Source organism: Falco rusticolus, chromosome 2 (genome assembly GCF_015220075.1).
Source record: "Falco rusticolus isolate bFalRus1 chromosome 2, bFalRus1.pri, whole genome shotgun sequence".
In the NCBI taxonomy this organism is placed as follows: Eukaryota; Metazoa; Chordata; class Aves; order Falconiformes; family Falconidae; genus Falco; species Falco rusticolus.
Genome location: NC_051188.1, coordinates 15,115,779 through 15,360,016, shown reverse-complemented (window position 1 = coordinate 15,360,016; position 244,238 = coordinate 15,115,779). Strand labels below are relative to the sequence as shown.

The window sequence follows — 244,238 nt, the reverse complement described above, 5'->3', positions numbered from 1 at the left end:
AGGAGGCATAACTGAGCAGAGCCTTATGACACTAGTGGGTAATTTTCTGTAACAGCATTCCAGTAAGATGAATTTGCCAGACTCATTCATACCTTTTCTAAAACTTTTTCAAATTTCCTGTCATATGTGATGATGTCATGTAGAACACTGTCAAATTTCAAACATCTAGCTGTGCTGACAAGTAGTATAGTATAGCTTTTACTATAACACCATTTAACTTTGCGTAATTACAGACATAGAAACATTTGCTGTTTCAGCAGTGGCACACAGAAAAAAAGGTTAAAATCTTAACAGTTTAAAATGTTTATCAGATCACTGATAGGTCATTTTAAGGAAACTGCTGATGTGGACAAGACGGGACTCAAGGTTCAAAAATTGATTCAGCTCTCCATATACCATATCTGAAGAATGACGGGGTGTGGAGAGTTTTATTGGACATAAGGAACTGTTTAATGTCACAGAAGGAACTGAGTTCTATATATGTACATACGTGTGGCTTTAATTGCAACTGCTGAAAGATATACTTTCAGAGGGCAAACTTCAGTGTGAGGACTTCAAGCAGAACTCCCTAAATGAACTTACACTGAATCTGTTGTAACATATTCTTGACTTTTTTACATACATTCTCCCAGGGCTGATTAACCCAGTGTTCCTCCTCAACTCTCTTGCAGCCTGCATTGCTCCCTTGTGCCGCTCCACCCCCGGTCACATATCTGCCCTTTGCCCCTCTGTGCCCTTCGGCCTCCTTCCAATATGGCAATATAAACTGCTGTTTCCTCCACTCCCAGGCCTCAAGGCAAGCAGTTTCAGGCTCTCCCTTTCTGTTTGGCAAGCCTCATATCGCAGTGAGGAGGAAGGGAGGGGGAGGATCAAAAAAACAAGCTAAAATGCTTGTAAAAGCAGAAAAAGAAATGTCGCTGCTCTGAGCTGCCAGGCTCTTGCTGCTTGCTTTGTCTCTTCGAGTATAGTAACAGCTCCCTCAATTCTCCATTCCCAACCATTTTCTTTTCAGAGAAAAAGATAGAGGGAACTTTCCCCACTTAGCTACAATGACAGATAGTCCTTTCTCCAAAGAACATCAGAACAGAACTAAAGGTTTCTTCTTGGGACTGAAATGCCTGAGGAACAGTGCATTACCATCAGCGTCCTGAGTCTTGCTTCAACCTGGGCCTCTCCAGAGGCAGAGAGGACAGCAGTGGTGCATAAGTCCTACCCAAGCTAAATACAGGCTTCAGCTTTGGTTCTTGGGTTCTGTGGCACATCACAGTGGGACTGATCCTTATTCCGTCTCTTTCACCTGCTGCAGCAATCTCTCAAGATTATAGTCCTGATCTAAAAAACAGTTGATAAACTGAAACAAGGCACTCTGCAGACTCTTAGCTCTGGAGAGGTGGGAAGAAGGCTGCATTCAGATAAAGGTGTCCTCAGCCAAAGGAAACTGCTTTCTCAAGGAGCCCCATCTAATCATAGAGGTCAAAGTGTGGCTGCCCCATTAGCAGTGTTTATGAAAATAAACATAATGGTAGTGTTGACTGAAACAGCAAAGGTGATACAGTAAATTTCTGGAAGTGGAATGCAGCGACCCTGGTGAATGAGTGCATTATAAATACTGATCAAGTAGCCCAGACAGCCTTTGAAGTACCTGATGTAACTGCATGTCCAGAAGCCTTCTCCAAGAGGCCTGATGAATGCTGGTCTCCCCATGCTGTCATCCTTCTCTGATGCCTTCCTCAGTTTACTGTCTTTTACAGCGTTAAAACATCTGGCTTTAATGGTGCCTCTGTAACGCACCCCTAAACATCTATGAAGGGGAGAGAGGGAAAAAAGGCTTCCCATTGCTACTGCTCTTCTCTACCATAAATTACAGAAAAAAATACCGTTACCTGGTTTCTTACCACCATAACTGACTGTCAGAGTATCTCACTAGGATTTCAACCTTACCAGTTACACACACACAACCTTAACAACCTGACATGCAAAAATATTCATCGTGATTTTTATCTCAGCTTTTTTCTGGAGACAAAACCAGCTCAAAGTGGCAAATTCATCATGTCAGTGCTACCTAGGATAAGATACAAGATAATCTGAAGTTTCAGTACCACTGTTCTGGTCTTTAATCCTGGCCAAGAATATTAACCTGTAGCTGCTTTTTTGTCTTGGGGACAAGCGTTCAGTTAGGTGAAGTACTCCATAGAACACTAAAAGTATTACTTCAGCTGTATCTATAGCCTGCCTGGCTGTTGATACATACAAGTAACAGGAACTCTCTGAATTCCAAGCTGCTTTAGCAGTGAGAAATGGAACATTGCCCCAAGGCCTCACAAGGCTTCATCGGGGAGCCATGCAACTCAGCTAGCGAACTGAGAGGTGGAAGGAGACTCCTGTACCCACTCTCCCACAAATCCAAACCCACCTATAAAACCCATATTAAAAAAGAAGAACAGTTATATCACTGGCTAGTGCCCACATTTTTGAGCTTCCCAAAGGTATCAAATGTCTCCATGGAACATGATTTACTTATTTTGAACTTCAGAGTGTTAGCTTCATTACGAGCATCAACCTCCTTTCCAGCAGTAAAGAGGTAGGTTTCATTTGTTAAACTGATCTCAGATGGCAATTAGCATTCCACAAAAAACTACTGACCAAATTTTCTTTGGAAGATGTGGCTTATCAACTTCTTTAGGACATAAGAGGAGGAAAACAAAAAGAGAAATAGGGAAAAAAGTTGATATTAAACTTAGGAAAAGCCAACTGAAGACAGAAAATATTAACTGTGGATAAAGTAGCACAATTATTTAATTTACAAATTAAGCCATCCCAAGAGCAGAGTAGTTCTGACATCCTGTAAACATGAGATCAGATAAACTATGTTTTGATAATCTAGGTGGATGCAAACTGCCCACTTTGTTTTGACTAAACACAGCAACAGGACACCTAGGTCTAGACCAGTGATAATGACTACTCTTTTTTAACTATTTATGAGACTTTTTAAATTTCTTTTGGGCATATAGAAAAAAAAGTGGGTAAAAGGCTCACAAGGGACAAATATCATAGCTAGACATTAAGGGCATCCATGACTCATTGTAATAACCTCAAATGTTCAAGAAAAAGAAAAACCCAAAACCCAGAGCATACATCTTGCTGCTCCCTTAGTGAAGGTCAATACATTCACAGTCTGGAAAGTTTCTATTCTATTTGCACCCAGACAGAGTTTTGTTTTCCACGTCCTCCTACACAAAGGATCACAAGTACAAATGTTAAAGTTTTCCTAAACCAGTTGTGGGTTTTCTCACATTTAATGCTCATATTAATTCTCCCATAAGCCATAAAAAGTCTCAAGAGCATATCAAAGCCACACTGAATAAGCTGAGGCTTTTATATCAGTCAAAAATTCTCTTTCATTGTTATTTATTTGGAGGATAAAAAAGAGTTGGAATGAGTTGCAGGAAGATCTTCATCGTGTTCAATTCCCTTTTTAGCTTTGAGGATCTGCTTACTTTTCTAAGTTTTATTCTCTGCTTCTAGGAAGACAATTTTATTCTTCTGATGGTATAATAACATTACATTCAGCAGGAGATAGGAATGCGAACAATGCCAAAACAGAGATGACTGGACTAAAATAAACCACATTTAGATGGGAAGAGGACCACCTATGTATCAAGGAAATCAAAAGGCTGCTGTTCAGCTGCATCACGTTGTGTCAATTCAGAGCTCCACATTTCTGGTTCTTCCAAAGGACTTGTCCTTCGAAACAGCAGGTTGTCTGACTCCAAGTTACTTCTTGCTGTCATAGTAAAAATTTCTCTAGATCTTATGCCCCTCATTTATTCCTCATTATTTCTCTGCAGGTTTTAGATCCTTCCTGAAGTGTTTAATTTGCTTGAGTTGAACGAGCTGTTGCTATTCATGTTCTTGAGGTATATTTTATGTCAATACTCCTCCATCCGAAAGAGAATCAGATGTGGCAGTATGTGATTTCCAGAGGATTTCACTGGAGGATTACTACTAAGACTATTAGGTTCAAGAAGACACAAGTGGTTTGTAAATCATGCTAAATGTGATTGCATCGCACTTTACCTAGGAACTGGGTCATTACTGTGATGAAGCATTCTGTTTAAAAGGCCAGCTAGCTCAGAAATTAATTCATCTGTTCAGAAGTTACAGATATAAGGTGAAGTTTCCCAAAAGATCTACATCACGGTTTCAAATGGTACATAAGCACAAGGGAATTCACTAACTTCCAAAAACCTGCATGCAAAGAGGAACTTAAGTCTTACATTGTCACATGCAAAATAAGTCCCTACTTCCCAAAGCAAAACCAGAAATCTGAGTTTTGTGCCTGAGTTCCCAATGCAGCTAATGGGGAACTGATCTGTGGTTTACAGCAACACAACAACAAAAAAAAACCCCTCTGTACAAGCTGAACAAGCCATAAATCATCATGTTCTGCTTGAACAATGATGGCACAAACAGTTGTAGCAGACACAGGGTTCAGTGACAGGAGCAGGGGCTGCTTAGGTTAATCCTGCTGCCAAATGATGGTAAAACTGCAGCCCGAGAGAAAGCGGGCTTTTCCTTTTTGTATTCTGCTGTGCAATACTGTGTTGCTTAAGAATATTTTGAGAAATAAGAGGAGTCATAGTTGTACTGAAAACCCTTTGTCTTTTTAACACTTATGGGAGTAAATAAATGAAAAGTAATCTGACGTGCACTACAGAAGAAAAAAGTTTCCTTTAGACTTCACATTAAATTTTTAATATTTTCATGAGAGTATATTAGAAGAAAAAATGTAGTGAGAACAGGAAGAATGGTGATGAGCCTTTGATGAGAGGTTAAGCTGGTATTTTTTGGCTACCAGCTACAAACTGAATGTTAACCCACATACCAATACCCACTGGATACACATAACCGGAGTGGCGTGGGGGGGTGTGTGGAGGAGGAAGAGGCAACAAGTGCTAATTGAGTGAATGTAATTAGTGAAAAGGTTAAAAGACTGGGTTTCCAGCAGCTAGAGTTTGCAGTCAAATTTTGACAAATTTGCTTGTTAAATCACTCAATTGAAAAATTATTGGGGTAGAGTAGACAGATAGATACATTCTAAGACAAAATTTATTGCATTAATGAGAAGCCAAAATCAGGCTAAAAAACACACACTGGATGTCATGCTGAATATTCTTTTTTTTTTTTTTTTTGGTAGAGGAGGAAGGAAGATTGCTCCATTCATGGTGTGCTCATTCAAGACCACCTCAGACTCGGAAAACAAAGAACATACTGACAGAGCTTAATTTAGCATCAACCAGTGGCTGCACTGACCTAAAATCCATCTATCTCAGTACCAGCCAGTACCAGCCATCCCAGGTAGCAGATCATCTGCTTATGCAATGGAAGCCATCTGGACCTCTAATACAATAATCTGGGCTTGTTATTTGAAGTTCAGTGTTACTATTTGTGGTAATCCAAAAGGTCACTCAAGTACTTACTTTATAAACAAGGCTTTTCGGGGAAAAAAACCACGTTTGCATCCAAATAGAAACATTCTTGGGCCAGAAATTCAGAATGCCAGTGTGCACAGCTGGCTTGGGGAGCGGGTGCTAGATGCTGACTTCATCACCCCATGGTGCTGCTGAGGCAGGGTATACAGCAGCCTTGGAGGAGCAAAGCATCCGTTGTTACAGTGTTAAGTGATTTCAGCAAAGGGAGACCATTTTCAGCTGGAAAAGCACTGTCCTAAAGATCACTAAGGCCAAAGAACAAAGTAAGATTCTCATGTCCTTCCATTATGCGAGATTAAAGAAACAAAACACCCCCTTGCTAACACACAAAAGCAATGAGACCATGTTTTCAACAAAAAGGAAAACGTAGTAAAACATGCTTGTACCGCATCTGGAAAATTAAGTCTCAGTCTCTGGGTCTTTATGAAGTCATTACTTTAGAAAACATGAACGTCATAAATAGACATGAGAAGGGTTTTGTCCTGCTCTGAGAGTAAAGCACATATTTTAAATAGGCAAGACCACCAGCTCTGAGATTCAAGGTGCTGTGCTCTCTTCAGGCTATGGTAATAGTGGAGATTAAACTACTGTCTAAGGGCAGGCACAGAAATCTGCATGTCTCAATATCAAATGTTTCAAAGCCTTAAGCACACAGCATCATTTCTAGCACCACTGGCACATTGAGAAGTACAAATGCAAGGGTCTGAATGAAGTACCAGCATCCTGGGGTTTGATACTGGCCTCTTGTCACTTCCTTAAACTTCCTTGGTTTTATTTTAAAAGGAAGTTAACTTTTCTCCTGTGGTGAAGCTCTTCCTAATACAGTTTGAATGGATATCTAACTGCGAACCTGGTTTGTGTCTGAGCTTGTCAAACACATGCTGTAGTTCTTCAGCACGCTGTCTCCTTCACTTGGCCGCTCAGTTATAAGCATAAAATAAGCTACTGTGAGAACATATCCAAAATTAAGCAGGTTATCTTCCTCTGAAAGAATATACAAATGTTTGGCATCGGCCCAGGTCTGTAGGAGTTTCTGTTTTCTGTGGGTCTGTTTTTCTTACTTGGAAACAATAGTGGCATTCATGCCTAGGCAGTTCATGAGGTTACCACTTCTGAAGCTGCGTTTCTCAATATGCAGCAATCACTATAAAAGATGCAGCATACTTCAGACCTTAGCACATTCAGTGTTACCACAGTGATTTCCCTTCTGCTGGCTCCTATGGAGTAATTAAAAAATTAGTTTGTTTTGAAGTGAAACATTGCGTGTACATATGAAGCTGCTCAATCCTGCATCCAGGCTTTGTAGATTGAAATACATATACATTGTGAGTGCTGTTCTTTTGTTTCTGTCCTTGCAAATCTCTTTCTCCCTCCCGTCAGTTCCTTTCTAGCCAATGCTAATCTTCTACACACAGAAAACGAGCACATTTATACAATATCCTGTTCGTCAAACATTGTTTTGTCCCTTTAGTTATTACACACAAGTACACTTCAGCTGACAAGCTGTCGGCCACATTGTTTGCAGGTTGTCAGGCCTCCCAAATTAGTGTATTTGCCCAGCCCCATCAAGAAAGACTGTGGCTTTTTCATAGGCAAAGATAAGCTACAAAATTCATTGTAAACCAATTTCTTCTGTTCAATAAATAGTAGCACAAAAGACAAGCCCCTGCAAAGCAATGCGTGTTTGTCTTCTGTAATATAACACTATGACAGGCACTACAGAAAGCTATAGAAGGCAGGCGTGCTACAGCAGCTCTGAAAATAAAAAGAGCTGCTGATCAACAAAACTCTTAGGAAACACCAAAAAAGGGTGCAGAATTTGAATGTCAGGCAAGAGATGACAAAGGTTACAATGATGCAGTTAGCGGGAGAGAATCATCTAGTAAAATGTAGAAGAGTTCTAGGATAGATACATTTATCTTAGCTGGTCAGTCTTTATAGTCAAATGACAAGAAAAAGGTGCTTGTGGGATGTGTTTTTATTAAACCCTGAAGTAGATCCTAAGTAAATCCTTAGAACTGATTACATGCACCACCCTGAAGTGCCTTTTTCTCTCTGTTAACGGCTAAGGAGGTGGGAGTGTTAAGTCACTAGCCAGCGTGTTGCAAGGCTGTTTGGATAACACAAAACAAGTCTGTTTTGAATCTCACATTTCTGTAACATCATAGGAGGCTAACGTAACTAAAACCAGTGGACAAAGGAAAACGATAAATGAGTCAACAGTTGTTCCAGATCAACATGGTTTTCAGTGCATGGTTTATGCATCAAAGAACAGGAGGGGTGGTCTGGCTGGGGTGCTCTACGGCTGTCCCTAGGAGCAGCAGAAGGTACAAGAAATTCTGCAGCAGGAAATCATGGGTAAACACAGCAGATCTTCAAATACCTTTGTCATTTTGTTTCTGTCCATTTTCACTTTTGTTTCATGGATGACAGGATGTGATAGAACTGCAGAGAAATGAAACTGAAATGTTCCCTTCTGGGGCAGTGGATCAGAACCCATGAGCTAGTTTTATTTTTTCAAATGCACTGCCTGGGGGGGGCAGGGGAGTGGGTTTTAGAAGATAATCAGGAAAGGGTCATTGTTTTATGGAATAATTGTACAGAATGAGCTATGACAGGAACGTGTTCCTAATAGGACACTAAGAACTATCTGTAGATGTCCATTTGACAGGCCCGAGATCATTAGAACACCAGCCCAGGAGGCCCTGGCTGGGTAGCCACATGTACTGGTCCCAAAAAGCCTCTTCTCAGCAGCGAGCACCTTCTTTTGGTTGGGCTGCTCCTTGCAGCTCAGGGCACTGCTGTCCCCACTGCCACTTCTAAGTATGAAAATCCAGGTACCCACTGGTCCTAGCAGCAGCATCTCTCATGTTAGTAGCAGTTCTGCCATCTTGTCCTCATTCTGTATGTCCAACAAGTAAAATGCAGGAGGTGACTGCTGTTTGGGCAGCTGGGTAGGAAGAGAGGGCGTAGTAGTAAGCTGCTCATTGGGAGGGTGGTCCTGCAGAAGAGCACAACTGTGTGTCACACATCAGGATTTTGTAAAGCTGAGCAGTCTATGGGCGGGTTCAGACACACAGAAACTTTTAACTTTCAACACACAAAGTGTGGCGTGGTGCCAAATTTCACAAGACAAGTAGTCAAGCTAATCAAAATGATCTAGCTGTTTCCACCAAGGGCTGTGTTTTACAGAGTATCATCCGTCATGCAGTGTGACAGTGGGATTTTATTGCCAGAGGGGTTTCAGTGGAATCCTCATGGAGGTTCCAGATAGGTTTCCGGGGTACGAGCTTTCCTGGGGGCAAGAAATTTGGCAGGATTACCCTCAAACTTTTGTGGGAATCATCTTTGAGACGGAAGGGATGTGGGAGTTCATGGACTGAAGATCTCCCCAGCCCATGGAGCCAAGGACTCAGAGGAGAGAGGCACACCACTGCTGCAAAGTCAGAGTGCTTCTGTGGTGAACATCTGCTCTTCCAGCAGAAGTGTATGTGGCAGGGAAAGTCCATCCCTGGGGTTCCTTGGGATAGCTATAGTCATCCTAAGTGCTACAGATCACTCACCTCTATGGAAAGCTGCTGTGGAGAGAGGGCAGTGACACAGCCAGACACTTGCCTTCCCCTTACCCCTGAAGCCCTCACCCCATCACCTCCTGCACCCAGCCACCGAAGAGCCCACGAGGCTGTGCTTCCCCCATCTGTGCCCCAAACGGGAGCCACAAACAGCCATCTCTGCCCCTGGAAGAGGAGAACTTATGGGGTCTTGTTGACTTGCAGCACAGAAGCCAGGATTCAGGTAAGTTCATGTTTCCTGGGCAGCCTGTGAATGGGAAGAGGTCCAGCCACAGCAGAGCAGAGGGCACGGAGAGCACAGGGCACTGTCTGGCTCAGCGTCACCCACAGGCATCCAGCGTGGTACGTGGGGCAAAGGACAGCCTGGTCATGTCTCTGGCACGGAGCTGCACTCCTGGAGCATGAGCTGGGTCTTGGGCTTTTCACACAGAATCTAGAGGGTTCAGGGGTCTGTGCACATCAGCAGGTCATAAGCTATAAATTAGGCCATTAACCTCCAACACTGACTCTGGCTACAGGAAGTTAATAATGTAAAAACTGGTATGAAGAGGGGGAACAAAGTACAGCATTGTCTGCAAGGATTTAACCGCTCGTGTGCTGGTGAGTTTTGAGGGTGCCTGGAATTTTTTCATAAAACCAGAGTTCAGAGATACTATTGCAACTGTAATAACACAGAGTTATATTACAAGAATGAATATAAGAAGTGTAATCACATCACATCACATGCTATACAGGTTTTTCTCACTGATTGTGCCTTCAGAGAATCCTCCCCTTCAGACATACTGAGCCACTTGCTGTTTTTTGAGTGTTGACTCTAAGAATTAGAGTTAGGAAACATTCCTGGCTGTTCAAACCCTGGTCCTTCTTGCTATGTGCTGCTCCACACAGGACAGGCACCGTGCTGGATGCTGAGGCTCAGGCTCATCTCACACGGTAGTTTAAAAGTAACTGAACCTGAAAAGAGTTATGCATTGCAGATTAAACTTTAATTTTTTCACCCATCTTTCTTGTATCAGTTGATAAATAAAAAGTGATTTTCCCCACAAACTTTGCCTAGCAGCATCAATTCTTACCGGTCAACACTTTTTTTAAAAAAAAACAAGAGTAGTTCTGGTAGTGACAGTATTCCATTTGCTTTTCCTCTAAAGACAACATGGAATCCCAAATTATTAGAGAAAAAGATCGTGAGTTTGCTAATCTCTTCCTATCTAATTAGGCATGACGAGTCTTTTGTGTTTCTTATCTCTGTTCCATTGGAAACTAAGCACCAGGGTGCAAAGCATGGGCGCAGGGAGCTAATTAGGCTTCCTGGCTGTTGGGTTCGTAGAGGTGACTTTTTAAAGCTATGACCTGAGCATCCCCGAGGAGCACGGCCATCCTCCGCCTGACACAGCAGGGAGAAATGTCAGGAAGGGGCTGGTGGTGTGTTAGCACCACCGAGTGGACGAATAAGGGAAAAAAAGTTCGGTTTTGACACTGGTTGGGGGCGGGGGGGGGGGCGAGCGGTGCCTCAGCCTCACCTATGTTCTTCCTACTGACGGGTATCTTGGGAAGCTTTCATACACCTCGTCACCAAATCGGGCTTTTTTGTTACACCAGGCGTGGTTCTGGAGTCTGGAAAGTCACTCCAGAAAGCATTAGATCTGTAAATACAAACGTAATAGCTGTAATAAATATAACTGTAACATAAACCCAAACAAAATCTCTAATCCGTGATACAAAATTTCAGATGCCTCAGAAAGAGCTCAGACCCTTCTCAGCATTTTCTGCGAGTTCTGTGCCACCCCTGAAATCAATGTGCTGTTAGGTAATGGAGTGGGTTGTTCGCTAAATCACAGGGGAAAAACCCCTTAATGTGCTGTTTCAAATTGTTTCTTATACCCCAACTGTTCTGTGGGGCTTTTGGCCAGTAACCCTTGTGGGTGGCTGGCCTTGGGCGGCTTTTAATGCTGTTCACAGAAGATATATGAAGACATGCAGCAGCTGGAGCTACCTAAGAACTGCTTTCCCCTGGCACCAGATAAGATAGTTTGTTGAATTAGATAAAAGTGCACTCACCCCCCCACCTCCCCCCTCATTATCTACACTTTACTGGCACACTTCTGCCAAAAGCTTTGGCCAGCTCTGTCTCCTGTGACTTATCTGTTGTGGATCTATTCTTTGGATTACATTACAGACTAGAGCACCCTTTGTGCTACTCCACAAATGCACCCGCTGTCTCTTTACTGAAGCATTTACCATTGCCTGAGATAAGCCCGGCAGAAAATGAAACCACAGGTCACTTGTGCTTTCGCAGTAGCTTCACAGCAGGACCGCCACCACCACCACAGCATGCGTGTGCATGGGGTCTCAGTGTCCTCCTCCACCGAGTTGGTGGAAAGCAGGCAGAGGTGGCTCCTTTCCAAGAGGGGATCTGCAAGCTGGTGTGGAAGGCAAGGAGTGGCAATGCTCCTGAAATACATCCTATAAAAAGTTAACACTTGAATGACTGGCGAGTGAGAGTGTCTTTTGGGATACCCGACCACTCTGCTGCAGCCAACAGGGCTCTCCTAGAACCAGCACAGGGCAGACTACCCGCACCCTTTCTGCAAATCAATGATCTGGACGAGGGGATCGTGTGCACCCTCAGTAAGCTTGCTGATGGCATCAAGTTGGACAGGAGTGTTGATCTGCTTCTGGGTAGGAAGAATCCCTGCAGAGGGGTCTGGACAGGCTGGATCGATGGGCCAAGGTTAAACAAGATGGTCCTGCACTTGGGTCACAACAACCCCACGACGCTATGGGCTTGGGGAAAAGCAGCTGGAAAGCTGCCTGGTGGGAAAGGACCTAGAAGTGTTGGTCGACAGGCAGCTGAACATGAGCCAGCCGTGTGCCCAGGTGGCCAAGAAGGCCAACAGCATCCTGGCTTGTATCAGAAACAGTGTGGCCAGCAGGACAAGGGCAGTGATCGCCCCCCTGTACTGGGCACTGGTGAGGCTGCACCTCGAATCCTGTGTTCAGTTCTGAGCCTCTCACTGCAAGAAGGACATAAAGGTGCTGGAAGGTGTCCAGGGAAGGGCAACGGCGCTGGTGAAGGGTCTGGAGCACAAGTCTGATGGGGAGCAGCTGAGGGAACTGGGGATGTTCAGCCTGGAGGAAAGGATGCTCAGGGGGAACGTTATTGCTCTCTACAACTACCTGACAGGAGGCTGTAGGCAGGTGGGGGTCCGTCTCTTCTCCCAGGTAACAAGTGCTAGGACAAGAGGAAGTAGCCTCAAGTTGTGCCAGGGGAGGTTTAGATTGGATATTAGGAAAAATCTCATCACCGAAAGGATTACCAAGCATTGGAACAGGCTGCCCAGGGAAGTGGTTGAGTCACCGTCCCTGGAGGTATTTAAAAGATGTGTAGACATGGTGCTTAGGGATGTGGTTTAGTGGTGGATTTGGCAGTGCTGGGTTAATGGTTGGACTGGATGATCTCAAAGGTCTTTTCCAACCTAAATGATTCTATGATTCTAAATTCCACATTTAACAGCATGCTTGCTGCTTGCTTATCACATACAGCCTGCTTAAAATAGAAGCATATGAGAGTGCTGATGTCTCAGGTCCTCTCAGCTTTGAATGGAGAAAAACGTACCCTTCAGATTCAAAGGCTACAAGTCCTAGTTATTGCTAACCTTTGTTGTGTACTTCTCCTCCTTCATCCTACCCACACCTTCTGAAGGTCAAGCGAACTCTCAGAGCCAGGTCTGGCAGTAGATTTCTAAGCTGTTCATAAGACAACTGAGCACCTATGTCCAAAATAATGCAGCCAAAAAAACTAGTCACGAGTCTAAAGAAAGCAAGAAGCAGCCTGACTGTTTTCCTTGTTAACCTGGTTTGTTGAAGGAAAATTCACTCCTACCTACTTGCCACTGTCCCACACCAGAGGAGGCACTCACGTCTTCAGCCCCAGCACTCTATAATCCTTGGCTGCTTGATAGTCCAAGCATCTATAGGAAGATTGGCAAATTGTGGCATATTCCAAGTTATCTATAACCCAGACATGTTGGTTGTACTCGTTTAACTCTTCAAAGTAAGGAGGGAATTCACAACAGGTCTTCCACATCCTGGGTGTATGAGCTGCGCAGCAGGCTACTAGGTCAGGTGGGCCAGTATGATGGCCCAGATGGCAGAGCTGGGTCACCTTCTTCAGCTGATGACACCAATTCGCAGTCACAAGAGCACAGCTTCTTGCTTGCTTGTGGGCACTCTACAAATGATGAGACTGGAGACCTGGACACAGGGGGACACAGAAATTACTCAAAATCATCAGGGATATGGAATAAGCGTGTTAGATCCTATGCAATATGCCCTATCATGACCACCTCAACCACCTTCTCTCTTCTAAAATAAGCTTGAGCCTTTCTTCCAGGAAGAAATTAACTTCAAAGACAGCTGGGCTCAAGGGAAGCCCCTGAGCTATGGACTAAGTAAAGCAAGGCAATTAAACCCCTGAAAGGCAAAGTTTTAATCTATGCTTGTCCCTAGAACTTCTTGCTGGTTCGTTCCAAGTAGCTTCCAACAAAACAGTTTAGTATTGGGTGGCTTTTGCTCTACATGTCGGCATTTTAGATCCCTTTGAGATCATCCGAGTCCTAAATGTTGCGTACAGGGAAGGTGGGTGCCTAGTGTGGGATCTAGCTTTCATTGCACATGGGAAGCTCCTTAAAGTCCAGCTCTGCAACATTCAATTTGTAAGTACATAAATCATCTTACATCTGGTTCTCAACATCTGGGAGATCTATTACTGCGCTTGTTTAGAAAGTATATTTGATCTTGGTTCTGGCTGCAGCAGAGCATCTGCGTTTTGTCTCTCCTCATTCTGCGTTGCCCAGCTGTTTGTGTACCAGCTTGCTGTGTAAACAGACCTGCTCCTGCCAGATTCATTCAGCAGTTTCACAAGCTAGCGTCTGTGACCTTGCAATTCCCAGCCCTCCCTGAGAACACATCTGATTAAAGGAAAGCTTGTACCACCCCACAGCTGTCCCAGTACCTCACAGTAATGGGAAAAGGGATACAGAAACCGAGGACCACGTATGCATTTGAAGACAATGAAGATATTGTTCCAGCTCGCCCAGCTGTGGCGATGACATTAAGGAAACCAAAGAGTTTGTGCTATGATTTTCATACTAGGAGTACGAAGGCTTTAAAAAGCACAGCTGTACAGTTTATTCCTTGCCTTTCTTACACCTCTTGCCACGTGGCTTGCTCAAGCCCTCAGGCTGACTTACCTACTGCAGTTCGGAGATTTAGCAACGTGTTTTAATTCCTAGCTGAATTTCGATGGAAATGCAGCCTGGAGAGCTAAACCTGGCTGGCTCAGCAGCATCCACTGTCTCCCTGCCCCTTCCCTGCCCCTGAGGACTGGCTTCTCCCCCTGTCCCCTCCTGGCCTTCTCTGGGCTCTGATCCTCTGCAGGAGGCACAACAAGCCATTAACCATTCTCCCTCTGAGCTTGTTCTTCACAAGCACCATCCAATAACTGGGTAACAGAAAACAGGCATGGAAAGGAAACAGGGTGAGACCCAGGCAACAGCTCCCCACAGGCATCACATCATCCTACCACGCTACGTCCCTCTGGTCCATGGTGCCCCCTACCAAATCCCCCGATTATGTGCACCTTCTCCAGAAGACAGTGAATGACCTTTCTGGTAAAGCATGTAAGGAAAATTTTGAACCATAAAACTCATAAATAAAGAAAAATGTGATTTTCCCATAATTCTCATTGTTCTGTCTCGACGTCTGTAAACATCATCTCTGGGGCAGGATTCAACAGCTGTGCAAGGGCAAACACCTCTTCAGTGCAGCATGCTCCATTTGCTCCAAGGTGGTGGGAAGAGTTTTAATAGAAAACACAGGTAATTGCATCGATAAGTAGGTTGTAAATTAGTTTAACATCAAATTATGTAAACGAGCCTGCTATTGAAATGTAATATACTATTTTCGAAACAAATGTTCCTTTTTAACATCTGCTGCTGGTAGAACAAACAGTTCTGGTCCCAGAGAGGAAAAAGTTTTCCTGTTGGGTAAAAGAAATGTCCCTTAGTATGACCGTGATTAAACTGCTGGTGTTACCTAGCAGCTGGGTAACTCCACCTCACAGAGCTATATCACCATTAAGAAGGTGCCAACTATTTATGTAACTTTAAGTGCTCACAGGTTACACCCATAGTTAACCTGAAAGCATTACACATGCAAAACCTGGGGGCTCATAACTGGGGGATCAATGTGTGAAGTACCTAGAGCTACCATAAAATTGTGCCTGGGTGTTGCTTTTTTAAGGAGATTATATCTATTTGAGTAAACATCAATCCAGGGAAGCCCCATAGCCTGTGTTATGCAAGATACCAGATCAGATAACAAACCTGTCTCCTGGATTTACAGCTGTGAAAAAGCTGAATCCTTCCTACAACTAACTGGGCAGAATTTTAACCCTCCGTGAATCCAAGCAAGAGCTGGCCAAGCAAGTTGACCTGTGGCTAGTTTCTCCTGTGTGGCTGGCGAGCAGCATACTCTCCTCAGTATGCCACTCGTATTTATTGGCTTATTGTTCAGTTTGTATCTGAAAATTAAATAAATGAGATGCAAACGGTGTCCACAGATAGGGGTTATAGACTACCAGGGGTTTTTGTTGGCTTTATCTGAAACTCACTCCTGTGCTAAATCAAATTAATACTTCCTCCTTGCTTTTCCCATGGAGATTTTTCACAGCATCAGCAGTTTAAAAAATAGGCAGTGAGTGAAATGAAGCATCTATTAATATTTCTGATTTTGGGAACAGACTAGGTTCCACTAAAGGTGTCTTTTTAAGACTGAGCTCATCTAATCTAAGATGTCCATGGCTTTTCCCCACTGATTTTTTGCCTTATTCTAATTTAAAGAATGGTTCATGATCAGGAAATAGCTTTACATAAATTGCCCAGTGAAAGTCAGTATTATAAATGTTAATGTATACAGGATCACATAATCCTTCAGGATTTTATGATCCTTTTTAAAACAAACCCCAAGTATTCTCAGCTGAGTTGAGTAAACCATTTCAGAGATGAGTATTAGCAGAATGAGGAGAAAAACAAGAGCAAAAGACAAGGGATCCCAGATATGAATTGAACTGAAAGCTGACATTAGAGAGTTCATAGAAGAATACAAGAACACTGTTCCAGATGGCAGGAACTGCAGAGGAGGAAGAGCACAACTGCAAGAAGCAACGAAGGGAAGCTAACGATAGATGAAGTAAGATGAGAAACAGACACCCCAAGGCATGCATCCAATTCTTCAGGTTATGTAAAATTATCTTTACCATTTATGCACTTCCCTCCTTTTCTGGGTGATGCACATTGCAGATAGAGTTGGTAGCACTGCTTGTAATTACCACTGCCTGACAGTTCTCGTTACAAGCTCCTGCTTTCAGTTGCTGCTAAGTTTGTTAGATGTTACTCACCCAGGCTGAAACGTCTTCTGCCAAGTCTTGGCCTGGGGCTGATTCTTTCCCCCTCCATTTTCTTTTCAGAGGAGAAAAGGGGAGGGCAGTTTCAGTAAAAATGGTTCTGTGGTTTTCAGGGCAAGATTAGGCAACCATTTATTTGAGCAAGAGCTTGAAATTTGGCAAAAGAAAGGGGAGGTCACCCCGATGCCAGAAGATGTAGCCAAATTATAAATGTGTTTTTAAGAAGTCTCAGCTCACATACTTTAGCAGAGACTTGTCAGCTTGGCAGATGAATTTGCAGAGGGTTGTGTCAGCACAGGGCACGCTGTGTCCCCTGCCAGCTTCCAGCTCCTGGCAGGATTGTCCCCAGCAGGCAGCAGAGCTGGATGCTGCTTGTGCCCAGTGCTGCTGCCTCCGGGCACCCAGGCTGCAGCTGCGCTGGGAGCCCCAGGGCTGGAGCTGGATGTGAGCAGGGAACTGGGGCTGAGGTAGCAAGGTAAAAAGGCACTTGGATTACAAACCAGTGAGAATAAAACTGTGATGACATAAGGAGCTGGAAAGGTAAATGCTAGCGCTCCAAAGTAGTGCCCAGGAGCTGGGGCAGGATGAGTGGTGGGACAAGAGGATCAGTGTGGTCAGGAGGAGGAGGGAGGAGAACGTAAGGGAGGGGGAAGAAAACATCTTGGTGATAGCTACCATGTCCTTTCCAGAGCCCAGAGCCGAGCTAAGGTCACCCCCTTCCTCCTTTATAAGCAGAAATCTGGAAGTCGACTGGCACGTGAGGTTCTTCCTGCTCACAGGGACGTCCTGCACTGGCTGAAAGCCTGTTACTGCTGTGCCCTGGTTAGGTCTAAGGCTTCAATTCTCCACCAAGGAGATACATTAGTGCTTATCCTTGGTGGAGCACCTCAGCATGGGATCAAGGCAGACTTCTCTGCCATCTGTCATGCACACTGTTCCCTAATGCTGTGGAGGAGATAAGTGAGATGTGGTGCACAGCCAGACTAGCTGCTTGTGCTCCCTTCCTTGCAGCCTGGGGAGGAAGAAAGAGCAGCTGTTGCCAGGCTGGGCTGCAGAGAGATGACAAAAGGCCCTAATACCATGTGTTGCTGCAGGCCCTGAAGCATAACACAGAGCAGTTATGGAAGAGGAGCTTGAAGAAAGGCAAGAAGCAATGGCCATAAACTGTATCCTTACTCATATGTCCTAATGATCTCTTTCTTCCCCAGCCAAGTCAACTGCCAGTCTCCCCTCACACTCCCACCAGCTCCTCACCCCATAAAAAAAATCACCGTAAAACTAAACCTCTGCCTTAGTCATGCCAGCATGTCCTTGTTCTGCACCTCAGCATCTTCCCAATGACGTTGCCACCAGTGACCGCTGCCCCTCAGGCTTCTTGGTCCGAGCACCATCTGAACATCCCAGCATCCTCCTGACAGCTCAGCCCCAGCGACAGCACCCTGGAACCCTTCTAGCTCTTGCATTAAACCTCATTATTCTGTAGCCTCTACACCCTCACACCACCAATGACCCTCCTCACCTTCAGATTTATCTGTATCATCCCAAATGACTATTCCCTCATCCCTGCTGCTGGCCAAGTCAACAAGGTGTAGTTTTCAGTGTCATCCTGAACACCTTCTCCAGATGCCGCCTCCTCTCCATGCGAGAGAAGCTGGATGCAGAGACCTCACCAGCAAAACAGTACAACCTTTCTTGTCTTTTCTGGATAGAGTCAACTTGGTCCTGAGGGTTGAGGTTCCTCCCAGCTGGCCTTAGACAACTGCATCCAACCAAGCCAGCACCAGTTTCTTTTACAGGGAATGGTGACAAATGGACGCTTCTAGGGCCCTGTTGGTCTGACTCAGTTTAGGAATTTACTTTGACTGCCCCAAAGCCCCATTATCTCTCTAATCACTCTAAGTTAAGTGGAGACAAGGATAAGCTCAGCTTAGAGACCCCTTATTGACTTAGAAAGTTTACTGAGATGATTGCACCCCAAACAACATTGCATATTTACCCTTATTTCTTAATTCATGCACAGCAATGATCTTTTTTTTCCCTTCAAAACAGCATTTCAAGTTTCTAGGGGAGTGTCCTGCGTTGTGAGCTTGCCCCGGTGAGGGCTGGCTCAGCAGCAACACCCTTGGCTGCCATCAGCACACAACAATACCATACCATACCATATCATACCGTACTGTACCAGACCATACTGTACCATAACATACCACCCCACCCCACCACCTAGGGGTAAGAGCTTGGATCTCAACGCATGGTGTAGAAAAAAGTTTGTAACACATTAGGCACAGAAATGCCAGGGTGGTAAGCATTAATGAAAAGCAGGAATAAGGGAAAGTTCCAGGAAATATTTTTCCAGCATTGCCATCCTTGCTCCTAGATAGTGCAAGTGTCATTTAGAATACATTTAAGTGATGTCTTTTGCTATAGTCAGTACGTTCCAGCTTCATCAGCTTGACCAGAATGGGTTGAAGGTTACAGAGACTGGAGAACGGAGGAGACACCACCATTATGCACTGGAGAAACCCAGGGTGGGCTCATGTCTGGAAATCTCTGGGCACTTTTCTCTATTGAAAATGATAGTATAGAAATGGAAAGGCTCCAAGACGGGCTACAAGGGCATGCAGGTTTTGGATGAATTTCACACAGGAAGTACTTGAGCAAGCTACAGCTTTTCATCTCAAAAATAGGGAGGACTGAGGAGAAAATGATGAAATATAAATAGGAAGAAAGTGAACAAGAAAATATCCCCCAGCCTCTCTTCCTTTACAAAAGTCAGACGACATCAAATTAAATTAGCAGGGACCAGGCTCAAGACAAGATGCAATGGCTCTTTGCACAACAGTTAATTAGGCAAAGATCTGTGTAACTGCCACATGACGTAGTCAATACTGAAATGCTTACCAGCTGGCAGGAGAATATTCAGGGCTTCTACACCATACTCACAGGCTGCAGTCTCTGGTAATAATTCTATACTCTAGACGTCAAGCAGATATGTATACATGTGCATTTTCCTGTGCTTGCAACCTCTCTGCTGTTGGCCACCGCTGGCGATGGGGTACCTGCCTGGGCAGAGCTTTGCTCCAGGAAGCGGAGATGTTCCCAGGGGAAAAAAAAATGTGTTTAAGAGTGAAACAAAATTCAGAAACAAAAACACAGTGTGCAAAGTTATAGATATTTTTCAGTTGCTCTTGAACAGTTGTTTTCAAAGTTTTACAATAGAAAAACCAAAAATTGTTTTAACGTGTACTGAAACAAGAAAATCTGAAGTAACACCAGATTTCAAAAATTAATATTGGCTTCAAGCTCCTTTTACGTAGTATAGGTTGGTTGCTCATTCACTGGGTATTTTCATTATGTGCTTCTGCAGGGAAGATAATTTGCACACATATTTATTTGAAGACTATATTACAATGAATAAGCATAAATAATGTATATGAGAAGGCAGGGTAGGATTGCCTGGCAGCCTTCAATCTGTCATTCCCATGACTTCTAGTTTGGCAATCTTAACATAGCTCTTTGTGTGGGACAAATTATAAAGCAAATAATCCTGAGGTAAGGCTTTCTTTGCCTACACAGTGCTGAATTTATTTATTTTTCAATTCCATTCAAGTCCCAAGTGCTGTCTGAGTGCCAAAGTTTTAGTCAATATGATTTTTCATACTTCAAATCTTCTTTGTTTAGTTTTAAATGGAGCTGTCACGTCTCTTGTGATGACCGGGGCAATGTTTTTTAGAAATATATCAAAAACTATGGAAACTTTTCAAGGTCTCCTGCAGATTTGCACAGGGAGATGAGGCTGTTGGGATGCACTGAGTCACACCCAGCAACAGCCTCTCTGGAGGCTGACAGAGGACCTTATCACCTCTTGAGCCTTTCTCTTTCACTCGGGGGTTTAGTAGGTGACATGGTGTCCAATGAGAGCTGCAACGAGCATGTCACATAGGCAAGAGCTGAAGGTCCCACTGCAAATACACCACCTGAAGGCAAGGGCTCTGCAGCTTCCCCTCAGCGTGCATCTGCAGCAACACCAAGCACAGTAACTCTTCATGGCATCTCAGCCTCGACTCATTGCCATGGAGCAAGATTACTCCTTAATGCATGTCGCCCTCCTTCCAAGGTGCTTTCAAAGGCTTTTTCTCCCCGTTGTATCTAGGCAGGCAGTGGTTTGCCTGGGAGCTGGGAGGGGAGCCGATCTCCTCGTGCCTCCAGCGGTTCATTCCCTCCTTCTTCATATACAAGTGAATAGGGGGAGGGAAGGAGGAAACTGAGCCCACTTCTGGGGATGCAGCAGCTGAAGATCCAGTTTAAGCCGCCAGAGAGATTTCTTCTTTATTTACTACTGCAGAACAAAATACAGTTACCAAGGATCTGGTTAATCTATCATACAAAAAAAATATTGATTGACCTAGAAGAAGGCGGCTGATGTTTTTCTTTTTATGACTACAAATTACGCCCTTTTGCTGTTTCAACACTGATGGCATGAAATCAACATAAAAAGCAAAAAAAAAGCTAAAGTAACAACATTAACTTAATAAATATGCACCGTGAACAAAATAAAAATAGCTTAGGATGCTAGGATCATTCCAAAGCAAACACAACCTAAAAATAATGAAGCGAAAGTTAAATTTAACAGAAATAAAATATATTAAGATCCAGGAAATCTTAAGCTAAAAATACCCTGCTTTGCTCTGACTCTTTAAAAAGTTATTTCAGGATCATAAACGCAATTCAGATTTATACTGAGCTGGGGATTTTTTTTTTGTTTTATCTATATGTTTTCTTCTGTTTGAGATTCTGGCCTTTACAAATGTTTAACATTGGGCATTTATGAAGCAATTAAGCATTTAGAAATGGACATTCCCAATTGACTACTATGGCTGGATTATTTTTTAGGAGGCAAAGGACTGAGGAGAAAGCAAATTCTTCAATTTAAGACATCAGTTCAAAAGTTGAACACTGATCTGCATAAGAGATTTTTGGTTGAATAACAAAATTTTAAAACAAACCCAAGAAAATTATTCTGCCATTCACTTCACACTTGGTAAAAGTATAATTCAAGCATATAAATAAATGTAATCTTTGATGAGAATCTCTTCTGGTTTTCAAAACAACAGCAAGAAGATATTCAGGTTGTACATTCTGGGTCCATTTTGATCTACTACCTTTTCAAAATTAGTGTGGTTGCTAGCAATATTCCTCTGAAAAGCCCGGAAGTTTCTGAATTGCTGTTGGGGTCAGCTTACTCACCTTGGGGTCCATGGTTTGGTGCATGCATTAGCTAACTCTAAGTAGGATACATTTCCTTTTTCTTTTTTATGGCAGCAGCTTGTGTAAACTGCATCTCTTTAAAAATTAGTTGTCAAGTATTTTCTTCTTTCCTGGGAGAGTTTTTATTTATCTCAGTTTTCCATAAAGGTGGGTTGAGGAGGCCATTCTGTTTGGGAGGAGGAGGGGAAAGACTACTACTGCTTCAGATAGGACTGGCTGCATCCATTTCAGACTCCTTCGGTTTGAAAAAAGTACTAAAGTTAGGCCAGAAGAAAATGGAAAGGGCCAAAAAGCACAAAAAAACCCAGTTGTGATTTGTAGACTGTTCATTTATTGTGATCCCCTTGGCAGTTCTTCCCAGATCTTTGAACGCCAAGGTGGAATTCACACTGCAAAGGGAAGGTTAAAAATGTGGAAGTATTTAAACATTTTAAACAAGCTGGATTTAGTTTGTTGGAGGTCCCATACGCAGATCTGTGATTTACTTGAGGCTGGAAGCAATGTTCAGAGTTCCCTGTCACTTAATTATGTTGTGCAGAGCTCCAAGCTTATTTAAAACTGTAGCAGACAAGAATAATTTGCATGTTTAGGATTAGGGTGATTCATTCAGTCACACAAAACCCCATGGCCTGCAGTGGCAGGGGGACAGCTCAGGGTCAGCTGGGGGGTGGCTCTGCTGGTATCAACTTCAGCTATTCTATTACATTATTTAAAGCCAAAAGCAAGGAACAATTTGAAAGTAATAGCTTTAAATGAACTACTACTGTAAATTGGGGGAAAAAATTCCAGCTAAATGGAGAAATAACTTTTAGAGGATGCACCTCCTACTGCCCCCTCAGCTGTGCTTCAAAGTAATTTTTTTTCCCCCAGAGAGAAGAAAAAAATGGGACCTAAATCAACAATTGTATTATTAATTTGCAGTTTACAGCGTAGCAACAGCTATCCAAAAGGGTGCTGGATTAGCTGGCTCTGTGCTTGCTTTTATCTATCCACATTCTGGAAGGATGCACTTAATTCAGTGTTCCTGAACTTTTAACTGTGGTCAGGTTTGATAATTGAACGACACCCTGGGAATGGGATTTATATACATTTCTGACACCTGGCCATCACACCCTCCACTAAAGAATCACGGCAAAGGTCACGTAATGATTTTTTTTTTTGTAAATGATGTAGAGACTCCTAATAGCTACTGAATGGATGAATCAAGCAATTTACCTTTTGGCAAAAACATTTTAAGGTAGCTTTACAGGATTAGTAAAATTCATGGGAAATAACAGATGAATGACTGTGCTCTCATTGCAGTAATTGTACTGGGGATGCCTGCATGCTTACTTACACCTTGGCAACCATTTTTTTCCAATACTGAGTCTGACTACAGATTTCTGTTTCCCTCATCTTGCTAGACAGTATAGCATTAGCAGGTTTATACTGAACAGTGAATACAGTTGAAGAGCATCCCAGGGAGAAATTTCCAGGGTCTGTACTACCTGCAATAATTAATTTCTGTATCTGTGATTTGACTAAGTAGCATTCTGCTTCTGCTTTTTTGTAGAAAAAGCTGTGCAGCGTCTAAAGCACCACAGAGTCCCAGCAGCTTCTGGTAAGAAAGGAGACACACTAGGCTTGCTGGGGCGGTTTCTGGCACGCCAGAGTTTCGGGGCAGATGCGAGCATCGCCAAGCCTACCAAGGGGACGCAGTTGACAAGCTAGGCTCTAGAGAAGGCACTTGAAATACCTCTGGAGAGCAGGAGGCCAAGAGTACCTTGACTCCTAAGGAAGCCTTTCTGGGGTCCAGTTTTCATATTTTCAGGAAATGTTTGGGTAGTTCTTAACCCTAGGGTTTTTTTGGTTTGGTTTGAGGTTTTTTTGTTGTTTTGTATTGTTTTTTTTTTGTTTGTTTTTGGTTGTGTTTTTTTTTTTGGTGGATGCCTTTCAAGAATAACTTGTTAGCTTGCAAAGGGAAAGAAACTTTGAAATGACTTGAGAAATCAAGTTATCTTCATAGTGGCAAATTAACAATACCCATTTCACAGGTGAGGCACGTGAAGGGAGGAGGTTTGCCAAGAGTCTCTGCTGTGTTACAGTTCAGGGTCTAGCTTGTGCTTCTGCGCGGGACCCCTACCCATCCACTCACTAGTGACCGCTTCACCAGTCAGAAGCACCAAATTCCTGGTTTTGCTGTTCGCCTTCCCACGCAAAGCAAACGAGAAAAGCTTGCTTGTATAAAATGACTATATTTTAATCTCTTGTTTTCCGTACCAAGGAATCAAGAGAATCGGTGCATTTTGTAGATCGGGCATCTTGATTGCTGGCACGAGACGCAGGCTGGGTATCGCACAGTTAATAACCTCAGAAAGGTGGTGTGTTGTCTTTGGTGCAAGGTAGAAGGCACAAGCCTGCGGAGGAGTTCTCTCCTAACTGGACTCAAATACTACTTGAAAGGAACAAAGTGTTCCCATCCCTCTAACCAAAAATAGAAGAGAGAGAGACCATACTTCCCAAAGTATTTGCCAAAATGATAAAGGAGTCAAACAAAACCCACTCCTAGCTCCAAAGCTCTAGTTTAAGCTCACCAAAACACTTCACCTACTCCAGCGCTGATGTTGCTGATCCCCAAATCTTGAAAGTCCCACCTCTTCGATGCAGGGCAGAGAGAAGTACCAATGCTCTCTTGTCTGCATTTAAAAAAAAAAACAAACAAACCAACAAACAAAACCCACACAACATGTGAGGGGAAAAAATAATGCTAGTGAACTTCTAAAGGAAATGACAAACGCTTTGATGGTATCACCTAAACTGGCATGCCCAGGCTTGAAACTCCACCTCTCGCGTGTTGTTCGCTGTACATTTAGGTCACTAAAGTACATCTTGAGGGAGGGGCTGTCTCCTGAGAGTTTCAAGATACATTGCTTCCTTTCTCCCTAATCAGCTGTGCAACAGGGTATATTTAGAAACAAAAGCAGCAGTGCTGGCAAATGGGTTTAGCGCACATTAAAACCTGTTTTGGAAAAGTCAGAACAGGTCGTGCATGTCTCCAGCTCAGGCAGAACTGGCAGGCTCTGAGCAAAATAATAAATGACTTGCATACATTCAGCACCTTTCATCCTGAGAGAGCCCCAAGTATTTTACATAATAGGAGTTATCGCCTACCCACCCATGAAACAGGCACCTGTGGAAGGCAGGCTGCACGAGCCAGATGGGGCACAAGCGTTTTAAAGGGGCAAGTGAAGACTATCATCTCCTTTATTCAAACACGCAGGAGGAATTTAGGTGGGCACACGAATTAGCCAGGTTGGAATTTAGCCAGGAAAACAGCATATGAAATAGTCCTTGCTTGGCAGTAAGTGCCATGAATTATTTAATGATCCTGAGCCAAACACGGAGCATTTCATCTTAACCTACTGAAATTGCTCCAGACTCCCAAACAGGTCTATATTAAAAAAAAAAAAATTCTCTTTCAAGTCTCGTGAAGCTTATTTAGTCAAGGGCAGAATTGCGAACAGCAGAAAGTCAACTACAAGGAAGACCTTCCTCAGTAGGGGGGAAAAAAAAAAAAAAAGTATCATAAAGAGAAAGTTTTGAGGTGAAGGGGGTGGGAAATATCCCACTGCCTTAAGGGAAATATATACCAGTAAACAAATGATGTAGAAGTCTGCAGGCCATCATTTTTACCACACTGCTCTGCACCAGAGAACGTGCAAGACTGTTCCATCAGAAAAGACCACACACTTCTGCTGGATTTTTTCCCCTCTTACCCAGTTTGATGCTTTTGTTTTTGCCAACACTGGTATCTGGGCTTAGCTTCAAGCTCATCAGTAGTTCCCTTAGAGTTTCAGCCAAAAATACATCTTTTCCACAAAGGCTGGATGATTTTCAGGATGATTTTACTTCTCCGCAGGAGGTTTTTCTCCTACTAAGTGGGAGCTGTGCTCAATCTATTGTATCTTGGCCTCACTCAAACTCAACTAGCTGGGTTAATTCACAGACAAATTGAACGCATGCAGTATGTTTAGTTAGAAGACAGATAGCACTAAAGTGCCCTTTACCATGGTGGAAGCATTTTGTCCAGTTTATTAAAGCAGCTGAGCTTAATTAAAACATGTAAATATTTTCAATAGAAAAAAAGAGCAGGTGCTAAAAGACTTCTTAAGCAGAGAAAGAACCAGTGTTTGGAAACCCAAACTGGACAAACGTAAATAGCAAGTAAGTTCCACCACCACCCCACCCCCCTATTTTTACACATCTTTACAGTGTGATTGTCCACTGTAAGGAATTGCCAGATGAAGTGCCACTCAAAACTGCACCTTTCTGAGGTGTTTACCTTAGCTAACAGCAAATCACAGGAACAACAGTGGTTACCAGCTGAGTCAAAGATGGAAGAGGCCAGCTGGTCTGAAGCTCTGGGAACCTGCATTTTCTAACCTAGCGCTTGAGCTCTAACAGTGGTCCCTGTTCTTCGAGATGGTGCTGGGGAGCGGACCTCGGAGGTCAGCCAGATCGCTTAACCACCCCGAGGCTGGTTCAGCTCTACCCCATTTCTGAGAGATGCTCATCTAACATGTTCTTTGAATTCTCCCGTGACAGAGCAACTACAGCCACCTCAGGCACCCCAGCAAGACACCCAAAAGAGCAGGTTTTCCTAACCTAAAGTTCATCTCACCACAGTGTAACCGATGGCTTCACATCCTATGCTTGGTGGATAATAGATTCATAGCAGCGGTTGCTTTTTACTTGAAGATCATCTTCAACCATTTAATCAGCTTTTCTCTAGGCAAACGGCCCAACTACTGTAATCATCCTCTCTCACATTTTCCTTATCATCACTACTTTCCTCTGAGCCATTTTCAGTCCATGTCTTTCATCAAATGCTTCACACCCAAAAGGCTGACCAGCACTCCAGCTGCTCACCAATATGAACCAGCATAGCCTTGTGTCTGTTTTATTTGCATTTGTGCATCTCATGACAGCATATGCATTTTTATTACAGCAAAAACCTGACAGATAAATCAATTCTGTGTTGTTCTCCTGAGCCACAATATCTGCTGAGCTACCAGGTCCTAACCTGTAATTCCTGTAGCTGACTATTTCTGAGTACACACTTGGGTATCTGTCTGTATTGGTTCACCTCCATTTTTTCTCCAAACAGTCCTCTGTCTGATCTTGTCTTATAGCACACTCAGAGCCCCTCCAAATTTTGTGTATTTCTAAATACAATTCACAAAGATATGCAAATTTATTAACACATGTAAACCCATAAAATGCAAACACCCTCGCACCCTCGCTGAGATCTGAGTATCTGAATAACACGGAGAGTATATCATACATTTTTACAGATGACACAATGGAAAAAAAGAGAAAAAAAAAAGAAAAAGAAAAGCCTAAGAGAGTGGCCACTGGAGTCAGTGCTAGAAGCAGTTAGAGCACTTAGTTTGCCTATTATGGGATATAAAAATTTGTTCAAGTAGCAGACTAGGATGTATGCAAGCACCGCATGCAGTCCAAAGGGCTGATTCAAAACCTAAGGTCAAAGACTTCTGACTTAAAAAGCACCCTGAATCAGCTTCAAATGCCTGGACACCAGCTTGTCATCTTATATTCCAGCGCTACTGTTCTACCAAAGAAATACCTAGCAACAAAAGTCATAGCACAGAAATAGTTATACTCAAGTGCAGAATAAATCCGCACGTTAGTACATTTTAACAGAGTCTAGGCCCACCCACGGAGGCAGCTTAAATCTTCAAAAACAAAAGAAACCCCAGCAACCGTCATGGGATCCTGGGGAGGGGGAAGTAATCCAAAAACATCTTAATCTCTATTTAAAAAAAGTAACTTGAGCAAGTAGCGTAGCATGCGCTGTGTACCGGTGGAACATGGCAGTTAGCTGCATTGGGCGCCCATTACCTGCCACGAGGAAACATTTGGCTCCATAACATACCAGTTCTCTATCTCCTTAGCCATACGCATCTCTTTGTGTATGCACGTACATGCCTATGCAGCTACAGAACGTGCATGTACTAAGATGCATAGCATGGATTATGCATTAAACCTGAAGGTAAACTTCAGTGTAGACAAATGTTACCTGAAGCCACCCTCCCCCCTGTCCCAGCTGAAAAGCAAGACGCACTCCCACAGGAGGGAAGTGACTGGCAACACATCTTCTCTTATCCCACCCCTTTGGTTTTGGGTTTGTTGTGTGTGCAAAGTGCCTTTATGTCCCCAAAAGCTAAACTAACTTATATGTGGCGTGCTACAGCTACTCAAGACTGGTTTCTTGAGAGGCAGAACAGCTGAATAACACGTGTGTTTCACATTCCCTCTCATTATTCATTCTGGTTTTCTGATTGAAATGCTCCTACATCACACCTAAAACCCAGAAAATTTTAAAAATAAGCACCAACCATGCAGACTTTTATGTCTGGGATGGGACTTTGGGTTTTTTCTTCTGGGCCTAGAACAAATATTGTAATCCTCGTGAGAATCTGAGTTATCTTTAGGCAGGAAATTAGTGAGTCTATATATAGATACAGATGCAAACGCCTGCAGCATTCCTCTATGTGTATATATGTATAGCAATGCAAGATTTTCTCCCTCTCACACTCATAATTAATTAATGTACTTTTACACCTAAAAGATTACTTTGGCTTCGTGGAAAGAAGACCAGATAAAGCTCTGGATCTGAAAAATAGCTAAAACCAGAAGGACTTGGGCACAAAAGCTTTCAGAGAAGGAAAGGCTGGTGCAGTATTTATCAGCCAGTGGTAACTGCACACTCTTGTCGTCCACCAAATACAAGTAATTCAAGTGAACTGGTGACCAGCAGAGGAGGGCTAACCTGAAACAGCTCACCCTTCCTAATGAGTGCCCACGTGCAAATGAAAACTATCATCTGATATGCACTAACATATTACCTTTCTGTCGTGTATTTGTGGGTTTAAGCTAGCAGAATCAGATGCAGACCTTATACTACATTGCAAAAATTACATTCCTGTGTGGTGATGCCACTCAGTAAAAGACCCCCAAAATAGCACGGTTTGAGACTGAATTAATAGGAAACTCTCAAGTAATGCTTCACCCTCAAAGCATTTTGCAAGCATTAACATTTCAGTGCTCCCTGGACACAAATAAAATCTTGCCATACAACTTTCCTGTGAAATGGTAACAAAGCTGAGCAGAGAGTCAGATGTGCCACTACAGGGTGGGCATCCTCTTTATCCAGGGCAGCGCGTGCCCAGCTAGATTGCATTTTGAAAAACATCTTTTTCCTTTGTTTCAGTTGTCACCGATGCACTCGCTTCAATAACATGGTCATCTGTTTTAGATGTTAGTGACACTAAAAATAAAATGCAAGCAAATGTGAAGCCACTTGTCACAAAGAGACAAGTCCACCAGATGTCTTCACTTCGTTAGAAACGAGACATTTCTAAAAGCAGCTAAAAAACTCTGGCCTCATACAGCAGTACAGCTCTTCCTTCCCGTTTTCATGGAACTCACCAGACTTCATCATTTTATTTTCAAGGTGATGATAAAGCAAATTCCATGTATCACAACAGTAAACTTCACTGGCAGAGATTACGGTTGTAAGGAACCTGAACCTTACCACAATTCTGGATTTTCACGTAAAACCAGCTTTTTTCCAAGCCACAGCTGACACACAGATGAGAGGAACTTGGATACTGGTATTACTGCTTGGGTGACAGGTTTTCTAGCATTCTTGCCAATAAGCTGCAAAGAGAAATTGCTATTGCTCAGTGATCAATGGGTACTTATCAGATTCAGATTAATTCTTAGAGGAATCTGTATCCACATAAAGATTATTAGGTCCTGAAAGGCTGTTTACAGGAGCAAAGACCTTTAACAGGAGGGTCATGTCTTAAGTGAAAAACAAAAATTAAGACATAAAGGAAGTCACACAGTTTTACGTACTGGAGTATATAAATCTAAAAACCCAGGGCTTTAACGCAGCTGTTAGAATCGCCAGGGGTGAAGGTGGTGGCGGGTACAGGCTGCAGCAGCAGGGGAGCTTTAACAAGTCCAGCGTCATCACCTTCTGTAGGCTCTGAAGCTTCTCAGCAGCACTCCGCATCTCTCCTGTACAGCAACTGTAATGCTCCCACACAGGCTTTGCTCCCGCCAGCAACCTCTTGGGCTAAAGAGACACCCACAGCCCCTTGCAGACCACAGACCACACAGGCTGAGGGCCACTGGTCTAACCAGAAGGCAACTCACGGTTGCTGCCATTTGCCATGAGGTGTCACCACCTAAATCATGACATTTCTTAAAGTGTGGGTCTGGGACTTTTTCCATACGCATACATAAACAGTATCTTGTTTCAACTGTAAACTTGGAAGTCTAGAATTACAGCTGAACCTCCTAAAGGCCTCTGGGTCACACTTTTCGACAGTGGATGATGGGTATGAAAGGGATGTGCCGCTTGGCGAGGTCTGAAAAGGGTCACTTGTCAGTCAAGAGAGCTGAGACCAAGGTGTTTGCACGCCTAACAATGGAACTGTGAGTGACAGACTGAATAAACCTGTCAGCTGGTAAAAAAAATCTCACCATTAACATCAGGTTGAAGTGCTGGTGAGGAGTCCTCCAGCTGGTGGTGGCACTGGCCGGGGGACCCTGTGCCCCTGTGCTGGCAGCTGGCTGCAGAAATCCCAGCAATGAAAGAGGAAAGCTGAATAGGAAAGGTTCAAAAAAATCAAGCTTGCCAATAACCATCCTGTCACAGTAGTTAGGCAGCACGTTTGGAGTCAGACTGTGATTTCTGCATTACATGACAGACCTTAGACAGGACGACATCTGAATTCCAGAGAGCAGGAAGCCTGCTCTCCGTGGGGGTGGGCAGCATCTGGCGCTGTCATCCCAGCCTTTAGGTATTAGGCAAGCAAAACTCACAGATGGTGAATACAATAATTTAAAACATGGAAGAGCTGCTCAGAAATAACATATATAGGAGGAGAAAGGGCATTTTAGGTGAGACACCATTTTTATGGAGCTCTATTTTGTTGTCACATTAACATCAAAGAAAAAGCCTCTTGGGCTGCTCCTGACTACCTCCCCCCTTTAAAAAAAAATAAAAAAATCACTTCCTAATAAAAGACAGGAAAATCCAATAAAATTACTTTGCCTCTCATGTTCTAATACAAGCCAGTTTAATATAGAAAATACTATAGTCAGAGTGGCCAACTTCACTGCCATATAGAGAGAATAATACCCGCCAGTTACAGCCCACATCTGCAGCATTCACTATTACAACCTCTGCATTAGAGAGAGGAGTACGTCAGGAAAAGTACAAATCATGAGTTTTCCACAAAAAAAAATAAATTAAAAAAATCTATTAGGCAGCTTTGTCAGATGTATTGGTACTTACACATTCCTTATTCAACATGCTTTCTTGATCTTTTTCCTTTGAAGGAAAAACACACTGGCTTTTTTGTTTAAGAGACATTAAATACTGGATACGGTAGCTGGTACAAATCTCTAACCTATACTCTAAACACGATTTGGTTCTTCAGTTAGTGCTGGTTTTACCATTTCATGTCAACCGAGATTTCTCATGCTGTACAGACATCCTCCTATCTTGATGACACACAGACTTAGGGGGGGTGGGTAACTATTGTCAGCAGTAAGTGGTGACGCCAAGGGGCAAGAAGCACACCTTTACTCTTCAGAAGGAAGATATAAACTATGGATGCTGATACTGCAAATAAAAGAGGGCCCACTTTATCTCCAAATGAACTTCCAAAACAGGAGGTGCTAGACTGATCATAGACTGATCTCAAATAATTATTTTGTTAATGATCCTAGGTGAAAAACACTTTTTTTGCTGGGAACTTGTACATTGGCATAGAGAAGACCCAAAGCTTCCTTGGAAGCATACTGTTTCTGGCTTGTTACTGAAACAAATACTTTTTATTTTTAATTAAGTGCTGAAAATATTTCAGAAAGAATTGCCAAGCGAGCCTGGAACACCTGGACCAGATATCCTGCTTTCCTGCAATACAGTCTATTTAGGGCTGCCTCAGAAGGTCACTCATACTGCAGCTACTGCGGTATGTCACCACCTCATATATGGGAGTGATATCAGCAAGTTAAATCGGTGCCTTGTCATGCCCTGGCACTGGCTTTCTACTCCCAGGTGCAAGGTGTGGTGTTAGGTTTAAATTCAAAGGATCCGAGTGAATAAACGTAGCTATGAACCCACAAGTAAAAGACAAACTGATAGAAGCACCCAGCCCTGGACCTTTAACTAAGAAAGCACACAACTGCACTGAATTTGACAGGGTTGAGGCATTTCAGCACTGAATAGTAGTAACTCTGGAACTGCTAAAATGCAAACAGTGCATGATGTCAGCCATCACAAACTGCATTACACTGAAAAGACACCTTTCAGAATTACTGTTTTACAGGAGGTCAAAATTAATGAATCCTGTGAAGATTTTTTTTAACTAAAAATCTTCAGACACTTTCAAGGTATGTCATTACATATTTCACAATTCATAAGTCAAAACTTGGAAATGAAAATAGTGTGTCTTTATTGATAGTCTGCCACAAATTATTGTATAAACGTAGAGTTAGCCAAAAATGTATCTGCTACGTGGGAAAATCCTGAACATTGCCAGCATATCTGCAAAAAGTGGATGCTTTCTTATAGTAGATAACAGATGTTGTTACCAGCTCTCACTATAGTGCCATATGCAACTGAAGTATTGTTTTACACAAACTGTACGAGGCTCACGAGAGTCACTGTCTCTTCATTACTGCAATCACGCAGAGATGTATATTTTAATGTTAAACCTTCACTGACTTCAGTGGGACTCCGTCTCTTAGGTGAGCTTGTACAGAATGTTTGCAGGACTGGAGTTCATGACTACAAAAGCAGTGACGAGCGGGATGAGAACAGACATACTACAATAGGAATTCCAACAATTCAATGCATCCATCTTACTGAGGGAAATCAGTATCTTTACATACTACTGAATGTTAAAAACAAACAAAGATGTTTAAGCACAAAGTATATATTTATACCAAATAAAACAACTGAAAAAGTATTACATAAAGAAAAATAATGTAACAGAATGTACTTAAGTACCTAACTTACAGTCATGCTTGTATCTAAAAGTAACATTGGTAACTAATATATATAATTTTGACAAGGGTGCATTTAAGAGTTCTCTAACATACAACATTCTAAATGTGGAGAGTATTTTTTCCAAGATACAGAAAACAAATTATTTTACACAGGCACACCTGTTAATTTGTATAAAAAACATGCTTGTAAGTGAAAAGGTCACTCTAGTACTAATTTACCAGATGTGTGAAAGCTATGTAGTGTTAATCATGTTGAAATTGCCTCTTCTTCTTTTGCATTGGTGAGCGCCAACACTGAATGGTACAATATTTGATCCATATGGTTTACTGACACTGCAACCTGTTCCCAGGCAGTAGCCCTGCCCAGGTGTTGAACAGCACAGTACTGTACAGCCCCATCTGTCTGCATATAGTGTATTTATAACTAAAAGCTATTACAATTATTACAATGATTTCTGTTTCAATATATACATCAGTATAAAATACTACCCAAAACACTTTTGCATTTCAAACAATTTTAACCACTTCATCAAACAAGGCAATTGCAGAATTAAAAAAAAAATTCCAAATTAACTTTGATTGCCAACAGTACAGCATCTCTATGGTATGTTTCCTAATAAATGAGAGAACGGAAATGTATTAAAATCAATTAAAATAAGTATCACAAAACATAATTAATGTTAGAACAGTTCAAGGATTCCCAGTTTGTCAGTATCTATCCTAAGCAGTGCTACCCAAATACAGTATAAGCCATTTAGTGTTTCTACAATGAGAAGAAAACATTCAAATATTAAAGCTGTGACAAACACACAAAAGCAAGGAAAGAAAATCTGGTCTGTACTCATCCCTGTTGTAGCAAGGTACAGCATGTCAGGAGTTTGCACTCAGTGCATTGTATGTGCTATTATACCTGGATACAACTGTGGAAGACAACTGAAATGGAATCAACTCTGCATTTCCTTGCTGTTGTGGTTTTATGTCAGACCATTCAAGTTATAACAACTTAGTGTCTTTTTTTTCCTGAAGGGAAGAAGAGAGAAGTCGATAATGAAATTGTAAAAATGCTACTAAAATCCCTATCTTGGACACAATATACTGTTTTAGGAGCTACTGTGTCATTGCACAATAAAAGTGGCCTATTAATCACTGAATTATTGGTGTAGCAGAATATTGTCATTGTGGATGTGTTTTAAAAATTGGTACTTTAAAACCTGGCTCTATCCCGTAACAAGCCACAAACAATTCTGTGTAATTCAAACACTAATATCCTTACATAAAGTAGTAAGTGTACATTTATAGTGGCTAATTTCAAATCTCTGCCTCTGCTGCTTCAGTTTTTAAAATGAGACTTGGTTCAGTTTTCATTCTTTACATTATCCTAAACCAGAACTATTTCTGAAGCATAAAAATATCCAAATGATAATAATACAGGGTTTTTTCGTTTTGTTTTGCTGATTCGTTCCTAAGTTGAATAACCAACCAATGTCTTTTAAAAATAACACAAAACAAAAAAAACCCCAAAAAATCTCTCCCCAGGAGAATTCCCTGCTAGCTGAGATTTTTTTCAAAACCAAGTTTCACGCTTACAGTATCATTATAGTCATGTTATACACCCTTTGAAATAAAGGCTCACGTTGAGAATGGTGACAGGCCCTTAATTACAGAGGTGTTACCTGGTGACACTATTTTTCATCAGAAAAAAACAAAAGCCCCACAAAACTTCATAGCTTATACTCAAAGTTTGATTCATGCTCATTTTGTTCATTTAAAAATACTCTTTGGAAACTATGTCAACTCCTGCAGACAACTTAGTGATACATCTTTTCCTGTTAAAATAAAGATAATTCATATTCACCTCTACCCCATGCTAAGCTCTACTACTAATATACACTTCATTACCTGCTCATGTCACCATCTAACACATATCTTTACATTCTTCTACATATAGTGTCCAGGGCTTATTTTTCACCAAACAGAATTTGATAACTTACACGTAGGAGTTGTTCTGGAGGATTTTTTTTTTGGTGTTCTAGCCTTTTCATTGCAACTTAGAGTGGTATTAATAGTTCAGACTTTTTCCATGTTAACTTGAAAGAAACTTTTCATGAAGTTTTTTTCCATTAAGGATTTTAAAATCTAAACTTGCTTAGATATCAAAACTGAAAATCAGAAGAGAGATTAGATGCATCTGTCATTTTAAAATGGTTTCTGCTACTTTAAAATGCATTCAAAAATTGTACATACGACACTTAGGATTCTAACTTTTACATTGCTGCAATCAGATTCTAATTCAAATTCTTGCAAATAAACATGAAAAATAAGCCACTGGTCATGAATTCTAATGATTACATTCAAAGCTAGCCTTTAAAAACATAAAAAAGTTACAGGCAAAACATACTGGTTTATGTACTCACTAGCTTATCAGGCTACAATGCATGTTTTAAGTATAAAAAAGCAGACAATTCAGATTTAAATAAGACTATGTGAAATCAGAAAAAAACCCTTAGATTTCACTCTTTAAAAAAAAAAGAACACCTATAATTACTTCCCATCCTACAGCTACAGTTAAACCAACTAACAAAAATAATCAAACTATTTTTGACAAACAAAAGTTAGGCTAGAATATGTGGCAACAATCAAAGTTCATATATGCTTCTATGTAAAATGACTCATGATTTACTCTAACATAAAATATGAACAAGAGCACTTTGTGACTAATAAAAGAGCTACTAGTAGAAACACTTAATGCCAAACAGTCTTCAGCCCTCCTTTAAGTCATATCTCCAAATCAGTATTGACTTCTTTTGACCAGATACATCATTTTTGGCTTGTCACCCCAGTATGTCATGTTTTACCACTTGCCACAGGCAGCAGAAGACAACTAGCTGAGCAAACTACAAGCAGTGACATGCAGAAATTAACTCTCATAATATCTGAGTACTTAGATAAAATGATATGCAAGAGCACACTAGGACAAAAGGAATGGCATTCGTCATCCAAATAGGCTCATCATCCCTCCCCACCCCCCTTGAACAGTAGTTGCAACAGCAATAGAAAAAGATCAAGAAGATGTCTGTTCTCCAGAGTCAACTGTGGAAAAAAGTCAGCAATATATAACAGCAGCGATGGACAAGGAAGAGCAAAACGAAAGAATCTTGTTGAATATTTGTTCATTTACTTTTTCTGAACACAAGCCAAAGTGTGCCACCCTGGCTCGTTCTGAGCTTCAGATACAGATGTCCTAATCTCCTTAGATCCTTCACAGATTTAGAATTCAGTCTCCCTGAGGCCCCTATAACCAAGTAAGAAAACTCTCTTTATCTAGCTTTGTGGCTGCCAAGACAGATTCCATGTCATTAAGGATGTCAGAGCTCAAAGCCTCTTGCAGACTTGGCATCAGTTCTTCTCCTTCTATATTCATCCCATCTCCTTCCAGTGTCCCAAGGTCCACATTTGTCCCTGGAATGGCTTCAAGGTAGTCTGGGAAACGGTTCTGATGGGATGGGATGTTACTTTGGCTGATACTGTCACCTAGTTATAACACAAAGCAAGATGGATATTAAATATACTGGAAGTACCGAACACACAGCTTATCAGGATAACTGGTTTAAAGGTTAATCCTGTATGTCTTGCATCATACAAGCAAAACGATTTATAGAAATACATCACAAAAACAAAAGACAGCTTGACTGCGTGCAGGTGTATAAAGAACATGCCTTGTTTCAATCTTTTCACCTACTGACCCAAATCTCTACAGATCTTTGATGTCATTTAGCATGTTTTAATTTGTACACTTAAAGGAAAAAGTCAAATATTGTTTTAGAGATTAGTATTAGCAATATTTGGTGTAGTAGCAACACTGGATGAGGTACTACACTTAGCTCTGAACAAACAGTATTACTTAAAAAAGCAAACGGACACTCAAATTCCATATAACAAGAGGAGTGATATGTTGAGCATATGGTGAGCCATCCCCCATCCTCCCAACAGAGCCGATTATGTTTTTCACAAATCTAACCATAATATTTGTGCTACAGAAATAGAAGGTGGTAGAAAAACAATGTGAAAAGTATCACAGTGTCTCAAGAGTTGCTTTTTTTCATTGGGAATGGACACAGTATATTTGGAAAACATGCACTAAGGATGTACACAAACACAGACCTGTATCCATCTCATCAACACTGTTCAGGAAGTCATCGGGGGTTCTGGGTACACTGTAACTGCTCATGCTAAGTCCGCTATCTGTGCTTTCATCTCTGGAGTGATATGTTCCGCTGTAACAGAAGAAAGAGAGCAAAAAAAATGAGGATACAGTAACGAAGAAATTAAAATAAATGCTTTTTTTTTTGAACTAATTCAAGGGCTATGAAAACCATCACTGTCACACAAGAAATGCTCTATTCTAATCAAAACCTGAAGCCTTTGCCTGTGAGAGACACCTGGGATTTATTTTATGCAGCCCTTAAAACCGCATTATTTAGATTCAATTTAACTTGATGAGAGCATACTTAAGCAGCTTTTAAAAACTGCCTACCTGTGTTCTGCATAGCGTTAAACTTTTCACACTCACCCGCAGCTAAAAACTATTGGAAGGATATCACAGAGAGTCCCTAATGATTATAAAAATAATAATGGCGTACCCTTTCACACTTCTAGAAGGATAAAAAAAAAAAAATATCTAGCTACTAATGTCCCCATGTTTTATCAACCACTGAAGTGTATTTTTAGGTCCCTGCTGTTATAAATAGGAGCTATAGCTGGAACTCCTTTAGTGATTCAATTGCTTCCCACTGTTGCATTACTACTAGTTCAGTCACACGTCATGGCAAGAGAGCGCCCTAATATAAATCAAATACTGGTACAGAAGCCATCCCGTAAACAAACCCTGGTTTAGAACGATCTCGTTGACAGAACAGTTAACAAAAAAGTGATGGCATGGGGCCTGACATGCATTTGCTATCTTACCGCTACTGGAGTGAACAAGCTCAAGAAAGCTGCAGTGGGAAATATGGGCTGGGATGGGGGAAGTAGGCCAGTCTCTTGAGTTTACATAGCAAAGTTTTCGTTGCAGCAGGGCTGCAGGGATGGCCTCTGTGAGAAGACACCAAGAGCTGACCCCATGTCAGACACAGGTGGTCCCAGCTGGCTCTAAAATGGTCCCGCTGCTGCCCAAAGCTCAGCCCATCAGTGACAGTGGCAGTACCCTTGTCATAATGTATTTAAGAAAGGGTAAAAAACCACTGTGCAGCAGCTGGGAGAAAGGACTGAGAAAATGTGAGACAAACAGCCCTGCAAGCGTCAAGGTCAGTGCAGAAGGAGGGGGAGGAGGTGCTCCAGGCGCCAGAGCAGTGATTCTCCTGCAGCCCATGGAGAAGATCATGGTGGTGCAGGTTGTTTCCCCGCAGCCCATGGAGGACCGTGGTGAAGCAGAGAGCCACCCTGCAGCCTGTGGAGGACCCCGTGCGGCAGGTAGACATGCCCTGAGGCAAGCTGGTCCATGGAGAGCCCAAGCAGGAGCAGGTTTCTGGCAAGAACTGTGGCCGGCATAAGCAGCTGTAGAAATACACCATTACTTCCCTCCCCTTGCATCTCCTAACAGCCAAGCCTCACAAAATACTTTCAAAATTTGTATTTCTTCAGGTTGTGGTAGCATTCACTGAGAATCTTTACTGATTTTCCAGCTTGAATACTAAGTAATATCAGCCTGCCTTACTGTTAAAATTAGCATTTGAAGACATACTGATCCTTCTCATAACGTGCTCATGAAATACACAACTTATGCCTTTTTGTCAAGTATGAAGGACCAAACAGATGATGGTTAAACAGCTAGACAACATCAGATGCAAGCAGAATGCCATCAGCCATGAAAAAAAATATATATATATATTAGATTTTACAAAGACACCTTTGCATACAAGAAAGAAACTCAACATTTCTTTATAGTTAAATCATAAATATTTCTTGGCGTTTAGATGGATTTAAAAATAGTATCACCACACATTTGATAACAATCCTAATAATTAAGCTATTTAAAACTTCTGTGGAAAAAAAATGCTGGTTTACTTTGTGGGACAAAATACTAAAAACAGAACTGAGACTATGCTGAACTATGCCACTCTGGTTGAGAAGGCTTTTTGGCTGGTGCTCTCACACTCGGAATGTTCAGCCCGTCTCTTCAAATCACTCCTTAACACACATTTCCATTTTCTTCAACAAGGATAGTTCATTTAGTACTCACAGCACCCAAAATTACTGCATGCAGCTAAACTGCATTACCCAAAATAGAGTGGATGCTTCTTCAACTAATACTTCTTAATGTGTATACAAAAACAGAAATCCCAGTTTAGAAGTTAAACAGAGAATTACCATCACTACCAATATAAATCCAATAGACAAAAACATATACAAAATGACAGATCAAAAGGTGAAATAGTCTAATAAATTCTGCACTGCTGGATGTCCCACTCAAAAAACAAAACATACCACTAATGACAGTAAGTACTGAAGACAGCAGGTACAAGATTGACTATGTAAATGAAAACACTACTGTACATTTTCTTAAATTGCTCCAATGTAGCAATTATTTTCTGAGATTTTTTGGATGTTCTGATTATGTAGGCAGTGGAAAATTTCCAGCTACCTGAACTCTGGATAGCCAACTTTGGTACCTCCTACCTAAAGACAGGAGGGCTGCCTCACCAGGAACTTTATATATACCCTATAAAGATAGGAAGAAGCATTTCTCCAAGTTTGAACTTTAACATAAGGGACATCAAGGAGATCTTTAGGGCAAAACTATTGGACTACTGTATCTAATTCAGAGATAGCAATGCATATCCACAAAAGTCCTTTTTAAAAATCCCCTTCCCTTACCCATATGCCAGAATTAAGTGTGGTGATGTACCTAAAATTACTTAGAAGGGGACAATGCTCAGACCAAAATGCAAATTAAGATACTCTGAGCTCAGGTCAGGTACAGACTTCCAGTATTTTATGTGAGGTAAGGGCTACAAAAAAACCTCCCTGTTAAACATACTTGCAACTAGGCAAGTAGTATCTTTTTGCATTTTACAGTAAATAGTCCTTGGCAATTATCAATCTGCCAAAAACAATCAATTTGCCCTTTCTAGCTTTTTTTCCTCTTTCTAATTAATAGAAAAGATCCATCATTTTGTATTTCATGTGTGTAGACTCACAATGAATAAACTGCATCAGTCCACTGCCATGGCCATTTGAAACCTGAAGATGCATTTCTTTCACATCAGAAAACAGGTTTCAAAGATGTGACAATTCTACATAATTTCAGAATAAATTTCCAAATATACCTGGGCTCAACGTATGATGGCAACAGCCTCCCAAAAATTCAAGCTAGTAGCATCAAGGCCATCATCTGTCTATAGAGGTTTCTCATTGGAGAGCAGGTCAGTTTTAAGATTCTTTGTCCTTTTTGTTCCTTGGGACAGGCCAGCACAGTTAAGGCTCACATCAGAACCCAGGATGAATTCAGTGGAGCACAATCCCTCCCTCTAACAAAAAATGAAGTTTTTTAATAGGATCTGTGTAGAAGGTAAGTCTTCCTGAAAGGCTTACCAAAAACTTGAAAATACTGCTTACTTCCTTATGAGTTTCATAACAAAACACCACTACTTTCTTCTCCATGTGCAAGGCCTTGTTTTTTTTTTTTCTTCTAAACTTGTTTTTCTCCAATATATACAAAGCACTGTGTACCTTGAGATAGAAGGTTTTTACCTGCTTTCACAGTAGCACACACACAACACTAGCACGGACAATACTTCATGCAGTAGGAGAAAAAGCTTAAGAGCAAGATACTTTTTATGTTTTACATAACCTAAACTATATGCATGACAACAGATTCCACTGGCAAGATGGAGGTTATGTTCTTGCATGATCTCCACTGAACTTTACCAATTTTAAGAATTAGAGTGAGGACAGAGTATATGAAATGACGGATAAGTCTTCTGGAAAAGGCAGAAAATGAAACAAACAAGCTAAGGTGATGTAACATCATTTAACTGGAAAAGTTACGTACAATGACACTACCTCTTCAGGGATGAAGAACTTAAGCATGTGTATTAACAACTTTAAGTTATTTAAAAGAATATGGGATGAGATTTATAGTTGCAGCAAAGGTTTGCAAAGATTTGAACATTTGAACAAGGAAGTTTTCAGTATCTAAAATTACAACAGGTATTTAAACTTGCCCTATTCCAAATTCATGCCAGTTCTAACATGATGTGGATTTCTTACCTGATGAGTAGGTTTGAAACTGTATTAGTAGCAAAAGCCATAGAAGTTAAGACTTAAACTGAAAGAATCGAGATAAAATTTTATGGAGTTTTCCATGAGTATAATAATGTACCATTAAAGAGAAGGACAAGCATGTTGTTATACTTCATAAGTACTTACAATAAGCATCTTAAAGTTAGGCTAATATTACAAGGTAATGCAGAAACGTAGTGATGAACTCTGACAGAATACGTATTTTTTTCCTCTTTTACGGTAGGGGATACTGAATTGATATCAGTTCAGAATGCTGACAAAATATAGTACAATGGAGAACTGCAAAATTAACTACTCCAATTTCAGATCAACTGCTTGATACTGCTGAAGTGTTTGTAGAGTTTTACTGCATTAATAAATGTCTTTGTGGCTTGGAGATTTGACTGTTTTACAATTTTCATCTTTTCTTTCCAGCATGCTAAGCAAAATATACAGCATTATCTTAAGCTGCAGCAGTTTCTCCCAAGTTGTAATCATTAGCACGAAGCATTTGCAAGATGCAATTAGAATAGTATTTCCACCAAAACAAACTCCAACTCAGAGGGGTTAAGGAAAGAGTTACATGAAAAAGACTAGTCTGTGCTGTAAAATTATAGATCTTTTAATTAAAAGACCCACTTCGAAATAATACAGCATTTAACACGAAACATGCCACTATTTGCAGATTTAACATTATGAGTAAAAATACTGCTAAATTAAACACCTGAAGTGGAGGGGAGGAGTGAACGGAGAAACCTTAAAATGAACCTCAAGGTGTAGTCCTAAAATGTGCCTCACAGTTCATTTGATCTCACAGCAAGCTATTCACAAATCCTTCTGAGTCAGTAATTTGAAATGACTGCTAGTCAACAGATTATGCAGAGGCAAACATGTTATGACTTTGAATAAAAAACTTTCCTACAAGTCTGAACAGACTACTTCCTCCCACAGGAGACAGCTTTTAATCCTCAACTTTTACTAGACTTGCCATTTAAGGAAAGATTCATTTACAGCTGTGGCTTTTGGCACAGACAGATGTTCAAAATAAACTATTACATGTACCAAACAGAATTCTAAATCAATTTTTTTCCCCTCTAGTAGCTACTCCTACAAACCTGTTGAGAAAAGGATCAGAACTATTTGTAGTCATTGTTCTTAGTTCCTGTGACATTCCAGGAGATGACACGGGATTTTGAGATCCACTGTCTTGTTCCATTGTTGGAAGCTGGCTACGGAGAGCCAATTCCTAGAACAGGGGGAGGGAGAGAAAGAAAGATCATGTTAGGCATCTGAGTGCACTTTTCAGATACATGAACACATGGCATTACAGGTAATTGATGCTTATACTGTTTCCAGTTACAATGAAATGAAGTTTCTAAAGACAAAGTGAGATTTTTTACCAACTTCAATGATAATGCAAGTTCCACCAGTCAAGCCCAGTATTGGAGACTTCACTATAAATGTATTTATGGATATAAGTATCTGTATATTTACATAAATCTTTCCTAGTTCACTGCAATATCCTTTTGCTAAGCCTATTCTTAAGATCAGAAAGGAACTGTTAACACTGTCTGACCCCTATGATATGTCTGTATCTTTTTCCCCTGTATTTTAATTTCTGATTTAGTCCCTGGTTTCCTTTTTACCTTGCTTGTTTCATTCAGCAAAATTTAAAGCCTTTACCTACAAGTTCCCATTTACTCCTCATGTTTGAGGCATACATTTTGACATTTCTGATTGACCAGATCAATGATTTGTCCCACACGTAAATCTTAAAAGCTCTTCCAATCCCTAACAACTTCTTAGTAATTGGACTTCTGAAGTTACAAACCTAGATTACATAGATATTTTACACATCTGACTGCACCAGCTTGGATCAATCCATCCATAAAGCTTATAATTACTAATTAATGAAAATAAGTTTTAACATAAAATACACAAATTTAAAGGTGGCTGGATATAAGCAGAATCTTATGTAATTTCCTGTGTCCTCTCTCTCCCTTTTTAAACAGGTAATCCATGAGTTACGCATGTGAAAAATACAATAATTTTCTTCAAGCAACCCTCCTAAAACATCATTAATGGTTCACCAAGCCTGTGCTTTCTTCATGTAGAGACTGCTAAATAAATCTATTGACTATCTTATTACCATTATTAGTAGTATGTGATTTCCAGGCTGTGTCTGGGAAGCTAATCTCAGGCAAAAGCAATCTTGTCAGCATTGACAATACTCAGTATTTCTCACCTGTAAAATGAGAGGTCTTCATCCATTCTCAATTATTAGCCTAAGGATTACGGTAGACTTCTAAGATACAACATAATCTTTCTCCAATTCTTCTTCAAAGTGATTTCTTTTCAAAAAATCCCAAGGTTATTTTCCAGCAGATTGTGCCAAATGTTGAATGCTTCCCTACCACCTGTTTTTTCCTTTTCTAATCTACATATGCTTCACTCCCATTCCTGTGGACTATTACTCTACATAACACGTTCCTTTAATACCAGTTTTCATGTCTTATACTAGAAGGTTTTCTCACTCCCGTTGATCAGACCTTTGCAGAAAGTGTACAAACATGCCACTGGTTTTTGTGTTTATCACACCCAATTGCCTACTCCAAGTAAATCCACTTCTCTGCTCACTATCACTTACTTGGCCACTGCTCTAATAAATCGTAATACTACTACTCCCCATTTACAGATCACAGGATGGTAGGCACCTTTGAATCATTTCTATAGGCTGCTTATCCATATGATTATCATTTGCTTATGTAATAAAACAAGTGCAAAGACTATATAATGAGGTCTTACTTCATAGCTAAGTTTACAAACTTTTATCAGCCACATCAGCCTTGATACAAGGTGGCTGATATACAGGTGGACTCAATCCATTTAAGGGAAAAAAAAAAAAAAGAAGAAAAGAAAAAAGAAAAAAAAGTTTTTGTTCCTGGAATGCTTCCCAAATGGTGATCTGGAGAAGGTAGAAAGTCTTAAGAGCAGCCATCCCAGACATGGCTCAAGAACTGCTCGCTCACCACATAATCTTTATGCCCCTCCTCTGGAGACCAGAATTCCTCCAAATGTCACCTGCGACTTCCCTTCTCTGAGAAACTGCCTTCATGTGATGTAGCTACTTTTAACTGATTCTATCTTGCTATTAGTCCAATGAAAAAGGAGGAAGGGAAAATAAAAAAAAAATAAAAAAAATAAAATAACTTCTATTTTGCACCACTGCTTCTAGAAACTTTTACCTGGAATACGGCACATCTTTCTTCTCCACCCTGACAGCAGAGCTGTCCATCAGTGAGCGCTCTGCTCTTACATACCTACAACTAGCTGGCCACAGCAAGAATGCTCTGTCTTTTTCCCTTCCTTCTTGCTTTGATCTGTGCATTGCATTTTTATTTCCTTGGGCTACAGTCCCTGACTAGGCTGAAGAAAAGGGGCCAAAAGTGCCAGCAGCTTGAGGAAGAAGCTTAATCACACATCAGCGCCCCAAAGAGTGATGACAAAATAAAACCAACACGGAGTCCTTTCTGTATATAACGCACTGAAGTGACATTGTATGTCATTGTGTGGTAGGCCTGGTCTTTCCAATCAGCAATGACTCCTGATGCAATAGTTAAAAAAAAAGAGAAAGAGACACGAGAAATCCATACAGGTCCCCTTTTCAAGAGCTACTGAAACCAGGAAAGAAAAAACCCCACAAATTTCTCTTCTGTGCCTTAAGAAAAAAAATCAGTACAAACAAATAAGCAATTTGGAAAAATGAGGAAGTTACCTTCTTTAATTTCTAAATCCTTACAGGGTAGCAGAGATTGATGTTTCATCAATATATGAACTTAAATAGTATGGTAAACAAATGTAGTTCAGATACTAGCTAGCCAAAAAAGAAAAAAAATCACATTTCACTGAAGGCACAATGGAGAGAGATGTTAAATCTGGAGAGAGAACAGTATTTTGCCTCTTCTTTGGCACTACAATGTAGTGAAGTAAGCCTTTTTAATATTACTACTTAATAGTGCTACTTTTATCCTTGTTTTAATAACAACATTGCTGAAAGTACAAAACGACAACTATTTTTAACTATTTGTAAGTAGCATTACCACTACTTATTCAGGAGGCAGACCTACAGCACTTCCCCCTCAAAAGAATTTTATTCCATTACTCATTCAAGTAATAAATTTATGTCCATTTGGGAGTCTAAAAGAGAAAGGATTTACCAAAAAAGACAAGCTATTGAGAAACAAATAGAGCAATTTTTAAACATTCTGTGAGATAAGCTAAGTTTTTACAAGTCCTAAAGAGTGTATTACGACTATTTTTCATTAAAAATGCATGTAACAGAAGCTAAAGTTGTATTGCTTGGAGAATGGTCTTTTCATTTCTTCTTCCTTATAAAATTGATTTTCAAGAAAAAAAGTTATGTGTTTCCTGCACTTAAAAAAAATGTATGGGACTGTACAAGCCTTTCCCAGCTCCAAACAGAGCAATCTGAACTCTAGGCTTTTAGTTCATGCTTTAAAATTTATCTTTTATTAGAAGTATTTAAAGTCTGGAGGAAAAATAAAACCATGACAAACTCCTGGCTTAGATTTCTATAACTTGATCTCATCCTACTTTTATAAGTATGTCAAACTTACTAAGTACCTCTGGGAAAATAAAAGCTTAGCATTCCTATTGTTAACACAAAAGCTGAATTTTGGTTATTACCTAAAGACCAAAATGATCTGTCATCTCCTTAAGCAAAGTAATTTTAAAAATAAGGTCAGCATTGTGTTAATTTATCTGGCTGGCCTTATTCTTTTTTTTTTTTCCCCCATAATTACATACAGATTAAGTTTTACATGAAGTTCCAGGTCATTCACACCATGATCAAATTAACTTTATGAAGTTACTCTTTTCAGAGCATTTTTATATTTATCTTCACGGTGTTTTTGAGGAAAGGCAAAAGACTCCCTTGTGCAACTCGTATCATGTTCTTACTGTATTAAACATATAATATGTCACTCAACTTGAATTGGTATATTCTTATAATTGGGTATTTTTTGGTAAATTTACTTTAAAAGGGCCAGTTGTAACATTTCTACCCCAAATATTGTTCAACTATCAAATTTTTATCCGCAAGCTTTACTAGAATGGGAGAGAACTGCTAAGGGAAAGAAAAGAGCACAACACCTGTAGGCAGACTTACAGCACCAGTATTTCTTCAGACTAAAGTATTTAAGTTCTTGTTTGAGGCCACAAAGTTACAGCTATGTACAAAAGAAACAAGGAAAACACATGGACAGATGAAGACAAATGAATTCAGCAATGAGGAGTTATGCAATTAGTGAAGAGTAAGGGGGAAACATAAATCATTCAGTGTTGCAATCATGAAAACCAGCAAAATTAATTTAAGAGGTGATACCGCTAGAGTAATAATTAATTGTATTGTATACACTTGGTGACGAACTCAATGCTACGCAGAGAATTGCAAGTACAGATAAGGCAGCATAAATTGGAATACACATTTGTAAATTGTCTGGCTTCTTGCCTGGTTTTGCAGTCCTTTGCTGTGCCACTGCTTCACCCTCCCCTTGATATCTATCTGCCCGTGGCTCCTGCTGCGCCTGCCCGGCCGAGGTGTCTCAGAGCACCGGTAGGGCAGGGATGTGTCAGCAGGAGCCAGCAATCACGAAAGCTATGCAGACCTGGATGGCCTCCCTCCACCAATTTTTGTTTGCTTCTAGCAAAAGCTGTTACTCATGGCCATCTCGTACTCAGGGTCAACATGACTCATATCTTCTGCTGACCAATTGCTTTAGAAATACTTCTACGATTTAAGTTTTGCAACTGCAATCAGCACTGGTGACTCCAGGAAATCCACTGCAGTGAGCTGCAAATACTATTCAGACACAGAACGTGTCCTGAAGCAACTAGGGACATAAAAACCAGACAGAGACAACAAATGCAGTTCTGATTTACTCTACAGACTTTTAGACAGGGTATTTCATAGACTCACACAATAGTATTTATCTATAAAGATCTACATTCACAAGCAAGCAGTAAAACTACTTTGTTGATCTGTAAAGCTTAGGTGCTGCAAGTGGAATCAGAGCTTCTGATTTTTTACCTTACTCATATAATACAAGTATCTTTCCTACTGTGTAACTTTGTAGCTACCAATGCTCAACATTTCCCACTTAAACCAACAGAGTAGGAAACAAACTACAGCCACACTAATAAAGTTTCACTTACACCTATGGTTTTCAATGAGGAATGAAGCTATACTACTGCAGAAACCACTTGGTTCCCAAGACAGCTGAACAACAGCAGTGTTGCTTTTGCAGGAAAACTAGCTGAATTCCACATTTTGTATATTTTGATGGCAGCCAACACGCCCTTCCCCCTCAAACCCTCAAAGCTACACAGGATTCCCTTTCCATAATGCTTGCATTTTCTAGGCAGTATTTAAAGTAGTACCTTAGTGTACTGCTCATCATAAATACCAAAGACTTAAATAATAATTTGGCCAGGGAAGATCTCAGTAATTTCTACAGGACCTCTGACTCCATGCTGAAATTTCCAATGCTTTAACAAAATTTTCTGTTTTATCTAAAAGTGTTTAGAAGAAGCAGAGTTTGTTAATCAGGACAGAGGAAGATATGTGCCTTGATCTCTTAATCACTATGGGTCATAATTCGGGGGCAATTCCAAAGTGACTTTTTACTGGTGATTACAGATAGCCTTTGACTGCGTATTCTTACCCCTCCCTTCAGCTGGAACTAGCATTTCTATGGCCATACACTAAGACAGGTCAGAAAACCAACCTAGCTGAAAAACAATTTTTCTGATAGATCATGTATCTGATCTGTCTTGTGGTGTAGCCATACCAGTACTTCAGCTACTAGATTATGAAAAAACGACATTAGATACATCATGTTCTGCCTTGTTATTAAGGCAATCTCTGGCAGACGACTCCTTTTTTTAAGACGCGTGTCTTAAACCTCCTGCAGTTTAGTGTGCCGGAGCACGTCTACCAGACCTCTCAGTCAGAAGTCATTTTATGAAGAAGCAAATATTTTGCTTAAAAAATACCATACAACGCCCCAGCTGCAGCCTTCAGCTCCAGCTTAGGAAGCCTCTCGACAGCTGGTTAAGTCTTCTCCTGAATTAATTTCTAAAGTCATGGCACTGCATAATGTACTGCCTTACATGTAAGGCTCATGGTGCTCTCTTAAAAAGGTCTGTGCAACTGATGCAGAGTAAATCACAGGTACCTGACAGATTATCTTAACTGACCTTTAGCAATCTAAAATACAAGCACTTTCTTACAAACAGATGCCTATATAGAGGCAATATGCTAAGATTTGTTGTTACATGCTGAATTTGCTGCCACAGACTAAAGAAGTCTGTTCATTAATTGCAAAGATTTTTGAAGGTAGTCCAGTGAATAACAAGTTTGTTACCTAATGAAGTAAAATATTCCTGCTAATAACATATCAACAGTTCAATGACACGCATACAAAATGAAGTAAAATATTCTAGCTAACAATAACAAGCCAACAGTTCAATGAAAACTGAGAGAAATGTATACAAAATTGATTTCTGCCTACTTGGAACATTCAAGTTACAGTATCGTACATAGTGCTCAGCTCCCTTATCTGCATGACAGCTCTCCAGTAGTATTTTGTTATTGATTTTGGACAGTAAGAAATCAGTAACGGTTTCTGTTCACTGTGCAAGGAAACATCTAACAGAAAACTTAAAACCATGAGGGACAAAGCAAAACTTAGTACTAGTACAGAGAGCTATCAAGTGAGTAAAACAACAAAAGGAGGGATAGAATATCTACTTCCACTAAAATGAGAAGTTTCAGGTACTATTTGTGACAATTGATTAAAAAAAGTTCAATTGGAAGCAAAAATTTCAAGTGGGACAAAAACTTTGTTGGAAAGACTCTTCACTGTCGCAGCTAGCCTTCCCCAAAACCTGGATCTTTTCATAACAGCTATTCAGAATAAGACATATCACAGGCCATTTTCTCTATCAAATATCAAGCAGTAAGGCAAATTAAAACCAAGGGACACAACAGAGCTATGAATTTGCTCAAGTGACTTGTTATTTTCTTCCTGCATCTTTTAAGTGTAATTTTCAAAAATGTTTCTGTATACCAGTGGTTGTATCTTCACTTGGCAAAAAAGACACGTTCGAAGACCAAATGACTGGCTTCAGTACCTTATCTTTGTTAAAAAAACCCAAACCAACAAAACCCCAAAAAATCCAACACCCCCCCACCCCCACCACAAACACCCTTGATGAAACCAAGACAAGTTATTTATCTTGTTAATCTAGGTCAGCTTCAGATAACACACAGAGGCATGGGAAACAAGAGGTTCAAGGGACAACACTGGGATTCACTAAGAAACTAAACCAACTATTGCTTACTGCTTCCACTAAGATTTGAATACAAGTATATCTTGTTATTCAAAGGCATATTACTAGGAAAAGAAAAAAACCCCAACGAAACAAACCTGAAGTCCCCAGTAAACTTCCAGCTTCACCAACATCACAGAAGTTCAAGTGTACAGAATTCCAGACAGTACCTGTTTTTAATGATGCCTTCCTTACTTTCTAGAAAATGTCACAAATCTGACAGTAACAGAGCTTTGCATTGGTGTACATGCAAAGTGACTGAAAAAGTCTTTTATTGAAAAGTAGTAACAGTGTCCTATGAAATTAATACTTCCTTGGAACACTGGAAATCTTCTCAACTAAGTTGATGAAAGGTATTAAACACCAACTAAGATAAACTAAAAAAAAAAAAAAAAATTAATAGGGAACTGAAATAGTATTTTACCCAGGAACTACTGTAAATGCTTATATTTTATGCAGTAAGAGGAAATGCAAAAAAAAAAAAAATTGAAACAAATCCAAGTGATTCAGCAAGCAGTGACCAACTGGGCATACATCTTTGTAGATTCTTCACTGAGTAGGGGAATTTCCAGAATGTCACTCAAAAGTTGGTAAGATATAAGTTCAGGGCAACAGGACAGAGAGTATGAGAGGTACTTCATAAAATATAAAGGACAAAAGAATGGAGACAGTGAACAGAGAGCACACACCAGGGTATGCAGAACTACCATGAAAGCAGCACAGAGATAACAGAAAGGTTAAGTTGGAAAGCACAACTGAGCAGAATAGCAAGGAATTCCTGCTTCTCAGACAGGGATCTCCACTCAGTGCTAGAAACAAGCAGCAGATATGGAATGAGCAAGCATATATAGAGGAACCTATCACTTAAACGGCTGTATAGTATGCTGAACTAGCAAATACCCTAATATTAGCAGAAGACAAATCAGAAATCTTTCAGTCTTAGCACAGGAAAGTAGTCTGCACAACATCCTAGAATACAGCCATCAGTATTTCAACATTATTTGCCTCTATCTCTTTCCATCATATACTAGGAGGCATTAAATCCGTTACATAACATCTAGTCAATTTTGTGATTCATACAAAAGTTGATTGACCTGTACTTTAGGAGAGACATTGTAGATAGCCAGATGCTAACTGCAGGGAAACGGAAGGAGAGCTACTGGGAAGGGAGTGCAAGTCAAGTCACTCAATCTCTTAACTAAGACAGGTAGGCATCTTTAAGGTGTTCACAGATAACTGATGATGATGATGAGCACAAGTAAATGGACCAGTGTTTGGCATTTTCAAATTTCCTGGATGTATCAATAGCTCTTGTTTATATAGAGTAAATACGGAAGTTACAATTTTTCCTTCAAACACCTTTGACTTGGACATTTCATTCAAGCAAAAATACTTGCTACAAAAGATGAAGCTAAGCAATTGTTTCATCTTTCCAGGCAGTATTTAAATGCTAAGGCCTCCCATACATAACACTTCAAGTGTTGGTGTCACTACATGATGCTACAGTTCATGGCAGAAAGATTAAAAACTGGCAAGGACACAAAGTACACTCAGTACCAAAAAAACCTGACCAAAGATATCAATACAACCAAGACACTGCATCCAGATTATACAGACCAAAATGTCAAGAAGGAAGAGAAGGTTGAGCTGGATGCAGGATGTTGGACTAGATGACTTTCACCAGTCCATTCCAACCTATTTGATTTTGCGATTAAGAAGAGCTCAGAGATCCAGTTAAAAAGTTAAGGAACACTTCTCAGGTTTTTTTAACCCATATAAAAAAGACATTTCATTAGAGATAAGCTCAAGAACGCTGGTGTCGTGTAACTTCTTTACAAATAGAAGACCCTGACAATCCCTCTCTAGAATAGACTTAGTCTTCCCAGAATCAAGAGCACTGACCCTATGAAGATTTTATTTTCAGTATGCCTTAAAAGAACATCTAAAATTTAGCAAGACAAGCTATTACTCTTCCTCTAAGCACAGCTTTATCATCACGAAAGCAGGTAATTCCTCTGAACTTCATTAATTTTATTCACAAAGGAAAGAAAGGATCTGTCAAAAAGAAAAAGTTGACCAAAGAAATGCTTGTTCTTTCTACAAATTTTTCACAGATTCACTAGGTTGACTATGACTTGATAGGATGCACAGACTGGGACTTCAATAACAGCATCACTGGAGAAGACAGACAATATTTGCCTCTATAGCACAAGGCCTCAGGAAGCACTTAGAGAACAATTTCCAGAAGCAGTTCTCTATAAGCACCTTCTTCCACATGTGGCTGCTCACTACATTATTGAAGTGACACATGAAAACACAAAAATACATTTACATTACACAATATGAATAATCTGTTATTACAGAACTTCTGAGCTGGTATGATTGCTTACTTTCCTGTCCACCAGATCACTCAAACACTCATTAGTGAGTGCAGACTAACAAAACTGATCCCAGGAGGGTGTGTATACAGATGAGCCTGGTACAAGGCCAGCTAAAACGTAACTGGAATCCTGATTTTTGCCTAAAGCCTTTCATTAGTTCCCATCCCAAACAAAGCAGCATGACCTATACGTATAAATTTAATGAATTACTAACAAGGTCCCTTTGAGGTTTTGCAGCTTTTTAGTGTTTTAAGCCAGAATTTCAAGAAGTTCCAAAAATCTGATCTTATTAAGTATGAAACTGATCCCAAAGTTCTCCATTTGCTGCATATTTCTGACTTGGCAAGAGGAAGAAGATACTGTGGAAGAGCAAACATGACAGGGCTGCAGGCATACAAGAAAACATAGAATACACTTTTGGCGTTCAGTAAGAAAAACATCCCTTCTGAATGACTTAATTGTGGCAGAAGATAAGGTGCTTCCAACTGGTGTGGAGAAATGTGCTTCTCTGTTTATTGCCTTGTATACCAGCAATCCTTAAGGATTATTTTTTTTTCCTCATCCATAATAGGAACTAATATTGATCAACAAGATAATTCGGTGGTTAAAGATCTTTAAATTAATCAAATTATTACATCTCAATTACAATGCTTCATTTTTAGAGCTGCACTGATACTGACAAACGAGAAAGTATTTTTTTCTGGGGTGTCAGTACTGTTTCTAAGGTCTGATGCTCCTATCTTTAAGATGATCATCTCAACAGAACTAGCAATGTACAAATTTTGTGGTACTCTTCAGAATGCAATAGTACACCACTACTCATAGCTTCTGAACACAGGATACTTTCTTTTATTCTGTTTTTCTTGCCTAGTGCATATAGCGTTTTTTCTTAGAAAAACAAGGTACAACACAAGCCAATATAAATATTGTCCTAAGAACCGGTAGATGAAGAATACTGTTCGCAATAGCAAGTGAGAAGCTCTCTGAATATGTCCATAAAACCACCCTTTCAGAGATTCACTCCATATTCAACTTCTTAAGAGCCTAAAAAAAATCCACATTAAACTGTTTATTATGCTTTGCATTGTGACCGATTTTCTTTTGGTCTGAGCCTGGGAAGCTTTTCAGAATTGCTGTTTCCTATACAGAAAATGTATCTGTGCAGCAGCCTGTTAAATGTCAAAGTGGAATAATTACATATTATATCCCCATAGCAATTATTTTGTTAGTCTAATTATTAAGTAATTCTGTTACACTGTACACGCTTAAAAATTGTAAATATTTCAAGTGACTTTTTATTAATTGATTGCAGATATCCTTCTTTAAGATTGTACCTGTTTAAACAAACTGATAAGACCATTCATATGAACATTGAAAGTCACAAGCTACTACCTTAGATATAATGGGAGGTTTGTTTTAAATAAACATCTTGATGACGTCAGGATTGGAACAGCAGTATCCTCAAGAATGCTAAACGAGAAGGTTGTTTTCAGTGCAGAAAAAATGTGCAATGAATTCCTCATTTGCTTTTAAGTATTGATATAAAGTTGTGGTAATGCAGCACTCTTAAAAACGTTATGGTTGTGACCAGAGAAGTGGTTCAAAAATATGTATGACAGAGCTTAGCTTGGGTTTTTTTTGTTTTTCTTTTTTAGAATGCCTTCATGTAGCAAAAGTTCCCCTGCTAGCCTAATTTAATGCTTTTATTTTTCTAATTACGCTGAAACATCAGTTAAGAGCCTACCTGATGTTTTGGAGAATTTGCTGTGCTGGGATTGATATTCCGCAATGCCTAAGAGTAAAAATAAGATGGATAAAAATTACTTTAGCTGCATCGTTTGTCTATGCAGGCTGTCTTATAAACACCATCTTGTAGTATCAAGCCCCCAAGACAGGCCAGATGAGACAGGATAAGGGAGAAACTATGAATATCACAACACAGTGAAACAAAACTCACAGATTTACCACGGATGCGTATTTGACAGATAAGCTTAACAACCAGGGAGAACAACATGAAGGGAACTGGCTTCAACCTGGTCAAATGTTAGTCAGGTTCTCAATGACAACTGAGGCAAGAAGACAATTAGAATGCCTACCTAGAAGCATGGTAGCACAGGGTAAAATGTTGGTGGATTAATTGCAAAGCAGGAACAGCAGAAGCCCAGGTGCTTAAGCGGAGAGAAAGTCCTGATGCCACCTTTGCAATGTATTCTTACCTAGAGTACTACACAAAGTAATGGCTGTAAAGATGACCCATCCTACACCAAGAGATGCTGAAGATTCCTACAAAACAGGCCTTGACTACAAAGGGAATAATGGGAGTCAGATTCCAGGACAGAATACTGCAGGTGATGAAGAAAGAGAAAAGCCGTCTTTGAGGACCATGAAGGTATTATACTCTCCTGATACAAGGCCCATCACCCAAAGTGAAAAGGGAACAGGGTAAGATTTTAGAAAGTTTTCCTCAAAGAAAAGATTAGTGCTTTCTCTGGCAGTGTCAAAAAACCAAGGACTACCCTAAGTATCTAGCACAGATGGTAGTAAACACTCAGATGGAAAAGTCAAAGCAGAAGGCTCAGAGTCAAAAGGAAGTCAAGCCCGAATTCAAAATCCAGAGATTACAATGTCCAGTCCTACACTTTAACACTTGCTACAGCTCTATTCATATAGTAAAAAAATACTGAAATAGCTTGCAACCTAATTAGAAAGCTTGAAATTCTTCAGCATAAGAAAACCATAGGTTCAAAATACAGCACGAGCGATTCAGTTGTTCCATGCTCCACTCCACAGTTTAACAGAGAAGATTCTAGCAACAAGGAGTCTCCTCAACGTATCTTCTGTAAACTTTAAAAGTGTTTTGAAATGCTACAGACTGCAACAGGTTCTAAAAGTGAAAGACTTTCCCCCACTTAAAAGGGAGAACTAAAGCAGCTGTGGGAACCAACCTCTTGTCTTTTTGCATGACTCAGTACTCGATAAATATGAAATATATTCTTAAAAGGAATATCCAATCAGATCAACAGTCCATGATGTCACCCTAGAAGTAAAGAAGTCTGTTGAGAGTTTTGTTAGAGAGAGGAATGACGGAGGAAAGTAAAATCCTTCAGTCTGGTAAGTCTGATTGCTTTCACTACCAAGCTGTTATCAGTAACAGAATAAATTCAAACCTTTTTAGATCTCAAAGCTTTGTGTACATTCACTGGTCTTTAAGAGTCACTGAAATGACAACTTAGCCAAAACAAAACATAACATACAAAAGAAATAGTGGAAGTAGGTGTCTAACCTGTGGCCTCACCTGCCGAAGCAGTTCTTGATGCTTCAGTCTCAGCCTTTCCTTCTCCATCTGTAGCTGCTGAAGTCTCATCTGCTGTTGCTGATTGGAGCTGCTCCCACCCATCACACCACCCTGGGGACTCTGAGGAGCTAGAGGGGGTGGCTGTTTCACTGGAGCACTTTGGCTGATTCGCTGATTCATGGCTAAGGAACCAAAACAACAAACATTAAAAATAAAATTCAAACAAATACATGCAGGGAAAGTATTATCCTTAGAAGGCATATATTAAAAATTGTATAAAATTAAAAGCCATAACAGTACAAAATATGCAGTTACACTGACGTTCAGTGAGAAATGTATGCTCACATGTGTTATTCCTGTGAAATCGATGCAACAGTCTCATGTTTAGGAGTACATACTTGTTCTAAAAGCTTCTGAAAACAGTTAAATGTGTGAATTGGTGAAAAATTCAAAAGTGGTAGTAAAATATTTCACCTTTGATTAGAAGGATCTCTCTTTTTCCTAATAAACTATTCTCAATTTAGACACAAATAATATAAAATCCCTTTTCTTATTCACGTGAAATCTCAGAATCATTAAACTTGAGAACACATAGAATGACAAAACAAATCATCTCACTTGGTTAAAGGCCACCTTTCTTCCCAATGTGGTACAGGTCATGAAATAATCATTCACATCCTTGTCACGTCAAGTTTTGAGTGTTACAAACTCTATTCAGGGTACCTTGACAAGCAAACTTAAGAGCTGGTACAGAAATGGCAGATGAATTACACAGCCAAAAATATTGCCATCAACACAGGAAACATCTTGCTAGTTCTTCGTTTTCTTTTACCCCACAAAAGTATGTGACACATATTTTCTGGGGTGTAGAGAAGAAAAAGTGTCATCTTGTTGTATGCCTAATGCACAATCTGCACCTATCTTCCCTTCCCCCATAAAAACAAGACCTAAGACAATTTTATTTATTAAAATAATGCCTGACTGGGATGCATCTACTTGCTAGGTCTGATTCTTCCCCTGCCCAAGACCACTATGGTTGAAGTCAGGCTTTCAGTTTTGGTATTAGCTCTCCATCTTGTTGTCTGGAACAGCCTGATTCTGTTAACATTCACAATAAGCTGCAGAATGCATTTGCCAAAGCAGTGATAGGAGAGTGGTAGGGATTTTATTTTTTTCTGGGAATGAGGATTATGGTTTATGGGAACTAAGGGAAAAAAGGGAGTGAGCTTCTTCTGGGATGACAGGCTGATTTGGTGCAAAGAAAACCATCTGTTATATTAGTTTGAATTAATGTTTTCATCATATAGAGAGGCTTCCTGGAATACTAACGCTTCTAATAATCATAAGAAAGAGAATTATCAGCTTTTCCTCTGAAAAGCCCTTCAGTCTCCACTGTCTTCTCAGTGTTCAGCTTAAGGCACGGTACAGTAGTGTTCTCCTGTTCCAAGAAAGCCTAAATATATTTATCTCATAATAGCAGTAAAAATGGCTGTTGCTTCAGTCTTGCTCCCTTCTCCCCTTGCCACAGCTCATCTTTCCATTGAGAAGTAACACCATAGGAAGAAAAAAAGCTATATGCTCACTGGAGTGAGCATAGGAAAGAAAAAGAAAAAGTCATCAAAACCAGTTACATACTTAACTCTCCAGTCTACTCTTTCAACTTTTTTTTTTTCAATAAATTCCATAGGTCCAGCACAGAGTCTAATGGACAGGTGGGTCACATTTTCATGAGCAAAGTCAAAATAAAATGAAGTGTTAAATAGCTTGAAATAATTTGAAATGATCTTTTACATAGTTACTTGTGTGAGAGCTTCATACACATGACTGCAAATAAGATAAAACCGAACAGGTGAAGTAGGAAAAGAAACTGAATCCCAGTACCAAGTAGAAGCAACAAAGTGAATACAAAGGGCTGGAGGTTCAACTCCAACCCATAATTCCCATCCTGACTCAGCAGAGGAAAAAACAGCAGGAAGATTACGTTGCTGGAATAAAGCTTAACATCAAGCAGTTGGTCTTACGAGACATTCAGCACCACTTCATTGTCAAAACCTGAACATCAAGAGGAAAGTGACCAGGATGAGCCCATCAACCAGCTTTGTGACATGAGCTGTGCTCCCTAGATCAGCAAGAGGAAGGCAGGAGAACTTGTTCCTCCACCGAACAGACACAGAAGGTTCATAAGCCCCAAGACAGCAGAAACTGTTAGGCAAAAGTTTCAACAGCACCAACAGCTGTCCTGCAAGGATGTGAGCAATGAATTGTTAATTGCAAGGATGTGAGCAATGAATTGTTAATTACAAGCACCAGGATCTCCACTGGGCAATCTCTGCTGGATGACTGTCAGCAATTAAACTACCTACATTAACCAAATTAGAGTGAAGGTGAAGCTAGAGAGAGCACTGCAAAAGGAGAGCCAGCCCACCTACCAACTCTAGAAAAGTTAGACATGACACTGCTGGAGTGGGGAATGTATCTCCTCCTTTCTCTCTTTTTATCCAGAATCCCACCAAGTCTGGAACCAGGACCGTGCCTTTTGCTTTTTTATAATTTACCTTCTTCCACCTTAAAAGCAGACAATGAAGGGGTTAGTAAGGGACAGCAGAAAACAACAGCCTTCTCTTGCCGTTAGCTAATTCTGCAACTCAGGCAGAAGTCTGTGCTACCCTTCAGAAATTCCAGGAATCAAACCTGCTATCATACATGATGGAAGGTCAATCACAGTGGAAAGTCAAGAGGAACACAGGTTAGAAAATTCCTATCAACTGAAAGAAGCACATCTAAGTCAAAAGCAAACTACCTTCCTTGTAGAAGTCAAATATCCAAAGCTGAAGAATGTCAGTTTTCTTTTGGTTAAAAGGGTGGCCTTCGTGGTCTAGTCTCCGGTTACATACTCGTGGTTTCAGACTCCCTGCCCCATGCAGTTCACACCCAAGTCATGTCACAGCTAAAATATTGTCAAAAATTGAACAGCTTCTAACCTTAGTTAAACAATTAAGTGCAGTATCACTAACATCCCTTCAACATGTTATTGATTTGGTTTTCCTGCATGCATCATATGAGTATGGAATATATATTTGATGGATGAACCACTCCTTGGATAACAAACTGGCTGGATGGTCACACTCAAGGAACTGTGGTTGTGGTCAATGGCTCAGTGTCCAAGTGGACACCAGTGAGGAGTGGCATTCCTCAGGGGCTGGGACTGGGACTGGCACTGCTTAACATTTTGTCAGCAACATGGACATTGGGATCGAGTGTACCCTCAGCAACCTCATGAAGTACAACAAGGCCAAGTGCAAGGTTCTGCACACAAGTCGGGCAATCCCAAGCACATATACATGCTGGGTGGAGAATGGATTGGGAGCAGCCCTGAGGAGGAGGACTTGGGGGTGTTGGTGGATAAGAAGCTCAACATGGCCCAGCAATGTGAGCTTGCAGCCCAGAAAGCCAGCTGTACCCTGAGCTGCACCAAAAGCAGCGTGGCCAGCAGGCTGCAAGAGGTGATTCTCCCCCTCTGCTCTGCTCTCATAGAGACCCCACCTGGAGTACCGCATCCAGCTCTGGGGCCTGCAACACAAGAAGGATGTGAACCTGTTGCAACAAGTCCGGAGGAGGCCACAAAGACGATCAGAGGCTGAAGCACCTCTCTTGTGAAGCCAGGCTGAGAGAGCTGGGGTTGTTCAGCCTGGAGAAGAGAAGGCTCCGGGGAGACCTTACAGCAGCCTGCCAGCGCCTAAAGAGGGCCTACAGGAAAGATGAGGAGGGACATCCCTTTTTACAAGGACACAACTTTTTTACAAACTTTTTACAAGGACATGTAGTGACAGGACAAGGGGGGATAGCTTTAAGAGGAAAGAGGGTGGGTTTAGATGAGATATGAGAAATAAATTCTTTACTGTGAGGGCGGTGAGGCACTGGCACATGTTGCCCAGAGCAGCTGTGGCTGCCCCATCCCTGTCAGTGCTCAAGGCCAGGCTGGATGGGGCTGTGAGCAACCTGGTCTGGTGGGAGGTGTCCCTGCCCGTGGCAGGGGGGGTTGGAACCAGACGATCTTTAAGGTCCCTTCCAACCCAAACCATTCTATGATTCTAAGTATCACTTCCCTAGGTCTCCATTCTACTAACATGTAGCTTTGGAAATAATTTCCTTCTCATGCCAAATTCTTTGCTTTATGTATAGGCATCTTTCTGACAGCTGCTTGCATTATTCCTATTCTCTGATCACAGTTGCTGCTCTTCCCATCTACTGACTTTGCAATTAAAACTGTAAGAAACAAAGCACGTTTGTTGGATGTTTTCCATTTTATTCCCTCATATTAGATCCCTAAAATGCCTTTTAATGCCCATTTTGAAAGTAATGTTTCTAACTAAAATTGTATGTAAAGCAGGAATATCCTAAAATATTTAGAATTCAGCGTATACTTAATTTTCATCAATAAATACTGGGGGGAAATTTAATTATATGATTTAGTAATTCTTCAGAAACCAGGCCTAAAAATCTAGTTTCTGAATTCTTATTCAAGTATCCATTAAAAGGATTTTTCTGAGCATTTTATTATTTCAAGAATGCAAGTGTAAAAGACTTCAAATGGACAGGATTTTAAAGTGTTCTGAGAACAGACCATGGAAATGCTTTTCACATAAGCAAACTATTTTTAACTGTGAAATGAACTACAATTTTGGACATTAAAATAAGACACTACTAAGAGAATTTTACTGTCTTAAAAACATACCCAAGTGAAGAACACTGGAAAAAACCCAACAGTAATAACACTGAATGATTTTCAGCCATCTTGGCTAATTACACAAATGTGCTATCTTCAAGGGAAATGGAAAGAACTTAATTTTCTTTAATTTCCAACACAATATTTAATGAAAAGAGGGAAACACATCTTGCTTCAAGTGACAGGAAAAAACAAAGGGTTTTAAAGTTTTTTTGTTGTTTGTTTGGGGGTTTTGTTTGTTTTGGTTTTGGGTTGTTTTGTGGTTTGTGTTTTTTGTTGTTTTTTTCTTTTTTCTTTTTATTCTCAATTCTCCATTACTTAATGAAGACATGACTGCTGAAATCTGCACTCTAAATGCTTATCAATGTGACCTCAGATAAGCACTATTTATTTTTTTCTGAACCTCATGGGTTTGTGATGATCCTGACAGCACAGTTCTATTTAAGTACATTCAAAGGCAAAGAGATTAATTTTTCTGTCTGAATTCGGACTTATCGTTTTTCTAATGCACCCTGTTCCTTACCTTCCATGGCTATGGAAAGCTTTTAAATAAGGGGCTCTGCACCCACACAGCGGAGCCTGCGAAGACCTCACAGGCAGAAAAGGAACAAACGAGTCTTTGTTTCTAGAAGAGGGGGATTTGAGGGAAGAGGAGGAGGGGCAGACAAGTTAAAAAACACACACAATTTAAGACAATAAAAAAAGATGTTGCCATCCTATAATATGGCTTAACTTCACAATCTGGAGAATAAAGTCAACTGTAATAGCTGCAATATACTTTTCAGAACAGAGAATTAGTGGTCTTCAAATGTTACACATTAAATGTTCCACTGTCTAAACTCAGCAGCAAAACGCCTGTTCTGTACTGTAGCAGATAATACTCGCCAGTTACTGAAAAAAGTTTAGACTGATGTAAAAAAACAACACCCCCAAAACCAAAACAAAAACAAACCAAGAGAGAGAAACAATTACCAGTCATCGGTGCTAAAGGCCAGCAGATTGTTAACAACTCAAACATAAAAGGCTAATTCTCTCCCAAGATCCTATGCCAATTTAAATCACCCCAGGGCACTGACAGTTTGCAGTAACACAGTACCTTTCCCCTATTCAGAATTACATGCAAAGATTGCTGTAGAGCACCCTTAATGATTAACAGACACAGCTGAATGTTTGATGGTTTTTCTTTTGTATTTATCATTTCACTCTTCAAAACTAAAACGAATTTTAATCTGCGAATTTGAAGATGTTATTTATCTGAACAAACAACAACAAAGCAGCTCAGGATCTGAGCATACTATAACCTACTGTTCTTAATAAAAATAATCAATGTTTTCAGTGCGGGAACTGAAAAATTTCCTTTGCAAAGTTGACCATTTTTGTGCATCATTTTTGGCTATGGCCAGGTTTTAAAATGGTGCTAGTTTGCAGCATGCAACAAAGGCAAAAATCCTCTTTGATTAAATTGAAAAGAGCTGTGAAGAAAGAAAAAAGTTCCAGCAGCATTTGAAAGAATGAGTCTTGGAAGTAATAAAAACTTGTTCCAAGTGGCTTTTCTAGAGAGACTTAGTACAGCAGTATGTTGTTTAATCAGGATACAAATCATGTTTCTGGATTGCGTACTTTATAATGCATTGCTATATTACTTTAAGGAAACCCCCATTGCAGTTTCGTAATCCTGCTGTTATAAAGCGACTTAAAAATCATCACAATAAAATATTCCATTGTTTCCAGTCTCCAATTAATCTGAGAATCCTGAAGCTTATTATGGGGGGGGGGGGGGGGGGGAACCTGAAACAGACTGCTCTTCGAACTCATTTTGCTGTCGTAAGTGTACAAACAAACCTTAATGTATTAGGTAAAAAGAAATATTCACACACACCTGAACTGGACTCTTGGTTAAAACAAGATATATCCAATGAAAATACTATCTATTACAGAAGCACATCCAAACTACAGATTGATTACTCTGCATTTATCAATTACTTGTATTCAAATGAAAATAATATTTTCCTTTTTGTTCATCTATCACTATGGCAACCTGCTGATTAGACCATATAAAATCATTTAAACAGTTCTTTGTTTCCTTTGATAAAGCTGCCATTGTTTTAAAAAGTCATTCTGCATCCTAAAATGCAGAGGTGCAACAGCTAGATTGACTGATCACCACTGGATTGACTGATCACCACTAAGACTTGATTGCATCCACAGACAGACTCTTAACACACTGGAAACTACATTGGAATAAAATGCTGTTGCAGTTCTTCATGGATCTAACTTTTCCCCCCCCCCCATAAAAAAAAGCACTTTCACTCAATGTATGCCAGTTTTAGAAGAACTGAAATATTCTGGGCAGCCAGAAAAGCAAATACAAATGAGATTCAGCAGTAATGCAAATAGCTGTAAGAAACTTCTGCTCAGTGCATGCATATGAAACAATACATTTTCCATTCTTTAAAAATAAATCAATTTTAATTTTGGAAGTCTAAACCATTTTTAAAATATCTGACTTTATTTTTAAATTTTCGTACAGAATGGAACTGACAGCAGATTATGAGAAGAAACCTCAATAAATGTTGACTGAGTTTAAACTGTATGTGTTAAACGCTGAAGACTACAGAAAGTGCAGGACTGTGAGCTCATTAAGGCCCCATGTCTGTTCACTGAATATCTGGCAAAAAATATTTAATCAATGTTAGTCCCCATTTTAGACCAAAGTTAACCAGCTGAGAGTCTATGTAAGGGTATTAGTTGCAAACAGTTTCACTGCTTGATCACCACACAACACTTCCTGGGTTAATTAGGCCAAAACATGAAAACTTTTTTTTTTTTTTTTAAATGCAGATTTCTTTTGGTTTATTTGAGGGCAACAAACCCTGTATATACACATGTGCACATCTGCATCTTTTTTTCAATCTCTGTCATAAGCCCATTAGAAATGATTAAACGGAAGTTACAAAATCCAGTAAAAACTACTGTAATTAAAAAGTCAACAGTATCCTGTCAAGAAAGAGCAAAATTGTTTTCTGTATAGAAGAAACAGAAATCATGTTTCAACATGATTGAATTCAAGGAGGAAAAAAGCTGACGCTTCTTTGAATTTTTGATTATATATGATTAGATATAGGGTATATAATTAGTGTGTGTGTATATATATATATATTTAGATTACAGATAACGAATGATGCACTCAAAATGATCCACCTTCAAATTTTAACATAGTATGCTCAGTAACAGATGTGCAAACTGTGGTGTTAGAAGGGTATGGTGAAAAGAATGTCCCTATTAGGAGTACAGTTTTCTTTCACTGCCACAGCTGTTCTAGCACAAGAGTGGAAGTACGCATTATTTCTACTGGCATAAAGACACCATTACCCAAAAATCACCTTTCTCAAACAGGATTAAATTATTCTAAAAAGAAAACAAACCCCAAAACAGGTATCAACTTACATAAACATACTGCCCTAACATATCTTGAATGAAAGCAGGGGTTTTTTTCCCTCTTTTTATTAGTATATGTATATTCTACATAAAGTAGATAACTGCATTCTTACGCAATACTTGTGGAAAGATTTACCACTTTCTTCAGTGAACTCTGTTCAGTAAAGAGGTGTAACTACTTACTGCTTTAGAGCAAAACAAGATTTTACTTTCTGATGCAGCGATGAACTAATAAGCATTTATTGTCACTACCACAAGGGCAGCATGCTTACCAGTGAAATTTCATATGTCTGTCAATATTCGCAACAAGTTCACTTTGACTCAAGTCATTGGTTCACTGAAAACTGGTGCTGTTCCATCTGTACACATTCTCTGACACACATACCAAAATACAGAGGCCTCTTCCCCATTCTAAACGATCTCCTGAAATTGTTCTGGAAAACAGAGACAGGGAAGTGAAATATCTAATACCACTAGACCTTTCAGATGAGTCCAATCCACTTTGTTTTGGAGAGCATGTAAAGAGGGTATGACATTGCATTTGCAGATCAAAACAGACTGTGGCTCATGCTCTGCTTTTGTGCAAAAATGGAAGGCAGATCTGAAACACCATTGTGACCAGACATAAGGTCTGGGCTTTTTTTCGACCAGACAAAGGCCAAAAGCAAGTTTTCCAGTCTAGAGTTCTAGTTCTATCTTGTGCACAGATCTGCCTCTGGCAGAGCTCCTACAAACTAACTTGAAAAAACACATATTAAACAAAGTGCTAGACAGGTAAGGGACAGGAAAGCAACACTATAGAAAACTTCCTTTTAATTTCCAGTACTTAAAGGTCAGCCAATGCACTGAAGCTTAAGCTTTTAAGTAGCTTTTAAGTGTAATTCAAGTTTGTTGTGTGGTTGGTTTTTGTTTTCATTTGTTTGTTTGTTTGTTTTTTTAAATGGAAATGATAAATATATATTTCAATGAAATCTACAGGTGCATTTTACTTCAGTATTTCTGAACAAGCCTTTTTCATTGTTTCAAAGGTATCGTGTTCTTACATTACAAAAAAAGAGAGCAGAAAACCCTGATGTGCATTCTCCACATTTCTATAGTTACCATCACCTTTATTCCTTTTCCTACTTCTGCAGTTCAAGCAGCTACTATACACAGAGCCCCTATGACACTTTCTGTAACGATATTAAACTGTCTTTCCTTGTCTGTCCCACCTCCCCAATTCATACAGAACTTCGAAAAAACATTACCATAATCTCTAAGTGAGAGTGATAAAAATAAATTAGTGGCAATGATTTCAACCTGAGGTCACATCTTTTGCTTCATACTCCCCCACGGCAGCTCCAACATTTGAAAGAACAGAAGGAAAAAGACTGGCCATGGCTAACACTGGTATGATCACTAGTCACAAACCTATAAAACTTCAGTCTGGAATACAGTAATACAAAAACTGAAACAGTAACTTGTTTTACTCCAATTCCTGCAGATAAAATTGTCTGACTACTCTAATGGAGTACTACTTTTGAACAGAAGACTTAACATTAACCCAACAGACACACACAAATCAACTGCCAGTTTCTAGTATTTTCCCAGTTGAAGTTCACCATCCCATCTTCGAATTTAACAAATTAAGTATCCTCAAAAAGCCAATTATTTTAAGTTGCATTTCAAAACCAAGTCCTATCATCTGCAAACTTAAATAACAGTTAAATTCCCTTAAATGGTATTTGATACAAAAGCCAATTCTCGGAAACTTACAGCAATAAAGTTGAATGAATCCAAAATTCAACTGGTTCTAGGAAATTTAGTTTTATAGAAAAAGCAGATGTTGTTTTACTTTACCAGCTCCAGCCACTCAGAAAGCATAGCTGACCTGTTTCCTACCCAGATGTTCTTTGACTGTCAAGAAAACATTAACTTATCTGGAAGGCTTAAGAAAAACAGCAAGATCTGTGAAGAATGACCAATGGACAACAGCAGAAGCTAGTAAAAGGCAATACAGTCCAAAACACAAGCTCAACCTGACAGTCCAATTACCCTAAAGAAATAACCTTCTAAATGAAAAAACAATTTGAAAATTTGAAGCCCCTTACTACAAGGCCTGCAAAGGCACTGAGAAGGCACAACAGCATGTTTGTAACAGACGCTCCACTAGTCAAGAATCCTGCTGACACAGGCTTAAGGACCCCCTGGCCCCCCCATCCCCATTCCCTTGATCTCGTGTCATCTTTTGTGATTGCCTGGCATGAGAAGACCCTCCTTTCATACTCAGTTCTTTCCTAGATTTTAAAGTTTGTGAATTGTCCCAACACAAAACTGTTCTAAAGTCAAATTCATAGACTTGGAGGATCAACATCTGAGCCACAAGACCTCAGTGCCGTTTAAGTGGTGTAGCTGAAGACCTCAAACCCACTTCAAAGATGTTAGATCTGAGTCTTGAAAGAAAGTTCTTATCTTCAACTAGGAGCACTCAGATTTTAGACTCAGCCTACCCCACAGCCAGGTATTCTGACTGGGACTCTTATCTGATGCATTAGTCTTAAAAGTCTGCTCCAAGAAAGAATCCGTGTAACTGCATCCTTTTATTTTCTGTTTGAAAGCATGAATGCAATACCCAAATTCCCCTTACCAAGTAAGTCAGTAGGTGTGTCTGCCTAAAACAATTTTCAAACTGATCCTCCTTTCTCTCTCTTTTCTGGCTGCACTAATGGAAAATTCCCAGTACCACTTAAAAAAAAAGAAAAAAAAGAAAAAAAAAAAAGAAAAGGTATATGCACACCTACTAGAGAAAATACAGATGAATGTGAAGCTTCCATCTGATGAGGTGATGAGGAACATACAGAAACATAAGGGCTGTCTAGTTGGAAGTTGGGAATTCAAAAGCAATAAGGGCAAAGAGTTTTAAACCTTCTGTTTCTGAATACCGGAACAGAAGAGTATGTTTGCACATACCATTCAATAGCTTTACTGTTTTCAGTGGTTCTTCAGATTGGTGAAAGCGGCACTATCAAGGAAGAAATTAATTTCTTCTTCATTTTCAATCAACATTAGTATCACAGTAATAATCCAAAGCTTCAACATGACAAAGATGAATTCATCTAGGATTGCTTCTGAAAGTGTTAGTAGTCAAAAAACAGTGAAATCCAAGCCCTTATATTAAAAAAAACAGTGACAGAAAAGAGTATGATGACCCTCAGGGGGTAAAAAAACCCAACAGGATTTTCAACCTATATTAAGCACAGAGAGGTAAACTTCTGAGTCATTCACATGCTATTTAGGGTCACAGCACAGATTTGTTGAGGATCTCCACATGATAAATAAATGCAAGGCTCAGTAAGTTAGCTCTGTCAAACAGATCTTTTTCTTCTTTACTGGAGTGACTGAAGGAGGTCACAAGTGAAAAAGCAACAGGAATAAGATTTTGTATTTTCTTGGCTCAAATGATAAAAACATAAACCACAATACAATGTGTACAACTTCAGATTTCAAGGAAAACTCCTTCAAGCTCAACAGCAGCTAGCAGCTTGTCTCTATTTGCCGTCACTCTAGATCAGAAGAGCCCACATGCTTTTTTTTTTTTTTTTTACTTTTTTCCATTTTTTTTTTTTTTTTTTTTTTCTTTCCTGCCCCTTTCAGTTACACTTGAGCTCTTTGACTGAAAAGGTCTGGAACAGATTAAAAGTCCGACCACAAAATAAAGAGCCTTGGCATGTACTCAAGCCTGTCTGGGATACACATACACAGTGGGCCCAAAAAGGGAAGCTATGCAGCAAGAAACCCTTATGCAGTCTTTTGGACATTTCTAACTTGTTTCAGTTTAACTGCACAGCATCAACATTCGATGGAGTTTCAGTATGTACAAGACAAGTTGCTTTTGCCCTTACAGTTAGACCATACTATTTACAGGAGTGCAAAATAGTTCTGAGAAACAAGATTCATCTCATTCAAAACCTCTGTCAATTAAAGCCTTTTCCACACTCCTTTTTAATTCCAGCTCATCATTGGAAACTATAAAGTAATACAAAGAAAAGAAAAATACACACCCTGCAAGATTACTTAAGTAAATATAATTGACTTGCCTCTTTTAACTGCAAAAGGCAACACTGATTTTCAAAATGACTGCTTCCTTTTCAGCCTTATTCACATATTAAGTAATTATGAAGTTGCAAATTACCCACACACTGCTCTTACAACAGGCAAACAGGTCTGCAACTCTGGCTGGTGTTAAAGCCAGCATGGACATTTGCCAAAGCTGACAACCTTCAATACACGCCCCACCTTTAGGCTCAAGTTGCACAGTGGTTCAACCTGTCTACAAACTGGTGAGCAGTTCATAAACAAAGTGTGACAATCTGGTGTTCTCCATAAGAGCAAACGGATGTTTAAAGTAAGCACTCAAGCCCACACAACAAAAAAGCTAAAATTTCTAACAGCCATTTCGGAAAAACAAAACAGAACAGCGAGGAGTTTTGCAGCTCTGTGTTTATATGGCATTCATGGAGTTAATGCCTCTCCCAAAAGGGGCCCACAGTTGTTGTTAGGTCAACCCCTGTAAAGCTTCAAAGGCTTTGTATCCCCTCAGCCTGACCTACTCAGTGATCTGCACACTGTTTTCATTTAGTTGCACCGAGTCCAAAACTAAAGCCTGAAAACCACAATGATCTCTTCTTTTTTTTTTTTACCCCTACTGTTTTTTCCATGGCTCTGGAAAAATAACCAAAATCCAAAGGAGTTGAAAATAGTAAGTTATCGGGAAAACAAATCAAGGGCAAATGAATACAGCTAATAACACTCACACACACAAGTCATGGCTTTATACAAAAATTAAAGTTGTAGTACCACCTTAAATGCATCAGAACAATCACTTGGACAATCTGAGAATCTAGTTCAGAGTCTGTTAGTATTACATGCTATTGCTATTCATAGTCATCAGTGCCAATATTTTATCAAAATGTTTGCAGCTCTGCTCTTCATATAGATCAAAAACATTACAAAAAATGAGGTATCAATTCTATTTTGTTGAATTTTTACATCTAGACCTTGTGATCCCTAATTTAAGTTACTATTACTAGTTCCAATATTACAGTCTTTACCCCACAAAAAGATGATTAAAATAGAAACAGCAAAACTAGTAATTTCTCTCCATATTGTTTAAAACAGAAAGTTTTGTCATGATCATCACTGTGACAAGCTGGAATTATAAGCTGGTATATGTTTCAAGTGTATTTGAACAGCATAAATTATTATTTGACAATGCCCTCTTTAAGATAGCGCAAAGGAAAGCAAATATTTGTTTAGGAGTTAAAAGATTTTTCTGCGGTAAAGTTTTGCAATTTTAAAGGGAAGAGTGAGCTTGGCTGAAACTGTCTCTAGGTAAGTAATTTCTGAATGCCACCAATTTTGGGAACTGTATGGATCATATGGCAAAACACCAATCCCTAGAATTAGATACTTTGGTGACATAGACTCCTAAAGGGTATATGTTATCCTTTAAATCTTTTTTTTTTTTTTTTAATAATGATTTAAATAAGATCTGTATAATTAAAATATATTTTAATCGTACTATAAAAAGTTTTCAAAATATGCCTGCAAAATTAAAGCTGAGTGAACTGAAGCAGATCAAAAATTCTGAAGTGAGATGAACTTTTACCAAAGCGTGGGTCAAGCCTTGGGTCTAGCCAAGATGTGGTCTTGTTCTTATGGTTTATGTAGTAAATTTCTCCATCCTGGGTCATAGCTTGTTCCCATCCATCGGGGAGTGGGCCTGCAATATAGAAGGAAGGAGTTGATGGCGGGCTCTTGTTTGCTCCAGCTGAAATTGATCTAAAAAAAATTCCAACATTTTACATATATAACAGTACATGAAACAGAAGAGTTTCAAGCTCGTCTAACATTTCTGGGATAAGGGCAAAGAAGTGGTGGGTGGAAAATCAAAGAACAGAAAACACTTCTATCATTTTGATTTAGGATTTGGAGTTTAATTTTATAACTCATTTGCATCCTTTCATATGCTTTTGACACTCCCTTTTGCTATAGCATTACAGTACAAAACCAGCAATAAGTCAAGCCTGCCAGAATGAAACCAGCATAAGCACCAGGAAAAAGAACAAGCATAGAGATATTCTACCTCTCATGGGAAAGCTCATTTACTGATTAAGGCCCAGCAGCAGCAACAAGGTAACACTGATGAGAACCTGAATTATTCCTCTACCTTTAACAAACAATTAAAAAAAAAAAAGTGTCAAAACCGATTTTCTGTTTACCTCACACCATAACTTTCTGTGAAAGCATTAAAGGCTTAAGCAAGCAAAAACACAAACCTGAAGCACAGGAGGCAAACAAGCAATGAAAAAGCAGAGCTAAGAAAACACCAGGAGCAGACACAGAGACACAGTGCTATGCACAGCAGTGCTACACCTCTACGAGCAGGAAGGCACAGGCAGGGAAACCTGCATTGAGGAAACACTAAAAGGGAGGCAGGTGATGGTGTTCTGGAGCCCATAGCTAATGTCTGAACAGTCTTGAGGTGTGTTACCCTTATGCTCCAAACAGCAGCTTTCAAGAAACCACCTTTCATCATTATACAGTTCAGAAATCACTCATTCCCATCTCCATATGATCATGTACATTCATCTGTATTCTGCTTAGACTGAAAACTACTCTTAAAGTTATACTCATCTCATCTTATTTGGCATTTATAAACGTATGGTTTCGAATACTTATACCCCCATAGATACAGACTTTTACAAATATCTAAATTAGATACAGGAATACCCTGCTTGTATTTCTTTAGATTTAAGTACAATCCTAAGGTGATACATCAGAAGATCCATTACAAATGTGAAGAACGTAAAAGAAATTAGAACAGGACCTGCTGCAGGAAGCCATCCTATCTCAACCTTTTTTTCCACTCTTCTTCAGTGTAATACAGTAATACACTAGCAAAAGCGACCTGGCTGTTGGACTAACAGACTATCCTGTATAATGTAAATTACATTAGGTATGCACATACATCACAATTTCACACATGAGATTCAGATACACACACAAAAATATGTTGTGTGTGTATCTGATAAATGCCTAAGTGCCTGAACTACATTAGCTCTTTGCTTGTCATTTCGTCCTAAAGTCACGCTCCTGTTGAAGAATTCATCGTCTAACGCTGGGTGGTGGGGTGGGGTGATAAATTTGTTTATTTAATCTCAAAAGATGTAAAACCATCAGTTGATTGCATTCCAGTAATATCCCAAGGCATGACCTAGACAAGAATTTCTTACTCTGGTCTTGCAAATCCACTGCAAACTACATTTCTAATTTAAACTCTTTCACTTTGGCTCTGGAAACTATGCCTTTCTCTAGGAACCTCACCACTCCACCATTAGAGATACAGCTTTTTGAGCGAGGAAAAACAGTATCTAACCATTGGGCATTTTCTTCCCACCCTTAACACTCACAAGCTTTAAATGTTGCACACAAGTCACAAGAGTACTTCAGCTTTTACCAGAGGCTTATGAATAGAGCAGGCAAGAGTGACAACACTGCAAAATGTTCATAAATCCTAATACATTCACAGTACAACAGCACTTCAATGCGGAATTGAAAGATCAACTGCAAAGAACCCTCTACTTTGTTAACCATACCCAAAGACCAGCCAGCTAATCAGTGAGATGCCATTTTATAAAACTGGGGCACAGGGACACAGTGACAAGCCCCACATCATCCCAGTGCAGAAGCCAGTGAAGAACCAACAATGTTCCCTGACCGCTAAGCCAACACACTGGTCGTGTGGGCAGATCTTCTTGCTACCATTCCCCTCAGAGTCCTTCTAAGCCACATATCCCTTGGAGATGAAACTCAGCAAGAAATTCTCTTTTGAACTGCAAAGCCAAAAAATGCAGCTGGCTCTAGGAAAAACAAAACTAGCCTTGGGGTGGCAGTCCTGCTGAACACTGAGTAAAGTATATACTGGTCCAGCATGTCCCTTTATAGTAAATGAGAACAAAATGCCTTTGAAGCAGGATGTCAGGAGCTGATCAGTCCACCTACTTGGTGGAACAATACTGCTTATGAGATTCAGTGATCTAATGAGTACTAGCTTACCAGAAGATTCTCTTTCTAAATAAAATGCACAGCTGTGGACAAGATAGGAAAGATCTGTCTGCTCACCTGGTTGTCACAGTAGGAAGTCTTCCTTGCTAAGTGCCATCAACAGCTGCAGAAACAGAACTTTTTTCTCTAAAAACTTTTGGCATTAATCATGATGTTGCTTTCTTCTTTGGCCAGTAAACTGCTCTCCTGTTTCTGCTGTCATCTCTACATGTTGAAATGTGCAAAAACTGATTAGTACTGCTTTCTGTAATTCCTATTCTGTTTTGTGAGCAGTTGTGAAACCAGAAGACTGTCAAGTCTGATTTTGTAACTGGCTGCTGACAAACTTTGTGTTAGAGGCAAGTAACAGAGGAAAAATGGAAAACCATGGTGAAGAATATCAGATGCATTCAACTCAGAGCATCTAGAAAAATTCCTGTGCAATTACATGTCCCTTTTCCTTCAAAAGGCGGCTGAATAGGGACAGAACTTCCAGTACTAGTTTATAAGTGATTTAACTTATCTAAGTTCTATATTACTGCTCTTCAGACCTTCTCATTAAAATTTCCAGTTACTGCAGCCCATGTTGTACAAAACCAGTCATGCTGGGTCTAACCGAAAGTCCATTTAGCCCAAGCACCTAGCCTGGGGTGATGGACGGATCTTACTGCTGCAAGTAGTCTGTTTAGTGACTGTCACATTCTATAAACTTCAAAATAAAGCACTGAATACACACAGAGACCCCAAAAGTATAGTGGTTATGAATAGTCACTTGGCCTCCAAGTACCTCAGGTGATTTCTAGAGCCAGATTCTGTCTACTCTAGGTGGCAAAGGATCTCTCTTTCACGTACTTTTCCAGTCTTCTCTTGAACTTCTGTAGACGTTTAGCACCAACAATATAATGTCCCTGTGGCATGGTCTCCTACTAGTCCTGTTTGGTGCCTCCTAGGTCAACTGAACACAATCACAACCATAAGCTTACAATTCTATGAAATTATGTGCAGAGGGAGAGACAACCCTTCTAGGGAACTCACCATTTACTGTGGTACTTTTAGAGACAAGGTTATCCAAAAATTAGATTTGAATTTCCAAATGTAAGCCATCCTTATAGAACTACTGATAAGGCATACCTCTGTAACTAAATATTTATGTAATAGTGTAACTTAACATAAATACATGTAATTTTAAAATTCTTTGTGCATGTCTCTGGTTTTTTGGTGCATGTCTTCATTTTTGGTGAGTTTTTACTTTATCATACATCATGAAACGCAGATCTTGAACGCAAAGCAGAGCTTGCTGCTGGCAGACAGAAAGCAACAGGAAGAGTAACAAAAGCAAAAATGTAGTAGAGATCCAAGCTATGCTCGGATGCAAAGTAAATCTTGCAAGTCCCTACATTTGCTGATATTTAGTTGTAAAATAAATGTAAATAAAACTGTATTTTAACAAAAGGTTCATGCATATTAGAGAGCACCTGTATCTAGGTATTATAAGAATATGCATGGACAACCTAGGAACTGCAACACCTATGTTCAATAGCAGGAATCATCTTCACCTAATACAAACACTGATCTCCAAGAACCTTCCTGATCATTCTAATAGTTGAAATTTTTTGCTTTAATTGCTGTCACTGTGATTCCAAAGTTTTTTAAAATTATGTCAAAGTCTACAAAATTTACCTAAAGTCCACCTTTATTCTGTCAAATCAGTAAAACTTACAAAAAAGCACTATTACAAAAGGGGCACTCTTTGCAGATGAAGAAAGAAATTAACATTACTGTCATGCAGACACTTAGGAACTCAAGTTTCATAACAGATCATATGTAGTGTTGACTGTACACAAAGCAGAATTTGTAGTAGGACTGGTTGCATAGAAGAGAAATCTGCAACTGAAGTCAGCCAGAATCTAAGAGAAGAGCCAGAACTTGTTTTAGTCATTGGCGTATTCTTCCCTACCCTCTCATCACCCGGGGGTGGGTGGGAAAAAAACCTCAAGAGTTACGAATCAGTGTCCATTTTCCTACCAGCCTTCAAGATGGCACTACAGCCCTACCCTAAGCGGCAACGGAATTACACTGGCTCTGCAAACTTTAACTGGGAAGCCCAATTCAAAACTGCAATGTAAGAGTGAAAACAAAAAGACAAAGAGAGGTAATCTGCCCCAAAGGTAATTATCTAATGTCTATGTGCAAGGAGAAGAGGCTAAAGTAAGCAGTGCTGTCAAGCATGATTCAGGCAGTAAAAGTATCTGAAGAATGGAAGTTTATAAGTACAAGTATTATCCCATCTTTGCTACATCAACTGTAATTGTACAGGAAACAGGCACTGTTTACTTTCAAATTTATAACTTTACCTCAGTAAGAAATTTATAGGAGGGGCTCCTCAGAAGAACAACATACCAATATTACTTTTTTTTTTAAATCAAGACAGAAGAACATGCTTTCTCCTGTGATAACTTTCTGGGGAAAATGGTTAGTAACACATACACACACAAATCTGAACAGTCAAGACTAATTTTTATATACATGTTGCCTATTTCTAAGTAACAGGCTCATTTTCTTCCATTATTGATGTGAAGGTGCAATCCTATTTCACAGGAGATTAACCAACAAATACCATCTAAAAAAGCACTATGTTTCTCTGCATACATATGGCCAAAACCATTTTAATGTAATGAGCTATGTTCAGCAAGACTAAGACAGAAAATATCAAAGAACCAAAACAAGCAGGAAAAAAATTCCTCACTTTCCACATACTGATGCCCCCCACTAACTAACACTCACAAAATAGTTCATTCAGAAAATCATGCCAGGAACATATGAAGTTGGTTCAGATGCCCATTAATTTCCTTAAAGAAACATAATTTACAGCAAGATACCTGGATTCTTATCCAGACTTAGCTGCCTCAAGAAGTGGGATTTCCTAAGAAAAACAACATAAAAATCTTAACCTCATGCTAAACTACATCTTCCCTGTTTTTATTTTAAACATCTTTTGACTTGCCTTCACCCTTACCACACGTTCTAGTTTTGCTTTCTTCTCATTTTCCCTGAGCTCCACTTACCCTATTTATCCAGAAAAGACAACACGTTTATGTTCAATATGCAGAGCAGCTTTCTGAGTTCTGTTCTGTCTCTCCTTCTTCTGTTTGTTTTCCTGTTGTTAATTCTAGCTAATTGCTAGAATTCTAATTCTGGCTAAATAGCTAACGCTTCTAATGGCTTTCAAGACAGCTCCTAACAATCTTCTCTCTAATATTTTATTACAGTGACTTTACTCACAAGCTCCTGTAGCAGTCTGTAATTAAATATACTAGAACCTGGACAGTAACTTCTGATTAAGAATACAATTAATAAGCGCTACACACAGATGAATCATACAGAAAGGAAAGCATTCTCCCTTGTGGCATTGTGGACATTTTTTTGCAATGCAGTGACCTCCAGCTGCCACAATACTTACACTTGGTTTTCCCAGTATCTTTCATGAAAGGCTCTCAAAGCACTAGGGCATGTTTCACTGCCAGCAATATTTCATAACAGGAAACTTCTGTCTTAACGGTCTCAACTTTATTTCCCAGTTCTTGAAGATGAACATCCAAATTAGAACATTAAGTAGTCTTATATTTATGACGTTAGCACTTGGATTTAAGTTCCACTGTGCTGAAGTGGTACATAGTTACTTGATTTTTCCACTTCTCTCAGAGATTCTTTACAAGGCCACCAAGGAAGCACAAGTTACCATGAACTTGTTAGTAATAAGTAACAGAACCAGATACGAGTAATATTAGTATTACAGATATTAGTAAATACAAATACACAGTCATAATTTAAAGTTAGTACATAAAGATTTTCCAAATCTTATATCAGAAACTGAATCATATCCAATAAATGCAGGTTCAGTATTATTTAATTCAAAACAGACTTCTGTTAAATGAAAGTAGGTGCATCCAAAAAGCCAGTTCCAAGGCATACTACCTCAACTGATTTAGGCTTAAAAAAAAGCAATGCCATGTAAACACATAACTCATCATACACAGCAGTTCTGATTTCTTCATGCACTTTATCAAAATCAGAGCACTGGAGAAAAAAAAAAGCTTTGCAAGATTTTCAGCTCACATTCAATATGGTATCACCTGTGAAATTAAAAATAAATGTTCAATGAACTTGTATTCAAAAAGTGCTTTCTCAAGTCACAAGACAACCCACTTAAATGTCTTAACTCTTCTTTATTGCATGAGCAACAGTATATTCAGGATCACTTGCTCACGCACACCAGTCAATTACATGTAAATTCTTAATTTTCTTCTAAAAATAATCCTTGTGTACTGATTGCTAGATTCTCTTCTAGATTTTTACCCCTTTATAACTACCCAGTTTTGGTGGGGGTTTTTTGCTAAGGACCCTTGATTTCTTTCTAAGTACATAAAGTGAATCCTACTTCACTATCAATATTTTTTCCTGTTAATTCTTGGCACAACGGAAGGTTTGAGGCGTTATCTTAAAACACAGACTTTATGTCAATATTCAAACAGCAAGTATCTAGTTTTAGCACAAGTGAGATAAGCCAAAAGGCAAGACAGACCAAGGGAATTACTTCCTTTCTCCTGTTCTCTGTTCTTCAGAACTGTCCCTGCAAAAACATGTCTTCTCTATTGCTGCAGGTTTCTTGGGATATATTTACACAACAAAATAATCACAGATATTGTATTTTCACATCGAAGCCTGAAACCTTAATTGCTCTGAATTGTGACTTCCTGAACTTGAACAGGACTCTCATTTGTTTCAGGATAATCCAACCTCTTGGCCCAGCCGGCAAAAACTTTGATTAGCTTCCCCTCTAATACTCATTCATGAACAGCACAGTTTGGTCACGCCTGCTCATCTTTTGGTATTGTCTGCAGCATATGAATTGCAGCATGAAACAAAGCTGTCTAAATGGACAGCAAAAAGCAGCCAGAGAATAACCTTCATGAAATACAGGAATAGCAGACGTACACAAAAAACAATGACACTGTGAGAAAATAAATAAAACATGAACCTCAGCGACAGACAGAAGGTGACAAAGCATAGGGAAGACTGCAGCAGTCAAACTAGCATGGCACCAAATTTATCTGCTTGCTCTCTGCATCATCGGAACAAGAGAGCTCTAAAAACATACAGCTCGTAATATGCAGAATTATAGCAAGAACAAGCACACTTTACTGCTGTCCAGTGATGTCCCCCCACAGGCTAGCTGAAAAAAATTCTGTATTCCATGAAAAGACATCAGACTTTGTCAGCTAGAGGAATAATCATCATGATACAGGACTCTGGAAATGATAGGAAAATAAGAGGAAAATCAAAATTCCTCTGCTTCTAAACAACATTTCCAGGTGTTTCGATGTTCATTCCAGGTGTTCATTTAGGGGAGACAGGAAAAAATGAGATGTTCATAACAAATGAATGGGAGTATACGAAGTCTATAAGTGAGCAAGGGGAGGCAGAAGAACACTGCCAAAGTACTATAGCTTTAATGTAAACTGAAACTCATTTAATGGAAATACTGGTCTTCATCAGTTTAACAGCATTTTCAGTCAGAATAAATTAGCAAAAATTCTGCTTCTTTAAATGTTTGAATTTTCCATTTGAAAAAAATAAAACCACAAACCAAAGAACTACTGGTTACTTTCTGTTGACATCACAAATATTATACGAATTCTCTTACCTCAAGTATCAGCCTCTTGCTTGGCACACCAGGCATCACCAAATTTAAAGTTTAAAACCAGAATAGCTAGAAGGACAACTGTGAGATTTGGACTCCCTTCACCCCAACTAAATTGCTAGTAGTAACTTCATTTGTATGACCTTTTTCATAAATACAAATTTTGCTTACCTGATGCTGAGTTCATGATGTTCTGCTGCACAGAAGGACTGGTGGGAGCTGTAACATTCATCTGGGAAAGCATGGCCTTCCTAGGATCTTGCCATGTTGTTGTTTGATCAATGTGACTAAGACAAAAAAACCCCAAGAGTTAGGACAGTCACGCATTGACAACAATGACCTGCTAGCACAGAAAGTTTAACAAAAGATTAAGCCTGCCAACAACACCTATATTCAAAACCAAGCAAGAACTGTTTGGATTCTTTCCAAGCATCACAGTATGTCAGATTCTCAAACCCTTACTCTGGCTGCCACACTTCCCCAACAAAGAGCTGGAGCCATCAGACCTAGAGCAATGGTGAGACAAGGCTCAACACGAATATCATAATCTAGCTTGTCATACCATAACTAGATGTTGTACCCTTGAACTGAACATTCTCTTCCTTTTCTTGCTGATTAGTTACTTGTACTTTTTAAATGTGAATTCAGAGTCTTTAAAAGCAAGCTAGTTATGTCTGGAATCTCAAGCACAGTGGTATGATGAGTTCATATTCAGTGCCTATGGAGTTGCTATGAACTGACTAGTGAGTAATCATTAGTCTTCCCAAACTTTCTGTGCACAGACCACATCCTCAGATTATTTGATGGACTATTCCCTTCACCACTGAACAATCTCTGCATGGTAATTTAAGTAACCAGTCACATTAGAGCAGTAATATGAAAGTGATGTGCAGCTGCCTTTCAACTTCATGTGAAAAGATGAGGACAGCCAGACTGTCAAGCAACTCAACTAGCCCTCTGCAGAACCTGATTCCAAACATTCGGAAGCTTAGATTTATGAGGTTTGGGGAAAAAAATAAAAATTAAAAAAAAAAAAGGAAAGTACATTCAGCACTGTCATACACAAAGGTATTCAATTCAATGGGAATATAAAAGCTTAATTAATGAATGATTGCTTCACCTTTTGAGTATTTGATTAGCATGTTTTGCTAATTAATAACAAATGCAGGCTATTCATAACAAGCACCAATATTATCTTGATGCCGTCAAGCAACACTGCTCCAAGAAGTACATGTGGACAAAAATGAAACTACTAATACACACTGAGCATTGACAACAAAGCTTGGTATTGATTCATTTAGAATGCGTATCAATTAAAACTCATATTATTATCAAGTGGAATCCAAGGCATTACATGGAATGCCCATTTTCATACTTCTGCAAAACCACATTTAAATCTGCAATATGAATTCTGTTGGTGATCTGAGTTCAAAACTAGGTACTGCCAACTCTCTGCTTTGCACCCACGCCTGTCATTGTGTTTTGTATGTGTCTTGGTGGATCAATGTGTATTGGTACTGAACTATCAATCAGGCTGTAAACTTTCCATCTTTTTGTTGGGATTAAATAATAAATGTGTGGTAACTGTTCCCAATTCACAGCTTCTCTTATTTAAAATATAATCAAGTTTAGGAGCTGGAACTGTATTACTTTAAACATTCTAAAGGGATAAATAATTCAGACCTGTCACTTCAACACTAGCATCTTTGCGGACACTGACACCTTGTCACCCTGCTCTCCACCAATGAGCAAGGAACCTACATAAGCACTACTAGGATGTAATTCATTTGATCAATTGAAGGAACATATTGAAGGTGAGTCCGGCCTATTTTCTCCTTGAAGAGGGGAACCTAAGTTAACTAGGTCAAATACAGTGACATTATAAGAGATGAATCCTACCTTTGGTTTTGTATTTGCATGACCACAGCATCCAAGAGCTCTGGTCATAAATTAAGACCTCATCACAGGTCAAACCGGACAAACAAAACAGAATATAATTTTCTCCCTGCCCTAAGCCACTAATTGGTTGCCTAGAAACTTACTAACAAAACCCCTGACTCCAATTAATAAAAATGTGCTCCACTGAATTATTAAATGTTTTTAACATATTACATGATGTTTAAAAAGTTGGTATTTCCCCCAAAAAATACTGAATTTTGTAACTACTTCGTAATTCCAAACAAATGACAATGAATAGATACAAATTCAGAAGATCATAAAATGGGGCAGTAGTCACCAAAATAAGTACTTAGGTAGAATTATTTATCACATTCTAAACACTGAAGGGACTTTCTGTTATAAGGTAGAAGGTAGTACAAAGTGGTTTTTAAAAGAAGTTTTAAGTTGTGTATATTTTACCATCTCTAAACATGCACACAATTCCATATCAAAGAGTTACAGACACACTGTAGCAGGGTCACAAAATAGGCAGGAATGCTAGCCATACAAAAACATACTAGCAAACAAAGCTCTACTTTGTCTGCACATGGCAACTACTGCCAGTTTTCCCATGTGTACAGGGAACCCCCCAGTTACTACAGCGTTAATTAAACGGTGTCACTGCCATGTTAGTTCCCTCAATACAGCTCACTTGACACAGGTACTATTAAGTACACTGCATCTTTGGTTGCATGTTCTCCAATATTCAGCTCCACTGAGAAACATGCCACATGCAGCAAGACTTCATTTGCTTTTCAGCCTATATATTTATAAAACAGGGCACAACATAGTAAAGGCTGCCCTATACATACTGGACTATCCACAAACCTTCATACTGAAGAACATTTTTTCACTTTTCCACTGGTCAATTTCACAAAGCAACGAAAGCAGGTAAAGATAATACACAGAGGTAAAAACACTGCACAGTAATGCTTCACAGACCATGTGTTTAAATTACAGTACCAGCACGTGCTACTCCCCCAGCCCCCCTCCTTATTTCTGATTTGTTATATTTGCTCAACCCAGTTCTGAGAACAATAAGAACCAGGAAAATGCCACTGCACTCATGATAACATGCTCATTTATTTCCATTTAACTCCTATAAAAATCCACGTAACACTACAAACTTAGAAAATGTCTACCTAAGGCCACATATTTTATAGCTTTTATTTCCATATGCTATTTGAGTGTAGAGTAAGAAACAGAAGGAAAAAAGTTATCTCACTGCATTACAGAACCATTTTTGCAGTTAACTGTAGAAACACATTGAAACAACATTCACCAGTTTTTCCAAACAAATGTGAATATGGGATAGATGAACAGACTATGGAAGAAGCAATTTTAAAAGTACATCCAATTTTGAGCACAAGGACAGCATTATCGACGCTTCAAGACTGCTTAAGCACACCATGCAAAGTACAGTTAATGTTCATATAGCTGTTACCAGGGATAGCTATTTTAGGCAGCAGCAGCTTCCAACTTTCCCTAGCTGAGTATCACTTCAGAAAAGTCAGCATGGTCCTCACTTGACTGACTAAACTCCAACCAGTAGTCATGGAGCAACAAGCCACAGAAGAAACGTCTCAAAGCAAGCAAGCTGATTACATTAAAATCATACTAATCACAAGGCTCGTTCAATAACGCAAACTTTTCATGCCCTCCCACTCAGCTCTGTGCTTCCGGACCTACACATCCATTTCCCTCATACATTCCCTCAAAACCTCTCTCTTCAACCTCCACCAAACCACAGTCCTTACAGGTATCTCATGTACTCCATATATCCTGAGTTTTTCTATGTTATAGACTAAGAAACCACCCAAAACACATCACAACAGATCAGTTCTTTTCCACAACTTCCAAACCACGGAATACAAGCAGGCAAACCCCCACTTATACGGATGAAACGTCTAAATAAATCCTCAATACTATAGGAAGGAATACAGGTCTTCGCTTTGCTCATATCTGCAGCATGTACACCAGGGGTAACTTACTACAAACACTATGGATTTTTCATTATCAGGTTAAGTATTGGAACAGGACATTCTCCCCATGTAAATATCTTTCCCTCTGTTTTGAACAGTAGCGCAGAAAAGGTCTAAATGGACATAACAAGAACTCTCAACACCAACACTACCTTTCCCTGCACTAAACAGATTTTCTCCATAGTAGCTGCATTACATGACAACTGCCCCAATCCATACATTACCTTCTATTTTACATGACCTAAGCCATATCTTGATAAAGCACTACTGTCAACCTCAAGATTTGTAAAAAATATTATCAAATTATATCGAATCAACAAAACCTATAGACCAGCCATTATATTTAGTGCAAGACTATCAACTAAACTTAAATTCTACCTACTCATGAACTAGAATCGCAGCTCTGTACTGTGTGCACAGAAAAACATGAGTAAATATTCTTGGGATTAAAATCAACATCTCTAGGGCAGTCAAGGAATGCGAGACATCTTACTTCATAGAATAAATTCTCAAATCCAACATCTAGCTATCTGACACATCACATCTATTATTGTTCATTTATATCTAGGTGAAGCAAATCCTTGTTAAATTAGAATAATGTTGTATAAACTAAGGAAATCAACTTAGACTGTACCATAAATTTAACTCTGTGGTAACAGGCATAAGAACAACAAATCTAAAACATCCACAACATGCCAAACATTTGTCAGCAAACTTATGTCCGTCCTGCTATCAAAAAGAGTGACTGTTACAAGCCCCCCCCAAAAAAGCACTTTCAAAGTGCTGTGCATTATGAAGCTGCCTTTTCCCACCCATCCCCAAGTTTTACAGTAATATACAAATTATTTACATATTGACAAGAATAACTTTAAAGAAAAATGCTCTCATTTTATGCACACAAAGCACATTTCTGCAGTTACTAAGAACCAGAATTTCTTATTGAAAGAAAACTTTATTGGCATGAAGCACTATCACATGCCTGAAGATTTGTCAGATTATATTTCTAATCTAATTTTAAAGGATTTGGGGTTTGGGTTGTTTTTGGGGTGTGTGTGTTATTGTTTTGTTTGTTTGTTCGTTTGTTAGTTGGTGGGGGTTTTTAAAGGGTAGCGGAAAAGAAGCAAGGAGATCCAGAGACCTAAAAAACAGTATTCGTTCCTTTTTATTGAAAATAACCTTTAGATGCTAATAGTTAATAAACCAAAACCATTTCTAAAAACAAGAGAACTGATCTGCCTTTCCACAGTGGGATATACCTTCACATTTGTACTCCAGTTGCTGCGCTGAAAAGACATGAACTGTATTACTGAAAGCCATATCAGAAATGAACTAATACACAAAGAACACACAAAAAATTACTTGAATCCTTTGAGAAAGGCTTATCTAAGAGGCCTTGAGTTCTGATACTCCGTAGTATTTATAGCAACTACAGTGTCTCTGTTGGTAGATACTCTTTTCAAGGTATGTTGAGGACTTCATTCATATGACAGAATTCTCAGTCACTACAAAACCATGATTTTTTTCCTCTCTTTTGCCTTTATTAGCATAAAGTCACCTTATATATGGTGCATGTCTGCTACATAGTGAGAACTTTTACAAGAAAGGATCTTCTCAAAAAAGATATTATTAACAGAAGCAGGTCAGAAATTGCCAGATTATTTTACTAAAATGTGCAACAGAAATGTGCCATTAGGAAGAAAAGCAAAAGACAGGGAAGAGATATTTCAATCTTAGGTACCAGATGAACACAGCATATGGAATTTCTGCAGCAGCTAAAAACCTGAAGAGGTCTGACCTAAACATAAAAGAATATAAACAAGGCAGAATAAATCATACATCACTTCTCTTTGCGTTTGGACATGATTCTTCATAAAAGGATATTTCAAAAAAATAGTCACAAAAATTCAGAAATACAAGTTGTTCTTCAGTATAAAAGCATTCTTACTGAAGTGATGCATGTGTTTTACAATGTAGACAAGACTTATGTCTGTGAGAAAATAATTTCCAGTCTCTAGTGAAGTTGAGATGACTAACTTGGATTTTGGTTTTCAGATTTTTGGGACTGTTTTAGGAATTCACTGGAAATCCTGTTTTATTAAAAGCAAAACACAAACACAGACCACTGACCACATCATGCCAGACCTACCAAAACTGCTGACTTGGCACTGTGTACTTTTAGTATTGGGGATGGATAACAAGCAAGTGCACAAATGAAGCTAAACCAAATTATTTTCTAAACATGGTGTGAAATTTCAACTTTTCATTATATCCCAAATGTGAACTGCTCTATCGACAAGCATGTCACCTATGATTCTGTTTACCTTAAATGACTGAGCTGCAGATTTTATTCTTTCATATTTTATCCTTTATCTTCCTAATCAGCTGTTTTTCTTGATCCACACAGTTCATGACTTTCTGAAAGGTTTTCCTTTTTTATTTCTTTTCATCTAAAAGCTTCAAAGATTAGATGGATCATGACCATAGTAAGTCTTTTCATAAATGCCATTACTGAATTACTTTAGAGCTGTCACTAGTACATTTTAGTACATCAGAACTTGACGTTATATACTGTAAGTTAGTTCTCTGGTGGTGCCAAGAGAAACTGAGAATTTCTGCTCTTGAAACTACCATAAATTGCCTTAAAAAAAATCAACTTTAAACTAACCCCTTTGCCAAATCTTATATAAACCTGTCCTGTACATAGGCAGTGCAGGCTACCTGCAAGATTCCCACCCAGCTATCATTCTAGCGGGCAGAGAGAAGAAACCAAAATATCTACTTCTGCAGAGGCCTAATCTGCAGAATCACAAACGTGGTGGTCTGCCTGTAGGGCAGCTGTGAAACTAACAGTATCTACTAATTCAAGAACACAGCTGGATGCAGATTCCTAGGAAGGGTGGCAATACATACAAATACTTGGCAATACAAAGACAGCCAAGATCAGTCTGACACGGCAGATGGGCTAGGGGACCCCACAGGTGAATTTTCCAGAGTTCGGTTTAAGAGATGGGATGAAAGGAAAAGTTTAGAAAAGCAGCAGCCTCGGCATGAACTACTCTGATTGCCACTCTCAAAAACTGTGAGTGTAGCATGCAGAGATTTCTGGGTTACGGCTGCTGATGTTTTCAGGATATTACACACAATGGAGTGGATTCAGCTTTGACCTGAGGGTAGAAGCTGTGACGTTCTTTGTGCACCCTTTTTTCTGCCCTGTTCAGGGGATTTCAAGAATTGGAAAAGATTAAAACATGAAACTAAGTCTTTAGCTATATGGGCCATTTGTAATTAGGTGTTACTGATTTAAAAACAAAGTACATTTCTTTGCAAATAGTGTAACAAAGTTACTGATTTATACCTCAAGTAGCATTAATACATCGAGATGACACAAAACTTCAATTCCAAGCAACAACAGTGAAAAGCCTGAAGTTGAAATGATAGAGCTCTGTTAGCAATTACCTCTACCCCAATTCAGTACTCCATAAACACTTCCCTAAATTTGCATCGCTATTAGACAAGGACACACCTAAAATGGACCAAAATTCTTTAAGGACTTTCGAATTGTCTTGGTAAATAATGAATCCAATAATAGGAAAAGCTGTTGGTCACACAGCAACGAAAATCTCATCGGCTGAGAGGTGATATTCTACCCATTGTGTGGGAAAGCATTGTGTTTCCACTTGCCCTCTCCATATTAACTTGCAATATTTCCCTAGGTTTCAGGATTATTACAGCCTAACATATATATAAAAGCACACAGCAGCAAAACTAATAACTTCTTAATCTGTTTCCCAAACACAGTGTGCTTCTTAAGGACAGTAATGTCTCCAGGCATAGCTTAATTGCCTCAAAGAAATGGAAACATAGAAGTTTCTAAATATTGCTGCAACACATAATATGGCTGAATTTTTTAATTTTCCATATTCATTCTTCTGCTTGACAGGTCTTTACGCATTTACTAAACAAAGTTTGTGTTAGACTACTCCATCTGCACCACTGTTGATGTCCTCATCAAACCATACCACAGGCAGATGACAGAGAGCATACTGGCGATACGACAATAGACAGCTCTACCATACTTTTAGCTTGCAAAAGCATACCTTAAAACCAACATGCAATTGTTCAGTGTGCAATCACATGTCATGCCACAGCTGCCATTTCATTAACTTTGAGATAGAACAAGGTATATGAGAACGGCAGACACTAACATCCTGTTGACCAGGTGGGAAGAGAGCCTGCCACAGCTCCAGCCACTTAATCGAAGTACAAAATAAAATCATACATGCTATCTTACATAATTACAGTCTTAGGCAGCAGAAATTCATTCAGCAAATTAATGGTTTGAATCTGGACCAGAACAAAGCAGTAAGGGGAATTTAAATGCCTTAAAAATCTCTGACAAAAGTCCAATTGGTGCAGAAATAGGTTTTGCACAGTCGCTAAGTGTAAGGCAAGTTCTTCTACAAATCCCTCTGGAATTTATTCCTAAAGTGGTTGCAGCTTGCAAGATGCTAAGAGCTACCAGAAATTCCTGAAAGCATGGCCCATAAAGCCGTGAACACTGATAGACAAAACAGAGTGTTTAGAGATACACAAAATACAGTATTTAACATTAAGGTATCCAAAGGCAGCCTTCCTTAGCACTGACCTGCATGCAGACAGCGCACAGTACATACACCAGGGACTCAATACTAAGCTTTCTGGTCCAGTTGTAAACATCTTGCTGTTTTGAAGTTGCAAAACAGCACCGGCCTTCTTAGGAAAGCTTCATAGAAAGGTCCTTGCTTCAGAGTGTATAATGCTAAAATGGACAGTGGGCAGTAGGTAACCTACCCATAAAGGCATGACTAATGGAAGAGATGAAGGCATGACAGGTTTGCCATGACAGCACCACTTTTATTGTCATGTACTCTCGAAACAACTGTCATTTGTCAAAGCAAAAATGGAAGCAATAACATGCTTATTTTTGCACTTATTATTCATTTTCCTCCTGTCCCCTCTTCCCATCCTGCACTCCAAGGTCTTCTAGAAAAACAGGACTAGTATCACAGTGCTTGGAAGTATTTTAAATTGATGCTCAAAAATGTGTTTCATGGATTCCTTTGTGGATTTCCCAAATAAAGTAAGATTATTTTCTGAGTTTCAGAAAAAAAAGGATTATGAGGGCGTTTTTATTTCCAGTGCTTTCCATTATTTTGAAAACTCTAAGAAACAGCAGTGTTACAGAGACTAAGAAGAAAAGCCTGTGCTCTTACAGTCCTTGTACCAGTTCAATCCTTTCCCAAACTCCCTTTATAAAGGACTAAATATTGTGATCACGTCCATATCGCCAGTTTTATTTAATTTTAAACTTGCCCTCTCAGTTTCACAGCGGTAACAGGCTATATTTAAAGAAAACCTCCCCCTTCTCTCCACCCTGCTTCCAAAGTTACGAAGCTTGCTTCCCGTGGCAAGTCACTCAGCATACTCTGAATTTACCTTTCTTTCTCTCCTTTATTTTAAATTAAAGAGATAAAAGATATATCACATAAGAGGGCAAATCTAGATTAAGAATTGTCTCTGTTAGTATTTCAAGTGAAATGACTGGATTCATTTAATTTTACAGATACCCCGCTATGCCCCTGGCTCAGCAAACACAGAGGACACCTTCTCAAGATGCAACCATTGTGTCTTTTCTAACACTAAAGGCAAGACTAGACAAACACTAACTTTCACATTATTAAGGGAAGGGCAGACGATTTTCAGAAGTGATGGACCATAGAATCCTTATCACTGTCTTGTCCTTTTATCTCTGAGATTCTATCTCATTTCTCCCTCCCTAGTTAGCTCTTAAAAGGAGACAAAGCAAGCAAGATGGAAATCAAATGCCTCTTTGCATAAACAGGAGCCAGGCAATTTCACGCCCCTTTCTATGTACCCTATTTCTGTTGCCTGGAGGTTTTCAAGTCAGAGAGGCTTGCCTAAGCATGCTGCAATAAAAGCCACTATAGCCAGCTGCCTTAGTATCTAAAGGGGGTTCCTAGCAATCTATCCTGTTATCCTGAGGCTAACCACCACGAAGGAAAACAAAATATTAAGATAAAAAGATTCTTTAGGTTGTTTCCTTATTGCTCTAAGTAGGAAGCCTCAGAGGGCAGTTTAAACTGGTTGCTTGAGTGTTCAGACAATGATCACTCCCAGATGGCCTTGACAGGATGAGCTGACTAACAAACCATTAGCAGGACCTCCTGGAAATGAATGCCTAGTTTTCTGCTACAAAGAATAAATGAATCTGGTTTTCTTGCCATTAAAATCATTAATGTTGACAACTATTTTTAATGTATGCTTCAGAACTAACACTTCATACCTTAAATTGATCAGCTGTTTGGATGTTCTCAGTTTTAGTCATACAAATAGCCTTAAGGACTATCTTTTCCCTCATTTGAAACTGCAGCATAGGAGAAAACCCAACTCCCCTATTTCTTTTCTCTATACTTATGTGGTTTGGGGTTGGTTTTTTTTTTTTTTTCCTCTTCGCTTTTTCACTTCCACTTCCTTTATTACAGGTATTTTTCATCCCTTTTTGACTCCTCCTTACGACCATGTCTCAGGGACAGCTTTTTGCTTTTACAGTTCAGACAAACACTACATGCTGCAGAAGCTGGAGGCAATTATTCCTGTCCCTGAAGACTTCACAGACTGCCACGTAAAACAAAGAAGAAAATTTTCCAACAGCAAGTTGCTGCCTGAGTCAGTACTGGTGAGATACCTGCTCAGCCAACTCTAGGCAATCTATTTCTCGGCAGCAGATTATTCTTTTTTTATCCTCCACACTTCAATCCCCTGGAGACAGGTTTCCAAGTTGCAATGCACCAGAAAGCAACAGATTTCTCAGCACCCAGATACAACACACTGTTGAAGGCTATGTCTTGAAAAGTTAACTTTTATTTATCCATTTAACCTAGAGGGGCAAAGATAACAGAGAGCAAAAGCATGCAAAAAAATTAAGCTACTGAGATTATATCATTTAAAGTGACAGCTATAATAATTAAATGTATAGCATACTTAAATAATTAAAAGCTATTATATTTATTTTTTAAGTGACCTAAAAATATTTTCAACCTGAGGATTTTCAAGTTCCAGGTTCTACATTTCCCTTCACCAGTCACAAAGAGTTTAAAGAGCATCCGTTTTAAAAGTGTTTCAGAAGACCATTGTTAAATAATGCAAAGTAAAACTAATTTTGAACTCAAATTTCATTGAAAGTTTCAGAAGTTATCCAATGGAAATTTTCCTTTCTATTTTGTTTTATTATTAAAAATTTGGGAAGTATCCAGAGAACCTTGGTTTGACAGTGAAATTGTCATCAGCAGAACAAGTTCTACCTTCTTTCTAGGAAGAAAAAATAAAGACCGTAAAGACCCATGTGTTCTTTAAAAGAGGTTTTAAGTTTTAACTTAATCTATTAAACCAACATAATAAATGCCAATACATCAGCTTTTATATATTTGATTTGCAGTAACTTGATTTGCTTTCTGAGCATCTTTTGGTATGAAGTGAATCAAAAATAGTGATTATAAAATGTGTTAAGCACAGGACTTTCTTTAAAAGCACATTACTTAAATTACTAACAGTTCTTAAAGTACAAATTTCATTTAGAGATATGTAACCATTTAGTTTTTGCCAAAATTAGCAACTACCACGTTTTATCAAAAAACATAGTGAAGTACTTATTTAGAAACTGTTCAACCCTAATCTTGGATGCAGAAAGACAGCAAAACAAAAACCACAGATAACCAACTTCCACTAAATTTCAGTGGGACATTTATAGTAAGAGCTGAAGTTCCCAACAAATCCTATTTAACTTAGAATTATTACCTTAACTTAGTATAAATTAATTCTAGATTTATAATCCCTGCAGTCTTCATCTACTAATCAAGAAAATCAGGATTCAGCTGTTGGGGGGGTGGGGGGGGGGCTGCAGTGGAAGAAGGGGGAAGATCATTATGTTTACTTGCTGACATACTTTTCTTAAAAAACACATATAAAACACGTCTAGCATACAAAATCATGCTTCGTAGTAACAGATTTCTCTAATACAATAAAGATATGAATACATACTACACAAAAGAGATCAGAATACAGGTCACAGCAGAAGTATTTCAATGGCTGAGAATACCATTAAAATCAAGCTTTCCTTCCAGCAGCTCGTCCCTACTTTCTAATAGTCCAGTGTAGAGACCTCCCCAGTACAAACTTTATGCTTGAATAGTATGGGGTTTATTTTTCTTTTCGGAAGTAAAGCCAGCTCTTAATACAAGAACTGCCTTACAGTGTTTGCTGACTATTAGTCAGCACTTCCCAATGACCCATCCCTTTCCTCCCCTCCCTTTCAGTTCCAAATGCTGCCATTATCAACTTCCAGCTTTTCCTTTTTTGCCTGCAAAATTCACAAACTGTTTTAGAAATTCCCTTGACAGTGAAGAAGCTTTTTTCAATCATTGTTAAGTCACTTTGAACTCTTGGACAAACATGAGTTCTTTTAATCTCTTCTATAAGATAGGCTTTCTATAGCCAAAAGTTGTCTTATCACCATTCTACAGGGCTACCTTTGCTCACGAACCAGGCAGCCAAAACTGTTTTGAACCCTTCAATTCAAAGTTCTAAGTGCAAGCTCTGAAGGTTGTTCAGGTTATGTCAATGGTTGTTCAGGTTTTGTCTATTTGCTTGGCTTTGGACCATTCAGTAGCTAGCATATAAAATTCTGGAGGCAAATTGTATACCGCTACTGATTGCAGAGGTGCCGGTATGTACTACCACATAACTGTAATTTCAAGAGCTGAGTAATAGCACATAACTTTTCTGAATTTTAAACAGTAAATTAGAGAACACAGTAAATGAAACAATATCCATCTCAGTTCCATGTCAACTTCCCACAAGGTAAGACTTTATATAGGCTACCCAACATACACCTGCCGGGGCAACTGTGTGAACTGCAAATGAACACGTGGTTACAACGTGGCTCCCTATGATGGACTCACTGTCACTGCAAACTCCAGAATATATCCACTCTTGCCCTTTAAACTCAGTAATCTAGATTGTAACCTTCAGATCAGAAGATATAAATCAGTACCTGCAAGCAAAAAAAGAAGGATATACGGGGAGGAGAATGAAACCTCCAATATATTTTTTAATATTCCTTCACAGTCATCCACAATTGGCCTGCTAAAACCTAACACTGAGCTAATATAACCCCCTTTTGTCTGCCCTGCTCCAGAAATTTTCAACATCCTCATAGAACGTCCGATCCATATCTAGTGATCTAAATCAAATGCTTCTAGTCACCACTTACTGAAAGCTTTTTAAAACAGATGCCATTTTTTTTTACAACAATTTAATATTTAGAGTTATGGAAGAAAGAAACAAACCAACCACTCTTCAGCTCCTGGTTTCTTAGTTTTGAACTGAGAGGCTTGAACAAACCAAAATAAGTAAACATTCACTTGGCTAATGCTCTCTGAGATGTGGTTTTAACACTTTATAGTTCCAGGCACTTACCCAGCAACTTCCTTCCAGAATTTATCACTCAAAAGTTCAGTAGCAAACATGCACTGTTTGGTGTTATCTTTCAAATTTATTCTGCAATAACTTTATATCACTACACAGGTCATTATCTGAAACTTTATCTCAAAACCTTTCAAAAGTAAACTGTACGTTAAAAAGAAATAAATCTATTTTCAGATACCCTCACTCTAGTTCTGTAACTTGGCACACTGCAGCTTCTAGTCAGTCTTCTCTGATACCTTGTTGTCCTTTAAATATATTATCAGAAATCTGTTCTTCAGAAAATTGTTACAAAATATTTATGTTCAAATGAGGACTGAAAAGGACTGTTACAGATCTGACATCATCATGTCCTTCTCTACAAGAAACCTACTTGCATTTTCATATCTATCATAAAGAACAAAATCTTACAGCGTAACAAGGGCAAAGAACATGCTGCAGAAGACAGGCAAAATATCCAGTATGAAACTGAGAAAGTGGAAAAGGTCCTGGAGTTGAGTGGCTCTATTTCAGAGTCCCCATTTCTTTGTGCTCCGTTTGTCCTCGTCTCTGACTTCACTAGTTGTATTCTGAGCTCTTCAGGACTGCAATACTGCCTAAGTAAATGGACCTTGACTGCAGTAGTCCTGTAATCTACCAGTCTATCTGGTAACTCACCTATTCTACTACAGGGAACAGCTGCTTGGGCAGCAGGCATCATCCAAGCAGCCAAATACCACCTTCTGTGCTGGAGCATGCACAGAGCTGGCTGGAACCTGCTGCTGCCAGCAATACTTCCAAACGAGACAGGGGAAGGAGGGCCTGGAGGTACACTCCTCCTGCGCGCAGAGCAGGTCGGGAATTGCTCTTTGCAGATTTTGTCGATGCAGTCAATGGGGGAGGCAGTAGGTAGACCTTGGATTCATCCCTTAAATACAGTAACTGCAGTGAGGTATCACACCATCAGTACACACAAGACAAATGAATCTGCTGATGGAGTCACTCAGCTGCAATTAAGAAATTCATTGGTGATGAGGGACTTCACATAAATCAATTTCCTAGATCTCTTCATCAGGTGCTGAGTATCGTACCTGAAAATCACTGTATATGTTGGAGTAACAGATGTCCTGCAGGTGAAAGCTGCTAAAGAACAGTTTGCACAAAAATAAATCATGTCCATATAAAATTAATTTGCACCCTATCCAGAACTGTGCAAGAATCTAATAAACTGTTTAATTACTGAAAATCTGTAGCTTGTGAGACAACGAAATTCATATAAATTTCTGCACTTTCATAAAATTGAAGGGTACTACACTCCAAAATAATGCAGATTTTGAAAACATGGTTTACCTGGCTCAATAACTGTGGCGCTGATTATTTATTTTCAGTCATGTAAGAAGGAAGAAAATCACTGTGAACCACTTCAGCACAGTACTAGGGGTGATTAAGAAGGGAGTGGCAGAGGCAAGGATGAAACATCAAAAATGAATAGTGGAAGCCTAAAAGAAGAAACATGACCTGCAGAGGAATCTGGTAATACCAACATCTCCTAAGGAGCTGCGCTTCATGAAGAGAAGCTGAAGCAGACAAGGAGGGAGGCTTAAATCTCTAAGTTTAGAAACCACAGGAAGAATTCTTGCAGAGAATGAACGAACTGTTGAGTTCACTAGACAGAAATATATTGGTGTGAGAGATTAAACTGGGAGGCAGACTCTCACTAGAATGGAAGGAAGTACTGAACAAAAACATTATGAACCCTCTCCTACTCTTAGGCAAAGGAAGAATTCAGAGCACTTCAGCTCGGGTGGAAAAATTAACTCGATTTGTTGAGCAGCAAACTATCACAGAAAGGAGCACAACTTATCAGAGAGACTAGCCACTCTAACAGAAGGATACAGCTCTATTTGAATATCAGCAGCTGAAGAACACTAAAAAGAGCATAAAGAAGAAGAGAAGCTAAAAGCTGATATAAAATTTTCACAATGTAAGAACAGATTTTGTTTTTAAATCTGTACAAGTCAAAATAGAACTTTCCATACTTGCAAAGCAAAATCAGTTCCTTCTATTAAGCATCTAAAATGCATTGTAGGCATTCACTGAGAAACAGAAAAAAAATCATCAAAAGCTGCAAAGCAGTTTTACTGTGAAAACTGTATGCCAGCTGCATATAAGAAATGTTCCTTTCTCAGTGCTAGAATTCTTTTTAAAAGTGTCGTGCAATTCTTTCTTCTCTTCTGAAAATCCCTAAAAAGTAAGAAAGGAAAAGTTCCCTTGCTCTCACATTTGCAGATTATTAGGTGAAACTCCTTCACTTCACCATACTGACAACAATAATCAAGATTTCCCCCTCAAGTTTTGAACAGAAGGATTTTCTAAATCTATGCAGCAAATATCCCAAGACCCTATAGAAATGTGCATGTATTCTGTGTTAGGTGGTAACGTTGTTCTCAGCACAGAGAAAGCCAGCACTGACTTAGCAGTTCTGTGCACAAAGCTGCCCATTTGCTCCTTGCTCTCCTTGTTTTTGCTTTGCTGATCAAAGGAGTTGCCAAGTTTTTTCTTTACCATTACAAGGCAGGAAAAATGGCTCTCCTCGGAGAGGCCCCTTGCGAAGGTCACAAAGGTTAGCTCCACAAGCCCTGGAGTCTGCTCTGATGCTGGAGTGATTGGCTGGCTTCCCCGCAGTTACTCTGCATTTCCCCTCCTTCACAATAGTGCACTGGTTATGGAAACTAAATATGAAAGAACGTGGTGGGGGAGGAAAGAATTTCTATGGAGACACAGTCGAAAACACTCAGAAGTTCCACTTGCTTGAGCAGCCTGAAAATCTACCATTCTAAAACATTTGATTTCTTTCTGGAAAAATGAAAATAAAAATTTCAGCATGCACTCCCCCTTAACAAAAATTTTTAAAAAAAGGAAAAAAAAAGTTTGCTTTTTCTTAGTATATGAACAAATGCATACTAGTCTGACTTGGTCTGGAAAAAGTTGTTTCTTAAGATGTTTACTTGCCCCACCTCTGGACTTAATCAACTGGAACCCACAGGTCACACCCTCTTAACAAAGCCTGAAACAAAGCCAACTAATCAGGATTCAGATTTGTAGCACCTTCCAGCTCCCGAGCAGTATCACACCAGAGATATTTTTAAAATGTTACAGAATATATGAAAGCTTGTTTACAGGCATCATACACCAATTACTGTTAGGTCCTAAAATTAAGTAATGAAAGTATCTTTGAATACTCGGCAAAACAATCGTTACATTTCAGATGGCTGATTAAATACACTCCCCATTTTCTATAAATTTCAAACCTACTAATCGACAGGCAACCACAACTACTTACATTTTTATTAAACATAAAAAGTTTAACCTGTAGTGTATACACTGAAAACTCCACAGTCAGTTGAAGCACCTACTCCCAGGAAACAGACTGAACGTTGGTCTAAGTAGGGGAAAGCAGCATAAAGTTTGCATACTAAAGAAGGAGTATTTCGAGGCTTCATTTTTTGGGGGCACTTTTTTTCATCACTTCACAAATAAAACTTTGATTCTCACCATTGCTCAAAAAGCTTTCTTACCACCCTGAAAGTCAAGCCAGGCTCTTTCCTCTCTATATAAACTGTAGGTGTCAAGTTCTGCCTCCAGTGCCATCACCCATATGTTTGGACAGGTGAAGCCAATTACAACTCAGCCATCAGTGTGTTTGATGCTGAACCCACCTCTGCAGCTGTTTTGAGTTCATTATGTTACCAGAAGTCAGAAGTACTTCCAGAAGTAGTCAAGTTGTATAGCCCCACTGACTAGGTATTTCAATCTGTTTAAGTACTCTCAAGACCTAACAATATCCAGTAACAGAGAGGCTCATGCTACAGCTTTTTCCTCCTAGGAGGAATCAACAGGCTTCATCTCCCTACCCAGTCACCTCTGTCCACAAAACACCTAGGAAAACAAGCCCTCTGTATTGGGAGACAACAATAAGTGACTGACAATGCCAGAAGCCTAAGGAAACTAAGCTGAAAACAGTAAAATATATCATTAAAGAAGATGGAATATCATACTTCATATAAAAGCATAGAAGTGTAAGTGGGATTTTGATCTATTCACCTGTAGAAACACATAACACATAGCAAAATGTACAGACACCTCAAGGGGTCTCCAGAACTGCTTCACCAGATTCAAATGCAGAAGCATGAGGAGAGCTGAGAGAAATGCATGCAATAGCCATACTGTAACAAAAGGCAAAAGGTATATAAGAAGGAGCTGCACCTGATCATTAACATTATTTACTGGAGAAACATTTTAAAAAGCACAAAACCAAAATACCAAATTCCTCTTTTCCTCTTTTGCACCAGAGCTTTTATGACCAACCCTTGCTCCTCCCCCCCCCCTTTTTTTTTTTTTTTTTTTTTTTTTCCAGCTAGTGCAATGAGATAACACTTCTGGCTGAAAACATTACTGAACTTCTTTGGGCACGGCTACAAAGTCCAGCACACCTAACATCTACCAAACCCAGGCCTTCCTCAGCTCCCATACAAATGCCAGGTGCACAATGTGCTGGCCGGCAGAAGGCAGTCACCAGATTACCTGAAACATTTACATTGCCAACAGAACACTTAGCACACCCTGTTTTGCCAGCAGGCACATCTTTGACCACCTCAGTATAGGACAAAAATTCTTACTCTTCTGGCTGATGTTGCTATGCAAGCAAAAATGTCTCCCACCATATATGCTGCACCAAGATTAAGGCACTTCTCCTGGCCCTGCCTTTGTTACTCAGGTGATAAAGGTACAAGGCAAAAAACGGTTTTTTTTGCCATCACCTACTGAATCCACACTAGGGGGCTCTGCGGATGTAATCACATTTTCTAAAAGGTACCTACTTCATGACTACATTAACCCACTCCTATCTAAGGAATTAAATTCAGTATCTGGAAAAGGTGGTGCAACATCACCTTACCACAGCTCCTGTATTCTTACAGACACCACAGCTAAGAGGAAGGAGAAAAACAAAACAAAACCCACTTAAAATATCCAAGAGCATCAAAACGAACAGAAGACGCTAATAAATGCACAAAAACACCTCCATAAGCAGCAAGACCAAGACTCCACCCAAACCTATAACATGGGAGAAAGCTAAAGTCTATGACTATGGTTTTGTAAGTTTTTATGTTAAAGGTTCTGATTGCTGTAATTCTTTAATGATGACACAACTGGGCCAAGAAACACACACTGTAACCAGCCTCTTTCTGCTGTACGTAATGCAGGAGGAACTTCCAAGACAGCTTTGGAAAGCAACCCCCTTCAAAAAAACATTTTAAGAAAATGCTGCGTAATTCCCTGATAAAAGACTCAAGCAATACAAGAATCCGTCAAGTGGATGTAGTACCAAATGCCCTACATCAGTCCTTAAACCAAACAGAAGAAAGATGTCCAGAGCTACTATCTTTTTTGAGCAACTTAAAATTACAGGAAAATTACTAAAAACAGCCTGAACCTATGTTACTCAAAATTTCAACTGAAAAGAGTTTAATGTATGGCAAAATGTTTAAACATTTCATTACTTACCTCAGTTTCTTTTAGTTTTACAACTTACAATGTAACTAACAGGTCAATAAGCTCATAATTTCTAAATCAACAAAAAATTACACAAATCTATCACAAAATATGAAAGGTGAAGAATAAGGACAAAACCAAGGATGCAGATCAAAATCAGCAAGTTTCACACTTTCTATTTCAGCATTATGGATGGCTCAACCCATCAAATATCACATTTGATCTCCAAAGTTAGGTTTTAAGCTTAAACAAGGACAGGCTTTATTTTTTGTATTCAGCCTAGGAACACCTATAAATCTAACATTACGTTGTTTAAAAGTGGGTAGCATTTCTTGGAAATTTCAATTCTGACATCATATAAAAATGCAACTCCCAAAATTTTTACACCTGAACAACTGAATCAAAGCAATCTTACCACAATTTAATTGCTCACAGCAGACGTCATGTATGCCCATGGAGGGAAACCTGATCAACTAAAAAGAGAACTTCAAAATGCTTTGTTCTCAATGTTTTAAATATAAAATTACATGAGAATACAGCGGGTTTCCAATAGGAAGGGGAAGCAGGACAAAGAACCCAACAAAACCATACATGCCAAAATACTTGTTATGAGGTAGCTTAGACCAGTGGTCTCCAAACTATTTTGACCACAAATGCTATCAGTAAAAAAAATTTGGAGTAGGCACCTCCAACGTATGTATATTTATGAATAATATACATGTACTACATATTAAGTACATTATAAAACGTACACAAAAATAGGAAGTAAAAAAAGATGAGCTAAAGATGTACTAAACACTATTTTATTTTATTTTTTGAATTTTATTTATTAATGGTAGAAATTTCATTTTCTTCCCACACCCCAGTGGACTGTCCTACACATCACTTGGGATGCATGCACACCACATTGCAGACCACTGGCTTAGAATGTCTAAAAGATGAATGTCATCCTTCTGAAATGCACTCAGTTTCAGTACTTGGAATATGACTTTCCCTAAACTAGCCAAAAATACATTTAAATTGTTTTTAAAGTAAATTATGCCGGTTGACACACTGCTCTCATATATTTGTTGTACACTTATTGGAAAGGCTGGTAAGAGCTATATTTTAAATCAAGACTAAAACCATACATGTTTTGTTTGTAACAGACTTTTACTTTTAACAGGAATCATAGTTGTTACATTCCACCAAAAGCTGTTGAGACTTCTTCTAGAGGTGTCGGCAGGAAACAAGGCAAAGCTAGGAGCATTTAACACTGCAAAATACTATTTTACAAGAGATTACATCATTTCATCTTTCCAACTGGGAAATCTGTTCAGGCATATTACAAATACCACCTGAAATTAGGAATCTCACACTGAAAGTTACTGGAATTTCCTTTACCTTTCTGTTTTCATAGATGTAAAGAGAACTATGACCTGGAGGTTCATGCTGAAGAAGATCCAGTCCTAATAATTCTCCACCAAATACAAAAGGATTGGGAGAGGGAGTGAAAGGAGGAGAAAAAAAGGTTGTTGTAGTACAAAGCCAAGTCCAAATCCAGAAGACAAAACAAAATCACAGCCAGCAATGAAGCCAGGCCTGACATAAAAGGCACAAGCTACCAGAAAGGCAAATTTTCCCCCATTCACTGCTTGCTGCAGAGAAGGAATTCTTTAGTGTGCCACGACAATTTTGACATCAACTCACAACTGAAGGGCAACCAGCTAGTCATTGATCACCTTTTGAAAGCTACTACCTCAGAGGATACTAGCTTTAGCTTGAAAGATGCTCTATGAAGAAAACAGAGCTATGACAATTGATACAGGTATTTATTTCTTCTAAATGTTATTACTTCTTGCTAGATCAAACAATAGATGTTCAAAATGTATTCGCACTAATGAGAAATGGGACAGGTTGGAGATTCAGCACTACTCTTAAGGCTTTTTGAGTCACTGGGCCACAAGGTTCCATTTCTACATATAGGTAAACAGAAGAAAAAAGGAATATGCCCAGGAAACAAAGAAGAGAGAAAACACTTTGAGCAACTTAGCCTTATTTTGATCCAATACTCCCCAAGCATGCAGTAGTAGCAGCACCCTAAGACAGTCATCAAAAAGACTCAAATTCTTCATCAGTACAGTTGACTCAAAAAAACATGGTAAAGTGGCAGGGGAAATTATGGCCCACTTAGTAAGCCTACATTTGTTATGTGAGAGTGCTATTTATAATGTCACATGCTGGAACTTGTTCCCAAGCTAGCTAAACCTACATGTTTAATTGACTCAATAGACAATGCTGCATTGTCAAGACTAATCTTTTCCTATAGGTTACAGTTTCTAAACTGTGAAAGCTTTTATACATTTTATTTTCTTAGCAGTTCTGAAAACTTCAAAATACACACACATATGTATATACAGAGTATGTATTAGAGTGTACTACACTGACTACGACTGAATTCGCATATCTATATGCAAACTGAGTCATCAAAATGTCCAAGCATCTTAAAGAACATGGGAGCCAGCAGGTTCTTTAAGTTCCTATTTCAGATATCCAAGACAGAAGGGACTAAGGAAGAAAAAGCCTGGAAACATTAGTATCACCAATACACACCATGTGATTCATGGAACAGCAGCTCTCACACACTTGATTTTGATTAAGCCACCTTATAAAGCATTTGTTTCAAGTTACTTCCCAAGAGCAAAGTTTTGGGAAGAAAGAAGTCTACTTCTAATTAGATTGAAGTCTGAGAAGCTGTCAATTAAGAACTAATTTAAACAAAGATTACCCTGAATGCTGCAGAGACTGGATTGCCAACTCCTGCAGACACTTTTTTGTTCATATTGATGAAAAATGCTTTCGGGGGGGGGGGGGGGGGGGGGGGGGGGGGAAGAGATCAGAAGATATCAAATTTTGCACAGTAAACAAGTTTCATTAAGTAATTCTACAGTGAAATGGAACTTAAGTTTTTCAAGATTTCTATACCAACTATCAAGATAACTGCTGAATTTTCAGAACTCAAGTGATTCAATTACTATTTATTTAAAACAGAAAACTGGTGCAATCTTTTCTGTAATCAGCTTCAGAAAGCTGAAGTTCCGTATCTTAGGAGCCACAAAGCAATTTTGATTTTTTAATATTTCTCCTGCCTCCCCCAAAACTGATGAAAAGAAACACCTTAGAGAATAAAACTATTACATCTCAAAAGCTCTTTGAGCAGCTTCATGAAAAAACAACAAATAAAGAAGAAAAAAATAATTAAACTGTGCCTTCTCAAACTACTGCCAGATGTAAGCAACTAGCAGAACTGGTCTTCATACTACTGCCAAGCAATTCTGATAAGGGCACTTGAGTTCTTTAAGAAGCTGAAAGTCAATCATGATTAGCTGTTCTAAATTACTATAAACCATACAACTAAATACACCGAACAGCTTCCAAGAATACAGAGAGTAAAGTCAAGCTAAACATTAGAGGCATCCATGTACAGATGCACATATATTTTTCTGTACAGACTGGTTGTTTAATGAGTTTATATTTCAAGTTTTTATAGTTAAAATAATGAAAACATTTGAACTCACTTTGTTGCTAATATCTCAACAACACAGCACTCAACAACAAAAACAGTTTTCCCCTTTTAAAGGGCAATGCCTCACTGTAAAGACAACTTTCAAAATGATATATTCAAGTACACGCAACATTTCTTGAACATAGCAGTCATGAATGACATTGCTGAGCATGCTGCATCCAGCACGCTGCAGATAAAACCTGTTTCAGATAGTCTGCTATATCTCATGCTTCATTAACTCAAGTTGAAAACAACCTTCTAAAACAAAAGAGGGCTAAGTTAACAACCATCATGCCTTTCCTCTATAATGCATCTCCTAATTTTCCCATACCAAGCACCCGTCAGGTTTATACTACAGGAGGATAAAACAGCTTTGCAAAATCCATGTATTACTCTGTTTAATAACATGCTGAAGGGCATGTGGTCCCATTTGTTTCACTTATTTCTCATCTTCTCAAAAACATCATTATTCAACCTGACTGCAAAAATTAAAAGAAAAAGTTGTAGATGTAAAGCTGCTAAATTACTTAATGCATAAAAATTTGACTCCAAAAAGCCAAGCCATGTTGGAAAGATGTTCTTTCAATTGCCACAGGGTCTAATGCTATTTTGACAAGACTGCAATTACACTTCTGTTACAAGAACAGATCTTGTTCTCCATGTCTTGCCAGGATAATACTGCTTTTAATTAATGCTTTTGTTGTGAAGCGTACCCTCAGGCAGTAATAAGTTTTATAATAATTTCAGTATGTAGCATGTATTTCCCCACACCATTTATTCAAAATTTCTCATAATTTGGTCTCATAGATAATGTCCAAGTCCTTACTACTTCCCAGAATTCCTTAAAACATGGCTAAACACTGTTGTGCTGAGCAAGACATTGTTAAAACATGTCTTCATATGATTGTTTTCCTCTGCTTCCCTCGGGAAGAAAGAAACATTACATGCCTATCAGACTGGCACAACCACAACAGAACCAAATTTCCTTTTAAACATCAATCCCAGTTTCTCTTTCCGGAATCAGCACACACATCTTTCTTCTTTTCAAATAGTTGATACATGCTTTTACTGTATTATCTTTTAAATAGTTATAATCATTGTCAAAGTGTCATAAGGTGCCGATCTTCATGTTTACTGATCACTAAACGTGGGTAAAAAAAAAAAAATAAATCTAAGTGCAACTTTTATTCTTACAATCCACTGCATAACCCAACTCTCAAATTTGATAAGTCGTGCTAAAGGAAATTACAAACCAGAGGTTCAGTGAACAAACAGGCACTTACTGAAGCCGCAGAAATCTAGACACATATTTATCCGAAGCCTGAGACAAGTAAAGTACTGTGTGGGAAATGTTATGAAATCCCTGTCAAGAAAACTAGGCTTCAAATTTAATCCACTGCCTCTCTCTACCACAAACAGCTGTGAAGTAACTAACTCATTTTTGGTTTGAATGTTATTAATTAATAAAACATGACTGTCTAATTAACTCCACAAGAAGGTGGGAAGTTTCAAACCAATTCTTATATGCCAATTAAAACTGGCTTTACAATGTGTTTGGACAGATTGCATTGACTTTGAAAAGTAAAGTCAATATGCAAGCTGCTGCCTTTACAGACTGCAGGGACCCATTTTTAACTGCCCCATGTTCTCTGACCAGACATTAAAATTTTAAATCTCACTTCCATTGGAGTATTCAAGCTTTTTCTTTTCCTTTCCATTAAAGTGATGTCTATATTTTAGTAGACTCAGTTTTCCAGTGTTTGAGCACTAAAAGTAACACTAAGTTTATACCTTCAACAGAGAGAAGTTAATGTTAAACATTATTTCCATTTATTTTCCATTACTTCTTTATTTCTCTAATAAAATGGATCCAATATTCTGCCTAATTTCTCAAAAGATAAATTAATTTCAGAATCCTATCCCGATTCCATGCAGAAACAATCTTCAGTTTCTTTTGCATCATCTTTGCATGACTGCACTGAAAGTAAACATTTAAATAGAACAGTATTTGCTAAGAATAAATGTACAGTGAAATTCATGGATTACATTATCTGACCTTTATCAAGAAGGTCAGACTAGGTGACAGCCACCTCTACTGTCTCCAAATCCTCTTGCTGTTGCTGGAAGGTGTATCTGCCTGAAAGGGCACCACTTGAAATTTTGAGCCAGGTTGGACTTACTCATGAAGCTTAAAATCTGATGAGCTAGTAAAAACAACAGCAGGTTGAACTCCGAGCTCTGAGATTTTGATTTGCAAAAGCAACCAGAGTAGAAAAGTTCTAAGGCTTGTAACATCACAGTATGTTAATATGAACTCTATTTAAACAGCTTAAAAAGACATAAAACCACTCAGACACACACAAACAATGGAATTGTGTATACATAATTGTTTTTATCATCAAACCTAGCACAACTTTGAGCTTCTGCAGACTTAACTGCCAGCTGCTTCTACGCCACCGACATACTTTCACAGCAAATGACTACTGATGGACTTAGTCAGAGGTGTCAAAGTGAAACAAAAAATAAAGATGTTAAGCACACAGGCTTTCCTTATAAGAAGTGGTTGAATTGCCACAGTCAATAGAAATCCACTGGTTGTCTTTGAACAGCATGCTGTAAGCATTGATCAAAGAAATTATCCTTAAGACTCTTCCCATTTTCTTTAAGACGAAGCCTTACTGCATTACTACGTTCCCAATATGTTTCTTGGAAGGAAGCAAAACTTAACCTTGGAATGAAAATGGATTCATCAAACAGAAGCAGACTGAATAAAGAGTTAAAGTATTAGACTTCTGGTAATCAATCTTAATACAATAGCATGTATACATACAATGACAAATCACTCACCAAAGAAGGAAGCATTCAGTCTGAAAACTTGTAAATTGGCTTCAATTAACTGTACTATCAAAAGCCCTGTATCTTGATACAGAGCAGTATTAAAAAAGGAAATTAAAGTTATTAATCTTTACTCTCTCTTTCCTGTTGTTATTGGGGGACATTACCACCAATGGCATATCTAGTGCTACTAGAATGAAAAAACAGGTCACATTCTAGAGTATAAAAAAATGTGCACAACTCACAAGCGAGATTTCTTTCCTCTCTTTATGATTTTTGTCACATTGGCTAAGCTGCATAAAGTTACTCTGCAAAGACTATTAAAAACACACAAAATTACTTCAAATAAAAAACCATTCAGAATAAGAACTACAGCCTTTAGATCTCAGGCACACTTGATAATTTCTACTTGGAAAGAATAGAAATTTCATGGTGTACAAAGTCCCTGACTGGATTTGCACGAAGTATTAACACTGCTATACACTCTCATTCCAAGGATGTGTCAATCATTGAAATTCAATATTGAACACTGAGTATTTTAATGGCATTTATTTCTTAAAATGTGTTTACGTGTTATAATTCTGACCTCTAATTAGAATAAAATCATATACCTTTTGATTTATGTATCCAATTCTATACATGTGGGTGAATTAAAGATTCACAGATGAGCGGAATACATCTTTCTGTAATGAACGCATACACTGAAACTATTTGCTCTATCATCATATAGCAGGAAAGTTAATTAAAGCATTCAAAGTTTACTTTAGTTTCACACAGCACAGCAGTTAAACCAAGCTGGTCAACTGGAAGAACAAGTCATAAATCAAAAAGGAGCTGTGTGCAGCAAGGAACAACTTCATTTATTTATTCTGGTGTTTGAGCTGAACCATAACTGCAGTAACTATTTACATAAGGAACAGAGAAGAGATTTAAAAAAAAAAACAACAATGAACTTTAGTTACTAAATTTATAAAAGACTAGTTTATTCACACTTTTAAATGTCTAATAGAATATCTGAAGAAAGTCAATGGTACAGGCTTGAATTCTTTGTTAGTATCAGTTCCTCCAAGAACAAACCACAACAAATTCCTTTACTAGCAGACCTGCACCTACATGTTTCTTGTTTCCCCACATCAGCTCCTGTTGGTCAGACACTCAGTATCCTTCACCATCCTCCTTTGCCTATGGCGAACAAAACAGCTACTTGTATTTCCCGAGCAAAAAACACAGCACAAAACAAGCCCACCTTCCTCTTAGGCTTCTATATCAAGTCTAACTTGACTATAGGAAATAAAGCAGTAGACTGCTGGTTTTGTCACTGAAAAGCGTAACACACCATATTGTACAGGCATGCAGTTATCATTTCAAACTGTCATCACTACCTAAACCTAAGCTAAATCATTAACTAGTTTATTGCTTTTGTGCAACAACTTTGATTAAACACAAGGGAGAAATTAAGAAATGCCAATTCTGCATTATTTTTCAGTTCCTTTCTATTTCAGTCTCCCTATAAGTCCTCCCTCATCCTACCTGCTGTATGAATTTTTACCTTGCTCTACATGCCCATTTTGCAAGTTCTTGAGGCACAGCTACCAGCAAGCTGTTTAACAACAAAACACCCAAAAAACCCCTAAAATAATCCCAAACCTGTGATGTGCTTCCAGTTATGAACAACATTATGTGAACACCCTTCTCTCAATAAAACTTGCACTTGTTATGATTTATACTACTCATGTAGATCATCAAAACATCTGCAATTTTTGCTTGCAGAGGTTTATTTGCAAAACTTTTGAGGACAACTGCTTACTCTGATTTTACCTGGACTGGTAACAGTCAGAGGTCAGAGGCATAAGTACACTAGTTTCAGTGTCAAATGTCCCACTTAAAAACAGAACAACCTAGAATATTTATCAATACCCCACTTTAGACCTAAACTACTCTGCTTTTGTAAAACCATTTTTACTTCCTCCAATTCCTTTTTAGCACGCTTTGATCAAATTATTACTGAGAATGCTTTTGTGACAACAAGGTAGATACCATGGTGGGAGTCTGTTAGAAAATGCCCAACTAGGATGAAGAGGCAGATGAAATATTCTACAAGCAGCTGGGAAAAGTCTCATGACCACTAGACCTTGTTCTCATGGGGGACTTCAACTTACCAGACATCTGCTGGAAATATAATAGAGCAGAAAGCAAACAGTCTAGGAGGTTCCTGGAGTGTGTGGAAGATAACTCCCTGACACAGCTGGTGTCAGGAAGGAGCCAACATGGGAAGATGCTCAACTGGGCTTGTTGTTTGTGAACAGAGAAGGACTTGTGGGTGATGTGATGGTTGGAGGCCACCTTGGGCACAGCAGTCACAAAATGATATTTTTCGATTCTCGGAGAATTAAGGAGGGAGGTCAGCAGAACTGCTACCTTAGACTTCCAGAGGGCAGACTTTGGCCTCTTTAGGAGACGGGTTGACAGAGTCCCTTGGGAGGCTGTCCTGAAGGGCAAAGGAGTCCAGGAAGGCTGGATGTTCTTCAAGAAGGAAACCTTAAAGTTGCAGGAGCAGGGTGTCCTCATGTGCCCAAAGATGAGCCAGCAGGGAAGAAGACCGGCTTGGCTGAACAGAGAGCTTTGGCTGGAACTCAGGGAAAAAACAAACAGAATTCATGACCTTGGGAAGAAGGGGCAGGCAACTCAGGAGAACTACGAAGGTGTTGTGAGGTTATGCAGGGAGAAAATGAGAAGGGACAAAGCCCAGCTAGAACTTAATCTGTCTACTGCTGTAAAAGACAATAAAAAAATGTTTCTATAAATACATTAGCAACAAAAGGAGAGCTAAGGAGAATCTCCTTAGGAAGAAGGAGGAAACATTGACAAAGGATGAGGAAAAAGCTGAGGTACTCAATAACTTCTTTGCCTCAGTCTTTAATAGTAAGACCAGTTGTTCTATGGGTGCCCCATCCCCCGAGCTGGAAGACAGGGGCAGGGAGCAGAAAGAAGCCCCCATAATCCAAGGGGAAAGGGTCAGCCACCTGCTGCGCCACTCAGACACACACAAGGCTATGGGGCCGGATGGGATCCACGCAAGGGTACTGATGGAGCTGGCAGAAGTCCTCTCTAAGCCACTTTCCATCATTTGTCATCAGTCCTGGCTAATTAGGAAGGTCCCAAAAGACTGGAGGGCAGGAAGTGTGATGCTTCTTGTGATCTACAAGAAGGGCTGGAAGTAAGATCCAGGGAACTATAAGCCCGTCAGCCTGACCTTGGTGCTGGGGAAGGTTATGGAGCAGTTCATCCTGAGTGCCATCATATGGCACATGCAGGACAACCAAGCAATCAGGCCCAGCCAGCATGGGGTTATGAAAGGCAGGTCCTGCTTGACTAACCTGATCTCCTTCTATGACAAGATGACCCACCTAGTGGATGAGGGAAAGGCTGTGGATATTGTCTACCTAGACCTCAGTAAAGCCTTTGACGCTGTCTCCCACAACATTCTCCTGGAGAAGCTGGCTGCTCATGGCTGCTGATGGTTTGGATGGTGCACTCTACACTAGGTAAAAAAATCAGCTGGATAGCCAGGCCCAAAGGAGTGGTGGCAAACAGGGTTACATCCAGCTGGCAGTCAATCACAAGTGGTGCTCCCCAGGGCTCAGTACTGGGGCCAGTCCTGTTTAATATCTTTACCAGTGATCTGGATGAGGAGATCAAGCGCACCCTCGGTCAGTTTGCAGATGACACCAAGCTGGGTGGTAGTGTTGATCTGCTTGAGGGCAGGAAGGCTCTGCAGAGGGATCTGGACAGGCTGAATTGATGGGCTTGAGGCCAAATGCATGAGGTTCAACCAGGCTCAGTGCTGGATCCTTTCTCTTGGGTCACACCAGCCCCAACACAGCACTACAGGCTGGGGAAAAGTGGCTGGAAAGCTGCCTGGTGGAAAAGGACCTGGAAGTGTTGGTTGACAGCCAGCTGAACATGAGCCAGCAGTGTGCCCAGGTGGCCAAGAAGGCCAACAGCATCCTGGCTTGTATCAGAAACAGTGCGGCCAGCAGGACAAGGGCAGTGATGATTCCCCTGTACTCAGCACTGATGAGGCCTCACCTCGAATCCTGGGTTCAGTTTTGGGCCCCTCACTGCAAGAGGTGCTGCAGCATGTCCAGGGAAGGGCAACGGAGCTGGTGAAGGGTCTGGAGCGCAAGTCCTATGAGGAACAGGTGAGGGAACTGGGGGTGTTCAGCCTGGGTAAAAGGAGGCTCAGGGGGGACCTTATGGCTCTCTACAACTACCTGAAAGGGGGGTGTAGGCAGGTGGGGGTTGGTCTCCTCCCAAGTAACAAGCAAGGACAAGAGGAAACAGCCTCACGTTGCACCAGGGGAGGTTGAGATTGGATATTAGGAAAAACTTCTTCACTGAAAGGGTGGTCAACAGGCTGCCCAGGGAAGTGGTTCATCCATCCCTGGAAGTATTTAAAAGATGTGTAGATGTGGCACTTAGGGATGTGTTTTAGTGGTGGATTTGGTAGTGCTGGGTTGGATTCAATGACCTTAAAGATCTTTTCCAACCTAAACAATTCTATGATTGAAAGTCACTCACACATCAGTAATTAGTTGAGCTAATGTGTACAAAATTTACACTCTGTTAATGAACTAAAATTAAGTTTTAATGAAGGATCAGCACATTATCTACACTAAGATGCTGGTTTTGTACAGATTTTAAACCCTGTTAAAGGTCTGAACAGGCTGAAACTGTTGAGTGCCTGTATGCTTAAAAATTAAACATTTATATGCACTAACTGTCCAAGCTATCCAAGGCAACTATCAAGCTGTCTTCCTCCCAACACTATTCCCAAAGCCCACAGTATTTCAGATCTTCAGCTAGAGGTTTTCACTATAATAAATCACAAGGAAAATAAAGACACTACACAAAAGGCAACAAAATTTGGTTTCAAAACATTTTTATTAGCACATTACCCATGACAGCATAACATATCATACTGGCTAACAGCACAATTTAGTGCCCAAGATAGAGTTTGGGGTGGTTTTTTTTAACTAGAAAAAGCTAAAAGCCCAAACAGAAAAAAATAATAATAAAAAAATCCAACCACAAAACCACTAAACACACACACCTTGCTGACTTCAGCTGAATTTAGTTTACACATTGAATTTGTAACTGCAGCAAAGCCAAGTTTACACATACTGTTAGAATAAAACCAAGCTCAGACCTCTGTGTATCAGCTACAGAATGCATACTGGACTACAGCCAACTATTATACTTATCCAGCATTAAAGTTTTAGGTTTTAATTGGCACTCCTAAGTAACTAAGATGTGTATTGGTGGCATTGGAAGAACCATTGTCTCACTGTAGTTTAGTTTTTGTGCAACAGGAAGGTGGTAACTCTACACAGATGTCTGCAATAAAACTCCTTCAATTTCAGTTTACAAACCAGACAAACACTAATACTTTTAAAAATCTTTTTTTCTCTCCATATGGCTCATTAAGAACTGCTTTTCCCCATTATTTTATTTCCTAGTTTTGAAGTTAATATTAGAGCTAAATAGTAATGCCTGGTTTTATTTACTAAAAAAAACCCAAAACCAAAAACAATCACCAAACAAAACCCCAATAACCACCTCCCCCCAAAAAACCCCATACAAATCAATAATTTGTTACAACAACTTATCTGTATGATTTCCACCATCCCCCATTGAGGCACTACATATTCCTAGCAGGAGATTGACATTTCCTGTTGAAGACACTGAAACAGACTATCTTACACCATGTTTCAGAGCACTCCATTCAATTAAATCTGTGCTTATATCAACACCATGGGGATACAAATTCTACAACAGAAGATGCTGATTACATATCTACAGGAGCTCAAATGCAAGTTTTTTGTTTTGGTTTGGCTTTTTTAACCAAGTACCTCAAAATAAAACTTAAAGAGTGAAATCCTGTAGATTTTTAAAGCTCATTTTCTTGAGGATTGCAGTCAATCAGCTCTCTGAATGTTACATTAAGAACAGATAGTTTTTCTGAGCATCACCACAGCTGCTAGGATGTGGGTAAAGATTAACTGGAAAACCAAAAGGATCACTTTTCTGGAGGTTTGTAATAGAATTTAGCTTCAAGGACGACAAGAATAAAAGTTAGGCTTTATTACTACCTTACTCTGTATTTAATATTCACAATGCATGTTTGCAACTAGCCACAGAAGAATACTGCTCAGAAACTTGAGTCAAGAACTAAAAAGTAACATTTCAATAAAGCATTTAAAAATACTTTGTCTCTCCTGTAAATCAAGCTTTATCATTCAACTCACCCATTATCAGGTTAATCAAAAGCTCAAGGGCAGCCTTGGCTGCAGTGACCATGAAATGATAAAGCTCAAGATCCTTAGGGCTGCAAGGAGGGCACAGAGCAGGATTGCTACCCTCAGCTTCAGGAGAGCAGACTTTCAGACTTCAGGGATCAGTGCTTAGTGGAGTACTAAGGGGTAAAGCCCTGGAGGGAGGACGGGCCCAAGAAAGCCAATTAATATTCAATGATCACCTCCTCCAAGCTCAGCAGCAATGCATCCCAACAAAGAGGAAGTCGGGCAAAAATGCCAGGAAGCCTGCATGGAAGAACAAGCAGCTCCTGGACAAACTCAGACTCAGAAAGGAAGCCTACAGAGGGTGGGGGCAAGGTCGGGTAGCTGGGAGGAATACACAGAAACTGTCTGAGCAGCCAGGGACCATGTTAGGAAAGCAAAAGCCCTGAGAGGATTAAAGCTGGCCACAGACATCAAGGGCAACAAGAAGAGCTTCTATAGGTATGTCAGCAATAAAAGGAAGACTAGGGAAAATGTGGGCCCTTTCCAGAAGAAAATAGGAGACCTGGTTACCCAGGACACGGACAAGGCTGATATACTCAATGACCTTTTTGCCTCAGTCTTCACTGGCAAGTGCTCCAGCCACACCGCTCAAGTCACAGAAGGCAAAGGCAGGACTGGGACAATGAAGAACCACCCACTGTAGGAGATCAGATCTGAGACCATCTAATGAACCTGAAGGTGCACAAGACCATGAGATCTGATGAGATGCATCCACAGATGAAGTGGCTAAGTCACTATCCATCATACTTGTGAAGTTGTGGTTATCCAGTGAAGTTCCCATAGACCTGAAAAGGGGAAACATTTCCCTTTTTAAAAATGGGGGTTACAAGGAAGACCTGGGGAGCTACAGGCTGGTCAGTCTCAACTCTGTGCCCAGCAAGATAATGAAACAGATCCCCCTGCAAACTATGCTAAGGTACATGGAAAATAAGGAGGTGATTGGTGACAACCAACACAGCTTCACTAAGGGCAAACAGTGCCTGAAAAATCTGGTGGCCTTCTACAGTGGGGTTACAGCATTGGTGCATGAGGAAAGAGCAACCGATGTCATCTACCTGGACTTGTGCAAAGCATTTGACACTGTCCACACAACATCCTTGTCTCTAAACTGGACAAACATGGATTTGATGGATGGACTGCCTAGTAGATAATGAATTGGCTGGATGGTTGCACTCAAAGAACTGTGGTCAATGGTTTGATGTCCAAGTACAGATCAGTGATGACTGGTGTTCCTCAGGGTTCAGTACTGGGACCAGCACCGTTTAACATCTTTGTCAGCAACACGGACACTGGGAATGAGTGCACCCTCAGCAAGTCTGCTGACAACAGCAAGATGTGTGGTGTGGTCAACACGCTGGAGGGAAGGGATGTCATCCAGAGGGCCTGTGCAAACCTTATGTTCAACAAGGCCAAGTGCAAGGTCCTGTACAGCCTGGGAGCAGCCCTGAGGAGGAGGAGGACTTGGGGGCATTGGTGAATGAGAAGCTCAACATGGCCCAGCAATGTGAGCTTGCAGCCCAGAAAGCCAGCTGTACCCTGAGCTGCACCAAAAGCAGCGTGGCCAGCAGGCTGCAAGAGGTGATTCTCCCCCTCTACTCTGCTCTCATAGAGACCCCACCTGGAGTACTGCATCCAGCTCTGGGGCCTGCAACACAAGAAGGATGTGAACCTGTTGCAACAAGTCCGGAGGAGGCCACAAAGATGATCAGAGGCTGGAGCACCTCTCCTGTGAAGCCAGGCTGAGAGAGTTGGGGTTGTTCAGCCTGGAGAAGAGAAGGCTCCGGGGAGACCTTACAGCAGCCTGACAGTGCCTAAAGAGGGCCTACAGGGAAGCTGGTGAGGGACTTTTTACCAGGACCTGTAGTGACAGGACAAGGGGATAATGGCTTTAAACTGAAAGAGGGTAGATTTAGATCAGATATGAGGAAGAAATTCTTTACTGTGAGGGTGGTGAGGCACCGGCACAGGTTGCCCAGAGCAGCTGTGGCTGCCCCATCCCTGGCAGTGCTCAAGGCCAGGCTGGTTGGGGCTGTGAGCAACCTGGTCTAGTGGGAGGTGTCCCTGCCCGTGGCAGGGGGGTTGGGACTAGGTGATCATCCCAACCTATTCTATGATTATCCAAGTAAGCCACAGGATAAAAGAGTAAAAATATATTTTAGTTTTAACTCAAGCCTATCTACTACAGACAATATGAATGGATCAAATCCTGTCTGAAACTGCCAACAATACAGTAATGTAGAATGCATCTATTTGTCCATAAGAAATGGTAAGATTATGGTTTTCGTTGCAGAGACTAGTATTGTCAGTAATTGTAAAAAATAAACAAATTAAAAACAAAGAACAAAACCAAAAAACCCATGGCAACAAGCCCCTTCTCTAAACCCCCAAATCCGTTCAGTACATCCCAAAGGTAAATCAAAACTGGTTTACTGGCTCCAGAATTGCACTTGGTCTAGGAAAATATCACTATAAATGTGGAGGCATGAATAATTTTTTTAATTGATTACATCATCTACTACATTTCTGATAAAAATCACTAACACTGTACAAATTATTTTAAAATCTCTAACAACATTAAATATTTGGTTTATGATTATATTGAATTTTAGACTAACAATACAAAATTCATCAGCAATACTTTACAGAGTAGTGGCTTGTTTTGACTCTAAAGTAAAACTGGATTCTTATGCCAGATGGAATGCCTCCACTTGCATCTCTCTTTAGCGGCATCACTGATTTAAGGCTTAATTTACTCTCATGCAGCAAAGTATCATTGCAGAAAAAAACTGGTATATGGGCTCACAACGTAACTACACAACTATGCCAGCACAGCAGCAGCTGTGAAACTCCATGGGTCTGCCTCAAACAAAGTCTACAAACAAAGTTTGCTTTCACTCTTCAAATCCAACCTGTTCTACCATAAGAACATCTTTAACCTAATTATGGTCTGCTGTCTTCCCATGGGTTTCCTTATTCCCATCCCATGTGCCATGACAAGCTCTCCATCAACCAAGTTGCAGGGAAAAATTAAAGATTAACTGTAGCAATAAGAACGAGAATAGGACCCAAAACAGACCAAGTGCCACTGCTGGTGAAACAACCATGTATGTGTATAAATGTAGTGCTGTAAGACTTTTTTTTTCAAAATCAAACCACATTAAAAACACAAGACAAACTTTCCCCAATGGAACTATGTTTTTCTCCATTCCATCTAGTTCTCTCTTCTGTTTTATCTACCTTGTTCAGAAACCCGTAATTACAGAACACCAAGAATACAAATATGAAGGATGACTTCACAAACAGCAATTTCTTCTACTTTAAATAGGATTCCCTGCTATTATAACTTAACATACAACATATAGTTCACTTAAGAAGCCATGTCATGTGCTGCAATGTCATTACTGTATTACACATCCAATAACCTGTCAGAGCTTCAAGTGAGTTAAAAAGAATTGCATAAATATGATCACAACAGTAAGCAATAGTCTAGAAAACTGATACAAGTCAACTAGGTATTCCAGGAAGGCAAGTTCTTGCATGAGTTACTGAACACATACAAGACTGTAGAGCACAGCAGTCATTTGGACAACTTATTTGATGTAAGATAGGACATGGGATGTCACTGCACATGACCACCTTACGTACATGGAACAGGCCGAGCAAGTGTGGTGGGTTGACCCTGGCTGGATGCCAGTTGCCCACCAAAGCCACTCTACCACTACCCTCCTCAGCTGGACAGGGGAAAGAAAAAACACAAAGAAAGGCTCACAGGCTGCGATAAGGACAGGGAGAGATCACTCAGCAACTACCATCACAAGCAAAACATATTTGATTTGGGAAAATTAGTTTATTACCAACCATATCAGAGTAGGATAATGAGAAAAAAAATCCTACATCTTAAAACACCTTTCCCCCACCCTCCCTTCTTCCCAGGCTCAACTTCACTCCTAATTTTCTCTATTCCACCATCCCTGAGCGGCACAGGGGGATGGAGAATGAGGCTGTGGTCAGTTCATCACATGCTCTCTGCCACTCCTTCCTCCTCTGGGGGACAGTCCTCCACAACCTTCTCCAATGTGAGCCCTTCCCATGGGCTGCAGTTCTTCACAAACTGCTCCAGCATGGATCCCATCCACTGGAGCAGTCTGTTCCTGAAGGACTGCACCCTGTGTGGGTCCCCCACAGGGTCACAACTCCTACCAGCAAACTTGCTCCAGCCTAAGCTCCTCTCTCTCCACAGGGTCAGAGGTCCTGCCAGAAGCCTGTTCCAGCATGGGCTTCCCACAGGGTCACAGCCTCTTTTGGGCATCCACCTGCTCTGGCATGGGGTCCTCCCCACAGGGTCACAACTCCTACCAGCAAACTTGCTCCAGCCTAAGCTCCTCTCTCTCCACAGGGTCAGAGGTCCTGCCAGAAGCCTGTTCCAGCATGGGCTTCCCACAGGGTCACAGCCTCTTTTGGGCATCCACCTGCTCTGGCACGGGGTCCTCCATAGGCTGCAGCTGGGGATCTGCTCCACCATTAACCTCCATGGGCTGCAGGGGGACAGCCTGCCTCACCATGGTCTTCACCACGGGCTGCAGGGCAATCTCTGCTCCAGCACCTGGAGCACCTCTCACCCCTCCTTCTGCACTGACCTGGGTGTCTGCAGGGCTGTTTCTCTTACATATTCTCACTCCCCTCTTCAGCTGCAATTGCTATCGTGCAGCAAATTTTTCTCCTTCTTAAATATGTTATCCCAGAAGCACTACCACTGCTGCTAGTGGGCTCAGTCTTGGCCAGCGGCAGGTCCATCTTGGAGCCAGCTGATGTTGGCCCTATCAGATGTAAAGGAAGGTTCTAGCAGCTTCTGGCAGCAGCCACTCCTGTAGCTCCCCTACCACCAAAACCTTGCCATGCAAACCCAGTACAGCAAGTTTCTTAATGGCTTTTTAAAATTTTAATCCTAAGAAAACTCTAACTAAACCATGAAATTTTATTTTTGTTGGCTAGTAGAGAAACTACAGCCCATTTAAAAAGTTACTGTATGTGAGACGTCCATCAGGACCTACACTAGATGGTTTGCTTTGCTGCAGAGGCAAATTTTCTGAAGAGGCATATTAACAGGAGGAAAGGATGTTGTGCGATCTCCACTCCTGGTGGTTTTTCAGACTTGGCTAAACAGTCACTTCTGACCTGATTTAGCTTTAGCAGCATTCGTGCTTTCAGCAGAATGCTGGATGGATGACCAACCTTTGGTGAATACTAGGCTGGCTAGATAACAATACTAAAGACACCAGCATACGTCTTTGTGACCTTAGTCAAAACAGAACAAAAAAACCAACAGGTCTAGATCACTTGGTAAATTCACAGCTCTTCAAATCTTCCAGTCAACTTAAGATCCTAAGAATCCTGAAACTCCTATGCAGAATTAATCAACCTTCACAGCTGGGAGAAGAAAGCTTCCATCTGAACCACTTGTGTTTTTTTAGACTCAGACAACTGTCCCTTATTATCCAATTATTTACTGATTGCCACATTTGAAACAACATATTCAACATCACAAAATCAGTTACAGCTGGTTGACAATCTTAAGAAGCTCAGAAATTTGGAGAGCCAAATACTTTTCTTTTGGTTACTGAACTGTCACGATATGTAGACATACTGCACAACACAGAAAAATATGGTGTAAGTATCTGGTACTGAGATACTAGGAAGTAAGGCATGGTATTGACAGAAGCTATTTTGTAACTAAACTTAGAAATAGAATATGAAATTACAGTTCCAAAACAAGGCTTAAAACAACATTCTTCCAGTATTGCTAGAACTGAGTATATAAAGAAACATAACCTGTCTTCCAAATACCCTGGCATTGCTTACTTCTCTAACAAAATATCCATTCAACTAAAAACCTACACACAGGTACATACAGGTGTAGTATCAGCCACAATATAAGATATTTTATTCTACAAATCAATCTCACTTGGATTATTTTTTTTTAATGACATACACAACATCATTTTATCACACCAGCATACTTCCATTTCATTGGAGCAGCTCCCAGACATAATCCAGAAGCAAGTGCAGGACAACCTTTCCCTTTCAAGGTGAATGCACCAACAGAAGTACTGGCATCCCAAAGTTCATACCGGAGACTCAAATTCTGGTGACACCGCAATCATAGCGGACATTAGGTTCCAGAAACCAATGACTACAAGATCTCATTAGGAACAGCAAGTGTTATCTTAACAAAAAAAAATGACCCAAAACAAAACAAAAAGCAGCTACAGGATAAGGATAGGTCCTGATATGACATGAACAAACAGTTACCAGTAAGAAATAAAAAAAAAAAAACCAAACACCAGGAGGGAGGCATTAGCAGCTTTAGCACCAGAGACAGGCCTCTGGTAAACTTTCACAGGGGCTATACAATAGGATGTATACAAGAAAAAGAGCAGCAGCATCACAAACTTTCCCAATGACACAAATTTACTCTTGGTCAACTGCTAACTGCAAAGAATTAGAAAAAAATTATATAGCATAAAAGGACAAGCAGCAGCAGGAATATTTTTTTTTTTAGATGAAAGTTTCAGAATGGTGGATGTTGTAAAACATTCTTAACCTTTCAATCTGAAGAATAACAAAAATTGGAAAAGGCTTACAGAAGGGCTGCAGGTTGGAAAAAAGCTTCTATCCCAGGAAAATGCAGCAGGTTAAGACTCTTCAAGTTTCAAAAGAGATAATTTCCAGAGGAAAAGATACCAATCTTGAGCAGAACAAATATGCATCAACTGTTCATTGTCACTTCCCAAATAAGAACTGGGCACCACTCAATGAAGGTGATGGGAGCCAAGGTTAAAACAGAATGAAGGCGCTTCTTCATGCAGTGGATAGACAACCAGTGAGACTCCCTGCCAAAGCACACAGCAGATGCTGTAAGTTTCTGTGGCCTCAAGGGGAGACAGCGCAAGTCTTGGAGGACAGTTGGAAGCTAGGAGAGTTCTGAGAGAGTATCACATATGCTTGCCCTGTTCTTAGCATTTCCAAGAAATCTGGTCATGACCACTACTGGCAACAAGATACTGATCCAGGACAGGCACTTGGTTTGAATCAATATGGACGGTTTAAAGACATGCTGCTTACAAGCTCTCTTACAAGAGCAAAGCTGACAGGGTCCAGCAGTTGCTAGGTTTTAAAACTGAACATCTTATAAAAAACAGCAGATGAAGACTTAGGGAGAACAGTATAGCTACTTTACTGCCTCACTACTACCAGTATTCCTACTTTTTATCTCCATGTCAACCACATATTGTCTTCTGAATTATCTTTACCTCTCATTGTAAGTATACCTTAGATATACCAAAAAGATACCTATATGTAACACTATTATCTGATGTAACAAGCATTATCATCCAATTCTGCAGTTCAGCCTTACAGTATGTCTGCCTAAAGCCAAATACTGTCTCTGTAGGATCCACTGGAGGGTAAGAGCTCAGAAATTCTCAGCTGATCTAAAACACTGGGCAGGAGCAGGAGCTGAACAGCCTAAACACTTGGACAAATGTTTTTTCTTTAGCAGAAATATTGCCTTGAACAGTATGCAAGTGATATACTAACCTAAATGAAAAGCTACTAGTCTTAGTGAAGTGGAAATGAAAAAAGATTGTTTTATGAAGCACAATGTGACAGCAACAGTTGCTACGGCACTGCAGCCTGTATGTCTTCATTTAATAAAAAATTTTCTTTTTGGACTCAGTGTGATAAAGTAATTGCTTACAAGACTCTACATCTTACTTATTTTTACGCAGCTTGCAAAACAGACAAAAGACTTTTAGCTGGAAGTCAAGAACCAAACAGCACCCTACATGATAAGAGAAAATGTGCATCATCTACTTTTACAGAAAGTGTATATTGCAGTTTGACTAAATTAAGAGAGACAAAGTATATGCATATCTACCTACGTATGGTAGGTGGGGCTGGAATTTTTTAATCAACAGTGGGCAGTAACTGAATGGTTAGTATTCTAAGCTCTTGTAACTTCATATCGCAACTGTAGGTAAATGTATTTGATCATTACTGTTGTTATCTATAGAAATTGGAGAGAAGATAGTTATTTCAGTTGGTTATGAAGTAAAAGCACCAAGCATCAGCAAAACCATCAATCTGCTTATATCTTTTCATATGAAGAGTTTTACAAAGTTACAGGCAAATTATGTGTAGATCCTGGCAAAGCAAGATGCATTATCACTAGAATCTCCTGTATTTCAGATAAATTCCATACAAATAAACTTGTTCTGCATACACAAAACAAGAGCTCAATGGCTTCTCATGATGATAAACGACTTCTTTCCATAAATTTATTTACATAAAATTTATCCATTACAAAAGCCAGCAATTTTCCCTTTATTGCAGCTCCCTCAACTATTTGGTAGGTTAGCTGTTTACCTTGGCTTAGAAAGCACTTAAAATCCTCCCCCTTCGCTTTCACAGAGTAAGCATTTGAGGCCATTTTAAGAGGGCAAAACTCAGCACAGACCAGGGTCTACACTCTACTGCAACAGGATTACAGAGTGGAGGAATCAATTACAGTTCACACACTATCTCCGAGTTGCTCACCATCACAGCATAAACAAGATTCAAATGGCAGCCCTGAGCAAAAGCCACACAAATAGTTCCATCAGAAGAAAAAGAAGTCCCCCTTCTTCCTCCCTCCCCCTCCATATTCCAAAGCAACCTTAAAACCAGAAGTTGGAAAATGGGTACCACAACTATGAAACTGAATTAAGATTCATTCTCCCTGGAGACAGTGCTGTGTAACTGACATTTAATGCATTAAGAAAACAATGAATTGTCCAAGTTTCTCAACAAATCTCTATAATACACAGCCAATCATGTCAAGACCCATCTAACAGCATAACAAAAAATGGGCACAAATTTGAATTTCAAACCATCTTCTAAAAGAATGTAATTAAGACTTCCTTTGGCCTTGTTAACAGGGATGCTAAAATGTTAATTCTTAACTGTTTACACTAATGTCTGTTTCGCATTTTGTCTTCCTTATGCCTAGCCAGTGACTAAATTATCAGGATATTGCGAAATATTCAATAGACTTTTTTCCAGTTATCAGTCATTATAGTTAAAAAAACCCCCAAACAAACGCGAAACCAAAACCAAAACCCCACAAGCATACAGATCACAACAGTTCTCCTAACACTACAAATCTGAAAGTTCCTGTCCTGTTACCTAGTAATTATTTGGTCAAAATACCTTAGTTCTCCTTTAGAATAGTTTCAGAATAAGATTCTTGTAAAAAGTGAAAACCTGAAAGACCAGTTATGAAAGCGAACATTTCAATCCAAATGTTAAACTAACTAGCTAGAAAGTTTAAGAGACATACACATATGGAAATTAAGTGTGCATGCTTTTAGGGACAGAAGGTAAGAAAATGAAGCACAGCTTTACACTGGCAATACCATACATATAGTTATGTAAACAGCAGTGTAACAAAAAGCTCTCAAGAAATCTATCCATACACGAACTAGAATGCAAGCAGTTTTCCATTAGTCAGGCTCATGCATACAAAGCCCTGTAACCATGGAATGCGCTATTAACTGTTTTCACTGAAAACTGGAAACATTTTAAACTTTATCACCGAATAAGCATAATTCATCCTGACTCAAAGACCAGCACAGAATTCAATGGACACCTGAACTCCAATTAAAGCACAGTATTACTTTTTTTCTACAAATATGTTTTTCATATATATACAAAAATGGCCTATGAAGTTGGGCATAGAACATTCTTCCAAATCCAATGTTCATCATGGAACATTCTTCCAAATTCTTTTCTTTGCTACAGCCTTTTATACGTCAGATTACACCTTTTTAAGTATATCATTTCATATCTTTAACTCACGCAAAGCCGGTTACCGTGACAATGACAAAGGTTTTGTAAATAAAAAAATGAAAATCACCACTGAATTGTGTGCATTGGATATTTAGATCTACCAATTATATTAACTACACCATCAGTGTAGATAGAAAATATGGAAAGAACTGTCTTTTTTACTCTATTTCTTGCCATTCTAAAGAGGCTATATAAATGTTGGAATGAAAGTTATTGCAGAGGACCTGCCAACCAAGCTTTTCGAATAGAAATAACAAATGAAACAAAAAATTTTGAAAAGTGAGATCCTATGAGAAAATATACCTGTGGATTGTGTTTCTTTACCCAAATAATTCCATTTTGCCTATATACCCTTACGCTTGTTTGCTTTCAGATCATGTTTTATTACATCATGAATGTCTAATTTTACAACATATCCAGAAAAGGCAAAAGGTTTACTTAGCATTTCAGCTACAACAGGTAATCAGAAAGGGAAAGGCATCCTTAAAGCAGTTACACTATTTAAACAAACTTGTTTAGCGCAGACAAACTTACAACAAAGCTCTCCACAAATCAAAACCCATTGAAGATGAACTAGAATAGTAAATGACCTTTACTCTACTTTCCTATAAAACAGTCCAGCAGAAAAAAAACTGGCTTCACAACCTCAATGTGATAATCAATAACTAAACTTTACCACTAACACTGATCTAAATTACCAAACTGCATGTCAGAGAGACTCAACAAAGGGATCTGGTCTTTCACTGTGACACAGCACAGTCTCATTAGTGAAATTAAAGCAAAGTCCAAGACTGTTTTCAAGACAGCTTTGTTTCCTTAGTAACTGGCATGACTGACAGGCAGTATACTGGTAAAAGTCCTACTTTACAAGGCAACTTCATAGCTTGACTTAACCAGCAATTTAGAAAACTTAGCTATACTTGCCTGAAACACAGCCTGAAGTAACTTAGTTAAAGGCCAAGTAAAATACCAGCAGAGTGAATCCCAGAAAACAGGCTCCAAGAAGCACTTCAGGAGGCCATGAAACATTGACACAGCTTAGTCACACCTTTCTAAACCTTCCTTTCTCCAAATAAAACTCTTAATTGTATTTACCAAAAACCAGCTATTAGGTACCATTTTCATAGTAAAGACAAACTTCCCCCATGCTCTAGAGTCCTATTTAAAGTATGTTTTTTGTCAAGCATTTATCTGGTGAATTTCCCAATAAAGCTTTACATCAAAACAAGGTTTAGCAAGCTGTTTGTGACTGTATGTCCTGCCACGACATGGCATTTATCTGTTAACATTCCAAAACACAGCCTCCCCCCAATAATTTTGTTTCACATTATGCTAAACCACAGCCTGTCAAACTTCTCCTACAGACAATTCTATCTTTCTGCTGGGTCAACTACCTGGTATCCTGGCCATGTCCTAGGGGCACCTGCCAGAGGACTGCTACTCAGAAATCTCCTGTAGATTTCTTGCATTCAGCCAAATGAAATTTTGTTCAGAATTTACAAAAGAAACAGAGTCATTTAAATATTAGGGTTTACATAATCATGCACAGCTTGGGGAGGGGTGGGGTGGGGGTATAAAAAAAATAATTTACAAACCCACACCTTAAAAGAGGGAACATTTACAACAAACAGTGAAAGACAGAGAGCTCCCACCGTTAATGAGTTTTACTGCATACGTATGCTTGGATCGGACAAACAATAAATGCAAATATGTTGGAATTTGTAAAAATACAAGGACACAAAATTAACAGGAGAGCTGAGTAGGTATCAATTTCAAAAGGTTAAACTAAATCTAATTACATCATCTGAATTTGTTTCCAGCTATGACGATAAACACATGCAGTGGTCTGGCCACATATAAAGAGAAACTTTTGGCTGACAGCTCTCTATAGCCGTTTACCTCTTTTTAGGTTTTTCTTTGGTTGGCTGCAAGGGGAGGTATCTAGTCTTAATCAGGAGCCTGAAAGAAACTGCTTGTAGTTAAAATCAGACTAGTTTTAATAGTTAACTTTGTATCTCAACCCGGAGTAACACATCTTGCTCTCCTGGGTATCATCCAGTAACTGCTTACATCTGCTATGTGAAAATGTTTCTTTGGGAGCAAACTAGGAACTCTGCTTTAATTTTACATGTCACCCAATTTAGGTCCTGCAGTTAAGTATTTCAGCATTCCCAGTGCTACTAAGTTACTTTCTCTGAGAGTCTATCGTAACAATGGATAAACCGAGTGAAAAATCCACTTTGATTGCTCTGCGTTGGCTTTTGAAAGTTCGCAGCTGTTGTGTCACAATTGCAGAGAGAAACTGAGCAATCTATAAATGGAGGTTTTATACTTAGAATTTTAAAGCTACTGATTCTTTTTCATTTCTAGAAGACGACAGATAAAAAAAGAGATTAATCTTTTAAAAGGAGGTATGCTTTTACCCACATATACCACTGATCAGTTCAACTGTGTTTACCCATTAGAAGTATATTTTTTGCAAAAACTGGTGGGGTAGAGCCTGTCTTACTTCCATGGGAACCTTCAAATTAACATCCTCTTATTATTTTACTGCTTTCTATCAAGTAGGAATTTCCATTATGTGACTGATGTGTTACAGATTACCGCATGCTACAAACCAGATGACTACTACAAAACCCACTATAATTCTTTGCCATCTTCAACATACAGAAGAAAGGCATAAGGATAAGAAAGTCCAGAAGACACTCATCTTGATTTATATAAAATTCTTGTCTTTAGAAGAAGTCAAGACCTGAGAAAACAGAAGTGGTTCCACAGTGGTGTAATTGCTCCCACAGAGCTCGATGCTACTGCTTTTAACCAAATATAACCTGACAAAACTTTTACTAAGCAGAACTGCAGAAGCATAATTTTTAAACATGAAATTCTGATTAAACTTCAATCAGAAGCCTCTTCCTATTACCGATCAGCGAGAGACTAAGATTTCTCATTACAAAAGACTAGGTAATAAATATCTCAGTCACAATTATAGCTTTCAACATAATACAAACGTTTCAGGCCACAGTAACATAAAACTGCTCTCAAATTTGATTCAGGACATAGAAAAGTATTGCTATAAAACCAGCATTAGGCATTTAAAGCACTTAAACCAAAACTACAACAGTGTTCTCAACAGCTAAACCAGCAGTAATTTTGACCAGTTCCATAAGCGAAGCTGAAAGGTTTAGTTTTATGTGTTTATTACTTGGAACAACAGTATTTTTCCTCCACAGTGAGCACTGTGTTAATACAACCTTATTTTTCCAAGTATGCCATTGCTTTCTCTCTCCACTGCATGTATATTCAGATCCTATTTACATTTGTAAGAAATATATTCACATTTTATTTTCTATAGCTGGTACACACTCCTCTACAGTATTAGAAGCCCTCAGTAGAGGTTCTATCCAGTGCTTTTTAAAGTTTATGGGAATACGTCAACAGGCACCAAATCAGACACTATAAAGCACAAAGATTACACTTATGAGGGATATACTGAAAGGCAAAACCTGTGAGAAGTAGAAAACTACAGATTAGAAGCCAAATAAAAAAAAAAAAAAAATCCTCAGAGATAGTTGTAAGCTGAGAATTAAATTAACTGCCACAGATCCTATGTTTTTCCCCAGTTCTATTTTCTTCTAAAGATAACAAATACCAATATACACATAACTAAAAGGAAAACATATTAGTGAAAACCACAGGGTATGTTTTTGGTTTACCTGAAATCACGTCTATTACACTGTTTTTGGAACAGTCTTATAAAATCACCTTGTATGGCAGGGTGTTGAATGCATGGATATAATAGTTTGCAATTTTTCTTAAGCAAAACAAAACTAAACACAAGAAAAGCACCATGTGCCATTTCTTTCACTAATGCCCACCCACTAAGCTGGCTGCAAGTTCTCTGAATTCAGAGGGCTGAATATGTACTTTCATCCTCCTCCCAGCTCAGTCTCAGTGCTAACACAAATAAGGCAGGTTTGCCCTTACTCCTCCTCCACCCTTTTAAAGACACGAATCTTTAGCACAACTGCAAATTCAAATTAGTTTGTACTACTGTCCTTTCGCAGGGCTCCTCAAGTGGCAGAAGGAAAGATACACACTTAGTAGTACTATAACTGTCTTCCAAAAGAAAAAAAATAATTCTTAAGTTGCCAAAAAAATACAATACTTTTAAAAATGTTTTAACTAATGTCTTTCCTCCAGTTACGTTCTGAAACTGCCAGTGCCCATTTTCCCTTGCACAAATTTAATTGTTTTTATTTTTTTAGATCATCGAACTTATGAGTATTCTCATACGCACTTAGAAATTTTAAGTATAAAAATGAAATTAATTCAACATATTACAAATAAAATCTAGCAAGCATAAATCTTCAACTGCTTTTTAGTATTGAAAGCACAAAAAAGTGGAAACAAACATCAAAGGCGGAGGTGGCAGTTTTGGTTTCCAACAATACAGCTCTTTTAATAATAAACTAGCCTGAACTATAGAACTATAAACACAAGAACTCACATTAACTCATGATTCTGAATATGCATTTCCCCAGTAAATTAAGGTATTCAATAAAATACGCAACTGTGGCAGCAGTTTTTCCAATAAATGTATTTTGGCCTGAAAGACTAAGATTATTTTGGCATGGTGGGGAGGAGAGGAGGAGGGGAGCAGATGATATTGGTGTAGTGGGTGGTTCCAGTGAGGGGCAAAAACAGGATGCAAGAGAAATTTAACAGCGTTGCTGAATATTTTTCATGTATGACACAAGGAGAAGGAAAAAAAAAAAAAAAAAAAAGCACAGCAACGAGCCATATCTCTATATAGAGCACATAAGAAATGTGTAACAGCGATCTATTTTTAAGGTTTCTGCCAGATGGGTACACACCTCAAACACACCCATAGATACTAATGAAAACCACCTTGGCCTCCTTCAGGAAGTCATTCAACACTTCACAGAAAAAAATAGGAAGTTGTTGATAAACTGCTTGCAAGAACTACTTCCTGTAGGAAAAATAATTAGACTACTTTGTTTGCTGGACAATCAGTTACCTCTTCTCATTTTGTAGTGTGAGAGAAGTTACTACTTTGTAAGAATCCATAGCATAACAATAAGTTAACACAACACAAGAGTAATTCTAAAATTGAGTGAAACTTCTTCCTTCTTTCTGCAAGCTGTTGTCTGCTATTCCCGTGGCATATTATCTTTTGCCTAGAGAGTGATTCCCTATCTTTCTCCATAGTTCACTGAAATGTCAACCAGCAGCTGGCTAACAGGAAGTGGTTAAAAAGCAATGCAGTTGACATCACCACACAAACCAAGCAAGTCTTTTTCACTGCATGTTTAAGAATGGGCTAAAGCATACAGCACTGCAATGCTGAGATGACTCAGACATGACCACTTACTACACAGGCAAGTCTTAACTTACGAGTTCTATTTAAGTAGCAGTTTCAGTAAAAAATAGTATTAATCTTACCAGCTGTATAGCAAGCATGTCTTAACTCATTGGCCAAAATAATCTACGTTTTCACTAACGGAAAATTATACTCGGGAGTCCTACTCATAACAGTAAGATGAACGTTAATGAGCGGAGTTCTGGCAAATCGTATGTTGGGCATTCATACATAAAAGGGTTTATTTATCTAGAGGACAAACTGATCTACAGGAGTTCTGGTTCAGACCCTACACCACCACTCTCACCCTCCTTTAAAAACATCCATACATGATACGTGTGTGGTGTGTATATAAAATACCTGGGCAAGTAACTGTGCATGTATTAATACGCACAGACAAGTATTTTCTCTCCTGTACACACCACTTTCATTTCTTTGCACAAACTACTATGCTTGTAGTGCTTGACCCATTGATTAGTGGAAGTGACTATATTGCAGACTGCATTAAGTACAGTACTCAATTTTATATTATTCTCTTTGCACTGTAGTATATTATGATAACTATAACCATAAGGCTTACTGACATCTGGAAAAAATCTAACGCTGTTACCTATTCTGCAAAGATCTTTCTAGAGCCTGATTAGCAGGCTGTTCATAGACTGGCTACAGAATACAGCAAATGGAAACGAAGAGCAATGCAGCCAATCCAACACAAAAGTTGAATACTTGGAAGTGACACCAAAAATCTGCGCATGGTAGAAGGAACCATGTCAAATGTATACAGTATCAGGAATCTTGGTACTCGCCCTTCAAGCAAATGTTTAAGGTATAACTAAACAAGACGAGAGTTTGTAGGTATGACACACAACTTACTCAACACTGAAAAAAGCTTCTGAAATACAAACTTGCTACTCAAAAATAATTCTTACGTTTCTTTGGATTTCCTAAACATACAAAGCAAACATTTTGCTAGTACTTGAAATGTTTTTTACAGGTCTTCATGACCTCCAATGAAGCTGGTGGATCTCACCTGTAGATAGTATTAAACAGCCTTTTATGAACAACAAATGTTCTTCCAAGTGTGAACAAAGCCTTCAGAACTGTCCTCATTAGACTCTCCCATACCACCGCATCACCCAAGAAAAGCCAAAAGAAAACAGCCCATTATGCTGTTTAAAATCTCCCAAGGTCAGCATGTGACCCAGCAGGGAGAGGTTCAAAAAGTACAGCCTTTATTTTTCTTCCTAACAACCTGGTTTGTTTCCACTCCTTTCCCCTTCAAGACACATCCTTCACAGCTAGCAGCTCTTTCAATCATTTACTTTGGATGTCTGCTTGAGAACAAATGATCTTGCTCATGCAGATGAGTTTGCCAGACTTGTGTGTACTTTCCAGTCTCAGGCTCTTTATTGTTCTTGCTGAAACCTGACCCTTTGAAATGGATACCAGGACACCAAGAAAGGACAAAAAACTTGCAGGAAAAAAAGGAAAGATTTTTTTATAGTAATAATGAAACTGCAGGAAAGCTTTCCAAGAACAAATCTTTCACTTTGATTTCACCTGAATGAGCATAATTAAAAAGAAACAATTGTAAAAGCATGAAGACATTCTGCATCTCTTAACTGTTCTATTTTTTGTAAAACTGACAGCATAATCAAACCCAAACACTTGTGACAGTAAAAGTGAAAAATCAAGTATCCATTTTTCATGCTTCATAAGCTGGTCTTTAAAAGCTGTTACTAGCACAGTCAAAACAAGGTTTGCTTTTCATTTCAAAACCCAGTTTGTGCTTTCCTCAAGGTCCAATGAGCTACAGCTCTGAAATGACAAACTTACACAATTCCAAAAAAATTCTGTTTGTGCCCATATTCTAGAATATGCTGATTTACAAAACTTCACCAAAGAAATATCACATCTTCAAGATCTATAGGCAATGCTAATTTTCGCATTCCTAATACAGAATGTTTTCTGAAAGTAATCTTCAGGCTCAAATTATGTCAAACAACTGCTGCAACCTCCTTTTGGTTAAAAAAAGCAATACTAATGTATCTGTATGGAAACACCATCGCTATAGAAACAAGAAACGGTTTTAAGAAGTTCTGCAAGCTCCATTTTCATTGCAGACAATGTAGATTTGGTTTTGAAGCCACAAACTCAACTACTTCAATCAAATGCACATATTAATGACAATGTTTTAGCAAGAAAGGTAGGGATAAAGATGTTTTCCTTGGCTGAAACAAGTTTTACGTAAATAACGTACTGTGGTGCCCCTCCCCTCTCCCGGCCCTGAAAATGACACATAATGGGTTACTCAGAGACTTGCAGTTAAATAAAATGTTCAAAATACAGTCAAAATATTTGAAGGTCAATTACGTGTCTTGGTGGGTACACTTCAGAAAGAAGGACAAGCTCCTGCTCTTTTAGAAGACTACACAGCATAAAAGAAAATGCTCCCTGATGGATTAGGCGTCAGATGGTTGGCATGTGTCACCTCTCATCAGTTACAGAAAAGGTGATACTAATTTCACTGCATGAAAAAGCTACAGCTGTAGGAATAAGGAAAGATGTTAGAAGTTCTGTAATTTCCCTTTCACTGCAGGGAATATAGACAAGTTAAGAGTTACAGACCCAAATACTGCAATCAAACACCTATTTTCTCATCAGCAGAGAGTATTTTGATTGCATACTTACACAATTGTCCTTATTCAAAAAAATAAGAAGCCCCAATATTTTCTCACTATAATAATTTCTAAAGTTACTCTATATTTTTACATCTGTATCATAAAAATGAGGTAAAATGTATTTTGACCTGTATGAGAACTCTGGCAAGATTTAGCAAATCCAGAAGGCACATTGTTCAAAAATCACTACGCACCTTTCACTGATTTTCAATATACAATATAATGGACAATATATGATCTGATATGGGGGAAATACTGAAGTGGTAGGATCTCCTACTTAAAATCAGGCAAATGTTTTTAAGAATATTTATTTTAAACACATTTAAATTAATTAAAATTCAAAGACTGTAAAAAAACCCACAACAACAAAACCAACAAAACCCACCAGAGAGATAGCTAACTGAAAACAAGTTTTACTTACTTAAGAAAGTATCTCTGTCCAGACGGCGTCTTAGCCATCTCCCAACCTGGTGGCAAAGGTACATCATCAGGGATCTCAAATGAAGACTGGCGGAGATGTTGAGAAGATGGAGCTCCAGGTCCAGTCACTACTCCAGTGGGCGTAAGCGTCCCTGGAGAAACAGCTCCCAGCTGCAGTGATGCTGGAGAGGAATGAGCTCGGACATGCTGTGGGGTCAGGGCTCCTGCTGTCCCTGCATCAGTGCTGGCCTGCCAGGAGTGAAATTATTCCCATTAAGATTCTTGTATTTCAGTAGAAATGCCACTGACAGAAGACATTTCACTTTAAATGAACGTTTCAGAAGAAAATAGTAAGTTAGTAATTCTAAAGTTCTGCTTATTTTCCAGTTTTTTACTGTTGAAGAGAGCCTCCAAATAGGTTGGTATAACTAACTCCACAAAAGCCCTTGCGTAAGTCAAGAAACATTAAGTATGGGCTAAGTGCCTTTAGTTTTATTTTGAAAACTGAAGTTCTTAATCCTTGGTGAAGGGTTCAGAAAAAAACATGCTTACAGTCAGCAGATCTCATACAGCATATTGCATGGTTCGTTACTGGACTGCGCCAACCCATTACCATCGCACCCACTTTCTGCTGGAGGAGTTCATTTCCCGTTCTCCTTTTGAAACGGGCATGTGGGGGTGCAAGGAAACCCACACATGCACTCTCTGCAGGAGTTTAAAAAATTGCATAATGAGAAAAGCAACAGAGAAATGCCAAATGACTGCAGTGAGTTCCAATGGAGGAAGACTCCTGAACCCAACCATTAAAGAAGACCGAACACAAAATTTCCTAACCTGCACACAAACTACACTTTTAAAGGTACTGGGAGCTTATAAAGAGTCTGCCCATGCTATCCAAAGCAAAGCTTCACCAAACTGCTTAACCAGTCAATCAGAAATGACTCACAAAACCATTCACTAGAGTTGCCAGTCTTAAGTACATAAAACTTCCTTGCCAGTTGTAAATGCGTGTCCTCTGTGAAACAGAAAAAGCAGCTCTGAAAACTGGATTAAAATAATATTGACTTTTTTGTATATATTTACCAATTAATTGATTTTGTAGATACACCAGAACAACATGGACACCTATAATAAGATGCATGTATCACCCTTGCCACACCTCTCTACACAAGGTATTGCACCATACATGAGGCCCTGCTTACATGCTCTTACAGACTGACAATTCTGTTTCGCTGCATCTGTATGCAAAGCACACGTGAAATTTCATAAATTAAACTGGAACTGAAGTAGCATACATTTACCTTAAACAGAATACACAAGTTGCAAATTAACTGAATTCAAGGCATTTTAACTTTTGAGAAATGTGGAGAATTACAAAAACTGGAAGACCTTTTCTGTTAAACAGAATATTTTTGTGGCACAACTAAACAAATAGGAAAAGGAGTCTTATTTTTAAAGGCAGTCCACATGAAGCAAATGTTTCTCTGGCTTTAGCTGGACTTCAAGTTTACATTTTAGGAACCACAGACACAAGGAACAGTGATCCAGCTAAACATGCACTACAGATGAAGACGAACATTCACAAGCAAGATAACCCTAAACTCAGCAGCACAAGCTGTACGAACGTCACAGGCATTAAGTGCATTTCAGACACAATAGCGCTTTACCTGCAGTCACTGTATTTAACAAGACACAGCACTGAGTGTTAGCTGAATATATACCAATTCACATTGGTGCCCAATGGAACTGCGATAAGACTTGCACAACTTAGAAAAAACTATACGTAATAACCTTATTCCTCGCTGGATTTCGGTGTGTTATTAAAGGTCTGCAACTCAGAAGCAAATACAAGCACAGAAGCAACTCAGCCCCACCCCTTTCTATTTTCTTTTCAGTCTTGCAATACGAAGGCCAGACCGATTTTTCGAGTATTTGGAAAATGAATTAACTCCTGGACTGAGAGCGTACGTGCCAAGGTTCAGCCTGGAGTAAGCTTCTGAAGCCAAGTTATAAATCCTTCAAAACAGAAGTTTAATAATGGAAATGTTGACAGACCCGTAACAACACGGGCACCAGTACACAGAGCAAGTTTCACTCCTACCGGCTACACAGATAAAAGTGACAATAGCCAATAATAAAACCTATTTTATAGCTTAGCAACAAAGTTCGTTACTTAATAAAACACTTGAGTAGGCACGGCCTCCTTCCAAAAAGTTGGTAACAGCAGCCTAAACATTAACTTTCGGTCGTATTCGCACCAACGGTTGGGTCTTGGCACAGAAGTCACTCCGCTCGAAGCCCGAACGCTGCCGGAGGCCGAGCGCCGGCCGGGCCCGCACCCCACCGGGCCGGGTCGGCCCCGCGATGCCAGCCCGGGCCGCTCTAGCTCGACGGACCCTCGACGCCGTCAGACCTGAAGGGCAGCTCGGGAATTAACTTCTGAAGTGTGTGTGTGTGTGCGCGGGGGGGGTGTGTGGGTAATCCTACTCTGCCCAGCGCAGCGATGAAATGGTGGAAAAGCTACATCCATATTGTTTGACGGGGCGGGGGAAGCTCGGCACAACCTCACTATCCCCCTCAACAGACGGGCAGCCCCACGACGCCGGAGGATTAAAGCTCACAGCGAAATCCTCCCCGTCTTCCAAGCAAAGCGTTTTCACGTAAGTTTTAGGTGCTCCCCCCTCCCCCGTCGCCTTCCCGGCGAGGCCGAGGAAGCGGCCGCCGGTCTCGCCATGGAGCGGATGTGGAGCCCGAAGCCCCGCCGGAGCCCGGGCCAAGGGCCTCCCGCCGCGCCGCCGGCTGCCCTCAGCGCCCTGAGGCGCGGGAGGAGAGGGGCCGCGCGGCGCCCCCGCCACCGGGGAAGAACAAATAAATGGGGGGTGGGAGGAAGAGGAGGGGGCGGCCTCCCCCCGACGCGCGGGAGGAAGAAAGGCAGCGAGCGCCCCGGCAGCCCCGGCCGGGCGCCCCTCGCAGCCCCGCGGAGGGCGGGTTCCCGCCCCAGCCCCCTCCCCCACACACCTCCCCCGGGAGGAGCTCGGCGGCGGGGAGGGAGGGCGAGAGCGCGGCCGGCCCGTCCCGTCCCGTCCCCCGCCCGCGGCGCGGCCGCCCCCTCCCCCTCACCTGGCGGGAGTGGGCCTTGGGCTCGGGCGGCTTGAAGAAGGAGTCGGGCAGCTTCCGCAGCCGCATGGGCAGCGTGTGCGGCACGTTGGCGCCCTTGGGGTTCATCACGGCGTTGAACAGCGCCTCCAAGTCGGTCTCCGAGTCGCCCCGCACATGGACGATCTGGTGCCCCGCCGGAGGGGGCCCCGCGCCCGGGGGCTGCGCCGCGCCGGCCGGGGTCCCCGACACCGCGCCCGGGGGCTGCGGCGCGGGCTGCTGCGAGGCCGGGGGCTGCGCTGCCTGCGGCGGCTGCTGCGCTTGAGGCTGCCCAGGATCCATGGCTCCGTCGGGATCCCCCGGCGCTTCCCTGGCGGGGCTCGGCGGCTCAGAGCCCGGATTCCCAGTCCCGCATGCCCCGCTCCCCGGGCCGCGGCTCGTCCTGCTGTCGCCGGCGCTTATCACCCCTCGGCAGAGAAACCGACCCGGCTGCAGCAACTGGCAAAACAACTCTGACCGTGCGGCGCTTCCCCGAGCCCGGCCCAGCCCGGCCGGCGCCTCTGTCCCGGCGGCGGAAACTAACTCACACAACACACCAAACAAAAGTTCGCAGTTACGCCCGCCCGAATCACTCTCCGCCGTCGACTCCGCCCCTCCTGAGCCCGCCCGCACCGTATCCGACCGAGGCAGCCTGTGCCGCGGCAGTCCTCCTGCGCGCGCCCGCCCGCACCGCCTCCCGCTCGGCGGCCGCCTGGCGCGAGGGGCGCCGCCCGGCCCCCCCAGCCCCGCGCCGCGCGCGGCCCGCACTCGCCCTGCGCCCGGGCTCGCCCGCCACCCCGCCGCCCTTCCCGGCGCGCCCGCCCGCACCTCTCCCGGCTGCCGCCCGCCCGCCCTCCGCTGCCGCGGAGCGGTGCCGCCAACCACAGCTTTTTTTTTTTTTTTTCCTCCCCGAACTTTTATCCCAACTTCCAGGCGGCCGCTCCGCCAGCGGGTGGGGAGAGGCGGCCCTGCTCCCCTCCCCCGCCGGCCTGCGCCTGCAGGGAGCCGCTGCCGGGCAGGGGCTGCGCCCCCACGCACGCGTACCGCCCGCGGGACCAGGCGGGGACGCGTCGGGCCGGGACACCCCGCAGCTCCGGCCAGCGCCCTCCCGCAGCGAGGGCAGCCGCGGGGCTGAGGCGGCGGGGCCCGTCCCCTCTCGGGCTGAGGCGGAGGCCGGGCCCGGCCTGCCGGCCGTCGCCTCACCTGGCAGTGGCGGGGCGGCCGCGCCCCGGGCGGCGCCGGCCTGCGGGGCTGCTGCCGCGGGGCCGGGGGTGGGGGCGGCGGAGGGGGCAGGCCGGCCGGCCGGCTGGGGGGCGCCTGACGCACCTTCTCCCGGTCCCGCAGAGGTTTCACTGACTGTGGAGCTTCCCCCGGCATTTACGCGTTGTGGCTCTGAAGGGCTGGCTCAGGAAGAAGGGACGAGACGCTTTGATAAACGCATTTTATTAGATAAAACGGGTGAGGGGGACAAAACTGCCAAGAAAACAGCTTCGAGAAGCACGCCTTTTAAACACAGCAAAAATTGTTGCTAACTGCATAGTAGCATCTGCGTGACGTTGTAGCTCTGCAGAGCATATCACCAAGGAGCACATCCTTCCTCGTAAGAAAACTAGGCAATGTCTACCTGAATTCATGCAGAGAGGCGGCCACCTCCATTATAAAAGTGGAGAACAGCTGGTTTTATAACTAGTTATTAAATAAGCTTCCACCAAAACAGTGGTACAAAGTATGCACGTGTCGCTTGCAGGGATCCACAATCAAGTAGGCAAACGTCTGCGGGTGGCTGTGGCTTGAGGGGTAACACAGGCCATTATTACCCTGCGAGGAAGTAAAAAAAGAACTCAAACAACAGCATTAGCCACAACATGGGCACCCATGAGAGAATTCATAAATGCTGAATGAAATGTGTCATTTTGTTGCAACTGTAACAGTTTGTTTCATGGCAAAATTGAATACATACGGTCGTTTATTTAAGGGAGATTATGTACCCTTGAGGTTCCTGATGCTACAAAATGCACGGTAGTTCTGTCTGTATAGCTCCAATAAACTTGAGGTAAATATTAATAAAAAATGTGAAATTTAACATGTATGCATGCATTTACACAATTAGAGCCTAAAATACAGATTATTAAATACACAACCATGCGATCATGTTTCCTTTGAAACAAAAACATTTAGGGACTATATTAATATATAAAGCTTGTTCTATCAGTAATTCTTTTGCACTTAACATTTGCTAATGCATCTGTTCAGTTTCAAATATTTGCATTTAAGGAAAACCCTCATTACAGCTCTTATTGACAACTTTGAACTGTTACTGAAAACATTTTGATTGCCAGACCTCAGAAAGGGTCTGAAGGGAGTCCAGACACCTAGCTCCAAAATCCTTGCTCTGAAAAAACCCATGTTCAGCTGATGACACCAGAACTGGGCTCTTCAATTTAACATTGTACGTCTGCACGTCAATAAAAGCTTCAGCACTGATGGAGCAGCACAGCTTGACACACACTTCATATCCATTAGGGACCCAGGAACTAGAGGGGGGGATTTTTGGAGGGTTGATTTGGTTTTACGTATTCAGTCAGGTAACTGAACATCTGAAAGACCAACAAACAGCTGACACCTCCTTGCTTTTAAAATGTGTAACAGTTTCCCCTTGTTCCACAACACCTTTATACAACAATTGACCAGATGTAGGTTCTGTTCCACTTTTTTTTTGCCTGAGGGAAATTGATATATTGCATATGTTGTCCATTTTCTCCAGGAAAATTTTAAACTCCCGGACTACAGACTATTCCAGATTAGAGGCACATCTCTTTCGTTGAAGCTGTCTTCCTTTGCATAAAATAACCCATCTCTTTTTGGACCAAAGGAACATGAAAACTGTAACCTCTCCCAGTGGTTAAGGCAGTCAGCTTAGAAGGGAAAGGTCTGGGTTCCAATTTCTGCTCCAAGGACCATTTGTAAAGTTTATCCAGCAGTTGTTACTGGCACCCCATTTTCTCTCCTGTTATTTCAAAGAGGATGAACCCCCTACTACATGTTCCAGTGTCTTCCTTTGAGGGATTATTCAACACCATAAATCTTGAATTAAGATAAGCACCACCATAAAAAGCATTGTTTAAAACAGGTAGAGATTTGATAATGTTTATTCACAGCATTTTCTGATGGTAGCCAAATGCTGCAAGCTGAAAATAACATTCTGTTTTTAAGTGGTGCAGCATACAAACTCTGTAGCTCCACTTTTAAGATGCCTAGCTCTCTCCAGGTATTTTTCAGGGATATGTGTGTAACACCAGATTCCCAATATCAGTAAGGAGAGCAAGCTTCAAGATTTTACAGTACTCAGCATCACAATGCCTTTGCAGTTTGATCAAAAAATAACCTAAGCTCATGCACAAAACTGGAAAAAAAAAAAAAGGCAAAAGAAGACCAACATGCAGATGTGACTGCTAGTTAAATTTTTTTCCCATTGCTACTGAAAATCCCACTCCTGCAGTCCTTATGGAATTGACCAACATCAGTTGAGGTTTTGACTGTTTAAAGGCAGTGTTAGCACACTAAAAATTTGTTCAACTCACAAATAAAAACAACTTAAGTTCTGGTGATGAGGCATTTCAAGAAACTTTAGAATATACCAAACCTAGTATGAGGAAAACAATAAATATAACCTAATTAAATGAAAAGGGTACTTAAATTTATTTTAATTAGTAAAAGAGGTCATTAAACCCCCCAAAATCCTTGAGCATAAAGACTCTGGAATCTACACAGACTTGCTCTGGGTTTTAGAGCAATAAGGTGCATGTACATTAATTCAGAATTGAACAATTCCATCTGCAGTGTGGACTTCAGACATGCAGGGGGTGTAATGATTGATTTACTGATGTTAGAGTAGGATAATTTTACTTTTCCATTGTAGGAACACAGATAATCAGCTGATGATTTAAGAGTACATATGCATAGTATAATGCATAGCATAATAAGAAATAAAGATAGTGCTGAATATCTCTCAAAACTGCATAATTTAATCAACTTTTTTCTTAATACTTTTTGAACAAACTATGCATTACACTGATTTCTAACACTGCTGTAGTTCAAGTTCAGGTAAAGAAAGTTCTAAAATACAAGCCAGCATTCAAACACTTCAGCTGTAACATTTTATTATGTGCAAGCCCTAAAGCTCCCAAGGGTATTTGGAGTTTGACAGAGTATTTGGTCACAGGATTTTAAGTTCTCTTATGATGCCCACATCTGTCAAGTTTTAATCCTAAACAGATCTACTAACGTTTAAAACTATACCTTAATAATTTAAAATGTTTGCGTCTCTACTAGTGTGCTTTTTTAGGTAATGTTTCTAAAACAAGGGCTTCTTAGCCACAGCTTAAAAACCGAATAAAAAGGAATGGATGGTGTCAGGATGCTGTTACATAAAGTTCTTAATTCCTGATTCCATTTGTACTTCAAATATACAAGTATATTAATTTGTTGATTTCTTAATCCAGCTTGCAAAAATGTGCATTCTTCTAGCTTCTCAGCTACTCAAGTCTCTTTTACCAGAACAGGTTTTTTTATTTATATCAGGCTAAGAAGGTATGTCCACTTCTTTCAGATACAAACCAAGGAAACATGGCTCAAAAATCGTCAGCTCAACATGAAGATCATAGTAGCACACTTTACAGTTATTTACCAAATGAAACTAAATCTACTGCAGAAATGTAATTATCTCCTTGACAGAAACTTTTCATCAGAAGCACAAGATATTTGTGCTCCAGTAGGTGCCCTTCCTGTAATTTTCAGTTTAAATAGTTTTGATCCACATAGCCATCAAACAATCTAGACATACACACTCAAGCCTTTCTCTATTCTGAGAGAAAATTCTTCAGGATGTTCTTTAATGCAAACCAGAATTTCAGAATTCTCCTTCACCATGCAAATTTTCGGAATGTGCAGTAAAGCCCAAATTTCCCCTAAGGCTACAGGGAGGATAACCTGCTCTGTATTTACAGTGGATTTTCTTTTGTCCATCCATTTTTTTTGTTTTCAAAAGGTTTCTGAAGTTTTTCTTTTTTTTTTCTTGTCTTTTTTTTAATTATTTTAATACTGATGATATTTCATATATGACAAAGAGAGTTAAATATCAGCTCTTAATTATCATGCATCTACCTAAACATAGAAATCTGTGAAGTTCACATCAATATCTTAGATTCAGAGCTGGGGAGGAAACAGTAATAACAGAATAACAAGTTATCAGGGTTTTGCTTTTTTATTTAATTTTTGTTTTATTTTTATTACAGTCTGTACCCTGGTAGAAAGGTAAGTTTTGATACACCCATGAAGTGCTTATTTTCAAAAACCTTTCAAAAGCCTTTTATGAATCACACATAATACTCAAAATATGATGACCCACAGGTGAACAACTGGGCTATTGGCAACTTACAGGGAAGTTTGTGCAGTCTGAAATGACATCAGCTAGTTCTTTTGAAAGTGGGTACATTATCTGACATTTAATTATTACATATTCTGGTTACTCAAGAAGAATTTGGAGTAGTTCATCCTACTGTAACAATTAAATGACAGATATGCTGAACCTAGTAAACATGCAGCCAGTTCTCAAACTTATCTTGATGATAAATGTATGATTTTGCAAGAAAAACAGATAGGAATGAGACTTGACAAGGGAGGATGAAAGAGGTTAGCACTCATCTCACCACTGCAACCTTTTTATATACTAAACTTCCTTGCAATCTTTACAGGAACAGGAATAGCAATACAAGCTATTCAGAAAGCTCTATGAACATTTCTAAAAATAAAACTATACAAAGTCAAGTGGATTCTTAATTCTTACTGTTATCTTAAGTAGATCTAAAGCCAGAATTATTCAGACCTAAAGATATAGGTTTTTTAATAAACTAGTTTCTGGATGATTATTATGACTTCAAGTGTAATCCAGTAAAACTATTGTTAGTAAACTACCAAATAAAACTTTAGTTGGTGCTTATTGATAAAGAGTTAGTAAAGAGGGCGAGAAAGCAGGATGAGATCAGGGAAGGAATTAATGAATAAAAAAATTACAACTATGGAAAAAAAACCACCTTTAAATTGGAATATTATGCTTTTTTTTTTGTGTAAATGTCAATTCATTATTTTCATATTATGCATGTTACTTCCAGTAAAATTCTGTACCAAAAAATTATTAATACTTACATACGCAGACACTCTGAAGACTGTAGAAATAATATGTATTTCTTTTGTTTCAGGATTCTTTTGAACACTGAAATACAGGGGAATAATATATGCTTAGTACATACAATAAGCACTGATTATTAGAAACCTTCATTTAATAAATAAATTTTTAACATATGCAGTGTTCTCACTCAAATTTGATCACGTTAAAATTCAACTCGTGGCACACTGACCATGAAAAGGTACATTGACCATGGTCATAATATGGATATTGTAACATTTTACTGAAAACTATTGGAAGTATCTAGTCATGTGAGTTGGTTTCACTGTTTTCAGCTACTAAATCACAACAATATTACCCAGGCCAAGATTACTCTAATATAAAGTTTGCATTTTGATAGCTATGAAAAGTTACTCAGCCAAACATTTTGTAAGAATCTTTTTATGAATTCTTTGAGAAAAAAAAAAAAAACTTGCAAAGTGAATTGCATCTTAATACAGACTATAAGAAGTAGCAGCAGAACTGGTGAAGAAATGCAGACTTTAGTTCATTTTTAATCAATATATAATTACAGTTTAGGTTCATTTTTCCTCCTTTTGAATGTTGTATATATAGACAGCTATGCAGCTTTGGGTAGTATTAGTTCTACATTTTTGTATTTCTAGACTGTGTTTGTTGTGAAGACTTCCATTTCTTCCATCATAATTAATAAAGCACTAAGATATTGTTGCAAAGCCTCCAGGCGTCTCAACATAATTTTTATGTTTATTTATCTTAATATATTTTAATTTTATATAAAATACAATGTATTATAAATTATAATTAATGATTTAAATTTAAGTCTTTTAAAATGTATCATTTTCCCTCAGGCCTGCTTTAAAGCGATGCTTACATTTCTTCATAAATTAGATCATGTAACTTCTATTAATTTATCTAATTTCATAGATTCCTATTTACATTAACTTACTGTGGAGCAGTTGAGCCTTATAAATTCCATACTTACAAAGGTCCACGAAATGCGTATCTCAAAACCTGCCTTGTCACAAACAAGTTCAGTTCCCAGGAAAGGTCCCAATATAGCCAAGCTGCTAGGGGATGTGTGTTAAGCGCCACCAGCTCCACACCAGCTCCAAGCAGTCCCCCATTACGCTGCTTTCACAAAGCTTCTTTTTATAAGAACGAACAAACCCCAAGTCAACCAACATCTTTGTTCATTCAAATCTCTCCAACCAATAAAAGAAATTGACTCTCTGATTATCTGATTTCATCTGTAATGACACACTTATGTGCAAATTAAGCCTATAATGTGAAGTTGATCTTTCCTGTGGTGAGTCAGTAATGAAGCTTTATCAGAATTTTTTGTTGCAACTGACACGCTGATATACTCAACACTGACACAGCACTGCTGAAACTGGTACTGACCCCAGCTGTCTAGACGCCTTACCACCCCTCTAGAGATTACTGCCTTCCCAGCAGGGACAGCTCAACTGGTTCATGACTCAGCTTCTGAACCACTGCAGTTTACAGAGCAGCATATTAAGATAAACTAACATGGGTGACAGTTTATGCTAACGTACCGGGCTGTAAACTGCAGCAGTTCAGAAACTTTAACCATCTCTGCTGAAAGAGTAACAACTTCAGAACAAGGTATAGGAGGTTAGTGGGGTTAGCACTTTCTACCATATATCACCACCCCCAAAAGCTACTGTTGTATTTAAGTTACTCAGGCTTCATATTCTTGTGTCTGAAAACAATTTCTGATTTCTTAGTTTTTATGTTATACCAAAGTAAGGGGTGACAAAGAACAAGTTTTCCTATTTATTCCACTGCCTTAAGAAATTTTCCCCTTGTGGTTAGCTTCCTGTACATCATTTATTCAGACTGAGTATTTATTTCTAGTACTTCAGTTAATTTTTAAGGCAAAATAATTTATCTGCCAAAATCAGATGAGATTCTTCCCTTGCTGACTTGAAAGAAACCGGGAGGTTGCCTTTGACAAGCTCCTTTGCTCTATTTTTTTCCTAAAAAGTTTTAGAAAAAAACACCTTGTCTTCTTGAAGAGGATAGTATTTTCTTAAAAATAGTCTTCATACCTCTGTTCTTTCAAATTGTTAACTTCTAAACTATTCCTTGAACATGGCAGTTCCTTCACAATTTTAATGTGCATCTATCCTCTTTTTATAAAGAGCAAACTTCCTTATCGTATCTCAATTCACTTTGGGTTCTATTTATATCCTAACCTTACTGGCAATATTTTATTAGGCTTTCCAAACATTAAAAGAACAACTCAATGCTTTCATATAAATGCATTTATTATGGGGGAAAGGGCATGGAGATGGCACAGAAGGAAGGAGAAGGAACAATGACTGCAAGATACTACAGCAGGTGTTACCATGGAGAGACACTGTCAGAAAAATCAGGGGTTAAGTACAAAGGACAAGATTTATCAACAAAGAGTCATAGATTATAATTAATAAATTTTTGACATGTGAATGTATTCTTTAAACCAAAATATAACAGCAAAGACTTTGAAATTATTTAGGTTACATGGGATATGACAGTTAGCACTAAAATCTTGGATGGATTCAACTGGTCACAGACATTACTGCTGGATTAGTAACAGACAACAAGTTGTGCATTAATTCATTAGGAAGTAATTATTATTCATTTTACAAAAGAGAAGATGCCTGCCATTTAATAGTTGTATGTGGAAGTTCCTAACTGTGCTTGTAAAATATCTAGAGCAGTTAATTTCAAAATATTATTGCATTCTTTCACAATAAAGCTATATGCATGGAAATGCTTTAATAAAATTAAATCCTAAATCTTTTGACACTATTTTGAATGCTAGCTATGGAGTTAGGAAAGGCTGTAAGAAAGAGAAGTGGGGAAAAGCTCACAACAGGCCTGCCACTCCCAGCACTAGACACTTCTGTGGAACTCTTCATGCCAAGGCTCTTTGCCATAATAAAAATTGTTACAGGACCAAATGGTGAGGGTTTATACCTCTATAAGCATATCATGATCAGACTAAGTTCATTTGTGGGAGCTAATTTTTCAATGCACATCAGCTAGCAGCTATTAATTATTGTACTATCCATCTGTTTTTCACCAAGCCTTCCGAGCCCTCAAAACATAGAAATCAAAGCTTAAGAGTATAGTTTTCAGAATTTTTTAATACCAAAAAGTTTTTAGTACTGCTTTACAAAGAGTAGAAAGTATCCAGTATGACTGCAATCCAACATGAAAAGAAAACAGATGGAGGGTAGCAGTGTAAAAAATAAGAATGTCAAGGATAGTTGGTATTCAACAGGACTTTGAACTGTTCGGTAAACAGAACTTAAGAGACCACCACTCTCATTAGCAATTGTTTACTGAAAACAAGAGACCATAAGAAAGTAATTTTCATTGCTTTATTTTCTGGTATCATTTGTGCAAAAATGAAGTAAGTAGCACAGTGCACAGATTGGAGTAGAAATTAGAAACTAAGTCAAGACTGTGGCATCAGTGTCCCTTTTCAAAGCTGCATTGCTTATCCCTTCACTGGCTTTTTCTCTCTTAAGATGGTGGTAAGAGAATAGCAGTATCATTCTGGATAAACTGGGAGCAGGGGGAAATGTGACAAAGCAGGAGACAACTGTGATTGTGAAGGGAGAGGGAAAGCCTGAAATGTCAAGATCAAAAGCTTTTCTCATGGGACCGACAGAGAACTTAGTATCAAAGGAGCAAGATAAAAGATTTAGTTAAGTTGTGAGTTTCTTTTTCAACTGCTAGTCAGCGTTAATGCCAGCTCCACTGGCAGTGAGAAACCAGCAGACATTCACAAGCACAGAAATGGAGAGACACATGGTAGATAAATACTGAAGATCAGTTATGTCATATAAACTGAGTAGATGTATTTCAAAACTTTGGAGGACAGAAAGTCAGCTGGCAACTGGGGAAAAAACCCACCCAAACTGAAAACACCCAAACACCAAAAAGCAGAGGAAGGGATCTTGAAAGATTTTCTCCTGATACTGTATAAAGGACAGAAGTAGCACACAAGAGAAAAATCACAGAAATATATAAAGTGCCAATAGGGAACAGGCTGAGGGTATAGAAAAGGCAGACCTTGAAAGCAGGATGAGACGGTGGAGAAGATTTTGGCAGATGGTTTGTTGGTTTGTTTTTTTTTCCTTAAGCAACAAGAACTATTTGACATCCTTATCAAATTTTACAGCAGGAAAAGGAAAAAGAACAGGAAAAAGTTTAAGGAGATAGGAAGGTAAAGAAAAGGAGCAAAATTGGAACAAAATGTGAATGAACATGTTCAGGATAAAACAACTCAAAAGCAGAGGGAAGCAATAAAGTAAAGGAACTGATTGGATTTGTGCTTTATCCTAGGTCAATTCAACAACACAAGGGCAGAAACAGCTGTAGTCAATGCAGAGTCAGCTAAGGCCAGGGATTAGAGTAACAAACAGCTTCTTTCAAGTGCAGAGTGAACAATTTAAAAGAAAAGGAAGGGTAGAGCTGAAGCACTGATGGATCCTCATGTCATACTCTGTTTTTCTGAAGAACCCACTTGACTTCCATCTATGTATTCTATGACAATATCAAAACTAATCACACTAATAAGAAAGCTCTGGTGACTAATCATAGTATCCAAATTAATACATGCAGCAATCTTAAATTCATTATTTCTACAAAAAATATTCTTGGAATATTGATAATGCTCAATTTTTCTGTCAGTGGTTTCTCTAAAAGTATCAACTGTTCTACTGCTACTTTAATAATTTATTTTAGATGATGCTGGGGAACAGCACCTAAGTCAACTTACACCCTGAAAAATACTGACCATTAGAAAATCTGAAAGCTTCTTAGAAGTTATTAATGATTTGTAAGCTGCTTTGGTTCAGTATTACCAAAAATTTCCAGATCCAGCCAAATATTTTGTTTTAAATATTTTGTTCAGATACATCAATCTATATACAAGTGCTACAGAAGTAAATAAATATTCAGGTGATTAAGAATCACTGGGTCTAATCCCTTCACTGTATTTTTGTTCAGACATACAAATTTTACTTTTCAGTTTATCCAAAGACATTTTAAGAACAGACATAATAGTGAATACATCTTAAACAATTTTTTTCCTAATATGCTTGTATATAATCTTAAAATAGGAGATAAAGTAACAGTTGGTCATCACACCATTCAAAACAGAGCTGAGAAAGAAGAAAAATATCAGTTCCTACTTTAAGCAATTTGAAGTCTTTGTAGTGTACAACCTAGTGCATTACTTAATATCCACATTATCAGAGTTGTACTATCATTTCAGAGCTCTGCAGTTGTTTTCCATTGTTCAGGTTACTGTTGTTGTTTATACTAACACACGAATACTTACTATGAGTGGCAAAGTATAATAGAATACAAAATTTTAGTAATATCATTGATACATTTCCATTAGCTTAGCTAGGAACGAGTCTTTGCTAACTAACCACTAACCAGGAAATAAGAAATGTTGTCAATTGCATATGGATATATGAAAACAGGGCAAAACCCAGCCTTTTTTTCCCCTGAATTTGAACGTCTGATCCATCACCTCTAATCTGAAGAAAAAAAATACATAAAATTCCATACACCAGACCTAGTAAAAAAAGTGTGCTAGTCCACTGTGTCATGTTAACAGCCAGATTCTGTCACCCTTAGCTTTATGCTGCAAGAACTGTATTTGTGGAATTAAGAATGCCAAAATCCTATTGTACTTAAAAAAATAATATTCATCAGATAGAATAATACAGAACTAAAAAATTCAACTAAATTATTTGATTTTTAAATCCTAAGCCAAAAACATCTTAAAATCAGTCCACGACTATATATCCAAGACTTAACTGATATTTTATCAATGACAGTGGGAACACAATCTGGTTCCAGTGCCATGCCATGTTTTCAGTAGACAATTACAGAAACAAAAATGTTTGAGATGGAAGTGAATTATAAAACATCAATGTACATATACATAATATTAAAAAGTTTTTATGTCAGACAATTAAAATTGCATCTATTTTGCCATTAAACTACTTATCATTGTTACCCGGTACTTTGATCATTGAAGGCAAAAATGCTTGCAGATTGATTAAATAACAGCCTCACTTTTGAAGCAGTAATACACAATAAATATAAACAAATTAACACAAGGTATCTATGACAGCACAGCACGTACATATACAGTTGCATAAAACAGAAAACACTTACCTCACCAAGTCTTTATATAAAGCTTTTGTAGTTTGTAAGTATGGATCAACTACATCTTCAAACTGGCAAAGAGTTCCTCCAATGCAAAGATGTTTAAAAAGACAGAACAGAAATTCCTCACGATCCGATTGACTGAATAAGTCATAATGGTCTGAATCTTCCAGAAGCAAGACCTTGTGGAAGAAGAAAATAACAATGAAGTCAAATAGGTGAAAATTTCTTATTTGAGATTAAGTTTATAAACAATGCAACTACTTTGGAGTTGACGTCCATATAAAATATATGAACTAGGGATGGATTTAAGTACTTCTCTTTCTTCCAATGATGCAATTATATTCAAAAGTTATAGACATAATATAAAGCAGAATCGCTGTCAGATCTGTGCCCACAAGACATAAGGGAAAGTTTTTCAAGAGTCTTGTTATTCACTGGTTAATTGCTCATCATGCTAATGAAGCAATCAATAATCTGAAAATAATCTAGCTGTATTGGGTATGTGGGTCACTGCTAATTAGTTTGTCTTTGATAACTTTGCTTATGTTTGCTTTTTTACTCTCAGTTTGGAGAGTTATGTCACATTTGTAAAGCAATCCCAAGGATCTCCCAGAGGGGATCACACAAACTCACATCATCCTTTACTGCAGACTCTAGTAAACCATTAACTTTAGCCCGGACTAACCAGACATGCTATCCAGCTGCACGCATGTGTCTCACCTGCCTTTTGCTGCACTATCAGGTGAACAGAGACTTGCTAGATTAGTCCCAGTGCTATGCACCGGAAAGGTGGACAGGAACTGTAACTCAGTACAGCTACAAGACATTTAAGTCACATCAGCCAAACTGCAGACGCCAACCCAGGCAAAGCTAGACAGGAGCTTACTGCTCTCTGGCCCTCTTTATAACAACACTATACAACCTGAGTAAAAAGAGGTCAGAGCAGCAAGTGTCGTTGATGGCCACCTCATCTGTACCCAAACCTTGTTCCTGGTTGAAGCAAGAGAAGACATGGCAGGTAAGAAAGAAACCTGCAGTTTTGCAGCTGAGGGCCAGCCACCCTCTGACACCAGGCGATAGACAGTTTGCTGCCCCCTACAGTCTACCATCCTCGTGTACTGAATAACTCGATCTGGAATTTTGACGCCATTCCTGGAAGATTTTGACTCTTAATTTTCTGCCATTTTAGGTTTTAGGAGTAGGAATCATGTTCATTTCAAACAAATGTGAATCCTTCGACTTGAAAAAGCAGACACACACATCCCTTCCAAGGAAAGGAAAATGGAAAGAGACTGAAACTCCAGTGATTTATTTTAAATGTTGCCTCTAACTTTCCTACATCCAATATACTTAATTTACAGAAAACATTTCACACATACTCAACTTAGAAATAAATACATAGTATTTTTAACTGCTAGGCTACAAATCACATCTGAAATTCAAACATGAGCATGCATTCCCTCCTTTTCCCAGAATTTTACAAGACAGACCAGTATTTCAGGCCACATCCGGTAACCAGTGTCACTGGTTCAAATACATTGCCTTCAAAGGATTTGCCAAGTGCAAATGAATGCAACTCTATAATTATTAAGTACTTATGTTGATTATATATACAAGGAAGAGTAAAATCCAGTTCTCCCACACTATGCTTTGCTAATAATAAACAAACATAAGTAAAAAATATTGGTTTAGATTATGAAGTCAAAAGAAACACAGTGAAGACATACATTGATTAAGAAAGTGCCACTGTTAAGAGATATTCTTTTTTCAGAATAATCTGTTTTCTGACACCTCTACTGCAGTACAACAAACAGTTTTTACCTTGCTGGTCTGTTCAGGAGAGATACTTACTCCTTTTCCAGCATTACACTGAAAAATATTTTCCCTTTTCATAGTTCCCTCTTTGACACACACACACACACACGCTACTTGAGACAAGGGTGGGTGGAAGAAGGTTTTATCTTTTTCTCCCACCTAAAAAGGAAAGAGACCCTACCCGGAAAACAGCCATTGCTTTCACACATTCACACATTGCAGTGCCTCAGTCATTTCTATCATGTGGCTATCAATGCTCATTTTTATCATGGAAAGTATGTGTTGTCAACAAAAATTAAATACCAAAAAATGTGTCCTTATGGTAGCTTATAGAGTATGAAAAATGATAAGAAATTATTCATTGCTATACTGACCTTCCTTAATTCATCAGAGATGAGAATATCATCGTAATAATCATCATAACATTTCACAATATCGCCAGTTTCTCTAACAACTCCTTCTGAGTATAGCCGATCAAAAAATGACATGGAAATCTGTGTACAGGGCACCACTGTAGCTTCAATTTTTGTCACTTTCGAACCTGGAATATATAGGAAGGCTTCACTTCAGGTCTCTTGCAATAAATAAAATAGGAGAATTTCCATATGCTAATGGTTTTACATTAATTTGCAACTTGATAATGTGTGGAAATAATCAACTTCTCCAAATGGTTGTGTGTGGCATATATATTTTTTTTTAATACAGACCCCATAAATATGACAATCACATAATCCCTCAAAAACCAAAGAAAGCTAAGAAAGAAACAAGTATAAAGGAAACATTGAATTCATCTGCATGCTACTTTGCATTAAGGTTTTTATGTCTGCTTCCTCTGTTGATAATTCTACCAACCAAAAGAATAATAAATGAAACACCATGTGAACTCAACATCACATTAGATCACACCCTTGGAAAATCATATACTGCAGCTTAAGCCTTAAAGAATCTGAGGACAAATACCAAATTTGGCACAATGAAGTACAAAAGTCAATAGCTGCTAACAGCACCCTACAAAGTAAAAACCAGAATGAACAGAGCCTGACAAAGTTTTGGTTTGTTGAGTATTATTATATCTGAATTTTTTGAAAAGTTCATTTGTGGCTACTGCAAGCTTTACTAACCAGCTCTTTCAGAAGATAAAAAGGTACTATCAGCACTTCCTGTATGAATCTGTATGAATGCAGTATTATCTCTGTAATCATTAAGCAGAGTATGGGTGAGCCTGAGCACAAGTGAACGTGCAACACGAGGGCAAGGTGTCTCAGCAGAGAGAGTATTCACAGCATTCCAGCGTTCCATGAGTTTACTCTTGGCTTTTCTCCTCTGTAGGTTCCCTTGATGGGAGACTGGCCAACAATATGACAATACCAAAAGGCTTTTGACCATACAGTTAAAGATAAAATTAATTGGTGTTTGACAAACTGACCTAAAGAGTCCCTAAGGTGCCCAAATTTCACTCCAGATGACAGCATTTCCAGAACAGAAACATGCCAAAAAGGGATGCATGAACCATGATGCTTCCAGCAGCACCTATCATTTCATTCTGATCCTAATCTTTGCAAGCATAGCATAACCTAGAATTTCTCTTGCCCCCACACTTCCAAAAAATCATTGGGATTTCTCCAATGTATTATTACATGGAGATTATTTATTCATAAGTTAAGTAGGACTGGCATTTTACTATCTAAGCCCAGGTAAACTGTACCACCTACCTAATCAACAGTAAGAAAAAAATTAAAAAGAAGTTAAAAGTTGATGGTTTGAAAATGTGTCTACTTAAGCTAAAAATAATGGCATGAAATTTTAAAATTATTTTATTGGGCCAATGCGCTATGAAGAAAGTCAGCTATTGAGAAAATCTTGGTATTTAATTGTTTGGCTTCACATCTACAGATATGGTTATGAAAAAAAGAGTACTTTTTATTAAAGAAAAAATGTTTAGGACATTCTCCTACCTGTCCACATAATGACTATCAAAAAATAACCAAATTATGTAACCAAAATCACAAGTCAGAAAAAACATGACTTACAGCCTGACAACCTAAGAAAAAAACCAAACTGATTTTTATTTATTTATGCTTCCTCCCACCAGACTCATCTAACTTCTAATTCTCCAGCTTTCTTTCATGGCGATAGAGGATTTTTATTTTATAAGAGATTTAATATGAGTTAAATAGGCCTCTAACATATAACTGTTTTGTAAAGATGAACGAATTAAAAACTGAGTCACAACTAATAAAAATGAGATATTAAGTGACTTGAGAAAAAAGAAACATCTTACATTTTCCCAGTTATTGAGCTCAAAGTATAAGAAACTGAGCTTTTTATAGGCCTTCAAATTGTTAGGATTTTATTGGGGGAGGGGGAGGAAAGGAGACACACTTCTGCTCTGAAACAAGATTTTATGAAAACTTTAATCAGGAAAAAAAATCAAGAGCTTTGTAATCTATTCAGTAGTTCAGAAAACCAAACTATCAATGGAAAAGTTTAAATGTACTAGAAGCTGCTACTCTCCCATTTGAGAGGTGAGATTTGAAATTGGAGATTCAGAATTTCCTGGAAGAGAGTGATCAGTTTTAATAACACCGTGAAAGTGAGCAATAAAATGGGAAGAAGAAATGCCTTGAGAACTCTGCAAGTGGAAAACAAAGAGCTGAGAAGCAGTTTAAGCTTATTATAACGTACAGCTTCTTCCAGCTAGCTCTATAAAGTGCCGCCCATATATTTTTACATGAGCACACTGCATATCTAGTGTGGGGCAGATAAACCCCAGATTAGGTATATTTAGAATTCCTCCAAAGTTTAAGAAAGATTTTTACCTCAGGGAAGCATCTGGCAACTTACTATCTACAAAACAGTTTATATAGAACATATATAGAACATAGCAAGTTCAGTGCTCTGTACTAAAAAGATGGTATTTCAAAAGTAAAAGGTGCATGTTGAAGATTTATAAGTTCTAACGACATCTAAAATTTTTGCAAATGATAACCTGTAGCAGTAGTCTAAACACCTGCTGATTTAAGATTACCTTCTTTTAAAAACCCATTCCAAAGACTGCAATCATTAGAGCTTCAAGTACATAGCGCAAATCAAGAATCTTTCTTAGGCAAATAGTGAATTTTTATTTACACAAAAAGACAGTAACCCTATCCCTTTGAAGATAACTTTTCAAGTGTTAATTGAGCTTAAGCAGATACAGTCCTGCCTCCTCAAGACCGCTGACAGGTGCAAGGCCAGTAACGTATCCAAGAAAAAACTACTAGTTTGCATTGCAGCTATTTAAAAATACAAGACTCAAGTTGTAATTTGGTACGCACCAAATTTGTTCCTTTTGGTGTTTCTATTTTTTAAATATGAGAGTAATAGATAAAGGAGGAGCTTAAAGCACATGGAAGAACTATTAAGTACTCTGCCATGAAGCCAGGAAGAGGGGAAAAATATCCCTACTACAATAGGCAAAAAAGTGTCGTGTAAGAATAGGTAATTCAGTATCTGTTTGATCAGATGAAGCAGACTAGAGAATATCCTTGGGTACTGTTTACATAAAATGTTATATTTCAGGTAATGTTAAAGTTGGAGTCCTTAAGACAATGTACTCTTGTGGGCTCTACCGTGAATCCCAACACGTGGGGGAACTGAGAAGAGAGGTACATACTGCATTCCCTGGGGACCCCATGCTGTATGCCACTTTTTGATTTAAAAGACAGAGACTGAAGATATTACGGTCTAATAATATTAAAGTAAGGATGAAAAGCAGTCAAGAGAAATAAAAATGAGATTAGACACAGGAAAAACAAAGTAATACAAGTAACAAAGAACTTTTAAAAACAGATTTTAGGAAAAGGAGATATGTAACAGAGAAAAGGTAGATATAAATATGAAACCGTGCCCACTGAATTAAAGAGAAAAATAAATTCTCAGTGAAAAGGTAAAAGTGAACCATAGCCTGGAAAAAGACAAAAGGATTATGAAAACAAACACTCTGCTAAAGTAGTATTATATTGATGTTTCATATATATATATATATTTAATGCTGACATCTTTCTTTGGGTCCATAAATACTTCCTGCCCAGGCTCATGGCAGGGAGGAGAAGGGAGGTTTCTAAGAACTTTTCTAAATCCCACTTATATTATGCATCCAAAATATCTCCCCCCTGCAAAAAAACCCTAACACTTCTGTGTGCAAGAGAATAAACACAGTATTTGAATCAATTAAGATTATGTAATTGCCTTCAGATTTTCTAAGAAGCAAAATAACCCCATTTCCAGTTGTTTTGTTTGGTTTTTTTTTTCCCAAGGACAGTAATGTGTTTTTAAAAGAGTTACTCCACAGTGATAAGTAAATGATGTATCTGGATTAATATATTGGCAAGCCCAAAGAAGAAAATACCGGAATACAACTTTTTTACCTCCTCCCACTCAAAAGCTAATTCTTACTATATTTTCAAAAAATGCACATGAAGACTAAGTATAGAAAAATGTGCCAACATTCCTCACCAAAAATAGGCAAAGAATGGGAAGATGAAATTTTAAGAGCAAATGGGGTATACCAGCTGTTCAGGATTTAGAAAGGGAACCCTTCCAGTCCTCAGAACAAAATGCATTACTTCTGTGCTGAGGAAGATTGAGCAGAATCAGGAGTTAAGCTGGGATACTTGGCAAGTGACCCTCCGCTCTTAACACGAGGTATGTAACCTACTGACCTTCACTACAGGGACTGGCAAGTCATAGGCTAGACAGACAGCCTAAAAACAAATCTTGCCTGAATCAGGAAAAGGTTTACCCACAGTCTGAAATATATTTATTTTCTTTCTGCTTGCTAGAATGAAAAAGAGGTAACTGAAGGGGGCCTTGAGATATTTTTTGCATCTTATGTATGTCAATTGTTTTAACAGCCAGATACAGTGTTTGGAAAATGGATTTTTGCTGACAAAAAGGTAGCAATGTCTAGTGTCATTGTATAGAGTGTGGAAAACCTATGCCAATTCCAGAGAGTTGAAATGGAAAAGTTAGAAAATTCCCAAAGCTCCATTAAATATTTACACACAGTAAAGTACCTGCAGACAAACCAAAAGAACTGAGGACTTCCTACTACTCCATTTTAAAATATTCCCATTAAGGAAAATCACTTTGGTGATATCAGAGTTCACTTTATGCATAAAATCCCATTACATTATTCCGTGCAATTTCCAGGAAACTTTGTGTGTCATTTACATAATAAAATTTACAGTTTCAAAGTGGTGCCATAAAATCATGTGCTATTTGCTTTTGGTCTTTCTCCTTCAGTCCCTCATCTCCATCTACAGACATAATCAAGTGTTGTAAGTAGTTAATGATCTAGCAACAAACTAGAAGTCAACCTCATACCATGATTGCAACTTGAGCAACCTATCACATGGTGCTCTGCAGCTGGATCACTTCTGTTGTGCAGATAGCATATTTACACAAACTTGGTTGAGGGTGTGGTCTGTCTAATCTTCTGCTCTAATTTGTATAGAGCAATAATCTCAGATCTGTCCTAAGTAAGGTGATTGCATCTATAAAAGAGTGCCCTTCTCCAAATGTTATCTGAATAAGGTAGTACTATAATTCCACAATTAATGCAGTTGATTATTTCTGGATATACAATCGCGTCAACGGGATGTCGTAGACTGTTTAAAAACAATTCTAATCGCTTAGTTTATGGATCAAGGTAGTGGTCAAGGAAAAAAGTGTAAAACGTGACAATTTAGTAACAAACTAGGTAGGAATCTTTTCTATTATTTAGTAAAAGAAGTCATTCTTTAAGATATTTCAGCCAGGTGAAGATACACATATATGAATTGTCATTATTACAAAATGGTAAATTAGAGGAAAATAGTTACAACACAGACTTTTCTATTTAGGATTAATTTATTCTAAATTTACCCAGTGTAATCCATTGTCCTGAAGCTGAGAGCAACTTTAAACTGGAGCTCACATTTTGATCATTAAAAAATGCCTGTAATATTCAAATAAGAGAACACAAGTTAATGAAATGAAATCGTTTATAGTGACCTGGATATTTTGAAAGCAAATTACAGGGATCCAATCAGTAAGTAGATTCTGTATGATCTTTCAGTTTGGATACTAAATATCACACCACCAAATACATTTTTTTTGTAACTTTGTATAGCCAGTCTTTTACATATTCAAGATACCTTCATGCACACATTTATATATGCTTTATTAAGGTTTTACAGTAAAGGATTTTTAGTCCAACAACACAAAAAAAGTTGTATGAAATCCTTGGACGTGCAGAAAATGGAAGAAGTGATGAAACAATTCTACCTTTCCATGCAGTGTTGTTGAAGTAAAAAATGAAATGCTAAGTATGATTGTAAAATTTACATTTTGTAAATAAATTTAAAGCTTGGAGAAGTGTAGAGACACACCAACATTACTAAACAGATAGAGAAGAGATCTGTAAGTTATTGAAAAGGTGGAGAAGATGTTCCACAGTTTGAAGTATTCAGTCCTACTGATTTATCAATTAAAACAAAATGGGAGGTGCATAGCAATGTTGGTAGTTGACAAGTTTAAATGACAGATAAGCCAATTAAGAAAATCCACACTTAAGTATATGCATACAAGCAGACTGAATAATCACTGAACTAGCTGCTAAGAAAATGATGGATTTTCCAGTCTCTGCATAACAAAATCTCTACCTCCTCTCTGGTATACAGAGAGATCAGACTATATAATTTAATGGTCCCTTTGTTCTCAATTAATTCACAGCTACTCAGGGTTCATAATTTCATAGTTACATTTTTACATTTTTAATTCAAAAGAGACAAGCATTGAGAATGTAAATACGTATTTTTTAAACATCAGTAATTTGAAATGTTTATCAGTGGGAGACGAAATATTGGTATATTTCTGTGTGAATGTCTTTAAGATACAAAGAAATGGAATTCTTTATCCAGCATAAGAATATAAAGTAGACATGCAACAAATCAAAGAGTTGTTTTTAAAACAACAGATATAAAAACCACACTGTTTTTAAAACCACAGATTATTTTTTTTCTGTCCGCAGATGAACAGATTTGACTTTGCAGACAACAAATGGAGAGGACACAGAATCAGCAAGAGATTTGAGTCTCAAAAAGCTGAGACCCCAAAATTCCAGTATAAAGCAATGGTATTCAATAAATTTTAAAATCTTGTTATTTTCAGATATATGGTGCATATGCACATCTAATGGCACAGTGTATTTACTGTGACAAAGCAGGAATAGCTGGGAGCAAGGGTACCAACTGCATGTACACTGTTTAAAGTCTCCCCAGGGTGGACTTCCCAACACTAAATGTGGTGGCCAAGATAAGCATGCAGTTCAGATTCCCATTCTTGGGAATCCTGAATGACTAAATTGTTCCCTCAAAGCAGAGTAACATTAGTACAGACTAAAATATTTTTACTGGACAATACAGTTAACCCACAAAGCAAGACTTGAGCACCACACCTAAATCACCTACTTTCAAGGAGACAGTGAGCCGGCAAATAGCATGCTAACACTGCTACAATGTTTGCCATTATGCAGTTTTCCAATAGCTATAATTTCATGAAGAAAGTCAAAATATTAAGGGCTTAGAACTACCATAAAAAATTCATCCTTTTGATAGGGCTTAAACTGCTGGTCAAAACTGAACGCTTGGGCTGTGATCCTGCCTTGCATGGACCTGAAATGGAAAAATTAGATTAATTATGCTGCAGACATACCAGATACTTACTCATTCTGCAAATTTGGCTAGGTACACTACATAAACTTCTATTCTGACCAATAATTACACTTTTTTCTTTTTCTTTTTTTTTTTTTCATTCTCACTTAGAACCGCCTCCCACCCCTCCAAGGAGGGGAAGCGCAACTGCTGCTCTAGCAGCATCAGAGCAAAGCTGTGAAGCTGAAACAGATCCTGGCTAACTCTGGAAGACAGGAGAAAGAATACATGCCCTGCACCTCGGAACAAGCGTTTTACGCGCCTGAAAAATGCTGAAGGGACTTACAATTAAAAGAGGGGGTAGGGTGGCGTGGGGTGGGGTGGGGGGAAGAAAAAAAGAAAAAGGAGAGCGAAAAAAAGAGAGAAGGGAAAGAGAGGTGAAACCAGAGAGAGGCGCCGCCGCCAGAGCGGAGCCCTGAGGGCGCGGTGACGGCCCCAGCCCTCAGCTCCGCCCGCCCTTTCCCCTCCCTCCCGCCGCCTCTCGCCGCTCCCCGCCGCCCCCGGCCAGGCGCCTCGCGCAGCGCGCTCTCCCCCTCCCACCATTTGAGAAGTCGCGCCCCGATGTCCCTGTCCTCCAGGCAGGGGAAAACTTTCTGGGGCAGGGAGCGGAAAACGAAGTCCGGCGCGCAGCGCCGGTCCCCGGCGGACATCTTCCAGCGCCAGCGGCTGCTCGGCAGTTGCCGTGGAGACGGCGCCGCCCAGGCGGTGCGCAGCCGGCGCGCTCCCGCCGCGGGGCTCGGGCCCGCTCGCAAGCGTTCCGCGCTCACCCCTTCCCGCTGAGGGCCGCAAGGCACCGCTGTCCCCGTTCGGACAGGATTTCTTTGGTTTTTACCTATAAAATCCCCTGACTAAGCATCAGCCTTCTCCCCCCTCATCTCTGCTCCTGCCTGTGCACCGGGAAAACGCAGAGCCTAGCAGACGGGCACGCAAAGGCAGGGACTACCATTGCTGGCTTAATCGATGCCACCCCCAATAACATAATACCGAAACAAATTATGAAAAGTGCAAAGTTATGAATTATGAAGCTGTAATGAATCAGGGCTGCTTCTTACTTCCTAGTGCATTGAGCCATTTGGAAATAGCGAGGCTGTGCTCTCAACCTGTTCCCAGTGGACAATTTAAGGAAAGCATATTATTACTTAAGGAAGTTGTTTTGAAAAGTTCAGTAAAGCAATAGATACCTTGCAAAATTTGGGGAATTTCCTGCCCTTTGAAGGGAAAGCGGTGGAAGTTTAAGGCTGCCGCACACCTCATGCTATATCCTTTAGCAATCCACCCGCCTCCAAAACCAGCTCTCTCACTTTGCTGCAAATCTCCAAAAATGTAATTTTCCCATTAATCTGCTGCTCAAGCTAAGCAGCAGCCCCATTTCTAAGAAATTTAGCGGTGGTTTTGTTTGTTTCTAATTAAAAAATCACATTTGATTGATTAGAAAGCGGAAGAGAAAGGTGCAGCGTGTCATGGTGGCGGGGAGCAAAGCGGGAGCTGCCGGCATGTACTCCCTTGTCTCAGCAGCCTCTACGAGGCATCCAACAGATTTAACTTGCAAGACATGTTAGTCAAACAGGCTTGCAGTAAAGGAATCCAGAAGAAGTAGATCTCATATGCCTGTTAAGAAACTCTGTTTTAACATCGTGTCAGTAGAATTCATCACTCACTACAGACCCACTAACTTTTGTGAGAGGGTGCAGTTCAGTGGACCAAGTTGTTGTGCAGCAGCTATGTGATGTTTAAGGCACCATTCCCCCAAATCTTCTCCATTCTGTTTTCTCCCAAGTGCTTTCCCACACACTTGCATATTCTTTTTTCCTAAAAACCTTTTACTTACATCTAAACAACAATAGAAAATAAAGCTATGTTATACTTCAAGATGTTTAAATGGTATACACAGTTCAAGAGGGGATAAAGAAAAAAGTGTGCTCTTTTTCTTAGTATTTAAATACAATACAAAGAAGAAACACCTAAACCAAATTATTTTAACCTTATTCTCAACACGTCTCCACCTACTCCAGCACTACCCCATCTGTTAAATTCCTCTTGCCACTAGTATTACTAGCCAGAGATTAAATAACCAAAGTGAAATAACTGGTTTGGGCAAGGAGCGATGCGTAGCAACAACTATCCAACACATAAATTCTCAATTTTGAGTTGTGCAGACTGAAACACAGGATTAAAAAAAAAAAAGAAGAGTGAAACTTTAGGTCTTTTGGGGCAAAAATTCCTACTGACTTTAGCGAGGATTTTCTCCGAATAAAGTGTTGAATCAACAAGCATATCCCTAAATCCCACTGAAATCTAGAGAGTGTAAATGCTTTGATGAATCAGGAGTAAGGAAATGAGTAAGGACTGCAGGACTGGCTCAGGAGGATCAGGACAGGAAGCTCTAAACTATGGAATGGATTTCTTTAATGTTGTGCCATCTACCTATGGTAGTTTTATAATTCAACATTTCCAGTTTTAAGCAGTTTACGATAATAAAAGTTAAACTGGGACTTTCAGTTTAAACACTGACCTCATTATCCTCGGATGTCATTCACATCAGCCTGAAGTAGAAAGTCAGGCACAGTACTCTTAAACACAAACATTTAATTAGGTTTTTTTTAAAAGTTAAGGATTTTATGGTCTCACAGAAGATATTTGGAGGGTGGAAAGTGTATTTTTCTGCTGCAGAATGAAGTCTTGTAAGTATATATTATTAAGCAATAGTAGTCCCTCACTTTTGACCAGACTAATTTTCAGCATTGTTTGTTTTTCACATATTTACTTATATGTGATTTTGAAGAGTTCTACAGTCCTGAATAGGCTGGGGGCCTTAAGTGCAAAGCAAACAAACCAGCCTTTCCATTGCAAACAAAAATCAAATTACAGAGGACCAGCCCTGTTGCGCCTCTGCAAAGTGCATCAGTCTTTAAGGCAAAGGTCAGCTGGTGACAGAACAGCAGCCCGTTCCAGTTGGGGAGGTAGCGAAGAACCTGAACAGCAGCTCCTCCCTCCCATCTGCAGAAGTCTTCAGCATTGCTAAGGGATAGTTAAGCCACATGAATTAGCTGAATGGAGGAGGAAGGCGATAATTGTCACTATACATCTGTGAAATAAATCAATCTTACCAGCGTTAAAATACTGTAGGAAGAGTCTGATGGAGAGTAAATTAAAGTCCAGATCCTGCATCTTGTCTGTAATGAGGACTAGAACCCCCCAGAATAGAAAGCACTGTAAACTACGGTGAACCTCAGCTCCTGCAAAGGTTCCACGGGGTGTTGGTGTCCAATTCTAGGCACCTGCACTGATAAAAGACTCCAGGTTTGAGTCTGTGAGAGAGACCGAAGCCAATTAGAAACCAATTACAAATACCTTTAAATTAGCAAATAGGAAATACTGTGGTATATCTGAATCCCTCCTTTTCTCCCCCCCTACCCTGAGTGTTGCCCTTCACTAATCCAAGACTGCAAGGCAGGAGCAGTCCTTGTCTGCTCAGGACTCAGGCTCTGGATCCTCAGGTGAAGGCAGGCATCAACACCTCTGCTTGCAGAGAACTGCCAGAAGTTTTCATTTAAAACACAGCCAAAGAGGTCATGGTGGCCAGTTTCATACCATGCAACTAGAGCCCTCTCCCAGGAAGGGGGAGATCTGGATTTTAGCCTCTTTCAGCAGGAGGAGGTCCAAGCTTACAGCTTTTACATCTAAAGTGCCTCAACTGCTAGGGCTGGTGTCATGTCCCCTGAGTTAACCTGCTGCTGTCCTAGCGAGCTCATTTCTGGATCACAGTGTTAGGACCCTGCAGAGGCTCAGCAACCACTTTTTCCCAGTGATGTGGCTGCCTGCACTCAAGGTCAGCTCTGCTGTGACCTTGAATCAGACAGCTGAGAGAAGAGCTGGGTGGGACAGAGCTGCAAGGCACCTTGATGGGAGTCTCATCCTCTTGGCTCGGAAGCTGCATTTCAGCCCCAGCTGTTGCCCTTGCTTTTCACTGGAGCTGTGTGGACAGCATGCCTGTGCCTGGCCGTGCACCCCACCAATCCTGAGCCTGACCTCAGACTCGACTTGTCTCATCAGTGTGGACTGCTCTGGTGATCTGGACTCGTGGCTGAATGTGGTCACTGTCACCAGACCTGCTTTGCTGTTGCGGTTGGGGTGCTGCAGGACAGGGTTATGTCAGGGAGGGCACTGCCCTGCTGGCCTCGCTGTCACCCTCAGCTCCTAGCTCAACCGATTTTACAGAGAAGCCCCCTTTTGCTGCTGTCTGACACACAGTGTGTGGCAAATAGATGGTTACGTTTATGCCAGATTTGTCCATGTTGCCTGTTTTAGTTTAATCAGCTCAGTATATCTGACTGTTCCATTAATAAACTCCACTTCCAAAGGACACGTGATCTATTGCTTTATACCCGCACTACAGCCTTTTATGAGTCTTAATTCAAAAAGTGATGCCAAAATAGGTAATTTACAGTTTTCCTCATAAAAAGTATTTAGGAATAAGTAGCAAAGAAAATATGTGGGGCTAAATACCAACAGTGTATTTAGGCATCAAAGTAACAAGCTTTGCAATGCCTAAATTTTCTTGGGTCCTCAAAAAAGAAACATGAGATGCTGAAGATACATAGTAAGAATTAGAGTGAGGCCCAGGAAACTCAACACAGTGTGTGTGGCACTATCCAGGCCTATTTAAGAGGGAAACAAAGAGGATTCATGCACTTAAGTCTCATCTCTATTACAATTTGTGTGTTTCCCTGAAGATTCATTGCCTTAGAGCTCTCCTTTGAAGGCTGGTGTCTAAACGCCTATTTTCTAAGTCAGATATGAGTTGCTGTTTCTTTTAAACCCAGCAGAAAAGGATTACTGAGCTGCTGTTTCTCTTTGCAAGCAAGTAATGAGTAGTTCATATACACAAGTAGCGACTGAGGTGCCCGATTTCAAGTTCATGTTATGCTTTGAGAGTTCAGTGCTATACCCACTTTCTTCTAGGACCACAAGCAAAAAGCACAGTTTACATACATAGTTTTCATACCCAATTTACATACAAAAGCTTACAATGTGTATGGGCAATTGCATTTCAGAAATTGTTTCCCTGTGGAGAAAGTAATGGTTTACAGTAGTAGTTTGGAAACATAAACATGAGTTTGTCTCTGTAACTTCTTGGTTAGGGCCTTTAGGAGGGAAGGGGCAACTCTGGGGCCTGTCCAAATGCCAAAGACTGTTTATAACTTTTATCCAGTGACTGCCTGACTAATAGAAAATGTTGAAGTAATCTTGGGTTTAGGCAGGCAAATTCTTCAGCAATCCTATTTTAAATGCTTTTTACTAATTCTGACTAATTGGGTTTTTTCCATATTATTTATAGACAACTGTATAACCATACTGTAAGGTGTTCTGTTAGTTACTCAGTAGTTTTTACATATATAGTAAGAACTGAATTTTGCCTATAGACATGCTTTTATCTTCATTGATTTTTGATGCTCACACCTCTTGTGTTGAAAACAAATTTTTTCAACGTATAACAGTTCCTCTCCCACCTACATACATGAGTGCAGCAGTACCAGGCTACAGGATGTGCTGTTTTCCTCTAGACAGTGATCAGGGTATTGGTAGGAGTGAGTGAAGGTCTAGATGCTGGAGGCTTGAACTTGGCATCTGCTGTCATTTCAGATCCCTCAAGGGACTGTAACATCTTCATGGGGCTGTCAGATATGACACAAGGCCTAGAGGAGACTTATGTTCCTCTATACTGGTTGCTGGAGGTCAGGTGGGCATTTCAAATGGCACTATTCCCAGAGGTGAAAGCTGAGATCTGTGTGTTCCAGCTTCAGAGACTTAATTTTAGATGCCTACTTGTAGATGTTTACACGTCAGCTATGCTTCCATTATCATCAGGGGAGATCAAGATCTTATTTTAATTGCATAGAGAGGCATTTCATATGCCCAAGGTACCTTTCAGATTGCCTCAGATACCCCTTTTCTGATTTTCTGGAACGGCAGGTAGAGGCTGAATCTACTCTAAGTAACGATATATCTGCCAGCTGCATAAAGGTGATACTCTGCTTTATCTCAGATGGAACTAGGTGGCCATGTCAGGGAGGGCAGGCATCTGAACTGAGTCACAAGACAGTGCTGTCAGTGCAGTGAATAACAGTGGAAGTTATTCAGCTGATGAGTTGTCTGCCATAAGGTGAGCTCAAAAACATCCTAAACTCCATACTTGAACTTTACCGGAAGTGTAATTGTGTGTACGTGTTACATGTATACATCTACCCATCAGACACCTAAAGTTAGGATTCAGGGATAAATTCCAGCTGTGGAGGTGCTGGCTGAGTGGCTGAAAAAGCACACCTGTACTTTCAATTGTAAATTTATTTACTATTTCTCTTAGCTCTGTACACCTTATTCTCTACCTATACTCTTGGGAAAGCATGTAAGACTATTACCTTGCCCACCAGTATTTTGTATATCCCCAGTTTGGCTCTAGTCCCCCATACCTATGAGCAAATTATCTCCAAGATCCCACTTCCTGTGCACTTGCCTTTACTCCCTCCCACCTTTGGCACATCGTACCCAGCCTTGGGTTACTTTGTCCTTTCTCCTCCCACTGACCCTCAGGGATCTTTGCATCCTACGCTGCTCTCTGTGCCATAGTGTTCATGTCTCACAGCTCTTTCATTATATGTGCCAAAGTCAGACAGTTGTTGGCTTTCATTTAAAATAGGGGGCAGAAATATCACCATTGTTTTTTTCACCATTTTTTCTTCTCTGAAAAGGGCTATATACAATAGTATTATTATATTTAAAAGGATTCTTTTTTGCATATTTCATACTGGACTACTGAATTAGAGATGAGTTATAAGCATATCACTAATGTATACTCCTTGGGTGCTTATTCTGTTATTTATTCTCCTTGATATTCCTTGGCTCTCCTTATCGAATGAGATTTTTATCAAATACAAAAATCAGTCAGTACTGAGGGCTTTGCAGGGGTGATACTGTATTTGAGGAGATTATCAAAGGTTTCAGTGAGGAAAAAGGAAAGCTTCATTTCAGAATGGAATTGAGTGTGGTTATGTGGTAGGATATATTTACCAAAAATCTTGTTAGAGTGACCTTGGAGAAATATGTATGTGTGAAATTAGCAAGCAACAAACAAAGGCTTGTCTACAGTATTTTACACTGAGAGGGATATATCAGTGACAAATCTCAATGTAGTTTGACATGAATGATTTGAAATTGGGATATTGAGGACCCGCAGAGACCTTGAATTCTCTCCTGCAGCACATATGCACTGTTATGAACATGTCCCATGTATGCAAACTACCCATCAACATACTTTGCTTTGAAGTATTTACTTTGTGAAAAATCAGGATGGTCTCAGCTGCTGTTAAAGGTAAAAGCTATGAAGGGTTAAGCCTAACTGCATTTTCTTTTCTCATCAAGAGGGTGGGGTTAAGGCAAGGAGGGAAGCTATAAACATGTAAGATTTGGAATGTAGCACTGTTGCCTAACAAGACCTCTGTCTTTGACATTAAATTCAGTCTTTTTTCAGGGCTGGCAGGCAAAGCAAGTTCTATTGCTCTCTTAAAAGCTGGGTAAGAGGTCATGTGACTTTTGCTTTCATAAAAATAGCTTTTATTGCAAAATCCAGTTTCCTTTGTCTGCTGTTTATACTGTTTAAACAGAGTTTATGAAGCGTTATAAAATAAGGTACCCAAATGTTGTCTTAGTTTCCATCTGACAAGCATCATTCATTGCATAATCATGGATCTTAACCTAGGCCATCTGAGAGACTGGCAATCTAAACCCTGAACTAGGCTGAGAGGGTGGAGAAACTGGAAACTGCTCTGTTTTCAGACTTGTTTACTGAAATTATGAAGTCTTTGCTGAACTGCAATATTTATTCTTTGACCTTTACAAAATGCCTTATGTTTGGGGGTTTATTGTAAACCATTTAGTCTAAACTCCTGTGCAGATTTTTTCTTGCTATTGCTTTCAATCGTGTAAGAAAATCTATTCTATTCTATTCTTCCTGGAAAGGGGAGGAAAAGATGGGCTCCATGGTGAACTGCTTCTTTTGGGCTTTGGAGAACTGAAGTCAGTTCCCAATGTGAGCACAAAGCTTCTACTGCAATTTAAGCAAGTAATTTAGCACTAGACCCACAAAGGACGTAGAAGGTTGTGTTGTTTGGCTGAGATGGCCACTAAGATCCAGATTCTTAATTATGATTCTTGGGCTGCCACTTCAAAATGTAGATAGTTACAGAGATACGCCCCCAAAGCCCCACTCTAAGCAAAAAGATGCACAGCCAACAGGAAACAGTAGCTGGCAAAAGATGTTTCAGATGTATTATGAGAACTGAGGCATGCCTTTGGATTGAAGTCTCCTGATTTTGGTTGAACACTCCGGCCAGTAACTCTACAGTTATTTTTGTACTCTTCAGCCCAACAAGTATTATGCTTCTACATAAAGAGAGACAGTTTCAACAGTGGGACTGCTGGAGATCTGTCCTATACTGCCCTCAGATCTGGAAGTTATAAAAGGCGATACATGAATATGCATTTCCTTTATGGATAAAATCCAGATGAAAGGATAAGAGTAACATAGCCACTGTCTGTCTTGTTTTGTGCAGGATTCTGTCTACTAGAATATCTCTGTGAACGCTTACTGAACTGGGCTTGGGAAGTCACATAAAAGAAGAAATTTGAATCATGATGCTATTTAGGTGTAGGACAGATGTTCCACAAAGTCAGCATTAAGGTCATTATAGGCTTGTCCACAAAAATCAAGACAATACCAAGAAATGTGGGGTTTTTTGGAAAAAGTATTTTTATCTTTTCTGTGAAATTTTCCAGCTGCCTCTTTTGTGGTTTTCCTCCACAGTTATGACTTCCACAACAACCAGTAGACTATTAGCCAAGACATTTATTTCTTGAGGTAATGCCAGTACCTCCTGTCATGGAAAAGGTGGAGTAAGAAAGATGTTTCATACAATTTGACCTACTCAAAGTGAGATTTAGATTCTGTCAGAGGGCTGGTGATAATGGGTTCCTCACTAAGCATCAGGTGCTATGACTGTTCTTGTTCACCTCTGCAAATTCAGCTCTAGGACAGGCAAACATATCTAGGGGCCTAGGGATAATAAGCACCTGGAAGCAGGTTGGCACCCATGTAAATGTCTGAAGCAAAAGGTTCTTGTTGTTCTACTCAACCTAAGAGACAGGCTGTAGCTATCAGGACTAATTGAAGAGTGAAGGTAGCCTTTCAAGATATCTATTTTGGGTACATTAAGGCAGCATAGCCCGAAGTAAGAAAGTATAGGGTTGATTTAGGAAACACTCGTGTTGTCAAAACAAAATTGTCACCAAGTTTGAACAAAAACTTGACATTTCAACATTTCCTACAGAAGAAACAGGAAATAGGTTTGGAAATAGGCAACCATTTTGTTTTCAGTTCCAGCAATTCTGTGGTTAATTCTCACCTGTTGGCGAATATGGGGCTTTTTGTCAGTGTTGGAGAAGTATACAGGGTTTCTAGTAGTCAGGAAAACCCATGGAGTCTCTCATGGCAGAGCTGAAAGTGTTAAACTTGAGTTCCACAGCTTATGATGAAGGTCACCAAGTGTCAAGGCTTCTTCCTCAGTGCCAGGGACAAGCCCTCATTAGTGTTAGAAATTTTAGACTCTGGAAACAACAATACAGTGTCTAGAAATCCAGATCTATCTGCACAATAGATCCGTCTTGAAGTCACGGTCTAGGGAAGACCAAGCTCCTGCTTATCCTACCAAGCAGTGTTATTTTGGTGGCAGGAAGCTAGAAGGGTTTTTATTCAGAATTCTGCATGAATTTTGGTGAAGTTGGTTTTGAGTCATACAAATTGAGATTATCTAATGAAAGCCTCCTTATCCAAAGCCTCTAGTTTTTACACATCAGAATAAAATAACATATCATAGTTATATAACAACAGAATAAAATAACATATCAGAGAATGTGATTGCTACATTATCTTTGCAAACTCCTCCTCCTGAATCAGCTGGTGTTTATTTTCTATTTAAGCTGCTGTGTGATTTGCTGTGCAGTGTTAAATACTGATGTCCTGATGGTAACATGCTTCAGAATCCACGTTGAAGGAAGAAACTTCTCTCCCCAGATGCAGGTCCAAGACTGCAAGAAGAGTGTGGAGGTCTTGTTTATGGGTATGAAATATGTGGCCTAAACCTTATGCATGTCCTCTGGTAGGAAGCCAAATCAGACACCTCACCACTTCATCTACAGATGCCAATAGATAAGAAGATAAGTACTCTAGTTTGCTTCTGTAATATATCTGGTGAGAATAAACTTCCACTTGCAAAACAATTGAACTAAAACGCTGCTGCAGATCCACAGTAAGTACAGCAAGTTAGTATACTTGGCAAGTGCAAAGAATTCTTCTCGAATTTGTCCTTACATTGTCTTCCCCACCAGGTGTTTCCATCTCCTTTCAGTACTCGGACCTTACAAATCATGCTGTGTAGTTAGAACGTCAGCATCAATCCTGTCTTCCCTTTGACTCCATTCTGAAAGAATCAGTATAAAAGAGATGAGCTGCTTCTTAGCCTTCCAAATGAGTGCATATGGCTCAGTTACTAAAGCAATGCTGTCCTGATGAGGAAATGACAAACTCATTCTAAGATACGGGCCAGGTAAGAGTCCCACTTGTTTGTTATTCTGCACAGTATCATTTGAATAAAATGATATGCAAATGTTTTCTTGAAGTGTTTCCAAGAATATATACTACGTTTTACTTGGAATAACAAGAAGCCAAACTGAGCTACGAACTATGAAAACTGATGGAAACCAATCAGTTTCATCCTCTGCAAAAGGGACTGGATTGTCCTTCCTGTTCAGCTGACATGATGAAGAATGGATAATCTGCTTTTATTCCTTAGCAAGGAGTCTGAAAGAGAAGTGGCAACATTTTACTTTTGATTTTAATACTTTCCGCATTTCGATGTCTAAATTAAATTCTCCTTGCTAGAGCTTAAGATAAGAAGTGATTGCTAAAGGTTTCAACTTACAAACTTCAAAATCAGAAGTCCTGACAGAAGGCTATGAGGTCTTTAACTTCTGAAGGATGCACGATTTCTGGTGCCTGGTCTGGCTCACAGAGGAAACAATGGGATTATTGCCATTTTCTCTGAAGTTGCAGTTGTCTTCCCAGTCTTGTTGTAGTTCAACTGAAGAATATTTAGACTAGAGTGGTAAATGTTTGGGTATTAAGGACCTCTTAGGAAAAGAAAAAAAAAAAGGATCAGGGAAGCAGCATTTAGGGGAATTATTTATATAACAATAGATCAAGAGATCCTTGTTAAAATATAGACTAGTTGTGCCAGATGTGTACAATAAAAGAGTTTGTAATCTGAAGGAGAGGTGTTAAGGGTTTTCAAGCCTGTACCCAAGACACAACAAGTAGGGAAAGGATAAGATGCTCTTAATAAACCCATAACTTTATTTAGAACTTACAGAATCATCTTTTGGATGCATTCAGAATGGTGTCTCTATCTAGAGATCTCCATACATTTCAGAAAACATTATTTAATTTTCTAGAGAGCTTGTAAGCATTTCCTCATTCCATAAACCCAAAGAGATGCAAAGAGTTTTCCAAAAGACTGTTCTAACAGAATTTATGATGCCTGACAAACCTGGAATTGGCTGTAAAGAGGTTTTTTTTGTGTGGTTTTTTTTTCTTGAAAGATAAATTTAAGTTAATTAATAAACAAGTTTTGCTAAAGTGGCTTTTTGTTTGTTTTTTGTTGTGTTGGGTTTTTTGGAGCTTTTTTCCCCTTTTTTTCTTTCCTTGCTAGCCATTTCTCTTCGTCATTTCAAGTTTCTGAAGAGGTTTCAGATGCTATTCCCTCTACAGCTGTTGAGTTCTGCCTTTTATTTCAACAGCAGAAGGACTGGAGTCATACATATTATTCATATGTGAATATCTCAAGATGCAAACATATCACTCTTAGTGGATAATTAGGTTTTCAATCTTAATACATCATTATTCAATCTTAATGAATACATATAACTTAAAAGTTAGATTTAGGACATGCATTGAGAATTAATAAGGGAACAGCAGAGTATTCAAGGAATAAACGAGGTCAGAGGAAGCAATTTTTTTATACTGATACATTTGTATCCTCTTATTTGTCATAAATCAGATCAATGATGCTAAATATCCTGTGAACTGTAATTCTGGCAAGTCATCTGGCTATAAAATGCCATTACTGAAACTTGGTGGGATGAATCCCATGTGTGGAGCATGGCTATTGATGGCCACACGCGGTTCAGAAGGGACAGGTGAGGAAGTGGGGGTGTCTACATCAAGAAATGGATGAAGTGTGAAGAACTGTCTCTGAAGAATAGCTACGAGCAGGCTGAAAGCTTATGGGTATGAATGAGAGACCAAGGCACCACAGGGAACCTTGTGGTTGGTGTCTACCCCAGGCTGCCCAATCAACGGGAGCCTATTGGCGAAGCCTTCTTACTCCAGCTGCAGGAGGCATTGCGCTCGCAGGCTCCCGTCCTGCTGGGGGACTTCAACCACCCTGGTATCGGCTGGAAAAGTAGCACGGTGAGCTATAGGCAATCCAGAAGACTCACAGAATGCATTGAGGATATAAGTCAGGTAATAGATAGACCTACCAGTGGGGATACAATACTGGACCAGTTGGTCACTAATGGAAGTGAGCTAATTGGTGATATCAAGAGCAGAGGCAGCCTGGGCTGCAGTGATCATGCACTGGTGGAGTTCACAGTCCTGAGGGATATGGGTCAGGCAAAGAGTAAAGTCAGGACCCTGAATTTTAGGAAAAAACTTTCATCTCTTCAAGGCATTAGTCAATAGGACCCCTGGGAAACTGCCTTCAAGGGAGCAGAACAGAGCTGGCAGATCTTCAAAGACTTTTTCCATAAAGCACAAGAGCTCTTCATCTCCAGGTGTAAGAAATCAGAAAAGGAAGGCAAGAGACTGGCATGGATGATTCGAGACCTGCTGGTCAGAAGAAAATGCACAGGCAGTGGAAGCAGGGACAGGCAGCCTGGGAAGAGTATAGGGATGCTGCCTGGTTCTGTAGGGATGGGGTCAGGAAGACCAAGGCACGCCTGGAGCTGAACTTGGCAAGGAATGCACAGAATAATAAGAAGGGCTTCTACAGGTATGTCAGCCAGGAAAGAAAGGTCAAAGAAAGCATTCCCCCTGTGATGCGCAAGAATGGCAAACTGGTAACAACAGATGAGCAGGCGGCTGAGGTACTCAAAAACTTTTTTGCCTCAGTCTTCACTGGCAATCTCCCTTCCCACACCTCTCAAGTGAATGGACTGCAAGACAGGGACTGGGAGAGAAAAGTCCCTTCTGCTGCAAGAGATCAGGTTTGTGACCACCTAAGGAACCTGGACATACATAAGTCTATGGGACCAGGCAAAAGGCATCCCACAGTCCTGAGGGAATTGGTTGATGCAGTTATTTGAAAAATCATGGCAGTCAGGTGAAGTCCCTGGTGACTGGAAAAAGGGAAACATTGCATTCATTTTTAAATAGGGCAAAAAGGAGGACCCTGGGAACTACTGACATATCAGCCTCACCTCTGTGCCTGGGAAGATCATGGAACAGATCCTCCCAGAAGCTGTCCTAAGGCACATGGTAGATAGGGAGGTGATTTGAGACAGCCAGCATGGCTTTACCAAGGGCACGTCCTGCCTGGCCAACCTAGTGGCCTTCTGTGATGGAGTGACTACATCAGCAGACAAAGGAAAAGACACGGATGTCATCTATGTGGACTTCTGTAAGGCCTTTAACATGGTCCTCCACAACATCCTTCTCTCCAAAGTGGAGAGATGTGGATTGTTTGGTGGATGAGGAACCGGTTGGATGGTCGCATCCAGAGGGTAGCGGTCAATGGTTCAATGTCCAGATAGAGATAGGTGACAAGTGATGTCCCTCAGGGGTCCATATGGGGACCAGTAATTAATATCTTCATCAATGACAAACACAGTGGGATGAGTGCACCCTCAGAAAGTACGCAAATGACACCAAACTGAATGGAACAATTGACATGCCAGAGGGACAGGATGCCATCCAGAGGGACCTGGACAAGCTTGAGAAGTAGGCCCATGTGAATCTCATGAGGTTTAACAAAGCAAAGTGCAAGGTCCTACACCTGGGTTGGGGCAACCCCCAGTATCAATACAGGCTGGGGGGTGAAGGGATTGAGGGCAGCCCTGCTGAGAAGGACTTGGGAGTACTGGTGGATAAAAAGCTGCTTCACATAAGCTGACAACGTGCTGGCTGCCCAGAAAGCCAACTGTGTCCTGGGCTGCATCAAAAGAAGCATGGCCAGCAGGTCAAGGGAGGTGGTTCTGCCCCTCTGCTCTCATGGGACCCCACCTGGAGTACTGCATCCAGCCCTGGAGCCTTCAGCACAGGAAAGACACAGACCTGTTGGAGCAGGTCCAGGAGAGGACCACAAAAATGATCAGGGGGATGAAGCACCTCTTCTGTGAGGAAAGGCTTAGAGAGTTGGGGTTGTTTAGCCTGACTCTGTAAGATAAATTTGATTACGTGGGAAGCACTGAGGGTCACATTAGATATGGAAGGTGGCCCCTGTATGGAAGTATTCAGATGTTCAATAGAAAAACTTCAAACTCATGGGCGTCTAGTTCCCTAAGGAAATTGAAAACGTAGCCAGAGTTACCTTATCTTTATTCATTATGCAGTTAGCAAGCAACTTAAAAGGCTGGCAAGCACCACCTCTCCCCCTCTGGGGAAAAATAAATATAAAACAAAAGTGAATATCCTTCCTAGGATCCTGTTTATTTTGAATGTCTTCCTTACTCCTGACTTTTATCGTACCAAAATATTGTTGACTATGTCTTAGTGAAGCATTGATAGGAAACCTGAGCACTCCTTACAACATTATCAGAACAGACAGATTTCTCAAACTCTCATCCTATCGTTGGATAAAAGCCCTTAGCTAGACAATACAAGAGCTTGACTTGTGGGAAAGTCAATGTTAAGAGCCCTAAACTGGTATGAAACGGAATCAGAGTCATTTGCTCCTTTACATCTCATTGAACGTACAGATTGTTTGGCTGAGTTTATACCACTGAGTTGATTCAAGCCTTGAGGCTGAATAGCACTGAGTGGCTTGTGCCCACTGTACAGGGTCACTCCCTGTGCTCTCTTAGTGACAACCAAAGTGGTCCAAGACAGTGTAAAGGAGAGCACTAAGAATTAAGCAGTACGACAGTAAGTGTGAATGCCTGAGCTCGCTACCTGCTCCTCTTTTATTTAGCAGTATAGATATGCCCTAAAGAAAAAAATAAGTTACACTCAGTCTCATAATCTGAAGGGCCTCACACAGGGCACTAATTGTTGCAGCACTCTCAAAACCATCAAGCTGCAACAAGGTCTTTCACCATCTCATACCAGCATACTCTTCATACAGGCCCTCTACTGCCTTCACCTCATCCATGCCATGCCATGCCATGCCATGCCATGCCATGCCATGCCATGCCATGCCATGCCATGCCATGCCATGCCATGCCATGCCATGCCATGCCATGCCATGCCATGCCATGCCATGCCATGCCATGCCATGCCATGCCATGCCATGCCATGCCATGCCATGCCATGCCATGCCATGCCATGCCATGCCATGCCATGCCCCTCTCTCCACATCTTCCTGGGCTGCTCTCCCTTCATTGGCTCTCAGCCCCTTAACAGAACCAGCCACAGCTGCACCTTATCTACATCGGCCAACCCACCGCCCCTGAAGCCAGCCCACAGCTGTGTATTATCAATACTAATTAACCCAGCTTCATTCCACTACAGTGCCACAGCTTAGGGAGAGGGCTTCTCTCTAGGATTCTCAGTAATATTTGTGTCTGGAGAAGCAAAGCAGAGACCTGAATTATGGATTATGAAGAACTCTGCTGCAGCTGTGCTTACAAGGATCAGGTGTACCTTGGTATAGCCTAGGCAGCTATGTCTGCCTGGATTCAAGGGCTGGTTACCTCCCCTGCATGTATGTACACACACACACGTATACATATGGGAGACAAGACTCATATGCATATATACAGATATACAGATAGATACATGAAATAGAACCAGCACTGCTTTCCAGTTTGTGCTCAGTAAAATTTTAAATTGCTGCTAAGAAATCTTCTTGACAATGGAGCCATTGATTTGAGTATGGTCCTTTTAAGATGTTGCTCTGGGCTGCTGTTAGGAGGCTGCTTTGCAGGCTGACAGATATATTTTTGTTGTGTAACACCAAGGGTGGCTTAGGACATGAGGCCATCTGAAATACTGGTTAGTCTGGGAGGAGCCAAATTCAACATGAGTCACACTCATACTGTATTGTCATGCAGTGTGGGGGTGGGACACTAGCACACACCACCTCGTAGTCTCTGCCTAGCTCTTCCCAGCCCAGAGACAAATGGGCTTGCTCCAGAACGGAGCTTGAGGGTGGACTAACACTTAAGCAGTGTGGACTTTCAGGATATGAGACTTGGGCACAAAACTCTAACAGACACCAGTGAGACATTATAGTCATACTTTTTGTTTACTAAATTTAAAATAGTATTTTTCCTGTGTTGTCTTCCATCTAGAGCAATTCAGTCCTTTATAGCAGAGTTGGTCATGTTGGATTGGGAAAAGTATTTAGGTAACATTGAAAATTCTGCCTTGAAAGACTGAGTCTAGAGACTAGGAAGGTGTAATATCAAAACTCCACTACAGTTTAATATTGAGCATGCTACTGCAATATATTGTTTTCCCTTGATATGCTCACAACATGATACAACACTGAAAATACAGCGAATTGCCCCATGTTGAGGCCAGATTATCTCTGTTGAAGTTAAACCATGTCCTAGGCACAGAGGCGTATGATCTGTCTGCCTGATGAAAACCGTAAACTGCATTCATATAGCAGTATGTCTGAGCCCATATGTTTTATTAGACTCTTAAACCACTTCTATAGCTACACTGGAAACACTTACTAATGCAGGGGATGGATTTAGGCACTGACCTGTTAATGGTCTGTACAATTTAACTGGTGGCACGGTCCCTGGCATGGTATGGCCTGTGCCAGCTAGCACTTTCCCAGACAACATCCAAGCCCGGCTCAGGGCCTGGCACAGTCCTGGGACTCTTCCCAAATGCAATATGAACAAAACTACCTGCTGCAGGTGGAAAGAGAGTTTAGCTGTGTGGTTGCAAACTGTAGCATGCCACTTGCTTTTGGGGCTAGACAATTGGCTCTGGTCCATTTTATTTGCTGATAGAGATATAGCCAAGCTGATCTATGCAGAGTCAGCTCAGCTTCTGGACACCCAGCATACCAGTTGCACTGGACTTGTTAGGAATTAGGATGCAGAGATTTCAAACCTCCTCAGTTTAGGTTTGGAAACAATTTTTTTCATTTACTTGTGGAATCCCAGTGCTTCAGCTACTTGGACAAAGGAGAATTCTGCAAAGGACTGCAGGTGAACAAAGTTGTGCCTACAGGGACATGATCAGTTTGGCCAGGATATGCCACAAGTGTATATGCGTTGCATCTCATAACATCTTGTGCATCCATTTGTAGCTAATTTAGGTAATCTCAGCTTGAGATCTAGTTCAGAAAAAAACCCAACCCCAAACAACCCACAAACCAACCGAAAAACAGTATGCCAAGAGAAAAAATGAGGAAGACCTCTTCTGAGTCTGCCTACAGTGGCATGCACATCATCTTCTAGAGTGCTTATGTCTGATCTAGTCTCTAAGGTCTCTTTCAAGTCATTAGAGACAAATAGGTACTTTTAGGGAATGATTATCTGACCTGTTTTAGATATATAGGGACAGATGAATCGTACCTTAAAATTGTCTATTTCTCTCCAGTTGTTATAAAGGAAGCATTACCTCACACATAATTTCTACACATCTACAGGAGGCATACAAAACTTCTAATTCCTCAGTCTGCAATAGTACCATACACTTATTCTTAACATTTTCTACAAACTTTCTGAATAAAACTACACACAGCAGCAGCAGGCCACCAAGGAGTAGCTTTCAGCTTATGCCCAGTCCCCCCATGGTGGCCAGGCAGTGAAGGGTAGGGGCACAGACCTCAATGGGATGTCGGTGACATACGGTGGCCTGGGGGAGACAGCTTGGGGGCCCTCCTCAGCACACAACAAACACAGTGGCCATGGATCTGGTGGGACTTGGGCTGTGCTACAGCTGCAAATTTATGGCATGTTAAACCTTCAGCTACTCAGCTGCCAAAGGAAACACAAGCGGCTACAGTAGTTACGTTCTTTATAAGAAATGAATAAGCACAAAAGGGCCATCTGATACCCCGCACGCTAATGTGCGAGTACTGCCTTATTAAGGACAAAAGACATCTGAGGAACAGGCAGAGATGTGAAATCTGGTACTCCTGCTTTTTAAAATATATTAATAACTCCATCTTCCTTAACCCTTCAGCTTTTCTCTTCCACAGAATAGAAAAAAAAAAAAAAGAGTAACTTTTAGACTTGTTGGATTTAATATATCTTTCATTTCATAGCACCAGAACAATCTTAAAATGCTGTATTAATTATGGGCCAGATGTTGTGTGCTGTGCCAAGCTAAATTGATAGGACTGTTCAGGGCTGTAAGTGCTGTGCCACAAAGTTTTATGTTTGTAGTAACCTCTTGGGAAGGGTAACATGGCTGGCAGCTACGTACCACTCAAAGAGAATTTTGATGCAGGCAAACAAGGAAAATCGGTATGATTTTAAAAATTATGTTATTTTTTTAAAGTCTCATCTACAGGACTTCTGGAAATGGTTTATACCTTAGTATTCAGGAACTGAACTAGGCATTTCCATTGGATTCACCTTGATCTGATGAAATGTGCTCTGTACATTTATTGGTCTTGTTGGGTGCTGTTCAAATGCTGTGCTTGTACTTGGTTTATAAATCATACCTGAGATTTTAAAAGATTTCAAAAAAATATGGACACCCAATTTCCATTAAAATGAATGGGAACTTTGAACTCTGTCCCTTCAGATGTTGCCAAAATCTTCTGAAGCTGCCTTGGAGTGTTATAACGTTGTGCAAAAAATTATTCATTTCAGTATGCTGAATATTTATTTAACCTTCTGTCCTTCCAAAATGAAAAAATAACCCAAACAAAAAAAGCACTTTTTTTGATGATTTCATGGCAACATACTGGTCTTGAATGGATTTTTATCATGATGAAAAAGACAAATTAAAATATTCTGCAGAGACTAGCACCACTTTTCTTCAGAATCATCTAGCTTTTACATTCAAAATAAATGTCCTGCTATATTTTCTATATTTCTAGCTGCAAGCAGCATGTCACAAAACTAAGCTTTTTCTTGGCTTCCCATTTTGTAGAAGACACCAATATAAAAATAAGTATGTAATTACATTATCAGCAACATATAATAATACATGTACACAATATAATACATACTATAATACTTATTACACACATTTTTATATATGAATATTGCAAAGGAGCTTTTATAATGCTCCCCCTCCCTCTGGTGTAGGTCTGCAACATTTTAAAAATCTGTGAGTAACAGGTTCTGAGCTATCAGCATGCTGAGTTACTAGGGATATCTGACTCCCCAAATGGCTTCTGATCTGTTCTACCCAATTTATTCTAGAATATAACCATACTTAACCAATGGCCATTTGGATTTAGTGTCTCCCAATAATCTGCTTCATGTAAACTTTTAATCAAGGGATTTTGTCCTGTATATAGTTCATTTAAAAATCTTTGATATGACCAATAGGGAGCTTGAAGAGTGCTTTCCTGGAGCAGCCTGTCTGCGTAAATGCTATGAGCCAAAAAGGTCACTTGCAAAGAGTGGTGAAAGAATCTCAGCGTTTCCTTCTCTGGTTGGAATAACTGAGCTCAGGTGATAGGGTCTCAGAGACCTTGAGGTGTTCTGCAGAGAGACGGTCCTGACTTTCCTTCATGCTGTTCTGGTGTTGGGTTGAAAATACGGAGTTTTCTTCTGTGTGGGGTCTCTATTCCTCCATTAACAGCAGATGCAGAACAAGTTAGAACTTGTCTCAAAGTTTCTTTTTGGATTGGATAAAGAATGGAGATGAACCGCTCAGAACAATTTCAGCATAATTTCCCATACATTATTCAGGCAAAGTTTGCCCTGATAATGTTCTCATCATTTGGGTTGCTGTAACACAAAACTATGCAATTATATTTGTACAGAATCAAACAGTATGTACCCCATAGCATGCTCAGGAATCAGGTGAAAAAAGAGAGGAGGCTGAGTCTGCTATAAATTCCAGGAAAAGGTAACACAAATCTAAGGGCAATACGGTCCCTCCAACTAGTATGCATGAAGGACAGTGGCATTGGACCCTACATGGCAAATAAAGTAATACGTTTAGACCACAGCTGTGCTGGAGGCAGTTCAATAGGCTTTGAAATTGCTATGTGTGCCCAAATGGCTTTTGGCAAGCTCTGCACCTTGCAGCAGGGTCTCCTGGGAACAGTGCTGCCCATAGTTCAGTCTGCAACTCCTCCTCCTTTCCTCTTCTTCCCTGCCTGCAGAAGCTTGGGTGCAGAAGTCTCTGCCTCTGGCCCTGCAACCAAGCTCCTTAGGTATTGATCTGCCAATGGATTTAAAGACAGTAATGTGTGTGTATCTGTGTGTGAATAATAATAATTAAAAGAATAGGTCTAAACTGCAAACAAACTTACTTTAATTTCAATCAGAAGTCCTCGAGATACTCATCTATGTAGCCACCACCTATGTATCTGTGTAGCCACTGCCTTGACATGCAGTACCAGGTGCAATTTACTTGTTGGAATTAGTATCTGTGCAGTGTTTATTGCAGTCATCTCCTCTCCTTTCCTGTCATGCGCTGTAGCCAGAAGGAGCATAAAACCTGTACCAGGTCCCTGAAAAGAGGGGCAGGTCAGTGAGTATTGTGAGCATACGGGGGTTCTTTCTTTTGCAAGTGTGTATTTTTGATCCCGTTACTGCTTCCTTGCATGTCCTCTGTCTAACATTGTCGTTTTTACTGCCAGCGCTATCTATGATGAGGCTTGTGAGTCAGAGCCCCGAAGTGTCCCAGATCCCAGCCCTGGGTGTTAACTAACATGCCATGGGGATGCAAATCTCCAGAGATTGGGGAGAATGAGGAGTCACAGACAGATGAGGTCTGTGACTCCTTAAGTAGCCCAGGATTGGGCCACGGTTGGATTCTGTGATCTTAAGGGTCTTTTCCAACCTAAATGATTCTATGATCCTGTAAGTCTAACATGAGCTATCAGAGCTTGTGAGCAAGGCATCTAATAGGGATTCAACAGCACTGAGACTGGACCATGTGGTTGGTCCATGGCAAAGAAAGACCCAGGAGATAGCAGATTGTTTATTAGAGTAGGATGTAACCTCAATAAGGTTGGAGAAATCTTTTATATTCCTCTTCTCTGTCCTAATTCACTGAGATAGAGACAGCACAACTGCTCAGACTATTGGTGTGTGTGCATATATATATTACGAGCGACTAGAAGCCAGGAATAATTATTCAGTTCTCTGAAGCATATTAACCTCTGGGAAGATTCAGAATGATATGCACGTATCTAAGTGGATGGATAAGATCAGGACACAGGTTCAGCACCTGATCCATACCCAAAGATCCAAACCCATTCCTGCCCCTGCAGAGGAATGCTACTACCTCAGGTAAACAGACTGTCTGGGTATTAGGTGTTGATCTAAGGCATTTGAGAACCCAAATCTACATGTCCCTGAGTATATGTGCTCTGAAAAATGTGGTACCCTTAAAGTACACTTACCAGATGCAGGTAACATGGAGCACACATCAGAGCAAGGTAAGAGGTAGAGGAGGTGGCCCTCGTTGCCTTTTGTATAGGGCTCTAACGGTCAGAGCAGACCCTCAGACAGTGAGTTTGCCACAACAATTTACTTTTACCAATAGGAGCCTTTCTGTCAAGTTTATCTTTTTCAGAATTGAAGTGTGTGGATCTAATAACATGGCTCTTATCATTTTGATAGAGTGTGTGAATACAAAAAGTGATTTAAGAAAACACTTAGTGGAGCTTGATTCCAAAGCTGAGGCCAGCAACTTTTGCATAGTGTCCTCCTGCATAAACTCAGGCCTGCTTTTCCTACTCAGGGGTTAGGTCTTCAGAAACATGAAAAATGTGGTTTTTAGAGGGGAGGCTGGGCGACCCTGCTGTAAGTGCTGCAGTAGGAAGATGTGAATGGCACTGAGAGCTTTCCAAGAAGGGAAACATGGAAGACAATTGAAAACATTTTTTGGTTGCAAAGATTTAAGATAGTATTCATTTCCTTAAGCATTGCCTTGTCAGATCATTGCACTTCGACAAAGCTTTAGTAGCTGGAGTAGAATACCCTCTCTGGATTGTGTTTTCCAGCTCTTCATATTAAAAGAAGCATAAAATGCTATAAATCAATGGCACTTGGATAGGAAGCTTGTAAAGGAGAACTTCCTTGACGGAAAATAAGATTTATGGGAAGTGTGGCTATTGTGGAATTTAAAGAAATGTTAATACATTTAGGGGAAAAAAAGAAGGAAAAGTTCCCATTTTTCTGTCACTTAACACCAAATATTCAGCCAAAGTAAAAGAGGTACGGACTAAGCAGAAAACTGTCAAAGATAGTTAAAGTTTATCATTCACATATTGCCTAGAAATTGTCATCCGTTACTATCATAATTATTCCATATTTGGGCTGTCTGGCATTCAGCAAGAAGCCATTAGCAAGAGAGTAAAGCTGCTATTGCAGTACAGCCTGAACTCTTCTGGAAAAAGCTTGCAAAACAATGAATAGCACAGAAAAACGTGACCAAGATGTTCCTATTTCCCCAGGCTCACCAGAGAGCAAAGGTATGTGGTATGAATCTGAGATAACCCGAATCCATTTCATAACGTTTACAAACTGAAGGTAAAAAATACTGTGCAACTTTTCTGTAACAGTGAGGCCAGGAACGGACTGAGAGGATGTTGCAGTATTTCTCTTAATCTCTACCTGGGGTGCAGGCAGAGGGCACCACAAGGAAGGTGTGGCTACAGTCCCACAGTAGGATATAAGGATGGCATCTGTTGCGAATTCAACATGCAAAGGCTTTGCTGTTGTACTTTTCCTGGGGAGAAATTCGCCCTATTTTCACAGTACAAATTGAACATACCAAAGACATCGCTGTCAGTCTTCACAACACCCACTTATTCCTGCACTGCATAGTGTTACTCTCTTTCTATGGGTGATGTGGCTGATCATGTTCTTTGCAACAGTGGATGCTATATAGCAGCAGTTTTCCATGATGTGGAGCTTGCTGCCATCTAAAGATTTGCCTGACGTGTTTCTGCTGCCCTGTCTTCTCATCTACTCTCGGTTATTTAATATATGTCAACTGGCCATCGAATCTGGGGTTGAGCGGCCTCTCTAGCATGTGCATCAGCTGTCTGGGTGAACATATCTTACAGGAGTGTTACTATAGCACTCAGTGTTTTGACAGGACTGTGAATAATAGGCTAACTGCACTGTGCGCTCATTTATACCAGCAACAGCACAAAAGTCAGTGCAGGTGGAATTGGGAAGTCACATGCCTTGATAATGATAAACCGTCCTTTTCACAGGAGTATGGAAAAGTCGTGATGACAGCTGGGTGGCACTGAGTCACTTTGAAGCCAGATGCCTCCTGTATTCCAGAGACACTGTTCTTTAATCTCCTAAGAGCGGTGCTGGATTTTGCTGTGCTCTGTGTGGCTTCATCTTTTGCCGTGACACTCCAAGACAGCCTCCTGCTGAGGTAGCAGAATTGGTCTGCAGGCTTCAGGGCTGTGTTGTCAACACAGGCAACTGGGTCAGCCTATTTTCTAGCACGGTAAAGCTGGAAAAGCACCTCCATTTTCTTTTTACTGGTGCTCAGGCCAAATTGCCTGGCAACACTGTTGAAATATTAATTAATGTGCTGTACACCCTCTTCTGTGTGCACAATGACTACTCGACTGTCAGTGAAGAGTGAGTGGGTTCCAGGCCATGTCTTTCATGTAGCACAAAGGCTCTGGGGGTAGCAGGAGGGAAAGTAGCTCTTGGGACATTATTGTTATCCCACCTAGCAATGGTTCTTCTGCACCGGAAGAACATTCTTTCAGTGATTATGTATGATTTGCAAATAATAAGCTATCTTAGAATGACTTGACTATGAACAAACTTAAATATGTGAAAAGGCATTTTAAGCTGTGTCTCTGCAAATCTTTACATGTAATAAGCTTGAGTGTGACGTTTGATCCAGTGATCATTCTGAGACTGAATAAGGCCAGAAACATAAGCCCTAGTAAGTGCAGACTGAGACCACTCTATTTGACTAGCCGTTTTCCTGAGAACTTTCTGACCTAAGTGTGTGACAGAAGCTTTCTTTTTTAAATAACTTTATGAATGTTTGCTGGCATGGGAAACCAAAAGAACAAGATACAATAGCCTCTTGGTATAAATCTCTGTTAATGAGATCAGGACTAGAAACCTCATTGTTCAACTCGCATTCTGTCTGAACGCAATCTGCTTCTCAAATTATAAATCAGGGGCAAGACACTGTACCATTGTGTAACCCTACACCCCGGCTCTGGAATGTTTCCTAGTCACAAGAGGATTGTCATCATTCCATTTACAAGAGAACTATCAAACAGGCTTGGGCCATATTTGGTCTACAGCCCCCCCCCTCAAATGAAGACGAATCAGCCCCCCCTGCTTGCAGCAGGGTATTTTTGTAGCAACAACGCAGAAGCATGCATTATAGTGTGCCACATCCTGAAATCTAAAAAAAAGAAAAAAGTTATTATGTTTACCACTCTCAGAAGCAGTGCTAAGGATTAAGAATTTGCTTATATATGCCCTATATATCTCCATGCCTCTAGAAAACACACACGCTTATGTGTAATAAGATAATGGAATTGGAAGGTTTAGTTGTGCCTGCAAAGGCGTGTATTGTGTGTGCAGATCTCTGCCGTCCCACAGGACCTTACAGCACGTTGTGCTCCCTAAAGCAGATCCCTTCTGATGATCTCGGTCAGAGAGGACTTAATCACAAGGTGCGGATGGTGCAGTGATTTTTGAGAGGTCTGAAGGACATAACTGCTTTCACATTTTCATCCAGCTTTCTAACAATCCAAGAAAAAGGGGAAAGACTATATTTATTACTGGCTGAGGAGCTGTCTAGGAAATCCCAAAGTCACTCTTCAACTCCACCAAATGTAGGCATTATACACTTAACCTAAACGTACAATCTTGCCGGTCAGCCAAGTCACCTTTTGTTTCTGGTAGGGCTCAGGCTGCAGGACGGCTCTCCAGGGAGGGGAAGAGGTTCACCCTTAGCGACCTGCAGCCTGTCTCCCTAGCTTTGCCTGCTGTTAAGAGCAAGATCATTAAAGGTATGTGGCAATACTCATCCTTCCCCCCATATCCCTGCTAGCTGAAACCTCCCTGTGCTGTTCTTAACTACTGAGAACACCTGTGCTGGTCCCCTTTGCCTACAGCTGAGAACAGAGTTCAGATCTCTTGAATAGCTTGTGCAAATAATTTTTTATTTCTGTTAGATGCCCACACTGAGGAATTACCAAAATATTTAAGTGGACCTCAAACTAAACATTTCACATAGTTTGTGACTGATCTGATTAAGCTAAATTTAGCCTCAAAACCTTATCTTGAGGTGAAAAGTCAGACTTAAATATAAATAGAACTCTAGTGGTTTTTTTTTTTCCTTGACCAAACCTCTTCACTGAATATGAAGTATTTCAGGAGCATTTCCTTCTTTGGAAATAAATGTTTTGCTTTGTTTTGGTTTGCTTAATGGCAGAGGTTTTCAATGACCAACAAATAACAGATAATGGCCCACTCTATTGGAATTTTTACCTAACTGTAGAGGTTTTTACCTAACCTATTGGCGTTTTTATCTAACATCTTGCAGGGCCTTATCCCAGCCACAGTAGGAAAGGTGAAACATGAACAAACATTGCTGAAAATTGGACAAAAGGCATGGGAAAGTGATGGGAGTTTTCTTCTTTTTTCCCTTCCCTTCCCTTCCCTTCCCTTCTCTTCCCTTCCCTTCCCTTCCCTTCCCTTCCCTTCCCTCCCCTCCCCTTTTCCTCCCCTTTTCCTTCCCATTTTCCTTCCCATTTTCTTCTTTTCCTCCCACTCTGAAAGACCATGAACTATTGGACACAGATTAAAGAAAAATGTCAAACAATTCCTTCCTTCTCAAAACAAACACAAAATTAATATATACAATATTAGAGACTTTATATGTAGATTTGTGTCACCCACAGCCACTCCTGTCACCTGGATCATTGCCACTATTGTTACTGGCTTGGGAATTATATTCAATATTGAAGGAATCCTGCGGCTATGATTTGAAATACAATTCCAAAAACATTGTGGAGTTGTCTTTATTTATATGGGGTCAAATCCATTCTGGGTGAATTCTGTCTTATAAAAGCAGTGGTGTCAGAGCAGGAATCATGAGCCAGACTTACGAATATTATGACGAGGATGATTAAAGGATATGGAACCTCCTGTCTACTTGATCAAGCAGATTTGAGTGTTTCAGTGTATTAGATGACAAGTGAGTCTGGTTATTCCCACACACCAAGAGCCATGTTTTGGATGGCACCCCCATATTTACTTTATCCATATTTTACCGATTTCTTTCCTAATTGCATTGTCATTCCCATTTTGTCTGCAGAATTTGACAGCATCGGTCAGGTTCCACTCCCCAGCAGGAGCTTTACCACTTCTGCTGCATAACTCAAGACTTGTGTACTAAATATTGGTCTAATACAGGTAAATGCATATTTCAAGCACGCTCTTTAATCTCAAATGCTCTGAGGTACCCTCAGTCCCAATAGCCTGTGGCTGCACAGAATTGCTGCAATTTTACACAAAAGTTGGCTGCCCCCAAACACCGTCATAAGGTAAAGGTTTACTTGTGTCCCTTTTGGCTGCAAAACATGGTGTTTGAAATGCAGAGTATAGCTGTCAATAGTGGCTTGTAGAGGAATGAAGTAGGTTAATTATCATTGATAATATACAGCTGTGGGCTGGCTTCAGGGGCGGCGGGCTGGCCGATGTAGATAAGGTGCAGCTGTGGCTGGTTCTGTTAAGGGGTTGGGCAGCCAAGGAAGAGAGAGGAGGAGGAAGAAGAAGAAGAAGCAGAGAGAAGAGAGCGTGAGCATGTTATGCATGAGGAGAGACTAGAAGAAGGCAGCAGAGGGGCTGGCATGAAGAGTATGATGGTATGTGATGGTAAAAGACCTTGTTGTAGCTGCCTAGTTTGGAGAGTGCTGCAACAGTGGCTCTGCAAAGCCTTCATCCCTTCACAAGGCTGCAGTTCTGTTACCCCGTGAATCTGGTAGGTACAGGAAATACTTTTCCCCTGTGCAAGCAAACTGGCCAGAAATAGCATCTGGAGGAAGAATGTCTCCGGCCTTTCCCAGTCCCCCTCTTCCCTCCCATTACCACCACCACCAAGACCTTATCAACAGCACAGGCAAGAACCCTGCTGCCTGATGCCCCTGGCTGCCAGAAAGTTCCAGAAGAGGATGGAGAATCGGAGTCTTGTTCAGAAACCCCAGGCTGCTGTGGCAGCTCCAGCTGCAGCCCAGCCAGTCCATTTCTGTGCCTGTCCCTGGTAACGCTGAGGACATGGTGTAGTCCCCATGTGGCAGCACCTTCGTGCCGGTCACCACCGCCTCCAGTGCCAACAGCAGGCAGGGGCCCTTCTCGCCCTGATCAGGAGGCCTCGGGTCCATTGCCTCCTGCCACCCTGAACCCTAGCTGTGGGTGCTGGAGGGGTGGTGGCTAATAGCCTGAGGTGCCCTCCCAGGTGTAGGGGGAGATAATATTCCTTCTGGCATTGGAGGCTGCTGCACAGGAGGTGGAGGAGAAGGTGGACCTTGCCAGGGGTGCTTTTGCTCCCTGCAAACCCCTGATGGGGTGTAAAGATCGTGTTCGCGTCAACCCATTTCTTCTAAGCCTGGCTTTCTCCTAGCCGTGTCTGCGCTTGGGAAGGTGCTTGTTAATGACATCCCAACTGGCTCTGCTCCACTGCTGTTTGTGACCTGTTTGGGACATTCTCCATGGCTGCTGCCTTGTATTAGCTGATGGGCTGAAGACAATGCTGTGTCTACACCGCTATTGTAACTTTTTCTGAGTAAAGCTGGAATGGGTTTCTCATTGCACACCCCATAGTGCCACAGAAGAGCCGTGGAGCTGACATCTTGTGATGAAATCTTACCTTCATTTGACCCTGGAACCTTACTGCTTGCTGGCAGACCTTGGGTTTGTACAATGTTCATCACAAGCGAGTTTTCCAAAGTATTGCAGTAGTATAAGTAAAACATGCCACAGGTGAATTTCCCTTATAAATCCATGATTTATGGATGGGCCAATTTGCTCAGTGCTGCAGCTCAAGAAGCAAATTAGACTAAGAGGGAAGCTAAATGTAAAGCAGTAAATTTCTTTCCAATAACAACACATTTGCTCTCTATGAAATGTGAAATTTTAATCTTAGCAATGAAAAATTAATTTTGTGCTCTGTATCCCCTGTACAACTTCATGCAGCCTGTTGGTCTTTAGCCTTTTGCTTAAAGTATACTTCGGCATGTGGGAAAGGACGTGTGCTGAGGACATGTGGTTACTTTTTTGGCACCATTTGCATGTTAGTCTCTGAAAAAGCACTGAGGTGTGCTTGCACCTGAAACCATCCCTGCAGGTGTTCAGTCAAGCTGAAAATCAGGCACATAGGTGCATGTTTAAAGAATTTTTGCGGGTGTTTTGAATTTAAGCTTGTACTGGAAATTATAACTTTAATCTGGTTTTCATGTTTTATTTTCATACTAAAATTTTATTGTAGAAAGAATATGGACTAATTTCTTTAAAAAGCAGCAGAGTGAATGGTAGGCAGAGTGAAGAGTTTTTGAGAGAAATCGAAGGTACACAAGTGTTCATGTACGTTCATGTCTAAACCAAGCTTGTTGATTTAAAGTTACTTTTATTAAAAATAAAATTAAGCTTTTTAATTTATACGTAAGAAATAGAAAAGCCTAGAAACATCAATCTGAAGAATAATCATTGACTAATGGCAAAAAAAGACCTTATTGGCTCTTCACAAGTGCTTGGAATCCAGCAGCTGCCTCTGGGTCCACTCTTGTACTGCACGTTCCTGATGCCTGAGAGTCACACCATTTAGATACCTAAACAAAAAATATACGTCAGTATTTTCAAAAAAGCTAAAATTATCTAAGAAACAAGGTTATTAGCTTTGAGTTGAAGCCTGTAACCCTAAATCAAAAAAACTAATTTGAAAATATTTTTCTAGAAACATAAATGCAGGCATTTGTTTTTGAGAAAAAAATTCTCCATGTAGTTGAGGAAGCTGACTCATGGGCTTTGCTTTTGCCACCTAAAGCAATTAACAGGAGAAGAAACCTGGTTAAGCTGGTGCTCTGGCTTGCTGACTAGCAGGGTTGTTTTTGATCCATGGCCTCTGGTATTTAGATTATTTTCTTTCCCTTCTCTTAATCTCTGTGGGGAAACTTTCCCTCACTATTTAAATATTAAATCCTTGCCATACTGGAATGTTGCAGTGTACTGCATACAAACAGATGTAAGGGCTCAGTATTTTCAGTGCAAACCAATTTGGAGTTCCAACTCAGAAGGCCTTTGTTCATTTGCTCTGAGGATACAGTCATGTCTTTTACGGGGAATTCTACGTGTATTTGAGTACCAAAGACCCAGTAAGTACTGACACACTTCATCAGAATCCTTTAGGCATGTAGACAGCAGCTATAGTTTCTCTTTTCTGGCAGCAGTGTCTGGACAGATGGCAACAGCAATCATAAGACACCAAGTTTCTGCAGTTTTGATGTTTAAATACAGTTTATCTTAACAGGCTCCAGACTGAAGTCAACCCCTTTAAGACTATCAGATTTTTCTCCAAAGATGCTGCAATGCCTAGCTAGAGGAAAAAGGTAGCATTATTCCATTCTTCAAAACATTGTTTTGAAAAAAAATCAATCTTTCCTAAACCTCCTGTGTAAAATTTCAGCTGCTATTTGCTACATAGGTACCTCGCCTTGTCTACAATGTCTTGTTGCCAATGTCTACATGTCTTGGCTGACACCACACACCAGCAAGTAGCCCTAATCCCCTGATAAATTTTCTGTTGTTATGATGGGCACCCATTTTCCTCTTCTCTCTTTTTTAAAGGCTGGTTCCCTCCTAATCAAAGGCATCAGAATGGTATGATGATCTTGGTATGATGGGGTATAACAAAGTTTTAAAAAGCCTTTGCCAAATACTCATTTAATTGCTTCTTTAGGGAAGGTGCATTCCATTTAGAGAAATGCCAGTGCCCTTCTGAGTGCGTGTTCACATGATTGCACTGGTACAGCACTGACACCACCCCTGAAATACAACTCTCCGGAGCTCCCACACACTTTAACAAAGACTGGCAATAGCACTGTGTGGAGTTCAGGCACATCGCTGGTGGAAATACGGCACTGATTAAGTCCCCAGGCAAACCGCACAGTTCTTACTGTACAGGCGCAAGCAGAAAACCAGGCATCAAATAGGGACTTACAAACCCAGAGATTTAATAAATTGTTTTTATTGCTTCTTGCAGCTAGTTACCAGCCTAGATTTGTTGACTGATTCTGTGCATTGTATACACCTTCTGCAGCTTGTTTCAGTGTTATCTACTTTGCACTGAAACAGCAAAGGAAGAGCAAAGAAAGGACGTTAAAAAGTTACCACTCCTTAACAATTAACTAACAAAAAGCCTTTAATCTAGAACTGACGTAACAATGCAGACAGGTTTTTGAAATTAATTTTACAATAGTAAAAAAAAAGTGTGCAATAAAACGGACTTAATTATCCTAATTGCTTACCAGTCAACTGACATTAATTATCTGACTTACTGCTTTCGTCTTTATTTTGTTGCTAATTTTATAGTGTCAAATAGTATACACATTACATACAAAGTACCTAAAGCCACAATATCCTGGAGCAGATGTCAGTATCTCCTGTACAATTGCAGTGGGTTGCTAGCTGCGGCATTCTGGTACTGCCGTGAGGCTATTGTAGCGTTCACCAAAGGGGAGGATGTACATTGCCGAATGCTCTGTAATGAAATGGAGGATAATAAGATATACAGGTATATAAACACAAATGTGATTATGTATAATATAGCATTCAAGAAAGATCATTTGATGATATCATGTGATCTGTTTTCTATTATATAAATGACTGTGCACCTTCATCTGGATTTAGATACAGGGTACAACGTTGTTCACCTGAATTACTAAGTGAATATCCACACTCTATTTGGATGCTCTGAAACTAGGAGGACTGCAGCAGGTTATTCTCTTGGTGAAGTAAAAATTTTAAATCCTATTGCTTCTTGTAGCAGGAGATTTGATGAAATCTCAGTCATCTGTACTTTTTCTGCAGCTGGGAACTTGTATGCCAGTTGTTTACTCTTATCATCAAGAAGAATTGCAAGCCAATGTCTGAGATCTGAATGTATATCTACAGATGGACCCTGTTTAAATGCTTAAGTATATACTTGCAGGGAAAAAAGGGTCTTAAATGCCTATCAGAGAGCTTACAGTTCCAGAGACTGGAAAGCCTGGGTAATGTCTACTGTTTATATCCTATTCATGAAACAAAAATCTTGTAGATGAAGAATTAGTGGGAGAAAGCTTTGTCACAGACCAGCCAGCCAAGAAGTCTGACTGCTGAAAGCCAGGTAAATGCACTGGTAGGGAGAACAGCTTCTTCTTTCTCTTTTTTTTTTTCCTCTTTTCTTCTTTTTTCCTGAAGTAGGACAGGCTATGAAGAAAGCCCCAGAGAACACACAAGCTCAAAAATGCTTTGGTAAACCAGTTAGATCCTATAAAGGTAGCTATGCTACACTGATTGCTGAAAAATAGTAAAAAAAATTACAAGTTGTTTTACCATAAAGAATTAGATTTATAAGACAGAAGAGAGGAAGATGAGGTTCCAGGTCACACCCAGTAGCAGAATTCACAAGGAGAGGTAGTGAGGTACTCTTGTGTTCTTTCCATGGTGTCACTTCAAAACCAGGCAATCATTTTGAATTTAGGAGCCTGGATGCTTGCTGGGGGTTTTCAGTCTTAAACTGGGTAAGTGGCAAAAGCCTTCTGAATAAGGAGTATTTTCTCTAACACTTTTGCTAACAGTTTATCCAGGAAAGTATATGAATTATGTGAACGTGTATAAAGTACGTGAAGTATACAGTCATCTGTCTATGTTATTTCCTCAGTATAAACCTATAGTAAAGAATGAGACTGATAATACAGATTTATAAATACTAACTCCTGCATTACAAACTGAACATTTGAAATGTAAATTTTGTACTTCAGACACTCATCTGCCTATTCAGTTCTTTATATTCCAGGTATCATCATTATTTTGTTTCAAACTGACAAGATCTAGAGTATATGAAACAAAAACAGTTATTGAAGAAATGTAATACCTATCACGTATAGAACCTGGCGTATCTGCAGGTCAAATAAGAATTCATTGTATTACCGATTATCTTATGCACTACCATGCATCATTCCCCCCTTCCTTTCTATGCTACTAAGAAATACAGAATAATTATGAGCTGTATATAGTTCAGATGGACCTTGCTAAATTACTGTTTCTGAAAAGTTCTTGGAACTTCCTGAACTTTGCAAGTGTCTTCAGATTCCAACAGGAAAATGAAGCCAGAGGATGAGGCAGTCTGGTATAAACTGTTAAAAGCTGTTTACAGTACTATAAAGTTCATAAGTGTGTTTGGTTTGGTTTTTTTTACATTAATAGAAATCTCAAAATCGGGCAAGCCAGTTGAATAGATTGATGTCAATATTTTCAATTATATTTTTACTACAAAATAAGCCATAAGGTCAGTTTGTAGGAATTAAAGCTGAACATATTTAAATTAAATACTTACTAAAGGGGTGATTATCTGCAAAACATTTGAAGCAGATGGGTTTCTGGCAATGGCTTCTTGAACATCTAAAAATAGCATAAAAGTATATAATAAATATTATGTAAACCGAATACTACAATAGAAATATGATTCATAGTAAAATATTCAACACAAAACTTCCTGAATATTGTGGAAATGTAGTTTAATAGCATTGGGTTTATTTCCCTTATCAACAGCTGCTGAAGTATATGTTGTATCTGTATTTTTAAAATTTGAAGCTAGATATTATTAACTGAAAAAAACATTATGGTCAATAAAGAAATCTAAAGCTAGAGAAAAGAATGCCATCTACTCTAAGCTGGCAAAAAAAAAAAAAAATAATTTGGACTTAGATTGGTTAGTGACTAACTGCCATTCATTAAAAAGACCACTATGAAGGTACACAGTTTTAGTCTGCTATTTTGGTAATGTGTGAAAACAAAGCCAAAAAAACCCCCGGGTTCAAAAAGTTCATGGTTTAAAAAAGCAAGGTACTTACATGTCATGTAAGTACTCACACCTCTTTAATTACTTACTTTCTTAGAGGTACATACTTACATGTACTTACACGTCATATAAACCTACCTGTAAAATTTCCCAGCTTCTTATTACCAATTTTAATCCCCAAATAACTAGGCAAGCTAATTAAATGTCTAAGATACACATATATATGTATTACCTTAATTTTCAGTTACCTAATTTGCAATCGGTTAACCCATGTGATTCTTTCGTTGTTTCTTTCATATTCCTTATGTATTGTTTTTACAGTTTTCACAGTTTTCCTTTTCACAATTTGCAAACTTCAACCTTATTGCTCCCAGTTTTGCCGCATTTACCTTTGCCTCTATTTATTTGTCATTTCTCTGTTATTTATACAGCAATTTATTTTCTGTTTTCTTGTATTTCTCTTGTTATGCCTACTTTCTTAACCCAAGCACACCATGGTAAAACTCCTTTCTGCCAAAACACAGAATTCTTCACTTCTATTTGCCTGGAAGCAATAACCATGAGCTACAGTATAATGAAATTTTGAACCACTGTTTGACGGGAGCAGGAATTATAATTTCTACAGCTGCAGAAAGTTTCAAAGGGGTTGCAAAGACCTTTTATTCTGCTGTTGCAGTTTACAGGAAACTGGAGCCAAGTCAAGCAATCCACCATTTTATGTAGAAAGGTATGGATAGTGTGCAGAAACTTAATAAGCCCTGGTTTAGTTTGATTCCAGTCAATAAGGCGGTAAACCTGGGTAACCTGACCGTGAAATGATGTAGTCAGAAGGAAAAGTGGTGGAATAGTAAAATAAAATCAATGGACTTCAAGAAAGCAGACTCATAAACTCATATAATTGGCATGTAAAATTTCATATGGAAAAAGTCCAAGGAAAGCATAAAATTCAGTAGAGTTGGCAATTCCATAAACAGCAAAAATGGCAAGCAGAAGTTATTCCAATGATATGGAAAGCCAAGCAGTCCAGTGAAGAGGCCACGTGGACTAAACACATAAGGTCTCCACTGATTTCAAATACAGGAAGGAGCACAAAAAAATACAGGAACTATGTCAAACTAATGAGAATGTTTATGAAAGACCTGTATGATCACATAGGTCAAAGCAAATGCTAACCATTAGACACAGTAGCAAGAGACCCAAGAAGTAAGTTTGTTCTATGCGTATGTTGCAATAGGATGATGAATGAAAGTGTTAGCTAACTAATCACTGGAGGGAAGAAATTATCAAGAATAAGTACAGACTTTTTCCCCACATTCTTCAGCAAAATGGAAGCTGTGATTGGAGAGCTCATTTAAAGAGCACCAGTATAAAGCAGGTAAGAAATCGGCCTGGCACAGAGAAAAAAACACGTTAGAGAACACTTAAGTAAATTGGACATTTCTAAAACAGTTGTGCAAATGGTAGTCACTTGAATATTCAGATTTGGCTGCAGCAATCTCAGATCTCGGTATTTGTGATCTTTAAGAATTCATTGAGAAGAGGAACATTCTAAAAGACTAGAAGAAAATAAATGAAAAACCATTCATTATAAAGGGTTACATTTGCAAAGATATAGGATACATAATATAAAGGGTAAGTATTCGCCAAGATCATTGCAAAAAAGATGGATAAGCTTTGAAAAAGATTCCCAGGTAAGGCTGATAGATCTGATACATCTTTAAAGAATAATTTTGACAAACATCTATTAGAAACAACAGCTACAGTTGGGCCGAGCCAGTTTCTAAAGGCGTCCTCCAGTCATGTTTTGAATGGTTTTTTTGACCAAAGCAAGATCACTATTATTTCAAATTAATTTCATTGACTTTAAGAAAGGTTTCATGATTTTGATCTACAGTTTGCTACATTAAATAAAGAATAACAATAAGAAGAAAATAGAAGAAAAATATTTCTATCACAGGACTCATGTTTTTAATCCAAATTAATCCATGAGAACAAAATATGAGGTTATTTAATCACTTGATGTAGGATTCTATTTATTATCAAACTTACTTTGTAGCCTTTGATTGAGATGATCAAGAGACTTGAAAATGTTCTGTTCTTCTACTGAAAGGGTGCTCATGCGTGGACATGGAGCCCTGCTAAGCAGTAAGGGCTGTCTGGCTGGTTGGACACTTGCCATAGCTGCAAGGATCTCATCCTCTGCCGTGGATGTACTTGCTAGTTTTTCTGCCATAACGAACTGAACAGTGCTTTCTGAAACTGAAGGGATTACAGGGGTAACTTCAAATGAGAAGAGCTCATGCCATTTAAATATACCGCTTGCTTTCATGACTACAGGTCTGTGAAACACATAAAATTTACATTAAAAGATCAAAAAGGTGGCAAAGTCCAGAAGCATGATTTTTTAGAAAATGTCATAATTAAGATCACTAATGCATCTTACAATGGGCACCAAAGCAAGTTCTACCAAATCTGGAAATTTGTAACGACAGTAAGCAATACTTCTTTGTATCATACAGTTACGTATGATACATACAGCTGTCATACAGTTGAATACAATCAGGAATTAAATGAAACTTGCGTATATGTTGTAATGCATTTATAAAACCATCAATATTATGACACATGATGCTATATCTTACATTTCTGTAAAAAAATTTGGTCTAGGTGACAAACTATCCTTTTTAACTTAGAATCACTGGTGCCAAAAGACATGTTACACAATGTATACTACTTTATCTATAACAAAGAACTGAAATGAGATGTGTTACTGTACCTTCATCAGACTTACAGGTGTTATTCATATTTTGTACAGGATCAAATGCAGATCGAACAGGACTCAGTTGGACAGCACATAATGACTTCTATAAAAATATTGTAAGAATGTTTTAAGTATAATTTAAGCTAACTATACTATTTTCTGAACATTTTAAATTTATTATTTCATATTACTAAATTTTTCCAAGTACAAAAATATTAGTGTATACTAATACAGTGATGAATTCTAGTGGGTTTTATTTTTTTCATTAGCAGTGACAGCAAGGTGACTAACCACACTGATTCAAAATTGTATGACACTGAACACACCGTTGATATTCCTGAAACTCTTACCATTTTGAAGATAAAGAAACTTCTTATTTTTTATAGTACTTACCTGTGCATTATGAGTAGGCTTCCATCTTTTAGAGGCTACACTTTGTCTTCTGTGTTCTGAAAAAGCTCTGTGTTTATTTTCGTGGATGTCAAAAACCTGCTTTTGCCTTGTAACAGGAACAAAACCTTAAATGACATGACATAAAAATGTGTAAAAACATGATAAAGATAGTAGTAGCAAAACTAAGTAAATGTCTGTCCAAATTTAGATGTTTTCCTTCTGTATGTTTACATCTGATCTCACTAAATGTATTTTCTTATAGTGAAAAGAGAGAAGCAGGCACTTCTAAGGCATATTTGTTTTCATGTTAACATAGGACTGTAAGATACAGGTGTGGATGATTGTATGTGAACATTTATAAATGAAGTGAAACCCCACCTTGAATCTCAGATAATAGTTGGTCTGTACCAAGATACGAGTTGGTCTTATCAAGAGAGAGAATTAACAGTGAACTGTGATATAACAAATATTGAATAATGTGCCAAAAATAAATGTTTTAGAAAATAACTTGCATTTAGAAAGTAACTTGCATTTAGAAAGTAATCCTAAAGTCTCACTGTCCAACACAGTAAATGTCTGTTGCCAAGGTTCTGTATCTTATATCTTAATGGATTCAAAGTTTGTTAAGATTACATAGCACCATGCAGAAAACCTGTAATATTTCACACAACTTATTTGATTCACAGAATCACAGAATGGTAGAGGTGGGAAGGGACCTCTAGAGGTCATCTGGTTCCACCCGCCTGCTCAAGCAGGGCCACCTGGAGCTGGTTGCCCAGGACCATGTCCAGACAGCTTTTGAATATCTCCAAGGATGGAGACTCCACAAAGTCTCTGGGCAACTTGTGCCGGTGTTCCGTCACCTTCACAGTAAAAAGCCAGTGTTTCCTGATGTTCAGAGGGAACCTCCTGTGTTTCAGCTTGTGCCCGCTGCCTCTTGTCTGGCACTGGGTACCACTGGAAAGAGCCTGGCTCCATCCTCTTTGCACTTTCTTTCCAGGTATTTATAATGTTGCTAAGATCCCCCTGAGCCTTCTCGTCTCCAGGCTGAACAGTCCCAGTTCTCTCAGCCTTTTCTCCTGGGAGAGATGCTCCAGTCCCTTCACCATCTTCATGAGGGCCCAGAAATGAACACAGCACTCCAGGTGTGGCCTCACAGGTGTGATTGGAATGCAGTCATTCTTTAAAACCTTAGCTCTACAGATTAGGATGTTGTAGCTAAACTTACTGATTTATACAACTGTCTTCTAATTTTAATGACAGTACTGCTGTATAGTATTTTCCCTTGGCTAAAGAGGCCTAATCTAGACACTGTACCTCAAATTTATCTCAGTTTTGTCGGGTGTTTACATACATACATACATTTCCAAAATGAAAGCATCAAGTTTCAAAATTAAAATTAAGTTCTTAGTTAAACTTTCATGCATGCAAACTAGAGATGTGGATCAGCATTTTCATGTGCAAGTCAGGAATCCACATATCCAAGGAGATATTCTCATTTGTAAAAGCAGTTACTGGATTTATACTTGGGAAGATAAATTACCTATTTATTCACATAATAAATATTTACATGTACAGTTCATGATTAGACCAAGAGGTCTGTTAGTGATTTTAACAGAATTCTATTTCTTTAGTTGCTATTGCGGTGACATTTAACAAAGCAGAATTCCTACCATTTGCAGAAACAGAAAACAATGAATTGATCCTAGAAGCAGATCTGAAACTAGTCATCTGTCTGTTGCCATCAGTAGTAAGATGGAACACATTAGCTTTAAAAGGTAGCTGTTTAGTTATATGTGAATTATTGTAATGTGACACATGGGGCTGAATAGCATCTGAAAAGAAAATGAAATCTCATCATGTTGTACTGAATACAGGGGAAAATTTAAAAAGAAGCAAAGAAACCCTTGTTATATTAGTAATCACATGATGTTTTTCTGAAATATAAAATCCGAAGTAGCTCTCTATTGATATGCATCAACACAATTTAATTAGCTTGCAAGATACGCTAGATCTATGCCAAGGAAAAGGCTCCTCTGAGAAATGTAAGACAAAAATATCATAAGCAATAGCATCTTTAAGGGCATGAGACACTGAGCAGTCTACCCCTGTTTAACTATAAGCACATGAATTAGTTCCGTATTTGTCACAGGCTAAATGTTAAACACATTTTTAAAGCATTTTACTGACTGAGCACCAAAGGACAAAATAATTCTAATATCCAGCTACAGTATAATATGTGTCAGCCAGAAGATATACCACTTGAAGCCTGGGAGCCCAATTAAAGGAAGATCCTTATGGACAAAAATTTCATTTATTCTTCATTGTTCTCACTGAAATCTTTCTGCACATTTGGCCGAGCATTGCAACAGATCACATTTCCATCTACATCTCCTCACAGACCTCGCTGAACTCTGTTCACAGAAGGTATTTAAGTCAAGACCAATGCAGTATCCAGTCTCCCATGGCAAGCACTTCAGGACAAAGGCTATGGTGATCTATGTGCATTTACAGGCAATAGAACAAATAAAAGCAAGTCATTAAGCGTTATCTAGAGTATTTAAAATAAAAACTGCTATCAAAACACAAAATCTAAGCAGGTTCTGAAAGATGGCCACCCACTCAAATATTATAAAGAGGTTACTCAGCTCTCCTAAAAAAGCTGGAGCTATATGACACTGGGGATACAGCATTTAAAGTTGCAGTGAAGACAGTATTAGTAATGCACACAACTTTGACCCCATAGTTTTCCTGATTCATTGACCTGATGTGCAAACAAGGACACCAAGAGGCAAGTATCTTGGCTGAAGGGGAGGCATGATAATGCAAGACTTCATTCATTTCCAGGGTAAAATCGAGCAGGTTAAGTCACCCATATCTTAAGCTCATCTGTTTCACTTTGAACTGGAATGAACAGGCAGATATTTCTCATTTCCTACTGCTGCTTTAGTACGAGAAGATTCATCTACCTCTGCTCTTACACAACAGAGCTGTTCTGAATCACTCTGTAGTTCAAACTATGTATTACTGTAGATAAAACTAGAAAATCGGGGGGCGGGGGGGGGGGGAGCAGTTGAGTTACAGGATTTTTTTTGTTTTGCTAGAAAGTTATCTTTGAGCTGTTTGGCCAGTCGTTGGGGTAATCCCAGTATGTGAAGCAGTTTGGAGTGCTGCTTGTACCTGAAGCAAGGTCCACAGATTCAGGAGCTCTGCCTCCAGCTGCAGCCCTGTCAGTATGAAGCAAACCAGCACACAACATACAAATTACGAGCACAAGGATACCATCAGTGCCTGAGGAACAGAACACAGCTAGGCTGCAGAGGAGAAACGAGGCAAATTGAAAAGCATGAAATCTGTCTTGAAATGTAAAACCCAGGAGATTAAAGTTTATTATCCCAAAATTTCTTATGCATCTTTTCTCTATCTTACCCATCAATCTCTGCATCATATTGTTCCTAAGGTTAATTTTTAATAAAATGCAAGATTGGTCCTTGAATATCTTCAATTCTTTCTAAATCAGACATACATTGCAGCACAGCAAAATCTATCCAGCATAAGCTCTTTATTTTTAACTTACTTTTAATTTTTTGAGTATTAATTGTATTACTGGGACTAAAAGTGAATCATTTTAGGCATTTACAGTGTCAGCATTTTAAAACCATGGTAGATCTACATTTCTTTCACTCTTAGGTGGCAGTGACTTGGACAAGCTATGACTCTCAGTTACCTTGTAAAACTTGCTCATATAAACTCAGTCACTTCCTCTTATATCATTATTTAGACCACCTGTCACATCTGCTCATTGGTCAGGAATATAATCTCAGGGAAAATACCTCCTTTTCATTTAATATTGTAGAGAGCTATTAAAAATGGGGATCGACGTTTGAGAGGTCTCTGGGCACAAGTAGAATAGAAATGACAATGACAGATGGTGAAAATTGTTAAAACTGGCTGTATTGTGTGAAAGGATGAAAGGCTGGATGTTTTAACTGAAAACAAATTTGTGATGTAATTGAAAAAGACTTTTGTCTGAACAGCCCCCCCCCCCCCCCCCCCCCCCCAGTCCCAGAAACATGACTCTTACCAGTAGCGGAGTCTTTTGGAGCTCGGGCAGTACGTGCTCCTTGCCAGGAGGTACTTGTTTTTCCAGCTGCTGGGATATGATGGAGTTGTAATCCATTTTCTGCATTAACAGGTCTTCTTTCAGAGCAGGTTACTGAGTGACCTTGACAGGCACTTGTCTGAACACTATTTACGGAACAAGTATTTTCTGCCCAAGGTTCGTAGTTGACTGTGCTGCAGCCAGGTGTAGCTATGGCAGTGGCCAAGTCAGAACAACAAGTAATACTCACACTGTTTTCTGTACCATTTCTATTTAAAACCCCATCTGCTAACACAACATGCCTTTCGTTTAGATCATTCCTGCTTGTAGTGGTAGCTTGAAGACTTGAAGGTGGCAGTGGCTGACACCCAGGGCTGGCTGCGTTTTTGCCACTTCTGCTTCCTGGCAGAGGTGTGGATGGTGGGTGAGGTGCTAGCAATTTCCCTGGAGCTTTTTGAGTTTTGTTGGCTTCAGCAGCTGACTGCAGTTGGATTATAGTGCCTGTTCTCTTCCTGGGCATAAATCTTGACTGGACTTCTATAGATACTGTTTTTCTAGTTATCTTTGCCTTATTTTTGATTTGATCGCCTTCATTAATTTTAGAATTATTACCACATACTGAGCGTTTATTTTCTTCACCTTCTGATACCATCCAAGCTTTTCTAGCAGAAAGGGATCCGGTAGACATAAATATATTCTGAGACGTGTAGTCTTTGTTTGACTCTTCAGTATTAACATTTAGTTTTGATATATGAGTGTTTTCCTGATGATTTTTTATGAACATGGGGCTTGAAGGTTGAGCAACAATACTTAAATTAGTCTTAGGAGCATTATTTGTAGTTTGAACATAATGCAGCAGCGCAGAAGATATTTCACTGGTGTTTTTTTCACAGCATGTTACATTATTTTCTATTATCTGGTTACTTTGATCACACCATTTTATCTTTCTGTTGCATTTTTCTGCACTTTTCTTCCTTATTTTTGCCAGTTCTAAACTGTCCCTGATAGATGACATGGGTTGAGTTCCAACACTGATCCTGTGGTTCATAACCACAGCTTTGAAATGACTGGGTCCATATTTAGAGTCCTTCTTTAAGATACTTCTGAATAACTTCACTCTTTTTCTTTCAAGATTATTGTTTTTCAGGGGGCTGTGCTGTGCAGGAGTGCCAGAGTTGAACTCTGTATCAGACACCAGTGACATAGTTTCAACCATATTTCCTTTTTTTCCCCTTTCATTATTCTGTTGCTTAACATCGCACAGAACTGAGGCATTTGGTATGTCCTGAAATAAAGATGATCCTGGATTAATGTCATAAATACATTTAATATTTTCTTCTTTTGTTGCAGTCATTTTTCCTGAGGTATTTTTAAAAATCCCTGTACTAATGTTTTTGTCCTTTGGTAATGTATCAGCTGTGCTGGGAATGCCAGTGGAACATCCCTGATTAGGAAATAAGTTTATAGATGTTGCAATAGGTTGACTGGAGGTTTGAGCAGATATAACTTCTTTTTGTGGGGTCATTTTAAAACTCTCATCTTGCATCAGATCCTGAATTCTTTCTCCTGGAGCAGAATTAGGGCTGGCCCAAGCTTTGCTGTCATTGAAACCAGGATGAGCAGTAGCTAATGGGGTAGCCATTCCAGAAGGTGGCTTGCTTCTTCCTTCTTTTGTATTTTGTGGAAAAGTAAATGCATTACTTACAGACCTTTCTTCCTTACCAGAGGCAGAGAACACTGCAGGTTTTTTTGCAGATTTTTGAGAAGCAGATGATTCCTCTTCTGAATTGTTTACATGTTTAGCAGGAGTTAGAACATTATGTTTAGCTAAAAGATCATGAATAGGTGAGTTGTGATAGTATTGTGAATCTGCATTTCTCAGACAATTATTTAGATGCATATTTTTAGAAGTACTTTGAGCTGTATAAAGCAAACCATTATTCCTAGTCTGTGATTTTTCTGGACTATACAGGGCACAGTCACACTGTGTAGTCAAAGATGATTCACTCCGTGTTGTGTAATTTCCATGTTGCTCTCCAGCCTCAAGACTGTCAAGGCTTGACAGACTTTCTGAATCATCTGTTTTCTTGACTTCTCGAAAATTCTGAAATACAGGCATAAAACCAGACTGTTACATTTATCAGAAATGGTTTTTTGCTGATACTGATTTTTCATTAATGAGAGCTTAGGCTAAAATACAATCAATATTGAGCCTGGCGTTTTTACGACTTGGGATCATAGCACCATGAGCGTTTCCACCAAATTAAAATTTACCTGTGTTCATTTGAAAAAGATAATTATGTGGTTTGGGTATGAAATTGAGAGGAAAGAGCTGCATTGTTCAACAAATTCAATCCTCGGTTCTGTATAAATTCTACAATATCAAAAAAGGAATGAGATTTGTCTAAACCACACTACTGTTTCTGGATTGCCCTATGACATGGGATGGTTTTTGTACTTTGACATGTAAGGAGTTTACAAAATGAAAAAGAATACATGAAAACACAGACGTCATAGTGGATGTGCTCCAAACTTGAATTTTTCCATAATTCTAGAGAGGATACGTTTATTTTCATACAAAGTGCCACAAGTGATGAGGATTTAAGCATTGTCATGGCAAACACAGAAAACATCTCTCAGCTACCATAACCACAGTGATTAACAGCTCCCCCCAGCGAAACCCCCGCTTCTCATCTTTCAGAAAGAGGAAAATATCATCTAACCTATGAGGACAGATCAAGTCTTAGGGCATACAGGAGTTCCATCCACTCCCCCAACTTCTTCATCAAACTTTTAATACAGTGATGACTAAGAGCAACTGGCACCACTCAAATCATCACTGGGACAACTTTACTTATGTACTATACAGGCATCTTCTTTCCTATTATTTCTCCATCCAAACACTGAAATGCCTGACAAGGTTGAAAATATATACTTCTTTAAGTACAAGATTTCAAAATACACATAAACATAAAGGAAAACAAGCATATCAACTATTTTCAAAATCTTGTACACTCGCTGTTGTGAAAGCGGAAATTCACTTCCACACAACTCAGCAGCTAAGTGATTTTAAACGATATACTGGAAAAAAATCAGCATGAAAAACTAAAAGAAACTGAATTAAATACACAGTCTTATGAAAAGAAGATTTTTTTTTTCATTAATGACTTTAAATGGAAAAAGTTTCAAGTAGCAAAATTAACCTAGCTAAGTGATTATATATCCCCTGACAATTATAATAAAATTAACATTTTGACAATGGACCAAAGAATGCATAAAATTCATTAGTGAATAAGAACATATTTTTGTAGTAAACCTTTTTCTTATTCTAATAAATGTGTTATACCATAATATCGTGCAGTTTATAGGCGTACAAATATTTTAAATTGCAGAATAAAAAGCTTAGTGAGTCCTGAAAGACTTTTTATGATTGAATTAAATCTTATCTTGCACTAAATGTTCAGAGGTTGGTGCAGTCTTCCATTATAGTTATGATTTAAGATAAAGAAACTAAATAGAAAAGCAAAGAACTAAGTGTAGGGAAAGATCCCTTTAGGGAATGTTTTCAAACTAAAGCTATACAAACCAGCATCTTTCTAATAGAAAATAATAAATAATGCTTTGTTAGTTATTTATTAACCTTTATGTTTGCATAAATTGTATTGTTAACCTCTACTTGAACTTCGCCAAACAAGGGAATGGCATATATGTTCAGAGTTTTCTGGACCAGGCCAATTTTAAGAACTAACTGAAATTTTCAGATGGGGAAAAAAAAACAGTAAAAAGAAATTTTACGTGTCAGGCTTACTTCTCGTCTAATTTGGAAACTACACCTTTACAGCTAAATATGTGTTTCTAAAATTACTAAGTTAAACAGAGGAAAAATTTTGTAAGAGTTGATGTAAAAAAACCCTGTTCCAATAGCAGGTTAGCTTAAAATGGTAAATCTAGAGGGTGCAAGAAATATTGCAACTTTTAAAAATTAAGCTAAAAAAAATCCTACCCAGTTGTGATCCAAAGGTTGAAAATAGACTTGATCCTGCATCATATATAATTTTACTCTCCTTGTAAAACAAAACCTCAAGGGAACAGAAAATCTCAGTTGAGGCAACCTCCAGAAATAGGAACTAAAGAGTAAAGAAGGATTCCCCATTTAAACATGTACTCACTTTTACTTAGTTCATGCAGATTTAGTTCATTTATATTTACATTGTTGCACCATACAATTTCATCCTTTCACACATTAAAGATGCTTATCATACTCATTAAAATATTTACATAATTTATTTACCTTTCTAGCTTACTCTGTAATGAATATGAATGTCACATTTTCTTGAAAAAATGATTAACTAGAACTACTTCTGCAGACCTTAAAAAGTATTCAATAATTATTCTTTTTTAGTGGTCAATAGCTACAAAGGAATAAACCTGGAAATCCCAATGATATAATCTAATTTAATCTGTGAGAATATTATAGGATGATGAAGAAACAAAAATGTTCATCAAGTACACTATCTTTGTTTCTGTTATAGAAGTACAATTTATTGTACTACCTGTTGCCTGCATTATCTTATGTTTTAATTCATGAAAACTAAACCCAGCCTGTTCACATAATTGGTATTCTAGGAAAAGGAACACTTACGAGGAGTTGCAGAGGTCACTTGCACATCTTAACACTTAGAACAGCTATGTCAAGCAATCTCATTTCAGTAAAGCACTAAACCAAAGAAATCTTTCAGGAGGCCAATGAAAGCACAACACTGCAACAAGCAAAACTTTTAAGAGAACCTGACAAGTGAATCTTCTGCTTTCAAAGGACTCTGTCAGAACGGTATTACACTATAGGGCTGCTGTATGTATACTTGACAGTTTCTGCAAAAGAAGTGCTGACTGTTCACAGTTCCAAGAGGTGAATGGGACCATCCTTCTGAAGAAAAATGCTGGAAAAATGCTACCTAATCTAGAAATCCGGGCCCCTCGCCTCTCACGCTACTTGCTATTTTTGGCAATTTCAACCACTTTATTTACAAGAGTCCTTTGTGTGTTATATGTGTGTGTATATATGTTATACTTCACATTCATTGTGAAGTAAAAGACGCCAATGGTCACACAGATGCAAAGGTACCTCTCAAAGTCAGTGAGGTACCTACACACCCTTACTGGTTTTGTGTTTACCAATTATGGAATGGGAAAGTTCATTAGAAAATTAATAATCCTTTTTTGATGCAAGTATGGAAAACATGATGTATGTTGTACTACACAATACTGATTTCACAGAGGATTTGGGCAGACCCAAGAAAGCATATGCCACTGGGAAAGGATTTTGGTGCTTACATTACACAAGAGAACCATTACACTGTGCCAAACCCACCAAGGAAGCTATGGAGGTGTAGGATGACCGGAGAAAAGCTTCCTGTCAACACCCCTGTCTTTCCAAGGCTAACTCCAAAATCCCTAATTTCCCCCCAAGCCATCTAGGATACAGAAACTAGCCATCTATGAATGTAAGTATTTAAAAGGACCTGATTTGCTTCTTTGGAAAATCATCACAGGATGCTAGAAATACGGGTTCAAACCTTTTAGGATAAAAAGAACTCAAATTTCCAATTTTGTAGGCACTCAGGCACTTCAGTAAGCTGTACTGTACTGAAGGATTTTTAAAGAAGTGATCTGAACACTGAATGTCAAGGTTTCAAGTTCTGACTTCCAGCTTTAATGAAGCCCTGTGGTAAGTGTACGTAACTGTGTAGGAAGCAGGTTTTCAGCTAAATATGTCTCTCTGTTGGTTTCTATTACTTAATTTAGCATCTCAGCAATCTCAGTTCTCAGGGTGGTGCTTCTCAGGATCCCTGTTTTCCCACAGACTAACCTAGTCATGCAGGTCTAGAAGTGGAATTCATAATGCTAGTTTTTAAGTGCTATTAAAATTATTAAACGGTTAAATATTGAGGCATTGGGCACCACAATGCATTAGTCCCTTCTTGGTTTCTAACTCATTAATAAATTTGTTTGAGCAGGCACTATTTACCCTGAAAATTTAAGAGATTGTGTCATGTAAAAATAGTATTGGAGTGCATTATTGAAAACCGTCATAAGGCAAATAGACATGGAGAAAAACTGGGTGTGCATATGCAATATTTATTCTCAAAGTTTTTAGCTAATAATTATTTTAATGTTATATAAAAAATGCAATGATACAATTTAATGAGCAAATTCTTAGTTATTTACAGTCTGTGTTATATTCAATGTCATTTTCGTTATCCCAAAAAAGGAGAATGGAGATCAGCTAAAACTTATCCCTTCTCACTTCTTCGGAATTTGCAGGTAGTAGGAGAAAGGATGTTTTAAAAAGTATTTTGTAGATGAAGTTATTTCTAGACAATACTCTAGAGACAGAAATGAAAGGGAAACTATCAGACTTTTTTCCATTTTCAAGCGAAGAAATAATCCTCTTTCACTGATGATTAAGGTTTTAATGATGAGATTCAAAGCCTTGAAATTATCATTTTCAGAAAAGCTTTCCAATAAAGTCTGATTTATGGGGAAAGGAGACTAACTGATGGAGGAAAGTATTTCTTCATCTTCTAGAAAAGTCAGATTCTCTTTTCCTCGTTTATTCTTATTCACAAATACATGAATAAGGCAAAGCATTAGGGTTGACAGATTTGAATGAACTGGAGCTGTAGCATTAGAAAAAAATTATTAATACTATCTGACCAGTACAGACCTCCTAAAAGATGTGTACCTTACACATCATTCATAACGATACAATGTGTGAACATAATTTTTAAAATAATACCTATTTCAGCTGAGGAACTATCCTACCAGATCCCTCTGACTTGCTAAAAAAATCAGTATACATTTTTGCAGTCAATAAAAAGCATTACTTTTTCTTTTAGCAATGTAAACACATTGCAAAGATGGAACAGTTTTTAAACACGTTTCCACGCTATTTTATGCACTGCACAGCAGCGACCAAGGCAGAAGGTGGATTAGGAATACTAAAGGTTAGATACAGAAATACTTTTAGAATTACAGAACATCTGAGTTCTATGTGTGTATGAGAAGAGACCCACAAGAATCAGAGTCCAAAGCCTGACTCCACACAGGGCAACCTAAAAGTTAAATCATATATCTAAGAGTCTTTTCTGGTGTTATATATTTATAATTTTCTAGAAATAAGTTTATCTAATGAGACTGTTTCGTGTAATTGCCAACCTTCACTGCAAGCTTCATTAATGTAATTAATTACCTTGATAAAAATATTCAGCGACTGTTACATGTTACTTGCTTTACAAATTAAATTTTTTTGATCAGATGTTTATCAGGACATACATTCCTCTTAAGGACTTTACAGATATTACTTATAAGAACATGTACAAAATTTCAGCATCTACCTTCCCCTAAACAGCCTACTGAATTTAAAGGTTGATCTTTATTTTTTTCTTTGCCACTGTTTGAAACAGCGTAATTCTTTAAGGTGCTTGTTACAAGATCTTTCAGTGTCCCGGGACCAAGTTATTCTCTGCTTACTCCTGTCCTCTGAATTTTGGGTGTTTGGTTTAATGCTGTATTTCCCAGTTGGTGAGCCATACTTCCTTATGGAGATATGCCAGTATCAGGCGGAAACTGCGCAGCTAAGTTCAAGCTACTAAATACCACAGAAGTGGTGCTATAGTTTTATAATAATATTTTTTAAAAATTGGAAGAATTTCTATGTACCCAGGCCACCATGAAACTACTAGGATGGAAGCAGAATATTGGAAGAAAAAAGTAAATTCTGTTTTGCTTCCCACTTAACAAAAGGTTTATCTCTTTAAAACCAAAACCAAACCAAAACACAGCTCTGCCACCTTCAGAGAGGTAGAATAATTCTGAACAGTGATACTTCTCGATGAGAAAGCAAGAGATTGCCCAGCATCCCCATTAGAAATTAGTATATACTCTCTCTGATGGTATCATAACATGATATACCATCCTGGCAGATCAATATGCACAAACATTTTATCTTCCACTCTCTTCCCGCAAGCAAACATTTTATTACCATAAATGCAGTAAACTAAAGATCAGATACTGCTATTTTTTCCTCTGTTCCTCTCCTTTAGCTACATTTATGAACACTTTACTCTGTTGCAATAAAACAAATAACTTCAAAAATATCTATGAAGTATGGTAGCAATAATTTAGTGCATAGCTATATGTAAATATTTCATAGATATTTACATATATTGAGAGAGATATATGAATGGAAACCAAAAAATAGAGTCATGATAATATGTATGGCAATTCTTATGAAAAAAACTATATGCTTGTAAAGGAGGAACAGGTATATATTAGAAGACAGTTTTCAGTTTCCCTGTTTTGGTGGTTTGTGAACTATGCTGTATTTATGACCATCTTAACTTCTCCACAGGGAAAGTCTTATTCATGTGTTAATGTACTTGTGAAACACACTCTTTTGTGTTGAAAATGCTGTTTCAGCTTCAGTTCTACATTGTCACCTGTTCAAGCAGGGCTTTGAGTTGAGGCAAGACACTCTTCAAATGACTGAACATCCAGATTGTCAGATATGAAGATTATAATGTCATTTTATACAGCACGGGTCTGGAAGAAACCACTATTTTATGTAAAAAAACCAAACCCTACCCTTGAGGACTATACAATCAAAACAAGTTCAAGTATTTGGGTAAAATCTTACATACCCAATACCCCCAAAAAATGTCGGCAAAAATTTAGTCTGGAGATACATTTCAATTTCCCTTTACAGCAAATGTGAATTTTGGATTAGCGAAATAACATGGAAGACAGTGGAATGTTGCAATATTGGTTAAAAGCCAGTAACAACTGAACCCCTCTGATCTTGCTAAAAGGAAAATGAGTAGGGAAATCACTCAACTTTGTCATGTCGGTTGTCTAAGACAATGGTGGGACTTGGTGATCTTAAAGGTCTTTTCCAACATAAATGATTCTATGATTTTATATAATTTTAGTGAGCAACATAAACTATGTAAACAGTCACAGTTATAAGTAAAAAATGATCAGTGTTTGTAGATTTAAAGTGACCACAGAAACCTATTTCAAGTTTTTGAATGGTATCTTCAAAATCAAGTCTGACTTCAGTTCCAAAACCATTTTATCCAAACCCTCCCCTTAAAAGTTCTGTTTTCCCACTAACTAGCCCTAAGCATTCTACAAGTTCTTGACACTCTGGAGAGACTCTGTACACAGGCACTCCTTTTTTCCATGCTGGTCTTGCCTATCCCTTTGAAGAGTTAGACTGATACAATAAACATTGCAGAAGGAACCCTTGTTTAACTCATTCCAGTCATGCTACAAATGCATTGGAAAATGAATTCAGTTTTTCCACCAGTTATCTGAAACATCTCCGTTTCATAGACACAGTTGAACCTCAAAAGCGTAGCAATACAGCCAGCAGTCATAAAGGTCAACACATTCATGCAAGTAAGGCAATGTCCATACCTATGTGTTTGCATCATCTGCTGCTTTCATTCAGCGAAATGTAATTTTGAAAATATTTTTCATTATTTCTCAAAGACTTATTTAATTCTATGTAATATATATAAACAGTATATATATTACAGTATAATAAGATACAAATTTTACAGAAGTATATAATACAAGTATATGATTATATATACAGTGTAATTATAACCCTCTGACTTCATGGCTTGGGATGCAACTTCTGAGAAATTATACCTGCGCTCCAGTCCCTATTTCAATAACTATTGAAGTATTTTATGTCAATGGCAACAGTACCCATAGAAAGGCTGATACTGAGCACTTCCATGGCTGCACAATACTCTTGGGGGGAAAAAAAAACAACCACCAAAGAGCCAAGGTAAAATTCCTGCTTCAAATCAATCGGAAAGGGATTTAAATTTGGATTTCAGATACCACTTGAATAACTTAATTATGGTCATATAAAGGAGGGAACAGGAAAGTACAGTCTCCAGGTTGTAATCTATACCTGTTTTGTCTGTGAATTTACTCTCACCTCCAAGTATTTTGTTTAAAAAGTGAAAAGATAGAGGTAGAGTGTTAGGTCAACCAAAGAGTTTAATTCAAGCATAATGTATTTTTCTGGTAGAGCATAAAAATACTGTACTGCCCAAACAACTTTGTATGGCCATCAATTTAAAGAGGTGATGAAAAGAAAAATACAAAAGATATCTGAATAATACAGTTGAGCCACTTTAATGGGAATTTTCTAAATTTTTCAGTTTAAGGCAGATGCCAGAAATGGAAAATTTCAACATAAACAACTAAAATTTGGAAAAATGATAAGCACTTGGGAGTAATGTCTTTTGGCTTTGGCAGAAAGCTGCATGCAGCTTTAGCTAAAGACCATGCTACAAGCTTCACCTTAAAGATTTTATTTATGCCTGCAACAAAACCAGGAAGGACTGTGCAACAAAAATTCCATTGTGCACAAAGTAAGCAATATTGGCTTCTTCAAAATGGAGCAAACTTACAGACATATAACAAATAATAATTTGATGTACTGGCTCAGATGTAACTGTTGCACAAAATAAAATCTGCTGCTCTCAATATTTTAAGCAAAATAATTTTGGAGAATGGTAGAAAGGTCACTGACAACCTCGGCTTACTGATAAAACTACCAATTTTTTAGGGATGGAAAGTAGGGAACACACCAAATCTACTGGTAAGTGTCTACATAGAATTGTATTGCCCTGTAGGAAGGAAAAGAATTTTAGGAATCTTTATAATCCTGCCTGGCCTGTAAAAACAGAAACAAAGGGAGGTCAAAGGATCTCAATGGATGGTTAGACTGCAAAGCATGTGTACAGCAAAATACTTTGACATTAATTTCAGAAAGGCAAGCACTGTTGAAATTACTTTGGACAACAGACAGTAACAAGACTACTGAAGCCTATTCATGTCAGTAAGAGTATTATAAATAATTACAAAATATCAATGTTATTAGTAAGAGTATTATAAATAATACTTTGCAAGAAGCCACAATGCACATACACACCAGCACAATCCAAGAATTAAACTTCCAAAGCTAAGACCTTAGGACAATGACAATAGCTTTTTTTTTAAAAAAAAATATTTTTCCAATCCAAAGCATGCAGTTCAAGAAAGAAAGTCCAAATGTTTGAAATATAAATATTTACAAATTGAAACTATTTATCAGAGGGAAGAAGCTGAGCAACCCCTAGTGGCAGCAGAAAAATAAACTTTGGAAAAAAAATAATTTTGCAGGACCAAAGCATTTTCAAAAATAAATTAATTCATAAACACAAATTCATATCTTATATGCAGTGTCCAAAGCTGATGATAACATTTGGAAAAAACTAGAAGTAAAAAGTCATGCCTGACTTGTGGCGATTTTCCCCTAGAATTCAATTATAATGTGATAACTGTGTTTGGTAAAATACACTGCAATATAGTTACCTTACAATATATTAAGAAGTATCTTTTTATACATCTTTCTCAAAGACATTGCATTTTTTTCCCTAATTCTAAGATATCCTAATGCAGCTACTGCCAAATTTGGCATCATCATTTAGGGAGGGATTTGCAAATACCATACCAATGAAATGCACAGTCTGGTATTAAAACAACCCAACAAACAACTCAGACTTTTTGTGTTTTGTTTGAAAATTATTATCTAAAATTCAGTTTTATTAGCTCTCTTCTATAAACTTCCATTTCCTTTTCCTTCTTTTATGCTTGGAAATAACAATAAACTGTAATCAACAACCCTGCCAGTACAAACTGTACTTTCTGCCTTCTCAACCTTTTTGAAATTTACTCCACTTGAGTGAGATTTTCTGTGTTAGCCATCAGCTCAAGGTCCTCATGAATACCCATCAGAACAAAGTAGGTACAAAGACAGAGATGAATGTGCCTGAAAACATCAAAGAATTCAAAATATATCTGAACTGTATAATTTTTCACAAGTTATCCGTGAACATGTACTAAGAGGAAAAGCCCTTGCTCTATCACCACCAACGATTCTGTGCTTCTAGCCATCACCCATATAAAAGGTCATTGCTTCATAGAGTCAAGGTCATTTCAGACACCAGAAGTCCAGATGCCAGTAGATAATAGTATAGAAATAAAAATGAGTTCAAAATTATGTCCTCTTTTTTCCAAAAATGTAATATTGAAGACAGTATTTCCAGAATCAAAGACAACACTGACAGACCTAAAATCACACTTAAAAGTGCAGTTATAATAAATCACTTTGGAGCTCAGTTCTTCTTGATTTTCAGTGTGCTTCTAAAGTGACTGTTAGGTCGAAAAACTAGTGGACTAGCAGAAAGTTAATGGGCTTGTTATTGGAACACCTGCATCTATTCCAAAGATGAAAAAAGAGGATCTCAAAGAGAATTTAAGTCAACCCCTAAGAAATCACCACACACTGGGAAAAAAACCAAGAAAAAATACCCAAGAAACACCCCCCCCCCAACAATTTACTTACCATATTTATACTGCTATATCATTTTGTGCTGAGCTGAAGCAATCAGCAAAGCAAAAACTTAAGTGCAAATTGCAAGCTGGCAATTTAAGTTTGGAGCTAGCACACAACTTCTGTGTGATAGACTAATGGCTAGCTACTTCAGAGCCAAGACATCTGACATACATATCTTACATTCACAGAAAGACAACATGACAGATATCTTTGAAGAATTTGTGAAAATAGTCTTACTAACATTTTTAAAGATCTCTGATTTCTTACTGAAAAATATGTACAATTTTACTATAAATAATCTATTGGTGAGGCATAACACTCTGTGCCCTCAGGTGTTGTCTTACTAGATAAAAAATGCTTAACAGACCTTTCATTTTTATTACATTCAAGAAACTTCTATTACATTTAAGAAACATCATGTAACGAATCACATGGAAATATTATACCTCCAAGTTGCTGAGGTGTTGTTTTTCAAGGAGCTGTCGCATTTCTTCCAGCTTTTCCTGGAAGAAGAGTCGGTTACTATCCACGTTTGTTCTACTGCTCTCTTGTATTGTTCTGTGCCAGCCCACCATTGCTGAAATCGGCTTCTCATCGAAACAACTGTTTCTAGATGCTGATGAGGATGAAGTGTCATCTGTGGTTCTTGATACAAGCAAATAACTTATTAGCTTGGCTTATTTCTATGTGTCAACCATACACTTTTAAACATATTCCTTTCCAAAGGTATACATCATCAATAAATGCCTGACAAGTGAAGGACAGCTATACTATATGTAACTACAGGTGGTGCTGTTAGTATTATCTAAAACTGTCCAACACTTTCCATTTTAAACCTTCTGTTATCTATAACTAGTCATACTTCTCTGATTGGGTTGTTGGGTGACTGCCTCAGGCTGAATCAGCCTGGAAAATGTCAGCCAACGGTTTGGTCATTTACAGAAATGGAACACAGAAGGTTTTATGTTTTTTTTAAAAAAAAACACAAGTGAAATAGCATTTATTTTCCCATAAGGTTGGCTTATATAGAGGATGACTATATACTGATGCTATCAGATATTCCCCTACTTCAAATAGCAAAAACCCTTTGTAGTATCTAGAGACCCTAACTCCACTAATGATGTGTAATCTTAGTAATGTGGTACACAAAACAATTTGTATTTGCTGCCTGAAAAAAAAAATAATCTGTGAAGTAGCTAGTGTAGCTGGACATTACAGCACAAACATACTAGTAGGCTGCAACAAGGCTTTACCATGGGTCAGATTCTACTGTCTGTACTGTATCTCCTTCCTCCAGAGATCAGACCACACTGCTGCTCCTCCACCCAGCCACCACTCCCACCATCCTCAGGGCTATTTAACCACTTAGCTGAACGAGCTACAGCTGCACATCATCCGTGTCAATCAACCCACTGCCTTCACGGCAAGGCCACAGCTGCATGTTATCAATGCTAATCAACCCTCTGCCTTCATTCCTCTACAGCTGGATACTGTGGTCAGGGTGAACCCAAATTAAGATGAAAACATACATTTCCACAGGCTGAGAATTAGCAAGAAATATGGGGCTGGTTGATACCCTGGAATCAAAGACACCAAGCAGCATGTGAAGCCAAATGACAAGGAAAACATGCAATCAAGAGATTAGGAAGGCAGGGAGCAAGCAACAAGATAATTTCAAGAATAAAAAGAAGATAGAACTGGAAAAAGCTTGGGTAAGGTCACTAGGAATTGGAACCAAGTTTTGGAAAACAAGAAGCAAGAACTAGGTAGATATCGAGCATGACAAAAACAAGAAACAAGTAGTTTAACCAATAAGAAAGGTAGGTCTTAAAAAACCCCACCTAAATAACCTACACACCAAAACCCACCAACTCATAGGCAGATTAAGCTTTAGTCTTCTGGAAGTATGACTATTAGCAGGTTGCCAGCTGTGCTTGACTGCATACGTGGAACAGTTTAGCAAAGGAGACTGACCCTGTCTCTTGGCTCCAACCTGGTTCAAGGGCCCTAAACTCCCTTAGTTTGGCATATCCAAAGTGGCAGTTACAGGAATCTCTCATCAGATACATGCTTTGGGTTCTTACATCTGTTCAGTAGAGACATAACCCTTACAATTGATTAGAAAGACAAGCTTATGTCTTGCTCATTTAGGATCAAGTATTTGTTGTACTCCACAATGATTGCAAATGGTGGTAGAAGGAGAATAGATATTGGAAACAGATTATCAGTATAAACTTTCAGTGAAGTTATTTGTAAAATGGGTATAACATTAACAAAAAGGGGAAATCAAGCTTGTATTTTACCAGCTTGACCAGGTCCAATATTTAAAATGACACTTTGTCTCATCAATCACTGGATTTTAAGTAACAAACCAAACCTTATTGTTCGTGCAATACGCAGATGCTTTCCAGCATTCCCAGGATGCATTTCTCCATCTATAATTCCTTAGCAGCATCAGCATGATCCTTTAAATATTGCTAAATTGGCTGAAGTTGTTTAGCTAAATTGTTGCAAAAGTGAACTTTTAATCTGCACCTAAATATGGAAATCAGGCTTTCATATATTTCCCTTTTTTACTTTTTTTTAATTGGAACCTGGTCTGACAAGATGCTCTACCATGCATATTTTACCCATCCTCATTTTCAGTGAAGGCAATGGAGAAGATTATATATCTTTCACATATAGGCAATATGCAGTGTAGGAACTGGTCAGAAGATACAACTATTTCATGCTACACAAAGCTATCTTCTTTAACAGCTGGCACACCTACTGAGCAAATTTGAACAATGCAGACACACAACACATACACAGACCTCATCTTTCTCTACTGTCTATCCAGCAGAGATGCATTATTAGGAAATGTGTATTGTTCTGAGCTGGAGATGGCTACCAGGTGTCTAATACAGGTACAGAAACTCAATAACCCCTTTTCTTAATTTCTCTCCATTTCTTCAGCTTAAGTTTTCACAGTTGGTTCTTCTGAGCCTTCACCTGTTTCGTCTTCTTTCTGTATCTAAAATTATACTCCCTTTTAAAATCAATCCCTTTTCTTTTTAGTACATCTGTGTCAAATGGGTAAATAGTCTAATGAGACCTTTTCTGTATTTATTACAACACTTACAGTTTTAGGACAATGGAGAATGGAATCCCATCAAGATTATTGTTATTTTTCAGAAGACTTTATACATAAAAAGGTTGCCTTAATTGCACTGATCTAAGCAGAGAGATACATTTGGCAGAGTCTGAAAAGGAATTTATAATTCCTGATGAGATGCCTGATAGCGAAAAGGGAAAACAACTTCCCATATTTATTTACGTAACTTAGAATTCTGCATTCTGTATTCTTTAGAATGGAAGATGTCCTCCCTCCAAAAACATTCTGTACCTATCCACTTTTAAAGACTTTGTTACTGTGGACATACTGATTTACACCTGCACCCCTGAAAAAATTTGAAGGTTTCTTTTGTGTGTATGTGGGGTTTTGTGTCGGGGGAATGGGAAAGTTTCTTGATAGCTATTTGGATGTTTAGACTATTTATATTTATATAAGTTTCTACATTTCAACTTTTTTCAGAGAAAGATTTTGATTTGTCATAATTAAGTTTCTATCCCAAGACAACCTGATCAAATACAACTGTTTTTAAACACAAACAGGGAAATAGCTCTTGTACAAAGTGCAGCGTACCATTTACACACCTGTGTGCACACATCCCAATGCCTGTCAGCTAATGAATTGAACAACATTTTTGCTTCAGCATTTGAAAAGTAATTCTTACTGGAAGCAGAGTAGCCCTACTGCAAGCACAGATACAATCTCTCACTTATTAGGTGTTTCAGGATTTTTTTCCTTTCTCCAAAAGGAGGCAATATGTCTCCATTGCTTTAATTTTTTTTACGTTTTTTAAAAAATAGACATTAAGTATTCTAGAATCTTATAAAATTGACCTATATCCAGTTGGGTCTGCAGCCATATTTATCTTGAATACTTAATACAGTATTCATTTTTTTCCTTTAAAAGGGGACTGTGAATGAATTCCATACATTTTATTTCTGAGGGAGGGTGAATTCTAAAGATCTTACAAAATTTTTGGTTTAAGTGTTCATAGAAGTGTAAGAAGAGGGAAAAAACCAGAAAAAGATCTACTACCTCATTTGAGTTAGTTATTAGCAGTCTCAGAATTTCCAGTTAAAGGGATTATAAGACATTTTTAAAGCTTTACAGCTCAGAACCAGGGAGTTTTGAAGAAACTTTGAGAACCTTCTCAAAATGCTTATCTGTATCAAAGCTTACTTTGCTGTACTGATTTGCAAGAAATTTATTTGCCCTTTAAGAGAAATTTGCACAAGTTTTGGAACCAAGTCTGAAAACCCAGAAATGCCACTTTTATGACCCACACAAACTGTGGCTCCCAGACCAAAACTAAAAGGAACAACCCTGCATAACATCCTGCAGCAGATCAGAAGAATCTATTCTGCGTAGCACGTGTTCAGTTTGAATCTCAGTGCTTAGTAAGGAATTGCGTGAGATGCAGACAGAAATGCAGAGAATTTTCTGTCACAAGGAAGGAATACAAATTGTTAGCATTAGAATAAGTGAAGCTTAATTGCATATTAATTTGTATACCTTGCCCTGATACACAAGCCTGTACTGCAATAACTTAATTCTTTTTGCCTTATTACTATACTCCCAATATTCTCTACGTCCTCCTTCACCCAACCCACATGGCTCCTGCCCAAGCCTCCTAGTTGCCAGCTGGAGAAGAGGCAGCACATTCTGTGGCAGGTTCCAAGATATTTGAGTGCTGTCTTATCTGTATTAACTGGCTTGTGACCTGTCACTAGGTCAACGTGGACTCAACTTTTAAACCTTTTTCAAGCTAGTGTCACTTGTTTGAATAATTTCTTCTTTGCCCAATTGCCAATTTCAAACCTGTAGGAATATAATCATTTTTGAGATTCTTAGCTCTCTCTCAAATTTGGTTACTAGGGGAACACACACTGTAAAAGAATATGAACATACAAACTTAATTTCCTTAGGAAATCAGGTTATAAAAATGATAATCAGGAAAAGAACACACTATCATAATTACAGAATAATGAATTTTTAAAATTATACAAATATAGTATGGAGTGACAAGACTGTTATACAGTAAAAAATGGTAAGTGGTCTGAAGAGGTCCTGAGAGAAAAATGTGAACCCCTGAGGCACAAGGAGCAGTTTGAAGAAAGATGGAAAACAGGGAAACAAATGATAAATGCAGGGGTAAGATGCACTGAGCCGCTGTCCTTAATCGAGCCTATGAGTGAAATAATACAAACGATCAGGAACCTTGAGACAGGGTTCAGAAACACCTACATTTTTTTGCCACAACTTCAGCTTATATTTAGCAGGTAGGTTTTTTGTTTGTTTGTTTTTATGGCTGCAGTCTTCCTTTATTATGTCAATACAGTGTAGTATCTGCAGAACTATATGCATGTTGACTGACAGATAGCATGAGTATTCAGCTCTAAGAGGCATGAAATATTTTCTCAATTGTCCAGTTTATTACCTGAAAACATGTATTAATCAGCAGTGTATACGTAATCAAACTGAATATTAACGTCACAATGAAGAAAACACTGAGGCTCAGAAGTAGGGAGACCGCTTTTAGACAGAATTCATCTCTATTCTGAACACCTGCACAATTTACAACATACAGAAATGAACTACAATAATAGTTACAATAAAAGCAGCAACTAAAAAAAAAACAACCCTGAATTGAAACATTAGATAAATGAGAGATTAGGAAGGGGATAGTCAGGGAGGATTATCAAATACAGCGGATAAATAAACTATGCATGAAGAAGCATTCTGTTATAAGTCATGGTATCTTAGAAAAAGTGCTTGGATAGAGTGAAAAGTATGCAATTCAAATTTCATGTGATACAAAATGAAATTGCAGGCCAAATTGTTATCAGGATGCTCAAGATACATATAGAGAAAGAGAAAATTAAAGGTATGACAGCTGGATTGAAGATAAAATCGTGGGATGAATATACAAGCCAAACTATCCTTGAATGTCAAAAAGAAAAAATCTGAATAAGAATAAGAAGTCTTCTACACAGAATTCTTTATAATTCATACAAGAGCAGCCGGTTTGATAACCACGGCAATCTGTGTCAGGCTGCAACTGAATGAGGACTGGGTTAGCCCCAGGCAGTCCCAGAATTCCAGTGAAGGGAAAAGGTTTGTGTCGTCTGCTGTCTTACCAAATAGACACAAACAACTCAAGGATGTTTCATAATGTTTCATTGGAACGCTTCACAGAAGTGCTTTCTTTGCCATGAGAGAAACAGCCTACAATTTCTTAATGAGTAATTGTCTGCTGCTTATTGAATACACTAAGCAATTTACTTCCTTTGATCATCAGAGTAAACAGAAATGCTTACCTGAAGTTGGTTTTGTTCCTGCTGGGGAAGCACAGTCCTTGTGTTAATAATGATCCTTTAATTTGTTCAAGAGCTTCTTCTAACTGAAAAGCTGCTTTTGTCTGGACTGGAGGGATTAGAGTAAAAAACACAATGGAAAAAATATTTTAAAAATTGGAATATTTTACCATAAATGGTTTGGTTAAGTTTCTGAAGTTTGGAAGCATAAATCCAGAGTGTTAGAATAAACTGAGTGGTTTAGCATCATTAGACATGCTAGAACATCTCTAGTTCCTCTGAAAAAAAACCCTCAGTCTATTTAAGTGTTTACAGTAACACATCTATTCAACAGTCTTGCTATTTGTTTTTAGACTGCATTGTTGAAAAAGTAGGAGGATAAAAAATTCATCACTAGATTTGTTTTTACATCGTGATTATTGTATCATGCATTAAGCCAAAGTTATGGCTTGCAGGTATTTTACAGAGGCCAAATTGTAACTTAATAATCGAATCAGCGGAAAAAGAGTCCAGACAGGCACAAGGTGTTGTCTCTTTCAAGTAAGTAAAAGTAGGGTAGAAAGTGGTAGAGGCAGAACTGCTATAAAGGAAAACCAAGGAAAAAAGTTGTGATTCATTGTATTGTTAAACAGTCTGGGCTGTCAGTAGAGCTATGAAGAAGCCCTAAACCATACTGTTCTATTTTGTTATTTTAATCTGACATTTGATCTTGAAGTCAGAGACATTACCTCACAGTTGGCGCAATTGCAGTTGGGAGAGTAAATCTGTTAAAGAATACCTAAGTAATATACCATATCTTAAGAGTTTCAACACTGGAAAGTTGACTGGAAGTCAGACTTGGCTGATGCTATTAAAAGCTCCTGCCAATCTGCATTGATTCCAAGGAAGCAGGAACAAAGTTGAAGTGATCATTATTTCCCAGCAATGAAAGAGCAGCTTAAAAAGCTGACTAATTCAGCAAAAGTTATGTAATACATTAATACATGTTAAGTCTGCTTTTACTTACTGATAAACAAAATGCATATTCTTGAATATTTCATATTCAGGGGTTCAAACAATGGCCCATTATACCATCCTAGTAAATTCCCGTGGCCTTGTAACATCTCACACCCAGCTGTGAAAGCACAGTACTGTCAGCAATAAGCAAACTGCAGTGAAAAAAGTGGAGAAAATCCAGGAAGCCACAATATCCCAAGCAGGTAATGTACTTACTGTGACCATAATATAATGACATAGCTCACAAAGCAATTTGTAGGAAAAAAAATGTTGTGGGGGTTTTTTTTCCCTCTTCCCAATTTTGTCATATGTATCAGATTTGACCTTCCTGTCAGTTTTGTTTTTATGAATTCAATTAATTTGAGTGAAGTTAATTGTTCTGTTTGCCTCAGTTACACTCTACTAATAGAAAAACACTTGTGAATAATAGTTAAATTTTCATTTACAAACCCATTTGCTTGTGCTGAGAAAAAGGCAGATGAGCACGCTGGAACTTATCAGTCACTTTCTGAAGTTTATTTTTCCTCTGCTGCAGAACTTGTTCTCTAAATCTTTGGGTTTTTTCTTCTTCTTGCTTCTGTTTTTCTTCAAAGGCTCTGTATTTAAGAAGCAGAAGTAGATGATCCCTATTTTTCTAATTAAATTTACAAAAATATTAGTAATTTACTTGCTTATCCATTTGCAATTTTAGTACAAAAGCCTGCTTGTCCATAAATTAAATGCTATAAACTCAAGCACAGCTGGATTTCTATGGTTTGTCTGAACATAAATGTGACAGTGGGTGGTGAAGAAGAGACACACCACAATCTTTTTATTTTTAGCTTCAGTCAGAGATTTGATCCTTTCTTATATCTGAAAGCTGTAAATGTATCACAGTGGGCAGATCAATAGGAAGGTGAACTGCAAATGCTCTCTGTGTGTGCCTTTAACGAGCTGTTGGGGAAATAGTAACAGTTTAGAAGTTGTTATTGAGAAATAACACAAAGGAACTACAGCTTTTACCTATAAAGATGTAAGTTAGCATCAGTTTCTAGTCGTTGTGAGGCTTCCTGAATGACAATCAGTTTAGTAGCACAAAATGGGATACAATAGCAACGTGAAACTATGATTGACAAGATTAGCTATTCAGATTTCAAGGGAATTCAAAACACTGAACCAAGATAGCTGATTGTAAGGCTTATTTAAAAATGCACACAGACAATCTCATTTCCAGAATGAACCAGCTACCTGCAGCCAGTAACATCACAGGAAAATGGGATGGATTGTGCAATAACAGTGGGAAGGCTACAGTCCCCATCAAATCAGCAGCTGGTATTTAGAAAGTAGTGTGGTATATAAACCAAAAATAAAATCTCCTATTCATTTACGTCAAGTACGTGCTTACTCAGTAGCTCTTATTTCCAGGATATTCCAGTTATTTAAACGAAATATCTGTTAGCTACTGCCCCAGATTGTATCTAATTCTTAAACTGATCTTGAAATAGAAACATCACATATCAGTGAGACAATAAAGAAATTACTTTCTTGATCCTCAGGCAACTTCTGTAAAGATAATTAGTAGGCTGGTTTTTTCCCTGTGTTGAAGTACTGCTGCTAACACAAAACTGAGGAGCTTGGTCAGTACAAAAGAAGCAAAAACATTGATAGCATCAGATAGGTATATGGCTTCTGCTAAGTATTCACTTTGAAAAATATCTGTGACCTAAGTTACTGAAACTTTCCTTTCCGAAGCTATACTTGCTCTTTTTTGTGCAAGTGATGTTGTTTATTACTAGTAAACCAATTAACTGAGCACATCTTGTCAGAAGCTAAGTATTGTTAATGCCGAAGCTGCTGCATTTTAGAGGTATTGACAATGGATTGATACAACACTGTCAGGAAAGATTTCATTACAAGTACATCTAGAAAAGGCTGAAAACAGAAGACCTCAATCCACAAGCTCTCTGCATAGGTAGGTCTCGTTAGCTTAAAAAGTGCTGTGCATTTAGAGGCTATCGGACTGGGGGTCAGCCTTGGTATTACTTTGTTTAAAGGTAGGCTGGTGGTGATTGTTCAAAAAACCACACAAAAATACACAGAAAAGTTTTACTCCACAATGCAACACAAAGAGAATGAACCTAAATGACACAAGTTTGAGAACAGAGCAGAAGCTCTGCTATTTTTATAGATATAAAGGTATATCTATAAAGGTAGATTATATCTTCCTTTAGGGAAGATATATTTGCTAAAGGGAACCGACTGCTGTTACTTTTCAACAGAAGCTTTATAAATCTAAGGTTGACATTAAATTTGTTCATGCTTGACCAACTTGATAGATTTCTACAAAGAAATCACTGGCTTGCTAGATGAGGGGAGGGCAGTGGGTATTGTCTACGTGGATTTCAGGAAGCCTATTGATACTGTCTCCTGTAAGATCCTCATAGATGAGCTGTTGAGGTACTGGCTGGGTTAGCAGACATGGAGGTGGACTGAAAACTGGCTGAATGGCTGGGCCCAGAGGGTGGTGATTAGTGGCACAAAGTCTGGTTGGAGGCCAGTAGCTAGTGGTGTACTCCAGGGATCAATACTGGGCTCAGTCCTGTTTAACATCTTCATTAATCATAGAATCACAGGATCATCTAGGTTGGAAAAGACCTTTAAGATCATCAAGTCCAATTGCAAACCTAACACTGCCAAGTCCACCACTAAACCACGTCCTAAGCACCACATCTACATGTCTTTTAAATACCTCCAGGGATGGTGACTCAACCACTTCCCTGGGCAGCCTGTTCCAATGAGTGACAACCCTTTCAATGGATTTTTTTTTCCTAATATCCAATATAAACCTCCCCTGACATAACTTGAGGCCATTTCCTCTTGTCCTATCACTAGTTATCTGGGAGAAGAGATGGACACCCACCTTTACAGCCTCCTTTCAGGTAGTTGTAGAGAGTGATAAAGTTCCCCCTGAGCCTTTTCTCCAGGGTAAACACTCCCAGTTCCCTCAGCTGCTCCTCATAATACTTGTGCTCCAGACCCTTCACCAGCTCTGTTGCCCTTCTCTGGAAATGCTCCAGCACCTCAACATCCCTCTTGTAGTGAGGAGCCCAAAACTGAACACATTATTCGACATGTAGCCTCAACAGTACTGAGTGCAGAGAGACGATCACTTCCCTAATCCTGCTGGCCACACTATTTCTGATACAAGCCAGGATGCTGTTGGCCTTCTTGGCCACCTGGGCACACGGCTGGCTCATGTTCAGCCAGCTGTTGACCAAAAATGATTTGGGTGATGGGGAAGACTGTATTCTCAGCAAGTTTGCAGATGATACCAAACTGAGATGAGTGGTTGATATACCAGAGAGTCATTCTGGCATCCAGGAAGACCTCAACAGGCTGGAGAAATGGATTGACAGGAACTTAATGAAGATGAACAAGAGGAAGTGCAAAGTCCTACACCTGGGGAGGAACAACCGACCAACCCTGGGCAACAATATATGCAGGGGACCACCCAGCCTTGCAGAAAGGACCTTGGAGTCGAGGTGTACACCAAGCTAAACATGAGTCAGCAATGGGCCCTTGCGACAAAGAAGGCCAACGGTATCCTGGGCTGCACTGAGCAAAGCCTTGCCAGCAGGTCAAGGGAGGTCATCCTTCTCCTCTACTCAGCACTGGTAAGGCCACACCTGGAGTGCTGTGTCCAGTTTTGGGCTCCCCAATACAAGAGAGACATGAACAGACTGGAGACAGTCCAATGAAGGGCCACAAAAATGATGAAGAGACTGGAGCATGTCTCCTAAGAGGAATGTTCAGCCTAGGGAAGAGAAGGCTTGGGGAGGATCTTATCAACATCTATAAATACCTGAAGGGAGGATGTAAAAAGGACGTAGCCAGGCTCTTTTCAGCAGTGCCCAGTGCTAGGATCAGAGACAATGGGCACAAACTGAAACACAGGAGTTTCCCTCTGAACATCAAGAAACACTGTTTTTACTGTGAGGATGTCTGAGCACTGGCACAGTTGCCCAGAGAGGTTGTGAAGTCTCCATCTTTGGAGATACTCAAAAGCTGGTCCTGTGTAACCAGCTCTAGGTTTGACCAGATGACCTCAAGAGGTCATTTCCAACCTCACACCACTCTGTGTGAAGGTTAGAAGTAGAAAACTGACTGTCATACTTCATAGCGCACTCATGTCTACTCTCCGTATGTCGAAGGAAAAAGAAATATGAAAGAAACAATTTCAGCTTTGAAATTAAAGACCAGCAGTGCCAAGAATAACTTCTGATACACGCATGTAAGCCCTGTCAGGGAGAATTTAGGGTGCTGTCAGGTAAGAATGTGGAGCTTAAGGAAGTCATGCTACTCTTGAGGAACCATTATCATAGCTAACACCTTTACATGTGCTACAAGGCTAATGGATCTTGGCTCATACACAGAGCTGCATAACTGTCAGGAAAAAAAAAAATAAATTCAGTTTCAAGGAACTTTTTATTTCCAAATTCCTTTCTTCCATATATGCAATGACCCTTAATTTTGATTTATATTTCACAGCTTATTAATACTGTATGTACTTACTACCTTTCTAACATTAGACAACTAACTCCTTTTCAGTTATTAGGGGAAGACTTGTCACCACAGACTTCCATTTGAACTGCTTATTATACTTACAGTTATGCCATTCTCAATTATCACAAATGGAAACAATTTCATTTTATGAATACCATACCTAAATTTTTAATTGGCTCACCTGAGTAACTTGGATTTATACTGTGTTTCTTAAGGCTGCAATGAAATACATATGGAAATGTATTTATGTATCAATGAGTATTAGTTTAACTACACTAGTCTGTCAAATATACGCAGGCTGTCTGGTATTTGCTTTTATGTCAAGAGTATAGCATTTCAAGCCCAGTAATACAATAAACAGTGTTCATCTGAGATGTGTAGTGTTCCAGTGGTACTGTTCCAGAAAACTAAATAAGATATTTAACCTTTCAGCTGGGACTCAGTTTACTATCTGCAAAGGTTGTGGGTCGCACAATGTCTTTTAATCACTCCCAGGTGATTATACATCCTCTTCCATTTTTATTTGTATTTCAAGACATATGCTGACAGCACATACTGTCAAGCTAAAGTGGCAGAAGAAACAGTATCTACTGCCTGTCGTATGAGTTACCAACATATTGCAATAAGTAAACACTGTACAACAGAAATCATCTGATATGGGAACTATGGGGGATGAGTGTTAATGAGTTAACAACAGGCAGAGGTCTGAGGCTCAGGGGCTTGCAAAGAGGAACTCCTTGCCTCTCCAGTATAACCATCTATACATACAGGAACAGTATACACTGTTCCTCTACAGTATACACAGACTAGTCTCCTGTATGTGTATGATCTCAATGCTAGGGAAAAGCCCCCTATACCTATTAAACTACTTACAGCACTTCACTGAAACATCTCAGAGTATAATTTACTTAATCCATTTGTCACAGAATATTTAATGACTTTGCATTCTCATGTATGCAGAAAGACTGAATAATCAAAGCTCTGTTTAAAATTTCAGTACAGAATATCCTGTACTAGAAAGACTTTGCATTGTGTTTATTGGGGTGTGGGAGCACAAAGCCCTGCCACACTGGGGAGGCTGTTATGCCATGCAGGCTGAAAAATGTACACTTCAGAAGGCAACAACTGCCTGTGTGCTGGCTGGTACTATGCATCTGAATGCATGTTTCACACATCCATTGCAGATCAGAGCAACCAGATGAAAGCGCTACTTACCTTTACTTTATACAGTAAGAGGTGACTACTGTGAGTTTCCAAAAAGTAGTGAGTAAATCAGAATATTTTTCTTTTTATATTTTATTTGTGCTATAGCAAGAAACTGGATTAGTGAAACTTTCCAGCCTAGATTCCTCTAGAACAAAGCAGTGAAGCTATTTAGCAAAGTGAATATGCAAATAATTGAAAGATACTGAAGTGTCTCTAGGTTTTGACTTTTTTTTTTTTAAAGTCTCCCACCAGAGAAACCCTAGTTACTTACCTTATTCGTCTGTTTGTCTCTATCAAATATTTCTGTGCTTTACTCTGACATATTTTTTGATTTTCCTTCAATGCCCGATGTTCCTCTTTTAAATCCCACTCAAAGTGAAATGTTAAAGCTCCATCCCTAGTATTATGTTAAGGACAATGGAAACTGTAGCGAACAGCTCATTAAAAAATATAGTAAGTAGCCTTTTTGATTGACTTTATATACCTTTTCGGGGAAGGGCAAACTTTACCCATGAGATAGAAAATGCTGATATGCCTTTTGACTAAGTACACAACAGTTGGTCCCATAATTGTATATTATAGTAATAATTAAATTTATGTTCATCCAGAAAAAAACGTAACTGCATTTTACTGTTTACAGTGATTTTAAGAGAGGCTTTGCATCAGCAGGTGAAAACCTCGCCCTTGTTACGTTTATTTGAAGAGACATCGTTCTGTTGTTATTTAAATCTGTAACATATAGATACATGTATCACGGGGAAAATGTTTCCAATAGTAACAACCGGCCCCCTCCGGCAAAGGATTAGCTGTTTACACTGAAATTCGTCAATATCCCTGGATAGAAGCTATCCATGAGCAGGAGCGGTCCCGCCCCACCTCAGTAACGGTTTCAGCAGCACCCTACAGGCGGGGCTCAGAACTTGTGTCACTGTTCATTCCTTACATTCACGACAGTAAGGATCCCCAAGTTAGGGTGGAGAATACAATTCTCAGCGGCAGCACCTCTTCGAGGAAGGAAAACAAGAAAGCTCCGAAGTTGCCCGAAACCCCGAAAGTACAAGTTTTACTTGGCGCCGCTGCCGGGGCGATCCCTCGCGGCGCGGGATGGAGGCGGGTGCCCACCGCTGCCGCCCGCAGGGGCCCGGCGCAGCCCCGCGGCCCCACCGCCCCTGGGCGAGGCACAGGCCGGTGCCCGCGGGCCGTGTCCCTGCGGGGCGGCCACCCCCGAGGCCACCCGCCCTCACGGGCCGCTTCACCGCCCGCCCCAGCCCCCCACCGCCGGCCGAGCCCCCGGAAAGATACGCTGCAGCCTGCCGCCTCCCACCCGCGCGGGCCTGGCGGCCGCCGGGAAGATCCTGCCTGCGCGCCGCCTCGCCACCCTTCTCGCTGGGCTCCATCCAGCGCCCCGGCCCCGCCGGCCCCACACCGGAGCGCGCCGCACTCAGTGCCGGGCTCCGCTCCGCTCCCCAGCGCGCCCCGGTCGCGCCGCCACCACCGTAGCAACGGGGACGCCGCTTCCTTCGCAACGGGGCGGGGAAGCGGCTGGGGGCGGCAGCTGAGGGGCCGGCGGCTGAGGGGGCGGTGGCGCAGGGGGCGGTGGGAGCGGCTGAGGGGGCGGTGGCGCAGGGGGCGGTGGGAGCGGCTGAGGGGGCGGTGGCGCAGGGGGTGGTGGGAGCGGCTGAGGGGGCGGTGGCGCAGGGGGCGGTGGCGCAGGGGGCGGCGGGGAGCGGCTGAGGGAGCGGTGGCGGTTTGCCTGGCCCTGCCGTTACTAGTCTTGAAGCCAGGCCGAGGGACAGGGTGAACGGGGGCTCCGCTGTGAGCGCAGCCGCCGGGGGCCCGGCCCGGCCCTGCCCGGGGTGGAAGCCAGGCGCGGGCACTCTCCGCGTCCGCCCGCCCCTTCCGGCACGCCGCCGTCGCGCTCCCCGCCCGGGCGCGGTGACTGGCGCTCGCCGAAGTTTCCATCCTCCCTGCACTTCTTGTAACTAACAAATGCTGTTTAAACACAAACAAACACCTTCCCCCCACCCCACCCCCAATTAAAAAACCCCACAAACCCAAACATAAAACCCCGGTATCCGAACAAACGCGTTTTTAATGAGTTTTTGCAGCGCGAACAAGCGCCTCGCTGAGCCTGTTTGCTGCCGGTGGGCTCGCAGAGCTCTCTGCGGATCTCTTGAATCTGTTGACAGTCAAGTCTTGGAGTTAAAAGCATAATCTTTTAACCGCAGGGTGAAGAAATCAGAATGAGAAAAAAAAAAAGTTAAATTATATAAAATTTTATAGAAAATAAAGTATATTAAAAGTACATAAAGTTACATAAAGAAAATAAGTTCTTAACACTGCAATTTTTTTTTCCCCCCAGGCGAAGCAGGGTGTGTTGTGTTGGGATATCGCCATGCCTTGGATGAGCTGTCAGCAAAAGGCTAACTGCCCTGGTGATTTCCTGGCGAGACATTTCTCGGCTGTTGTATTTGAGCTTAAACCAATTCTTCTCTTTTTCAGTGTGCAGCTGTTCTATGTCTTTGACTAGAAGGGTAAAAATAGTACCAGTCATTTGTAAAATACTTTTCTCCACAGACACCCCCCCCACACTCTGTAGAACAGCTTGTGAAGTAGGTGTTACTACTACCATTTTACAGTCAAGACTACTGATGCTCAGGTTGTCAAATGTGCTTAATTTTTATAATATCCCAGCTCCTCACGTCCTTCAGGCTGTAGAATGAGAAGATGTGTGGATAACTGGCTAGCTGAAAAGGGTCACATAGACATAGTCCAGCTGGCTGGACAAAAATGCACATCGCTCTCAGCTTATCTGAAGTAAAGCAAAATACACTGTCTTTGGCTGTCCTTGTTACACAATAACAGGAAGATTTTGGTGGGAAAAGAATGTTGCAGGTGGGAACAGAAAACTACAGAAGAGAAACTAGGGGTGGGCTTGGTATTTAGGCAACTAACCAATAATGAGCTTAACTTTTGTAATATGTATGAGCTAATTATAAGAAGGCATAAAAGGTGACTGTAAGAGACAATAAACGAAGTCTGCTGATCACTCATATTGAGCGACTGTGTCTTCCCTCCGTCGCGACAAATGGCGCCCGAACAGGGACCCTAGAGAGGGCTGAACCTGCGAGCCACGGTTCGACGGAGATTCGGGTACCGGTGCTGAAAGCAGCGCAGGAGGCGGAAGGGCACAGTCCCCGCGACCGGGAGCACCTACAGAGGGTCCCGCCGGCCACGCGTCGCCGAAGTCTCGCAAAGGCTGCAACAGCGCTGACGAAGGTATGGAGAGACAAGCGACGTACGATTCGCTCATATGCTTTTTAGAAAAGCGAAGCGTTCGGGACATAGATTGTAACAAGGCATTACCCGGGTTATTAGCGTATGGGATAGCATCCGGGTCCCCCGCGGCAGCGGCGAGCGGCGCGCAGCCCGGCGGGCCCCTTCCCGGCCGCGGTTTCTCTCCGAGGCGGCACCCCCCCACACCCCCCCCCTCCGATCGGCGCCATGGCGATGCAAGCGGCCAAGCGAGCTGACATCTGGCTGCCCCCAGAGGTCAATCGGATCCTTTATATTCGGAACCTGCCGTATGAAATCACAGCGGAGGAAATGTAGGATATCTTTGGGAAATACGGACCTATTCGACAAATCAGAGTTGGAAACACTCCTGAAACAAGAGGAACAGCTTAAGCTTCTGAAGGAAAAATACGGAATTGAGTACAAACCCACCAAAAAAAGTGCTTCAGATGTCCCCTACAAGAAATGGGTTTCTGCCTTGAACTAGCAAACATCTCTGTGCTTAAAGAGAAGCCTTTTTGCCTTGATGGAGATAATTTATTCTGTATTCTGTATTTATGCTGTATTCTGAATGTGGAAATTGGTTGGGACTAGGAGGCTGGCTTAAAGGCATTTTGCAAACGGGATTATTATTTTTGATCATTATTGTAATAATAGTTTCTTGATCAAAACCAGCCAACACTATTTGTAAGCATTAGGCATATCTGAAGAGAATGCCTTTATTTGAATCAGCAGTTAAGGTGTAGTTTAGTCTGAGGCTGTGGTTTTATCTGCTTCTGGTGAATTTTTGAAGTGATGAAATCAGAGATACAAGGTATACTAAGAGTTATGAGGTAATAAGGTAATAATCTAAGTAAGGGTGCTGTCTTTTATATCTACAAGTGCAACATGCTTTTATGTAGCAGAGAGAAACTTTGACAATAATGTTGCTTGAGCGAGATGTGCATGTGACAACTTGGGAAAAGGGATATCACAACTGGAGTGCAACAGTGTTTCTATGTCTGGCAGAGTGAAATCTTTCAAGACCTGAGTTTAGACAGTCTAAAATAAATTGTTAGTATTCAGAAAACCCATCTTAGGCCTCTTTTGCTTACATAGTGTTATGGAAGTCAACTGCTATTGTAGAGAATTAATGATTTTTTTTAATACATATTAACAAATACTACTATTTTAACTTGAGGCAGTTGAGTGAGAAATACTCACGTGTAGCATTTGAGGGAATGTCAGCATAAATCGCCCTTACAGTAAGACTGCATTTTTAATTACTGTACTCGTTAAGATTCGATGATGCCATAAGGCTAAGGCCTTTTATCACAGATTGGTTCTGAACTAAAAGGTGTGTGCACATGCAGATATGCACATTTGTGTTATTTTCCTTAATTGGCTATAAAATAATATAATTAGGTTGGGGACTAGGTCTTGGGAATTTGTCTATTATACTTCTGTTTGTTAAGGAACGTGCATAACATACAGCACCCATGTAGGCTTGGCTTGTGGCACAGTTGTCAAATTTAGCATAGACATTCAGACAGATAAGCAATGTACTATTCTTGTGTGTATGACCTACAAGCCATTATGGCTTAGTGTGTAAATCTGTATGTAACTATTGAAAAAAAACACTTATGAATGTATATAGCTTAGAACTAATTTTTCCCCTTTGTTAATTCTTTGATATCAATGAGGTATTCTTCAGAAAATGTATGGACTGGTTGGTTGCATAAGGGCAGTTGTTATTTGGACAGAAAATTGTTAATGGTCAGGGATTTTCCACTAAAATATTTGCAAATATTCCTAGTCAAACATCAGTTTGGTTTCTTTTGGGGTTTTGAGCTTGCATTAGTCCATGTTCAGAACTTTAAAATTACCTTTGAATTTTTTAAACTTTTTATATCACTGGAACAGAAAGAGCATCTAAATTAAAGCTTCAAGCTAACTTTATTTTTCAAGTATTTCTGGAATTATACTTCTGAACTGAGATTTTATAAGTTGGCTGTGTATTTTCCTGTGTTAAAATGCTGTTATTGAAAATGGTCAACCAAGCCTATGTCGCCCAAAATAAAAACGGGGGAATTGTGGATAACTGGCTAGCTGAAAAGGGTCACATAGACATAGTCCAGCTGGCTGGACAAAAATGCACATCGCTCTCAGCTTATCTGAAGTAAAGCAAAATACACTGTCTTTGGCTGTCCTTGTTACACAATAACAGGAAGATTTTGGTGGGAAAAGAATGTTGCAGGTGGGAACAGAAAACTACAGAAGAGAAACTAGGGGTGGGCTTGGTATTTAGGCAACTAACCAATAATGAGCTTAACTTTTGTAATATGTATGAGCTAATTATAAGAAGGCATAAAAGGTGACTGTAAGAGACAATAAACGAAGTCTGCTGATCACTCATATTGAGCGACTGTGTCTTCCCTCCGTCGCGACAAAGATGACTAGCCGAGGACCATGTATTTCAGGACTGTATGATTTTTCTGGGACAACAAGCCTAATCTCAAGTGGTTAAGAAATGAAAGGTCCCACTCTGGCAACTGGTTTGAAAGAAGTTTCATAAATTTTACTGTGGACTAGAGACCGATATTCCAGTGAAGGATAAAGATCAGCTCTTAAATCTTTGTGGGATAGATTCTGAATTTATTACAAGTTTTATTTGAAGGCTGGAGCTGCAGAAAAACATTTTTCTTTCCTTCTTGTTCCAGTGGGGTATTCATCTGATAATGCCCTTTAGCTTTCCTCCAAGCTTCAGTTTAACTGTGTATGCAACTGCATGGGAGAAGAAGTTCAGTCAACGCTCTGACTGTTTCAGCCATTCCTTCCTGAAATTTGTCACCTTTCCTATTTCTGTGCATAGGATGACATATATAGGTAGCCATGAGTCTTTCCACCCTCTTTCTGAGACTGACCTGTCGATTACAACCTGCATCTTCTTGAGAGACCGTCAGCCGATGCACTAGTCATCATTATCTAGTAATTCTTGTGTCAGAAAGCTATGTGCCACGTTCAGAACAAATTAAAAATTTGATTTTGAGAAATACTGAAAATTTTGAGAAATGTTAAATACTTCACAGGTGGTTGAATGTGCTCCTCTCAGGGAGAGGCCAGGTACAGGTGCTTAGTGCCCTTCAGCTATTAATTTTGAAAGAAAACATTGGATTTAAAAATTGGATTAAAATTGGGATTTAAAACTTTATTAACCCTCCTCTCCCAATTGCTTTCAAATCTCTGTAGCAAAAGCTATCTCCAGTGTATTCCAGCTTCAGACAGGGATGGAGATGAACCACAGTATCAAGAGAAATTTGGAACATTGTCTGGATGGATTGGTGTAAACTGATGTTGAACAGTGTAATCTGACAGTCCTCTAGACTGTTTATCTCCCAAGGGTATGTTAGAAGCTGAGATTTTATTTATTCAGCCAGATTGCAAGCAGTTTAAATTCTTAATGTGCATGAGGAGTTGAAAATCTGTTGGATCTTCATGAACTTTCCAATTAATCTTTCCAAGTAATTTCCTTTTTGGTTGAAATACAGATCCAGTTTTTAAGATATAAAAATAGTGGAATTGAATGTATGAAAACTGTAAGTACCTCATAGCTCTAGTTAAGATTCTGTGGGCTACATTTAATTTTCTTCTTTTTCAGGACATTCTTTTGTACTTTGACATTCTTCAGAGATAAAAATAGTTGTATTTGAATGATGGTCTCACTCTCTATACCTGTGTTCCTACAGATGGGCTACCAGTGAGACCGAGAGCTGGCTATTGTCCTCCCAGTAAACAATTTTCTATGTAACACAAAGTGTTACTTTAAAGTAATATTTTTAATTTTTCTACTTTGAATTTGCTTTTAGGATATATTCTAAAAGTGCCTTCACAGTCTGTTCTAGTGCACTGCCATCACACCAATATAAACACTTCCATTTTAATTATAAAAGCCTTTGTAAAAAAAGTAAAACATTGATTAATACTAGTTTTTCTTTCAAGTATCCCAGACTACTCAATACCAAATATATACCAAAGCTTAAAAATAGCATATCAGAAAATCTGTCAGTTTTATCACAATGAAAATATATATTTGATTTGTCATGTAGGGGTGATAAGCAGTAATTGCTCTCAGGATACAGGCATTAGTATATAAAACCTACTGTGCAATTGAAATGTGGTTTATTAAATCCAGGCATTAAAGGAGCGATGTGTTGGCTGCTCTTTGTGCTGTAGACATTCCCAAATAGTTAGCTCAGGACTTCATAGTGCACAATCCTTTCCACGGAAATTTGAAACCCATCAAAACATTTGCATTTCTTCAAGTAAAAGATGAACTGCTTTAGGGTAACTTCACTGATTTGTCTTAGTATTATTGTGTTCAGTTCAGGAGAGACCGTCGTAACTAATGTCAAGCCTTGTTCATCGAAGGTAAGACTTTCAATTACTTTGCTTAGATAAGCTAATGAATGTAACGGAATGATTTTTCAGAAAATTGAAAGATGTTTTTAAAATGTAGGTTGCTTTATTCAGGATAGATACAAAAGTACAGAAGATTCAGGTATTTTCAGATAGAGAAAAGAAACTATACTGAAATTGGAGGAATTCAGTTTATTAGAAATTTTTTTTCTGTTAATGAGATTCATCATAGCTCAGTTGTTAGGCCAGATTTTTAATCTCATCTGCATGACTGTAAATGCAAAGTAACTATTGTTTTTGGCAGAGTCACAGTTTTTGCTTGAATTGCTGAGGTCAGATTTAATTGCCTGTTTCATGTTGGCTTTTGTTAAAAATAAATATTGATTAAAAATATTTGCTTGGCAGTATTTAATTGAACATCTGGTGAATAGCTGTGATAAAGCCCTGGAACAAACCAGTTTCAACTGATCTATTTATAAGTTTCAAGTGATCTATTTATAATTCTTACAGAATTTTTCTTCCTTTATTTTGTGCTTATTTTAAGATTAAAAAAACATATTCTTTTAGTTCTCTAGCATTTATCTCCACACACAAAATACTGTTACATTAATAATTTGAAATCTTTTTTTTAAAAAAAATCTCCTTGTTAATAGAATCACAGAATGGCTTGGGTTGGAACAGTTTCATGTAATTTTTACTTTCACTTTTAGAAAGCAAAAATCAGGTAAAAAACTGTTCAGTGCTTTGCCAGTGTAGTGCTGATACCAGACAGAGAAATTTGCAGCAGGAGAAAAGAAATATTATGTTGAAGGAATGTTCAAGTCTAAATAAGTTTTGTTTTTTATTAAAATATTTACTTTCCTAAGGATCCTATTTACATTTGAAAATACAACATATGAACATACTACAATGCTTTGCTGAGACTATGGAATTGACGAACAGACTCAAATGTGTTTCTTAGTCTTTTGACAATGACACATATTTCAGGAATTACTTTTAGCATTTCTTTAAGTGATGAGTCAGAGGCATTCTCTTATTTTATGCCACATGGCACCATGGAAGAAAAAATCTTAAATATAAAAAAAATATTTTAAAAGAACATTGATAGGTGTAATTACTTTTACTAATGCTTATATTGTTACTATTTCAGATAACTGTGTGCCTATGAATAGTGTCCCTTTATTCTTTCCTCTATCAGAGCATTTAAAATATTTTTTTAATGTTAAGTTTATCTGCAAAGCTGCTTGGGACTGCATGTGTGCATAGATTAATAACTTGTGCAAGTATTTCCATGATCAGAATCTAAGTAATTAATTTAGGGGCTTTCAAGAGTGAAAGTGTTTTGCTAATATGTGGTATTTCACTTTTCAGTGAAAATAATTTGTTAGCATTTAAGATGTCTGTTGTGTGTGGTGATTCCTAAAATGTGACCTTAAATGCAAGATTTGCAAGTTCTTGCCTCCAGTTCACAGTGCTCACAAGTAGAATACTTTTAACCAGAAATGCTGGTGGTATTTTTTAAAGTTGTAGAGGTTGATCTTTACCTCTGACATTCTTTTTCTCTTGTGAGGTATAGCTAAGCAGAAGACACCTAACAGGCCTTGATTTCAGCTCTGTCAATTATTGCTTGATAAAGCTTTAAAAAACACAGGTTTTGAAGGAAGATCCATGGAGTAATCTAATTCATTTTGGCAGACCGATCTATTTTATATATGCTTTATGATCAATTTATTTCCCCCTCCATTGTTTGGTACAACAGGGCACAAGGAATGTTGGAGCTGTGGAGGAACCACTCAAGGCAGAAGAGAAAAATAAATCTGCAGATATTTCAAAACAAAAAGAACAATGCCTTGTACCATGTGATGTTCAAGCTAAAATTTTACGAGGGGAAAAACAATACATGTGCAGTATGTATTCATAAAGAATACTTTAAGCAACAACCTATGCAATGCCATGCTATGCAATCCTCTGCTCTGCTCTGCTCTGCTCTGCTGATTTATTTTTTACTCTTTTTGAGCACGTGACAGCCTTTGACCCTGCTGCCCAGGCTGAGTGAAAATTGGTGTGCCATGTTTTTGGGATGCAGCTGGTGTGACCAAGTTAAAGGATAATCATGCTAGTCTCTATAATCACTGGTGAAGACAGTCAAATCCAGGCAGCAGTTCAGCCCACCTGGATCTGTGTTACCCTCTGGATGCTGGTAGCTCTCTATTAGAGGGGAAGAGTAGGGTGTTTGTCCCTGATTTAAACATCATTGTTAGGTGGAGGGGAGGTCAGTGGGAGTTAGTTAGGTAGTTAGCCAAAGTGGGAGGAAATCTGTATTTCAGCTTGCCTTTTATAGATACTTAACGCAGGACATTATTCACTGCCTTGACAAACTACACAGCAAATGATGTAATCAGCCTCTGAAAGAAATTGCCAAAATTCTTTCCCATATGATTTTTAACATGTATTATTAATTACCTGACATGCAAATTTTTTTATTATTATTGTTTTTTATTTTTAGCATCAGGGCAGAAAACAGGAGTAGCAGAGTGAATGAGTATATGTAGGATGACAAGAAACCTTATATATTTGTCTTTTATCATTTGCACTTGTATTTCTGTGATATTCGTTAACTGGTCATCCAAGTTTCCCAAGGATAAGACGAAATTCTTCTTCAAATCTTAAGAGCCATCACTTCTTAAGATGTCTTCACTGCAACCAGCAAGGCTGAGGTTTTTATCTGTGATCTCTGTACTGCTTTGGTTTCACTTTTAGGTACACTGAGGTTAAACACCTTCAATATTCACTTAGATATCATAAATGTGTTGTCATTCAGTCAAGAATATTTCTAGATTCATAACAACAAAGTGGATGAATGTATTTCTTTTAAAGGAAATTTGCAGAACTCTCTTGTTGAATATGCAAGAAGTACAAAAAAACTGGTAAGAAACATGATGGATGATCAACAGTCGTCTTTGGATTACCTTTCTAATCAGGTACTTTTTATCATAAAGATTTTTATTTCTTATTTGTCACTACAGGTGTTGTCTAACTGAGGAAAATTAAGCATTTATATTGTCATTAAAGCAGTAGAATTAGAGTCTCTGTCACCATTCCCTGTACCTTGGGTAGCCTGTGAGTTCCATTCTTACAAGGAGTGATACGCACCACCTGGTTCACAATGTAGTGGCATACCTGGAGGACTGTTCCTCCACATTGGTTGCTATCTCCAGTCCTGTTGTATTTGTGCAGGTGACGTATCATATTACTGTTAACTCTGATAACAGTTTACAAACACTGTGGATTGCTCAGTACAGATAAAAAGCCTTAATCAAACTGAAGGACTTTTTTTTTTTTTTTTTTTTTTTTTTTAATTAACTGGAATTGCCTAAAAATCATTTTGGATGAAAAAGTAAAAAATCAGACCAATTCACCTAATGAAGGTATGAATCACTAACATACTACAAAAATGATTTTCAGATTATATTTACCAGAAGTCAAAAAGAACGTCTTCAGAATGCAGAATTCCTTACTGCGACCTAATTAAAAATCTTTTATTTGAATTTGCAGGTAAATGAACTTATGAACAGACTTCTTCTTTTGAACGCAGAGGTTTTGAGAAAGCATTTGGATCCACTTCCTTACAAAATGGTTCAATCTCATGGTAAGTATTTTTCGCATTTAGTCTTGACCTCTTCCCTTTTTATCTTTGTATCTTGACAAAGAACTAATTAAAGCAAAGGTAAGCAGTTATAACATTTACGGCATATATTCTGTGTTAGTAACATAAACTCTGGAAAAATTGTAAAATGTTTAAGAACATCATCATAAAGAATTCTTTCAATAATTCATAACCGATAATTCTGGGCATCTTGTTTAGCATCTTATTGATTTTTATGCAAAGTGTCAAGTATGATCATTAGTTCATAAGTGATCTGATATTGCTAAATGGCACTTTCTTTTGCAATAAAGTGTGATCTGCATTTGCAATATTTTTCTTTGAATGGGATGGAAGTCACTTGTCCACTGGACAATTAATCTTTGTAGTGTCCATCCCAACTAAAGGAAACATTACCTCTGAGCAGTCTTAGTGGCTGTACAGACTGCTTGTCTGAGTATGTTTTACACAGACCTGGCTTAACACTTGGAAGCAAAGGGTTTTTTAGGTATACATTATGACATAAAGGATTTTACAAGTATAAATACAAATATCTGCAGGAAAAATACATCCTTCCCCAGATAATTTGTCGTCTTCTCAGTACAAGTGTTACCCAAATAAAATCTGTAAAATGACCCAGATATATAATTTAATTTCTGCATTGTACCCATTAAGATTAGAAAGAAATATCTCTATAGAATATATTTTATACTTTCTGAGCTTAATGAAGTTCAGAGAATTTTCATTTATAAGGTAAATTAATGATAAAACATGATTTTAAAGTTTGCATGATAAGAAACTGCTATTCGAAATCATTCATACATTACCAAGAAGAGTAATATTTCTGTGCTTAAGCTGTATTTGATTTTTTTAAACATATTTTGCTAATGAACTTCATCAAATACTTTCTTCTCTAGGGTTGGATTGCACTGATATTAAAGATACTGTTGGCTCAGTTTCAAAAACTCCAACTGGTCTGTACGTTATCCATCCAGAAGGATCAAATTATCCTTTTGAGGTAATAAATTTATCTCTCAAAACAGTCACAATTTGCTTGAGAATATGCACTTATAATATATTTAATGGATCCAAAGTGTTGTCTGTCCTTGACGATTTCTCAACAGATGAATAAGAAATGTATTGAATGATCCAAATGCATCTGCCATTACTATAATTTTGATAAGTTTCTCATTTTCTACAAAGAAATTTAATGTATGTCCCATCTGATCCCATCATCAGTTTTCATATACAGTGAAAAATGTACCAAAAAGGAAAATCCAAGGTATTTTCCAGCATCCCTTTTGGACATTGAGATGTACAGTTCTTTTCCTTTTTAGAGATGGAAAACTGAGAAGCCGAGTGATTGATCCATTTTGGCTCCTAAAATGGGACCTTTGGCTTTTTGAATCATTCTGCTGGATGACTGTATAGCATTGCCTTCTCTTGAGAGGTGACACTACTGATGCCTGTAGCTTGGACCATGATATTGTATAAGCATCTAAATATAGGTGCAGATGCACATTAGAGGAGTAGGTACTTTACTCTTGTCTGAGCATCGTTGTAACTCAGTCTGGAGGCATTTTCTGTAACTGCTCAGTTATAGTGCCTATCTAGGAGAAGAGAGTTTGGGGTTGATTTCCTCAGGCTCAGGACATTCAGATTCATGCAAACACAAGGAATACTTTGTTTTGTCTGTTTATTTCCATTTCAGGTGCTTCCACTTAGGGAAGTCCTTATGCATAGTGGAATGACACTTTCAAACCTTTAATTGTGCAGTACATTAGTTTTTGGTGAATAACTATGTAGTTTAAGTCGGCTAATAAATAGCAAAATTTAATATCTAACTTTATAGCCTTCCTTTATATATAACAAAGGAAGGATGAATCCCTTTATCTCTAGCCAACTGAAACCTTACAAAAAAAGGTGGTTTTTTTGTTCAAACTGGTTATGAAAAGGCTTCAGAAGTACGCTAGGATCTCAAAAGGAAAAATGAACTTGGTTGTGCAGACCCCAATGGAAAAACCTATCATTCTGTCAGTACAATGCAATAAGCTCAGGGAAAAGACCTGTAGCTCACTGGCAAGTTCATTCAAGGTAAAAGAAAGGCAAAGACAGGTAGAAGTGTTCACAGAACAACCACGTTTATAGTATGAAGAAAATGCTGTCTGCCTCACCCCAGGATCAACCATAACAGAAAATGCATCTGTTTCAGAGTATCTTCTGGATTGAGGGGGATTCCATTGAGGAAATATTCATACCTCACCCAAATTACTTTTCCTGAGAGATGGTATGATTAATCTAGGTGAGAAAAGTGATTTCTCAGTTCACTCATAGCTTTTGGCAAATAAATCTGAAATGATAAACTGTCTTTCACTTCAAAAGTATTTTTGACACTTTTCCACATTTAAAGTTGCTGCCAGAATCTGAGAATCAGTTATATGAGTGGAAAGGTTCCTTAAGGAGAACAAGAAACAGAAAGAAAAATCATAATAATTTGGTTAAAAGCACAAGGTAATAATAAATAATAAGAATAAATGCCTGCACTCATTAAATGAGTGTCTCATTTCTCGTCTGGTAGATGTTACCCAGAACTGAAAAGATAGTGCCAAAAAGGTCTCAGAGAAAAATATCTAAAATATGTGTGTTCCATAAAAAATACTTTTTTAAGGAAAACTGTTTAATGCAAATTATTCCATGTGTTGAAGCATTAAAAGGGTAAAAGTGAAATGATGAATGGACAAAAATATCAAGACATTAAAACATAAACAAGAAATTGTAATGCATTTTAAGGGGCTAATAGCCAAGAGTTCTGGAAGTTCTGCAGACTAGCAAAATAAGAAAAATACTAAGGGGCAGAAAAACATAGTAAGAAAGTAAAAACCAGAAAAAAAAGCCAGCATGAAACACTTTTATTTCAACGAGGACCTTTAGAGCAATAAGCTGCCCTTTAAATGTAACTGAAAGTAAACCAAAATATCTTCAGAATAATTTGCATAAAGATACCAAGTAAATGAAAAAAAATAACTTAGACAACTTGGTTCTGTTCTCATGTTTTCATGTTTTACACTTCATGTTTTCAAAAGCGAGTATAGATTTTGATGCTTAACTCAGGCTAATTGAAACCTGAATTACAGGAGCTCTAAGAACATAAAGTTTCAGTGGTAGTGGCAGATTCTCACAGTCTTAGAAAATTAGTCCCAAATGGGCTTTTGTCTGATCATTCAAACATGAGGCAATTAAAACCAATTTCACTTCTGGAGAATTGAATCATGATTACTTTCTGACACATTTTTCAATAAGTAAATTTAGATCAATTATATTTCTAAGGTGGGTCAGACAGAACAAAGAGTTTTTTGGAATATACCTCTTATACACACTAAAGATAGACAGGGAAGAAATATTCAGCAGAAGCATCCTCCTGCTCATTTAATTTAAATTGTACCTGAAACACTCATGTCCCTCACACCCTGCATGATATGAGACACAGAACAAGCTGTAAAGTGGATTAACTATAAGGCTTTAGGAAAGAAAATGGCATTTTTTCCAGCATATAAGGAATTAAGAAACTACACAGTAATGACTCTTTTTTGTGTATCTGTCTCATATTTTTACTTAACTGGTGTATGTTTTGGTGCCATATCTAATTGGTTGATGACTTCTCATGTAGAACCAAATCTGCCTCTTCTGAGAATTATCAATACTCCCACTGATTTTATTGGACCCACACAGATTTCTCTGTATAAGGGGGATTACAGGGGAGAAATGGGCAGTAAGATTCCTATTTCAGGGAACACAATTGCATGTCTACAGTTAAATGGGCTGAGGAGAAAATGTGCCACATAATGGGATATTCCATAGTGGAGCAGAGCGCAGCTGCACCGCTGCCATTTGACATGCTGTGGGGCACAAATTTTAGTGAAGACTCATAAATTTGAGAGTTGATCTCTAGCATTCAATGGGACTGCTCATTTGCTGGCTGTTAATTGTTCACATTGGGACTTCCCTGGATTGGGGCCCCTTCTTATATAGAGTTTTCTGCTGCAGCAGCGTAAATTATTATATACTGTGTTATTGCTATCACTTTTTCCATTTCCTCACCTTTATTAAGGGCTCTACATTTCCCAGGCATCATACACACAGTATTTCTGGGGAAGAAGGTATAATGGTGAGGAAGAACACATAAGAAGTTGTGTCTGTTTTGCTTTACTGAAATAAAGGTATATTCAGTGTTAGTGCCTGTATCTGTAATATTTTGCGTGAATAAATTGCATGTTGCTTCCACTTGATGCTATTATTAATTTGCAGTAACATTTATCAAAGCTTATTTATTGTATCTGATACAAGCAGACTTTTGCACACAGTTCTTACTGGTTGAGGAAATGCCCAAATCAAGCAGTCCAACAAGAACATACAAGAAAATACTGCAGCTTCATTTTTTATTTTCTTTGAGCTTTTTGTTAAGATATTTGAAAGGTATGTTGCTTAGCAAAACACTGAATAGTCCACTTTTCTTTAATGAAAATGTTTTCTTAATAACGTCTGCTTCAGGGATGCTTAATTTATGTCTATTCTAGGTTTTGTGTGACATGGATTTTCAAGGAGGTGGATGGACCGTGGTTCAGAAAAGAACTGATGGAATCATTCCATTTCAGAGAACATGGTCTGAATATCTGGATGGATTTGGTGACCTTTCTGGTATTAATTTTAAATACAGTAAAGTGCTTCAGACCCAACATTTCTGTTGCCCTTACGTGACCTATATTCCACTAAATAGTGTGGGATTTTTAATAGTATAGAGATTAAAGTTCTTTTCCATTAAAAGTCTTATTTATACTTAAGAGGTTTTTTTATCAAATCTATTGTGTGATTTTCTCAATGACTATCACCCTACTAAAGGCTTTAGCCATTGCCCACCCTCAGTCTCGTAAAAGGTGTTTAAAATGTTATATGTACTTCCTGAAATAATGTATAAATTGCCCTCTTTTTTTCAGATTGAGAAAAGAAGTGCCTTAGTTGGTTTTAATCACATTTACAAAGTATTTCCTTAATACTTTTTGAGAAAAATCAGTAATATTTCACCATAGAGCATATGAAGTTAGAAAAAGAATGGAAATATTTCATTAGCTAATACAAACACAACTTTTTTATACTTTTATACTACTTTTTTACTGCCATCTTTCATTCAGCAAGTCTCAAAGCAGTTGTTTTTTGTTTACCTGGGATTGCAGTGGAAGCACACAACTTTTCAACTATACAAAAAAGTGCAGTTCACATGGGGCAACCCTTCATGGAAAAATAGTGTGATTTGTAGAGGCAGCAAATCTGGAGAATAGGGTTTGAGTTTTGTTGCGTTTCATAGAATGCCAACATTTATAATTTCTCAGTATTACCCTTAGGAAAGCTGCTGAATTCTCTTTAATCAAGTGGATCTTTAGTACATTCAGTTTTTGTGATCTTCTAAGGTATAAGAAGGTGAACACTTGGAAGTTATCATGTGGACAATTGTCTAAAAGTGTCACAGAGAAAAAAGATGATGCACACATAGGAATTTTTTCCATGGAATTCCCAATGAATTATGAAGATTACTATGTACCTTCATTAGTCTTTCAAAGGAATATAATCCTGTCATACAACTCTTATTACAGTTGGTTCGGGAAGGAAAGTAGAAAAACTAGAAGAATCCATTTTTTCATGTACACTTTCCATTTCTAGAAGTTTATTAATTCTTTATTATATTTCTGTTTTAGGAGAATTTTGGCTTGGACTGAGGAAGATTTTTCACATAGTAAATCAAAAAGCCACTGGTTTCAGTCTTTATGTGGATTTGGAATCAGAAAATGACAAGCATGCCCATGCATCGTATGATAGATTTTGGATAGAGGATGAAGCATGTTCTTTTAAGATCCACTTGGGGCGTTATTCAGGAAATGCTGGTAAAAACCTCCTCTATAGTATTTAAAGATAGTGGCTCCCTTTCTTAATATGAAGAAATGCATTCAAAAGATTAATGCTTAATTAACTTTAAAAATGTTTATTTCTAATCTCTTTTTCACTATTTGGTGAATAATGAACAGTTATGCAGATAAATGGTTAATGATCTAGCGATTGATTATGCCAACATCAATCTTTACATAGTAAGAAATCATTTTATTCTGTTGGTTCAAGGTCCTTAATGCAATAATTGAATAAACAATCCTTTAATAAAGAAATAAAGAAAATACCAGAGGCCTACAAGAAAGCTGGAGGGAGACTTTTTACAAAGGCATGTAGTGATAGGACAAGGGAGATAGGTTTTAAGAGGAAAGAGGGTGGGTTTAGATTAGATATTAGGAAGAAATTCTTTACTGTGAGGGCGGTGAGGCACTGGCACAGGTTGCCCAGAGCAGCTGTGGCTGCCCCATCCCTGGCAGAGCTCAAGGCCAGGCTGGATGGGGCTTTGGGCAACCTGCTCTGGTGGGAGGTGTCCCTGCCCGTGGCAGGGGGATTGGAACTAGATGATCTTTAAGGTCCCTTCCAACCCAAACCATTCTGTGATTCTATGAAAATTAATAAAGAAAATAAAGGAACTTTAATGGATTTAAGTCCACCCTATAATACAGAAGGAATTTTGTGTGTGTTTGTGTATATCTATCTAATGGTTCAGTTACTTAGATGTCCATTATCTCTTCCCAAATTCGCTGATGTTAGTGGAAATCTTCCTGATGTTGCTTTGGTTAGTTCAGAATTGCTTAGACAGTGGCATACAAAGCACAGAGAAAGAAATCAACTGGAACAAATTAGGCCTACAGTATGTAACATTTACAGGCTGACATATAGACACAAATTAATTTACAATTCCAGATCTCCCTGAATATCATAGCTATACCAAATGTGCCAAGATTTTTGTTAAGTATTGCACCATGTCTTACTGCTTTTTTCTATTGTCTTTTTGCATGTTTACTAATATTCAAGAATGTTCCTTATTACTGACTTAATCTCTAAATGTGTGGTGCTTTACCTGGATTTGTCAGAAACATTGTCTCTTCATTAAGAGAACAGAACCAGTAATCACTGACCCTTGTGTTTTAACAGTTGCATTTTACCTCATGACTCACTCTGGGGCTTTAGGCGCATCGCTGGAAAATCTGAAGTTAACAATGGTTCTAATTTCTTTCATGTTTTCTTCCACTGTCTTTAAGGACAGAAGCCTTTACCTTTATAGCTGCTGTGCATCACTAGAAGTGACAACAATATAAAGAGGTTTCATTGAATTTCAAGTTCTTCCATACTTCTCAGTATTTAAACTTTCTCTTTCCTAAGTCTTTAACATATTGCCAGCTCATTATTTGGTGCTCTTGAAGCACTTTTGAAGAAATCTATCTTTCTAATAATTTCAGAGGAAAAGTTTGCAAGATATGCAACAGGTAAGAAGTGTTATGTTTCTCTGTAGCTCACTCTTTTACCCTTCTGTTTTATCTGTTGTACTTAGGGGATGCATTTAGAGGATATAGAAAAGAAGATAACCAGAATTTGATGCCTTTCAGCACATTTGATGTTGATAATGATGGATGCAGGCCAATGTGTGCTATTAAAGAACAGCCTGTGAAGAGCTGCAGTAACTTCAGTGATAACACTGGATGGTGGTTCAACCAGTGTGGCCTTGCAAATCTTAACGGTGTTCATCGCTACACAGGTAGATTTCTTGCAACTGGGATTCACTGGGATACATGGACAATGAACAATAAACCAGTCAAAATTAAATCAGTTTCAATGAAAATTCGGAGAACCTATAACCCATATTTCCATTAATCTATGAAAACAGAAATATAAGTCTTCTTGTAATTATGTCAGATAATGTATCACTGCATCATAAATACCTTTCATTTTCACTTGAACAGTTCAGTCTTAAAACTTTATTAGATATTTCCATAATACAGTTACTAATTTTTATTATGAAATGTCAGCATTTGTAGTTTCTGCTTGAGTAAGAACATCCTAAGAACAGGGTTTTCAGAAAAAAATTTAAGCTTAGTGCTTGTCAGCTTTGATTCAACTGCCTCTTATGCAATCTCAGAGCCAGTGGAAAATTTTAAAAAGCAGTGTAATACTGGCCTTTGAATGTGGTTTTTCTGTGCTCTCTGCATACCTGAATAGCCAAGAAATTTCAGCAAATTTTCTTTTAGAAAGCCATATACCTGTCATAATGATGCCATAATTTTGGAAAAAACCTTTTCTTCACCTTAGGTTAATATTCCACAGTCAACTCTTCTTTCTGTATTCCTTATCAGGCAAGAGAACACTGACTTACTTCAACACCTATGCAATGTTTTATATACTCTCAGGGCCCAATTTTTATACAAGTAAGGTAGTTACTGATATATAAGGACTATGGTCTGTTTTTTCTTTAATTTTCACAGTCAATGTGTTTAATAATCAGATTGTTATTCTAACATTGTCTATTTCACAATTTACTGTAAATAAACACTCTTTTTCAAAGAAAATGTATAACATTTCATATAACCTTTAGAGTTTTAATTTTTGGATATGGGCCTGATCTTATGTTTTTCATTCTTATTGGCATTCACTTTGTGAATGATCATATGGTAATGAACAAAACCAATCTGAGTTATAGAAGTACATTTTAAATTAGTGTGAATTGTTTGAATTTCTGTCAGTAAAATAGACTAATATCAATAAAAATGTGAATATTGTCAGTACAGCAGTGTTTCTGGAACCTGGCATCTATTCTGTAGCAACTAGGGATGGTATTTCTCATCTCTGCTTCAGTTTCAGTAGATCAGATCTGCAGTAACATGTGGAATGAAATCAGCTAAAAACTCTATAGGTTTCCTCTCTGCTGTCTTGCACTTTGACCAAGCACTAACACAGTGAGCGGAAAACATCATCAGTTCAGAACAACCATGTTTTAGAACTTCTTTCCAATGATATATGTAGCTATAGGAGGAAACGAAGCTTGTGATAGGGTATGTTACAAGGTTAAGGGAGAGAAAAAAAAATCCTCTTTTCTTCTGTGCTTGACTAGTCCTTAACAATTGGAAGTAAAAAATTACTAAAACCAGAAGGTTTCCCTCTGCTATAGAGAAACTGAGGACTGTCCTTATAGTGGGGGCCTATGGTAGAAGCACAGTAGGAAGTAGCTTGAGGAAAAGTATTACAGGTCCTGTTAGAGGGATTGTGAGAGAGGGGATAGCTCACACTCCTGGGAGGATTGAATTCTCTGAGTGCAGGGGGATTTTGTTGTTGGACTCCATAGTCTTTTGAACCAGAGGTGGAGAGATAGTGTGTACAGACTCTTTAGTCCTCCCTCTCACTCCAGGCTTATTAGGAATGCATCCCTTCTAACAGCAGCATGAACCCAGCAGATCTATAAAGGTAGATGGTAAAATGAAAGGGCTTCTGCACCAAGATTAACAAGCAGTAGAGCAGTTTCTGACTGTTTAAAGAGTATTAATTCTGGCTGCAAGCCTGGATGTCGTTTAATGTATTAGGGCTATTATATCAGAAGGAATCCTCAGGCTGCAGTACAACAATCTTACTGGAGAATGCCAGTGGCTTACTTTAACAAAAACTTAATGGCTTTGATGAAAGCCTCAGACTTCAATGGTGGGACCTCTGCTCTGACAACCAGGTTCAAGCCTGTGAGCAGAAACGAAGAGTCTAAGCAGGGAATCTGAATGCTGAGTGTACAGTTAGATTCTACTGATGCCCTGAGGCTCCTTCTGGTTTTATTAGAATCCCTGCTTAAAAATGAAGGTGGAAAATGAAGACTGTAGATCTGTGCTGGCAGATATTACCACATTTAATTACCAGGTTTAATCTCTCCTTTGTCATCATCGGTTAGATTAGCTGGCAGTAACAAATTGCAGAGGAGATGAGCCTGAAAAGATCACTAAAGCTTGAAGGACCATTCTTGCAAATAGACACTGAATCTTAAAGTCAAGTCAAATTGAAAACCTCTACAAAAATTGAATTGAATTCTCAGTATCAGTAGGGGGGGGGGGGGGGAATGGGGAGATGGGCATTTGAATATTTAATGTTTCTTGGAAGATATAAACATTTCCAAGACTATTTGAAGAATCTGCTTTGAACTCAATACAGATCCTTTAATACCATGAAGTACTGCTCTGCTAGCAAGGTCACAGGTAGACACTGTGTCCTCTGTGGCTTACAGTACCTTCCCTTTGTAGATAAAATGAATCCATTTTGCCCCAAGCTTAACTTGTGTGCTTGTCTTTGTTGTGCTGTGAAAGTTGGACTGCAGTGTAAACTGCAAACCGGAATAAGCCCAAATTGCAAATACTAGTCAGGTTTTAACACCTTTAAATCATTCAAGTATGAGTTTTCAATATAGTGTTCTTAAGCAAAAGATGGACAATTCTTTATTCCTATTTCAGATTAGAAATCGTATATGAAAATGGAGATTGTTATGCATTTCTCCTCTTGTATTTGCCATATTATCTACTAGTCATGATCACACTTAGGGCTTCTATGGCACCAAACCATAAATCAAATAATTGATAATAATTAATATAATTTAATGATTCTATTTCCTTTGATGGAGTCTAGCAGCTGAGAAGATCTGAATAAGGTTTCTATAAAAAGTTCTTGAGCATGGGAATCTCATAGTTTTATCATCATTTGAATGTTCTGAAATGTGAGTATTGGTATAGTCTGCTTTTGTTTTAAAATTTAGCATATGCTCAGGTGCTGGAGATTAGTTGGCAGCTTGTCTGGTGCAAATCAGAAATACAGCAATGATAATAGAACATTTTCCATGTGATAGATGGCTACTATCTTCAAAGGTTCATTCCATTTCATCTCTAAGAATAAAACAGCTGTGAAAACAAAAATTCTTTAGTTAAACACAGAGAATTTACAAGGACATTAAACTGATTCCAGGGGCCTATGTTCCATATTTACAGCTGATGGTTCCCAACCACCATACATAATATTTTTGTGGCTGTATATTTAGGACTGATAAATGGCCAGTTATTGCCCAAACAGTCTTGTTTCAACTGAATAAAAAGGACCATGTAGGGTGTAGCATATTAAGAGAAACTGATTTAGTGTTCCAAATAAAAAAAACTGGCTTGGTTTAACTGCCCTTAATATCTATTCCAGGAATGATACTCCAGACTATAAGAAGTTGTCTTTAAAGGACATGTAATCTCTGATGTTATGAAACTGCATTTCTTCTTTTGTGTTCTTTTTCCAAAAGTATGTCTTCAATTTGTAAATCTCTGTTTGGTGAACTCAAATTATTTGACCCAGTTTATGATGCTACAGTAATATAAATAAATGACAACATGGTTTCCACAGCCCAAGTACTACTGACGTGGCAGTGCAGGGTTCAGTGTATTAGACATCTGGAAATAACAAAACAGTATAACTAAAGGCATTTTACTTTCCACTTTCCTTGATTGGGCAGTAAAAAATCTAAACTAGTTAGATTATGATTTTTTTAAATTATTGTTATTACTGTAAACTATGGCATGTATGTAAAATGTTGTAAGTCATGTTTCATTAATATCAAAAAACATTTTGTTTTTATTATTGCTCTAACACTATATTGTATTGATACTTCACTACAAAATACGTAGCATGTTTGTGTGCATTGTGCAGTACTCAAATTTGCAAGTAAGAAACTCTGATTCATAGCTTGATGCTAAATTTTAGTTGGTTGCTTGCCACAGTTTCTGTAATCCTTCCCAATTATTTAAGGATCACTAATGTAATCTGCAATTAACATGCAATTATTTAAACTACCATTTTAAGAACTCTTGCTTGAAATCTGCTGTGTTGGATGTTCTGCAAAGGTTGGCAGCGTGACCATTGACACGAAGATGCTGCAATCTGAAAAGCACGATACCCAGAAATTCTGATGCATGCCTTTAGCAGGTTAAAGCAGAGTGCACAGCTCCACCACCTATGTACAATGTGATACAAAGCACAAAGCTATATGAAGTTTCTGAGAATGAAGGAAAATCTGCTTTTCCCTCCTCCCCATCTGATAAATAAAAGATAAAACACTAAATGTAGTAACATGGTAAAGTTCCATTTAGCCTCACTGTAAAATCTCCGTAGGCTCCCTTGAATGGGATCTGAGGTGGTTTTAATGGAAATACTAGCTTGTTGGGGCACAGAGCTCAACAAGAACTCAAAATTGTAATGAGCAAGAAAGAAAGGAAGGGGAATGACACTGGGCCTATAGTTTGACATGTACATGACTGCATTTTGAAGACAAAAAAGAAGTGATGGCAGATAATTAAAATTCAAGAGCTCACCACTGCTGCTTTTTTTGAATGTCCAAGCCCAATATTCTTTTCATGAAGTCTGTAACTATCAATTACAAGTAGTTCATCATACACCTTCATCCAGGAAGTCCTTTCAGTAGTAGAGCGGGATAGTTTTCCTGCTTACTTGAAAGCGTGCAAGCTAAGCCTGTAGGCAGTCTAATAAGCACGGGCTCTCATTGTTCCTGACCATAGCTGCTGGGTGATCCGATAAAACAGAGACAGTCCTGACCTGTCTTGATCTTCAGAGCAAATAGTGAACCTGTTTTGTACAAGTAGCCCAGAAATACTAGTCCCAACAAGTAATGTCTTCTATCAGCCATTACCTTTAATAGAAAACTAAATAGGTACTAGTAGCTCCTTGTAACTCCTGTGGTTAGATGATCTTGCTGGGCTGTTTAAGGGACCAGACTCCATTCAGGCTTATGGAAAGCCAGGAGAAAAAGCTTATGTCCTTTGGAATATTTGTGTGTGTGTGCATGTGTCATTTCATATACTTTGATGTTTTAACACCTATTTTCTGGGAACCTTCACTTTAGCCCTTATTCTCTCTCATCTGTTCTAGTTACGCTTTGTCATGGTGCACGTAAAGAATGTAGAGACAGAAGTATTTGTTCTGTGGAGTCACAAAATGAGGTAAAGTTCATAGAATCATAGATGACCTCCAGAGTTATCTAGTCCAGCTCCCTGCTAAGATCACGTCTAATGAGATCAGATTGCTCAGAGACGCTTCTACAAGTCTTGAACACCTCCAAACATGGAGATCCCACAATGTCTCTGGGCAACATGTTCCAGTATTTGGCCACTCTCATTGTGATTTTCCCCCCTAATATCTGATTGAAATTTCCCCTGTTCTGACTTGTGTCTGCTGCTGTTTGTCCTATCCCAATTGACTCCGACTTCTCGTGTATGTCTGCAATGGGTTAAGTGGTCCCGAACTCTCTCTTCCTCTACTGTGGGTCCTGTTCCAGTCCTACAGGCTCTGCTAGCAGGCTTGGGGGACCAGGGAAGCCCAAGGACAAGCCTTACCAGTGAAAACTGAGGCAAAAAAGCCCTTGAGTACCTTGTTTTTTCTCATGTCCCTGGTCACAAAGTTCCTTGCCCCCTTGAGCAATAGGCCCCACATGGTTCTTAACATTTCTTTTGCTGCCAATGTAATTATAAACCCCTTTCTTGTTGTCCTTCACCTCCCTTGCTGGTTTCACCCCAGCTGAGCTTTGGCTTTGCAAAATCTGCTCAGACATGTGCAGGCAAAATCTCCGTATTCCTCTCAAATAGCTGCTTCCACCTTCTGGGTCCTTCTTTGTGCCTGAGCTCAGCCAGGAGCTCCACACTCATTCATGCTGGCCTTTTGCCATGCTTGCTTGACTTCCTGGGCTTTGGAATGGATCAACATACGTATGCATTTTGGGGTTTTTTTTCTAAGTTCTAAAGCTCTCCAAGCTTGCCTTTCTTATTGTGTGGATTTTTTTTATAGCAATTATTACAACAGAGCAGGGACCAGGGCCTGAGGGCATTACTACATTTCACCTACAAGAACTTTACTTTTCTAAGAATTGATTACTCCCCTTTCTGGAGAAAAATCTGGCTTTGCATAGTATATACTAAGTGTTTGATTAAAAAGCCCCCAAAGTTCAGTGTATCACTGCCCATAGGCAGTGCAATTATTTAAGAAGTGGTGACATCATCCTGGTTACAGAACTACGGACCAACAGCAAACAATAACATTATTTTTTTTAAAGTCAAGTTTCTGCAACAAGTCTCTAATGCACAGGGAAATATACGTGAGCTCTTCCTGTCATAATGGTAAATTGAATGA

General features: G+C 39.2%; 4 protein-coding genes and 1 long non-coding RNA gene across 9 annotated transcripts; 1 reads left to right on the top strand and 4 right to left on the bottom strand.

Moving 5' to 3' along the window:
* Positions 1 to 9,783: 9,783 nt before the first annotated feature.
* Positions 9,784 to 11,725, bottom strand: LOC119143396. Its single transcript, XR_005102695.1, has 3 exons — positions 11,303 to 11,725; positions 10,585 to 10,707; positions 9,784 to 10,018 (listed from the first exon to the last, which is right to left on the bottom strand). It is a non-coding gene; the product is annotated as an uncharacterized LOC119143396 (long non-coding RNA).
* Positions 11,726 to 32,308: 20,583 nt separating this feature from the next.
* YAP1 (Yes1 associated transcriptional regulator) lies at positions 32,309 to 131,124 on the bottom strand. Of its 5 annotated transcripts, none has more exons than XM_037376910.1 (9): positions 130,429 to 131,124; positions 127,310 to 127,557; positions 77,378 to 77,493; positions 69,068 to 69,181; positions 55,257 to 55,438; positions 53,706 to 53,753; positions 42,284 to 42,414; positions 37,050 to 37,162; positions 32,309 to 36,419 (listed from the first exon to the last, which is right to left on the bottom strand). In XM_037376910.1, the coding sequence occupies exons 1-9, from the start codon at positions 130,744 to 130,746 to the stop codon at positions 36,181 to 36,183; spliced, it is 1,509 nt and encodes a 502-aa protein (XP_037232807.1). In that variant the 5' UTR covers positions 130,747 to 131,124; the 3' UTR covers positions 32,309 to 36,180. The 5 variants fall into 5 exon arrangements, with proteins under 5 accessions (XP_037232807.1, XP_037232806.1, XP_037232808.1 ...); XM_037376909.1 differs by having other exon boundaries at positions 55,245 to 55,438; positions 130,429 to 131,051; XM_037376911.1 differs by lacking the exon at positions 53,706 to 53,753 and having other exon boundaries at positions 55,245 to 55,438.
* Positions 131,125 to 131,775: 651 nt separating this feature from the next.
* CFAP300 (cilia and flagella associated protein 300) lies at positions 131,776 to 153,090 on the bottom strand. The gene is made up of 7 exons (XM_037375718.1): positions 152,947 to 153,090; positions 152,286 to 152,367; positions 150,578 to 150,650; positions 145,045 to 145,211; positions 142,862 to 143,034; positions 136,648 to 136,714; positions 131,776 to 132,261 (listed from the first exon to the last, which is right to left on the bottom strand). The coding sequence occupies exons 1-7, from the start codon at positions 153,054 to 153,056 to the stop codon at positions 132,130 to 132,132; spliced, it is 804 nt and encodes a 267-aa protein (XP_037231615.1). The 5' UTR covers positions 153,057 to 153,090; the 3' UTR covers positions 131,776 to 132,129.
* Positions 153,091 to 181,574: 28,484 nt separating this feature from the next.
* On the bottom strand, positions 181,575 to 219,361 carry CEP126 (centrosomal protein 126). Its single transcript, XM_037376519.1, has 12 exons — positions 219,279 to 219,361; positions 219,066 to 219,191; positions 213,497 to 213,642; positions 212,054 to 212,159; positions 206,071 to 206,269; positions 193,133 to 195,265; positions 190,733 to 190,883; positions 189,060 to 189,184; positions 188,682 to 188,769; positions 187,955 to 188,164; positions 185,441 to 185,505; positions 181,575 to 181,673 (listed from the first exon to the last, which is right to left on the bottom strand). The coding sequence occupies exons 1-12, from the start codon at positions 219,359 to 219,361 to the stop codon at positions 181,575 to 181,577; spliced, it is 3,531 nt and encodes a 1,176-aa protein (XP_037232416.1).
* Positions 219,362 to 226,288: 6,927 nt separating this feature from the next.
* On the top strand, positions 226,289 to 237,968 carry ANGPTL5 (angiopoietin like 5). Its single transcript, XM_037377907.1, has 8 exons — positions 226,289 to 226,495; positions 228,243 to 228,390; positions 229,361 to 229,464; positions 230,039 to 230,132; positions 231,044 to 231,144; positions 234,701 to 234,821; positions 235,874 to 236,059; positions 237,595 to 237,968. Exons 1-8 carry the CDS (start codon positions 226,397 to 226,399, stop codon positions 237,912 to 237,914), a joined length of 1,173 nt encoding a protein of 390 aa, XP_037233804.1. The 5' UTR covers positions 226,289 to 226,396; the 3' UTR covers positions 237,915 to 237,968.
* Positions 237,969 to 244,238: the final 6,270 nt, after the last annotated feature.

Excerpts from the sequence above, each read along its gene's own strand:
- ANGPTL5 (XM_037377907.1), top strand. The coding sequence starts at position 226,397 with ATGAACTGCTTTAGGGTAACTTCACTGATTTGTCTTAGTATTATTGTG. Across the intron at positions 230,133-231,043 it reads CAAAATGGTTCAATCTCATG|GGTTGGATTGCACTGATATT; the intron begins GTAAGTATTTTT and ends TTTCTTCTCTAG. Across the intron at positions 234,822-235,873 it reads TGGATTTGGTGACCTTTCTG|GAGAATTTTGGCTTGGACTG; the intron begins GTATTAATTTTA and ends TTTCTGTTTTAG.
- CFAP300 (XM_037375718.1), bottom strand. The coding sequence starts at position 153,056 with ATGTCCGCCGGGGACCGGCGCTGCGCGCCGGACTTCGTTTTCCGCTCC. Across the intron at positions 152,368-152,946 it reads GGGGCGCGACTTCTCAAATG|GTCCATGCAAGGCAGGATCA; the intron begins GTGGGAGGGGGA and ends TTTCCATTTCAG. Across the intron at positions 132,262-136,647 it reads TCTTCAGAGTGTCTGCGTAT|GGTAATAATGGCCTGTGTTA; the intron begins GTAAGTATTAAT and ends ACTTCCTCGCAG.
- CEP126 (XM_037376519.1), bottom strand. The coding sequence starts at position 219,361 with ATGGGACCAACTGTTGTGTACTTAGTCAAAAGGCATATCAGCATTTTC. Across the intron at positions 188,770-189,059 it reads AGCCTACTCATAATGCACAG|AAGTCATTATGTGCTGTCCA; the intron begins GTAAGTACTATA and ends ATATTTTTATAG. Across the intron at positions 181,674-185,440 it reads TGCAGATAATCACCCCTTTA|GTATCTAAATGGTGTGACTC; the intron begins GTAAGTATTTAA and ends TTTTTTGTTTAG.
- YAP1 (XM_037376909.1), bottom strand. The coding sequence starts at position 130,746 with ATGGATCCTGGGCAGCCTCAAGCGCAGCAGCCGCCGCAGGCAGCGCAG. Across the intron at positions 127,558-130,428 it reads CCAAGGCCCACTCCCGCCAG|GCCAGCACTGATGCAGGGAC; the intron begins GTGAGGGGGAGG and ends CACTCCTGGCAG. Across the intron at positions 37,163-42,283 it reads TCTGATCCTTTTCTCAACAG|CGGAACATATCACTCCAGAG; the intron begins GTTTGTAGGAGT and ends CTTCTGTTACAG.